The sequence below is a fragment of the Schistocerca nitens genome, chromosome 1, assembly GCF_023898315.1.
Source record: "Schistocerca nitens isolate TAMUIC-IGC-003100 chromosome 1, iqSchNite1.1, whole genome shotgun sequence".
Lineage (NCBI taxonomy): Eukaryota > Metazoa > Arthropoda > Insecta > Orthoptera > Acrididae > Schistocerca > Schistocerca nitens.
Window position 1 is genome coordinate 426,916,272 of NC_064614.1, and position 288,358 is coordinate 427,204,629.

Below are 288,358 nucleotides of genomic sequence, written 5' to 3' on the forward strand. Positions count from 1 at the left end.
CTACCACATAAAATGTAAGCAAAGTCCGATGGCCAAAAGATACAAATAAGCACAGAACATTTTTAATAACACAATCGTATTATATCCTACAAAAATATGTCTTCATACACATAATCAATAATATTTAGTACCATGTATTAATTTATTCATTCTTTTCTTTTTTATAACAACTGTCGACCTGTGTGCCAGGACTTCAGGGCACCGGTTATGAGTAGTGTTTGTTAACTATTGTTATAGTAAGTGACACTGCTATGAGTCATAAAAACTAATTGTCTGTATTTTCTTGGCATGAATCGCGACAGGGAGCTAGTAAAGCAAAAAGGCAAAAATTGAAGAGAAAATTTTGGAAAGGAATAAGAATTGGACCCAGATCACGCAAAATCTTCCATAGTAAACTGTTTTGTTTGGGACAGCAAAGGTAGGAGGGTTACGCGAGTTGCTTGCACGGTTACGCTTGGTAGTGCCTCATTTGATGTAGATAGAAACCTTTTCCTCATTATTCCCTTCCTTGAATTTTATTTGCTAAAAATCTCCTGAAATTGTTCAGTGTTATACATACTGTCAGTAAAACATAAAGTATTGTGACACAATAGTTTAGCATAATAATAGACGGAAAATAGGCTTTGACATCACGTGAATTGCATTTGTCAAGTGTAATGGTTAGCATAAGAAATTTTTAACATTTTTGTGAGAATTTCATTTTTTGCATGCTCATACAACATAGCCGAAAAATATATGCCCATAGTTGATACCAGTAGCGAAAAGTCAATCAGCCAAGATGGCATAGAATTGAGAGATCGAACAATCGAAGTTCAGGCACTATGCATGCCTACTGCAGGAGGTTTAAGTAGACCAGAGATGAGTGTCGCAGGAGCGACAAATGATAGCGAGGTTCCACAGCTGAACAGCCTTGATGACACAGTGTTTACAATTGTCGAGACCATGTCACACATCTCCCAGAGCGACATACCGCTCATGAATGAAACATTGCAGAGTGATTACAATATGAATTTTGACAACATGTTACAAACACCACTTGGACACAACACAAACATTAACTTGGAAAGTACAGCTGACAACAACCACAGTGGTGCAACTGAAGCACTACTATGGCAGCTATTATCTAACACAAAAGTGAAATTTGATGATATGAAACACAATAGGATCCAGTGATATGAAACAATATATGAATATCAAAATTAATATTTTGACACACAATCTGGACACCGTCACACAAGATCTAAGTACAATGAAACAAGAAGAAAAACAAGTATTCAAGCATTTGCAAGACATGGTCTCACGGAAATTCGATGACTTAGCCACAAATTTTCGCACTGAAATCGACAAAAATTGAAAGATATGAAAACACTGGTAAAGCATGAAGTGCTTCCTGAAGTTAACAGTAACGTAATGGAGTTAAAACAGACGATAGATTCTTTTAACAACCATAATGATCTAGTAGAACAACAGATAAAGAAAATCACAGATGCAAACACAAACATTGAAGCCACACAAAGCTAGCTGTGTTAGACAGTAAAAAGGGTAACCACTGTCGTTAACAGACTAAATAAAGACTATGAAGGTGTACCTCTAGCTGTAGAAGAGCTTACTTTAAGAGTAGCAACATTACAAATTGACTCAGCATGTGCTAAGAAGGAGAGAGAGAAGATCAATGAAAATTTGAGTGATATCATTAGTCAAGCTAAAACAGGTACATTATATAAGCGTAATACCATTACGGAGTAGTTGGTAACAGATTGCAAGTTGTACACAGATGTAGTAGAAAAGGTTATTCAGACAAAGGAAATGAAATAGTGAACAAGATAGGGCCTAAACATTAATCTATAAGCCACGGAAAATAGGATCAGCCATCTTTTAGAAGAAAATATTACTGGATCTCGAAATATGCATGTAAATAATACACAGGCTACAGAGAACAAACCACAACCTGTTGGTATTAATCCACAAATTGTACTGAGTCCCACAGCAGATACCAGTGACAATTGTAGAGTGCAAAATGTAAACATACCCACAACTCGAATACCTGAACAATTACCAGCTGGAATTACAGGTAACTACAATAACCACCTAAATGCGACCGAAAACGCCATGTGTCTATCAACTACTTTTGCAGACGAAGGTTTGCTGAGACATCGACAGTTTCCTACAATCACCTCCACGCAACTCGACGGATGCACAGAAAATCAGATTTCTCGTGGGATGTACGCAAGATAACGTTTTTTTATGGGCAACTGAAGTGGGCAAACGTTGCAGCACTTATATCCAATTTGAATGAGCATTCGTCGACAAATACTGGTCTGAGGCAGTGCAAGAAAGACTCAGACGCGAGGTTTTCAACCCTGCACTATTAAATGGCAAATACGGTAGTGTATGAGGATACTTTGAAAAATATCTGAACAATACACTCTACTGGACGGACCCAATATCACAGGTAGACGTGTTAAAAATTTTGAAAAGTCGTTTACCATGGCAGATTAGAGAAAAATTAGTCACAATGCCAGAGCACGTCACTGGATATTTTCTGTCAGTGCTTGATTCTGTCGACTTAATCTATGAGGAAAAGACCTGTACCCGATCAGGCACAACAACAACATAGTTATGTAAATAAGTCAGTAAAATGTGATCTAAACACACGGCAAGGATAGTACACAACAGCAAAATTACATACCAAGAGGTATGATTACGGTAGCGGTGATGGAAAAAACAAACGATTTAAAAGAAATTTCCAAAACATCAGGGGAAATTTCAACGCACGAGCGAATTAAAATCCACCATCGCAAGGCCCTATGCCGAAATGAATAGAAACGGCCAAGCGCAGCAGTGGCAGACGCACGGCATCAATGGCACAGCAGAAAATGACACAAATTGGAGAAGTACCCACACAGTGCAACTAACTAAAATGTCTCCATGTAACGAATTAAGTCACACTACGCTGTCGGAAAACACCAACAGTCGTAGTTAAGCCCCAGGACATTGACCTATCAGGGAGTGGGGGCAAGGTAGAACAACGTTTTGTAAGGTTTGACAAATAAGGTGACATGAAGGATGATTTGTATCAGCGTGAATTATATATATTAGAAAAGGTCAAGGAAAAACAAACACAAGCAATCATTAAGGTGAAAATATTTGACATTGACACACAGTTAATTTTGGATGCAGGTTCAACTACTAACCTAATGTCAAATGCATTGTTTTGGGAATTGAAGAAGAGTGGCCAGTTCCCAACATTTCCTGTCCAAAACGGCAAGGTGCAAACTGCTACAAGCAGTTAGACTACACTGGTGAAACATCAGGTACTTATTCCATTACAAATGGAACATTTGACAGTGAAATGCAACTTTCTTATAACCAACAAACTTTTAGTTAACTGTCTTATTGGCATGTACACTTTTAGAACATATAAAACGCAGATTAACATAGGTAATGGTAAATGTCACTTTTTTGTAAAGGATCAGATCTGTTCTATTGATTGAGTCAGAACACCTTATGAAAGTAACGAAAACAAACCAGACTGAAATGTAGTGGTACAATATTCCTTAACAGCTGTATATTTCACAGACAAATTCTATACTAAACAAGAAGCAAACACTGAGGTTAGTTAGGAAATAGTACGAGGTGCATTCAAGTTCTAAGGCCTCCGATTTTTTTTCTCCGGACTGGAAAGAGATAGAAATATGCGCATTGTTTTAAAATGAGGCCGCATTCATTGTCAATACGTGCCAGAGATTGCAGCACCATACGGCAGACGGAATTTTACCGCCAGCGGCGAGAATGAACTGTTTTAAATACTTAAAATGGCGACGTTTTCCTTACTTGAACAGCGTGCAATCATTCGTTTCCTGAATTTGCGTGGTGTGAAACCAATTGAAATTCATCGACAGTTGAAGGAGACATGTGGTGATGGAGTTATGGATGTGTCGAAAGTGCGTTCGTGGGTGCGACAGTGTAATGAAGGCAGAACATCGTGTGACAACAAACCGAAACAACCTCGGGCTCGCACAAGCCGGTCTCACGACATGATCGAGAAAGTGGAGAGAGTTGTTTGGGGGATCGCCGAATAACTGTTGAACAGATCACCTCCAGAGTTGGCATTTCTGTGGGTTCTGTGCACACAATCCTGCATGACGACCTGAAAATGCGAAAAGTGTCATCCAGGTGGGTGCCACGAATGCTGACGGACGACCACATGGCTGCCCGTGTGGCATGTTGCCAAGCAATGTTGACATACAACGACAGCATGAATGGGACTTTCTTTTCGTCGGTTGTGACAATGGATGAGACGTGGACGCCATTTTACAATCCAGAAACAAAGCGCCAGTCAGCACAGATTCACGGCCACCAAAAAAATTTCGGGTAACCGCCAGTGCTGAAAAAATGATGGTGTCCATGTTCTGGGACAGCGAGGGCGTAATCCTTACCCATTGCGTTCCAAAGGGCACTACGGTAACAGGTGCATCCTACGAAAATGTTTTGAAGAACAAATTCCATCCTGCACTGCAACAAAAACGTCCGGGAAGGGCTGCACGTGTGCTGTTTCACCAAGACAACGCACCCACACATCGAGCTAACATTACGCAACAGTTTCTTCGTGATAACAACTTTGAAGTGATTCCTCATGCTCCCTACTCACCTGACCTGGCTCCTAGTGACTTTTGGCTTTTTCCAACAATGAAAGACACTCTCCGTGGCCGCACATTCACCAGCCGTGCTGCTATTGCCTCAGCGATTTTTCCAGTGGTCAAAACAGACTCCTAAAGAAGCCTTCGCCGCTGCCATGGAATCATGGCGTCAGCGTTTTGAAAAATGTGTACGTCGGCAGGGCGATTACGTCGAGAAGTAATGCCAGTTTCATCGATTTCGGGTGAGTAGTTAATTAGAAAAAAAATCGTAGCCCTTAGAACTTGAATGCACCTCGTAGAGCAGAAACTAAGTGAATCACAGGTACTAATGAGATGCAACGACAAGAACTTTCTAACTTGTTATTTAAGCATGCCAATGTTTGCAGTAAGGATCCAGGAATAATAAAACGCTATGAATATAAATTTGAAGTCTATCCACATGAAACATTTTGCGTAATGTTATGTCCTATTCCATGGGCAAAACGAGAGGCAGTATGGGAAGAGATCAATCATATGATTAAATGGGGAATTATACAACCTTCATTTTCACCCTATTGTAGTCCAATATTACTAGTTAGCAAACCAGATGATTCTGTAAGATTAGTCCTCCATGCTAGAGGTATCAATAAGATTATAGTACCAGTACGCACAAAGCCAGCAATTTGGACAAAAAGCTTCTAAAGTTTTACAATACAAAATATTTCAGTATACTCGATCTCAAGTATCCTACTGGCAAATAATGATCCACGAAGAAAGTCGAAAACATACAGCATTTTTTTTTTTTGGTGGCAGAAGTTACGAATTTCGTGTTCTACCTTTTGGAATGAACATTAACTCAGGAGTAATCAAAATATCCACGGGTGTACTGCCGGTCTACAGTGTCCAACGGGCACAATATTTCGGCGATCATACATGTCGCCATCATCAGGTGAACTGACGGACTGAGCTCCTGTGAACGTGCCGGCACGGAGATCCGTACACTATGGCTGCTCAGGTGGAACTGGGTTCGGTCGCGGCGGCGGCGGATTTAAATACCCTCCGCCCGCGGCGCGCTCACTCCGCCGTCCGCGCCCCGCGCCACGGTCGCGCGGTGGAACAGATTGCGACGGCGTCTGAGCTGACGTCGGTGTGATGGCTCCGTCCGCCGTGGTCGTCACAACTATACATTTGCTCGATTTACTCTTGATTAACCCAATCGCTGGTTCCCAAGCCTTGCTAAGATTATAGCCACAGTCACGATTTATGAGGTCGTCATTGGTGCGAATTTCGATGGCCTCTCTAACAACGCTGTCCCAGTATCTCGACGTCTGTACCAGAATCCTCGTGCGTTCATACTCCATAGCGTGATTTTCCGACAAACAATGTTCAGCGACCGCCGACTTGCTCGGATACATCAGTCGAGTGTGCCTCTGGTGTTCACGGCATCGATCCTCGACGGTACGCATCGTCTGACCAATATACGACTTGCCACATTGACACGGAATCTGGTACACGCCGGCCTTCCTCAAACCGAGGTCATCTTTGGCGCTCCCCACGAGTGCACGAGTTTTATTCGGAGGACAAAACACCGTTCCGACCCGGTGTTTCTTCAAAATGCGGGCGATCTTTCCCGAGAGTGCGCCTGTATATGGGATAAACGCAGTGCCTACCTCCTCCCTCGTGATTTCATCCATATCCACAGGTTGTGCTGTAGTGGTTGGGCGGAGAGCACGTTGAATCTGCCACTCTGAGTACCCATTTTTTCGAAATACAGTTCTCAGATGTTCCAATTCCTGGGGTAGACTCTCTGCGTCAGAGATAGTGCGCGCCCTATGTACTAGAGTTTTAAGTACCCCATTCCTCTGTGAAGGGTGGTGGCAGCTGTCTGCGTGCAAATACAGATCAGTGTGCGTTGTCTTCCGATACACCCCATGACCTAGGGTGCCGTCAGGCCTTCTCTTGACCAAGACGTCAAGGAAAGGTAGTTTACCCTCCGTTTCAGTCTCCATAGTGAATTTGATGTTGGGGTGTATGGAGTTTAGATGTGTAAGGAAGTCAAGGAGTTTATCCATACCATGTGGCCAGATGACGAAAGTGTCGTCCACGTAACGGAAAAAGCAAGTAGGTTTCCATTCGGATGACGACAGGGCTTCCTCCTCGAAGTTCTCCATGTACAAATTCGCTACCACCGGTGAGAGTGGGCTACCCATGGCGACTCCCTCCGTCTGTTCGTAGTATTCTCCATTAAAAAGAAAATACGTGGAAGTCAAGACATGCCTAAAAAGTTCAGTGGTCTTCTCGTCAAACTTCTGACTAATCAATTCTAGTGACTCTCGCAGGGGTACCCTCGTGAACAAGGAAACGACGTCAAAACTCACCATGATATCTGACTCACCCAACGTGAAGCTATCAAGGCGTTTAACAAAATCCACGGAATTACGGATGTGATGAGGGCATTTACCCACGTAAGGACTTAATATTCCCGTCAGGTATTTGGCCAACAAATATGTAGGTGCCCTGATGTTGCTGACAATGGGGCGTAATGGTACCCCCTCTTTGTGAACCTTCGGGAGTCCATATAGTCTAGGCGGTACCGGACCTTGGGGTAACAATTTCTTAGCGTCACCCTCCGGTAATTCTGCGTCCTTGAGAAGCGACCTCGTCTTGTTGTCCACCTTCTTTGTAGGGTCAACGCTGATCTTCCGGTAGGAATCGTCATTTAGCAGGCTCTGCATCTTATCAGTGTAGTCCTTATGGGAGACAACAACTGTAGCATTGCCTTTGTCAGCCGGTAAGACAACAATTTCAGAGCGCTCCCTCAGATCACGAATGGCCGCCCTCTCTTTACTAGTGATATTTGACTTCATCGGCTTGGATTTCGTCAACGCACGACAAGTTTCACGACGTATTTCCTCAGCTGATTCAGGCGGAAGTCGAGCTGCAACCTGTTCAACAGCACTAACAATTTCTGCGACCGGAGTGAACTTGGGGGTGGGAGCGAAGTTGAGACCTTTCTGCAAAACCGAGACCGCATCATCACTCAACACCATGCCACTCAAATTGATGACAGTCTTGCCCGGAACCTGCAGAGATGGTTTGTCAAGGAGACGTGAGAACTTAGCTGTTTGACGTCCCGTTGCCTTCTTATGGGCGGAATCAGCTGCAACCCAGGTGACACCATCAATCCAATCCCAGGAAAAAGAAGTGAAATTACTAGCCAGTTGCAAATGCAGTTTGAGTAATTCCTGTGAGATAAACTCAAGGCTCCGGCGGGTGAAATGCACTCTCTCACGTACCAATGCGAGGCTGGCTCGTTTCTTGATTCTCTTAGCTGCTGCAGAATCGATGTGATGCATAACCTTAGCAAAATTTGGAACAACGTTCTCGGAACGACATCTCTTTAGAAAGGCAAGAGTACTTAGCAAACGACATCTACGGTGGCGCAACTTTTCAAATTTCTTCATGCTGCGATACATCTCCTCCCCGTAAAGGTGTACATCATACACCTTTACGGGGAGGAGATGTATCGCAGCATGAAGAAATTTGAAAAGTTGCGCCACCGTAGATGTCGTTTGCTAAGTACTCTTGCCTTTCTAAAGAGATGTCGTTCCGAGAACGTTGTTCCAAATTTTGCTAAGGTTATGCATCACATCGATTCTGCAGCAGCTAAGAGAATCAAGAAACGAGCCAGCCTCGCATTGGTACGTGAGAGAGTGCATTTCACCCGCCGGAGCCTTGAGTTTATCTCACAGGAATTACTCAAACTGCATTTGCAACTGGCTAGTAATTTCACTTCTTTTTCCTGGGATTGGATTGATGGTGTCACCTGGGTTGCAGCTGATTCCGCCCATAAGAAGGCAACGGGACGTCAAACAGCTAAGTTCTCACGTCTCCTTGACAAACCATCTCTGCAGGTTCCGGGCAAGACTGTCATCAATTTGAGTGGCATGGTGTTGAGTGATGATGCGGTCTCGGTTTTGCAGAAAGGTCTCAACTTCGCTCCCACCCCCAAGTTCACTCCGGTCGCAGAAATTGTTAGTGCTGTTGAACAGGTTGCAGCTCGACTTCCGCCTGAATCAGCTGAGGAAATACGTCGTGAAACTTGTCGTGCGTTGACGAAATCCAAGCCGATGAAGTCAAATATCACTAGTAAAGAGAGGGCGGCCATTCGTGATCTGAGGGAGCGCTCTGAAATTGTTGTCTTACCGGCTGACAAAGGCAATGCTACAGTTGTTGTCTCCCATAAGGACTACACTGATAAGATGCAGAGCCTGCTAAATGACGATTCCTACCGGAAGATCAGCGTTGACCCTACAAAGAAGGTGGACAACAAGACGAGGTCGCTTCTCAAGGACGCAGAATTACCGGAGGGTGACGCTAAGAAATTGTTACCCCAAGGTCCGGTACCGCCTAGACTATATGGACTCCCGAAGGTTCACAAAGAGGGGGTACCATTACGCCCCATTGTCAGCAACATCAGGGCACCTACATATTTGTTGGCCAAATACCTGACGGGAATATTAAGTCCTTACGTGGGTAAATGCCCTCATCACATCCGTAATTCCGTGGATTTTGTTAAACGCCTTGATAGCTTCACGTTGGGTGAGTCAGATATCATGGTGAGTTTTGACGTCGTTTCCTTGTTCACGAGGGTACCCCTGCGAGAGTCACTAGAATTGATTAGTCAGAAGTTTGACGAGAAGACCACTGAACTTTTTAGGCATGTCTTGACTTCCACGTATTTTCTTTTTAATGGAGAATACTACGAACAGACGGAGGGAGTCGCCATGGGTAGCCCACTCTCACCGGTGGTAGCGAATTTGTACATGGAGAACTTCGAGGAGGAAGCCCTGTCGTCATCCGAATGGAAACCTACTTGCTTTTTCCGTTACGTGGACGACACTTTCGTCATCTGGCCACATGGTATGGATAAACTCCTTGACTTCCTTACACATCTAAACTCCATACACCCCAACATCAAATTCACTATGGAGACTGAAACGGAGGGTAAACTACCTTTCCTTGACGTCTTGGTCGAGAGAAGGCCTGACGGCACCCTAGGTCATGGGGTGTATCGGAAGACAACGCACACTGATCTGTATTTGCACGCAGACAGCTGCCACCACCCTTCACAGAGGAATGGGGTACTTAAAACTCTAGTACATAGGGCGCGCACTATCTCTGACGCAGAGAGTCTACCCCAGGAATTGGAACATCTGAGAACTGTATTTCGAAAAAATGGGTACTCAGAGTGGCAGATTCAACGTGCTCTCCGCCCAACCACTACAGCACAACCTGTGGATATGGATGAAATCACGAGGGAGGAGGTAGGCACTGCGTTTATCCCATATACAGGCGCACTCTCGGGAAAGATCGCCCGCATTTTGAAGAAACACCGGGTCGGAACGGTGTTTTGTCCTCCGAATAAAACTCGTGCACTCGTGGGGAGCGCCAAAGATGACCTCGGTTTGAGGAAGGCCGGCGTGTACCAGATTCCGTGTCAATGTGGCAAGTCGTATATTGGTCAGACGATGCGTACCGTCGAGGATCGATGCCGTGAACACCAGAGGCACACTCGACTGATGTATCCGAGCAAGTCGGCGGTCGCTGAACATTGTTTGTCGGAAAATCACGCTATGGAGTATGAACGCACGAGGATTCTGGTACAGACGTCGAGATACTGGGACAGCGTTGTTAGAGAGGCCATCGAAATTCGCACCAATGACGACCTCATAAATCGTGACTGTGGCTATAATCTTAGCAAGGCTTGGGAACCAGCGATTGGGTTAATCAAGAGTAAATCGAGCAAATGTATAGTTGTGACGACCACGGCGGACGGAGCCATCACACCGACGTCAGCTCAGACGCCGTCGCAATCTGTTCCACCGCGCGACCGTGGCGCGGGGCGCGGACGGCGGAGTGAGCGCGCCGCGGGCGGAGGGTATTTAAATCCGCCGCCGCCGCGACCGAACCCAGTTCCACCTGAGCAGCCATAGTGTACGGATCTCCGTGCCGGCACGTTCACAGGAGCTCAGTCCGTCAGTTCACCTGATGATGGCGACATGTATGATCGCCGAAATATTGTGCCCGTTGGACACTGTAGACCGGCAGTACACCCGTGGATATTTTGATTATCAAATACGCCGGGAGAAACTCAAGAATCACATTAACTCAGGAGTGTTTATATCTGTATTGGACAAGGTTTTAGGACCAGAATTGCTTAGCAAAGTCACTGTTTATGTAGACGACATGCTAATAGCCACACCCACTTGGTTAGAACATATCAGGCTCATTGAACAGGTGCTTCAACGATTTGCAGATTACAGAGTAACAGCTAATTTAAAAAAGTCTAGTTTTGGTAAGGAGAAAGTTAGATTTTTAGGACATGTGTAAGAACAAGGTATATTACCTGATCCAAATAAACTTGATTACATACGCAATTGTCTAGCTCCAAGAAATAAAAAACAACTAAAGGCCTTTTTAGGACTAGTTTCGTTTTTTCGAAGTTCGTACCGCAACAACTGATGAACAGTGATGCATTGCTCAACTTGTTACGAAAAAATAGGCTTTGGTTACTGGATAATAAGTGTCAAGAGGACTTTGATAACATTAAGCAGGCGTTGGTCAATGCAAACATTCTTAGCCACCATGACTTGTCCAAGGACTTTTGTCTATGCACAGATGCCTCATCTTAAGGGCTGGGGGCATGCTTACTCCAGATGCGAGAGGTAGACGGTAAGGAAGTACCCAAGGTTATCAGTTTTGCTAGTTGCACGTTGTCAGAAGCAGAAAGATCTTAATCTGTGTCTGGATTGGAAAGTTTGGCAGTAATATGGGCATTTAAAAAGTTTGAATATTTTTTATGGGGCAAGAATACCAAAGTTTACTGTGACCATCAGTCATTGTCATTTCTTTTAACAAGTAAACTATTACACCATAGATTGGCTAGGTGGTGTCTATATTTATAAGAATTCAGTTTCGAAATCATAAATATTAAAGGAAGTCAGAATGTTGTTGTGGTAGCCTTGTCCAGGTTACCGCAAGGTTTAGAGGAATTTCGTGAATAAACAGAGCAGGATGCAGAAATCAGAACGTTACTACTGCAAGGTACAGCACAACGGTCCAGTTACCATACGTTTTGTAAGCAAATGAATATTATATAACAGCAAGATCGTAGATGGAGAAAAGCCATGCAAAACCGTAAGCAAGATGAAGGTGGAAAGATAAGGAAATGGTATCAGGAGTGTAAGGGCGTATGGTTTCATAGGAAACATGAAATATCTGTTCATTGGTGTGTGTGTATTCCTGAAGATTATATCGATGAATTTATAAGACACACACATGAAATATGGGGACAGTATGGAGTAGGCAAATGTACTGAAAAAATTGCAACACTTCATTATTTTCCAAATTTGAAAAGGAGAGTCCTATAGGTATTAAGAAGGTGTGCAACATGTCAAAAATCAAGACAGTCCAATGTGTCAAAATATACTGAGCTACACGCAATACTCACAGAAAGCCCTCTAGATATAGTATTCCTGGACTTAGCTGGTGCATATCCAAGAAGATACGTAGTAGTACTATATGATATTTTCTCGAAACATATCAAAATGTATGCCATTAAAAATGCAACAGCTACAAATAACAGAAAAAGAATTGAGGGAGAGTATTTGAGAAGAGTAGGTAAACCAAAGGTACTACTTACTGACAATGCTTCATATTTCGGTGGGCAAAATTGGAAACAATTTATGACCTCATAGGGCATAAAGCACACATTAGTAAGCCTTTTACACCCAGAAGCAAGCCCAATTGAACGAGTCTTTAAAGAATTTAACAGTTTTATTAAGACATACACCCCTCACAAATACACCCGATGGGTAGAATGCGTAACTCCTTTCAGGCCAGTTGTCAATAACCTTCCACATTCTCTTAATGAATTGCTGTTCCGGACAAAACAAACGAATGAGTGGGAGTCGCCCGTACCAAAGGTACCCACTACAGAAATGACACTGCAAGACAAAATCAAACAAGCCATAGTTGCACTAGAAAACAGGGACAGGTGTAGAAGGAAAATTTATAAGAAAAAACTGAAACGTGTTACACAGTGTTTTGAAGGGCAGCGAGTCTTCTTACGGACGCACCCTAAATCGACAAAATTTGGCAAATTGACTAAGGGGTGGCAATTACTCTATTCAGGACCATATGGAATTCCAAAATACCATATCCTGGGGTGCACAGGTTAGTTTATGAGAAAACGGGAAGAGATAAGGGTCTCCATCTTCACAAATATATAAAAGCATTTATAGAATGACGAAACGTGGTAACTTTTTTTTTTTAATCGCAAGATAATTGTACATAGTGTACATTTTTCTAAGTGTAATTTTTCTTCTGGAGTGTATTTTAAGATAAAGTAATGTGTATAGGCATAAGTAATTCTTTCTATTTGTACACGTATGCATAAAAATTAACAGCAATGAGGAATAACACAGTAAGTATAAACGAAATTCGCTTAGGGCTCAACTGTCGCTCGCTCAACTTTACGCACTGACGTCAGTAGTAGGAGAGGAGACACTGACCTGTTCGCATGCGCGACAGACTGGCAGAAGGCGCAACCAAAATAGGAATGCAATATGTACCTAACTTAAATACAAAGTAAACGGAAATACTGCGCAAATACATTTACTATCTAAGAACTAAGGAATCTATTGATATATGTACACAGATATTTAATTACATACTGAGCTATATACAACATATTTACAACCAAAAGGAAGCATCATGAAAAACTATACGAGACGTGTAAGCTATGGGCTAACGACAAAATACCGTGAGAGATGTCAAATAATTTTCTTTGCCGAATAAATGAACGTAATGGGTAACATAATAAACGAATGTCTACGAATTTAAACAACGTATGGAACTATCTGCGGGCGTATGCAATGATCAGATGTATCAGTGGCCACCGGGCTATGTAATGCAATTAGTTTTAAGTTAGTTTTTTCTTTCAGTGCATCGCCACGGAGCGGAAGAAGAGAATTACGTCGAGAGTAGCAGGTAGAAAATGAAGAAACGGGCCCCACCTCCAGTAAACAATTTAGTTATAAGGATATTTATACAAAGGTCATATGGCAAACGAAAAACGAAATATGCATAATCGCAGTGTGTTTCCGTGAAAATTATCAGTACCAATTCGCTGCAGAGTACACATAAACATTTAAGCATCAGATTTTACAAAAACCAGTTAATTTTTATGGTTTCACATGAAATCTTGAATAATGACATTTCCAGGTGTTTGAGAAAGATAAGTCTACGATGGTTAAAACGTCATGTTTTACACTAAGCTACACGTGAATTGAAGAAGCAGCACTAACAAGAGAAGAAACAACATGATACTACATGGATGATTAATCGGTACAATTATTTTAATGAAACAAAAGTTCCTTGGCAACTAGTCCATCATTATACGAGCAACATTCCTCATAAATCCTTGAACCAGTAGATGAGTATTTCCCTTCTTCCCTCCTATAAAATGAAACATAAATGTATCATATGCTTGTATTGTGTCATAATAATGTGATATGTAATTAATTTGTACACGTGATGTGAACTAAGAGAAGTTGAAACTAACAAACAAACTGTAGTAACAGAAACCAGTTAATGAAAATTTTATGACGTTTTAAAACTTAAGATATTTATATTCGTAATATAAGTGATGGATGGGATGTCAGTCAAAGGTATAAGCTATCATGTTATGTATATTTTCATAACTAAATACTTGTACAAATTTTCGTTGGAAACCAAACACTATATGAAGAAATGAACTTTAACGACAAGCAATTTATACTATGTTTTGGATGGCTATATGTGTTTTTCAACAAGTAGACGGTCAAGTGTGGTGATATGAACATGACTGTGCAACAGAATAACTTCTGAGTATCGTGGCTCACAACACTTGACACAGTGACAAGTGAACTATATTTGTTCGAGCCGGTACTTACCTCATCGACGGATGCTGTTGATAAGGGTTCTCTCCGTTGAAAATGCGAGTACGACGAGTAAAATGAGGCCCGAACCGTAAAAATGGAGATCTTCTGCCACAGTGTCGGATTTTGAACAACAAGCACACATCCACTGCACCCAGAATGAAGACAAACGCCACAGCAATTCTTCGATATGTGACACTCAGGTGAAAGTGTGATACTCAGTGTGGAATCAACACTGAGACAGCGAGTGCACGCACTTGCGACGGTAGCTTCTAGCATGTTGACCGTTAGCGTCTAGCTCGTAGCCGCCAAATCGGCCAGTGCGAAACCCGACGGCGAGAATTAAGCAAACTGAATATTAGTGTTAGCGCGCTAAATTCAAATAGGTAATGAACTGTCATATTATGCATATAATCTTTTAATTTCTTGTAGAATTCTAACATACATAGGATAAATTGAGATATCCATTCCATTAAATAAAAAAGGAAGCCGACAATAAAGGGCATCGAACCCTATTGGCAAATGTAATTACAAAAAAAAATGGAAACATTGTACATCTCCATACCATGTCAACGTACAGTGTGGGGCAGTTGTGTAGGTACATGATGAAAGGCCCCCAGGATGCCGTAAAATTAAGATTTATTAAAAACCGAATACAAAAAATGAAACACCGAGCGACCAGAGAGCTGGCAAAGACATTAATTATGAATGCGTGGTAAGGCGCAAACAAATGAAAGAAAAAACATTCAATTTTTGTACAGTCTTTTTCTTTTTACTCTCACACTCTGTCGTATGTGGAAGGACGATGAAGATGTGCAATTGGATGCTGGATTGTGACATCATACTAAGACTGCCAGAGTATTCTGAGTTTCGGATTGTGACATCACAGAGCCTGTGTCATTATCTCGAATCTGGGTCAGTATGCTGGAATTCTACATACTTATGAATAGCCTGACAGGTCTGAGCAAGATTGTGATGTCATTCATAGTGCTGCACCAGTATTTCCCAGTTGCCATGTTCAATTGCCATCTTCTATCCCAGGTCAGTCATCTCTGATTCAGATGACATATTATGCTGGTGCTCGTATTCCAAGTCTATGGTTGTGATGTCAAGAGCAATGGCCAACATTCCAAGTCAGCCAGCATGACAATGCACTGTTTCGAATTTCCCACCAATTCATACTTAGAACAACAGCTCCCGTAGGAAACACACTAGCACAACTGGGCTATTTTTTGAGTTTCTCACCAAAATTTGAATGTCTCGTCATTTTATACACAGGTCAATTGACATTTTTTACAGGGGAGAGGAGGTTGGAGTAGGGAAACCCCATGACTTACGAGTGACATCATAGACGACACAAATTGCACCTGAGTGCCCCTTCCCGTGCTACTTATGACGAGCAAGGAGGATGGCAACCATTGAAACAAAGGCGCTTTTCACAGCGACAAGATCATATCACGAAATTTCAATCATCAACAGTGTTTAAATCATAGTATCCAGCCAGTCCAAAGTCAAAAGTATGTGCCCTCTCTGGGGGTGATCGGCAAAAATGACAGTGCACAGGAACCGGTGGATAGCAACAGTATAGTTGGGCAGCCCCCAGCTAAGGTTCCAAAACTAGGCTCACCAGGGAGGTGGTTACCGGCAGGAGGAAGTGACCCAGCAGATGAACCCACAGTGTGAAGATGCCAAGCTGTCCGCACACAAAATCCAGCTCAAGCGGGTGTCTGCAGCTACAAGAGTCAGGTTCAATGAATATGGCTGGCTGTGTCATCTGGTATTGCAGTGGTCTTCATCTTAAAGTTAACCACTGTTGTAGACTGTGCTATTTGACATCACATACACACCTGGATACTGTCTTGTACAAAGATCGTTGGCTAGCACCTGAGAACATCTGAGAGTGAGGGTGTGATCTGGGGAGAATATTTGTTAGCTGGCTGGTTAGTATTTCTCCAACAGTAGCACTTTCACCTCAGAACTCATAGCAGGCTAGGGAGGCAGGATGTCACGATTGGGCGGAAATTGCTTAATTTGTTCTGACTTTTTGCTTGGTCATCTCATCCAGAACACTGTCATAAATGTACAAGGGTGAGTCAAATGAAAACCTTAAATTTTAAAAAAAATATTATTTATTGTGCAGAAGTGGTACAAAGCTGTATCACTTTTCAACATAATCTCCCCCATGCTTAATGCAAGTCCTCCAGCGCTTACAAATTGCATAAACTCCTTTAGAAAAAAATTCTTTTGGTAGTCTGCACAACCACTCATGCACCTCATGGCGTACCTCTTCATCAGAACGGAACTTCTTTCATCCATTGCGTCTTTGAGTGGTCCAAACATATGGATATCACTTGAGACAAGGTCTGATGAGTATAGAGGATGAGGAAGACACTCAAAATGCAGGTCTGTGATTGTTGCAACTGTTGTATGGGCAGTGTGGGGCCTTGCATTGTCACACCTGATGGCAGCAATCCACGTCACTTTGATTTGATCGCAGGCCGCAGATGATTTTTTAGGAGATCTGTGTATGATGCACTGGTGACAGTGGTTCCTCTAGGCATGTAATGCTCCAAAATGACACCTTTTTCATCCCAAAAGAGAGTCAGCATAACCTTCCCTGCTGATGGTTCTGTTCGAAACTTCTTTGGTTTTGGTGATAAGGAATGGCGCCATTCCTTGCTCGCTTCGCTCTCTTCGTTTCCGGTTGGTGGAAGTGAACCCGGGTTTCGTCCCCGGTAACGATTCTTACAAGGAAACCGTCACCTTCTCGTTCAAAGCGCCGAAGAAGTTCTTCACAGGAATCAACACATCGTTCTCTAATTTCAGGAGTCAGCTGCCATGGTACCCATCTTGCAGACACTTTCTGAAACTGGAGCACATCATGCACAATGTGGTGTGCTGACCCATGACTAATCTGTAAACATATTTCAATGCCATTCAGTGTCACTCGGTGGTTTTCCTTCACTATGGCTTCAACTGCTACAATGTTCTGTGGAGTCACAACTCGTTGCGCCTGACCTGGATGAGGAGCATCTTCCACTGAAGTCACACCATTTGTGAACTTCCTACACCATTCGTAGACTTGCTGCTGTGACAAACATGCATCACCGTACTGAACCTTCATTCGTCGAAGATTTTCAATAGGTTTCACACCTTCACTACACAAAAATCGAATAACAGAATACTGTTCTTCCCTGGTGCAAGTCGAAAGTGGGGTGGCCATCTTTATACTGATACTGTGGCGGTATGTGTGCATCTGCACTATTCTGCCACCTACAGGCCATTCTGCACGCTGTTTGTAGCAGGCTTACCAACTTACAGGATAACGGTGCGAAATTACGATTTGTTATTACAAATTTAAGGTTTTCATTTGACTCACCCTCGTAATATTTCTCAGCATCACCTTTCACAAGCGCTGGTAGACGTCTTTCGAGTTCTCAGCGTCCTGAATAAGCACTCTTGCAATCTCAATACAACTTTTTGCGTAACAATGTCTGGACTGCAGGCAGATGACTGCTCCATCCTCTATGATGTCGTCCTGCTGACTGACACAGGACGGTTAATTGTCCCTGCAGAATTGTGGTGCAACATTTCATTTATTGGTTTGATTTATTGATCCATTTTCATTTACAGCTGCACAATGTGCAAGAGATATTTAGATTTTATGTTAATATTAACAGTTTTACATATAATAAACATTTGTACAAAATAACACACATTAACATATCAATTAATGATGAATACTTAAATAAATGGTGTTACGCTATATACAGAGAGTTAAATACAGATGTTCTTCTGAATGAGACTACATTGGGTTAACATAGAAAAATTTATTTTTGTAGGTACTCATTTACTGTGTAAAAGCTGTGATCAACCAAGTACGACTTCAATTTAGATTTGAAGTGACCAACGTTTTGTAATTGTTTAATGGTAACCCGTAAGGCATTGTACAGTTGGATACTAGGATGGATAAGACCGTTTTGAAATAACTTTGTGTTGGCGCTTTGAGCATGTACATCCAATTTTTGTCTTGTATCATAGCTGTGTATTGTGTGATTTTGAGTGATGAGTGCTCTTTTTGTATGTAAGTTTTGCTTTAAGCAAATTATATTTTCAAGTATATATATATATATATATATATATATATATATATATATATATATGCAAGAAAGTCGCATGATCATCCTTTTTTGAAACAATGGTCTATATGATTTGCGATTATCTACCTCTTCCATTATTCTTACAATTTTTTTTTTTAATTTCGAATGTTTTGATGGCAGTTCCAGAATTTTCCCAGAACATAATCCCATACCGGAGGTGAGAGTGTACAACTGCATAATATACACACTGAAGAGTGTTGTAGCTGGTACAGTTTTTTAATGTATGTAACACAAAACAAGAAGTACATAATTTTTTGTTCATTTGCTCAATATATGCTTTCAATTGCAAGTTGTCTTGTAGAAGAAGTCCAAGAAATTTGGTACAGCTGTTTTGGCAATTGTCTGTCCATATAGCTCTAGATTGGGTGATATCAGATTTTTTGTTTGTGCTGTGTGTATATCCATAGCTACAGTTTTTCCAGTGTTTATTATTAACTCATTGTCATCAAAGTAACATGTTAGCCTGTCAGTGACTTCTCTTATGTCTTTTACAAGAGTTTCTTCTGAGTTTCCTGTAATTAGAACACTCGTATCATCAGCAAATTGAAATATTTTACTGCTATCATTGCTTATGTTTAGTTCATTTACATAGAGTAAGAACAGAACAGGACCTATTACTGATCCTTGTGGCACTCCATATTTAACAGTCAGCAGCTTGGAATTATATTTCCTAATGACATTATCCCTTTCCTGTTCTATTTCCACATATTGCTCCCTGTTCTTAAGATAAGAGCTGGGCCAGTTGTAGCTGTTTCCCTATTGCCAAGATTTTGTAGCTTTTGTAGCAATTTGTCATGATTTATGGTGTCAAATGCCTCTGACAAATCTTAAAATATGCCCATGGTAAGTTTTTTGTTGTCTAATGCTATCAGCGCCTCTAATAGGAAGGAATGAACTGCTGAATCGGTTGAATGGTTTGCTCTAAATCCATGTTGAGATTCCGACAGAATGCCATTATCCTTTAAGAAGTCTGTTAGTCTCTTATTGAGGAGACTTTCTAATATTTTTGAGAAAACAGACAGAAGTGCCAATGGTCTGTAGTTGAAAATATCATCTTCGTTTCCTTTCTTGTATAATGGCTTTAACTGTTTTCAAACATGAAAGAAAAGTTCCTGTAGCAAAAGATAGGTTACATAGGTGAGTTAAGGTCTCAGTGATCAAGTCCCCACATTTCTTTCTAATGAAATCAGGTATATCATCTACGCTTGCAGAGTGTTTCATTTTGAGACTTTGTATTGTAACTTCTACTTCTTCTACATTTGTTGGGTACAGAAACATAGATTTGATTGAGACTTTTTTCCCTTTTTCTGTATGCTATTTCTATTAGAGGTGTGTTGTAGTAGTTTCTCTGTTACATTTATATAATAGTTATTAAACATATTACCTACTTCCTGTGGGTTATTAATGTCCAAGCCCGCCTTTAATACTGTATTATTAACTCTATTTTTGTAAGATTTGGTTTCTTTGTTTACAACTTGCCAGATTGCTTTGGTTCTGTTTGAAGCATTTTCTATGTGTTTGTCATTGTCTCGTTTCTTTGCCTCCTTTATAATTTTATTTAAGATAGATTTATATTTTTTAAAGTAACTGTCAAACTCCTGAGTTGTGTTGTAGCTTCTTGCAATATTGTGAAGGTGCCGTTAGCTAGCACAAGATGTCCTTATACCACTAGTAATCCACTTGTTCCCTTTAGTGGTTTGGGTTGTTTTGGCTTTCAATGGAAAAGCAAGATCATTTATTTATTTATTTATTTAGCTCTTGTTCCGGTGATCCATGTTGTGACAGTATTACAGGATATGGAACATGTCAATTTTACATGCTTTTGGCCAGAATTTATGGTAATACATAAAACAAAACAAAAACAGTAAACAGTAACTTAGGTCCCACTACAAAAAAAATACATTTTAGAAATAGATAGAGATTACAAAACAAAAAACAGTAAACAGTAACTTAGGTCCCGCTACAAAAATACATTTTAGGGAGAGATAAAGATTACAAAATAATAAGTGTCACAGAGAAATAAATATTGCAAAATATATCTTTACAATAAAAATATTTGGTATTACAAATACAAATTTGGGCATACATTTGCAATTTACAATACAAGAGATGTTAAGCACTGTAGTTCAGGAACTCTTCTAATGTATAAAATGATCCTTGCAATAGGAACTGCCTTAAGGTTTTTTTAAACAGGAGATCATCATCTACCAAGCACTTAATTCTTGAAGGGAGGGCATTAAAAATCTTACAGCCACTGAAATGGACTCCTTTCTGCACCATACTTAGATTTGGCTGTTCATAGTGGATATCATGTTTCCTTCTAGTATTGTGACTGAATATTTAAAAATATTCATGAATGTCTGAAACTTATCAGAAATATTTTCTGTACTATACTGAAAAATATTCATGAATGTCTGAAACTTATCAGAAATATTTTCTGTACTATACTCTAGCTCCCATGATTCTTGTTGGAGATAATTCTGGAATGTTTTTACTGCAGTATTATTGGAAGTTCTGCCCATGTGTGTAGTCTTCCTGATATAATTATAGGATGGATTAGTGTTTACACAAAAGCTTATAGCCTGTGCATGATGGTCTGCCAGTCCAGCTTTAATTGCAACTGATTTATATTTTTTTGGAGCTAATTATTATTTGGTCTATAGTAGTACTAGAATGATTCATTTCACATGTAGGGGAGTGGATGTAATCTCCAAATTATTGGCTGTTAATATGTTCATCAGCTCAGATTTTGAATTGCTTCGCTTATTAAAGTCTACATTCAGGTCTCCACATATAAGAACTGTTTTTAGATTTGTTACTACTTTATTTAGTAAAGTATCAAGCTGAGTGTTGAATTTTTTTAGGTGTGTATCTGGAGATCTATATAAACGTATTACAATTAACTTGAATGCTGGAATTTCTATGCCTGATATTTCAAAATCTTTATCAGTGTTTAAGGATTCAACATTGACTAAGTTACTGAATTAGATATCTTTCTTTATGTATATGCAGTTTCCTCCATGTGTAAACTGATTTCTACAAGTTTGTGCTGCTAACACATAATCCGTATTTTCACTGTCTTTAACTCATTTTCTTTCAACCAGTGTTCAGTTAAGCAAAGTATATTAACATATCTGAGTTCACTTGATAGCAAGATTTATAGGTCTCTTACTTTATTCCTATGTGACTGTATATTCTGATGAAGAAGAGTGACCTGGTGAGATTTTAAGTTTGTTCTGATTGTACTGGGTTGACCACTTACCTTTATTCCTGAATTTAAATTATGTGGGAAATCTTCATTCTCATCCTGAAGCGTGGTCGATGTTGAGGTGGTTTCTGTTTTTGCTGCAAGGACTGCTACTGGAGGTGGTGTTGATAGGTGCACTGGTTTTCCTAATTTCGTCTTGAGGCGTTTTGGGAATAAAAAATCTTGTAGATGACATGGTCGCCTAACATTTCTTCTCACTGGAATTGCTGAATTTTCTTCTGTTGCTGGGGTGGTAGTAGTTGATTGTTGGTGTTCACTGAGACATGTAAAATTAGGTGTCGTTGGTGATACTTTTATGATTGGATCTGCTGATGTCCTTAGTGGGTCTCCTGTAGGTACTGCTTGTGGTTTCCAGGGCCCAGTTGTTCTTGTTGTATCTTGAATATCTTTGGGTATGGAACTTGGTTCAGTTGCTTTTTTTCTTGGTTAGATGTTTTTGCCGCTATCACAGCCTGGTTTAGTCGATGGTAGTTTTGTTTTGCTGTGTCTTCTTTGAGAGATGAAGGTGTAGTACAGTTCTTTTTTGCACCTTCTCGTTTAACTTTCATAACTATCGAGTTGGATAAATCCGTTTTTGCTGCTGATTTTTCTTGTGTTGTCATTGTCATATTTGCTGAAAGGTCTTCACATTGTATGTACGTTAGAGCTGGTACTTGCAGATTGGCACCTACTTCTAGCTTTAAATGTCTACATTATTTCTCTTTGCCTTCCATTCGCAAGTAAAGTCCATGCTTTGTATAATCGCTTCTGCTGAAGAATGTATTGACGTCCATTACCATTACATGCTGATAATTTTTTTGCAGTGTTCACTGAGAATTCGTTTGCAGCATAGATTTTTGTTCAGTTTTGGTACATCGTATCTGTACAGAATTGTGCACAAGATAGCTTTTGTGTGGATTGTCTTATGAAGAGAATCTGCTAAGGCACATATGAAATTCTGAAATTTCTTTAGGATGTCGTTTGTCCCACCTAGAATGATTACACTGTCATATTTCGTATATTCTTTCGTCTTCCAGTCTATGTTACAAACCACGTCCTTTAACTGTGTGTTAGGTTTTATAACAGAAGAGATGTAGTGTTTTTGATTTTGACAACAGATCATAATTTTTGCACAGTGACGACCATGACTGTCAGAAAGAATTAATACGTTCTGTCTCTTGCTTTCACCACAGTCTAACTAGACTGTGTTTTCACTGTGTATCATTTTTTGGGGCACTGGTCGATCGATTTTTTACAGTTTTCATTTGTATTAACGCTGTTGGTTTTATCAGGGCACATCATAGTCATGCCTTCGACCTTCGACATCATAACACAAGCACTTGAGTCCTTCGTTGTAGTATTTTTGCTTCTGATCCATTCATTCTGCTTTACTTTCTCACTGTTTACAGTTTTTGTAGGTTTTGTTTTAACTGGTGCACTCGATTTCAGATAACCTAACAGTTCAGTATTTTCATTTCGAAGTTTCGTTGGATCACTATTTAAAGTGTTAATCGCTGGTTGCATGCTTATGATGCACTCTTTTAAAATATTCAATATCTGCTACACATTTTTTACATGGTATATTTTCACTTTCAACGGTTGTATTTCCGTGTGGTAGAACATTGCGCACATCACACTCGTGAGCCATTTGATTTGACTTCATATACATACCAGTAGTTCACTATTTCTAGACCGAATTTCCGGACACTTGAGTTGTAATATCACGCACAATGCATTTAAGCTTGCAGTATTCACTGATTTTTACGTATGTCGTACATTTTCCGTTCAATTTACGTTTATATTTGTAGAGGTAACACAATCGCAGTTTACACTTCCCGCCATATTCACTCGTCTCCCTGCCCCCCCCCCCCCCCTCACCCCAACGCCCGTTTACAAATCCTGTCTTCAGATTTGTGTCCCTTTACTCTTTGGACAAAAAATGTTTCGACACGTTTTATAAATTGACATAAAAAACACAAGACTCTCCTCTTCGTTGCCTCTAATGTATTATAAAGCACACGTTTCATTGGCTTTTTCTGAATATAATCGTTATGTCTGCTCTTCATATGATTAGAAATTGTATGTTATGAGACGAATAAAACATTATTCACTATTAACAATTTCAGACAGGCAAGTAAATAAACGATATTTACTAAGGTTATCCCAGTCCATTGGTTAGTGGTGCAGTGGAAGTCGATAGTTTTGATGGTTTTCCGTCTGAAATAAATACGTGTTACACAAATCAGAGTCAAAATCACAATTGTTCCAGAATACGACACAGTAATAGTCATGGTGGAGCATTTGATAGGTGGTAATACGAACTTTGCCGGCCGGGGTGGCCAGCGGTTCTAGGCGCTATAGTCTGTATCCCATGGAGGTAAGAATGCTGGATCCTTGCGACCGCTAAGGTCGCAGGTTCGAATCCTGCCCCGGCCATGGATGTGTGTAATGTCCTTAGGTTAGTTAGGTTTAAGTAGTTTTAAGTTCTAGGGGACTTATGACCTTAGAAGTTAAGTTCCATAGTGCTCAGAGCCAATAATACGAACTTTTTGCGCCGCTGTAAGCTCATCTGGTGCACGGAGGAGGTCTGGTCTTAAGGTGTTGTTTAAGTTAGGTGCTGGGTTGCCTACATGTCTAATGGTTTTTTATACCAACACAACGAGGGCTGAGTGAGATTCACCTTTAAAATAATCCCATTCAAATCCCAGATGATACTCTCATCTCCAGACTTGAACACGTTTCAAGATTTCCCCCCCCCCCCCCCCCCCAGCAGTTAACCAACCCTCTTGTGTCATCACAAACTACAGAGCAGTAAATCTATCGCTCGCCACATTCACTCTCATAACTGTTCCTAAGACTTATGCAACTTATTGTACTCTTTTGTAACTTCACTGATTATACCTCTGACCTTTGCTTTCTGTTGTAGTCCAGAAAACATATCCTCCAACCTCCTCACCTCTTTCCTCAGTTCCCATGCATTAAAGACTAATCTCATGTCCATCAATGACTGCTGTCCAGGTGCCTGATCCTGCAGCACTAACACTCCTCCATCAATGAAGAAGAGAAGCATTACCATGACTAGAATCCTCTTCATTCCCATTGTACAACAACCTGAAAAAAGGGACTGCAATCATTGCAGAGGAGGAGGTGATCAGTGTTTTAATGTCCTGTTGACAATGAGGTCATTAGAGACAGAGCACAAGCTCAGATTAGGGAAGGAAATCAGCTGTGCCCTTTCAAAGGAACCATTTGCATGAAGCAATCTGGTGACATCACAGAGAAAACCTCAATCAGGATAGCCAGACACAGGTTTGAACCACTACAATCATTCTCCTTCCTCCCTTCAGAGAGGTCTGTTGGCACTGGTCATACTTCTCACACATGGAACGATAGTGAACCCTTCAGCTAATTATTATAACAATGTGGCACACAAAACTTACTAGTTACACATCACACAAAAAAATATTACCTTCCGATAAGTACACATGATACACTAAACTCTAAAGTCTGTGATTACATTAACAGGTATTATAAAATGCAGACAACATTTCTTCTCATGTTCTCAATCAATGAATATTCTTTCTTCTTCATGTGCCGTCTCCTCTAAGAAGGTTGGCTGTCATCATGGCAATTTCTGATCTTGATTTGGCCGATCTAAGGAGTTCTGACGTTGAACAGTTGTACCAATTTTTTAGATTGTCAATCCAGGATGTCCGTCTTCTACCCCTCATTCTCTTCCCACAAATTTTCCCTTCTAGTATTATTCGCAATATTTTGTAATTTACTCCCCTAATAACATGGCCTAAATATTGTAGCTTCCTTACTTTAATAGTTTTAATTAATTCTTTTTCCTTTCCCATTCTTCTTAGGACATCTTGATTAGTAATCCTCGACACCCAACTAATTCTAAGTATTCTTCTATATGCCCACAGTTCAAAAGCTTCTAAACTGTTCATGTCCTTCTTTTTCAATGTCCACGCTTCCATTCCGTATAATAATTTTGAGAATACATAGCATCTTAGCAACCTCATTTTTGTGTTTAAACAAATGTCTCTCGAACAGAATGCATTTTTCATCTTATTAAAGATACTTCTGGCCTGTCCTATTCTCGATTTAATTTCTTCTGAGCTTTCAATCTCCTCATTTACAATTGTTCCGAGATATTTAAATTTACGTACTTGATCGACTCTTTCCCTATTGCTTGTAAGATTTTCTTGTTGGTGTGTTTTAGATATCACCATGAACTTAGTCTTGCTTACGTTGAGAGTCAAGCCAAATTCTTCACTTTTTTCTGCGACTTTGTCAAGAAGTAATTGTAGATCTTTGAGGTTTCCAGCTAGTAGTACAGTGTCATCAGCAAACCTAACATTGTTAATGTTTAGCCCATTCACTTTAATGCCAGCTATTTCATCTGATAGAGCTGCCTGGATTATGTCTTCTGAATACATATTAAACAATAAGGGTGAGAGAACGCAACCTTGTCTCACACCCCTCTTTATTTCTATATCATTCGATAATTCATTTTCTACCTTCACGGTTGCGGTTTGATTGTAGTAGAGGTTGTATATAATGCGGATGTCTTTCTTATCAAGTGTTTTCTTTTCTAACAATTCTATGAGATGATCATGACGAACTTTGTCAAATGCTTTATTATAATCCAGAAAGCACACATATAGTGGCTGGTTAACCTCCATACATCGTTGCGCTAATATGTTAAAAGCAAACAATGCTTCTCTTGTACCGAGGGAACTTCTAAAACCGAATTGTGTTTCACTTATACCTTCTTCTACTTTTTTGTATATTCGTTGGTGTATAACTTTTAGAAATATCTTTAAGGTGTGACTCATTAAGCTTATTGTACGGTGATCATTACAAGTTTTGGCATTAGCCTTTTTGGGTAATGTAACAAAGGTAGATGTCAACCAATCCCTAGGAATAATTCCCGAATTATAAATATCATTAAACAATTGTACAAATATATCTATATGGTCTATTCCTATGAGTTTCAGGATGTCATTTGGTATCTTATCCGGTCCAGGGGCTTTTCCTGTCTTCGATTTGTTGATAACATGTAATATTTCTTCTTTCGATATGCTTGGTCCTCGTTCTCCAATCATGTTATCATAAAATGTTTGATCTTTTCTTGTGTCTTCAAATAGTTCTTTGACATATTCTGTCCACCTGTCCAGTTTACCTTTAACATCAGGAATTATTTTGTCATTTTTATCTAACAATAAACTTGTACTTTTCTTTTTATTAAGTCCAGCTAAATCTTTAACTTTTTTGTGTAAGTTGAAACTATCATGTCTTGTTTCATAACTCTCAATTTCAGAGCATTGTTCCTTGTACCATTCTTCTTTTGCTCGCCGTGTTTCTTTTCGTATTTCTGCATGTAATCTTTTATACTCACTTTCATCTCTATTTTTAAGTATTCTTCTTTGTTCCATCAATTGTAATATCTTCTCTGTCATCCACTTCTTTTTCATGTTGTCGTGTTTGGTCACCATTATGTTTTTACATGCATTATTTAATGTGTCTTTTATAAGTTCCCATTTGCCATCAATATCTTCTGTTTGATTATTCTTTATCCTAACTAATTCCTTATTAATCTCTTCAGAAGTCTTTTGTTTAGTCAAGGGATCTCTTAGAATAGTTGTATTTATATAGTCCTTCTTTTGTTTCTTTTGTATGGCTTTCAGTTTCACATGGAACTTTGCTACTAAAAGGTTATGATCAGAAAATATATCAGCTCCCGGATATGTTTTCACACCATGAATAGAATTTTTGTACCTCTTGTTTATAAGTATGAAATCAATTTGATTTCTGCAAACTTCTTCATTACAGTCTCTTGGTGATTTCCAAGTATAAAGTCTTCGTTTAGGGAGTTTAAAAAATGTGTTTGTAATAGACAGATTGTTTTCCTGGCAAAATTGTGACAGCAAATCTCCTCTTTCATTTCTTGTTCCTAAACCAAAAGGTCCAATAAGATCACCTTCACTTCCTTCACCTATTTTGGCATTAAAATCTCCCATGATGATAATAATGTCTCTGCTTTTTGAGGTTCCTATTGCTTGTGTTAATTCTTCATAAAATTTTCCTATTTCTTCTTGTTCTTTGTCGGCTGTTGGAGCATAGATTTGGATTAAATTAATATTTGTTTGTTTCGTTTGTAAATGTAGACTGATTACTCTATCTGAGATTGGTAAAATGCTTTTGACAGATTTACTAGCATACTCATCTAAAATTATTCCTACCCCATTCCTGTGCTGGCTATCAGAATTTCCCGAGTAATATACTTTCATGTTGTCAATGGTCATTTCTCCTGAGTCAGGCCATCTTGTTTCACTTACACCCAAAATATTAATTTTTAGACGTTTCATTTCTTGTATAACATTATTTACTTTGCCTGGTTGGTATAATGATCTTACATTCCAAGTTGCTATTGTTGCATTATTTTTGTATTTACTTGTGGCATTGTTCAAGGCTCTCCCCCCCGGAGATCCGAGTGGGGGAGTTGAAACTCCGGATAATTTGACATTGAACTCTGCCATGATGAGTTTTCCTGGGGATATCCATCGGATCTTTAATGCTGTGGTTTCCCGTTGCCTTCAGCATCCTATGCCGTTGACCACCCTTGGTGATTCTTCCGTCTTTAGGAGTGATTTCTCGCTCCAAGGACAAGAGGGTGCCCTTGCTCTACCAGCTCATCCGCCCTCTAGAAGGTCGTTGACTTAGTAGAGGGTTCTCCTTATCCCGGGAGAAACTCGGTCGCCAGAGCCTCGTTAGCGTAGCAGGGGATACCACGTGCCGGTGAGGTTGACATTTGTGTGGGAGAGGCTATTGGTGACGCATCCCACACCTTACCCCCTATCATATAGGTACCTATCATATAGGCTGTGCAACATCCTCATGCTTTCTCCTTTGCTCACTTTTCCTCACTCCTTCCCATGTGTGGTTTTTGAGATTGACGGAAATGAATCCCAAGCACCTAGGAATGATTGAACTCATCCGACATGCATTATTATCATGGGCAACTGGAGCTTGATGTTGACTGGTGACATAGTCCCTATCTCTTGGTATGGTCCTTTGTACTTTTTGACAAACTCTTGACAAAATTATGCACTGGCCTACCTTATAATGTGGTAATCTCCTCATGGGCTCCACTGCTGCCTCTTGTCATTCCAGGGCTTTCGTGTTTGCTTCTGCACGTACCTTCATACCTCTCTCAATGTTTTGGTAAAATTATCGAACTGACTCTTCATCCTTGCCAGCTTTTGATCTAACTGTATTAAATGGTAATGACATCTCTCTCTCCCGTACACCATCTCATACTGCGATAGCCCAGTACTAGAGTGAACTTTCAAGATGTAAGCTGTCATGACAAATGACAGGTATATATCCCAGTCATTATGATGAGAGTTAACATAGTAATTCAACATTCTACCTGTAGCTCAGTGCATGTATTCCACTCTACCATCAGTCTGTAGGTGCAAAGAACTAGTTCTTAATTTTCATACAATTAGCAACTGACACAGTTATTTCACCAGGTTCAACATGAAATTTGTATCTTGGTCTGTGATCACTGTTTCAGGCACACCAAACCTGAGTATTCAGTTGTTGATCATGGCTTGCACCAGCACAGTGGCTTGTTAACTTGGTATGCGATCATTTCCAAGTATAAAGAGAAATGATCAATAATCATTAAAACAAAATTGTTTCCCACTGGAGTCCAGTTAAATGGACCTAAAATATCCACCCCCCTCCCCCTCATTTCAAATGAGCCTGTTGCTCCTGGTGACCTTAGGGAATGGTACTTGCCTATGGTTCGTGTTTGCTCATTGTGCACACTTTACACAACTCCTCATAAAGTGTCGAATACTTTCAGAGGTGATAGTGCTCATCAAGACAAGAAACATAATTCCAATAAACATGGGCCCAGAGACGCATACTTTCTGAAGTAAACACATGTTTATAGGAAGCACTGCATGATGCTTGGTTGCTTATATTGGCACAGTCGTTGCATTGGCACTCCACCAAATATGTTGGCATGGTATTATGATGTCTTATTCACAGGACTCTACCTACCATTAGGTGCTCTGCAGTCAGTTGTGGGGCTTGAGTTACGTCGGAGGCTACGTTAGTTTTCATTGTGCTTGTGTGCCTTATTGTACAGCACTGTCAACCACGCGTATGTATCATGGTGTTTTACCTTCTTCCAAATGCAGATGCACTTATGAGTTTACTGTTACTGTGCTGTTTGTACATACAAATGGTGTGGTATGTTTATGTTTTCTCTCTTCCACCACTTGTTAGCAATTGAAGCCCACTACTTGCAAAGTGAAATGGCAGATATGATATTCTGCTAAGGTTTGACAAGAAGATGTAGCCTGCGAGCCAATGTCCTCTAAGCTGAAAAACATACACAGCACAGAGTACCCTCTAATAAGCTGTTCGTCAGGCTTTTCCCATCTCTGAGGTACCCTAGTACCTTGGAAAACTAACAGTGGAAGACCCCCTCAGTCTACACACTTGACATGGAGGAGCATGTGCTGTGCTACATTCTGCGGAAGAAACTCCTAGGAGCAATGTGTGATGATTATTGGCAGTAGAAGATGTGTCTCACTCTCGTTTCTGGGGGGTACTTCATACACAATTGCTGCACACAAATCATCTACATTACGCCTGGGCCCTAAGGCCATGGGATCATCATGGCAGACAGCAGTTCTGTCAATGGCTGTTGCAGAAGTGTGCCGCAGATCCTCTATTCACTTGTGCTTCACCATATGTGCTACCACAAAGATTAACTGGGGCACATAATCTGGACTTTCTCATTCATGTATTGCCTATCTTTCTTGCAGTTGTGCAGTTGTAGCAACAAATACGAAGTATTCAACACTTTTTTTTAAAATACACTATGTGTTGATCTATATCTTGCTTCCTCCACTTCCACCAGTACCTCTCTGCTACCCTCCAGTTTGTTGCTCAACATCCCCTGCACTCAGATAGCATGCGATCATGTGTTTCTTTCAGTATTTCCCCTTGAGCTTAGTCTGCACTACCACATGCAGCCCCAACCTAATGGGCTTATGTAACAGTCTGTCACACATGCTGAGCTGTGGCTGTGTAATGTGCAGCTTGCAGCTGGGGTCCGTAGTTTGCACTGTTTGTCATTCAGCAAGGCTGTGTCCCAGTGCCTGTACTACCACTACCTTTCTACTTGGCACATCGGTGTTTCTATGCTTCTTTCCTGGTTTATGCACCATTTCATAATCAATCTCACTGTGTTTTAATACCCACCTTGTCAGCATGCTAGAAGTGTCCTTCAGACCTTATAACCATTTGGAACTATATGATTGGTTAATACCTTGAATATTTCCCCATAGAAGTAGCACCAGAAATATGTAAATCAGTATATCAAATAGAGAATTTCTGTGGTAGAACAGCGCTGCCTTATTGAGTTGCTGTGAAGCATAAGCCATAGGATGTTCTTCACCATTCATCTCCTGGCTCAAAACACACCCCATCACCAGACTGGACCAGTCACAAGCCATCACAAAACCCTTCAGATAATGTGGGAAAATCAAAACTGGGTATGACATGAAAGCTTTCTCCAATCCCTCAAATGTGGATTGACATTCCTACTGCCACCTGAACTTATCGACCTTTTATAATAGTTGCATGAGTGATAATGTCACATCTCCAAACCCTTTCACAAATTTCTTATAGTAACCTGTGAGTCTCACAAAATGGATATAGATGTTTGCTCAGCCTGGGAAATGAAATATCCTATATTACTTGCATTGATCTTGAGACTGTCTTTACCCCTCTCTTACTAATTATACACCCCAAGTAAGTGACTTTCTGTAAAGTGAAATGACACTTCTCCATGCTCAGTGACAGATGTGTGGCCCTCATCCTTTTAAAAAACTTTCTCAGTCATTGCATATGTTCCTCTACATCCCTCAAAATTTCAATGATATTACCGAGGTACACCAAACAATGCCAAGGTTTTAACCTCCTTAGTACCCCAACCAGCAACCACTGAAATTCTGCTGGTGCATTCTTTAATCCAAGAGACTTTCTTTGGTATTGATAATGACCCTAGGGAACTGAGAACACTGTCTAAGGTTGATCTTCTGAAAGCACCTCTAACTAGAGTACCCGCTCCTTAAATCCATGACAGAGAAATATTGGCACTGTCCCAAGTTATTGAGGGTTTCCATTATTTTGGTTATGGAGTAAGCTCTACAATATGGTTTATAATACAAAGGTGCTTCATTTCTCATTGGTATGGGTGTTGCATCATTCCCTTTGCTGACAATGGACCCTGGGGATAAAACAAGTCCTCAAACTAAATTATTAAATTTTCCATTTCTATCATTCCTGTTCCATATAGATGCACCACCTTCTTACAAAATGCAGTTTTAGTGGTGGCCTGTGGCAGACTGTGGCTTACACCCAATGTGTTCCACTCCACCTGGTCCTACAGGATGTCCAAATTTACTAACAACAGTCTCTTTATTAGCCCTACTTCATTGACACCAACATGATCTGGATTCATGGGTCCCATTATCTCACCATATCTTTCCTTTATTTGTAGATTGCTCCTCGTGAAATAACAACTTGACATATCAATTACATCATTCTGTGTTCATGGCTCTATTACATAAAATATATCAACGGGACACTCTGGTTCTACATTCTTTCTGGTCATCTCAGGCACAATATCATCTGAATCAAGCATTAGTCTTTTTGTATGCTGTTTAACTGGTTTGTCCCTTAAGGTAGACAACTGTGCAACAGTACCTCACAGATGGCAGCTTCCCCTAACTGGAATGTTTTCCCATACGCTTCCATCACACATCACCAAAGGTCAATTTTGGCATGATGTTCATACAAAATGTCTAACCTCAGGCTCACATAATAACCTTTGCTTACATGAGACACTACTTCCATACATTATTCAGACTGAACTGTCCGAACCTGAAAACTTAATCCTACTGACGTTAATGACTTTATATCCCTGTCACCCACTGCATGCAATCTGTAGCATGGTGAGCTTAATCGCTTCTGACCCACAAGGTCCCTATTTGCCACTGACACACATGCCCCTTTGTCAAACAAAAACCTATGTGTTCTGCCCCTCCTAATGACTATTGTGGCACACTCCACCTATGCATGTATATCCCTTGCATCAAAATTTAATAGGGATGCCACTTGACAGACTTGGGGTACCCTTTTGCATTTAACAATTGTTCTTATCCATCTTGAAACTTCCTGCCACATTAAAACTGTGTGCTGGACCGAGACTCAAACTCGGGACCTTTGCCTTCCGCGGGCAAGTGCTCTACCAACTGAGCTACCCAAGCACGACTCACACCCCGTCCTCACAGCCTTAATTCCACCAGTACCTCGCCTCCTACCTTCCAAACTTCACAGAAGCTCTCCTGCGAACCTTGCAGAACTAGTACTCCTGGAAGAAAGGATACTGTGGAGACATGGCTTAGCCACAGCCTGGGGGTTGTTTCTAGAATGAAATTTTCACTCTACAGCAGAGTGTGCGCTGATATGAAACTTCCTGCCAGATTAAAACTGTGTGCCGGGCCGAGACTGAAACTCGGGACCTTTGCCTTCCGTGGCAAACAGTTTTAATCTGGCAGGAAATCTCATATCAGCGCACACTCCGCTGTTGAGTGAAAATTTCATTCTAGAAACCTTATCCTTCTTGTATACCTCTTATTATTGCTTCCATCATTCCATTTCTGGCATATGCCCTTTCCATCTAACTGAGGCTGGCAGTGCTGTCTCTCAACATGACCCGTTTGTCCACACCTGTAGCATTTTGCATTAGTACAGCACACTCCACACTTATGTTGTACCCTATTTGCCACATCAGTCTCTTTAAATTCTGTTGACGATCTGACAGCAGAATATTGAACTTTCAGGATCCCTGTCTGAGCTTGTCTCAACATTTTGGGTGACAGCCACCTCAGCGTCCAATGCTTGGCTTCCTGCAGTGTAGCCTTATTTGCCTCGCCAACCTCCCTCAACTCATATGTTTGTGCATTAATTATACTTATCTTCTGCCGTTTCCATGTCTTTTAGTGATCCTCTTCAATTGCTCACAAAAAAAATCTCATGCTGTTTCGTTTCCTGTAATGTTACAGGAGGCCTTTCTCCAATTACTCAAATGTCTACATGTTTTTCAGTGCCTCAGTACACCAAACAAAAGTTTGTGCCCTCCCAACCATTCATAAGTTTGTCACTTATAATAACTGATTCTGGAACCATTCACCCATCCCTGCTGATGTTTACGGGTGCTGCAAGAAAGTCACCACATCTTCAGTTGACGTACTAGAAAACAGAGTGATTAAACTGGCGGCCGCTGGATCTACTTGGGACTCAGACAGTTGGACTGATGTTAGCTGCTCATCTTTAATTGCCATTTTCCCAAATAACTCTGTTTTATCTGCTGGTAACGGCACTACCTTCTCCAGTAACACCTGCAATACCTCTCACCTGCAAACATCATGTTCCTGCATCTGCCATTGTGAAACCTTTAACTTGTATTCACAAATAAGTACAACACAGTATCCACCTACAACAGCACATACCCTCAGATCTACAATTACCTTACATTCTACACATTTTTGTGAACCACCTAGATTCAGTACACTGCCCATCACTATGGCCATAATGGTGGCACATAAAACATTCTACCAATACCAACTATGCACATGGTGCACTAAGCCCTAGCAGGATCTGTTGATAACACCTTACTTGCTGCAAATGGTGCTTCAAATAGTTCAAATGGCTCTGAGCACTATGGAACTTAACATCTGAGGTCATCAGTCCCCTAGACTCAGAACTACTGAAACCTAACTAATCTAAAGACATCACACACATCCATGCCCGAGGCAGGATTCGAACCTGCGACCGTAGCAGCAGCACGGTTCTGGACTGAAGCACCTAGAATCGCTCAGCCACAACGACCAGCCAAATGGTGCTTCCTACGAAACGGTGATACATCACCCAGTTTCACTGGTTTGACTAATGAACTTACAAGTTCCAATGTGTAGATCCCATGTCTTCTGTACACACACAAGTATAATAAACACTTGACTCACTCATCCCACTGTGTGATGACACTGCCAGAGTCCTGTTGTGACGTGACACTGCATAGAGATTGTGACCGAACCCTTGTGATATTGTGTTAAGTTCAATTTGTGATTCTAAATGACAACAAATTGCTTCAAGTTTATTATTGACAGTTATTATAAAACTGATCTTTTGTGACCATTTGGTTTTATAATTGTTTATTGCAGAGGTTAATATCAGTTAAATGCACCAAGTGTGGTCAAAACTGTTACACTGAATAATGAAGGTATTGTTCCATGTCATTGGGCACTGCACGTGAAATTGGATGCTGTAGCTATCATGTGCTCAGTAGTGGTGCATGACCTTGGCTGTAGCAAGATTATAATTTTAACCTTCACAGAAGCTGTCAGTGTACACAAACTGGAGTATTTTCATTGTATTTATTCAAGCTATTACCCATATTATTATCACCTTTCTTAATGGACTGAACCATGTGGCTACTAAATGAATTGAGAATGGAAATTCCATTCCTTTTACAAGAACACTGCCTTGAGTCATACCTCTTCCTACTTTCATACTGTGCATACATCCATCTGTTGGACAGCTTAACCCTTTCAAGGGCTGTGAGAGATATACTTCCCACTAAAAGTATTTCCTTACAGCATTTAAGGGAACATTTGTTACCACTTCTGTAAACTTCTGGCATCTAGTGGTTGTCTGCTGCACCAACTGTAGTTTCTCTTTGTTGTGAAATATAGCCTTCAGGACTGTGGGAGGTATATACCCTACCAAACAACAGTATTTTAATGGTTCTTGGGAAGTATGGTTACCATCAAAGTAGTTCCTGAAAGGGGCTAGGGAAGTATACTAAAGTGCCAAAGGAACTGGTATAGGAATGTGTATTCAAATAAAAGGATATGTAATCAGACAGAGTATGGTGCTGAGATCAGCAATGCCTATATAAGACAAAAAGTGTCTGGTACAGTTGTTACAATGGCAGATTATCAAGATTTAAGGGAGTTTGAATGTGGGGTTATAGTCAGCACACGAGCGATGGGACACAGCATCTCCGAGGTAGTGACAAAGTGGGGATTTTCCCATATGACCATTTCACGAGTGTACTGTGAATATCAGGAATCCGCTAAAACATCAAATCTTTGACATTGCTGTGTCTGGAAAAAGATCCTGCCAGAATGGGACCAATGATGACTGAAGGGAACCATTCAACAACTCTTCCAAAAATTGCTGCAGATTTCAATGCTGGGCCATCAACAAGTGTCAGTGCATGAACCATTCAATGACACATCATTAATATGGGCTTTCAGAGTCAAAGGCCCACTCGTGTACCCTTGATGACATCACAACACAAAGCTTTATGCACTGCCTGGTTTATCAACACTGACATTCGACTCTTGATGACTAGAAACATGTTGCCTGGTCGGACAAGTCTCATTTAAAATTGTATTGAGATGATGGACGTGTACAGGTATGGAAACAACCTCATGAATCTGTGGACCCTATATGTCAGCAGGGGATTGTTCAAGCTGGTTGAGGCTCTGTAATGACATGGGGCGTGTGCAGTTGGAGTGATATGGGACCCCTGAAACATCTAGATATGACTCTGACAGGTGACACGTACGTAAGCATCCTGTCTGATAACCTGCATCCATTCATGTCCATTGTGTATTCCGATGGACTTCAGAAATTCCGGCAGGACTGTGCGACACCCCACACGTCCAAAATTTCTACAGAGTGGCTCCAGAAACACTCATCTGAGTTTAAACACTTCTGCTGGCCACCAAACTCCCCAGACATGAACATTATTGAGCATATACGGGATGCCTTGCAACGTGCTGTTCAGAAGAGATCTCCACCCTCTCGTACTTGTACAGATTTGTGGACAGCCCTGCAGGATTCATGGTGTCAGTTCCCTCCAGCATTTCAGACATTAGTTGAGTCCATGCCACATCATGTTGCAGCACTTCTGCATGCTTACAGAGGCCCTACACGACATTAGGCAGGTGTACCAGTTTCTTTGTCTCTTCAGTGTATACTTACCACAGAATTAGTGCAACATTTTTGGTCCTTGGGAAGCATACTTACCGCCAACTTAGGGGTATCCCAAAGCTTTTGGGAGTACATCTTACCACCTCTGTCCATGTCTGACATCTTGTGGTAGTACACTGTACCAGATGTATGAAAACTGCTACAACAATCACTTTCTATTTGTTGTGGGATCAACTGTTGCCGGAACACATTGTTTCGCTTCTGCTATTGTGATCTGTATCAGCTCATACCTTTATTGTGTGATAAAGTTTCTGGGATTGTTTTCACATTGTGGTAAGTAAATTTTAATATTGTTAATGAAGTAAAAAAAGAACATAAAATAAAAACAGAAACACTGGTTATTATTATTTTTATGCGTAATGGCAACACATAACAGCTCACAAAAGGGAAGTGGGAAATCCATTAACCACAATAGTTTTAATACCTTACAATAGTGTGTAGAGGTATAAGTACCACCATAGTTTTTGATCCTAAATCACAACAATAAAATTATCAAAAAATAAATACACTTAGTTGATCACAATTCTAATAGGATAGCAAAAAAATTATTGTTGCTGAGTTGCTACAAAAATTGCAACTACGAAAGGGTTAAGCTGCAGGTGCACAGAACAAGAAATTGTGTCTTACCTTATTAAACCCTCTGAAAGAAATGTTATGTCTGGGTTCTTATGCTTGCCAAGCTGTGAAGGAGCTAATTTGATTGTAATTAATTCTCAAATTTACTGGGAATTTAAAAGCAAAGTTGTTACTGTACTTTCCAGCCAGTGGTGCCAAATATAAATTCTGTACGCATGGAGGCTGCATATGTGGGCATGCACCACATAATGTTTGTTCCCCAATGGCGATACTGTATTCTAAGGCGACAGGGCTACTATTCATACTGCTTACATCACCCAGGATGGTTCTGTGAGCATGAAGCTGAATTGTTGCATCTCTCCTTATCACCACAGTCACGGTGCTTGAACTTATTGAACTTTAGTGGTCTACTTTGGGGAGAAGGTTGCATTATCACTATCCAGCTCCATCATCATTATGCCGGCTTGTCAACATTTTGCAGGAAGGATGGTATAAAATTACCTAGAAAGCCATATAGGACATGTATTTATCCACTCTGAGATGACTGGGAGCTGTTTTGAATGCCAAAATGTGGTAATGTGTTGTGATTTTGGTGTTTCCGTATTTTTGTCCGAACCCTGTACATGTTGGCTCCTGTCATCTATTGCATTGCACTAGGGATATTGTCAGACTCTATTCTCATAAACACAGGTTTCAAAATGGAACTCTTAACTGATGTTGACATGCTGCTGTTTTTTGAGTATAGGATACATTGAGGACTTTGCCTCCTAAAAGGTGAAAGGTGTTGATATGTGGAACAGTACCCATTTATTACAGTGTATGTGTAGCTATATATACTACACACTCTGGGTACATGAATTATGTACTGCGTATGTGGGTTTTGAAATGCATACCCTGTATATACCATAGACTTTTTTTACACACTATGCTTGTGAATGAACTGTTAGCTTAGTTTTTCCTGCTGTTGGCCACACAAATGAAGCTCACCTACTTTTTCATGTAAAGTGTAGAAATGTACAACACAACATCTGAACTGTATAACGTGCTATGACACTGCAGTTGGTAAATATGCAAAAACAACAGCTGAACCATGGAGTGTAAAGATGTGCTGTGCCATCACAATCATAACATGTTTTTGTGACATGCTAAACAAGAGATGAAGTGTAAAATAAGCTACAACATTACAACTGTTCTATTCTATTAGATCTCACAGGAAAAACATAAAACATGTTACATGTATTTGAAACACAATTCTTTGTGCAATGATTACTATGAAAACATATTAGAGGAATGTTATTATATGGTCAAAATTTTTTTGTACCTTGTTAGTTGTGAAATATATATTACAACTGTAAATATTATTACTTCTCAACTAGGAAAAAAATTAGGATTTGTAAAATTACTGTTATTTGTGCCTTGTTAAGTGCAAAAATAAAGCCACTTTGTTAAACCCTAGTCACTCCTTTTCTTACTTTCTACAACAACTCTGCAATATTTATTCAGCATACTCAAGTGTGGATGCAGACTAGAAAACTGATGTCACTAACATTATGCATATTGAGATTTTCGGGTGTACTGTCATTAGCATTCAAATCAATTGTGATCTGTTCATTTAAGCCTACCTCAGAACTCTAGCAATTAAGAAACATTGAATAAATCAAGAAAAGAGGGTAGTGGGTATGATAATCTTACACACATAGGCAGATTAACATCAAATTAGTCTGGTGTGATATGCAGTTCAAGAATATTTATTCATCAAGACTATAACAATGATCAGTGGTTGCAGCCATGCTGTAGCCCACTGTTTTCAGAATATCACCACAGAGCAGTCTGACGGGATGGTGAAACCAGTGTGGCATAGTTGCAGTATTATATGAGTGCTGGAAACACAGATAATTCTTATCTTAGATGTCCTGAATTACAGTAACTCTCAGCAGTAGCTGCTGCATCAGGAAATTTCTTCACAGCTTTCCTGGTATTACTGTCCACCAGGAAAATACTCATTCATATGGGACAAGGAATGTAGAAAATATCTCTGAAGGTTAGATACCACATTTTTCTTTATATGACTGTCATTCCTTTGACATGTGCCTGTAATTTCATATTTCTGCAAGTCAATCAGCCAGAAATCAACTTAACTGAACTTTGGCTCTGATAGAAGTAACCCAGAAAGCTACTGTTCAGGCAAATGTCCACAACACATTTAACTGAAAGTCTCGTAAGACTATTATTACTGTCCATCACAACTTCACCTTGTAGCACTCTACTATACATGGAATGTAAATCCATACACAAACAAGCATACTCTTTATTCATACTATGTTGATACACTATCAGAAGCCACTTACCACATGGTCAGTCAGACATTGCTCGGACTTGGTATCAGTTAACCACCAACAATACCAAAAAGAAGCATAGAGTGCAGAGTTGATGAGAAATATGGAGGCAGAGAAGTAATCCAGAGCATTATATGGGGATGACAGGTGTGGGGTTGTCAGCAGTAGAGTTGATTCTGGGAGGTGCTGTACATGTTTTACTCATGAAAACACACTGGCACTTGGTGGGGTGGCCAAAACATCCCTATGTGGCAATTTTGAAGGTTTTAGGGGTGGTGGAGAGATCACTAGAGTTGGATGGCACAGGTGATGGTGCGTGATCTGGAGTGGGCAGGCAAGTAGCTTTGATTGCGAGGATACCACCAGCAGAGAAGTGGGGGGTGAGAGCGGTAGTATTGACATTGTGTGTGTCCTAACTGTTTTTGTGAAGTGATGGATGATAGAGCCTTCAACAGTCCGGTAGTGTAGCTGCTTCCCCGTGTCCAGGAGCTCGTTGTCAGTCAGCTTGATGTCAGCATCGAACATACGATGGTTACTGATCGCATGCAGGAAATGTAACAATGATACCATATCAAAAATCATCCACATTGTATTTCACCAGATAAGCATAGGTGAACAGAGAAAGGGCAAGAAGATGGATAGTGATGGAGGGGGCAGGTTGATAAATCAGGCAATGCTATTCAATACAACATGCCAGTTGTACAGGCCAGCTTACACATCAGGGGCTCAATAATATTCGTGCCCCAGATGTGTAGTGTGTCCTGCAAAATAATCAGTAAGGAATGTCAGTTCTACTCCAACACAACTCATCTGTCAAATAGGACAGGCTACATGAGATTGGGGCTGGAAAGTAGTATAGGAAGTGTATTACGGAAGCTAAGTGGATGGCAGAATTTATGGTAGTGATGACATTACTTTTCAGAAAGTCATATGCTGCTTGTATTAAATATTGATAGATATAGTCCTGTGTAACATTCTGTTGAAGATATAACTTTTGGTTTGGGCACATAATTCTGCATGTGAAGTTTTTTTCTCTTTTGGGGAGGTGAAAAAGGGGGGGGGGGGGGGCAGCATAGGAAGGTATGAGATATTACACACTCACTTTTGATTAACTACAGTCTATTCATCCCTGATTTTCCTTGCTTAGCCTTCCTTTTGTTTGCTCTGTGAACATCAGTTGTATATAATTATGTAATCTTCCTTTTACTTCAGTTCATATATAAATTTTTTTTTGACAGAATGTCGAAGCATCATACCTTGGCCACACTGCCCTGTCAACAACTACATTTTACACTGAGTGAATGGATTCAAAACAACAAGTTACTGAACAAATCAGCAGATTATCACCATGATTTAGCTGAAAGAATACTGTCTGAAGGATCAAGGGCTAGAGAGGTGACAGCACACACAACCAAAGCCAACAAGGTAATTAGAAATATTTATTTGTATTTAACGATATGTGTGGCTTTTTTAACCAAATGTAACATGCAAAATTAAAATTTCAGTACAGTTTTAAAGAAAAGGAAAACATTTACAGAGAAAGTTTTTGAATTTCCATCAGTCATGCCAAAGTTTGCATAAATGATGTTACGACATAATCGTTAAATCTATCAGGAGCTCTACATGCTTTGGTTCACTTTCTCAAGTGACATTTTTGTTTTAATTTATGATTGTTTGAAGCTCGTTTGATATCATTTTCTTTTATTTGTTTATTTACAGATTCACTGTCTATTCTTCTGCACTCAGAATCACTCAGAGTCTTTAGATCAGTACACCTGATATCTTCTTCCACAATATCAACATGTCTGGCAATGTTAACTTTGTTATTAATCAATATGCTGTATTCAGCTTTGCTGTAGTCTGGTAAAATTGCAAAGTATGCTTTATGATCCCATTTTGATGTTGTCAGTTCTTCTGGCACACATACAAAACCTTACTTCCATACAACTTTAAATGTTTAACATTAAGTTTCTTCCCAAAAAATATCTTATAATGAGTTTTCCTTTCAATAGTATTAGCTAAAATTCTGTTTTGAGGTATGTAGCTATGCAAACTACTTTAGATCAGCATATTCTGTCTACTTTTGCTTCAGCTAACAGAGGTCCTGACATATCCATAATTAACCTGTTATGTCTTTCAGCTGCACCATGTAATTCATGTACATAGGTCGGACAGACATTTAAAATGATGCCTTTCCAACCTTATAAATTGATAAAAATCTAAATGTAAATATTGTTTCCCATTGACAAACCTCAATAATTTCTTAATTGTTTTACAAGTTAAATTTTCTGTTTCATTAACAAATTCCACAAAACAGCCATAAACTTGATTTTTTGATGTGATACCATAGACACTATCTGCTTCAATATAATCATCAATAAAAGTGAGAAAATATCAATCCCCATGCAAACCGTGACTTGAGTGTGGCCCATTCAAATCAGTCTGAGTAATTTATAATGGTTCTTTTGCTTTGCTTCTATTATTTTCACAAGCTAAATTGTGCACTTTATTTTCAGTACAGACTTTACACCTCATAAATTCTAATTTTAAATTTATTGGCAATCCATCTGCTAACAATTGTTTACACAGTTTATACAGTGTTGTTGTTGTGGTCTACAGCAAATCATTAAAATTTGTAAGTCTAAGGCTACAACACCATTTTTTCTTTACTGACATACTGTCTATACTGCAAAATACTATTCATGTTAATACTTTCCTTGTAAATTATACCTGTCACTTTGTACAGCCCATCTTCTTACTAAGCAGTCACAAGTACATAAGTTATCATCTTTATCAAAAACTTTTGAGATATTGCCTACAGTACAACTTGATATTTTTCTGTTGCTTTAGCACAGCCAAACAAATTTCTGTCTACATCACTGACATAAAATATATTTTTCATTTCACTTGGAATCCTGTCACCGCAAAAAGGAAAATAAGTATTATATTTCCTATTTTTGTAGCTTGTAAAACTTTACTGCCCTAAATTTTTACTTTCACAGGCTCTTTTAAATGTATGCACTCAGAAAAATATTTTTCATTGTTAACAACATAATATGTGCAACTACTATTCAATAACATATCAAACTGTACATTGTTATCTGACTCAACATCATGGGTTGTACTCCTGTTACAAATCTGCTCATGCCATTTCCATTCTCTGTACTCTGGATGATAACCATTTCTTGAACCATCCCATTTACTTTGACCATGTGATGAATTGTTGTTATCCCTACTATGCTGCTCACTTTGCCCTTGTTGCAAAATACTGATCAAATCCCCAATATAGATCACAGATTTTGGCAAAGTTCACAACAAGGATTTTCACTTTTCTTTTTCTGTCAATTTCATGCCTGCTAATTTTAATTTATTTACTTTTTTTAAACTTACTGAAGAATGTTACCATGTCACTATAGTCTTTTAACCTTGGATTGTCCATTTTGTTTCTATACACAATTTGAAGTGCCATCAATTCCTTGGAGTATAATTCATCCAACATTTTCATTACCTTAAATGCAGTGTCCTTATCACTCAAGAATTCTAGTTGCTTGTTCAATATTGCTCCAAATATGTATTTCATTGTGCTCAGATTTCTTCTTCCCAAGAGTCATCCTTATCCATGCTCATTTCTGCTTTTGAAGCCATTGTATAATATTTGTTCATTTTCAGATGCATTTCCATTCACCACTTCCAGTTCTCTTAGTCTTCCCCATCACACACAGGTCAATTTCAGAAAGAAAACTTTTCAAACAACAGTCTTCCTTTTAGTTCACAGCTAGCTAACAATTTTCATTTTTCATAACACCTGTTAACAACCACAAACTGCTACCATGTTAAGAACATTTGTTGACAAGGCAAATACTTTGTGTAGTGGAGAGGGATGAAAACCACACACACACACACACACACACACACACACACACACATTCAGCTTTTTTTTTCACACATATGTAATCATCGTTGAAAGCGCTCTCAACACTGTTGATGTAAATGTACCACATTCCAACACTAACAACTCTTAGGTGCTTAACTCAGAAATTACAAATTATTTCTCCGGTTTCACAAGTTCGCACCATAATGCTGATGGTGTGTCATCACCCAACACCGTCTCGTTTATGGTGAGGTGCAGCTTTTGCCTCAGTGTGCGTTATAATCATTGCAATATTTGAGACTTCACTATCTCATACTTGTGCACAGTCAGAGTATTTAGCAGTAGATCACTGATGAGATCTGCTTGTTCACTTAGATGTTTGAGAAGTATTGACAGCTTGCTCTGGTCATCCTTGATCCCTGCTGTCCTCCTTATACGTTCACATAAAGCAAACCACACTTTTGGTGAGTCTGTGTGAATGGGCAGCAGCTGGAGTTCGACAGACAGTGGGTGGTTCTGGTAGTGGTTGTTTCGTGCTGGTCCCAGTGAGTTGTCGCTGTGCATGCCATTGCTTGGACCAATTGTGGTGGCCTGATGAGGTATGGCCACTGTTTATTGTACCTGTCAGCATGGTGTGGTGTGATATTCTGGTTGGAGCTGTGGTTCGGCATGCGGCGTGGCCGGTCAGGCAGTGACATCACAGCTGTGGAGTGGCAAATGTCGTGACATGGCTGATAACTCTGTGCCATCATCCATGTGGCGTATAGAGGCTTCAGCAGACTGTGGAGAAATGTAATTCTGTTGGATATCATAGTTTTCTGGCAGTGTTTGTCTGTGTGTCGACTGTGCACACTGTTCCGTTACTCGTGTCATGGCCATCATGATTGCTGTGGTTGCGTCAGTGTAATGAAAGGTGGCGTGCAGTGCGGGTGGTGTAGCAAGTAAGTCCGCGTTAATGGCATCACCCCTCTTGGTTGTAACACATGTCACAGTAGGTGGGGTAAAGTCATAGTTGGTCAGAAGCCATTGAGGCATGGGAGGTCTGTGCAGTTTGCCCATAGGATCAGCGGTGTGTCATGTAATCATCGTCGGCTGGATAAATCGGCCTATGTGGTATGGGGTTCACTGTATGTGTGATGTCTGGCTCGAATTTGATGCCCTTTGTTGTCAGTGTGGGTGGTGTAGCAGTCAGGTTGTAATTTTGATATCCATCTTGTGGTCGTAGTGCTGTTGATGTGTATGTTGTGGCATCCTGGTAGCTGCTGATGTTTGGTTGTAGTAAAATGGTCATGTCGTGCATCCGTACCAGCATGCGACAGGCATGAGCATATCCTGGTGAGAGCTGGGGTGTGGGAAGTGATGAGGCTGGCGGGGCTGTGACATCACACCCGAGGTTTAATGTGGTATGCGGCACGGCTGCCATGATGTCACCCACGTGATGTACGAGAGCAAAAGTGATTTGCAAAAATATGGCATTCTGTTCAAAATCACTGTTAACTGGCACTATCTGTCTCTGAGACTACCAAATTAACTGACCTGGATATTTGTTTGTTGTCACTGATTGTTCAGCATCTGTTACGTCACTGTGGTTGGTGTCTATAATTAGCTGTTAGTGCCTGACATCTCAATAATGGTAGAGTCACTCAGTTGATAGGGGGACTTGGGATTAGCATTAGTACTAGCTGAATGTATATCATCATTCCAGATGCACTTGAGAATGGTGGGGGCGGCAGGTAGCACCATTGTTCGTAACTGCCAATTGTCGCTGTCCCTTTGTTATGTAGTCTTATGAGGTTAGTGTCCACATAAACAGTTGTGGCACTATTTTCAGGGTTTCTTAAAGGCACTGTGGTTGATGGGAGTTCAGTATCATAGTCCTTATGAGTGCTCTGATGTGACAACGGTTGCATTGTTGTGCGTGTATTAAACACAGAAGTATTGCAATATCTGTCTTGTAGCAGTGAAAAGTCGTTAGACAAACACTTGCAACACTTGCTATCATTGACTGTAGCTGGCTGACCATCAGTGTGGGTAGGATCTATGTCGGCGAGGTGTTGGATTCTCACGTCGGGTGGAGGTGGAGCAACATGTCATATGATAATGTCATGGCGTGGGTGTCAAAAAACTTGGGATCATCGAAGTAGGTTTTGGGTAACAAACATGATGTTCATGATGTGTAGTGACTGTCAACATTACTGCTTCACGTACAAAATACACTCCTGGAAATTGAAATAAGAACACCGTGAATTCATTGTCCCAGGAAGGGGAAACTTTATTGACACATTCCTGGGGTCAGATACATCACATGATCACACTGACAGAACCACAGGCACATAGACACAGGCAACAGAGCATGCACAATGTCGGCACTAGTACAGTGTATATCCACCTTTCGCAGCAATGCAGGCTGCTATTCTCCCATGGAGACGATCGTAGAGATGCTGGATGTAGTCCTGTGGAATGGCTTGCCATGCCATTTCCACCTGGCACCTCAGTTGGACCAGCGTTCGTGCTGGACGTGCAGACCGTGTGAGACGACGCTTCATCCAGTCCCAAACATGCTCAATGGGGGAAAGATCCGGAGATCTTGCTGGCCAGGGTAGTTGACTTACACCTTCTAGAGCACATTGGGTGGCACGGGATACATGCGGACGTGCATTGTCCTGTTGGAACAGCAAGTTCCCTTGCCGGTCTAGGAATGGTAGAACGATGGGTTCGATGATGGTTTGGATGTACCGTGCACTATTCAGTGTCCCCTCGACGATCACCAGTGGTGTACGGCCAGTGTAGGAGATCGCTCCCCACACCATGATGCCGGGTGTTGGCCCTGTGTGCCTCGGTCGTATGCAGTCCTGATTGTGGCGCTCACCTGCACGGCACCAAACACGCATACGACCATCATTGGCACCAAGGCAGAAGCGACTCTCATCGCTGAAGATGACACGTCTCCATTCGTCCCTCCATTCACGCCTGTCGCGACACCACTGGAGGCGGGCTGCACGATGTTGGGGCGTGAGCGGAAGACGGCCTAACGGTGTGCGGGACCGTAGCCCAGCTTCATGGAGATGGTTGCGAATGGTCCTCGCCGATACTCCAGGAGCAACAGTGTCCCTAATTTGCTGGGAAGTGGCGGTGCGGTCCCCTACGGCACTGCGTAGGATCCTACGGTCTTGGCGTGCATCCGTGCGTCACTGCGGTCCGGTCCCAGGTCGACGGGCACGTGCACCTTCCGCCGACCACTGGCGACAACATCGATGTACTGTGGAGACCTCACGCCCCACGTGTTGAGCAATTCGGCGGTACGTCCACCCGGCCTCCCGCATGCCCACTATACGCCCTCGCTCAAAGTCCGCCAACTGCACATATGGTTCACGTCCACGCTGTCGCGGCATGCTACCAGTGTTAAAGACTGCGATGGAGCTCCGTATGCCACGGCAAACTGGCTGACACTGACGGCGGCGGTGCACAAATGCTGTGCAGCTAGCGCCATTCGACGGCCAACACCGCGGTTCCTGGTGTGTCTGCTGTGCCGTGAGTGTGATCATTGCTTGTACAGCCCTCTCGCAGTGTCCGGAGCAAGTATGGTGGGTCTGACACACCGGTGTCAATGTGTTCTTTTTTCCATTTCCAGGAGTGTATTTATTTATACACATTATCTACATCTACATCTACATCCATACTCCGCAAGCTACCTGACGGTGTGTGGCGGAGGGTACCTTGAGTACCTCTATCGGTTCTCCCTTCAGTTCCAGTCTCGTATTATTCGTGGGAAGAAGGATTGTCGGTATGCCTATGTATGGGCTCTAATGTCTCTGATTTTATCCACATGGTCTCTTCGCGAGATATACGTAGGAGGGAGCAATATACTGCTTGACTCCTCGGTGAAGGTATGTTCTCGAAACTTCAACAAAAGCCCGTACCGAGCTACTGAGCATCTCTCCTGCAGAGTCTTCCACTGGAGTTTATCTATCGTCTCCGTAATGCTTTCGCAATTACTAAATGATCCTGTAACGAAGTGCGCTGCTCTCCGTTGGATCTTCTCTATCTCTTCTATTATCCCTATCTGGTATGGATCCCACACTGCTGAGCAGTTTTCAAGCAGTGGGCAAACAAGTGTACTGTAATCTACTACCTTTGTTTTCAGATTGCATTTCCTTAGGATTCTTCCAATGAATCTCAGTCTGGCATCTGCTTTACCGATGATCAACTTTATATGATCATTCCATTTTAAATCACTCCTAATGCGTACTCCCAGATAATTTATTGAATTAACTGCTTCCAGTTGCTGACCTGCTATATTGTAGTTAAATGATAAGGGATCTTTCTTTCTGTGTATTCGCAGCACATTACACTTGTCTACAATGAGATTGAATTGCCATTCCCTGCACCATGCGTCAATTCGCTGCAGATCCTCCTGCATTTCAGTACAATTTTCCATTGTTACAACCTCTCGATATACCACAGCATCATCCGCAAAAAGGCTCAGTGAACTTCCGATGTCATCCACAAGGTCATTTATGTATATTGTGAATAGCAATGGTCCTACGACACTCCCCTGCGGCACACCTGAAATCACTCTTACTTCAGAAGACTTCTCTCCGTTGAGAATGACATGCTACATTCTGTTATCTAGGAACTCTTCAATCCAATCACACAATTGGTCTGATAGTCCATATGCTCTTACTTTGTTCATTAAATGACTGTGGGGAACTGTATCGAACACCTTGCGGAAGTCAAGAAACATGGCATCTACATGGGAACCCGTGTCTATGGCCCTCTGAGTCTCGTGGACGAATAGCGCGAGCTGGGTTTCACACGATCGTCTTTTTTGAAACCCATGCTGATTCCTACAGTGTAGATTTCTAGTCTCCAGAAAAGTCATTATACTCGAACATAATATGTGTTCCAAAATTCTACAACTGATCGACGTTAGAGATATAGGTCTATAGTTCTGCATATCTGTTCGACGTCTCTTCTTGAAAACAGGGATGACCTGTTCCCTTTTCCAATCCTTTGGAACACTACGATCTTCTAGAGACCTACGGTACACCGCTGCAAGAAGGGGGGCAAGTTCCTTCACGTACTCTGTGTAAAATCCAACTGGTATCCCATCAGGTCCAGCGGCCTTTCCTCTTTTGAGCGATTTTAATTGTTTCTCTATCCCTCTGTCGTCTATTTCGATATCTACCATTTTGTCATCTGTGCGACAATCTAAAGAAGGAACTACAGTGCAGTCTTCCTCTGTGAAACAGATTTGGAAAAACACATTTAGTATTTCGGCCTTTAGTCTGTCATCCTCTGTTTCAGTATGATTTTGGTCACAGAGTGTCTGGACATTTTGTTTTGATCCACCTACCGCTTTGATGTAAGACCAAAATTTCTTAGGATTTTCTGCCAAGTCAGTACATAGAACTTTACTTTCGAATTCATTGAATGCCTCTCGCATAGCCCTCCTCACACTACATTTTGCTTCGCGTAATTTTTGTTTGTCTGCAAGGCTTTGGCTACGTTTATGTTTGCTGTGAAGTTCCCTTTACTTCCGCAGCAGTTTTCTAACTTGGTTGTTGTACCACGGTGCCTCTTTTCCATCTCTTACGATCTTGCTTGGCACATACTCATCTAACGCATATTGTACGATGGTTTTGAACTTTGTCCACTGATCCTCAACACTATCTGTACTTGAGACAAAACTTTTGTGTTGAGCCGTCAGATACTCTGAAATCTGCTTTTTGTCAATTTTGCTAAAGAGAAAAATCTTCCTACCTTTTTTTAATATTTCTATTTATGGCTGAAATCATCGATGCAGTAACCGCTTTATAATCGCTGATTCCCTGTTCTGCATTAACTGTTTCAAATAGTTCGGGTTTGTTTGTCATCAGAAGGTCTAATATGTTATTGCCATGAGTCGGTTCTCTGTTTAACTGCTCAAGGTAGTTTTCAGATAAAGCACTTAAAAAAATTTCACTGGATTCATTGTCCCTGCCACCCGTTATGAACGTTTGAGTCTCCCAGTCTGTATCCAGCAAATTAAAATCTCACCCAGAACTATAACATGGTGGGGAAATCTACTCAAAATATTTTCCAAATTATCCTTCAGGTGCTCAGCCACAACAGCTGCTGAGCCAGGGGGCCTATAGAGACATCCAATTACCATGTCTGAGCATACAACTTAAATACTTGGCGTCTCAGTATACACTGTCCCAGGTACAGAGATACTGTTTTTTGCAGTGATATTCCTGGGGATGGAAGTCCATAGAGCTTGTGTCCCCATACAACTGAAAAAAAGGAGAGAGAGAATATTTTTACAAGCCTTTACATGAAACATTTGGAAATCTACATTAATAGTAACAATCATCAAAAAATCATAAATATTATTTAAATTTTCTTAACATAAAGTAGGTACATTATATTGTGATAGGAAATATAGGATGTTGGGACTTTGTTAATAAAACAAGTCACACTTATGAGACTGTTGGGTTGGCAACAACCTTGTTTTTGGCAAACATCTATTTTTATTGAAACTTTGTGTCTGTGTTTTGGTCACTTATGGTTCTCATTGCTTCAGTTACATTATAGTAAACTCATAAGAAGAAAAAAATAACAATTACATCTAAAGAATGAAACAAATCAACCGAAAACTAATGAAATTTAATGAAAGTATTAACTTTATTGTTTTAGATTTACAGGGCTATTACAAATGATTGAAGCGATTTCATAAATTCGCTGTAGCTCCATTCATTGACATATGGTCACGACACACTACAGATATGTAGAAAAACTCATAAAGTTTTGTTTGGCTGAAGCCGCACTTCAGGTTTCTGCCACCAGAGCGCTCGATAGCGCAGTGAGACAAAATGGCGACAGGAGCTGAGAAAGCGTATGTCGTGCTTGAAATGCACTCACATCAGTCAGTCATAACAGTGCGACGACACTTTAGGACGAAGTTCAACAAAGATCCACCAACTGCTAACTCCATTTGGCGATGGTATGCGCAGTTTAAAGCTTCTGGATGCCTCTGTAAGGGGAAATCAACGGGTCGGCCTGCAGTAAGTGAAGAAACGGCTGAACGTGTGCGGGCAAGTTTCACGCGTAGCGCGCGGAAGTCGACGAATAAAGCAAGCAGGGAGCTAAATGTACCACAGCCGATGGTTTGGAAAATTTTATGGAAAAGGCTAAAGCAGAAGCCTTACCGTTTACAATTGCTACAAGCCCTGACACCCAATGACAAAGTCAAACACTTTGAATTTTCGGCGCGGTTGCAACAGCTCATGGAAGAGGATGTGTTCAGTGCGAAACTTGTTTTCAATGATGAAGCAACATTTTTTCTTAATGGTGAAGTGAACAGACACAATGTGAGAATCTGGGCGGTAGAGAATCCTCACGCATTCGTGCAGCAAATTCGCAATTCACCAAAAGTTAACGTGTTTTGTGCAATCTCACGGTTTAAAGTTTACGGCCCCTTTTTCTTCTGTGAAAAAAACGTTACAGGACACTTGTATCTGGACATGCTGGAAAATTGGCTCATGCCACAACTGGAGACTGACAGCGCCGACTTCGTCTTTCAACAGGATGGTGCTCCACCGCACTTCCATCATGATGTTCGGCATTTCTTAAAAAGGAGATTGGAAAACCAATGGATCGGTCGTGGTGGAGATCATGATCAGCAATTCATGTCATGGCCTCCACGCTCTCCCGACTATACCCCATGCGATTTCTTTCTGTGGGGTTATGTGAAAGATTCAGTGTTTAAACCTCCTCTACCAAGAAATGTGCCACAACTGCGAGCTCGCATCAACGATGCTTTCAAACTCATTGATGGGGACATGCTGCGCCGAGTGTGGGAGGAACTTGATTATCGGCTTGATGTCTGCCGAATCACTAAAGGGGCACATACCGAACATTTGTGAATGCCTAAAAAACTTTTTGAGTTTTTGTATGTGTGTGCAAAGCATTGTGAAAATATCTCAAATAATAAAGTTATTGTAGAGCTGTGAAATCGCTTCAATCATTTGTAATAACCCTGTATAATAAGGAAAATAACAATAATATCTGTAAAATGAATGAATCAGCTATAAAGTTATGACATATAAGAAAATATTTAACTTGGCTATTTTAGACTTGTATTCATGAATTCTAGTATTGTATATAAGCAGTTCTTTGCAAGTAATGTTTTTACTTTATATCTGAATCCCTTTCTATTCATCTTTAAGCTTTCAGGTAGCTTGTTGTGTAGAAGAACTCCCATGCACTTTACACTACCATGTTCTTTATATAGTTATTGACTGTTTATAGATAAATAATTTTAATTATGAGTGTGACGATGGCGGAGGTCTTTACTTTTTTAAAACAATATGTAAATTATCATGTATAAACCACACTGTTTGATCAGTATAAATATAAGGCACTGGAAAGCTACTGAACTCATGAAATACTGTAGATGTCTAATGGTGGAGGAATGAACCACTTGTCTCATTATCTTAATTATAGTCTTCTGAATAATAAATATAACTCTCTGTGAGACACACCAAAATGGTTGTAATAGGTGAGTATTGAGTGCACAAGTGCAAAGTATGTGCATTTTAGTGTTTTGATGTAACAGACTTTGTTCAGGGCATTAGATTTGTAGAAAAAATTGTGCAGACTATTTTTTATGTACATCAAACTTTATAATGTCATCCCTCCATGCTCCAAGGAATTTAGTAGTTACCTTTTGATTAATCTACACCTACATAATAGGTGCATCTGCATAATAGGTACATTTTCAGATCTGATATCTGTTCATGATGAAATTATGACTGATTGGTGAAAATTTATATACACAGTTTTTCTCTTGACCAGTAACAGTTTTGCTGAGTTAAATACATTTAACTGCTTGGACTTTCTATCAGAAATCATGTTAGGCAGTTCATTAGCACAGTAATTCAAATATAGTGTATTGGTGTTATCAGAACACATCACTCACAGATCTTTTAAAATGCTTTGGGGCAGATCATTGATAAATATAATAAACAAAAGTGAACAAACTGTGAAACATTGCAGAATGCCTCATAACTAACAACTATGACTGTGTGCTTCCAAATGTTTTTGATCTGATTTCAACTTTTTGTACTCTGAGAGTTATGATCTAAACCAGTCATTACATTTTCCCCTAATTCCATATTGTAGTAGTTTATCCATAAGTAATTCATGACTGACAAGTTGTTGTTGTTGTGGTCTTCAGTCCAGAGACTGGTTCGATGCAGCTCTCCATGCTACTCTATCCTGTGCAAGCTTCTTCATCTCCCAGTACCTACTGCAACCTACACCCTTCTGAATCTGTTTAGTGTACTCATCCCTTGGTCTCCCTCTATGATTTTTACCCTCCATGCTGCCCTCCAATCCCTTGATGCCTCAGAATATGCCCTACCAACCAATCCCTTCTTCTTGTCAATATGTGCCACAAATATATCTTCTCTCCAATTCTATTCAATACCTCCTCATTAGTTATGTGATCTACCCATCTAATCTTCAGCGTTCTTCTGTAGCACCAGATTTCGAAAGCTTCTATTCTCTTCTTGTCCAAACTATTTATCGTCCATGTTTCACTTCCATACATGGCTACACTCCATACAAATACTTTCAGAAACAACTTCCTGACATTTAAATCTAAACTCTGTGTTAACAAATTTCTCTTCTTCAGAAACGCTTTCCTTACCATTGCCAGTCTACATTTTATATCCTCTCTACTTCGACCATCATCAGTTATTTTGCCCCCCAAATAGCGAAACTCCTTTACTACTTCAAGTGTCTCATTTCATAATTTAATTCCCTCAGCATCACCCAACTTAATTCGACTACATTCCATTATCCTTGTTTTGCTTTAGTTGATGTTCATCTTATATCCTCCTTTCAAGACATTGTCCATTCCGTTCAACTGCTCTTCCAAGTCCTTTGCTGTCTCTGACAGAATTACAATATCATTGGCGAACCTCAAAGTTTTTATTTCTTCTCCATGGATTTTAATACCTACTCCGTATTTTTCTTTTGTTTCCTTTACTGCTTGTGCAATATACAGATTGAATAGCATCAGGGAGAGGCTACAACCCTGTCTCACGTCCTTCCCAACCACTGCTTCCCTTTCATGCCACTCGACCCTTAGAACTGCCATCTGGTTTCTGTACAAATTGTAAATAGCCTTTCGCTCCCTGTATTTTACCCCTGCCAGCTTCAGAATTTGAAAGAGAGTATTCCAATCAACATTGTCAAAAGCTTTCTCTAAGTCTACAAATGCTAGAAACATAGGTTTGCCTTTCCTTAATCTATTTTCTAAGATAAGTCGTAGGGTCAGTATTGCCTCACGTGTTCCAACATTTCTGCGGAATCCAAACTGATCTTCCCCGAGGGCGGCTTCTACCAGTTATTCCATTCGTCTGTAAAGAATTCATGTTAGTATTTTGCAGCCGTGGCTTATTAAACTGATAGTTCAATAATTTTCACATCTGTCAACACCTGCTTTCTTTGGGATAGGAATTATTATATTCGTCTTGAAGTCTGAGGGTATTTCACCTGTCTCATACATCTTGCTCACCAGTTGGTAGAGTTTTGTCAGGACTGGCCCTTCCAAGGCTCCCAGTAGTTCTAATGGAATGTTGTCTACTCCCAGGGCCTTGATTCGACTCAGGTCCTTCAATGCTCTGTCAAACTCTTAACGCAGTATCGTATCTCCATTTCGTCTTCATCTACATTCTCTTCCATTTCTATAATATTGTCCTCAAGTACATCACCCTTGTATAGACCCTCTAAATACTCCTTCCACCTTTCTGCCTTCCCTTCTTTGCTTAGAACTGGGTTGCCATCTAAGCTCTTGATATTCATCATACAAGTGGTTCTCTTTTCTCCAAAGGTCTCTTTAATTTTCCTGTAGGCAGTATCTATCATACCCCTAGTGAGATAAGCCTCTACATAATTACATTTGTCCTCTAGCGATCCCTCCTTAGCCATTTTGCGCTTCCTGTCAATCTCATTTTTGAGACGTTTATATTCCTTTTTGCCTGCTTCATTTACTGAATTTTTGAATTTTCTTCTTTAATCAATTAAATTCAATATCTCTTCTGTTACCCAAGGATTTCTATTAGCCCTCTTCTTTTTACCTACTTGATCCTCTGCTACCTTCACTATTTCATCTCTCAAAGCTACGTATTCTTCTTCTACTGTATTTATTTCCCCCATTCTTGTCAATCATTCCCTAATGCTCTCCCTGAAGCTCTCTACAACCTCTGGTTCTTTCAGTTTATCTAGGTCCCCTCTCCTCAATTTCCCACCTTTTTGCAATTTCTTCAGTTTTAATCTACAGTTCATATCCAATAGATTGTGGTCAGAGTCCACATCTGCCCCTGGAAATGTCTTACAATTTAAAACCTGGTTCCTGAATCTCTGTCTTACCATTGTATTACCTATCTGATACATTCCAGTATCTCCAGGCTTCTTCCATGTATATAACCTTCTTTTATGATTCTTGAACCAATATGATCAAGTTATGCTCTGTGCAAAATTTTACCAGACTGCTTCCTCTTTCATTCCTTACTCCCATTCCATATTCACCTACTACGTTTCCTTCTCTTCCTTTTCCTACTGTCGAGTTCCAGTCACCCATAACTATTAAATTTTCGTCTCCCTTCACTATCTGAATAATTTCTTTTATCTCATCATACATTTCATCAATCTCTTTGTCATCTGCGGAGCTAGTTGAAGATTGAAGGCCTTTGTGAGATCAAGTAATATTCCTGTTGTATGTTATCTGTCACTGAATGCATTGTAAACTTTGCTTAGAAATGAATGAGACCCCATTTATTGATCTTTCTTTTCAAAGACAAAACTGATGAGGGCTCAATAAACAGCTACTTTCCAGGAACTTAATAACATTGTCACACACTGCATCCTCAAGAAACTCTGATATGCTTGACAGGATCAAGATGGGATTTTAGTTATTAATATCACTCCTTTCACCTTATTTACAAGAGAGAAACCACTTTTACTACCTTGAAAATTTTAGAGAATTGGCTCAATAGAAAGAAGAAGTTTATTGTATCTGACATGGGATTTGAGAAGGTAATCAGATATGCCATCAAAAGCTCATGAGTGTGTTTAGCTCATGTTTTGTAATATTGAAGATTTAACCTGGTTTATGAAATGTTTGCAGGTGAAAGGCAACAGACCAATACTTAGCATTGTATCTATTAATGAAATAAGCAGTGGTGTAACTGTTTATTTTTATACGTCGTCCATTGAAGATGTTGCCTGCATTATATTTCCTTGAAAGTACAGGCAATTTGAGACATGACAGCTACAAAATGCTTTAAGTAAAACAAAAAATTTAACTTCAGAATATTTATTACAAAATTTTAGCACCATGTGACAGGTTTGACAACATAAAAACTTTCACAAGACATGCAATTGTATAGCTATCACCATGATTCTTTTATAACTTTACAATTATGAATGTTGAACATATACATTGTTGTTTTAGCACATTTCATAAATTATAATAAAGGTTTTATAAGTCTGGGTAGCTGATTAATGATTACAGATTTTTTTCATTAGAACTTTCGCGTTGACAACAATTTAACAGAAATACATCCCTTAACTCACTTAAATATGTGCCATATTCAGTGGCAATGTACAAATTTCTTATTACTATTGAGGAAAAGAAAACATTCATAGAAATTAGAAATTAATAATGAGAAAAAATGAAAGGTATGATATTGGGAGTTAGTTCTTCAGGTATTACGCAATTGCCCTCACTGTACTGTGACATTGTATCAGATTATTAATTGGTTGCTATCCATTACCAGGGTTTGGGGGGTGAGGGTGGGGGGTGTTAAAGCCCTTTATTTCTCGGTCTTTCGGAAACGCTTATGTCAAGTGGAGATGTCAAATTTACCTTATTATATCTACATATTCTAATAATAATAATAATAATAATAATAATAATAAAAGGTAAAAATATCAAATACTGCGTATTTACAACAACCCTTGGTTTAGTTAAGTCTCTTTCATTATTGCGCCTATGTGCATGGCAAGTAGTTGGTGGATTGGCACTGGGACTTTAATGGTTGTGTCCTTGTCAAATACTTTTAACTTGTGCTTGTCCATTTAACACGGAGTGAAACAGCGAAGTTATCGTGTGTTGCACCGTGGATTCCTCCACAAATATTTGTTCATTTCTTGGAAACAGTGTGCGTGCTTTTGGTAATTTCAATGCTGTGACATAAGACCTACAATTTTACCACCTGTGGCCTACTGTTTACCTGGCGTAATGTGCTTATTCAGCGGAGAGGAAATCCATTGATCAGCACCCATGATAAGGTAAGTTCCTTATAAAACACTTCTCCATTTATTCAGAGTTGAGTGTAGGCTAGTAAAAATTTTTGTAAGTTTGCACACACATACTAAGCGTCAGCACACTTCACTTTTGAAAAAAAATATCACTTTTACACAGGTTCCTTGCCGAATTGCCATCTGACTCTATTGATCATTTATTTTGCATAAAGTGTCTGCTTTCATATGCTGTTACTCTTTCAACAAACTGTTATTTACATAGTTACAATTTTAATACATTCACAAATTGCATATTATTGCTGTCATTCCATTCACACTTACTTCATAAACAATCATATAATTTTAATTTGTAAATAATAGATTCATTTACATTCATATTGTAGTATAACTATGCATAACCTCAGTTACATCGATCATCCTTATATACATATATACGTCTGTATGTTTGGGTATCACAAATCTTTACATAAGAAACATTATACATAATTCCTTCCACATTAATCATGGGAACTTGTTATTTATTTATGGAGCAGGTGGGAAAATATTGGCATCTACTTCAAATACACTATGCACTGCTTGCCTAACTATGCTTATCATTCCCTCTAGAAATGAAGGAAGGAATCTGTTTGACTACAGGCCCATTGGATTATTAAAGAAAGGATGTATAACTGATATATCACGTTACAAGAAGACTCTCAGCCAGCACTGTTCATGGTAGATTCTTGTTATGTTTCTACTACATGAAATAGATATTGTTTACTTCAGATGTCATGTAACTTAAGTACTCATGACATGTGTTTAATTTCCATAAATGTTGTTGTCATTCAACATGTAGAAATAATAATCCTGTTTATAATGATAATGTACATATACATATTATGAAGAGGAAAATGGGTGTTGGGAGTTTCTGAAATAATGACTGTGCCCTGTGTGTACGTCGGCCCCTTACTTGTTCGGTAGCATCAAACCTAGATCATTACGATGTCACTTACCGGGCTGCTACTGTGTATACTTTGAATTGATCATTCATATCAGTTATATGTATAATATTTCTTACAACTAAATTTTACTTACTTGAGGTGTGGCCCATTGAACTTGTATGGTACCATGCCACTCTTGAAGCTTATCATCTCTTCTTTCACGCCGTGTTGGTGCACCGGTTGCTGGAAAGAAAATAACTTAAAACTAACTTTCAACTAAATGTGTAGTAGCTCAGTTGCTATGGATTCAGTCATTCTTTTACGTCAGTATGCAGCTGTTTTATTCACTTCATCTGCTCAGTACACCACCAGCTTCACTTACCTTTACCCTGTAAAGAAAAGTATCTACAAAATTCTAAAAGCATGAGGTACTTGCGCTCCTGATCTCTGTAACCTGCTGTCATCTTAGCTGTCATCTTAGCTGTCATCATTCATATCCTTAAATGTATATTATGTGTCTCATGGTTCACTTTCTGTAAACACCTGTACATATCTGTATATAGTATATATTATTATTTTATGTGGATATCTCTTGTACATTTCCTTAGTTCAACATCGCATATATATATTAGATGTAGTCCACCTTAAGTTTATAGTTATAATATAGTTATTCCTTCTTTCTTTCTATATGTATATAATTCTTATAAATATACAAGTGGGAGAGTTCGTTTAGTTGCATTAGTTGGTGATAGTTAATTATGGCAGGTGTCTAATAATTAAATCTCCTGCGACCATGTTTACATGTACATGCAAACAAGCTGTTGCTTTCACCTTGTTTGTTGACATAGCTCACCACAGTGTGTGTCACAAACTCTGCTCTGCTTCGCTGCTCCTTGCGTTGAGTGAAGTACTGTATTGTTTAATAGCCCTCTCGATTTCACTTACCTATTACTTTATATATAAAAATACAAGTAAAACCTCTTATATGTAAACATGTTTCCTTAACACTAGTATTCTAAAGAAAACAGAAATTAAATTACTGTTACACACACAATGTACAGTCATTTTTAGTAAAAATACTTGTGTCAAAAATGTTTATTTCACAAATGCCTTTAAGTCCTTGTGGGAGTAGAGATCTTTGTCTTGAGCAGTCTTCTCGTAAATCAATCTAAAAGCTCCAGGATATGGTATTTTGGAAATTATACATGGTCCTATATAAAGTAATAGCCACTTCTTGTTTCAGTTTACTGTTTTTGTTGACTTAGGAAGGTTTCATAACAGAACTCGTTGGCCTTCACTAAACTGTGTAAAATGCTTCAGTTTCCAATCACAGATTTTCTTCCTATATTCAGCCCTGTTTTCCAGTGTGATTACTGGTTGTTTAATTATCTCCTCCAATGACATTTTCACCACTGGTATTTTTGGTAGGGGTGACTCCCATTTGCCCTTTTGTCTGGTATAAAACATTAATTCATTTGATGTGAAACCAGGAAGAATTTGCAAGATTGTTAATGACTTGCATGAAAGGTGTGCATACTCTACCCATTTTGTGTGTGCATGCGGTGTGAATGTTCTTATGAACTGATTAACTTCCTTGAATATTTATTCTATGGACAATGCCTCAGGGCAGAATCTTGATACTAAGATGTGTTTTATATCCTGTGGTGTCTTAAATTGCTTCCATTTCTGTCCTATAAAATATGAGGCATTATCACAAAGTATTACTCGCTCAGCTTGTGGCCCCATGTCTTGGTGTTCCCTTGTAGGTCTGCACCCAGGGAGGTTTGCTGGTGGTGTTTTGGAGGCTCCTCCCCCTGCCATCGAAGTCAGTACATTCTGGGATATTTCTATCTTCTCCTTAATCCAGGTAATGGCTGGTTCCTGAGCTTGGTTATGGGAAGAGCTGCTGTCACGATTCAGTTCAGGGTTGCTTACTCTGATCTCTATAGCTTCTTTGATGATACAGTCCCAATATTTCAAAGTCTGTGTTAGGACCTTGGTCTTGTCATAATCCATGCCATGAAGTTCCGAAAGGAATGCTCAGCAATTGCAGACTTATTAGGTCGTTGCAATCTTGTGTGCTGATGGTGTTCACAGCATCGGACTTCAATGGTGTGAACTATCTGACCTATGTATTCCTTACTGCATTGTCATGGTATTTTGTAAACCCCTGATTTATGAAACCAAGGTTATCCTTAACACTGCTAAGAAGTGCTCTGATTTTAGTTGAAGGGCAGAAGATGGTTTTCACTTGATATTTGCATAAAATGCATCCAACTTTTCCTGATAAGGCTCCACAAAATGGAATGAATGCCATGGCCGTGTTTTCCTAAGGTTCTTCATTAGTTTCTGCCAGTTGTGCTGCGAGTGTCAGACATAGAGCATCCCAGATTTGCCTTTCCTTATAACCGTTCCTCAGAAACACGAACTTCAAATGGGCCAAATCTTGTTAGAGACTGTCCTTGCCAGAGAGGGCACGAGCTCTGTGTACAAGAGTTTTTAGCATGCCTTTCTTCTGAGCAGGGTGGTGGCAGCTATCTGCATGTAGGTATAAGTCGGTGTGAGTTTTCTTTCTATACACGCTGTGCCCCAACCTGCCGTCATCTTGTCTTTTGATGAGAACATTCAAGAAGGGGAGCTCCCATCTGAATTTGATATTCTCATGTCTTCAGTTGAGATGTGCAAGAAATTCCGTCAGCTTGTCTCTTCCATGTGGCCAAATAACAAACATGTCATCCACATATCTGAAGAAATAGGTAGGTTTTAGATGTGCTGATTCCAAGGCTTCTTCCTCAAAATGTTCCATGTACACGTTAGCAATGATGGGAAAGAGGGGACTCCCCATAGCAACACCTTCAGTCTGCTCGTAGCAGTCACCATCAAATAGAAAATATGCTGATGTCAGAACATATCTGAACAGTTTGGTGATTTTATTATCAAATTTCTGGCCGATGAGTTCCAGAGATTCAGGTAACAGAACCGTAGTGCACAGGGAAACCACATTGAAGCTCACAAGTATGTCAGATTCCTTAATTGTGAGGTGGTTGATGCGTCCCAAGAAATCCAAAGAGCTACGGATATGGTGTGGGCATGTCCCCATGTGAGGGCTGAGCAGCTCCTTGAGGTACTTGGCGAGAGGATATGTCGGGGCATCAATGGTGCTGACAATAGGATGTAATGTGACCTGCTCCTTGTGGACTTCCTGTAAGCCATACAGCCTCGGAGGATCAGGGGCCCTGGGCCATAACTTCCTTGTGATCTCTTCAGGGAAGCCAGAATCTTTGAGAAGCGCCAAAGTTTTCCTTTCAACCCTCTTGGTAGGATTGGTGTCAATCTTGTGGTATGTGGTGCCATCTAGCAAGTCCCAAAGTCCCACATCTTCATGGTGTAACACTGGTGGGACAAGATTACCATACTGTTACCCTTGTCTGCCAGTAAGACCACTGTGTCTGAATCTTCTCTTAGTTTCCTGATGGCCGCCCTCTCTTTTTTGGAAATATTTGATTTCGTAGCTCTAGTTCTAGTTGCAGGGCCATAACTAGAACTGTTCACCCATTTATTTCATCATGAAATACGCCTGGAGAAATTGAAAAGTCACAATGCACAAATTTCTTATTAGTATTGAGGAAAAGAAAACATTCATATAAATTAATAACAAGAATAAATAAAAGGAATTATATTGAGAGTTAGTGATTTAGGTATTACACACTTTGAAGATCTTTACAGTACAGTTTTCATCTTAATTAATTGAAAATACATAATAGGTTTACTAATTACGTCCAAATCTTTCTGTTTTATATGCATAACATTGTTACACAGCGTACAAAACTGAATATGCTTCACATATGCTGGAAGTTGTATGAGTTAAGAATGAGCTTTCAATCTGTGATTATGGTTCCACATCAGTTGTAGAATATTTCAGAACATATGAAAATTTGTGCTGGGCTAGGATTCAAACATGAAATTCCTGATTTTTGTGAGCAGTTGCATTAACAACTTCAGCTATCTAAGCAAGTTTGCACATTAAAATTGTGTGAGCACAAAGGAGAATACATATCTAGATAGATGGAGATTTGAGCTGCTCCTGGAAGTGTGTTTGGATAGCTGAAACAGTTATGGTGATGAGCAATGTTGCGGCTTGCGTTGGTGCTGTTAGCAGGTTGGCATCGTGCAAATAGGGATAGTGGCATCTCATTTTCTTCTTGTGTTTATTGGCGCCACTACGTTTGCTAGCGTTGTCTGTCCACGAGTGGCAGCAGCAGTGGTTATCGATACCTAGTGTCATGGTACTATCTTTGGAAGGATGTCAAGTGTTTTCTGGGTTGGAGTAAGTTGGGGGTTCGGTTGGGATGGAGCAGCAGTGAGGACTGGAAGTGCAAGGACATGCTGGGACCGCTGGCGGCACACAGCCACTGCCGGATCGAGGGGCTGTAGTTTCGATGCCACAACCTTGTTGTCCACCGGACCCAGCATGTTTGAGTTGAGTGAACATTAACCCAGTAGTGAAACCTCCACTATTTTGAGATCACGCCATTTGTACGCTCGTTCTTGCTCGCAGGGTCGCTGAGACGAAGTGCAATGAGTGGAGTGTTTGGAGTTGGTAAAAATAAGTTAGCCATCCTCCAGTTCTTATTATTAATCAGTGAACTCCTTGTGTTTATTGGTGAAGTTCAACCACTTCTCTCTTGGTTTGATCAGATGATGATGGCTGTTTTTTTTTTTTTTTTCAAAAAAACTATTTTAATTTTGAGTTATTACTATTGGGGCCTTCAGCCAACAAATAATTTGAATTTCTGATCAATAAGGCCTTCAGCCATGAATGCAGTTTGTCTTAAGAATTTTTAATTAGGTATTGTCTCTTAATAGTGAAATTTTGTTGATTATTTTTTTTTAAATATTTTAGTATCTCTTGGAGAAGATTAACTGTTTTTAAGAATTTGCTATCCAGGCCTTCAGCCGTCAAATTGTTTTTGATCTATTACTATCGAGGCCTTCAGCCGACAAGTAATTTGAATTTATGGTCAATAAGGCCTTCAGCTATGAATACAATTTGTCTTAAGAATTTTTAATTAGATATTGTCTCTTAATAGTGAAATTTTGTTGATTATTTTTTTAAAAGTATTTTAGTATCTCTTGGAGAAGTTTAACTGTTTTTAAGAATTTGCTAACCAGGCCTTCAGCCATCAAATTGTTTTGGAGTTATTACTATTGAGGCCTTCAGCCGACAAATAATATGAATTTCTAGTCAATAAGGCCTTCAGCTGTGAGTGCAACTTGCTTAAGAAATTCTTATTAGACATTGTGCCTTAACAGTCAAATTTGATAATTGTTCCTTATTGTCAACCTTATTTGTAACTGGTTCCAAATAAAGTGTACGTGATTAGAAAAAAAACTGAGCAACCAACAGTAACTGAGTAAGGCCCCGTCCACACCCGATCCTGCCTTTCCCTATGTCCCACATTTCAGGTGACTGTTTGTGACAAGTGGGAAATGTGTGTTCGAGTTCCTTTCTAACACAAATTTTCATTTATTCTGAAATATTCTACAGCTGATGTGGAGCCATTATCATGATTTTTGAATTAATTCTGAATTAAATGAGCACGTTGATTGTCAACGCAATGTCTCAGAGTACTGCAATATTTCATGCTATACCATCATCCCTGAAACTGAACTGGGTTAGTCATTTAGTAATACAGACTCACAACTTTCCTTACAGAAAGAAGTTGACATAAAGTTAAAGGAACGAATAACAGACATCCAGTTTCACAAAAAGGAACTGGAAAAACAAAAAGAACAATGCTGCAAGGAAGAGGAACTGCTGAAGATGTATAAGGAACGTGTACTATGCACTATGGAGTCTTTGATTCAACAGGCTCTCAGTATTGTCAAGAAGTGTATTATTCTTAGGTAAGTGAATTTCAGGTAATAAACAGTTATTTCCAAATTAACTCATGTGCTCATCTGCAATAAGTACAAAGAATAAATACTGTTTTTGGTTTCAAATTTAAAGCATTTTTCCTTAGATTACAAATAATATTTTCAATAGAAGTGACAGTAGCATGTATATGTTAAATAGTGATTATTGTACACTTTGAAACTTGAATAATTAAATATTCATGCAATTATTTTTGCCACCTTGTGCATGATAATTATGTTGGTTTTATGTGTGTGGTTCTATAGGGGAAATCGATTGGGAATTGATTTGGTGCATGATGCTGTAGAAAACTCACTTCACAAGGAAGCTCAAACTATTGAGAATGCTCATAAATTGCTTCAGAATACTTTGGAACAGACGAATGAGCAGCTCCGCTTACTGCGCTCAACCAAATATTTCATTGAACATGATCACAGAGATAAGGCAGCAGCATTGATTGTTGATGATCACTGTTCAAACCTCAAGGAAACACGTCTAAACCTTACTTTTTATCAAGGGAAAGCTGAACTGGATGTAAGGTTAGTAAGTGGCCTTCTTCATCTTGAAATGATCCATAGCAGTAGTTTAGCATAGATTATGTATTATAGCTTACTGATAACAAAAGACTGTCATCTACCACAGTGCATCATGTTTCATGCTGCAGAATGATCAGTGACAGTAGCATTTTTATAATATTGGCACACAGATCAAAATTCACATACGTCTTTCATAGACATTAGAGAATCTTGGAGAGTACAACAGCAACACTGCATTCTTATCAATGTCTTTTATGAAAAGCTAAAAGTGGAATATATAGCATGGCAGCAAGGATAACAGAAGCATATATGAAGATCTCCAGGTGTAAACCAAGATGCACATGTTGTGATAGAAGTTACCAGTGTCTACACTCTCTTACAATAAAGGTGATGGCCAACTCTAGATAATGTCATAAAGCAGAAGTTTACACTAAAATATGTGCTACACATAATTTGTCAGTGAAAACTACAAAAGCTGAAACAAAATAACTTAATTTTGAGAGACTTGTCTTATATTTAAGGAAAAATATCACAAACTTTAGCAATAAATACTCTCTGCTATTATTTATTTAATGGTCATTAATTTTCATCATATCATCCATGAACAAAATTTTTCAGCATCCAGTCACATCATGATTGAGCTAAAACTCTAACCACAAAAAATTCTGATCATCTTCAAATATTTAAATTTTCAACTACCCCAGATGCAGCTTAAATACTGGGAAAATATACAATTTAAAATATTAACAAATTATTGAAAGGATAAACTAATGGGAAATGAAGGTGGTGTATTTGTCACAATAGACAAGAAATTCAAATTGACCAAAACAGAAATCAAAACCCCTTGCAAGATGGTTTGAGTAAGAGTCAGTATCAGGGGTGGGCATAAAATTGTAATTGAATCCTTCTATTAACAGCCAGACTCACATCTTCAAAATGAAAACTTTAGAGAAAAGCTCCATTCAGTTGTATGTAGGTTTCTCAACCACACTATAATCTTCAGAGGGGACTTTAACCATCCAACAATCAATTGGGTTGGTTGGTTGGTTGGTTTCAAAGGGACCAGACGATCAATTGGGATAATTACAGGTTTGTTAGTTGTAGATGTGACAAGAGCCCCAGTGAAATTTTACTAACTGCCTCCTCTGAAAACTACCTAGAGCAGATAGTTTGGAAACCCACTTATGATGGGAATATGTTAGATGTAATGGCAACAATAGATATGATCTATTTTAGGGCATCCACATAAAAACTGGTATCAGCGACAATGTGGCAGTTGTAGCAACAACAGGAACTAAAGTAATTAGAGAGGTTTATACATTCAATACACTAGATAATGAAACAGTAATGACACATCACAATGAAGAACTTGAAGCTTTTAGATCAGAACATGAGGAAGTATGGCTCAAGTTTAAAGGAATAAGTGACCATGCACTGGGTAGATATGTACCCGGAAGAACAGTTCATGATGGGAGGGATCCTCCACTGTATATAGTCATCATAAACAAACATCTAAATGAACAGAGACTACTGCATAATAGATGAAAAACAAGGCATAGGGCTATAGAGTGAGAGATGCTGACTGTAATATATTTGGCTGTCAAGAGAGTGGTGATGAAGTCTTCAATGACTACCACAGCAGAATATTCACAAAATGATCTTCCATGAAAATCAAAGGAATTATTTCTTATGTAAAGGCTGCTAGGGACACCAATGTTAGTGTTCAGCTACCCATGGATGAAACAGAAACTGAAATTGAGGGTAGCAAAGCAAAAGCAGAAATACTCAACTCCATCATCAAATGTTCCTTTGTTAAGAAAACCCAGGAGAATTGCCCCAGTTTAACTGTCTTATCACTGGAAAGATGAGTGAAATGGGTGTAAGTGTCAATGGCATTGAATAACAGTAGAAGTCATTAAAACTGAACAAACATCTAGGGCCTGATGGAAACCCTTTCTGATTCTATACTGCATTAACCCCTCTTTTAACTATAATTTACCATAGATCTTTCAAACAGAAAACAGTGTGCAGATGTTGGAAGAAAGGACTTGTTGCACATGTCTTCCAGGAGGGTAGCAGACATGATCAACAAAACTACCTTCCAATATCCTTGACATTTATCTGTTGTATAATCTTAGAACATATTCTTAGCTCAAACATAGTGATGAATCTTGAACAGAATGACCTCTTCCACGTCAACCAGGCTCTTCCATGTCAACCAGCACAGATTTTGAAAACATAGATCATGTGAAACCCAACACACACTTTTCTCACATGACACACTGAAAGTCATGGACCAAGGTAATCAGGTAGGTACTGAAAAGTATTTGACTCAGTACCACATCTACACTTATTATGAAAAGTACAATTGTATGGGGCATCAAGCAAAATTTGTGGCTGGATGAGGTTTGTTTGGTAGGGAGGATACAGTAAGTTCTCTTGGATGGAGAGCCATTGACAGATGTAGAAGTAATTTTGGTTGTCCCCAGGGAAGTGTGCTGGGACCCTTGCTGTTCTTGTTGTATACTTTGCGGACAATAATAAGACAAAATCAGATTTTCACAGATGATGCAGTTATCTGTAATGAAGTACAGTTTGATAGAAACTGCACAAATCTTCAGTCAAAACTTAATAAGATTTCAAAATGACACAAAAATTGACAACTTGCTTTAAATGTTCAGAAATGTAAAATTGTGCACTTCACAAAATGAAATGGTGTAGCATCCTATAACTATAATATCAATGGATCACAGTTGAGATCAATCAACACATACCAATACTTGGGCATAACATTATCTAGGGATATGAAATCAAATGATCACATCTACATCTGCTTACATGCTACACAAACTACACAATGGTGCATGGAGGAGTGTACCTTGTACCACTACCAGTTGTGGGACACCACCTTATGTAACCTGCATCAAAATGGACACACTATGGTGCTAACTGTGCAGTTACAGTGTGCTCCATGGTTTCTAATGATGTAGCTTTGCTTTCTCACTGTGTACCATTTGAGCATAATAAATTATTGTTTCCATACCATATTGTGTCATATGTATAGGTTGAGCAGGTGGAAAGGTATGTGCTTTGAGGGGTGATTGTGTTAGTGATTCTGAACAAAAAACTTCATATGGTCGTATGTCCTACTCTGGATAGTTTCTGATCTATAACACATATAGTGTTAGTTAATAATTATTTTTTAATTTATTCAGACAATGTATCACGGGAGTGTAAAGGAAGTTGAGGTAAACAATTTGATGTAGGACACTCGTTGTCCATCCAATCAGGAAATTATCTTGAGCTGGCCTACAGAAATTACCTAAGCTACAGCACATATGCATCACGAGAGATTTTCAGTATTCTCACACTCTCTTCACACAAGCTATTAATCCTAGAGAAAAAGCAAATAGGACCTTTTTTGTAGGAAATTTATTGTTGTTTAATTTTGTACAGCAGAACATTATAACTGATGGGTGTGGTTTTAGTATTATTAAAGAAAAATGTACAAAAGTGATATTAAATGTATTCTGTCTCAGAAAACATTCAGAGTAGGGCATATGTCCATATGAAGTTTCTTGTTCAGAATCACTAACACTATCACTCCTCCAAGCATGAGCTTTTCATCCTGAATCACATGTATATTCTGCGCCATACCCTCACCCTACAGATTTACATTTGTGACCCAGAATGATGGCAAATTACAATATATACACATTGGACTGGATACTACACAGTGAAAATACAACCATTGTGCAATCATTGTGCACCAAAATTTGTGAATTACATAAATGAATGCAGTGCTGCGGCACATAGTGCTCCACAACTCACCCTCCAACGAAGCATATTCTTCAAAAGTGACAGTGACACTCACCACCACAGTGCATTGACAATTACGGATAATGCTGAACAATGGCATCTTATGATTGACTTATTGTGTGACTTTGCCACCATTCCCATTTTGCAGGTGGTCCATTCTGCTTGACTGATCATATCTGTGATCGCCTGCTGTAAACAATGGCTCTCCTGCATCTTGAAAACTAATTTGTCACCCAGTGCTGACACAGCCAGCCACACATATGCACAGTCTGCCTTTATTATCAACTGCATCATGTACAGATATGGGATATTGGCCTGTGTAACTGCTACGAATTCTTTTATGGCATGTCTACTCTTTAATGACGTCTACAACCAATTTAGTGTCTATCCTAAGCAACTGCCATTCTGGCCCCATCAGCCATCAATTTGATTCACCATAGTGGACAGCATCCTCACCACACTGCATCTCCATCACTGTTTGATTTGTTATAATGGACAGCATTCTTGGCAAAATTCGTCATGCTACTCAGCCATTGGGGTGAACGTGCAAACATAATAAGTGACACTATCCTTTCAGCACCAGAAAACAACACACATTTTACATTGAAATCAGCTTTCATACAACACCTCTCCAGGACATCAGAAAACAACTACAAAAAGTGATTTATAATGAACAGTTAAGAAACAGAACCCCATCAGAACTATGGTACTCATTATGAACATTAGTCGACTCTCTATTGATGCCTGTTCACACACTTTATGGGTAGCTAAACTACCATCTCAATTAAAACTCTTGCGATGATTACCACGGAATGGGAACTGTTGGTCTTGTAAAGGAACATATTGAAGGCTTTACTTTAATGAAGTATGCGATCCCTTCCAAATTCAACCAGTTTAATGAGTATTTATGATTATAGAAAAGTTATTGTGTATGTTAACAATGATTGCATAACATGTCTCCATAAACAGTCAACCCATTAAATTATACTGAATAACTGACCCACACAAAAGTTAATATCACTTGATCACTGATACAGCAAATGTCATCATGTAAAAACACTAAGTTCATCGTAAATAATTAATATGAAGTACGAAAAATAGTGGCCAACATAGGTATTTTGGATCTCCTTAAATAAAAATCACCCAGTGAAACCTATTTGTTCACTAGGAGCGTTTTCACTCAGTATTCACGTAATCAATCCTATTTTAGACGAAAACCAATGTAATTCTTAATAATTCATGTTACTTACTTATTTATGCAAATTAGAGAAGTCAGTTGACAAACTTCTAAAAAACGGCCTTTTTGTAACAAAGAATTATTCTGTCAAGTCAACAAATCTGTCTGTCATTTTAATAACATGTTAAATTATGTCACTCGATGCAAATTAATAACTTTTCTGCACAAATTATGATAACAGATGTACATGTGACTTATAAACTATATGGAAATACAGAAGCGTCCGATCTTACCCGTCGGCTTTGACCCATGACGTCACAAATACCGCGGAAACGACCATAAACAACAATTCCAATATGGCGGATATAAAAACATCGAATACGTATTGTAAACACTGAAATACACAAGTTTCACAAAAAGCCTAATGACTGTAACGGGACAAGCGTGGGAAATTGGGGGTTTTTGGGTGGGGAGAAACTAAATATGTCGTTATGCGGTGGGGGGAGTCTGCAGTGCCCCCCCATCCCCCCACAGGCTTCATTAGTGTCAAATCAATATTTTTGAATCATAGGCGGCCGCTGCCGCGGCCGCATTCCAAAAAAAAAACTCCCAACCTAACCTCAAGTGGGCTACGCTACAGATCAATATGTTCATCAAATTGCTTCATATTACGTATACATGTTCTTTAAACAAGAGTACATCAAACCATGTATTAGGTTTTCCGCGCCGTAATGACGTCACACACCACAACACGCTTACGTCACGGGTCAAAGCCGACGAGTAAGATCGGACCTTTCTGTTGACCCCTCTTTTTAGTAGTTCTTTGACAATGTTATAAATACAAGCAGCAAGAAGGGTCGAAAACCAGTCGGAGGCAGTCAGGGGCAGTCGGAATGTCACTTTGGTGAAGTGTGTTTCTGTGTTATTGTTTGGGATGGAAAAACAATGCAAAGAACATGTAAAGGAAGTACTACTTTGTGTTGTGTTATGGTCTTTGGTGGACAGTGGAATTAATATGGCCACTTAAGTAATAAATATTTGATATTTACATATGTGTTGGTTTCGTTCATTCTTTATCATCAAAAGCACATGAAAAACACGGGACCTCATGTGTTTACCCTAGACAACCAGATTTAGAGCCAGCATCAGCAACGAGACACAGCAGCGATCCAGCAAGCAGCAGCGATTACTACAATACAATACATTGTAATGGCGCCAACCTAACATCAAGTGCTAACAAGCTCCGTAAATGGGAGTGAAATAGTGCGTTTACAGCAATTAGCAAGATATCAACGACTTAGGCGTACCATTACAAAAGTGGGGGCTCGTCCGGGATCTTTAAGTGCATCGATGATAATAGTGCAGCGATAAATTTCGTAAGTGCTTAGCATTCCAAAAAAAAGTTTATTTGTGCAGTGTGTCAACAGTGAAAATATGTCAAAAATAAATAAATAAATTGTGTTTGTGCGACTACGAAAAACTATCATCAAGATTAACGTCTGGATTATGTCAATGGAATTCATCAATCAAGACTTCTGCTTCGATAAAACTGAATAGAAGTGAAGAAAGCCAACAAGAACACCGATCACGACATCATAGCATAAAGCAAGGTATTTTGTTGTTGTCATTTAAAATAATTAATAGTGAACATGTCTCTACCTGAGAGTGATGAGATCGTAGGAAATGTAAAAATTGAACCAGGGGATGGTGAACAATTAAACTTAACAGAGTGGCTAGCAGGGTTTGCAACTCAAATAAGCTTGCAACTTAAACAATCAAGTGAAGAAAACACAGATAGACTGGATAAGTTAAGTTCGGATTTTAAACTATTAAGTACTCATCTCAATGAGAAGTGTGAGGAAATTAAAACTACCCTCAGTAAGGACACTAGAGAACAGTTGATACACTTCAGAAAAGAATTTCAAGTTAAAGTTGAAAGTTTAAATGAAAACATACAAGCTAACACAGACAGCATTGCTGTCATCTACAACAGAGTAGATACTGAAGTTGAAAGATTAGATCAGAGAATAGACAAAACATCAGAAAACCTTAAACAAGAATACAACCTGTACACCACTAATGTAGATACAAAAGTAGAAAATATACACACTAAATATACACAATTGGAAGATGCATTAATGTCAAAACAAATGTTTTACAATCAAAATACAATGTATGGGCACATCCAAGTGAAATGCTTTCCTGGTGAAAATCTGCACCCTATTGACTTTATTCACTAATGTAAGGATATGTTTGTTGTAGGAATGTCAGACAACATAAAAATTAAGTTAGTAAAACAGTTTCTAGAAGGGGAGGCCCTATCCTGGGCAAATGAGAATAATGATTCTTGGAATACGTTTGAAGAGTTTGAAGCCAAATTTATTTGTAAATTTTGGTCACAGTCCATACAAGCCAGATTGAAGTCAGAATTTCTAAATGGACCAGTGTATAGAGGGAAAGTAGGGGGAATGCAAAAATTTTGCAGAGATCAATTGAAAAAACTTGTTCACTTGAATAATTCTTTTGATATTATGACACAAATTGATGTTTTAAAAAGAAGATTACCAGAGAGACTGCAGTGGGAATTGGTCCATGGACCAGACGATTCAATGGAAGAGTTCCTGAAATTTGTAGATAGATTAGATAGGGCCTTGGAAAGAGAAAATAACCAAAGTTTTGGCTCTGGCAACAACCAGTATGGGGGGTGGAACAGGAATGTAAATAGAGATTATTATGGGAGGAGAGACTTTGAAAATTCTGGAAATAATGCTCCAAATAGGGGAGATAGGAGATATGAAAATGATTTCAGAAACAATACACAGGAGGGAGGATGGAGGAGAGATAACAGGAATGATAGAAATAGGTATTGGGGAAGAGAACAAGAGAGAAGGGGGTTTGTTGAAACTAGTGAACAAAACGACAACTACAAACGGACAGACCGAGGAAACCAGCCGGGAAACGGTGGACAGTCCCACTAGATGTCCGTAGTTTTGGGGCTAGACAATATTATGACAGGACAACACATAACCGAAACTGGAAAAGGAGAGGATACAATGTAAAGAGTAAATACCATGAAAATACTGAAGTTGTTAGAATGAATAAATTAGAATTTAATAAAAGGTTTTGGGATACTATGAGTAAAAGTGATACAGTTAATAAAAACTGTGTTCAAACACAGGTAGTTAGTGAAAGTGCAGAAGTTGAAGGTATTGCAGAGTTCCATAGTTGGGCTGAAAAGGATACTGGTGTGAATAACAAGTCAGACACACCACAAGTAGAATCTATTTTGGGGGGTTTATTTGATAAGAAGGGGGATGACGATGTGTTTAATGGAGCCAAAGACTCAATTGCTGAGATTCAGATACATAGGGGGGAAACTGAAGATGGGGTTGTTGTGGAGGAGGAGGAAGAAGTAATAGAGGGACATTTAAATAATGATCCTAAATCAAGTGATGTTATTGATGAGAGTGTGAAGGAAGAAATAAAAGTATTTGCAGAATTGAAAAGTGATTATGTGGTAAAGGTAAGTGATGTGACGAACATGGGTAATAATGAGGTTAATTTAAGTGAAATGCAGACTAGGGAATGTGTATCTGAGGACAAGCTATTGCCTATTGGGAACTGTGAAATGCTAATCTATGAGAATGGTAATAAGAATAATATTAAAGAAAATATAAAGGGATGGAATGTAAATGTGTGTTTTCAAGAAAAAGGGGAAAAGTTTTTAGAAGTTTTGTGGAACAACTATGGAAACTGTATAAACAAAGATGCCTTTTGGAAAGAATTAGCAAAGGTAAGTGCAACCTTGTATCCTATATGGTGGATAAAAATCCGTAGTGGACTTTATAAAAAAGGGGGTGAAAACAGTAGGTTGTTAAGTGACAACACAGTGTTAAAAGGAACAGATGAAAACAAAGGTTTATGTTTAAATGTCAATGCTTTGCAAACAGAGAGGGATGTGTCTAAGTGTAGGAAAGAGGAAATAGACTTAGGAACTAAAGGAATTGAAAATGATCTATTGTTTGAAAATACTGAAGTAGACAAAGATGTTGAGCTAGGTTATCTCTATGTTAAAGTAAACATTGACATTTGTCCATTTGAAATAAAAGAAAGCCCACATCCTAATGCGTATAGACTTATCTTTCCCAGATCAAGAAGGTTATTTGGACTAAGAAACATCACTGAATTGAAATCATATAAACATGATTAAGCACATTTCCCTGTTTAAATACAGTTACTTACCCATTTTCCATAAAGCATGTGATCAGCAAAGATTTTTACTGGATGTGTCAAGTAGCAACTACCACTCATACTACAGACCCTGGAAAAGTTCCAGATTTCTGAGAGAATGTTTTTATATTTTTATTGTCACCATTGAATATTAAATTTGGAGACATCTTCTTTACTTGCAAGGGGCAAGTTTAACCATGCACCCAAAGAGGTGACAAACATTTATTACTTTCTTTTTGTATTGTTGAATATGGGACATGATTGCACCAAATAAAAGACAATGTAAAAATTGTGGTGCAAGACCCATCATTGTGTTACTATTGTTTTCTTAGACATAAGATTTGTGGACAATTTTCTACAGCTAATCAGATGTTCACCAAGTTTGATGTTTGTGTTATGTTGTGACCAATTTAAGTGTGCAATTTTGGTATGAATATGTTCTTGTACTATCTTGACTATGTGTCTCAATGGGAGACAAGTTTTTTAAATATTTCCTTTTTTTTTAATTGCATATTATATTCATACATGTGACTTCTATAGTGTTTGTGTTTATATATCATATCCATACTTATAATTATGTTCTTTGTTTTCATTTCCTTTATGTGGCTCAAAACGAGCAGACAGTTGCAAAATTTTCCTATGGACATCTGACCTGTCCATCTATGTAATATATTTATGTTCCTTCTATTATCTTGATTATTCTGTGACTGAATGAGAGCTGAATTTGAAATAATTTACATATATTTTTTTTATATATCTTAACATCGCATGTGATACATTTGTGTCTGTTTTTGATCATTTTCCATGTGGCTCACTGGGAGCAAAGATTAACATTTTTTTTTTACTTTCATATATTACTAAATATTTTTACGATGCTGTCATACTGAGAGCCATAACACAAAGTGCATTTGAAACAACACAACTAAAATATTTGCAGGAAAAAGTCATTTTGAAACGGTGTAACGGTCGTTGTATACATACACAGGTCGTTGTATACATACACATTATGCATAGTAATTGACACATTTGTCCTAGTCGGCTAATATCATTAACATTCTGTAAATGATATTACCCAAGGGGGGTATTGTAAAGGAACATATTAAAGGCTTTACTTTAATGAAGTATGCGATCCCTTCCAAATTCAACCAGTTTAATGAGTATTTATGATTATAGAAAAGTTATTGTGTATGTTAACAATGATTGCATAACATGTCTCCATAAACAGTCAACCCATTAAATTATACTGAATAACTGACCCACACAAAAGTTAATATCACTTGATCACTGATACAGCAAATGTCATCATGTAAAAACACTAAGTTCATCTTAAATAATTAATATGAAGTACGAAAAATAGTGGCCAACATAGGTATTTTGGATCTCCTTAAATAAAAATCACCCAGTGAAACCTATTTGTTCACTAGGAGCGTTTTCACTCAGTATTCACGTAATCAATCCTATTTTAGATGAAAACCAATGTAATTCTTAATAATTCATGTTACTTACTTATTTATGCAAATTAGAGAAGTCAGTTGACAAACTTCTAAAAAACGGCCTTTTTGTAACAAAGAATTATTCTGTCAAGTCAACAAATCTGTCTGTCATTTTAATAACATGTTAAATTATGTCACTCAATGCAAATTAATAACTTTTCTGCACAAATTATGATAACAGATGTACATGTGACTTATAAACTATATCTCTTTTTAGTAGTTCTTTGACAATGTTATAAATACAAGCAGCAAGAAGGGTCGAAAACCAGTCGGAGGCAGTCGGGGGCAGTCGGAATGTCACTTTGGTGAAGTGTGTTTCTGTGTTATTGTTTGGCAAAACAATGCAAAGAACATGTAAAGGAAGTACTACTTTGTGTTGTGTTATGGTCTTTGGTGGACAGTGGAATTAATATGGCCACTTAAGTAATAAATATTTGATATTTACATATGTGTTGGTTTCGCTCGTTCTTTATCATCAAAAGCACATGAAAAACACGGGACCTCATGTGTTTACCCTAGACAACCAGATTTAGAGCCAGCATCAGCAACGAGACACAGCAGCGATCCAGCAAGCAGCAGCGATTACTACAATACAATACATTGTAATGGCGCCAACCTAACATCAAGTGCTAACAAGCTCCGTAAATGGGAGTGAAATAGTGCGTTTACAGCAATTAGCAAGATATCAACGACTTAGGCGGACCATTACAGTCTACAGGCTTAAACTGACAGGCAGAATATTCACCATTATCCAATACTGACAATCCACCAATTTAGTGGAGAACAATACTGCTGTGCATGACTATGATATCACAACTTCTTCTCAGGCCCATGGCCATCATGTAGGTGTGTCAACAAAACAAACTACTGGTCACCACTCCCCCCCCCTCCCCCCCACCCCCCCTAAAAGACACCATTTCTTACCTTTGCTGGTATCATGCAGAGTTTGCCAACAAGCTGTGCAGCTGCCATCTGCCGTGGACTCAAAAGAGCTGTGCAGCTCACAATAGGTGCACGAAGGCTCGCAATAGGTGTACCAAGCTGCAATTATCATACAAGTCACCTCATGGCAAGTAAGGAGGGATCATCATGCTCTTTATTGACACGGGACAAAAGCATGCTGTATGTCCTGTATCATCTCAGAAAGGAAGATTGTTTAGTCAGTTCTGGCTCTTACACAAGTGGAGCACCTGAAACCTACCACGTCACAGCACACAACAACACTGTTATACTGCTTCATGCAGCAAACAACTCAGCAAGACTGTTTGTGGGTCCAAACACTGCACATTGGACCTGGGTTCAGAACAACAGTCACAAAGAACTTTTTAATCACAAATGTCAGTTAACTGGTACTTAGTGCTGATTTTAGTAGTAGTAGTAGTAGTAGTAGCTTTATTCATCCACAGATCTCTTTTTACAAGGATATAGGACATGTCAAAGTATTTAAAAGTTTAGACCAATTTAAAATAAGGTAATTCGTATACATAAACATTTACAGACTACTAGTTAGAGACAATCATTAGATTTACTCCTGGTATACAATACTTTTTTTTACAAATAATTTATTAAATAATGTAATGCACACTGTTCACTCATATCAGTCACTGCACACACTATACACACATTGTTTCGTAACACTTCACTCACTACACACACAAACACACACACACTGCTGATCTTTGGGCCATTTTCTGTACCAAAACTTCCCATTTGCTATCCTGAAAAACTGAGTCAGCATCGTTCTATAATGAGAGAGATGTTGAGCTCAGAAAGAGGAACAAGTGTTAGTATTGTGCTATGCATAGCTTGGCAGTAAGTTTTTAAAGAAAAGGAAAAAATAAGGAAAAAACATAATGTGAAGGTGTTATGTAGAATGTTGGATGTTTTATAAACACTATTATTATTTATTTGTATAACATATTTTTACCAAACCCCTACTCTGTTTTATCTAAGTAATCCTTCAATGTATAAAATGTATTGCATAACAGATACTTTTTAGCTGCCTTTTTAAATACGTGTATTTTTACAATTTCTTTAATCTCTTTTAGTAATTTGTTGTACAGTTTTATTCCTTGGTAGAAAATGCTGTTTTAAGTTTTATTTTTATTTTTTCTTGGTAAATGTAAGTTGAGTCTATCTCTTGTTGCATGGTCATGGACAGAGCAGTTTGTGCAGTAATTAACCAATGTTATTTTTGATGTGTACAACTGACTGCTAAGTGTATTCACATGGTGGAGTTAAAATTCCCAGTGTTTTGAACAGATCTTTACAGTGAGCTCAACAACTAATTTTGGTTATTATTCTTATGAATCTTTTCTGGAGTTTGAAAGTTATGTTCATATTTTGTACATTTTTTCCCCAAAACAGAAGACCATAGGTAAGAATTGACTGTACATATGAATAGTATGTAACTAAAAGACACTGTATGTTATACACTGATGATAGGATTCTAAGGGCGTAACATGCTGATGACATTCTGTTTGCAAGTACCTTTGTGTGTTCACACCATTTCAGCTGAGAGTCAATATTAACTCCTAGAAATTTTTGCATTTGATACACAGTCTGTAGAGGTGCTACCTATATTTAATTTAACATTATTGTTTTCCCTCTTCAAACTGAAATTCGTGGCATTAGTTTCCTTTATGTTCAATGTCACTTTATTGCTTATTGACCAGTCGTAAAATTTCTTGAGAGTTTCATTTGCTTTCTCTGTGAGGAGTTCTCTTGTTTTCTCAGTGACCATAATATTGCTATCATCAGTGAAGTGAATTTTTTCACCATGAGTAACTTTACTGGGAAAGTCATTGATGTATATCAGGAATGGTATTGGTCCTAATATGCTACCTTGCAGAACTCCTATATTAATGTATTTTGGTTCTGATAAGTGTTTTATTAAATGTTGGGATCTATTTAACATATGTGTTATCTCTACTCTTTGTACCCTATCTGCTAGGTATGATCGAAATCAGTCATTAACTACCCTTCTTATTCACAATGCTTCTAATTTATTTAGTAGAATCTTGTGGTTGACTGTATCAAAGACCTTAGAAAGATCCAAAAATATGCCTGTGACACACTCATCTTTATCAAGAGCATCAAGTACAACTTTTGTGAACTCTACTATGGCTGACTCCATATTTTTGCCACTTCAGAAACCAAACTGTGATTTTCTTACACGATTGTATTTGTTCAGATAATTCATTAATCTTTCATTCATAATTGCTTCTATTATTTTTGAGAATGGTGACAGTAGGGAAATGGGCCAGTAATTTTCTATGTCTTCTGCGTTACTTTTCTTAAGCAAAGGTACAACTCTTGCCTGTTTTAACTGCTCTGGAAATGTCCCTGTTGTGAAGGATTCATTATTTGCATTTGTTAAAGGGCCTTGTATATCTCTTGCGTGTTTTAACTGCTCTGGAGATGTCCCTAGTGTGAAGGATTCATAATTATATTTGTTAAGGGGCCTTGTATAATCTGTATGCGTTGTTTTAGTACACACATCGGTACTTCATCTAAGCCTAGTGACTTTTTATTTTTTAGTTTTCGAACAGTTTTATTGACTTCATTCTCCGTTATTGAAAGTAACAGCATTGTATTTAGTGCAACATTATTTACAGGTGTTATATTTGTTTTGGGCAATTTTTGCTTTAAATTCTCTGCAATACTTGAAAAATGCTCATTTACATAGTTTGCTAAGTGTTGTGGATCATTTATTACCTTATCCCCCCTCCCTTAGCAGTATGTTACTCTGCGTTTCTTTGCCTCTCCCCATTTCCTTTTTTATAACATCCCAGACTGTTTTGCTTTTATTCTCTGCATTATATATTATTTTATCATTAAATGATTTTTTTGCACCAATCAGCACCTTCCTTTAGATAATTTTGTATCTATGATAGAAATTTAAGAATGCTGGATCATTGTGACTCCTTTTCATAGACCTGACATATTTAAGTTTTTGGGAGGACTTCTTAATACCTGCTGTTATCCATCTGTTTCTGTGTGATGTTGATATGGACATGTATAATTCTGGAAATGCCTTTTCAAAGTACAATTTAAATAATGTGGAGAGTTTGGAGAATTTCTTATTCATATTGGCTTCCTTACACACTTCATCCCAGCTTTCTTTTGCTAGTTCTTTTGAAAAATCTTTTAGTTTGATTCCTGATAGATGTCGTTTGTAGGCTTGTAGTTAAGGGTATGATTTGATGCCTGATTTTACTGTTGTTATTTGACAGAGATGGTCTGATAGTCTGAGATCGTTTACAGCTACATCACATTTTTCCCTGTCCATATTTGTGGCCACATTGTCAATTATTGATGAAGTGATTGCTGTAACCCTTGTTGCACTATTGACCAATAGGTACATGCCAAAACTTTGAGGGATATTTATGAGGGTGCTGCTGGATTCATGTATGATATTAGTGTTGCTGTTAATGTCCCCACACAGAATTACGCTGACATTTGTACTTGAGACTTTATCTAGAACTTCTGTTAATTTATTGAAAAAAGTGTCCAAACTACCACTGGGAAATCTATACACACACAAAATGATTAATTTCTTGGTGGTTTCAAGCCCTCTTAATTCAATAGCTGATATTTCAACAGCTGTACTGAGGTCATGTCTTGATTTGAACTGTGTTTCTTTTCTGATATAAATGCATGATCCTCCACCCCTTGAAGCAGTTCTGCAGTAAGAATTTGCCATTTCATACAATGATAATACTACATGTTGGATTTTTGTGTTTCTACACCAGTGCTCAGTAACACAAATTACCGTGCAGTTCAAAGATTGGAGCTCAACTTCTAATAGTTGTCTTGTATTTTTTATTGACTGCATGTTTTGATGGAGGATTGTTAAGTCTGTGAAATGCCCCACGCTACTCTTTCCAATGGTTTGTTTTTCTTTGTGATATCTGTTATGTGTGATATTTGAAGTGTTAAAATCTGTCTTGTGAATGGTTGTTTCAGTATTTTTTAAACTGCTGGCGATACCCTTTAGGCAGGGGAACCTGTTGTCAGGATTTATCCTAAAAAAGACCTACTTCTCCTGCCCATTGTAAAAGGTATTTGACCATGTGCAGCCTGAGATCCACCCCCTGTACTTTCATGAATCAGCTGTACCAATCTTTCCTTTCCAGTCCTTTTTAGGTGTAGGCCATGCCTAATGAAACCACATCTGTTGACAGTCCCGACAGGCAACAGAGAAACATGAACAAAAGAACAAAGTTGGCTGCCCTCAGAGCCATCCCTAACCCCACACTGATTCGCTCAGAGCTCCATCAAGATGTGGTCAATCATGATGCCGGAACAGCTCAACAAAGTGTACGGTAGTGCCATGAGTCAGGGAAGCTATCTTGTCAAGGTCACCACCTATGTCATATGCCCCATCGCTGTCCAAACTGTTTTCTGCCCCACCCACTATCACTACATGGTCCTCTTTTGTAGAGTCCTTACATAAAGACCCTAAGTCCTCTACCACATGACAGCCATGCATTTGGCTTGAAGACATTGGTGGCCTAGTACACTGCCCCTAAACTCTCCTGTAACTCAGTGCCTCGACCTCTCCCATGGCTACTACCTAGCAGCAGCACTTTCTTCTTTCTAACATTTTGTATATTCCTAGGCTTCTTGGCCTCAGTTGAAGTGTGCTGCACATATTTTGCTCCTTGTTCTACATGAGGGTCTTCTCCACTTTACTCTGAATGTGGTAGATACCTGTTTTTGGTGTTGATGATAAAACTATCAGAGTGCGTTCTCTTTCTTCCTATCCTCCTACCAGCTGCTTGTTCCCAGCCACCCTTCTGCCCCCTATCTCCCTTGATCCTGATCAGTTCCTTCCTTGCTTCCTCCAACTGTGCCTGAAGGGCACAGATTTTCTTTTCCTGTTCCCCAATCAGAATGTTCCTACTGCATACTCTGCAGTTCCAGGAGAGAGCCTCTTCTGTTCTCCCAACATTCTCCCCACTCCCCCCCCCCCTCCCCACCACAGTGAAAATATTTCCTACAAGATTGGCAACAAATTCCTTGAAATAATAATTAAGTTTAAAGAATGTTTTAAATTTGTCAGGGACGCGAGATTGGCTGTATGTCAACAAAAAACAACGCAAAGGTGTTATGTGCGGTTGTTGTCGTTTTTGTACTGATTTAGAGATACAATGACAGAAGAATGAATTAGTAATTACTTTACTTTTAGAGAATTTACGTTATCAAGCGTGTTTGGTCAGGTTTTTAAACGTTTATAACTCGAAAAATTTAGGCCTAGATCGCGTCTATCTAACTAGTAAATAATACGAAATGTGTTTGTTAAATACGAATTAGAGACTTTCATTACACTTTTATTGCGACAATAGACATTGATGAAACTAGTAGTTGTCTTTCTTAAACAAATTTTGCACTATCAAGAAAACTTGAATAGAATATTTTGTCTTTATGTCACGCAAAATTTCGGGTTGTCGCGATTATTGGGACTTCAGATAACAAGAAGTTTTTTCAAGAATAAGCCCTGCTGGGACGCTAATATTCAGTTCTGTGACATGAACGGGCACTACAGCAAATATTCGAAACAAAGGAAATTTAAATTTGTCACTATTTCCTCTTAAATAAGTTCTTCTAGTAACGAAGAAAATACCTGTGATCTCACTCGGCGGCCATCTTGTCTCGAGTGTGGTCTGATTTTGCTTCTATTTCTAGCCCCTACTGGACCTGTCTAACAGCACACTGATTCAACCTGACACTGGTCGTGAGGTCTCCTGCGTCATCAGCCATGCCACACAGTGGCACTTCACAGCCGTACTACAATTTCGCCAGTCAACTCGCAGCAGCTTAACACAGCAGATGCCCACTTACATCATCTACTTGACTCCATCAACACCCCCTTCTCCATAACGATCGCCCCCTTCCTGACAACCTCAGTAAGGCCAACCACTTCGCTTCCCACCTTTCCGAGGTCTTCTCCATCCCTGATGATCCGCACTCTGATTATTCTCTTTTCCCCACGGTCATGGAACGTGCCGATACCTCGGTCGCTCCTCTTGCTCCTAGTCTCCAGTACTTGGGGCAGTTGCCCCCCTCCGACATAAACACTCCCATCACAGCACAAGACATTAAACTTATCCTCCGGTCCAAACGCAACACGGCCCCTGGTCACGACTGTGTCACCTACCGTCACCTTCGCGAAAGCCCCTATTCCTTCCTGACTGTCCTCGCCCATCTCTATAATGTCGTCCTCTCTACTGGCTTCTACCCTGACCTGTGGAAGACCTCCCGCGTCCTCTTATTCCTCAAACCCAACAAACCCCCTTCTGCCGCCTCTTCCTATCGTCCCATCTGCCTCACCTCCGTCTTCAGTAAGGTCTTTGAATCCATCCTCTCCCACCGTATCCATCAGCACCTTGCTCAACACCACCTCCTCCCCCTTACCCAGTGTGGCTTCCGACCCTCCTTCTCCGCTGACGACCAACTCCTCAACCTTGTTCACCTTCTGTCCCTCCAGCTCAACTCCCGTCGCTCCGCCATTTTTGTTTCCCTTGACCTCCAAAATGCCTATGACCGTGTATGGCATCCCGGTCTCCTCTTTAAACTCCAAACCTACGCCCTGCCTATCAATTTTGTCCGTCTGGTCGCTTCCTTCCTCTCGCACCGTCCTTCCTATGTCACCCTCCACAACACCAACTCCCGTATCTTTTATCCCACGGCTGGCGTCCCCCAGGGTTCTGTCCTCTCCCCTCTCCTTTATCTCTTGTATACAGCTGATATGCCCAAGCCACCCCCACCAGTCCACCTTCTCCAGTATGCTGATGACACCGCCTTCCTGGCTCTCTATCCTACCCTTCAATGGTCTCAACGTACCCTCCAAACCCACCTTAACCAGTTCACCACTTGGTGTAACCAGTGGTTCCTCCGTCTCAACCCCTCCAAAACCCAGGCAATCATCATAGGCCGCACCACTCGCTCTTTCCGCCTCCATGATTTCTACCTCACCCTTTATGGTCGTCCTATCCAACTCACCCCCACCCTGAAATACCTTGGCCTCACCCTTGACCGCCACCTCACCTGGACCCCTCATCTCCTGACCATCCAGCAGAAAGCCCATTCCCGCCTCCGTCTTCTGAAACTCCTGTCTGGCCGGACATGGGGCTTGCATCCTTCTACCATCCTCCACACCTACAAATCCCTCATCCGTCCTATCCTCTGTTATGCCAGCGTTGCCTGGATCTCCGCCCCCACCCGCTTTTACAAGGCCCTCCAAATCCTTGAACGCCATGCGCTCCGCCTTGCCTTCCGTATCCGCCTTCCTTCCCCCACACGGCTCCTGTATGAACTGATCCCCTTCCCCCACCTCCTCCTGTTCCTCCATTATCTCCGCATCCTTTACATTGTTCGCAGGCTTGATCCCCCCCACCCTCTGGTTTCCTCCTTCCTCTCCACCCCCCCGCCCGTTGCCGCGCCTCTATCGCTGTATCCCTCCCTCTCTCCACCTCCACACCCTCCATCTCCTTCATCAGGGCAATTTCCAACGCCTCCCCCTCCCGGATGACGAACTTCGCCGTGACATCTACCCTTCTTTCCAACTATAACCTGGCCTTGTTCCCCCCCCCCCCTCCCCAGGGCCCCTTTCCCTCTTTCCTCCTTCTCCCAGAGCGGATTTTCCTCTGTCCCCCCCCTCCCCTGAGACCCTGCACCCCATACTTGCCTCTCTCCTTCCCACATCCCTCCCTCCCTGGCCCTCTTCCACGCGCCCCCCGGTCACCTCCCCCATCTCTTCCCCTCCCTCCCTTCTTCAGGTCTCCCTCATCTCCTAGCGCCTGGCAGATCCTCTGTGTTGCTCTTCATCAGTGTGCCCCATCAGTGTTGTTTAGTGCTGTTTCTCGTGTGCGTCAAGAGGTGTGATTTTAATTGTGTCCTGCCTTGAGGTTCGCCGTCAGTGTTACATTATGTGCTATGCCATACGTCGCTACCTTTATGCTCCAGTCATACTGTGCCTCGTGTTCTTTTAACCGTCGCAGTGTGTGGCTTTTTGTGTGTGCTACTTTTAAACAGTTTTTTATCTCCATTTTAGTCACCCCGTTTTTTGTCTATTGCCTTCCATGATGTTCCCCTTTTTTATATCTATGTTCACCTTATTCTCTCCTTTGCTGTTTTTAACTGTCTTCTATTGTTTTTTTCTATGTCTTTCGGCTGAAGAGCAGCGCCTATGCTGCTGCCAGCCCGCCCCGATGGGGAATTGAAATACAATAAAGGAAAAAAAAAAAAAACTCCATCAACTCACTTGCTTAAATGCAACAAATTCAGTTACTCTACTTTGTGGCTTGACTTAGAATCTTGTAATCTACCCCTCCCTCACATCATTTGTTGATTGTCACCGACTTCATAATTAACTCTTTTAATAAACTTTGAGAGGAGTAAGATTTACAATAAACTTTTTACTTATCTTCTTTTGTCATGTCTAGGGGCTGATTTTTGACATTATAGGTTCTCATCATTCCAATTGATGTAAATAACGTCTGAAAAATTGCCTGAGCAGAAATCTCTGTACTTTTTATTCTTTTACATTTTCCTATATCACACTGTCTTTACATTTTCCACTGCAACGTCAAAAATTAGAATAGAATAGAATCTTTATTTGACTTTCAGTATGTTTTCCATACAATTGGCATCATCAGTGTGTTCAATACATTTTTTTTAAATTACAATAATTATTATTGTACATAATTGTAACTGTGCAGGGCAAGCAGATACACATGCTAAAGTAATATTGATAATACAACAATTATTCATTCACAATAGTAATAATAATAATACATCATAACAGTTAAATATACAATAGTATCAAGATATATTTATGGTACATCTTACGTATCCATGTAAAAAGTCTTTGCTGGTACATTACTGTCACAAACATATATGTATAATTCACATGTCAGTTTTTTGTTTCATGTAGCATATCTCTTTTGTGTCACTGTTTAGAAACGCATCAAGTGAGTAATATGGCGTACATTCGAGCCACATTTCTATTGTCTGCTTAAAGTTATTCAACGGTAGTTCCCTCAGAGCTTTTGGGAGTTTGTTGCAAAATTTCAAGCTAAGGTGGTTATGGCTCTTTTGTGTTAATGTCAGCCTTGTGTATGTTAGGTCTATGTTAAATCTAAAAACATAGATGATGTGACTTACCAAATGAAAGTGCTGGCAGGTCGACAGACACACAAACAAACACAAACATACACACAAAATTCAAGCTTTCGCAACAAACTATTGCCTCATCAGGAAAGAGGGAAGGAGAGGGAAAGATGAAAGGATGTGGGTTTTAAGGGAGAGGGTAAGGAGTCATTCCAATCCCGGGAGCGGAAATACTTACCTTAGGAGGAAAAAAGGACGGGTATACACTCGCACACACACACATATCCATCCACACATATACAGACACAAGCAGACATATTTAAAGACAAAGAGTTTGGGCAGAGATGTCAGTCGAGGCAGAAGTGCAGAGGCAAAGATGTTGTTGAATGACAGGTGAGGTGTGAGTGGCGGCAACTTGAGAAATTAGCCGAGATTGAGGCCTGGTGGATAACGGGAAGAGAGGATATATTGAAGAGCAAGTTCCCATCTCCGGAGTTCGGATAGGATGGTGTTAGTGGGAAGTATCCAGATAACCCGGACGGTGTAACACTGTGCCAAGATGTGCTGGCCGTGCACCAAGGTATGTTTAGCCACAGGGTGATCCTCATTACCAACAAACACTGTCTGCCTGTGTCCATTCATGTGAATGGACAGTTTGTTGCTGGTCATTCCCACATAGAATGCATCACAGTGTAGGCAGGTCAGTTGGTAGATCACGTGGGTGCTTTCACACGTGGCTCTGTCTTTGATCGTGTACACCCTCCGGGTTACAGGACTGGAGTAGGTGGTGGTGGGAGGGTGCATGGGACAGGTTTTACACCGGGGGCGGTTACAAGGGTAGGAGCCAGAGGGTAGGGAAGGTGGTTTGGGGATTTCATAGGGATGAACTAAGAGGTTACGAAGGTTAGGTGGACGGCGGAAAGACACTCTTGGTGGAGTGGGGAGGATTTCATGAAGGAAGGATCTCATTTCAGGGCAGGATTTGAGGAAGTCGTATCCCTGCTGGAGAGGCACATTCAGAGTCTGATCCAGTCCCGGAAAGTATCCTGTCACAAGTGGGGCACTTTTGTGGTTCTTCTGTGGGAGGTTCTGGGTTTGAGAGGATGAGGAAGTGGCTCTGGTTATTTGTTTCTCTACCAGGTCGGGAGGGTAGTTGTGGGATGCGAAAGCTGTTGTCAGGTTGTTGGTGTAATGCTTCAGGGATTCCGGACTGGAGCAGATTCTTTTGCCACGAAGACCTAGGCTGTAGGGAAGGGACCGTTTGATGTGGAATGGGTGGCAGCTGTCGTAATGGAGGTACTGTTGCCTGTTGGTGGGTTTGATGTGGATGGACGTGTGAAGCTGGCCATTGGACAGGTGGAGGTCAACATCAAGGAAAGTGGCATGGGATTTGGAGTAGGACCAGGTGAATCTGATGGAACCAAAGGAGTTGAGGTTGGAGAGGAAATTCTGGAGTTCTTCTTCACTGTGAGTCCAGATCATGAAGATGTCATCAATAAATCTGTACCAAACTTTGGGTTGGCAGGCCTGGGTAACCAAGAAGGCTTCCTCTAAGCGACCCATGAATAGGTTGGCGTACGAAGGGGCCATCCTGGTACCCATGGCTGTTCCCTTTAATTGTGGGTATGTCTGGCCTTCAAAAGTGAAGAAGTTGTGGGTCAGGATGAAGCTGGCTAAGGTAATGAGGAAAGAGGTTTTAGGTAGGGTGGCAGGTGATCGGCGTGAAAGGAAGTGCTCCATCGCAGCGAGGCCCTGGACATGCAGGATATTTGTGTATAAGGAAGTGGCATCAATGGTTACAAGGATGGTTTCTGGGGGTAACGGATTGGGTAAGGATTCCAGGCATTCGAGAAAGTGGTTGGTGTCTTTGATGAAGGATGGGAGACTGCACGTAATGGGTTGAAGGTGTTGATCTACGTAGGCAGAGATACGTTCTGTGGGGGCTTGGTAACCAGCTACAATGGGGTGGCCGGGATGATTGGGTTTGTGAATTTTAGGAAGAAGGTAGAAGGTAGGGGTGCGGGGTGTCGGTGGGGTCAGGAGGTTGATGGAGTCAAGTGAAAGGTTTTGTAGGGGGCCTAAGGTTCTGAAGATTCCTTGAAGCTCCGCCTGGACATCAGGAATGGGATTACCTTGGCAAACTTTGTATGTGGTGTTGTCTGAAAGCTGACGCAGTCCCTCAGCCACATACTCCCGACGATCAAGTACCATGGTCGTGGAACCCTTGTCCGCCGGAAGAATGACGATGGACCGGTCAGCCTTCAGATCACGGATAGCCTGGGCTTCAGCAGTGGTGATGTTGGGAGTAGGATTAAGGTTTTTTTAAGAAGGATTGAGAGGCAAGGCTGGAAGTCAGAAATTCCTGGAAGGTTTGGAGAGGGTGATTTTGAGGAAGAGGAGGTGGGTCCCACTGTGACGGAGGACGTAACTGTTCCAGGCAGGGTTCAATTTGGATAGTGTCTTGGGGAGTTGGATCATTAGGGGTAGAATTAGGATCATTTTTCTTCGTGGCAAAGTGATACTTCCAGCAGAGAGTACGAGTGTAGGACAGTAATTCAACCAAACAGCCCTCGTCAAAGATTTACTGTCCTACACTCGTACTCTCTGCTGGAAGTATCACTTTGCCACGAAGAAAAATGATCCTAATCCTACCCCTAATGATCCAACTCCCCAAGACACTATCCAAATTGAACCCTGCCTGGAACAGTTCCTTCCTCCGTCACAGCGGGACCCACCTCCTCTTCCTCAAAATCACCCTCTCCAAACCTTCCAGGAATTTCTGACTTCCAGCCTTGCCTCTCAATCCTTCTTAAAAAACCTTAATCCTACTCCCAACATCACCACTGCTGAAGCCCAGGCTATCCGTGATCTGAAGGCTGACCGGTCCATCGTCATTCTTCCGGCGGACAAGGGTTCCACGACCGTGGTACTTGATCGTCGGGAGTATGTGGCTGAGGGACTGCGTCAGCTTTCAGACAACACCACATACAAAGTTTGCCAAGGTAATCCCATTCCTGATGTCCAGGCGGAGCTTCAAGGAATCTTCAGAACCTTAGGCCCCCTACAAAACCTTTCACTTGACTCCATCAACCTCCTGACCCCACCGACACCCCGCACCCCTACCTTCTACCTTCTTCCTAAAATTCACAAACCCAATCATCCCGGCCACCCCATTGTAGCTGGTTACCAAGCCCCCACAGAACGTATCTCTGCCTACGTAGATCAACACCTTCAACCCATTACGTGCAGTCTCCCATCCTTCATCAAAGACACCAACCACTTTCTCGAATGCCTGGAATCCTTACCCAATCCGTTACCCCCAGAAACCATCCTTGTAACCATTGATGCCACTTCCTTATACACAAATATCCTGCATGTCCAGGGCCTCGCTGCGATGGAGCACTTCCTTTCACGCCGATCACCTGCCACCCTACCTAAAACCTCTTTCCTCATTACCTTAGCCAGCTTCATCCTGACCCACAACTTCTTCACTTTTGAAGGCCAGACATACCCACAATTAAAGGGAACAGCCATGGGTACCAGGATGGCCCCTTCATACGCCAACCTATTCATGGGTCGCTTAGAGGAAGCCTTCTTGGTTACCCAGGCCTGCCAACCCAAAGTTTGGTACAGATTTATTGATGACATCTTCATGATCTGGACTCACAGTGAAGAAGAACTCCAGAATTTCCTCTCCAACCTCAACTCCTTTGGTTCCATCAGATTCACCTGGTCCTACTCCAAATCCCATGCCACTTTCCTTGATGTTGACCTTGTAAAGGTCCGTTTAGTCTTTGATATCTCTAGTTGCTGTAATCGCACTATTTCACTCCCATTTACGGAGCTTGTTAGCACTTGATGTTAGGTTGGCGCCATTACAATGCATTGTAGTAATCGCTGCTGCTTGCTGGATCGTTGCTGTGTCTCGATGCTGATGCTGGCTCTAAATCTGGTTGTCTAGGGTTAAAAACATGAGGTCCCGTGTTTTTCATGTGCTTTTGATGATAAAGAACAAACGAAACCAACACATATGTAAACATCAAATATTTATTACTTTGGTGGCCATATTAATTCCACTGTCCACCAAAGACCATAACACAACACAAAGTAGTACTTCCTTTACATGTTCTTTGCATTGTTTTTCCATCCCAAACAATAACACAGAAACACACTTCACCAAAGTGACATTCCGACTGCCCTGACTGCCTCCGAGTGCTCCTCTGACCCTTCTCGCGGCTTGTATTTATAACATTGTCAAAGAACTACTAAAAAGAGATATAGTTTATAAGTCACATGTACATCTGTTATCATAATTTGTGCAGAAAAGTTATTAATTTGCATCGAGTGACATAATTTAACATGTTATTAAAATGACAGACAGATTTGTTGACTTGACAGAATAATTCTTTGTTACAAAAAGGCTGTTTTTTAGAAGTTTGTCAATTGACTTCTCTAATTTGCATAAATAAGTAAGTAACGTGAATTATGAAGAATTACATTGGTTTTCGTCTAAAATAGGATTGATTACGTGAATACTGAGTGAAAACGCTCCTAGTGAACAAATAGGTTTCACTGGGTGATTTTTATTTAAGGAGATCCAAAATACCTAAGTTGGCCACAATTTTTCGTACTTCATATTAATTATTTAAGATAAACTTAGTGTTTTTCATGATGATATTTGCTGTATCAGTGATCAAGTGATATAAACTTTTGTGTGGGTCAGTTATTCAGTATAATTTAATGGGTTGACTGTTTATGGAGACATGTTATGCAATCATTGTTAACATACACAATAACTTTTCTATAATCATAAATACTCATTAAACTGGTTGAATTTGGAAGGGATCGCATACTTCATTAAAGTAAAGCCTTTAATATGTTCCGTTACAACCTCCACCTGTCCAATGGCCAGCTTCACACGTCCGTCCACATCAAACCCACCAACAAGCAACAGTACCTCCATTACGACAGCTGCCACCCATTCCACATCAAACGGTCCCTTCCCTACAGCCTAGGTCTTCGTGGCAAAAGAATCTGCTCCAGTCCGGAATCCCTGAAGCATTACACCAACAACCAGACAACAGCTTTTGCATCCCGCAACTACCCTCCCGACCTGGTAGAGAAACAAATAACCAGAGCCACTTCCTCATCCTCTCAAACCCAGAACCTCCCACAGAAGAACCACAAAAGTGCCCCACTTGTGACAGGATACTTTCCGGGACTGGATCAGATTCTGAATGTGGCTCTCCAGCAGGGATACGACTTCCTCAAATCCTGCCCTGAAATGAGATCCATCCTTCATGAAATCCTCCCCACTCCACCAAGAGTGTCTTTCCGCCATCCACCTAACCTTCGTAACCTCTTAGTTCATCCCTATGAAATCCCCAAACCACCTTCCCTACCCTCTGGCTCCTACCCTTGTAACCGCCCCCGGTGTAAAACCTGTCCCATGCACCCTCCCACCACCACCTACTCCAGTCCTGTAACCCGGAGGGTGTACACGATCAAAGGCAGAGCCACGTGTGAAAGCACCCACGTGATCTACCAACTGACCTGCCTACACTGTGACGCATTCTATGTGGGAATGACCAGCAACAAACTGTCCATTCACATGAATGGACACAGGCAGACAGTGTTTGTTGGTAATGAGGATCACCCTGTGGCTAAACATACCTTGGTGCACGGCCAGCACATCTTGGCACAGTGTTACACCGTCCGTGCTATCTCGATACTTCCCACTAACACCAACCTATCCGAACTCCGGAGATGGGAACTTGCTCTTCAATATATCCTCTCTTCCCGTTATCCACCAGACCTCAATCTCCGCTAATTTCAAGTTGCCGCCACTCACACCTCACCTGTCATTCAACAACATCTTTGCCTCTGCACTTCTGCCTCGACTGACATCTCTGCCCAAACTCTTTGTCTTTAAATATGTCTGCTTGTGTCTGTATATGTGTGGATGGATATGTGTGTGTGTGCGAGTGTATATCCATCCTTTTTTCCCCCTAAGGTAAGTATTTCCGCTCCCGGGATTGGAATGACTCCTTACCCTCTCCCTTAAAACCCACATCCTTTCGTCTTTCCCTCTCCTTCCCTCTTTCCTGATGAGGCAACAGTTTGTTGCGAAAGCTTGAATTTTGTGTGTATGTTTGTGTTTGTTTGTGTGTCTGTCAACCTGCCAGCACTTTCATTTGGTAAGTCACATCATCTATGTTTTTAGATATATTTTTCCTACGTGGAATGTTTCCCTTTATTATAATCATATCATTAGGTCTATGTTACTATTATTTCGAGTATTATGAACATGCACTTCAGATCTTAAGTTAAAGTTCTTTACATTCTCTTTAGCATATATTAAACAATTATAAATGTTTATACTAAGTAGTGTCATTATCTTTAGTTCTTGAAAATGATTTTTGCAACTTTGTCTTGGTGCTAGTCCTAAAATGCACTTGAGTGCTTTCTTCTGCCACTTGAAGATGGTACTTTAACCCACTGAGTTACCCCAAAGAAGTACCCTGTATTGCAGTTGTGAATGGAAGAAAGCAAAGTATGTGGAGATTAGCAGATTTTTACTGATAATGTGTCTGAGCTTGTGTAATAGAAAGAGAGTTCGAGCAAGTTTGCCACATAGATAATTTGTGTGTCTATCCCGTGTAAGTTTTTGATCCATATGTAAACCTAGTAACTTGACATTTTTTGTATTCCGTTCAATTGGTTTCAGGGTGAAGTAAATTTCTTCAGTTTTCAATTTGTTTATTGATAAATGGTTGGCTCTGCACCAGTCACTGCTCATTTCAGTTACTACTTTGTTGTATTCTATGACATCTTGCAGATTTTCTCCATCTGTTATTAGTGTCATATCATCAGCATACAGTACATTGTTGCATGACATATAATTTGAGAAATCATTGATGTAAACAATGAACAGGAAAGGGCCAAGCACTGAGCCTTGTGGAGTTCCTCCCTTTACTTTCATGGGTGTTGACTTTAAATAGTTTGTTTTTACTAATTGTACCCTATTGCTTAAGTATGATTGAAAAAATTGTAATGGTTTATCTACAATAGCATAATGTTCTAGTTTTTTTATCATTATTTCATGTGTGACTGGATTGAAAGCTTTTGTTAAATCTAACAGTGTAGCACAAGTGAGTTTCATATTTTCATATCCTTCATATATATGACTAAGGAGGCATTCAACTGCGTTGGTTGTTGATAATTCGGTTCAAAAGCCAAACTGGTTCTTACTCAATAATTTATTACTTTCAAAATAATTGTAAATTTGTATATGTATGCAGTTTTCTATTACTTTTGGTATAATGGGAACTATTGATATAGGTCTATAATTATTTGGCATTTTTCTGCCAGCTTTCTTATAGATTGGGAGTGTAACTGTCATTTTCAGAGATTCACGGAATACTCCTTCTTCTAGTATGCGATTCATCAAATATGTTAGTGGCTTTAAGATTGCAGTGGCTATGTGTTTAACAATACTGTTACTAAGTCCGTAATACTCCTCTGTTTTTGAGTTTTTCAGTTTCTTTATAGATTTGATAATGTGGCCGAATGTGATTTTTTCCAAAAGAATTTCTTGGTTGCTGGTGCTTGTTGTTTAAGAAGGGTTACAGCAGCTGAAATATTATCAGAATTGTTTTTACCAAAAGAAGAAGAAAAAGAAGAAGAATGAGAGCTGGCACAATTTATAAAATACTCGTTAAGGATGTTGTAATCTATAGGCACTGTGGCTTACTGTTTCCTCATATTGATTTCACTTTTTATTATATTCCAAGCTGCTTGACAGACATTTTTTTAGGCTGCAATATATTCATCATTTACTTTACATTTAGCTGATTTTATTTCATATTTGTACAACTTCTTAATGGTCACATAGTGTTTCCTGGCTTCCTCATTTTTATCACTATTTTTTTTTTTTAAGTATAAGTAGCAGTGTCCTCATTTGCTTGAGCTCTGGAGTGTACCACTTTTTAGAGTGCTGAGGTTGTTTTCTGTTGTTAGGGGTGCATCTTTTTATGATAAGTGGACAGTGACTATCTACTGCATTTTTAATGATATATAAAAACATTGTTATTGCCAAAATTAAAATATGTCCAATCACATCAGAGGCATGCCCACTACTCCTCCATTCTGCAATGCTAACAATATTCCAAAGAGTTTACAGATTTTCTCGATAAATGAATCTCCACCAATTTATATCATTATTTTATAAATGAATTCAGAAGTAACGATAATTGATACTGTCAGACTGAACAATTATTAACAGGGATTTTAAGTGTGCCGAATATTTAGTAATTTCAAATATTTTCTAAGAAAGATAATGTTAAATATACATATAGAACTAGTACATATCGATAGTATTCACAAAAATAAAGTAATAGCCTGAAAGATACCACATCATGTACAAAATCATGAAATTTTTTTCGAGAAACAGATGAGATAATATTAACGTGTTTAAAAAGTTGTAATTATTGTTGGTATCGACTACTTCTTTTGAGGAAAAGTAATGCTAGAGGAGGGTGTCCCATAACAATATCCCCCTCACAAAATTTGAAAACATTATCTATACAATATTTTGTGACAAACTATAGCGTTTTCCAAATGGTGTACAAAATGATGCCAAAAGATAGAATACAGATGTATAGAAGTATATGGTCCATAACATATCACAGAAAAAATAAGAAAAATATCTACTATACAAGTCATAATCTATACATACAGTATATCAGGACATGGCATTCAGATTTTCAGATCTGTAGAACGTACTGTCACAAGACAAATAATACAAAATCAAAACTACAACATTACAACGCGTAACTATAGAAATAAATACAGAGAAGATAAATTACTAGACTTACAAATTGCAAGTTTACATCCATAAAATCACACCTTTAAAACCTTAAAAAGAGAAGAGAGAAAAAATTCAGAGCCTAAGTGTACAATGAGTGAGCCGACTCGAAAAACTCATAACAACAGATATAGACCAGAAGAATATACTCGATTATGAGTAGGAATATAGCACAAAATCAAGCAGCCACATAAACCAGAGTATTTAAGGATGTGTTGATTCATGAAAGGACAAAATAATGGATATATATTAGGGCCCAAGCTTATGATGTGGGCACCGACCCATGAATCCAAACCACAATAGCTACAAACCACCAAAAAATGTTTTGACACAACAAAATGAATAAAGTTCATGATCATATCAACAATTTCAATCATATGTAAAGAGTAATTATAAGAAGCATCTAGCCTCAATCAATAGTTGTACACTCTCCTTGAGTACACACAACAGTTGCGATAACCAGGGGTTCCCAAAATAGAGTTAATCACGAGTCTGCCCACAACTCAAATTACATTCAGATACAATACTGCAGTACTCAGGATAAATACAGGTAAACAGAGTCATAATTGACTTCGAACGGTCACATAATTCAGTAGCTTGAGGATCAAAATCAGTGTATGAAATCAGACATGTAAACATCTTGTTATATTGTCTACACTAGTAAAAGTCTTCCATGCCAACTGTTAATTGTTGATAGCTACTACATAATAGAGACGTAGAAGTTTCATTTACAATGGATAAAAGAAAATAAATTCCAATTTAAAGTTACATAATGTATTGGGAGTTTGAAAAAACGTACATTTATGTGGAATAACACTGCCTTTGCCAGTCTTGGCTAACAATTTACTATTAGATATTGACTCTAATTAGTCCTCTGTGAGATTATAAAGTTGACCTTTTAATCAAATACACAATACACCATATTGCCAGGAACACACATTTTTAGAGACTATTTATTCAGCGATGAAGATCAAAGAGAAAACATAAACTACCATACATATAACACATCAAAGAGTAAAATATGATTGTTCCCAACACCCCCACAAGTTCTCGAGATGTCAATTCGTGAACTCTGAAAGTCCCACAGCTTGACAGCACCACTGATGTTTACCTTTAGGCAGTACCTTTGTCAAAAAATCAGCTTGCTGCTTAATGGTACTTACAGGTTTCACACTGAATTTTCCTGTTTTAATTACATCACTAATATAGTGGTGCCTCACGTCAATGTGTTTTGTTCGAGCGTGATGCACACCATTGTGACTCAGTGCAATGGCACCTCTATTATCACAGCATACACTTACTGGTTTTTCACTATGCGTAACACACAATTCACGAAGCAATCCTTGAAGGTATACCACTTCCTGCGCTGCTGCTGATAGAGCCATATACTCAGCTTCTGTAGTTGATGGAGTGACAGTTTGTTGTCGTTTGGAAGTCCAGGAAACTGCTGTCCCAGCTAACTTGAAGATATAGCCGGTCGTTGATAGCTGCTGATGGAGGTCTGATGCATAATCAACGTCACAGAAACCTTCAAATTCAGTTGTTCCACTTTTTCGGTAAAGTAGTCCTACATTGACTGTGCCTTTAATGTATTGCATAATTCGTTTGACCACTTCCCAGCGGATTTCCGATAATTAGAATTGAATCTGCTTAGAACCCCCACAGCATAAGCAATGTCCGGTCTTGTACTTTGAGCTAAATACAACAGTGATCCTACGGCTTGCTGATAAGGAATGCGATGTAACACAACGTTTTCCTCATCTGTCAATTTATTTTCACATTTTTGCCTTTGAACCCGGTTCAAATGGATATGCAACCGCATTACAATGTTCCATACCTAATTTCTTGAGTATGTTTGCTGCATATTTCCTTTGATCAATACTAATCATCCCTTGTTTCCTGTTTCGTTGTATTCTCATGCCAAGACACCACCTAAGTTCACCAAGATCTCTCATCTTAAACTGATTCATTAATCCTTTCTTCAATTCTTTCTTCCACTTATTATTTCTATTAGAGAAAACGATCAAGTCGTCTACATAAACAGCTGTAATGAGTATATTTTGTTTCTCAATTCTGAAGTAAATGCAAAAATCATATTCTGACTTCTTTAGATTCATTTTATGTAATGTCACATCTAATTTCATATTCCAAACGCGTGACGCCTGTTTTAGACCATAAATTGCCTTCTTCAGCTTGCAAGCCTTCATCTCCTCTCCCTTCTTCTCGTAGACTTCAGGCTGACGAATGTAAACTTCTTCATCGAGATCACCATATAGGAACGCAGTTTGAACATCCATATGTTCAATGTCAAGGTCAAATTCAGCTGATAAAGCTAACAGGATGCGAAGTGAAGAATGACGAACAACGTTTCATCAAAATCTATTCCTGGTATTTGGGAATAAGCTTTCGCTACAAAACGAACCTCATAACATTCAATTTCACCATTTGACGTTTCTTTCACCTTGAACACCCATTTCGAATTAATTACCTTCCTGCCTGGTGGTAAATCAGTCAAAATCCATGTTTCATTTTCAAGTAAAGATTTATATTCATTATCTAAGGCTTCCTTCCATTTTTCACAGTCATCACAATCCATTGCTTCTTCATACGAATTTGGCTCAGAAATACAAGCAAAATCATCATTAAAATATTTAGTATTTGGTTTTCTTTCACGTGATGATTTTCTAATTTTTGGTTGCATTTCTGGCTGCGCAACTTCCGTGTGACTATGTACGTTGCTATTTACTGTTTTCTCAGTGTCACTTTGTGCTAATTCAAGATAAACTGCATTTCTGTCAACTTCAGCAGGCTGTGTCAGTTCAGTTGCCTCTTCAATGATGTTAGGTGCTGGCGCTAGTTGACGACTGTCTGTACGATTATCGCCAATTGGGTTACTGTTTGAAATACTGTTTCTACAAGTGCACTTTGAGTTTTCGATGAATTGCACATCACGGGCTTTCACAACTGCCTTTGGTGAATTTGGATCAATCAGACGATATGCTTTTGAATCTTCGCAATATCCAACAAAGATAAGTTCCTTAGATTTGCCTTCTAATTTCGTCCTTTTTTTCTTTTGGTATATGTACAAATGCTCGACATCCAAAGATTCGTAAATTACTCAGATTTATCCGACGACCACTCCGTAATTCCTCAGGAGTGACATTCATATCAGCTTTTGTTGGAGATCGATTCTTCAAATAAATTGCTGTGTTTACAGCTTCAGCCCAAAATTGTCTACTTAGACCTGCATCTGTTAACATTCATTTGCTTGCTTTTTCAGTGACTGTCCGATTTAAGCGTTCTGCAACACCATTCTGTCCTGGCGTGTAAGGAGTTGTTGTTTCATGTTTAATTTCATTCGTCTTTAAAAATAACTTCATGCGCCGATTGACGAACTCTTTTCCGTTGTCTGTTCGAAGTATTTTGATTTTTCGACCAGTTTCATTTTCTACTCATGCTTTGAATTCGATGAATGTGTCACAGACTTCTGTTGTTGATTTTAACATATAACCAAAAGTTTATCTTGACAGATCATCAGTGAAAATCTATAAAATCTATAATAAAGTTCTGAATAAGACCATTCAGGCAGCAAAGAACATGTGCTTGAAGGCAGAAATTGACAACTCGAGCAATAAAGTAAAAACTATCTGGAAATTTGTAAAGAAGCAAACGGGGAAAAATGCAGTTTGTAGTGAAAATATCCAAATCAAAAGTGAGGGTAATCTTGTTAGCGATCCAAAAACAGTTGCAGACACATTCAACAACAATTTTTTAACAGTAACAGAAAAAATAGGTTTACAAGGGTCCATGAAGCAAGCCATCAATCTTAAAAATTCTGCTGGAATTGACAACATTTCTAACAAATTATTAAAATACTGCTCCAGCCATGTAAGTAAATTCCTTTGCCACATTTTTGATGCGTCACTTAAGCAAGGAATAGTTCCTGAGAGGCTTAAGTATGTAGTTGTAAAACCGCTGTATAAGAAGGGGGATAAGACGGATACTGCTAACTATAGGCCAATATCACTACTGACAATCTTTTCAAAGGTTTTAGAGAAACTAATGCATGCCAGGATAGTTAAGCATCTCAGTGAACACAATAGCTTCAGCAAAAGTCAGTTTGGATTTCAGAAAGGTTTGTCAACGGAAGATGCAATATTTGCATTTACTGGCTAACTCTTGGAATCTATCAACAAAAAACTGAAAGTGATTGGCATATTTTGTGACCTAACAAAAGCATTTGACTGTGTAAATCACCAAATTCTTTTACAAAAAGCTGCACATCTCGGTATAAGTGGTGCAGCAGGGAAATGGCTCGACTCATATCTGTCAAACAGGAAACAAAAAGTTGTAGTAGATAGTCAAGATGGTGTCCCAGTATCTTCAGAATGGGGTACCATCACATGTGGAGTGCCACAGGGCTCAGTTCTGGCCCCCCTACTTTTTATTATATTTATAAATGATCTTCCTCTCTCTACGGAATATTGTAGATTCACCATTATCGCGGATATCACTACACTACTTATTGATAATTCAGTAGATAAACTTGAGGTAACGGCAAATAAGGTTTTAAATGAAACGGTGAACTGGTTCAACATTAATGGTCTTATTTTAAATTACTGTAAAACAACCTACATTCAGTTCCACAAAACATCCAAAGATGAGGAAATATTTGTAAAGATAGGTGAGCAGACAATAACCAGGGTAGGTTCCTCAAAATACCTAGGCTTGCATATTGATAGCAAACTGAATTGGTCAAACCACATCGTGGATCTGTGCAAAAGACTAAGTTCAGCAACATACGCATTGCGCATTGTTTCTTCTTATAGAAATATGGAAACCATGAAGTCAGCATATTATGGTTACTTTCATGCAATTATGGCATTTGGAATTATATTTTGGGGAAATCAGCCACTGGCTAAAAAAGTACTGTGTGTACAAAAAAGAGCCATAAGGATCATGTGTGGAGTCCATCCTAGAGCCACATGCAGGAATCTTTAAGAAGCTTGAAATACTTACATCCACTGTGCAATATATATTGTCACTGATGTGCTTCATAAGGAAAGAAAAATCCATCATTAAGCTGAATAGTGCCTATCACAGTCACAATACTAGAAGGAAACATGATATCCACTATGAACAGCCAAATCTAAGTATGGTGCAGAAAGGAGTCCATTTCAGTGGCTGTAAGATTTTTAATGCCCTCCCTTCAAGAATTAATGTTTGGTAGTTGATGATCTCTTGCCTAAAAAAACCTTAAGGCAGTTCCTATTGCAAGGATCATTTTATACATTAGAAGAGTTCCTGAACTACAGTGTTTAACATTTCTTGTATTGTAAATTGTAAATGTATGCCCAAATTTGTATTTGTAATACCGTATATTTTTATTGTAAACATATATTTTGCAATATTTATTTCTCTGTAACACTTATTATTTTGTAATCTTTATCTATCTCTAAAATGTATTTTTGTAGTGGGACCTAAGTTACTGTTTACTGTTTTCTGTTTTGTTTTATGTATTACCATAAATTCTGGCCAAAAGCTAGTAAAATTGACACGTTCCATATCCTGTGATAGTGTCACAACATGGATCACCGCAACAAGATATAAATAAATAAATAAAATAAATAGAAAGTGAGAAGCTATCGTGATCCTCCCTATGAAGCCATGCTCATTGGTCCACAAACATCAGAATGCACAATGTCAAGCAGATCTTTTGCTCTTCTACCTGATGTTTTAGGAAAAGATTGTCGAGACTGTTTACCTTTTATGCAGGGAATACACGGATCTAAATTGGCGTTCGTCTAGTTCAGTCCGTCAGCCATTTTTTTCTTTTAATAAATGCATGCTTACACGATTCAAATGTCCCAATCTTCGATGCCACAATTCATAACTGTCAATTTCTACAACATTTGCGTAACGATGCACTTCATCTAATCGATACATACCATTCATTTGAGTTGCAGTTGCTACTGGTGTTCCAGAAACAATTACATCACTTTTAACAATACACACAATCCACATCTTGTCATTTGACCAACCGACAGTAGGTTGTATGCAAGGCTAGGAACATACGCAACATCATTAGCAGTTATCTGTTTATTCTTGGCGTCACAAGTAACTCGAAGATGAACATCGCCTTCTCCAGTAGCCTGAAGATTGCTGTTAACTGCTACTGTCACCTTACAAGACCACCTACAATGTATTGTAGGTGGTCTTGCACCTTAGCAGCTGTGGTCGATTGGAAAGTGTTGAACGAGTCTCTTTGAATCGTCATGTGTCGTGAACACCCGGAATCCACATACCAGCCATCACAATGATGCGAAGATGCAGTTAGAGCCGTTAGCACAGTTTCGTTTTTAGTACTCACTGCATTCGCAGAATTTGAAAATTTATTTGGTTTCTTCTTTGTTCTACACTCATTCGCCTTATGACCAGGTTTCTGACATTTATAACACCTAAAAGGCTTGATATTTCGCACATCACGTTGGATATCTGTCTTCTGGTGTTTACTGTCCTGCTAACTAGCTACCAGCGCCGAATCTGTGGTCTCATTTGTGGATGAAAACTGATGTTTTGTCGTTTCTTGAATTAATCGCTGACTTACTAAATCACTAGTAATCGTGACACCCGAATTCTCAATTGCCACTGTTATTATTGTCTAACTGCAAGTGCAAATTGGGAATCCTGTGCTTGTTGTGTTTCCTTGCCCCAAAAATGCGGACCTTCACTGAGTTGGACTCAGTAGTTACTTCTATGATTGTTTCTCCTATTAAATTGCCCATGGTTATCCCCATTATGCCTATCCTGCTTATGTTCAAATTTGTTCTCTTTATTAACATTTTGATCCTAATAGAAGTTACCATTATCACTGTTTCTGTAATTATTCGCATTATGGTTTCTATCATTTCAATTATTATGGTACATACTTCTTTCTACTGCCCTATCCAGCTTGTCAACATATTGTAAAAATTGTACAAGACAATCGTCATGTCCATGTACTAAATCCCATTGCAACCTTTCTGGTAATCTCCTTTTCAGTGCATCAATCAATGTCATTTCATCAAACGGTTTGTGAAGGTGTGTTAATTTCTTAAGCTGTGCTTACAAAACTCTTTCAGAGTACCATCCCTATTCCTACAATGAGGACCATTCAGAAATTCACTTTTAATTCTCCCGTGTTCAGCTTCTGACAAAAAATTTATTTAAAAAACTTTTTTCAAAGTTTTTGTATGTTTCCCACCGACTTAAATTTAGATTTGCCCGTGATAGAGCTTTGTCTTCGAGAGATCTTGTAACAAATTTAATTTTTTTGATTGTCACTCATGCCTGACACAAAACTATCTCTACAGTGGCGTTGAAAATGCACTGGATGTAAATTGTGTGATGGAAAGCTTTTGATATGAATGTTGGATCACACAATACCATCCAAGGAAGTGGTGGAGGGCCCCAAAAATCTTTGGGCAAAGGTACTGTACTAATGGCCTCGACCTGTTCGGATAAGGGCGGATGCCGTCATCAGAAGCCCTGTGGCCCAGAAGAGTGACACTAGTGTGGCAGAGTTGTGACTTAGCTTTGTTAACTGCAACATCATTTGTTTTTAATAGTTGGAACACTGTATTTAAATGGAGTTCATGTTTCTTGAGGGAGGAAGAAAAAATTAACAAGTCGTCCAGGTAGGCGTATGCAAAGTCCAGTTTTCCAACCAACCAGTCGATGAACCATTGCCATGTCCGTGCAACATTTTTGAGGCCAAATGGCATAAACAGTTACTTAAACAACCCAGATGGGGTGATGATAGGGGTTTTTTCAACGTCCTCCGGTGCCATTGGCAGTTGGTGGTATGCCTTCTAACAGTTGATTACACTGAAGATTTGTGCCCCATGCAGTTGGGAAGCAAAGTCCTGAATATTTGGGATGGGATAATTATCCAGAATTGTTCTGGTGTTAAGTGCCCAATAGTCACCACAGAGGCAGAAAGTGTCATCTTTCTTGGGCACCAAATGAATGGGTGACGACCAACTACTAGAAGTAAGGGCGAATAGTCTTACTATCTAAAAGTTCCTGAATAATAGCTTTGGTGTGTTTAAGTTTTTCTGGTTTTAAATGCCTAGCCTTTGCACGTACAGGTGCACCTTCTGTGGTATTGACTCTGTGGACAGTACCATTGTTGATCGTGAACACTGACGGGGATGATGGACCCGCACACGATGCACTATGACTAACCTGTAATGCACCCACCTGTGTGTGCCAGGCTGGTGGGTCAGCGGCAGTGGCAGTGATCCACTGGTAGTCCTCGTCATAGAGCTCAGTGGGGTACTTGGTAGTGTCATGGGCACAGCTTCTGTCCGGCAGTAGAAACGTAATGCAGTGTCAGTGGCAGGTGCAAGGAAGTGGTGCAGGGGTTGGAGGCATGGCCATGAGTGACAGCTAGGATACCTGCTTACTAGCATCAGTGAGCTTAGCTTGCACAGCGGCGATGCATAAGCAGAGGGCTTCATTGCTGTCCGGAAGTTCGTCGTTGTGTGATCTAAAAGAGAGCACTCCAACAGCGGTTGCAGCTAGCTTACATAATAGAATGGCGCTCTTGGATGAGAGGGAAGAGATACCTGAACCAGTGGTACTGTTTATTAAAGGTTAGTGTTCCTCGTTGTAGGGTGGGTGACTGTGTGGGCTAAGAGAAAATCTGCCCTGAGCAAAGGTTCATCAACTTCCACGATAATGAAAATACACTGTAAAGGTGTACTAATGTCCTGCAGTTTAAGGCTTAAATTAGTTATTCCATGAAATTGGATCAGGGACTTATTGGCAGCTCAAAGCAGGGGGCAAGGCTGATGCTCGAATTTAATATCTGAGGGAAAAAGGTATCACACTAACCTCGGCCCCTGTGTCGGCTATAAATGAAAGGCAAGACAATGCGTCTTTCATGTACAAGTAGCACCTGAATTGGATCGTGTTATTAGTATGGGAACGCGCATGGAGAACGACATTTCTTAGCCGCATCACCAAAGTGGGAATGGAAGTAACACCAACTAGGACAGCATGTGGAGTCGTCCGTCGCGCTGGCTGTGGTCGAAGCAGCATTGGAGGGTGTCTTGTTTTTTTTTTGAAGGTTCCTCCAGTGGTGGCGTTGCAGTAGTGCTGGTAGGAGAGGAGTTACGGTGACGGCTGCCAGGCGGCGTTGGGTCCGCACGCATGTGCGGAGCAAGTCGTGTGCACTCTTTACCACACGATGGAAGCTGCAGTGCAGGCGTGCCAACCCCTGAGGCCTAGGGCCACCTGGGGGGATATGCAAGGCAGGCAGAATGTTGTAAACCTGATCTGCGATCTTCAGTTTGGCGTCTAGTGGGGCCGAAGTCACATGGAGAAGTTGAATTTGAACTTCTGGAGGAAATTTGAGCAACCAGATGGACCAAAGTGTAATGTCTGGCATGTGATGTGTGTCTATCATGGCGCAGAGATGACGCCAGAGTTGCGACGGTGATCTGGAACCCAGTGACTGGCTACTGATGAGGCAGATAGCTTCCTCTGTCAATGTGGATTGTTGCTTGAGGATGGTGTGTCGTGTGAATGCATATTTGTCCATAGTGGGGGGCAAAGCCACAATATCACAGATCAGGTCCAGTTCATCATGGAAGTGACATAGTAACCAAATGAACTTCGAATTGTCATCGGCGATGTCGTGTAACTGCAGGATATGTTCGACCAAGGCAAGCCATGTGCGTGGGTAGTCCTTGCGAAGGGGTGGTAGCTTCAGCCAACAGGTGGGGAAGTCTTGACATAACTATTTATCAGAAACTGCCACTCCCTGTCATAGTTCTGCAGTGTAATTGGCTCAAGTGCAGTAGCGGTGCACCAGCTTCCAACACTGTCAATGGCATGCAGCATGGTAGGCACGGCTGGCTTGACCTTGGTCGAGAAACCAATGAATCGGCCATTCGACAGAGTAATGGCAACAGGCGTAGGATGGACCGGCGTGGTAGAGTTGACCGTAGTTGACCGATGTGCGGAGAATGACGGAATACAGTTTCCGGGCCCCTCCCCTACAGGTGCATTAAAATTGTTAAAATCACCTAGTGTTTGTGGAACACACATGGTAGACCTGGCAGCAACAGCTTGTGCCATCGCAAACACTCGTAAAGCAGGCACTGGTAGTGAAGTGGGGGGTGGAGGGGGGGTAGGGGGAACTGGTACAAAATCTGGAGTTCCAGGATAAACTTGAAATTTACTGTCTTGAGCGTCTGGCTTGATTTGTACCACCACTGATTCGGGTGGAACTTCACACTGGCACTTGGGAAACATGTAAATATAGTCACTACGGTTTGAGCACATTGCGTTGGCCATTGTTGAACACTCAGAACATGTGAAAAGTTATATTCAGTGTAAAACGTTTGCATTAAAAGTTTTGTGCATGAAAAAAATTCTGTTGGTATGGAACACTGCCACACGACTGCTGACGCATGTACAGTAACAGAAAGTTATTGTTCGTACCTGATGCCGGCACACATGGCTGTGGGAATGTAGAAGCACTGTCCTGTTGAGTACAGCTAGTTGGTGTTTTTGGGAACTGCTTTGAATTATTGCAAACAGAAGGTGGATAATTGGAAAACCATGCCGAAGCATCCATTGGAAAACTTAGTTCGCATGTGTGTGGTGTAGCGGACGGCAAGCGATCCATTGTGTACTGCTCGACGGTACGAGAGTTCATTGTAGCACTCATGAACAAAATTCGGGGTCACCAATGGTGCATACTATACCACATGTAATAAGCACTATTTTAATACTCGGAAGCACACATACACAGTTATATACATTCTTGATTCTCTGTGCATGTGTGTACTCTTACGCGCATGGCCACAGACTGCCGCAAAGAGCCTGCCAAAACAAAGATATTACATGTGACTTGGTCGATAGTCACCACACATTTATCGGCAATTTCTTGTTTGGCACAAAGTCCCAAGTGATTGGAAAAAAGTGTAGGTGACTCCATTATGTAAGAAGGGTTAAAGAACAGACCAACAAAATTACAGACCAATATCCCTAACTTTTGTTTGCTGCAGAATTCTTGAACGTACTCTCAGTTCAAATATAATAAACTTTCTTGAGACTGAGAAGCTTATGTTCATGAATCAGCATGGTGTTAGAAAGCAGTGCTATTGTGAAACTCAGCTTGCCCTTATCTTTTAAGATATACTAAGAACTATTTATGAACAGCAACAAGCACACTCCATATTTCTAGATTTCTGGAAACCATTTGACATGGTGCTCCATTGTGGGCTGTTAACAAAGGTATGAGCTAAATGTGGAAAAATGAAAGTTAATGTGGATGAGTAGGAAGATCAAACCTGAATGAGATTTTCACTCTGCAGTGGAGTGTGTGCTGATATGAAACTTCCTGGCAGATTAAAACTGTGTGCCATACCGAGACTCAAACTCAGGACCTTTGCCTTTCGCAGGCAAGTGCTCTACTAGCTGAGCTACCCAAGCATGACTCACGCCCCATCCTCACAGCTTTACTTCTGCCAGTACATCTCCTACCTTCCAAACTTTACAGAAGCTCTCCTGTGAACCTAGCAGAACTAGCACTCCTGAAAGAAAGGATATTGCAGAGACATGGCTTAGCCACAGCCTGGAGAATGTTTCCAGAATGAGATTTTCACTCTGCAGTGGAGTGTACGCTCATATGAAACTACCTGGCAGATTAAAACTGTGTGGCTCCTAGAGGGAAGGCAATGTTCTTTTCGAGAAACACTACTGACAAAATTTAGATAATCGGCATTTGAATCTCACTGCCAGATGATTGTATTGCCACCAACGTACAATGTGTGTAAGGACCACAAAGATAAGATATGAGAAATTAGAGCTCATACTGAGGCATATAGATATTCATTTTTTCCTCGCTCTATTTGCAAGTGGAACAGGAAGGGAAATGACTAGTAGTGGTACAGAGTCCCTCTGTCACGCACTGTGCAGTGGTTTGCGGTATGTCTATGTAGATGTAGATGTTAACATAGACCACCCCAATGATTAACAACAATTCTGTCGTGCAGTTGCAACACATTTCTAATGCACCTACAATAGCATCAGAAGAAGCGCCAACATATACACAGCCTTCATGAATCATCAAGGCTAGTAATGCACCTCCTGCTCAAGTGCTCCCCATTGTTACCCCATGGTACCAGCCACCTGCCAATTCCTTTTGAGTGTTATTCATCCAGTTAACCAAAGGAATAGTATACAAGATGCCCGACAGGCTTGGCCCCCTTGTCCATACAGACACTAGACTAACTTCACACAGCCAAGATGATAGCCGATGAACTTCTAAAAGCTGGAATCATTGGACCTTTGGACAGTCCAGGGCTTCATCGATTAAATTAGTGCCAACGAAAGATGATACTTTATGTGGTGACTACAAAACTCATAATGCATGTACCGTGACTGACAGTTATCTGATATTGAATATACCGGACTTTACTCACTATCTAGCCAGTGCTTCTGTCTTCTGCATTCTGGATTGCAAACAAGCTTATCACCAGATACCAATGAGCGCAGAAGATGTGCAAAAGAAAGGAATCATCACGACTTTTGGGTTATTCAAGCACCTTTAAATCTCACATAGCCCCAAAATTGCAGCCCAAACATGACAGTGGTTTTTGGGTGGTATCCTATTTCAGCTACCCTTCTGCTTCACTTATGTTGATGACATCCTCATTTTTTTCAATTGATACAAACAATTGTCACCTCAAACAAGGTTTCAATGTAATTACTGCAAATGGCATTATAACTGGTGATGAAAAAAGCCAATTGTAACAGCTCGATGTTACTTTTCTCAGTCACAGTGTCAATACCACAGGCATCTGCCTTACACCACAAAGAACAGAACTCATTCTCCAACTACTAAACCCACAAGGTGACCAGGAATTATTTCGATTTCTAGGGATAATCAACTTTCCCTGGCACCAGCCTCTGCAGACAGCCACTGTTCAGGCTTCACTCACAGTGGCCCTTGAAAGGAAAAACACTAGTGGTAAACAGAAGTGGAAGTGGACCACTAACATTCAGGCAACCTTCAACCAGCTCAATGATTGGCTCACCCAGGCAATCACCCCAGCACAACCACTTTCTCGCATGCAATTAACTGTAACGTTGGATATGAGTGATTCCTTTACAGTCATGCAACAGCAACTGGCAGGCTTATAGCAACCACTCACATTGACTCCTTCCTAAAGCAAATGGTCCACCTATAACCACGAATTCCTCATGGTCTTTGAGGCAATCTGTCAGTTTGTGATAAAACTGGTTATGGTGAGATAAATGTAACAACTGGTCTTGGATCATATGAAGTGAGTGATTCCCGAGTTGAAGACTCAAAACCCAGAAATCCACTACCATACAATATGAAAATGTATAAATGCCAACATGTATAAACGTTTAATGTAATTAAAATAATGATTATGGACTTCTTAAAAAGATAAGCAGTAATAAAAAGTTATTTGTACTTTATTTTTGAAATCTATATTCCAAAGACCATTGTGCACAAATAGTTTGATATATGATAGAATATTCTTTGCTGCATGTTGTTAGAGGTAAATCTTTGTCTTTAGGTAGTGCATAGTATTAGTTGGAAGTATGAGAAGGGAGTACAAGTTATGTGTGTTGTGTTAGCATGGTAATTGATCTTGATTAGTATTGTGGAGTGAAATGACTGAAAATATATCTATTCAGCAACAAAAAGTCTATGTTATGAAAGGCAGGTTGTTGGACGCTAACGGCAGTTAGCCTCCGGACTTGTATCTGTGTAGAAGCTAAGTGTGAATAAATCTGTATCTGAGAGAATTCTAGTTGTTTACCTACAACTATTCCATATTCCCTCACTGGTGACCCCGTTTTTGTGTAATATGCGTCCAAGTTACCGCCCGAAGGTTATTTACGCGCCTACCGCATCGGGTTTCTCCGTGATCGCGAGGGCCTTTGTTCAGCTCCAGACAATGGCTTTTCAGCATTCACCGCCACCCGGATTCCAGCAACATCTCTCCAGCACTCCTGTTGTCGTAGTGGACATGCCGCAAGAATCTTTGGAATCCTTCAGCCAGAACAAGCAGTGGAATTCATCGAGTGCCGCCAGTTTCTTCCAACCGCCAACGGTCGTGGACTCTGGCTTTGTTAGCCTGTACCTTCCCACGTGTTCTCCACAGAGTGATGGTCGGAACATTCCTACTCCTGTGTCGAACACACAATTCAATACAGTTCGTGGCGTCGAGCGACGTTTTGCTACTTTGGAAAATCCAGTAGTAAATTCAAACTCGAATCAGTTCCCACCACGTGTGTATCCTTCCGCGCTGGCTAGTCAACAGGTGTTCAATGCTCGCCAAACAGCAAATATCACACTGAGTGTGCATCCTAGTGGACGTGTGTGGGATCCTTGTGTTGCTTCTAATCAAGTCAACAATTCTGTGCTGGACAGTAATTACTCCGACATCTACACCCAGCCTCACCACTCACGGTCGAGTGCATACTGTGTGCATAACGGACATTCACCGGTGTACTTAAGCACTTGTGGCTTCTCTCTGAGCTACCACGTCAATGAGAATGCACATTTTGACTACGATCCTCACACCGTTCGAGCGTCCGTCGCTTCTCAGCCGCCCCTCCGGCGTCAAGTGAATTTCGCGATTCCCGCATTACGGGACACCAATAATTCCGACTCGCAATCTTCTGCATGCTCTACTTCCGTCCGAAGTAATAGGCGCACCTCCGCAGTGACTGCAGTGCTGAATCTGCCGAAATTACCAGACTTCAAACCCGCTCACCCGGAGTTCTGGTTTAACCTGGTTGAGCAAACATTCAATGTCTGTGCTTTGGACGATGACGCACGCTTCGCCTGCCTCATGAACCATCTTCACGACCGCGTCAATTTAATTTACGATCTGGTCAAAGCACCCCCCCCCCCCCCCCCTAGTAGGGAAGTATGCTGTGGCGAAACAGACGATACTGGAGCGCGCCTCTAAAACCAGGAGAGAAAATGTGCGACAGCTCATCTCGAAGAGCGTCTTGGCGACATGTCTCCGTCCCAGCTGTCGCGGTGCATCCGTCTTCTCGTCGATGAGCACATTATGCCTGATGACATGCTCGCAGAAATCTGGACTGAAAAGCTGCCTTTGCCTGTCCAGACTGCAATCTCTGCGTATGAAGATAGGCCAGTAAATGAACGTTTACGCGCCGCCGACAGAGCATACTCCGCCAGGCAACGTGAGCTCCGTGCACTGCATTCTGGATGTGACCGCACTAAGACGCTTTCTGACGCCACGCCCTTGTCTGGTGCTGCCAATAACAAGTTTGTTAAACTAGCCGCCCTGCCTGCACCTTCAACTCCCTGCAACGACAGTGCATCGACCTCTGTGGAAGACTCTGGGGCACATACTCCATCACCTAGCAACTACCCACAGGAGCACAGGCCCGCCCAACCTTACTGTTTCTTCCATGCGAGATTCGGGGAGCAAGCTCGCAAATGCCAGTCAGCGTGTTCTTACCCAAACTCCAACTGCAGGTAGGCTACGGTGCCACCTCCTGCGATGTAAACAACAGGCACCATCCCACACTGCACTCCGTTTCGGACAATAACAGTAAGTGTGGTCGAGTCTATGTTCGCGATTTACGATCAGGTGTATGTTTTCTGGTAGACACTGGCGCAGACGTCTCTTTGCTGCCGGTTTGCCTAGCAACCAATAAAGTGCAACCACACAAAACAGTACTTCGTGCAGTGAACTTGTCTACCCTACAGTGTTCGGGTTCCACTTTGTATACAGTGAAACTTTCGCCTGAGTGCAAGCTGGAGTGGACGTTTCTAGTGTTAACAATTGAAGAACCCATTCTCGGAATTGATTTCCTCAAGCACTATCAGTTGTCACTAGATTTTGTGCAAAATATGTGTTTTACTTACCCCCCCCCCCCCCCCCTGCCGAGTGACAGTTCGCTAACACCAAACATGTGTGCTGTGCTAAGAAGTGTGTAAACCTATCCTTGGAGCTGCAATATTGGACAAACAAGTGGCTAGTGGAGTGCGCCAAGTCTTCGAAGTTGCGGATGGAACGTACGGAAGTGCTGCTGCATCTCCGCGACATACACCACGAGTTGGCCTCCACACAACAACGCCTCACGGCACTACAAGCAGACGACTCTTCGGCTACAGACAAGGTCAGTCCACGCCAATCTGGTGTTCCCGTGCCCGCGCATGTTAACGACAATGTCGTGAACTCTGTAAACTGTGTCAGCACCCCCTTTTGTAATGATAGGGTATGCCCGAGTGCTCATGCTCCTTGCGTTCCGAATGGACAATTAACTTGCCAAGCTTGTGGCAATGAACTACGGCCATCTGCTGTTCGGCCACGCCCACTCGTGCCTACAGCGCTCGTAGCGGCACGGCCCGCTACCAAGAAACAGTGTACCAACCTTACCCATGTTAACACGTGTGCGGCCTTTACACAGCCTACGAGCGGGTGGCACAACTGTACTTCCGTGCCCTCAGCACCACAGCTTGGCCCGTCCGCCACTGCCCGCTCCGCTTCACGGACATCTGACTGTCGTGCCACGCCACATACTGCAGTAGTCACTAATGGCACAGTTCATCGGTTACGTCTAACCGGTGGGCCACCCATATCGCAACGCCCACGCAGCCTCAAGCCGGAATTTATGAAAATCGCAAAAGAACAATTGGACAATCTGTTACAAAAGGGAATAATTGAACCTTCTTCCGGTTACTGGGCTAGTCCTATCCTGTTTGACCAAAAGAAAGACGGCACTTGGCGTATGGTCGGAGGCTATAGGCGTTTAAATGCCTGCACCATCATTGATAAATATCCGGTCCCACACATTGCAGACTTCAATCATGCGCTTGCAGGTGCAAAGTACTTCTCTGTTTTGGACTGTAAGCACGCATTTCATCAGATTCTTATGGCTCCGGAAGATATTGAAAAGACTGCCATAACCACTCGCTTCGGGCTGTTCCAATACAAATTTATGCCGTTTGGGTTGAAAAACGCCCCCCAAATGTGGCAGCGTTTCATCAATCAAACTTTATCCCATCTAGACTTTTGTTTCGTATACATGGACGACATATTGGTTTTTACTTCTACTTTGGAACAGAGTGAGGAGCGTGTTCAAGTTGTGACAGATATTTTAGCAGCCGCTGGTATTGAATTGAACAATAAAAAGACTCAATTGCACCAGTCATCTGTCACATTCCTAAGTTATGTTGTGTCATCGGACGGTCTGACACCACAAGATCAAGCCTTTTCTCGAGATGCTACACCCTCAGACCTATAGGGAATTACGCAGGTTCATTGGAACAGTTAATTATTACCAGAAACATTTGCCAGCCGCTTCTGCGGTGCAGGCTCCTCTCACAGATGCTCTCGCTGGTCCACAAACTTCTGGCACCCGCCAGGTACCATGGACACCAGACATGGACAAGGCATTTAATGAACTCAAACAGCTGTTGGCCTCCACTGTCACTATTGCTCACCCATGGGCACATGCCACAATGTTTATCACTACTAACACTAGTGACAATGCTATCGGCGCAGTACTGAGTCAGACATACAACGATGTTACGACCCCCCTGCAGTTTTTCTCAAAAAAGCTGAACAACGCGCAGAAGAAATACTCAGCATTCGACAGAGAATTACTTGCAGTTTACGAGGCCATAAGACACTTCAGAACTGATGTTGAGGGACGAGATTTCTATGTGCTCACTGATCACAAGCCGTTGGTTCCTGCCATAAAAATCCTGCAGCTGATCCGCCCCACGACGCTTTCGTCACATCGATTACATCTTGCAATTTACAAATGACATTCGCTACATCCGAGGAGTGGACAATGTGGTTGCTGATTTTCTCTCACGTGTTGGTGCTGTCACAACATTAATTGACTTAACAGACCTACCTCGGTTGCAATCGGCAGACCCCGATACCATGCAGTTAATTTCAGAGCACAGCTCCTCTCTCCAACCGGTACGCTCTACTTTCCCTGGCATATCTGACTTAGTGTGGTGTGATGAATCGACTGGTACGTTGTGGACATTCATTCCTAAGCCCCTTCAACGCCAGGTCTTTGACAAACTACACACATTAGCACACCCCGGTGTCAAAGCTTCCACCAATCTGGTAGCTGAACGGTTTGTCTGGAGAGACATGCACCATGACTGTCAGTCTTGGGCAAGGGCATGCATGGGGTGTCAACAGAACAAAGTTTCCAGGCACACTTCTCCACCCCTTGGCTGTTTTGCCCAACTGCCAGGCCGGTTTCACCATGTTCATGTCGACCTCGTAGGCCCTTTGCCCCCCTCCAAGGGTTTCTGTTACTTGTTTACAGCTATTGACAGGATGACTCGGTGGGCTGAGGCTGTGCCTATTCCGAACATTACCTCTGAGACAGTAAGTCGAGCATTCTTAGATTCATGGATCTCTAGATTTGGCACACCTGTTTACCTCACCACTGACCAGGGGCGACAATTCGAGTCTTCAGTTTTCTCTGACTTATGTAAAATGTGTGGTATTGTCAAAATTCATACTTCTGCATACCACCCCCAAAGCAATGGGCTTGTCGAGCGATGGCATCGCACCTTAAAGTCTTCCCTGCGTTGCCATGACTCACTATGGACACAGGCACTGCCCTTCGTGCTTCTTGGCCTTCGTGCGACTTTCAAGGAAGACCTCAAGGGTTCCGTAGCCGAGTTTGTGTATGGTCAACCTCTGGTTTTGCCTGGAGAATTAGTCACTCTGACCCCACTTCCACAGCCCTCTGAACTCCCTTCACTTCTCGAGTGGGTGCGCTTGCACTGCAGCAAAATTCAGCCGCCACCTCCGGCTGCTCATACACCTCCGCGCGTGTACGTACCGCGCACGCTAGACTCTTGTGAGTACGTGTTTCTCAGAGATGACTCAGTCAAAGCCCCGCTTCAGTCACCCTACACAGGTCCTTACAAGGTCGTCAAACGCTCTGAGAATAACATGGATCTCCTCATAAAAGACTCTGTAACCACGGTCTCACTCAACTGAGTGAAACCAGCTTTCATTGAGCCTCAGATGAACCTCCATGATTCTGCCCCTATTTCTCCCACTCCTGCTTCGAGCGGCCATCCATCTTCCCACACCATGCATTCGGGTATTGATTCTCCACAGCATGCTTCTCTGCCGAGCATTGCTCCTTCTCCGCGTTCATCTAATTCGAGTGGCCAATCTTTTCGGGGCTTCACTCCTCACAGCCCTCGCAGTCGAACTGCCAACCACTCGGATTCTACCATTGTGTTACCATCTTCGTGTGACAGCTCTTTGTCATGCCATTCAATCCACACTGGCTCCTCGTTGCCTTCGGTCACGCTCCCTCGTCTGTCAGCTGATTGCCCGAGGTTGTCTCCTGCGCAGTCCAGTGCACCTGCCACCCCCCTCTTAGCAGATGCTTCCCCCTGCCATGGCTTTCCCACACCTCCCTGCCTCCCTACCATTGCTCGTACAGGTGCCATCCAAGAATTCACAACACATGTGCACCCTGATGACATACATAAATTATCTGTTGTCGTAGATGGCGATACGGTGTGTGTGGTACTCGCGTGTGACAATATTGAGGGAGGAAGTGCAGAATCTCATGTGGTGCGCCGCTTTAAAGTGAGCAGAAGTGCTGCGTGTGGCAATTTGTGTGCCTTTGTTAGGCCTTCTGGCAAGGTGATTCTCCGCCTGCCGGCTGACGAAGTGCTACACCTCCACTCCAGGACGGGGCGTCGTCTTCAGCCGCCGATGTCGCTTGCTGACTTCACCGTCGACGTACCGGGTTTCACCCCCCAGTCTCCTACCAGTCGACCGATTCCGTCTGAAGCAGAGGAACTGTGCGTTACCTTCCTAACTTCTCACCCCCCCCCCCCCCTCCCATTCACAGGGACGTACTCCATACTGTGCGGGGGGGCTATTTGGCGTAGAGCGCCATAAATATCGATATTTGTTCTGTGCATAAGTGTGCTATCTTTGAGGAGAGGGCAGAGGGCTTTGGGCAGGATGTTGGATGCTAACGGCAGTTAGCCTCCGGACTTGTATCTGTGTAGAAGCTAAGTGTGAATAAATCTGTATCTGAGAGAATTCTAGCTGTTTACCTACAACTATTCCACATTCCCTCAAAAGTATGAAATATTTTCTTTATTTTTTTTCTTTTTTGGTGAAGTGTTTTGTTGAATAATCATTAACAATGACAGTCATTGAACAAGAATCTGAAACTGTATGGAGTAATACAGACATGGAAGACTTAACTCCTGTTGTGAAACAAGAACAAGAAAGCTTTATTTATGAACCAGTAGAATAGAAAAAATGCCAACAAATCAAGTAAATTAGTAAAATAAGATAATGATAATGACATAAGTACCATGTTGGCATTGTTAATATAAATGAATAATGATAAAAGATGAGAAATAAAAATGAGTAAGGACCAGTTTCCAAAAATTAATGAACAACTTGAAAGTCACAAACAAGAAAGAAAGAAAAATTCACAAAACTTGGTCAGCAGGTAGGAATTTTATTTGATTGTATTGGTAAAAATACAGCTAAAATAAATGATGTCAACCAAAAAATTGATAGATTAGGTGTTTGAGTAGAGTCTGTTGAGTCCAAAGTGAAAGAAAGGATATACAAACACAATAGGCACACACATTTTGAGAGAGACAGTAATCAAAATTGGCACAGTAGTAATAACAATAAAAGGTGACATAGTTAACTCAATGGTAACAATTATCATCAGAAGGGACATAATAGAGCAAATGGTAAAAATTTTCATTCTGCAAAGCAACATGGCAGTAGTTGCAACAACAACAAAAAAATTATTCTATGTACCCATTCCACACACACACACACACACACACACACACACACACACACACACGTATGCACATGCACACACACGTTGTAGAAACAAAATGTTTTCTACCATATGTAAAGGACTATGTAGTTATAGTTTTTTATAATTTTTTGTAAAAACAGTTTCAAATGTGGTAACTTATTATTTTTGCTTTTATGCTATGTTACTTTTCTACAGGTTGAAAATAAGTCATGATTTGTTCTTTCATGAAAAGTAATTAGTTTTCTACAGTGTTATTTGTCAATTTTTAGAGTAATGTTTTACTAATTGATCATTTGAAAATCTGAAGCTTTAAGTATAAATCACAGTCAATTCCTGAGCATTTATTCAGTTCTTAATATAACTTTCTTTGTGGTCTATAATGAATTAGTAATTGTGTCATTTCTATGTTATTTTTAATCATTTGTGTAAAAAGACTGTGGAATCTGAAAAATGACCATAGCAGCACTTATTTTTGCTGTCTTGAATTATTTGTCATTCAATGAAACTTTGATACTTCTTGTGTACTAGTTTTGGGAATGTATAGGGAAAACACCACACCATTTCTCACAAAATAACTACAATTTCTTGTGCAGAATATAATTTACTTGTGTTTACTATTATAGATATTTTTTTCTGATGTTTAGTATTATTTTTGTATATGTGTTGAATTTTCACGTTCACCCATTGAATCAGTGCACTTTATGTAGATGCAAAAGAAGGGTTTAAATATGATAGTGACATGAACAGCAAAAATGGTTCAAATGGCTCTGAGCACTATGGGACTTAACATATGAGGTTATCAGTCCCCTAGAACGTAGAAATACTTAAACCTAAGTATACTAAGGACATCACACACATCCATGCCCGAGGCAGAATTTGAACCTGCGACTGTAGCGGTTGCGTGGTTCCAGACTCATGCGCCTAGAACCGCTCGGCCACCCTGGCCGGCAATGTACAGCACTTTAAAGTAAATTCCAGTGTTGTTGACGTTTCTGGCATGCTTATGGCCATTTTTTTTTTTTTTTTTTTTTTTACAAAAGTTGCTAAATAACTCAGTTTTCAGAAAAACATGTAAGAATGAGCTTGTCTTCTGATCCTGTAATATAATTTGAAAGACTTGTAAAGCAATTTTTCATATGTTATTGTATAATCCATTATGTGTCATGAAAATTAATGATGAAAAATGTGTGTAGCAATTAGAGACAAAAGGGTCATTCCATGCCAAACTGAGCCTGAGGCTTATTTTTTGAAAAAAATCCAAATTTAACAATGTTATAGTTTTTTGAATCTACAAAAGTTGAATTTTACTGTCCTGAAAAAATTATAAAAATTACATAATTAGCTGAGGAAATATAGTTAAACAAAGTTGGTGATTCTACAGATGAGGAAGGAAAACAAAAGGTTTGCTTTTTGTATTGGCAGCTGTTTAAATTTGGGTTGCAGTGATTGTTGATGTATGAATTGTTAAATTTCAAGAGCAGAATCTTATCTTTTTGACAAACTTCAGTTTTTAAAGAAAGGTAAGTTATTAAGTATGCAGCTAATTCACAAAAGTTACTATGTATTTAGTGTCCCACCTGTGACAAAAAACATGAAAAAGTTTACCTTTCTAACTCAGCAATTATAGTAATTCTATATCTTTTACGTTAGGAGTAAGAAAAACAAATAAAAACATCCAATGAACCATAAGGCACCCTCTAAGTTGTAAATGATCTTTTATAAATGTTAAAAAAATTGTGTCCCACCCGTGACAGTTTTTTTGATGTTACTCAAATCTAAACCATTTAACACTTCTTCTTAATGTTAAGTTAAATTGGTTGATATAACAAGTGCTTTGATGGTTTACACTAAATAAAAACTTACTATTTATTAAGAAAATGGGGAAAACAACATCAGCAGAGCATATGTGAAAACTTCGAGAAAAACTGAAGAAAGATACCAGCAAGTACAACGTCCATAAAGAAAAAGAGAGAGAGCAGGACAAAAGAATACAGGAAAATATGAAGATGAAGGTATCCTCCAGGAAAAAATCTTTATTGGAATATCGAAAGAACGAAGCTGAAAGAAAAAGGAAATACAGACTTAAACTAAAATCCGTATTAATTGAAGATCAGTCTGAGACCTGTATTTCCCAGTTAGGATCATATAAATGTCCTCAGTCCCTTGGTAAAGCTATTTCTCGGTTAAAGAAGGTGCTTCCTTTAAACCCCTCAAAAAAACCAGCAGTAATAAAAAAGCTTGTAAGTGAAAGCTTTCCTAAAAAGGTAGTAAAGCAGATTTTCCCAGTAGTGAAGAAAACGTGTTGTAAACTTACAGGTGATAATCTGCTCAAAATAAATTTTTTTTTCACAAATGATGAAATCAGCAGGCAGACACCTGGTATAAAGGTTGTAAAGTCTATTGTAGACCATGAAACTGGGAAAAGAGTTAGCTTCCATAAATGTCACATGAATATGACAGTTAAGGAAGCATTTTTTTTCTTTTTAAACAAGACAATCCAGATATTGATACCAAGATTTCAAAATTCTATGAGTTGCGGCCTAAAAATTTGGTCTAACGTCTCAAATGCCTCACAATGTATGCGTATGCAGATATAATGCTAACCTCAACTTCATCATTGAAGCCATCACAAAGAAATAGCTAGTTTCCCTGCTACTCACACTCACCTTATGAATCTTGTTTGCTGTGACGTAGAAAGTGAAATATGCATGACAAGTCAATGCAAGAAATGCATCATGAATTTGCACACATTAATAGATGGAAAAATTGATTTGTTTGACATAATATCTTGGAGAAAATGGACCGAACATGAGTGTCACCCTGAACAGACTACTACCAGTGTAACACTTTATGAAGCTCTCTCTGAACTTCAGTCTCAACTAAAAACATTCAAGGAGCACTTCTTTGTCAAAAGGATACAATCTGGAGCTTTAAAGACAGTGAAAGCATCAGTTAGTGATGATGAAGTGATATTGCAAATAGATTTTGCAGAAAACTATGTACCACTGGCACAAGATGAGATACAAAGTGCCCACTGGAGACATACACAGATTACAGTGATCACTATTTGTGTTTGCATGAAAACAGAGCTACAGTCATATGCAATTGTGAGCGATGAACTGTGCCATGACAAGTACTCAGTTTATGCATGTTTGAAGATTATAATAAGTAAGCTGAAACAAGAGCTTCCCAATTTGACCTCGATACGAATTTTTTCTGATGGTTGCGCAGGTCAATTTAAGAACAAATTCACCATTTCTAACCTCTGCTACATGATGCAAGACTTTGGAGTGTCTGGAGAATGGTTTTTCTTTGCATCATCACATGGAAAAAGTGCAGTGGATGGCATTGGAGCTGTAACAAAAAGGGCTGTTTGGAATAGTGTTAAGCAAAGAAAAATCATCTGCAGCTATCCACAGGAATTTTTTAGAATGTGCCAAATCATCTGTTTCTAGAATAAACTTTCTTCTTCTGACAAAAAGTCAGTACACCTGTGACAATCCTTGTCCCACCCGTGACAGTCTTTGATTGCAATTATTGTAAGTAAGTATTACTAATCTAATATTTATTGAAATTATGTCATGTAGAGAATTGTTTTATTAATGTGAATTCAATATTTTCAAAAGAAAATAAGTGCATAAATCACAGATTTCTTCTAAAATGTTGGTGGTTATTCAATGCTACGTCTCTTTGCTGTCCCACCCTTGACATAGTTTTAAAGATGAATAACAACTCAATTTGTAAACTTCTGACATTCAGATTTAAAGGGAAGGTAAAACAATTATTTGTATGGCAACCAGTCAATATTTACTTTATTTCTATTTATACTTTATGTCATATCAGCATCTGACTGTTAAAAAACGTAGTGCAACTGTCCCACCCGTGACAATGGAATCCCCCAAAATGACAAAATGAGTGATAAAACTGATGTCCTTGCACTTAGAATTAAGGTAGGGGGTCTGCTGACTTTGGTAGGCACACCACTTGGTGAGTGGCGTCTTCCCTAGCTGGGTGTATCCGTTCATATTTTCTGGTGCACTCTATTCTAACTCTTTCCTATCCAGGTTCTATTCCCACTGTGCTCTTCAATTTTTGTTTTACTCTTTTCTGTCTGGGGTCTATTTTGATTTATGTGATCAGAATTTCTGTGGATGAGGTGATGCAACAGTTCTACTATCTGTCATATCATGCACAAAAATTCTTGCAAAATAGGGCAAGAAATAATTTTTGTTGTAGCATATTTTTATATTCAGGGTGTTCAATGTTCTGTATGGAAGTTAAATTTGGAAGTAAGAAGGTTCTGGTATCTATTCTGGACGATAAATTAGAGTCAACTGTCGAGTTTGGTAAAATGAATGTTTACTGTGGTGATGGAGGTTAATAATAGGCAACAGTAACAATATTGATGGAAGTAAAGTTGAGTTTCCTGCAGTGAAAGTCATTATTATTGAGTACAAGCAGGTGGACCTGAAGTTGCTGTTTTTATGGGTAGTAATGTACAAAAATGAGTGTTTACTGCAATAAAGGGGTGAAAATTTATAATGACCAGGCAGTGGTTCCTGTGTCATATGTTGTGGTCAAAATGGTAATGCACAAAAGAGTGCTTACTTTAAAGAAATAAGAGAGGTTTATGTGGAGGACAAGGTGTTGATGTTGTTATGACAAATGAAGCTGTAAGCGGTGAAATGGAGCGCATTGATGTAAGTTCTGTTGCATTTCATAAGGATCTCAATGTCAAGCAGGTGCATTTATTTTGTTAAACCATGTGAAAGTGAGATGGAGAGATAATGAACAAAAAAAGGTCAGAAATGGGATTAAAATCTGATGAACACTATTTTTGAAAGTGACATACGTGGTGATGATGTAAGGACATGTAGATATTAGTGAAAAATGTAAAAGACATTATAAAATGTTGTTGCAAAAACATTTCATTTGTGTTCTAAGCAAAAGGAGTAAGTTCCTAACTAGGTACATTAATTTTGTTCTGTGATTTAAAATATTTTGGTATAATTCCTTTAAAGCACTTCTAAGAACTCTATATGGACTAAGAAGTTTCCTTTTGGTCATAGTGCATTAGCAATCAATAATGTTTCACTAATTGAAGACAGAATTATAAATGTTGGTATACACAGGAGTATAAAGAAAAGATTTTTGTGTAGTGGCAACTTGCAGACATTTGTTGATCACAGTATTTTTAGGTTTCTTAAAATGCTTACACACTATGATGAAATAAGGGCTCTATTGTCATGCCACTATGATAAAATCAATGAAAATGCCTTAATGTCAAAGGACAGAGTTATAAGTAGATATTTTTATTATGTGGATCTTCTCTTGCTTATCCTATTTATGATATATGACATTTGGTAACAACCTGAGAGCTACAGTATAGGTAAGAGGTCAGACTTTGTAATTGTTTTGAAAATTTGGTATAAAAGAATATTGTAAAGTGAAATTTTACACTTGTTCTCATTTGAAAGAAGTAATGTTACTAAGATATTCAAAAATGTTGTATATTATGTAATATTGTTGACATAACCAGTTTTATTATTCTGCATCAAAATTTTTCTCACATTTTATGCTTTCAAGATTTTTTGGGGGTGTAATTGTAATAAAATTAATTATGATGAGATGAATGAACTAACTAATCTTGGATCATACAAAATGACCAATTCATATGTTAAAGACTCAAAACCCCAAAAACCCACTTCCATACAGCTATATGAAAATGTATGAACATCAACTTATACAAACATTTAATGCAATAGTGATGATGATTATGGACAAGCAATTATTTGTACTTTATTTTTGAGATGTATGTTTCAGAGATGATTTTGCACAGATATATTGATATATGATAATATTTTCTTTTCTACATGTTGTTAGAGGGAAACCCTTGTCTTTGGGCAGAGAGTTGTATGATCTGGAAGTGCGAGGAGGGAGTACAAGTGATGTGTGTTGTGTTAGCATGGTGGCTGATGTTTATTTGTATTGTGAAGTGAAATGACTGAAAATATATCTATTCAACAACAGAAAGTGCACCACTGTGCATATTATTTAACAAAATGAAGTGGCACATCCTCTAGACCAGTATACAAAGTTGCATTTTAGAATGGACTATGAGCCTACAAGTTACAATGAAGAAGAAGAATAAATGTTGAGTATGATGAAAACTATTTATTCAAATTCTGCCGTTGCTACTTCTCTCTGCCGTTTGCCACTGTCTCAGTTTGCCGAGTGCTGCCCAGTTGCCCAAATTATTAACTTATTTCAAAATTAGTAAATCAACTTGGGCTACAAGAGGGTTGTGATGGTCAGAAGTTGAAGGTAGACAACTAGCCATCTAAACAAATCACTGGCAGACTCAATCTGTAACCCACTGAAAGATTTGTGTTCCAGACATTTCTGTCACATGGATTACAACACAATTTACAACTGACATCTGTCACCTCAAAGGTGCAGACAATGCCACTCTGGTTGTCTTTCAAGAATCATTGCTGATTATGATAAATTTGCAGAAGCACAATAGCTGACAAACAGCTTTGAGACCTTCTCAATGATCATCTCTGAATTTCAAAACTGAATGTCACCTGACACTGGGCGCAACTAGACAGATGTTTTACAATATCAAACTTGTCCCTTAGTACCTCAGCTGTTTCAGAAGACCATCATTGACCAGTTGCACAACTTGTTGCATCCTGGCACTTGATGACAACATGACTTGTTGGAGATTGTTTTGTATGGTTGTACATCATAAAGAGCGGTCATGTACATGAATACCATGTCAAAAGAGCAAAGTGTGTTGCCATGCCTAACTACCCTTCAGACAGTTTACAATATGAAAAGGACAGTTTCAATACATGCACCTTGATCTGGTGGGACCCGTCCCTGAATCTGAGAGTTATCATTACATCCTCTCAAACATTGACCCTGTAAAGCAGTGGATAGAAGCCATCTCTCTATGAGACATGTCAGCAAAATCAGTAGCCAGAACCTTCATCAACACCTGGATTTCCTGATACAGGTGTCCAGTGTCCATAACTACAGACTAAGGCCAACAATTTGAATCTGCTCTGTTCAGGAACCTATTTAACCTCTGTTGCACCTGCCATTATCAAACTACCAGCCATCACTCATAAAGCAATGGCGTTGTAGAATGGTAGCAGCCCACATCAAAAGCTGCCAGAATGAGCTATTGTGGACACTGGAAAGGGGTGGTGCTGTAGGTGCTTTTAGGAATATAAACTGTCCACAAAAAAGACCTATGTGTTTTCCTTATTGAAGTTCTGTATGGTGAGTCACTTGCCATTTCTGTTGTCATCCTGCTACTAGTGCCAATAGTGGAAACCACAGAACTTCCCTCGCTCATTACCAGGTTAAAAGAACAAAATGCATGGCTCAAATTACCATCTCCACAATCTCACAGTGGACTGAACCTATGCCATGCTTTGTGATGACACAATTGAGGCCACCTTACAGTCTCGTCAGACAGATCCACACAAGGTGCTAGAATGTAGTATACTTACAGGGTGTTTCAAAAATGACCGGTATATTTGAAATGGCAATAAAAACTAAACGAGCAGCGATAGAAATACACCGTTTGTTGCAATATGCTTGGGACAACAGCACATTTTCAGGCAGACAAACTTTCGAAATTACAGTAGTTACAATTTTCAACAACAGATGGAGGGACGATGGGACTGCAACATGGGGCTTTTCGGTTCCCCATATGTGCCAGTTCTGTTTATTGACGAAGCCGTCCAGGTAAAAATAAGCTTCGTCAGTAAACCAAATGCTGCCCACATGCATATCGCCGTCATCAATCCTGTGCACTATATCGTTAGCGAATGTCTCTCGTGCAGCAATGGTAGCGGCGCTGAGGGGTTGCCGCGTTTGAATTTTGTATGGATAGAGGTGTAAACTCTGGCGCATGAGACGATACGTGGACGTTGGCGTCATTTGGACCGCAGCTGCAACACGGCGAATGGAAACCCGAGGCCACTGTTGGATCACCTGCTGCACTAGCTGCGCATTGCCCTCTGTGGTTGCCGTACGCGGTCGCCCTACCTTTCCAGCACGTTCATCCGTCACGTTCCCAGTCCGTTGAAATTTTTCAAACAGATCCTTTATTGTATCACTTTTCGGTCCTTTGGTTACATTAAATCTCCGTTGAAAACTTCGTCTTGTTGCAACAACACTGTGCTCTAGGCAGTGGAATTCCAACACCAGAAAAATCCTCTGTTCTAAGGAATAAACCATGTTGTCTACAGCACACTTGCACGGTGTGAACAGCACACGCTTACAGCAGAAAGACGACGTACAGAATGGCGCACCCACAGACTGCATTGTCTTCTATATCTTTCACATCACTTGCAGCGCCATCTGTTGTTGAAAATTGTAACTACTGTAATTTCGAAAGTTTGTCCGCCTGAAAATGTCTGGGAAACTCTATAGTACGATATTTTCCACATATCCACCATGCGTAGCAATAATATGGTGTAGTTTCTGAATGAAATTACCCGAAACCTTTGACAACGTGTCTGGCGGAATGGCTTCACATGCAGATGAGATGTACTGCTTCAGCTGTTCAATTGTTTCTGGATTCTGGCGGTACACCTGGTCTTTCAAGTGTCCCCACAGAAAGAAGTCACAGGGGTTCATGTCTGGCGAATAGGGAGGCCAATCCACGCCGCCTCCTGTATGTTTCGGATAGCCCAAAGCAATCACATGATCATCGAAATATTTTTCAGGAAATTAAAGACGTCGGCCGTGCGATGTGGCCGGGCACCATTTTGCATAAACCACGAGGTGTTCGCAGTGTCGTCTAAGGCAGTTTGTACCGCCACAAATTCACGAAGAATGTCCAGATAGCGTGATGCAGTAATCGTTTCGGATCTGAAAAATGGGCCAATGATTCCTTTGGAAGAAATGGCGGCCCAGACCAGTACTTTTTGAGGATGCAGGGACGATGGGACTGCAACATGGGGCTTTTCGGTTCCCCATATGTGCCAGTTCTGTTTATTGATGAAGCCGTCCAGGTAAAAATAAGCTTCGTCAGTAAACCAAATGCTGCCCACATGCATATCGCCGTCATCAATCCTGTGCACTATATCGTTAGCGAATGTCTCTCATGCAGCAATGGTAGCGGTGCTGAGGGGTTGCCGCGTTTGAATTTTGTATGGATAGAGGTGTAAACTCTGGTGCATGAGACGATACGTGGACGTTGGCGTCATTTGGACCGCAGCTGCAACACGGCGAACGGAAACCCGAGGCCACTGTTGGATCACCTGCTGCACTAGCTGCGCATTGCCCTCTGTGGTTGCCGTACGCGGTCGCCCTACCTTTCCAGCACATTCATCCGTCACGTTCCCAGTCCGTTGAAATTTTTCAAACAGATCCTTTATTGTATCAATTTTCAGTCCTTTGGTTACATTAAACCTCCGTTGAAAACTTCGTCTTGTTGCAACAACACTGTGTTCTAGGCAGTGGAATTCCAACACCAGAAAAATCCTCTGTTCTAAGGAATAAACCATGTTGTCTACAGCACACTTGCACGGTGTGAACAGCACACGCTTACAGCAGAAAGATGACGTACAGAATGGCGCACCCACAGACTGCATTGTCTTCTATATCTTTCACATGACTTGCAGCGCCATCTGTTGTTGAAAATTGTAACTACTGTAATTTCGAAAGTTTGTCCGCCTGAAAATGTACTGTTGTCCCAAGCATATTGCAACAAATGGTGTATTTCTATCGCTGCTCGTTTAGTTTTTATTGCCGTTTCAAATATACCGGTCATTTTTGAAACACTCTGTATGTTCATAATGGAACACCCATCACAGTGTCTGTAAATGACTTGAAACATGTGCGGACACTTCAGGACAATCCATCCACCAACTACCACAGTGACACAATTGGACACACTGTAGCTGTGACCAGTTTCATATTAAGGTTTGATACCAAAGATTTTCAACCATATGACCTGAGAGTCACACTGCTTGATAAGTTTCTGTTCATCAAAGGTCGACATCCTTAACACGACAGTGGAAATGGTCTCAGTAGCCAGTACCTCACATGGACATGGCAGCCATCACATCACAGGTGTCTCCCAACAGATTTCTCACAAATACCATTCCTAGAACATCACACCCTTTCGCCACCACAATGTGGGACCACAAAGACTTCCCCCTACAAGCTGGTCGTTCACAATGCACCTGCCAACTAACACTCTTACAAAAATCTTACTATGGTTGGAATTGGACACTTCTGCATACTTGCAAGATTACCCACCTCAATGCTGTGCAACACACTTAGCTATTTGATGCTCATGGCACATTGCCCATGACCACATCATCCCACAAGTGCCAGCCCCATGCACCATCACCAGATGATGACCACCGCCTCCTCCCAGTGCTTCTCACAACAGGTGGGGAGAGGGGCAGGGCTTTGGGGGAACACTACATTGTGTAACCTCACTGACTGTTAATCCTGCTTCACAATAGATGATCTTTGGTGTTGACTGTCCTGTTACATTGTGTTCTATGGTTCCAAATAATGTAGATGTGCTACCATTTGAGTATAATAAAATATTGTTTCCATACTTTATCATGTTGTATATATATTCTGAACCATATTCTCACCATATGGATCTACATAGTCATTGTCTTTCCTGTTCCACTTGCAAATGGACTGAGTTAAAAATAACTGCAGTCAGCTTCCAATGCTGGTTCTGTAAATTTTGTTCAATAGTGTTTCAAGGAAAGAACATCCCCTTCCCCAATGGGGTTGCCATTTGAGTTGCATCTCTGTAATACTTGTGTATTGATCAAAACTACTGGCAACAAATCTAGCAGCACACCTCTGAGTTGCTTTGTTGTCCTTCTTTAATCTAACCTGGTGGGGATCACAAACACTCAAACAGTACTCAAGAGTGGGTTGCACTAGTATTTTATATGCATACTCCTTTATAGATGAGCTACACTTTCCCAAAATTCTCCCAATAAACCAAATTCAACCATTTGCCTTTTGTACTGTCATCCTTACTTGCTCATTCCATTTTATACCATTTTGCAATGTTACACCTAGATATTTGCCTGACATGACTCAGTCAAGTGGCATGCCACTAATGCTGTATTTGAACATTAAGGGACTGTTTTTCCTACTCACCTGCATTAACTTGCATTTTTCTACATTTAGAGCAAGGTGCCATTCATCCAAAGAACTAGAAATTCTGTGTAAGTCATCTTGTATTCTCCTACAGTCCCTCAATCAATGACGCTTTTACATACACCACAGTGTCATCAGTAAATGGCTACAGATTGCTGACTACCCTGCCCATCAGATCATTTATGTTTAGAGTGAATGAGATCAGTCCTACCACAGTTCCTTGGAACACTCCTGACATTACCATTGCCTCTGATGAATACTTGCCATTGAGGACCACATTTGGGGTTTTATTACGGTACTTTAAGAAATGTTTCGGGTCACTCACATGTCTGGGAAGTTAATCCATATCCTTGGACCTTCATTAACAGTCTGCAGTAGAGCACCATGTCAAAAGCTTTCTGAAAATCTAGGATTATGAACTCTGCTGTTTACTCTTTTTCCATTATTTGCAGGAAATTATTGAGAAAAGAGTATGCTGAGATCCTTTCTAAATACATGTTGATTGATGAACAGATAATTTTCTGTCTCAAGAGGATTTATTATATTTGAACCCAGAATATGCTCAAGAATTCTGCAGCAGAACAATATTAAGGATATTGGTCCATAATGTTGAGAGTCTGTCCTTTTACCCTTCTTACATGCAGGAGTTCCCTCACTTCCTTTCATTTACTTGTAACTTTATGCTGGAAGAGAGATTTATGATAAATCCCAGCTATTACTGCACACATTGAGGTATGTAAACAGTCATTCTTCCCACACTCCACATGTGAATGTAAATGGAAAAAGCCTACTAACTGGTATTGTGAGATGCCCTCTCTCTCCCATGCATTTCACAGAGGTTAGCTGAGTATAAATATAGATGTGTGTACTTTGCAGTTTGCACATATTAATGTATTATAGTATAGCTTTTAGTGTAGTCAGTAGATAGAGACACAGAACTGATTAAAAAAGGAAGCAATGAGAAAAGTACATGACATTCTTTTAAATGGCATATCTTCAAGGAGCTGGACATTCAATCAGTTCTTCCAGTATTTACATTCACTAATTAAAGTACTCTTAAATAATCCAGCATATCTGAGAAAAATTTCTCTGTCTCAACAAGAGAAGAAGTAATTACCTTGTTTATTTATTACTGAAGATGTCAGTGTCTCAGAAGGGTGTCCAATACTCAACTAATAAAATCATTAATTGTTTGCTCTGTTGTTGTTGTTGTTGTGGTCTTCAGTCCTGAGACTGGTTTGATGCAGCTCTCCATGCTACTCTATCCCGTGCAAGCTTCTACATCTCTCAGTACCTACCGCAACCTACATCCTTCTGAATCTGCTTAGTGTATTCATCTCTTGGTCTCCCTCTACGATTTTTACCCTCCACACTGCCCTCCAATACTAAATTGGTAATCCCTTGATACCTCGGAACATGTCCTACCAACCGATCCCTTCTTCTAGTCAAGTTGTGCCACAAACTTCTTTTCTCCCCAATCCTATTCAATACTTCCTCATTAGTTATGTGATCTACCCATCTAATCTTCAGCATTCTTCTGTAGCACCACATTTCAAAAGCTTCTACTCTCTTCTTGTCCAAACTATTTATCGTCCATGTTTCACTTCCATACATGGATACACTCCTTACAAATACTTTCAAAAATGACTTCCTGACACTTAAATCTATACTCAATGTTAACAAATTTCTCTTCTTCAGAAATGCTTTCCTTGCCATTGCCATTCTACACTTTATATCCTCTCTACTTCGACCATCATCAGTTATTTTGCTCCTCAAATAGCAAAACTCATTTACTACTTTAAGTGTCTCATTTCCAAATCTAATTCCCTCAGCATCACCCGACTTAAGTCGACTACATTCCATTATCCTCGTTTTGCTTTTGTTGATGTTCATCTTATATACTCCTTTCAAGACACTATCCATTCCGTTCAACTGCTCTTCCAAGTCCTTTGCTGTCTCTGACAGAATTACAATGTCATCGGCGAATCTCAAAGTTTTTATTTCTTCTCCATGGATTTTAATACCTACGCCGAATTTTTCTTTTGTTTCCTTCACTGCTTGCTCAATATACAGATTGAATAACATCAGGGAGAGACTACAACCCTGTCTCACTCCCTTCCCAACCACTGCTTCCCTTTCATGTCCCTCGATTCTTATAACTGCCATCTGGTTTCTGTACAAATTGTAAATAGCCTTTCGCTCCTTGTATTTTACCCCTGCCACCTTCAGAATTTGAAAGAGAGTATTCCAGTCAACATTGTCAAAAGCTTTCTCTAAGTCTACAAATGCTAGAAACGTAGGTTTGCCCTTCCTTAATCTAGCTTCTAAGATAAGTCGTAGGGTCAGTATTGCCTCATGTGTTCCAACATTTCTACGGAATCCAAACTGATCTTCCCCGAGGTTGGCTTCTACTAGTTTTTCCATTTGTCTGTAAAGAATTCACGTTTGTATTTTGCAGCTGTGACTTATTAAACTGATAGTTCGTTAATTTACACATCTGTCAACACCTGCTTTCTTTGGGATTGGAATTATTATATTCTTCTTGAAGTCTGAGGGTATTTTGCCTATTTCATACATCGTGCTCACCAGATGGTAGAGTTTTGTCAGGACTGGCTCTCCCAAGGCCGTCAGTAGTTCTAATGGAATGTTGTCTACTCCGGGGGCCTTGTTTCGACTCTGGTCTTTCAGTGCTCTGTCAAACTCTTAATGCACTATCGTATCTCCCATTTCCTCTTCATCTACATCCTCTTCCATTTCCATAATATTGTCCTCAAGTACATCGCCCTTGTATAGACCCTCTATATACTCCTTCCACCTTTCTGCTTTCCCTTCTTTGCTTAGAACTGGGTTTCCATCTGAGCTCTTGATGTTCATGCAAGTGGTTCTCTTATCTCCAAAGGTCTCTTTAATTTTCCTGTAGGCAATATCTATCTTACCCCTAGTGATACTCGCTTCTACATCCTTACATTTGTCCTCTAGCCATCCCTGCTTAGCAATTTTGCACTTCCTGTCGATCTCATTTTTGAGACGCTTGTATTCCTTTTTGCCTGCATTTTTATATTTTCTCCTTTCATCAATTAAATTCAATATATCTTCTGTTACCAAAGGATTTCTACTAGCTCTTGTCTTTTTACCTACTTGATCCTCTGCTGCCTTCACTACTACATCCCTCAGAGCTACCCATTCTTCTTCTACTGTCAATTGTTCCCTTATGCACTCCCTGAAACTCTGTACAACCTCTGGTTTAGTCAGTTTATCCAGGTCCCATCTCCCAAAATTCCCACCTTTTTGCAGTTTCTTGAGGTTTAATCTACAGATCATAACCAATAGATTGTGGTCAGAGTCCACATCTGCTCCTGGAAATGTCTTACAATTTAAAACCTGGTTCCTAAATCTATGTCTTACCATTATATATTCTATCTGATACCTTTTACTATCTCCAGGATTCTTCCATGTGTACAACCTTTTTTTATGTTTCTTGAACCAAGTGTTAGCTACAATTAACTTATGCTCTGTGCAAAATTCTACCAGGCGGCTTCCTCTTTCATTTCTTAGCCCCAATCCATATTCACCTACTACATTTCCTTCTCTCCCTTTTCCTACTACCGAATTCCAGTCACCCATGACTATTAAATTTTCACCACCCTTCACTATCTGAATAATTTCTTGTATTTCATCATACATTTCTTCAATTTCTTCATCATCTGTGGAGCTAGTTGGCATATAAACTTGTACTACAGTAGTAGGCGTGGGCTTCATATCTATCTTTGCCACAATAATGCGTTCACTATGCTGTTTGTAGTAGCTTACCCACATTCCTATTTTCCTATTCATTATTAAACCTACTCCTGCATTACCCCTATTTGATTTGGTGTTTTTAACCCTGTAGTCACCTGACAAGAAGTCTTGTTCCTCCTGCCACTGAACTTCACTAATTCCCACTATATCTAACTTTAACCTATCCATATCCCTTTTTAAATTTTCTAACGTACCTGCCCGATTAAGGGATCTGACATTCCACGCTCCGATCCGTAGAACGCCAGTTTTCTTTCTCCTGATAACGACATCCTCTTGAGTTTGCTCTATAAAATTAAATGTCTCTATTAAAGCAAATTTTAATGAACAATGTCAGTGAGTGTTAGTAGTTCTGCATCAATTTTTGGATGCTTTCAAATCTGAGTGAAGAAAAGAAAGACCAAGTGGCCCATGGAAAAACACAGTATGATCAACACTTGGAGTCATCCAACAATTATTGAGTGTTCTTATAGGGTGTCATGGGCAGACTAATGGATAATCCAGGATGAAGAGGAGATGCAAGATGACTACACTGAACCTACGGAGAATACTTGGTTCTCTCCTGTCATCTTTGTGAAGAAGGAGGTTGGCAGACAATATTTCTGTATTGACTGCTCACGACTCAACAAAATCACAAAAAGATGTTCACCCATTGCTGCACTTTGGCATAGACTGCTTGAAATGAACAAAGTAGTTCTTAACTGTGGACGTAAATACAGAGTACTGGAGAACTGAGACAGTCAAGGCTGACAGAGAAAAGATTGCCTTCTTAACACATGACAGCCTCTGTGAGTTAACAGTGATGCTATTTGGACTCTCTAATGTTCCAGTCAGCTATGATCATATAATGAACAACCTAGTTCAAAGCCTTAAATTGGCACTGTCATTTTTTTCAAGACTTTTGAGAAGATATAAGCATCTGGTAATGGTGTTGAAGTGTGTTTGAACTGCATCCTTGTCAACCTCAATTGGACAGTAGTCTGTATTCATATCCATGGTTAAGAAATACTTTGCTTCTTTCAAGTAGTCTAGGTCAATGCACAGAAATGTATAAACATATTTTTTCATAAATTTGTTTGGTCATGAGTAGTCAATGCAAAAATGCCCTGTGCCATCCTTCTTCTGCACGAGGACCACAGGAGAGGAGCAAGTATTCTCTGTAGGTTCAATGATGTCATCTTGCATCTTCTCCTCACCATACTGGGTTATCCACCACTCAGCTCATGACACCATTATACAAGCACTCAATAATAAATGATAAGTGTTTTTCCATAAGCCATTTAATCTATCTTTTCTCCACTCCAGATCTGAAAGTATCTGAAAACTGGCACAGCACTACTAACACTCACTGACATTGTTTATCATTCAGGCCATATCCTATTGGCAGGTAAATAGTAGCTTTCAAGCGTGCATTGTCTGTAGCAGTAGCAGAGAATGACATTTTGTTGAGTTCAGCTCCTCTTCCTAGACTTATTTGTCTGCCCCTGTGCCCATACCTTTAGGGATTTGTTGTGGGCACATGTGACAGTTAGTGATCCAGAATCCTCCTTGACCACTTACAGTGCTTATGATTAATCTTGTTAATAACAGTGAGATAACTGCCTCTTCAGTGGAAAACAATGGCTGGAAGTTATCTTTTGTCATGTGAGCATGTTTGAACAGTTTTGTCAATACAGGGCTTTCATCATCAGCAGTCTATGACTATTTGTGACACTTGTCAACTAGCACCTGGACTGGTTGACATCAATAAGATTGTTTGAAATCTTAGTGACTGTGAACCATGGTGGATTTTCATCTGTGGTGGCCTCACCTCCATAGATGGTCACTTCTCTTAGTTTTCCTGATTTCAGCAATCAGGCAAGCATGTGGTACTTCTGTGACAAGGTATGGTTGTGGTGTATTGGGGAGTGTCTGCATCCAGGTTGGCTATAGTCATTGGCCACTGACTAATATGAATAGAACTTTTGTGATGGATGACATCTGGTGGTATAGTAGTAATTGAAAACTAGCCATCTTTCTCTGCAGTAACATATCTGTCCAAGGTGTCCTCACTGGAAACATGCCAGTCTGTTGTCCTCTGTCCTTTGTTAGTGAGGTGCTGGACTGTCAAGTGTTGGTTACTCCAAGTTGGCTGAGTTCTTTCTTCCTGGCACATATATGAGTAGCTAGTACACCTTTTAGTTTGCTCTTTGTTTCTGCTGCTTGATTACACAATAATACAATTGATTTGGCAACTTATAAAACTTTGGTGAAAACCCAAATCATATCCCTCTCTTCAACATTGTTTCCACATGTGGTTGTAATATTCCTTCACAGGCAAGCGATACCCACAAGTTTAAGATTAAACAATGTAATTTTTGATAGAAAAAAATACCAGTAGTATACTATATAATCGAGGCTGGGAAGAATTAATATAAATAATAATTGTTTTGTTTATCTTTTATGTCTTGCTTGAAACTTATTTGTGGCTAGTAAAAAGCTTGTTTGCAACTGATTGTCTAGAGGGGTGGGTTTTTATAGTAATGATTGAAACACTTTTCTGCATATCATTTCTTTATATTAATTTTCAGCAAATCACTTTTCAAAACACAAAATAGTGCAAATACTCACTGGAACAACATTAAACAGACAAGACTGATCATGAGTTGTTGATATAAGACTTGACAAATGAATCTGATCAAAAGAATATTTGTGAACAAGAAATGGGCTGAACAAGCAGTTGGCCACTTTTGTCCTGTTTATAGCCTAGCTACCAGTGTGCAAAGGTTCTTGGAAAATAAACTTTTTTAATTACTGCAATTTTCTAACCAGTACATGTATTTTAACAAAATTGTCTGTGTTTCAAAAGTGCAATTTTATTATTATAAAAATATACTACTCAGTGTTTATTTATAAATTTATAACTGAAGATTCTAGTATTTGAAACTTTCTTTTATAAATAATATTTTTTTAAACATATTTTTGATTGAAACAAATTGTTCTTCTGTCAGTAGATAACAGAGTATTTCAGTTAACAAAACTTTAAACATGGCTGCAGCAGCAACTGTTAAAATTCTTCACAATAAAGGATGACAGCCAAAAACAGCAACTGTTTTTGGCTGTCATCCTTTATTGTGAAGTATTTCAGTTAAAGTATATGACAGTTGAAATTAATTCTGTTTTTCTATGTAGCAGTTTTATGTAACTATACTTTGTTTACAATGTCATTTTGGAATCTCTTTTTAAATAACAGTTTAGAATAAAACCAACACCCTCTTTCATTCAGGTAAAAGATACTCAAAGTTAGAAAACAAAGCTCAATTCAAAAAATTTAAATAAAATTTTTATAATTTCGAAAATTTGTATGTTACTCATTATGTATTTCATAGATTGTATAATAGAAATCAGCAGTTTTACACAGATAGAGAGCTGTTTTGCTTTGATTCGGACCATCTCCTCTGTTCCAAAATAAATGACTAGTATTTGTTACACATATGATTGCACTGAATGATAGCCCAGAAGAAATCCTTCTATCAGTTGTAACACATACTGAATGAAAGAATAGCTTCTCTGTCATCATTGGTACTGAGTCGTAAATAAATTAGTTCATAACATGATTTATATCAAAGATTTGAATTCCATGTCCTTTGTCTTCCATGATTTCCACTACCTATCTTTTGGATGTTGCGTAAAGCATCAAACAAAATGGTCCCAATACTGAGTCCAAACACTGTGATACACATATTTTTGTTTAATTTGAGTCCATGACTCCAACAAATTTCTGAAATTAATTTATTTTATTCTCCTGCATTTCTACACCTAATCTACTTCTATACACTGCAAACCACTGTGATGTGTATTGCACAGAGTATGTCCCATTGTACCAGTTATTGGGGTTTCTTCGTGTTCCATTCACATAAGGAACATGGGAAGAATAATTCTTTGAATGCCTCTGCCTGTGCAGTAATTATTCTAATCTTATCTCCAAGACTCCTATGTGAGTGATATGTAGGGTATACTGAATCTTTTTGACTATGGTATGTTTTATAAATATGGATGAATATTATTATGGAATTGTGGAAATTTATAATTCAGCTAGCATAAATTACGATGGATGTAACCTAAGCTTATAGTATATTCATATATTGGCAATAGTTCAGTAATTGAATGACTGTTAAGCAAAATTTCTTCAAACTTAATGTATCCCAATTAAATTTTCTGTTCTACTATTATTTAAATGTACTCATGAAACTAGCTACCTTTAATACTTAAATATTCACACACAACTATCAGTACGTTGAATAATTAGAGGTATCACTTCTTATCCATAATTACAAGTAAATGAATTAGATGTTTCACACACATGCCACTTTTTGTGACTTTATAATAAAAATTATTTTTATCAGAAAATGCACACAATACTATTGAATGCACAATATTACCACTTCACTTCTTAATTTATTTCACTCTTTTTACCTTTTTTCTTGAGGTGAAGATCAGTAGGCAAGCATCATGCTGAAAAATGGTTAATTTGTGTTTTTTTTGTAATCTCAACTGTCTTCTCATCTCACAAGAAATTCAGAATAATTTGATTTAATCTTGTGAGTATTGCGTTGGCACCATAAGAAAAAAAAAATGTAGTAAAGAAAGATCTATAACATTTATAAATTGGAAATTTGGGACTGCTGTTACGGAATGAAAGCAGAAATGTTAAATGAAAAAATTATTATTTAATGAAGTAAATAATTTGTACAGAAATCTAACATTTTGTGAATAATTCTCACAGTTTTGAACATAACAAAGAATTGTGCCGTATTTCACCAAAATACTTGGAAATTATGATAATCTTAACTCAGCCCTTGAGTGAAAGAATAAAGCAGTCATAATAAAGTCATATTAGTACTCGCAATTGGTGACAATAATAGAATGATTAAATAAATTCCCAGCAGGAATACAAGTTTCATTCATTCGAACAAAATGAAAGAAAATAGGAGTCTGATAGTGAAAGATGCTGTCAGAAAGGTGCGCAATTAAAGAAGAGAAAGAAAAGATGAGCATGCATTCTTATATAGAACAAAATACAGATGATAATGATATGCTACTCTCATTATTTTGGGCGTACACATTTGCTGTCTTGCAGCGTAGTTCATGGACTCATTGGTTAAATTATATCTTTAAACCTTAATATTCCAATAGAAAAAGAAAATAGTATGTTATTACATCACAGGCAGGGCACAATATTATATGGGTGTTGTAGTATATCCCTAGAGTATTCATTTAAAGCTGATTCTTGGAACTTTGTTAATAGACTTACTTGGGATTGTTTACGCCTATCTTCCAGCATCTTCCAGTTCAGTTCCTTCAATATATCTGTGACACTCTAGTATGAATTAAACAAACATGTGACCGTTCATGCTGCCCTTCCCTCTATACGTTCAATATCCCTGGTTAGTCATATCTGGTACGGGTCCCACTCACTTGAGTAATAGTCCAGAATTGGTTGCACGAGTAATTTGTAAACAATACCCCTTATAGAGAGATTACACTTCCCTGGTACTCTAGCAATAAACCAAAGTCTATTGCCTGCTTTTATGTGAACACTCAAACAGAGCTGCATTGGAATGCCACTTCCATATCCGGTTTACTGCCATGTGAACTAATAACAGCTAATTGCTTTGGCCTTAAACCAGCCTTTATATAATAAATTAACAATACGTGATGACAAGTTTATTACTGGTATTAATACTTTTATAAAATTGTAATAAAAAATTGCATACTTTTCTTATAAAAACATAAGTGAAATAGTAAGCTGTACAATAATGAAGAGAATATTTGCCACTGTTTTTCTCCTTATAATATTTCTTTCTAACACAAAATTTCAGGAAGCATTACTTTCAAAATATCATGTTGCTGCTAAAGTGGTTAGTTATTTTAATTACTACCATTTATAGAAGTTTCAGTGTTCAAGTTACACTATTTGGTACAATCAACTACCTTCTGCATGTTGTTAAAGGTTATTATCTACTGGACTATTTACAATTTCAATAATTGTTCATGTCATTATTAATATTTTTCTAGAACTTTTTATTCAGTAACTGTGTATATTCTACACAAAAAACTGTTTTCTATGAGTGAATTATTATCTTTTTTATCTTCTTGCGTTAGAAATTATTCTTTTAGCAGAGTACAAATATGTAAACATGGAATTCCAAATTATCATAATCTTACAAATGAAACAATATAACCCACTCTTTCCAAGTACCTTGTAGAAAAAGAATACCAACAACTGTAATTTTTCCTAATTTTTTATTATTTAAGCAACCAGTTTTTACACTTCACTTATGTCATCTTCAGGCCTATAAGCAAAAAAACTAATGGAGACATCCATTCTTGATCAGCCACAGTTCTGCTTCCACATTTATAGGATGGATTTAAAAAAATAATAATAAAAAAAATAAAATAAAAGAAAATAAAAAAATTGCTTTTCATGACCAATAAGAAATTTGTTGGGACTTCACAGCCAAACAATACTGACAGTGTATAGCCATCTCAGAGTGATGACTTTCTTTGTGTTGTGTTTTATGTTTGCAGTGTTGCTTAGAGTTAGTCAGTTCTTTGTATCTTTTTTAGGTGAACATTCCCTATACATGTGCATTGTGAATTATATGATAAAGTTCTACAATTTTGTTCCTCTAGACAACACTTTTATTTGCCTACCTCTTCATTCAGATTTACCACAAATGTAAAGTGACTAAACACAGGTGTGAACCTATGATAACATTATAAAAGATACAGTGTATTGCCTTGTTCGGTAAAGATCATGTATTGTCTGCTCCTATCATCTCTGCTGTGAGACTTACCCTATGCCACCTCCTACCACCACCTATATCAGCCCTGTGACTGACAAAACATATACTATCAAAGGGAGAAACACTTGTGAAGAGACACGTCACATTCCAGCTGTTATGTAAAAGGTGTTCTTCCTTTTACATCAGCATGACTACCACCCAGTTATTAGTCATGATGAATGGGCTTAGGCAGAGAATGTATACCAGCAACACACAATATTCTGTTGCAGAGCAAGCTCTACAACATGACAGCCATGATCTCAGTCCCTTTTTCACCACACATACCATCTGGATTCTTCCCTCAGTTTCTTATAAATCGGCAGATGGGAACTAGCAGTGCAACATGTCCTTCATTCTCGCTACCCACCTGGCTTTAATTTACATTAATTACTTCCATCTCAGCATTTCTCCACAGTAGCTACCTGTTTCTTCACTCTGTTTTAGTTTTCTACAGCTTTCATTTTCTGACTTGTCTTTTTTTTTGCCTTCCTCTCTCCCATCTCTGTTACACACAATGCACTTAGCTTTACTCTCTGTATTGCCTATTAACCTGTCTTCAACCTTTAAGCTCACAGGTTTTTGAATCTCACCCAGTGCATTCCCCAACCATCAGTCTTTCCTTCTCATCCCATCCAATAAGTCTCCCCTGACCCGTGGGTTCTGGGTGACTTTTCCGAACTATACCCCTATTCCTACATCTCTCCAGATCTTTTCCTTCAACCATCTTCCTTTCCCTTCAACTCCTTTACCAGAATAAGGAGCCACTGGCTCAGAGAGCATGTATAAGTTAAACCTTTTTGTATGTGTGTTCTCCTGCCACTGGTTGGTGAGTAGATTTCTTTTATCTATCCAATTACATTATATTTTCAATTGATTGTTTCCATTGTTATACTAATTTTATACATACAGATGTAAAAATGAATGGTACAGCTTCATTGGGACTTAATAGTTGAAAAGTTGATTGGTCACAAAAATTATTCAACACAAAAGTTTGCCATGAAGGTATCTTCAACCATGACAATCTGTTGGATGTTATAAAACAACTGTCCTCACCTGCTGTGAATGGATGGTTCCTGGAAGAAAAGAAACAGAAAAGCACAATTTCAGATTACACTTTTTTTGAGCAAGGCAAATTATTAACATATAAAAGACTCTAATATGGCAGCAGAAGCTTGGAAAAAAGTGTTTGAAGACTATGGACTCACATATAGAGTGAACTTGCTTAGACCATTAATCAAATTAGATAAATGTGTGCCAGTGTATGAATGAGGTGATCAAATTATAAAGACTGTGTTTTAAGTTAAATCAAATTAAATTCTGGTGAAAGCAGAGGGAATAGGAACTCCCTCCCTGCTGGAATACCTTATTGTAACGAACCTATGATTTTGGATCTTGAAAACAGCGGCACATCTATCATCAGAAATTCTATTAAGGTAAAAGTACCATAAAATGTTAAATCTGAAGACATAAATGGAAATGCAGAATCAGCGTTATATTTAAAGAAACAAACTCATACAAAATGAATTGTTAAATGCTACGAGGGGGTTTGAAAAGGTTTCAGAATCACTATGTTACATCAAAGCTAGTGCAACGAGGTCTTCACATGATATTCATTGGACTGTTGCCTGTAAATACATACCACATCAGTGCTCTTGGAAGAGAGATGTGGTGGTGATGTGGCTCTGTTGTTGTTCCAGCGTAGCGATTTGCACAGATGGAAAAAATCAAGATTCAAACAATGATTAAGTACTTCATAAAGAAAGGTATGAAAGCAAAGGATATTCATGCTGAGGGACTCTGCTCATTCATATTGAACTGTTGCCAAGTGGACAAATGAACTTAAATTTGGTTGGGAGAGCTTAGATGATGATCTATACAGTGTTTGGCCAAGGTTTGTCACTACTTCAGAAATCATTGCAAAAGTGCACAAGATGGTCATGGAGGATCGCCAATTGAAAGTGCATGAAATTGCTCTTGTTTGCCTGGGTTTATCTGAAAGGGTGCTTCACATTTTGTCTGAAGCATTGGAAATGAAAAAATTATCTGCAAGATGCATGCTGTGACTCTTGCACACATGTGCCATCACCATGGCAAAATTACATGACCTAAGGTGTGAATTGTTGCCACGTCTGCTTTATTCACCTGATATGGCTCAGTCAGACTTCCGTCTCTTTCCAAAACTAAAAATTTTTCTTGGTGGACAAACATTCGTTTCAAACGAAGAATTGATAGCCAGATTTGACAACTATTTTGCAGGCCTGGAGGAAACTCATTTTCGAGAAGGGATCAAGGCATTGGAACATCATTGGACTAAGTGCATTGATCTACAAGGAGACTATATTGAAAAATTAAAAAAGTGCCAGTGATGTAAGTACTTTTTTTTCTATTAATTCTGAGAAGTTTTCAAACCACACTTGTACAAGTATAAAAAGACCAAATCATATTGCTAAATATTAGAAAAAGGTGCAAAAGGAGGCAGCTCTCCAAAAAAATATTGATAAAGGAAATATAACTAGCAAACACTCAAAACACAAGAAATCCTTTCTTACAGTATATCTTAAACAGTATGATGGAAGAGAGCTGTGATATTAATTTTCTTCGGCAGTGCCTCATATCAGCAAAGATGGAGAGAAACTTCAAAATGCCACACCACATAATAGCTCAATGATGAACATGTGAGGTGACAGCTTACTAGCAGAGAATTCTGGAAGTTAATCTGGCTTTCCATACTGAAGATTAAACAGTGAAAATGGAAGCATCGGACATCATTTGCATTGCAAATTCAGCCATGATTTTCTCTGAGTTAGTGAAATTGTAAGCAAATGGCAAAAAGTGACCTTTAACCAAAAAAGGTGGATTCATCTATGATACAGAAGGTGAACTAATAGCCAAAATATCACCGCAGAATAGCATCAATTGTCTGAATACAGGTGAAATGAAACAGTGCTACTACAGGCATCACTGGCTAGGACATATGAATCACAAAGGTATGCTGAAGTTGCTAATGATTTCAATAGGATGAAATGAAGATGTTGTTGTCAAGGACCCCTGTGAGTTGTGCAACATGAGAAAACAGTCACATCTTCCACTAAAAACTAACAAAATATATTCTAAAAACATCTTGGACTTACAATATTACATTCTGATTAGTGTAGGCCAATGAAGACAGCTGCTATTGGTGGAATTTTTTTCATGCTCACATTTATTGATGAGTTTTTAAAAATGTCTAAGGCAGCATAAACATTTCAAAACTTCAGAGTGATGACGAGAAAGCAGACAGGCAGAAATATGAAGTATTTGTGGTCTGACAATATAATGGAATGTCCCAAAAATAAATTAAAAGAATTATAACTTCTGATGGTATCATCCAGCCGCTTACAGTACAATACAGTCCACAGCAACAAGCTTTTACTGAAAGAGCTAATCAAACATTGATTGAAAAAGCCCATATGATGATTTTCAGTAACAACTTATGAAAGAAGTATTGGGCTGAAGCCATGTATACAGCTGCATCCTATCAAATCATTCCTCATCCAATACACTTTGAGCTAAAAGCCATATAAATTTTGGTACAGGAGAAAGTCTTCTGTACTACACTTGAGGATTTTTGGCTGTAGTGCAATGGCTCTCATTTTGAAATTCCATTCCAGAAGTGTGATGAGAAGTCACAAAGGTACAAATTGCCAGGCAGCCAAAGACTGTTGATTTATCATTAAGGAGATTTACTAGATAACTGTCAGCAGGCATGTAAATTTCCTGGAGGATAAGAAATTTTTTGGTTCAAAGACAGAGCAACCTAAGATTATCAATGTGTTAGTATTGAAAGAAGAATCAGTTATTCATGACATTAGTATGTCACACACTGAAGAAGAAATTCAACCAGTAGAGAGAGATAATGAACCTTTTCATGGTTTTCACAGTGATCCAATGGAAACTGAAGCTCAGATGAGAAAAATGAGAATCAAATAATGGATCCTGTAGTTCAAAAAAGGAGTTAAACCTCAAAGGTCAAGCACAGGACCAAAATCAAAGTAATGGCCAGATCATTTTTCGTACTACATGAAGAGGTATTTCCAAATGAGCAGATTGATCTTAAAGAAATCTTGGAAGGGATAATTAAGGAAGCATGGAAACAAGCAATGAAGAAAAAATTCTCATCTCTAGTTTTTAATCACACATTTGAAAGGATAGAGCTACCCAGGGGACAGAAACCTCTCAAGACTAACAAGGATAATGAATGGCAACTGAGTTCTTGTAATTTTTTATATTTATCGTACATGAGGTTCAGAAATAAAATATTAATTTCCTATAGCTCATAGATACGACTCTCAAACATTCTCAAGTAAATCAACTCTGAAACTTTCCAAGTGTCTTCAGTTCAGTAATTCATGGTCAATTTTGTCAGTGAGCCAAACGGTTCTGTAGTAGAATGCTTGACTGCAATGTGAACACCCCAGGTTTGATTCCTGGCCAATGGTAAGTTTTTAACGTGGTGCACATTCTATGAGTATTTCCATGAATCATAAAATACATAAAGATGAACATACAAATTGGTAGCACATGAGACAGGTAATCACAGACACAAGTCTTATTTCAGTCTTTTTTTTTCATTTTTTCCATTCAGTTGTCATAGTCATTTGAATGTCAAACAATGGGAAATCCAGTATGGAATAACTCCAATATGTAGGGGATAAATTGCTATTCACCATATAGAGGAGGCATTGAGTTGCAGACACACACAATGAAAAAGACTTTAAATATTAACGCTTTACAACAAAGTCTTTCAGTAGAAAACACACACACTTTCACACAAGAACAACTTGCACACACATGACCATTCTCCCCGGGCTCTAGACACCGACTGCATATTTTAGCAGTCTTTTTCATTGCGTCTCTCTGCAGCTGAGTGCCTCCTCTATGTGGTAACTAGCAATATAGGCATATAAGTATAAAATTTACCAAATATATGCTAATTAAAATGTATCCAGTTGTTATTTTTTATGAAAAATTTGTGTCTTATTATTTTTAATTACATATTGCCCACAAAATATAAATTTTTAATCATCAATATTTTATAAAATATTGTTAGTAAAGATAGTGTAAATAAAAAATATTACACTTTAGTTTTTTCATCTATGTATATTAAAATATTACCAATTAATTTTTTCATCTTTGTATATTTTACACTTCATAGAAATGCTCATAGAATGTCATTGTTTAAAAACTTACATCAGCCTAGAATCAAACCTTTTCTAACCATTATACATTTTATTTGAAATTAGTAACATGAATTTAGTTACAAAGTAGCAGCTTTTACTGCCCACTTTGTATATCATTTCATATTTAATTTTCTGTTATTTCTTTCAATATTTGTCTCTCTCAATGTCTTTTGTTTCCTTTTTTCACTTGTGAACCAGCACAATATATTATCATTCAATTCCATTTTTATTAGCTATGTTCCCTTCTTCTGGAAAATCAATCAGGAGATCATGGGTAATCAACAACTGTGAACATGCATTTGGTATGAAAATAGACATCTGTATAAGGAATTGGGCATTCGAAATTCATTTGTGATGTGAATGTCAAATGGCCGATTCCACATCATTATGATCTATCAAGCAAAATGATCCATAAACAAGCAATTAACTAACTAACCAAAAGACAGATAATATATATAAAGCAATTGAAATTTTATGCATTGTGTTAAACAACAAGGATGTGCTGAAAAGTAATAATTCTAAAATTTTTATGTGTAAACTCTTAAAGTTTTTAAATAAAACAAACTTTATTAACATTCTTCATCTTTATTCTTCATGTCTGTATATTTATTGCTCAATATAATCATCCTGGTGATGAATACCTTTATCCCATTGAGAGGCCAGTTTGATGATACTATCACTGTAAAATGTTTGACTTTGTTGACAGAGCCACAAACTCATCTATGCTTGCACTTCTCCATCACTATCAAAGTAAAGTTGTCAAATGTGTTCTTTAAGTTTTGGAAACAGATGAAAATTGGATAGGGCCAAGTTGGGACTGTATGGATGATGATCAAAGACAGTGAACCCACGGTGTCAGATTGAGGCAGATGTTGCAGTGCTATTGTATGGTATGGCATTGCCATGCTGAATAATTTGCCAGTAAACATAAAAAATTTAATTACAAATAAAGATCAGTTTAAAAGGAGCCTGAAAGAGTTACTAGTGGCCAACTCCTTCTACTCCATTGACGAATTTTTTAATAGAAACAAATGATGTATTGTATATATTCATACTATTAGTATTGTTATTTCAGCTTAAAAAAAAAATTGACATGTTCCACATCCACGAGAATCTCCTCAGCACGGATCTATGGAACGAAAAACTAATCTAATCTAATCTAATCTAGGGTGTTCCATGTGTGCACAAACTCTTCAAATTTGTTCTTTCAGTTTTCTGAGAGTTTCTCATGCTCTGATGCAATTATGTTACTGAAACTTTCTGGCAGATTAAAACTGTATACCGGTCCGAGACTCAAACTCAGGACCTTTGCCTTTCGTGGGCAAGTTGGTAGAGCACTTGGACATACAATATATGAAATTCAAATAATAAACAAAATAAAACAGCAAAACACAGAAATCAAGTGGGTGCAATTTGTTTTATAGATGGGATCTGGCATACCGTTTAAAATGCAGGAAAGAAGTTCATATAGGTGATACTTCGCTACTCATTACACAGAGCAAGAAATCAGAGTGATATGAACTATGAGATACACATTTTTTTTTTAAATTCACTTGCAAGGGAAACAAAAAACTGACACAATAACTGGATTTATTATTTGTCACAGGCATGCTAATAGTGGGTGGATGCACATGAGTAGAAAGGGAATGATTTGCTTTGATGTTAAAATGTGTGGGATATGTGTGTGGGCAGATGGGGGACAGGTGAGGGGATTAGGTGGTTGGTGAAGCTGCTGGTGATAAAATTCTGGGGAGAGGGCATTATTGAGGACTTTCTGCAGGGGTATCTGGAGGCAGTTGCAGATGTTTTCTTGATACCTTCTTTGCTACTTGACTTTCTTGTACTCTTCCCAGAAGCCCATCCTTGCTATGATGGTGTGACCTATCATGGCAAGGATCCATAATGATGTGAGTCTTTTTGGGCATAGAAATGGTTTAGTATCTGGGGTGGTGAGCACTGCAGCTTTCATGATTCTTGGATCTGTTCCACTTTTTTGTGCTAACATTTGATGACATGTTTCCCACATTCTTCTGCAATTTTTGTAAGTGAAGCAGTGTTCCAAGGTGTCCTTGCTGTTACATATTTTGTGCTTGTCTGTTGCTGTGAGGTTTAATTGTGCCACCCTTTCATTTGTTGGTGCTTCATCAGTTTCATCATCATTGACACACAAGTCACCAAAGTGGCGTCAACGAAAAAGATTTGCAATACAGTGGCTGAACCCTGAAGGGTATATCCCAGTGAAGAAATGACACATGATCATTTCAGTTTTTTTCATTTGTTGGTGCTGTTCTGTTGACAATTCCAAGTCTCTCTGGCGTATTTTAGTAGAGTGGTTTCAGAAATGATTATCCATATCTGCAACCTACAGTAGTCAGAATATTTTGTTTCCATTTTGCTCCTGGTTGCATTCCCAGTTAGAATGCTGTTTATCATCTGAGTTGTCCTGTGACTAGGGTTAGCCATAGTGGTAAGTTCATAGCTTTTATTTGGGTAGTGCTGCTTGATGTGTTACCGTTTGAATGGAATATGGCTAGTATCAACCAATGCTTTTTCTGACACAGATCTGAATCTTCCAGTATTGTGGCTAAGAGGCTTCCTGAGTATTTTATCTTGAATGATGAGTGCCTATCATAATAACAGTGGTGCACATTCTGTTTTTTTGTCCACCAAACTTAGTCTCCCTCCTTTTACCAGCAGCGAGCATATTGCTTGTGCTACTTTGAAGATTTCCAAACTCTACAGGAGATAGAAGGCAGTACCCGTTATTTCTTGTGCTATTTCCGTTGGGGTGCTGAGGATTTGCACCATGTTTTAAGATTCTGACAGCATCATGCATTTATTAGCTCTATTTTCTGGTGAAGGTTTAATTCTTGGTTGGTGTGCATCCTGTTGAGACTTTGTATTGTGTGTAATATGGCTCTCCAATTGTACATAGCCATTTTAAGAGGTCAATGTTGTATGAATATGAGAAGTATGTTGTGAGTTTCTAATGTTTTGTATGACCGATCAGATAGATTTCTCTTTTTTTCAATTGGCAATAGCACTGTTTTTGTTTTGTTGGTTTTAGCACCTGATACTAATTAGAAAGTTTTCACAATTACATGTATCCTGTTGGTCTTCAAGGAAGATTCCCATGTCATTGGTGTATGCCATACAGGCTTGTCTACTATGGTGAAACTTGTGATACTGCTCAAGAGCTTTTAGAATGTTTGGTCAAGTGCTGCTGTGAATATAGCTATGGGTAGTGGATAGCCTTGCCTCACTGATTTTTTGTGTTTGATGTCTTTTGATGTCCATCCATTTACTGATATTCTGTATCAAATGTTGTTCACAATTTTATCTGTGATCCTGCTGAACTTCTGTTCCAAAGCTGTGTCTGGTGAGCATTCTCATCAGATAACAGTGATAAATCCTGTCAAACACCTTTTGGAAATCTACAGATATTATGGCAGTGACAGTTCTGGTGGTTGCTGCATATAGTATAGCATCTCCTTTGGAGCTGGTGATGTCAAGTAAGTTTGTGTCTGGTACTGCACAAGTCTGCTATGGGCTGATCACTTTTTTCATAGCCATTTTGATGTTGTTTGTGACACATTTTGCTATCAACTTGCAATCAGTGTTGGGCACCTTTCTTTTTTTTTAAAAAAAATGTTATTGTTGCTTTCATAATTGCAAGTTGAATTTCTGCCCAGTTGAATATCACATCAACAATATGCATGAGTTGTTGTCCTATTAACCATCCCAGTAGGCAAGCTAGAATTCAAGCTGGATGCTGTTGGCACCCAGCATTTTTCCTTTGGCAGTGCTCTCCATTATGTCTTTGACTTCTTCATCATTGACACTCTCCGTCAGTGCCACTCTGCCTTTGTCTGTTAGCATCCATCTTGTTAGCTGCATCGTGTTTGCAGTTTATGCATTGTTTGTTTCTTTTATGTGGAAGAGTTCTTAAAAGTATTGTTCTATTTGAATTTTGATTTCTGCTTTTGTTTTAAATGTTTTTCCATCCTTGTCACATAGTTCATTTACAATTCTGCTGTTCATTATTTACCTCTCCCTATTGAGAAGGTGCATTGTGACAGGCTGATCTCCTGGTGCAGGTGATCAAACATCTCAACTGATAATGCTTCATCTGCAGAACTGTTGTTTTAATTCTTCACACTCGAGGCAGGACTAGTGGAGTAGTTCATTGTATAGTGGTGCATTTAGAGTGTCTCTTATGCAGAGTGTGTAGAATTCTGCTATGGTTCTCCACCAAAAAATTCTCTTTCTCTCTCTGTTTCTTCATTCCACTTTCAGCTGCATTTTGTTTCCATGATCCTTTCTGTCTGGAGGTGTATGCCACGTTCATAGTTGCAGTGAGCCAAGAACTTTCAGCTTAGTTTTCTTCTCATGATCCTTTCTGTCTGGAGGTGTATGCCACATTCATAGTTGCAGTGAAACAAAAATATCGAAGGACAGGCTTCTGCACACAATATGTAGTCAGGTAACTAATACTTTTTTCACATAAATTCTGTCCAGTCTGCTTCTACCACTGTTACAATAGTACATGAATTCTGTGTTGACTGACTGAGCAGTTGCCATGAGTCTTCCAGTCACAGATGTTTGACGAGTTCTTGTAGTTCTCTGTAGACATTCAGTAATGGGATTTGATCTGCAATGCAATTGTCAACTGCAACTGACATGGATACACAAAAAGTAGCATATACAAGCTACTTTGAATCCATTATTAGGTATGGTATTGTATTTTGGGGTAACTCGACACACATAGTGCGGGTACTAAAAATACAGAAAAAAAATCATACGAAATATGTGCACTGCAAATCACAAAGAACCATGTCAACCATTATTTAGAAAACTTAAAATATTAACTCTGCCATCCTTATACATATATGAGATTATTATATTTTTGTCTGATAAATTCTTCTCGGGTTATCAGCCAAGTGGTGGCGTCGTCTTGTCACAACAGTTCAACGAAACTCATTGAAACATTGCGACAAGACGACGCCACCACTTGGCTGATAACCTGAGAAGAATTCATCAGTGGAATACACTGAGAAAGACTGAAATCACGTATATTATTTTTTGGACACCAGATGAATTATTTGGGGGAAATCATTTTGTCCATTCACATGATACCAGAAAAAAGAAAACTTTATGCTCCCTACCCACCACCTCAGACTGTATGCCCAGAGACCTCAATACATGGGAATTAAAATTTGTAATAATTTAAAAGGGAATAAGCTGATTCAGATGAATTTAGGTTCACATAAAAGAAACCTATATGAGGTACTGACACTGAAGTGTTATTACTCAGTGGATGAATTCATGCGGGACAAACTGGAAATTTGAGCTGGGTACAATGTGTTGTCCTTATAGTGTCATTATTTATTATAGTGCTATTATTTATTAATGTAAAAATCATTGTAACTGTTTTATAAATTTTTGACATGTCTCCTGTATGCAAACCAAATAGATTGCAAATGTACGTCATGAGATGAATAAAACACAATTCACAATTCTGCTTCTGCAGTGACAGTTAATTTTGCCTCCTATTAGAATGTTGGTGTTGTTCTTGTTGTTGTACATGAGGAGTTCACATATTTTTTCATTGAGAAAGGTGTTCCTGTCTTGCTTTTTATCTGTGCCAGATGGGGTGAATAAATTTACAGACAACTCTGTTTCTATCATGACTGCAATTCTGTGATTGTTTGACATCATTTTTGTTTTGCCAGTCTCTGTTCCTTACCTTATCATTATTGCTGTGTCGCATTTAGATTCTGGGTCTATATTTGTGATGACCTTGTATTCCTGTATCCAATCTATATGTGATGATACTACCTCCTGCAGGAGTGCAATATCTGTTGCTCTTTGCTGCAATAAGCCTGAGAGGGATCTATTTTAACTGCTGTGTTCACTTTATTTATACAATTATTTATTTATTTATTTTGATCCAACATAAACTAATTACAAAAAAAGGTTTTTTTGTTCCAGTCTTCTGGATTAGATTAGTACTTATTCCATAGATCATGAATACGACACTTCGTAATGATGTGGAACGTGTCAGGTTAATAAAAGGTGTCTATACAAGATATTACATTAGACAAAATATTACATGACACTCAATTTTTTTTTTTTTTTGAAGGTTGGGAAATTACCCACTTACTATATCCAAAATTTCATCTAATGAGTAGGAGGAGTTGCCATTAAGAAATTCTTTTAATTTCCTTTTAAATGTTATATGGTTATCTGTCAGACTTTAGATGCTATTAGGTAAGTGACCAAAGACTTTTGTGGCAGCATAATGTACCCCCTTCTGAGCCAAAGTTAGATTTAACCTTGAGTAGTGAAGATCATCCTTTCTCCTAGTGTTGTAGCCATGTACACTGCTATTACTTTTGAATTCGTTTGGATTGTTAATAACAAATTTCATAAGTGAATATATATATTGTGAGGCTACAGTGAAGTTTTCTAGCTCTTTAAATAAGCGTCTGCAGGATGATCTTGGATGAGCTGGATAAGTCAGAGCCTTACTTACTAGGGTTACATATTATTGTCTGGCACTTTTATCTACACAATTTTTTCTAAATTTAGTTGAGAGAACAGAGTTACATATATGAACTATATATAAAAAAATTTGTTATTGCCATACTTAGATTAAGGAATCTACAGTTTGTGACACAGTATTCATATCTGACATTCAAGTATTTACAGTTTGTGACACAGTTTAAGATCTGAGATTACATATATTTTTAGATAGATGGTCGTCCATCATACGAGTGTACTAAATCTAGAAACTCATCTATTGAATATACAGGATTGTTTAGGAGCCATATTTGTAATTTCGTTTTTAGTTTTGTAATGGGCAATTTGGAGATATTAGGATGGAAGCAATTCAGTAGTTTAATGCCTGCATAGTGAGGGCTTTTCTCATAAAGTGTTGTTCTATGAGATATGATGTGGGATCTTTCTCTACCTCTAGTGTTGTGATCGTGTATTTCTTTATTAAGTGTTTTGTTACTGTTTACTGCCATAATGATTATCTTCAGGACATACAGGTTATGAACAGTTAGTATTTTAAATTCTTTAAACAAATTTCTGCAGGACTCCCGGCACATTTCTTTCCCATAATTCTAAGTGCCTTCTTTTGTAATATAAGTACACTTTTCATATTACCTTTACTGCTGGATCCCCATACCTCTATCCCATAGCTTAGATGGGATTCAAATAGTGCAAAATATATTTGCCTCAGAGTGGTGATGTTACAAAAACGTGTCAGTTTTCTTAGGACATATACGGTAGTACATAGCTTTTTGAAAATATCATTCACATGATCAGACCAGTTTAACTCTGCATCAAGTGTCAGGCCAAGAAATTTGGTCAAGTATTGTTTTTTAATGTATTTGTCACCCATTAAGATTCGGTTTTCATGAGTTTTTTGCCTCCCAAGATCAAATTCAATATACACAGATTTATTTGTGTTTAATTTTAGTTTGTTTTCATTAAAATACTGCAGAATTAAGCCTGCCGCAGTATTGGATTCCACATCGAGCTGTGAATAGCTTGGATTGCAGCATGTTAACGTGGTATCATCTGCATATAAGAGAGCTGTTGCATGGTTTGTTATGGACTGAATATCATTAACATAAATAATAAAATGAAGTGGTCCTAATATTGACCCCTGTGGAATACCAAAATTTATGTCATTGCTGTTTGATTTGTATGCTCCCTCTGTAGTGCTAATAAACACAAACTGCTTCCTATTTGTCAAGTAGGCCTCATCAGATTATGAGCTGTGCCTCGAATGCCATTGTTCCACAGTTTGTCCAGCAATATGGTCATATCAACACAGTCAAATGCTTTTTGTAAGTCCAGAAAGATGCCACATAGTGTGGTGACCTTTTTCCTTTATTTTTTTAGTTATTAAATATGAAATGATAGTCATTATTTAAAATTATCATCATTCAAAGTCAGATTACAAAACATGATATAAATTAGTTCAACTGCATACTCATAAAATTCGATTTTCAGATGACAAATTATAAACCAGGATTTAAAAGAGTACATTTGCAGACCTCTAAAATTAATTGTGCAGATGACAGCACTAAATTACTGTGGAGGTCATCTAAAATGTCAGCAAGTTTTCATTAAATGTGCTTTACAGTCAAGTCCATACAACATCTGCATAGAATCTTATATTAAACATATTTTCTCTCAACATGTTGTTGTGAATTTAAAAGTTGTATTAGCTCTTATTATTATACATGTCCTGCTCATAAAAACTGCATCTTATGAACTAAAATTTGGTTAAACAGATATACCGAAGTTTGTGGATTCCTAAAATAGTTGCTAAAGAATGAAATAGATTGATTAATAAATTAATACTATTTTGAAGGCAGCTCCACTTTGAAGTAGAACTAGTAACTTGCACATAGAGACAGGTCAGTTGTCAAGCAGTGGGAGTTCTGCCAACCCTACAAATGCAAAATGAGGTGTGGTCCAGTGGAAAGCAAGAGAACATATCTGAGTCAGCACATGCCACAGCAAAAAAATAATAAAAAAAAGCTTTAGGACTGAATTCACACTGTTTAGTCAAAATAGTCTGTGAGTCTCTGTTTTTATGGGTAGAAATTTCAAGGTCTTCCATTATGTTTAAGGCATTTTATCTTGGTGCCCTGTGCAAGACTTTCATGCTTTTGCACTAACCCATGCTTCTGCCTCTTCAAGTGCATCATCAGTCCCATTGTAGGAATATGCTGCAAACCTTGTCACAACTTCATGCTGCTTTGTCCTACAATTTCTAGGTTCACAAGTTCTATGTTTTGGTGAGTGAACTTTTTAGTATTTCTGAACCTTTTTAAGTTTTCAACCCATGTAGCCTTATAGCATGTAACAAAATTCTCTCATTCTTATATGTTCATTTAATCTTCACCATAGATCTGATCATGCCAGTAGACAAAACAACACTGTAAATAAAGTAACATCCTAATCAATTTAGACTGTTTTGCTCACAAAACATTTATGAGTGCCACCACTATAGCAGAAATTTAGCAGTTGATATAAATTACCAGACATATTGATGCAGTTTATATTGTTTGATACTGTATAAGATTAGTACTAATAATAGTAGTTGTAGAAATCTATGGAGAATTATTTCAAAGAGTTCATCAAACTTTTTCCATTAGCAACATTACAGAAGAAGAATGGGCACTATTTACAATTGGAAATATTGAGCGCGCATCAAAAGAAATTAAAAATAGTTACTCACTGCGGTCTGGCATTGATATGATTCTTAAAAAGATAAATGAAGAACTCTGGGAGCTGTATTACGATACCAATTACATTTTCCAACAAAGAATAAAAGAAACAAGAGATGCAAAAATAAAGTTTGAGAACCAGCTGAAGGAGGTAATTTAATTGCGTTATATATTACAATGTCTTAATCTTGAATCTAGTTAGGTTAAAGTGTGTATGAAAGACAATTAATTTTGTAAATAAATGTGAAAGAGTGAAACATTGCAGGTAACTATTTCTGATGATTCATTTATGGTGTATTATTTTCCTTATTATACAACACATTTAGAAAGAGCTTACAATTTCAGTCATGGCACCATTCACTGCAGACACTAAACTGGAGTCACATAGGGGAGGAATCATTCATGCAATGCTGCATCACAAATATCCAAGGTAACAGGATGAAACTGTAATGTTTCAAAATTAATATTATGAGATGAGGTGATGTTTCTTGCAAAATAAACTGAAGATAAGGACTGATATACCTGTGTAAGCTGCTGACCAAGAATATTACTGTGCCATTTACAGGTAGCCAGTTGAACCCCCTCAAGGGCTATAAGATAGTTTGTATGAGGGGATTGGGGGGGGGGGGGGGTGACAGTGGTTTTGTGGGTGGCATAACCATATTTACCTGTGCAAATAATATGCTTCTGATATCAAAACATCCATCAAATGTGGCTGTAAGGTTGGTGGTGGGAACAATTTAGTACTAATAAGGTGGTCCACACCCACTTTGTAGTCCACAAACTTTAATTGCCCTTAGATATTGGCTGAAGTAATGTTTATGGCCAGATTATGTCTCATTTACTTTAACTACACTACATTTAATTGGTTAACCACATACAACACTTGGTTGATGTCTAATAATATGATTTTTTTGAGTATAGTAACCTAACATTGGCCTAACTGTTCCAGCAATTCACATGTAGCGAACATGTATAACTGACACAGTCATTGAATAAATCAATGTCCTTGAAATCTAATAGTCAAATCCATATGAAAATATGTGCACAGTGTAAGTATAAGTTTGAAATAACACAACTCACAGTCTGATCCTATTTTCACAATGAGTAATGATAATTATTGAAAATTAACACTGTTGATGAGAATAATTATTAGTTCACTATGAACCATTAAAAAACAGTCACTGAAGCTTTGTGAAAACTCCCCAACTCAAAATCTAGATACATTGTGGTACATTTTATGACCTGTAAACTGCACTTTGGGCATGGATCTTGCTCATATGATAACATTATGTAGAATGATATGATTGAACACCACCTATTTTATAAGTTTGCAATAATCAGAACTACATTCAGCTATTGTTGTTTGTCAAATTTTCTCGAGTTACAATTACAGATTTAAATTTGTGAGCAAATGAAAATTAAAGGAAGATTCTTTTGAATGAGGAATTTTAGATACAACAATAATCTGTATTGAATTATGCTGGCTGGTGTGCATAAATATGAGATTCCATTTCTGTAACAATGTTTTAAATAAGGATGCTAATTACTCTGAAACTAAATGAGCACAAATCATGCTAATGAGTTCCCAGCATTAGCTGTATGTATGCTATAATTATTCATATATCTTTTTTATCTAATTTATCAGGAAGTTAGTTGTTAGATGTACTTTTACAAATGAATAGTGACTACAAAATCTGAAATTACTGGTAACTGCAAGTAGCATGGTTTTCAGCCGAATTAGTGACACAAATAAATTCTAAATGACCAAAAAATGGGGTAGTAAATTTGGATAAGTCCTGACTTAGTATTCAAGATGTTAAGCACTGTGGACATATAAAATTGGTGACTATATAAAAAATATTTTCAAACAAAACAATAATTTTTGGGGAGAAGAAAAACATAATGGATGGAATGTATCCATCTGATTTGTACAGGGTGCGAGGGTGGTGAGGGGGTGGGGTGGGGTTGGGGGGGGGAGGAGGGGGGGGCATACACCTGTAGGTATAAAGTATTTTTAATATTTTGGAAGATGAACCACTTAGAAACCTACATAATACTGACTTTCAAATAATTTTATAGACTGAAAAACAACTGATTGCATTATATTTTTCCCTTGCCCATGGGCAAGGGAACCACTGTTGCCCCTCGACAGTTCATTTAGGACTCATGTGCAAGTGATGGTCAGAAAAAATTGTCCTTTCCAAGGAACAGACACAGCAGAATATGTTACTGATATTCTTACCTCTTAGGGCACACATATATAAAATTAGACCATTAATTTTAGATATTAATGTCAGCTGTAGCTTATATGGAACTTTGTGAAATGTCTTTCAAATGTATTCTATGTAACTTCCTTCATATACGTTAGTTATACTTTTTATATGCTTTTATGTATATTACTTGATGCTAGCACAATAACTGGTTTCTGTACATAAATGTCATACATTTACTATAAGTTTTCAAAGTATGGTTATGATTATAACATACAATATGTACATTTTGGACATGTTGTAACATTATGATTCTTTGAAGAAGATACTGACATCTGCTAAACCAATATTAAGTAAGTTCTTGTAGTAAAAGTCCTATATTTTACATAAGTGTATGCCCGAGTTTTTATGATTTATATTGTCCCAAATATTCTAGGCTTCTGAAGATGATAGATTTATCTGGTGAAACTAGTAATGCAGAATAAAAATAACTGTGCAACTGATGACAGAACTTTATTCTTAAATAGATTAATGGCATGCTTTATGCATGAGGTCCATTTAAATTCCACAACTCTGGTACACACACATTTATTTAAGATAGGAAGGGTACCTTTCAATGGCTATGGGCAATTGTTAAAAAACAGGGTCTGGTGTTATCTTAAGTATTTCTGAAGAATGACATGTCATTCAAATACAATAAACATTAATGTAACTATTTTTGGCCAGTCTATGATTAATAACACTACACAAAAAAAGACTCAACATTTGTTTGCTGATCACTACAGAAGTCAGATAGCAAAATATGAAATGGTGCACCATTAACAAAGTAAATACAATATTCATTGTCCTATGTAAATGCACAAAATTTTGTTTACATTGGTCCATGCCAACAAATGTGGTGTCTTTAATTTTCCTGAAACAGAGGTGCAAAATGCAGCAACAGCTAAGTAGCACTGTGTCACAGGCAAAACTTCATATTATTATGACTGTATGATGCCCCTGCAGGTCTATAGTCCACATAGCATCCTAGTGGTTTTGCCAACAGCAGGTGCTAGTCATATTGTTATCACTGCATAATGCCCCTGCAGGACTATAGTAATCTATCCCGACTAGTAATCTGATAGACTGTCCCAAGATTGTCAGAATCTAATGATCTGCAACTGTTCTTGGAAAGCCTAGATCCTGAAGACATATCTGTATCTGGGCCTGAAAACAAGTCACTCCCATCAAAGTTCATGTGATTAGGATCCTCCTGTGGCACATAGATGGTGTTGGCCTCAGGTGAGGCATGGCCTCTTAGCAGAAGCAGTTCAGAGGACCTTAATGTTCTCTCCTCCATGTGGGCAGAGACCCCCACATGTCAGTGGCATGAAATTGTGGGTAGATGTCAATAAGATAGAGGAAAGAGATAGCATGATCATAACACAAAAATTAAACGCAAGGAAATTCCACAATTGGTGTGGTTGCTCTCTGGACAGTACTCCACAACTTGTAAGTTGCAAGGTCCTGGAGAGTACACAGATCTCTATTAATTGAGAAATCTTCCTCTGTTTTGGTTGATGTACCTCATGATCGGTGACAGTAATCACCCCAGAGACCAATTCCTTTACAGTAGATATAACAAGGGCATTGCAATATGGCACAGCTGTTTATATCACTAGCAGTCTGTCTTGGTGTGACACACAACAAGCGTCATTATTGTATGAGGGAATCACTCAAATAGCCGAAATTCCTCATACAATAATTTGAAGCACACTAACTCATGCCAAGAAGAGATAATGCCACTCGAACATCAACTCCAATTTGTGGATTTATATTGCAGATAAACACAGCAATGGCTTGTGATTTGGCCTCTTCTAAAAGGATATCATTCCATGTTGCATCTTCCACAAAATCATTTGTATGACACAAGATTGTGGGAGGGAATTCTATCTTTCTATTTACAAAAGCCTCAAAATATTCTCCTTACCTTGCCCAGTCCTGGTAACAGCTCACACTCTTATGTTAGAATATCTCTCCAGTAAACCTTTGGCCAATCCCTCAATACATTCTGTATTTCTTAATGTGATTACTGACTACACATAAGTGTGTGTGTCACCAATAGCTTTAGGCATGCCACATTCAACATAAAACCTTCTGTTCATGAGCAAATGCAATCAGTATTGCAGACATTTTGTAAAAAGTTGTTCACATTTTCAAAGGGTTTCCCCAAGAAAGAGGGAATAAAATTTACAGCAGGTAAACTGTTTCTCAAATTAATCAGTTTCTTACACAAGAGGGGCAGGTGTGTGTGTGTGTGTGTGTGTGTGTGTGTGTTTGTGGGATGGGGGGGGGGGGGGTGATTATTAATAACAGCACCAACAGAGGTGGTTTGCACACTTAAATCAACTTTGTTTGGTTTCAATTTCTGTCTTGCTTGAAATCATTCCTCTAATTCCCAACTTCTCATCCCAAGTGCCACTAATTGCTCTTGTAAAGTCTCAACAAGGTCCTTACAACTTTGGTACTTCATTCTTCTCCACTCTCTACCTGGGAGCATGTGAAGGGCATTTTGTGCACTCAAAGCACAGTCAAAACGTTCAAACATAGACTACTTATCAAGACATCGTATGACATGCAAAGTGCAACAGCTAGCAATAAAGGCGCATGCAAACAGCTAAGGATACTTGCCTCATATCCCATGTGGATGTGGTATGGACCCATCAGTGGGTGCTGCCTGCAATGGGAGTGAGGAAGAGATGCCCCAGCACTGTACACAGAGTACTTAGGCTGGGCAGCTGCAGGTAGGCTGTGCCAATGAATGGATGGTGTGTGATCCACACTGTTGAGGAGAGTGTGGACAGTTTGGCTGGAAGCCAGACCATGCAGTATTAGATGTGGCAGCACAGGTGGGTGGGAGGCAGCTAACAGGGCAGTGCCTCTAGATGCCGGTGGGTTGCAGTATCTGTGCTCTCGGCCTATCACGGGGGAGTGCTGGCAAGGCCATGGGAGTGGTGCAATTTGCATGCCCTGTGATATGTGGGCAGCTTAGTGATGAGCAGCAACATGACAGCTCCAGCCAGCACTGGCTAGCTCCCTGTGACAGTGAAATTGGCCCTGAGCAGCAGCAACACACACAGAACACACATGAACAGTGTTCGTTGCTTTGTGAGCTCATGGCGTGGCTCAGGCTGGACTGGCTGGCAGGCAGTGTGCTGCAGATGTGGATTTTTCCCATTATGTCAGTAAAATGTCCAGATCTAGCACACTCTGGACATCATTATCAGTGTATTGCTGCATCTGGTTCATGGCAAAATAAAAGCAGGAGATCAGTGGAAATGTAAATTTCAAAATGAAAGTGTATAATGACATAATCTTGGAGCATATTCTGAAGTTATGGAGTACAGAAGGGCTCACCTGGGAGGGGAGCAAAGGATGACTGCCAGTCTAAGTTTTTGAATACAAGAAAGGGAATGGGCAATGTGACAAGAGGCCATTCACATCTATGTGTCTAGTAGTCATTCCTTGAGAACAGAGCTAGAGGCAGACAGGGTCAAGCTGTCTCCTCTGTCTGAAGGCTGAATATGAGAGAGCATCTAGGCTGAGCTCTGCCCTACAAGACACTCTAGCAACTGCTCTAGCAGTATCCAATGACTCATTTTCCACATTCTCTATTTGTCACATAGGTGACATGTGTATTTGATTTATTCAGTGGAGTGTGCAAAGCATACACGTGATAATAAGGTGGCAAAGTGCTGATTCTATGGTTCTCTCAGGGTCATAGGCATTGCATAGACATAAAGAGTGATGATGGATTAATGTTTGAATGACATTTCTGATTCTTTTGAAATAAAATTTCACATAAAAACCTTAAAATATTTTCAACAGCAATGGAAGTTCCTGGATGGAACATTCCCTTAGTTTATGTATTGCTAAAATATATTCATAATAACTGGCTGACCTGTACATTACACCTGAAAGCAAGAGGTAGTCAGATCAGCATTGTTTTTACATATGCCAAAGCAATATTTTGTCACTATCTGAAAGTCTACAACATCATATGAAATCATTCCCTGTGTGCCACACTTCCCTGTTCCTCAACCAGTGCTTACCATCAACATTGTTTAATCACATGCCATACATAGATTACTGCTTGTGAGACAGTAATGTCATTTAAAAGAATGTCAATAATAGCATTCACTAGGAATGAAGAAATCATCAACATACAATTCTCAACATTGTAGGAGTAATTACACTACATAAAAGAAAACGCTTGCATGGATTTTACACTGGAAAGGATCACTTTTATTATTCCGCACGAACACAATACAAACATTCATTAACGTAGGAAAACAAACACTCCTTTCTCCAAAGTACCTCATTTGCAATGAGAGTGTTTCAGTGTCCTGTTGACTATTGACTTGTCACTCCCACACAGCCCCCCCCCCCCTCTCCCCCTGAAGTGCGGAACACCAGGTATGGTGGGGTACTTAAACTTCACCTCTCGGCCTGCCCAAATGCGGATAGTGCAGGTGTGGGGTGTGGGTGCTGCTCAATGATTCTGCTGATGCATTAGGTCCCATGGTGTGGAACTCTGGTGGGTCACCGCTGTCTAGCTCTGCTATGGGTGTGGGTTTGTTGCGAGGTGTGTCTAACGTTTTCTGTGAGATTGCATTTGGTGCTGTCATTGTCCAAGCAGGTTTTACCCACTCAGTGGAAACACTGGTCGGCTTTCCCTGGAGGAGGATATCCATTGTGTGTGTGTGTCCTGTCCTAGCACTTGGTATGGTCTGATGTACGGCAGCTGTAAAGCATGATATACCAGGTCTGTGCGGAGCATGATGTGAGAACAAGTATTGAGGGACAAGTACTGAGACGTCGGGGGTTCACATAGCATCTCTGCCTGTTTCCTCATTTGTTGCAAAAGGTGGGGTAGTTGTGTCTCATCTGGGAGAGGGACTGGTGCAAGGAATTCTGCTGGAACATGTAGTGGTTCTCCATATACCAACTCTGCTGAGGAAATTTTGTGTCTGTTTTTAATGCGGTCCGCAATCCCAGCAAAACCAATGGCAACGCTTGAGTCCATGAGTCCTCGTGGCACATCAGGGCAGCCTTTAAAGTCCGGGTGCCACCTTTCCACCAAACCATTGCTGGCCGGGTGATAACTAGTTGTCTGGTTTCATTGGAAGCCACAGAGCTTCAACAGTTGTTGAGACAGTGTCGACTTGAATTGGCATCCTTGGTCAGTGGTAATGAAAAATGGACACCCAAAGCGTGCTACCCAAGTTTCCAAGAATGCCCATGCAGTAGTCTCTCCAGAAATGTCCCTGATTGATGTAGCCTTTGCCCACTGTGTACAACGATTCACTGCTGTAAACAAGTACCTGTAACCTTCTGAAGGAGGGAGAGGTCTGACCAAGTCAATGTGCATGTGCCCAAAATGTGCTGTTGGAGTTGGGAATTATCCTACTGGAGAGTGAATATGGTGTCCAACTTTGCTACGTTAACACTGATAGCAGCTGTGGGCCCACTCCCATGTATCTTTCATGATTGAAGGCCACACAAAATGGTCTGACACTAACTTCACTGAGGCGTTGGCCCCTGGGTGTGCCAGGTTGTGAATGCTGTCGAATACCTTTCATCAGAACTGGGGAGTGATGTATGGGCATGATCTAACCATCGAGGTATTGTACCATACCTTAACTGGGCTGCAGGGGATATCCACAAGTTGCTGTCCACCAACAAGGACTGCAGCTGTGCATCTGAAGCCTGAGCCCTTGCCAATTCAGAATCATCCAACACTGGACTTATCCCATTAATGCTGAGAAATAGTCTGCCACAGTGTTGTCGGCCCCATGGATGTGATGCACGTCTGTTGAAAACTGGCATATAAACTCAATATGGTGGGTCTGGTGGGGGGAACATGAATCGTTGATTTTGTAGAAAGCTGCCACGAGAGGTTTATGGTTGGTGTATATGGTGAATGGCTTGCCCTCAATGAAAGGGCAGAAGTGCCTGACACTTTCATACATTGTGAGGAGTTCCCTGTCGTATGCATTCCAGTGAGTTTGAGCCCTCTGTAGCTTTTGTGAGAAAAAACTTAGTGGCTTCCAGTGACCCTTCACTCTCTGGTGACGTGCTGCACCTATTGAAACTTGGCTTGCATCCACTACTAGGGCTATCTGAGCTCCTAGTGCAGTATGTGCAAGCCCCACTGCGTCGTGTAGGCTGTTTTGCAGTGCCTTTAAAGCAGAGTCCATCTCAGGTGTCCATGGAAGTGGGCGCTTGCCAATTTTGTTGTGTCCAGCCAAGGCATTGTTCAGTGGCATCTGGATAGCTGCTGTTCCAGGGAGGTGGTGACAATAGAAATTTATCATTCCTAGGAATCATCAGAGGTTGTGGTAGGTTTGAGGCCATGGTAGGTTACACAGCAACTCCAGCTTCTCTGGCAGTGGGAAAATGCCCTGGGCTGACACTTTATAGCCCAGGAACATCTCCATGGGTTCCCCAAACACACTTGTCCTTGTTAAGTGTTATTATGTCAGCACTAAGCCTGCTTTGCACCTTGTTCACATGTTTCTGATGGTCAGAGATGTTCTCAGAAAACATCAGAATATCGTCTAGATAAGTGAAACAATGTGGTAGCCCTCTTAGCACACTGTACAGAAACCGTTGCCTTGTTTCGGCAGCGTTTTTCAGCCTAAATGGCATCACCAAAAATTCAAACATCCCGAATGGGGTTGTCACTGCAGTCTTTGGTATGTCCAGCTCTGCCATTGGGATCTGATTATAAGCCTTACGGCAATCTAAAACACTGAATATGGTAACCCCGGCTGGTGAATGGGTAAAATCCTGTATATGTGGCACAGGGTGTCTGTCCGGAACAGTTCGGGCATTCAAAGCTCAATAATCACCGCACAGGAGCCATGACCCATTCTTTTTATGGGCGAGGTGCAGAGGAGAGGACCATGGACTGTCGGATGGCTGTATAGTTCCTTCTTGTAGCATCTCATTGAAAATGGTCTTGGTTTCCCGCAAACGATCAGGTGCAAGCCTGCGAACAAGTGAGGAAACTGGTGGGCCTGGAGCTGTACAGATGTGGTGCACTGTCTTATGCTTCACCCTGTTCTTTCTTGTTCCATATTGTGGCTTGGGTGTGGCCTTTGCGGTTGAAACAGCGGGAGCCTGTTGTTGTGCCATCAACTGTTTTGATGTCCTCCTTTGTTGATATGGTGTCCTCCCAGGTGGGCGTGCTGAGGTTGTCTACTCTTGGGCATGCATGAGAGTTCAGACATCCTCGTATTCCTGGAGTAACCCATCCATTGGTAGAATGAACGAGGTGTGACTTGTGTAAATTCACAGACAATGCATATTTTGCCAGGAAATCAGCCCCTAGTATAGGTTGGTCAATATCAGCCACAACGAAGGTCCAGTTGCATTTTTCTGGTAGCCAGTGTTTTTTGACCATATGTGTAGATGACTGAATCGTTGACTGCTTTCAAGGTAGTCTCTTCAGCATGCTTGTGTGAAGGAAAGAAATTTACAGACAGAGTGCTGACATGTGAGCCGGTGTCAACCGAGAACATCCATCCCATAGAGCGGCCAGGAACAAAAAGTCTTTGTGAAGCTGCATACCTGACAGCTGGGGGAGAAGTCGATCTGCGTAACGTAGGCTCATGCCGAAACGGGGGTGTCCTCCTCCCATGCATCTGTGAGTTTAGGTGCAGTTGCTTGTTGTCACTGTTGGCTGTGCCTAAAGCAGGCCATGGGATGCATTTGGGTGCAAACACGGCGCCTTAAACTTTGTGGCTTGCATGCTGAAACGCTGGTAAAACCAACAATAACTGGTGCCATTGTTTACATGACATGGTGGGATCGTCGGCTGGCTAGGACGTGTGCATGTCTCAGCTACCACAATGTCATGTGGCTCTAAATGCTGCAGCTGGGCAGTCAGATGATCATTGGCAGCACAAAGGGATCGGAAATCTTCGGTCACGTCTGGTGCTCGTGGCAGCACAAGCTGGAGGTGCCGCATTGATCGGCTCTGACAGTGCTTGGTGGAAGTCGTTAGCCGAGGTGGTTGCAGTGGCAGCCACTGTAGCATGCGAGTCGAGCAGGGAGCGCACTCTAGCAGCCACTTGCAGCGACTCACCTAATGGTTGGCCCTTGTATGCAATTGAGGTTAAGCGCACCTGCGAAGGTAATGGCTATTGCCAGATGTGGACATGTAATGTGTCTGAAAACATGGAAGTGTCCACCATAGCATGTAAATGCCAATAAAAGTCTGAAGGTGACCTGTCACCATGTTTCTTGTGGTACAGGAGCTGTGTTATCCACTGATCCACAGGTTTTGTGCAGCACAAAATTGATGCCGTCTTGAGCCTGGCATAAGCTTGTTGTGGTGGGGGTTGCATAAATATATCCCATACCACTGACGAAGCACGTTGGTCTAGGTTGCATATCACTAGAGTAAATTGTTAAAAATCATCGACTATTTGTTGCTACATGAAAATGTTCTCCATAGTAACAAACCAAATTTCCAGACGTTCGGGAATGAAATGCGAGGGCCAAATTTGTAATTGCGACACAGGTGGGCTGTGAGAGTTGGCAAACGGAAACTTTGAAACTCGTGGGAGCGGCACCTACACAGGTGATGAAAACACGAGCACATTTTGTTTGATATCGGCATGTCCTGCAGGCTGGTAGTGTGAGGCAATATCCTGTGGTGGCGGCGCGGGAACACCACATGCGGCATGGTTGGAAACGTAACATCGTGGACGAACTCGGTATGTGGTGTAGGAATCCATGGCACTGTTAACTGAGGGGTTTGCTGCATCATGTAGCGCTCGTTCTTTATATTCTGGGTGACGCTGTTGATGTCAAGGAAGAGGTTCAGTGCAGACAACATGTCGATACGAGACAGCACAGAAACTGTGTGAAGAAACTTGTCTACTGCCACACCACTGCACTGTAGTTCCGGGGTCACCACTTATGTGGGAGTAATTACACTACATAAAAGAAAACGCTTGCATGGATTTTCAACTGGACTGATCACTTTTATTAATCCACACGAACACAATACAAACGTATGTTAACCTGTGAAAACGAACACTCCTTTCTCCCAAGAACCTCATTCGCAAAGAGAGTGTTTTAGTGTCCTGTCAACTATGGACATGTCATTCCCACACCATAATATATTTTCTAGTCTGCAATAGCCTATTTACTATCATGAAATACTTTATGAATTAGAAGAAATAATAGTCCTCAAAAGACATGGGTCCAAGTTTCAATTCTGGTTAGCTAATTATTTAACCTGCCAGGAGCTATGTACTACCGGTACTGCAGATTCCAATATAGAATGAATATTCATTCTACGAACCACAATTTGGTGGCAGATGAAGCATTTTCTACCATTCCTCTGTCCCAGAAATTCCAGTCCAACAGTTAATGAAGGCAAGTAGAAGAGATGCGTTAGTAAACCAGTTCTTTGGATTTGGTTGTAAAGAATGCCTGATTAGTGTATTTAGGGAGAGCATCTCCTGTGAAAGGCAGAAACTATAATTCAGCAACCAGTTATAACATATTCACTGCACACATCAGTATGAGGCACTCATCCACACGGTGTAAAATTCTAAGTTTGTGTGAGCTATAAGTAAAAATCACACTGAAGTAAATCTTGAATTTTTTCTTTTGTAATTATGTAATATTGGCATGTAATATAATGTATGTGAATTATTAGTCAGTACATATCATTCCCATGGAATAAAAGTTCCTTGGCATAAGTATCAGATACACTTGGTTCATGTGATAAATTGCCTGTTGTTTGACACATAAGCACCATAAGCCTTATTTCAAACAATCTTGAAGGCACCTTTGTCAAATTCCAAATATGCACTATGAAGACTTATGACCACAGCAGTTGAGTTCCATAGTGCTCAGAGCCATTTGAACCATTTGCACTATGAATAGATGTGAAGCTTTGGTTAAGAATAAAGACTGAAATTTGAAAATATCAGAAGAGTTATAAAACATCAAACAAAGAAATTCATACATTGAACATTGGAAAACCCAGGTTGGACTAACAACTATATTGTGAAAAGGATAGACTGTTATTCACCATAAAGATAACAAACTGAGTTGCAGACACGTATAATAAACAGAGCTTTCAGGCTAAGCCTTCTTCAGAAAAGAGAAAGACACACACACACATTCACACAACCAAGCATACCTCACAAACACATGACTGCAATCTCTGGTCAGAGTGTAACTGCATCAAACAGAAGCAGCAAACCAAAGTTGGGCGGGCAAGATGGAGGAATAGCATATTCATTCTGGTTTCCTGGTGACATATCAAAAATTCTTGAGAAGGCCAGGTTTCTTGCACCTCTCAGGATGTACCTGTACATTGGGCTGTGGTGAGTTGCTTGTTACTGCTATTGGTGCTGCTGCTAATGTACTTAATACTGCCATTTCTGTTGTTGCTGATGGTGATGCTGTTTCTGACACTTCCAATGTTGGTTCTGCCACTATTGCTGTGTTTTCTTGTGAACTTGGAGTCTTCTCATTTTTCTTGTTTTTCATCTAAAATAATATTTGGATGATCAGGAACTGCAGTTCTCTTGTCATTCAAATGACTGCCCACTGTTCTTTCTGTTAATGCTTTGTCTTTTTGTTGCATGCTTTCCTGGTGCCGATGGTTCTAATGCTTTTGCCTCTTTTTGAAGTGCTTTCATTATGAAGTCTGGCGATGGTGATGCAATTATCATTTTAGTTTTGAATTTATTTTGGTGTTTTTTATTCCCTTGGTTATCAGGTTTGCCAGATATTCTATCCCCAAGCCATTCAGGTGAAGTCCGTGTTGTGTGTAGAACCTACGTCCAATATTGCTTATATCAACACCTTTTACATTTTTAAAATGTCTGCAAATTTTTGCAAACTAATTGTTGGCACTTTTTATTTCCGTATTAACACATGACCATCTGACAAGATCATAGCAATGTGGAATATTGACCATTACTATGTTTGTGTGAGTGAGGTTTCTCAGACACTGTTTAAGATCGTGTGTAGCATTCGCTGCTTCACTTTTGTAGACGTCGTTTGCGCCTCCCAGAAGTACAACAAAGTTTTTATCATGCAGATTTTGTACCTCTGTGGATGGAGTATTTTTTAATTTGGCCAAGTGGGGCTCCCGGTTTCACTATACCACACAATTATGTTTTAGTTGTTTCTTTTAGCTTACTCACATGTCCATGACTGTGGCTGTCTGAAAGCACAAACAGTTTGCTGTTCACAATGTGAAGGTGGCTCTATGTGTGCATTTTACTTACATGCTACATAGAAGAAATTAAAATGCCGGCGCTCCCTGGAAACGTTGCCCAATCAAACAACGGCCAAACCTTCCACCACCGGAAACCAATGCAATCAAAAGCCAAAAGCAAAAACAGGTCCTCTTCAGGGCCAACGCTGACGATCGTCAGCCTGAACGTCAAGGGAATCACCAAGAATAAAAAGGATGTAATATCGCAACTATGCCAATCAGAAAAGTGGGACGTACTGTGCCTGCAAAAAATGCATAGAGATGAAACAGAAAACAGACCCAATATCAAAGGAATGCGCTTTGCAGTAGAAGCACCTCAAAGAAGGTATGGGAGCGCAATATTTACGAGACCCAAGATGCTGCTCTCTTCCACGAGTAAGACAACCACCAACAACATTGAAGTGTTAGCCATAGAGAGTGTATCATTTACAATATGCTCCTTATATAAACCCCCCGGCCAGAACTTACACATTTCAATGCCAGAAAGCTTCAACAACCAAAGGAAACACTTCGTTGTGGGCGACTTTAACAGCCACAGCACCACCTGGTGCTACAATGAAACAGACACCAATGGTCAGCTGCTAGAACATTGGGCTGAGGCAAATAACCTCTCACTCCTCCACGACCCCAAGCTCCCCTGCTCCTTCAACAGTAAAATTTGGAAGCAAGGTTACAATCTCGATATTTGCTTCATCAGCCGAAGCATCTACGACACCTGCTGCAAAAGAGTATATGATGCAATCCCAAAGACACATCGACCTATTGGAATCCAAGTCTACTCAACAATCAAAACAACCAAAATATCTTTCCGTAGGAGATTCAACTTTAAAAAGGCTAGGTGGTCAGAATATTCCCAAGCGCTGGATGAGTAATTAGCCAGTCTGACCCCAACACCAAATAATTATCTTATCTTTGTTGAGGCTTTGCAAAAGGTATCTAGACACTATATTCCTAGGGGCTGCAGACAACACTATATCCCAGGGCTCTCAAATGCCTCAAAGGACATCCTGGAGAAGTGTCAAGTGTTGTTCGCGGAAGACCCATTCAGCGACGAAACCATCACCTGCGGCACAGCTTTAATGTCAGTCCTCAGCGAGTCACGCAAGAAGAAGTGGATAGCAACCCTAGAAAGAATGGATATGTCCCACAGTAGCAAAATAGCCTGGAACCTGATTAAGAAAGTGGATGGTGACCCAAGTCTAAGCAAGGCCCCGACCAACATAACTCCAAACCAGGTGGCCAACCAACTCCTTCTAAACGGCAAGTTCAACTCCAAACATCAGAAAACTAAAATCATACGCCTACTGCCAACGGAAAACACCAACTTCCAGAAACAATTTACCATGAGAGGGTTGAACAATGGTATAAATACCATGAAGAATTGGAAAGCCACTGGGTTTGATGATACTTGCGTGGGACAGATTAAAAACTTCAGTCTTGGCGTCAGGAACTGGATACTTGGACTTTTTAACGTGTGCCGTGAAACCTTTCAAATCCCGAAACTGTGGAGGAAATGAAAAGTGGTGGCTCCCCTTAAACCCGGGATGGACCCAGAGTCTCCGAAGAGCTATCAACCCATAACCCTTCTCTGCCACCTGTTTAAGCTCTATGAAAGATTGATCCTCAACAGAATAGAGAAGATAGTTGACTCAAAGCTAATTCCACACCAAGCAGGTTTTAGACCTGGAAAGTCCTGTACCAGTTAAATTCTGGCATTGACAGAACATATCGGGGATGGGTTTGAGAATAAACTAATCACTGGGCTGGCACTAGTTGACCTAAGTTCCACCTATGATACAGTAGATCACTGGACACTACTGCATAAAACCTACGAGACCCTGAAAGACTACCACCTAGTTAAGATAATCGAATCTCTGCTCCAAAATAGACAGTTCTTTGTAGTGCTTGAGGGGAAAAAGAGTCGATGGCAGAATCAGAAGTATATGCAGACGACCTGGCAATAACAGTTCAAGGCAACAGGTTTGAAGCCATCGAGGAGAAACTAGAAACCACCCTTTCTACAATGCCAACCTACTACAAAAAGAATTCTCTAAAACCCAATCCCTCCAAAACTCAAGTGAGTGCATTCCATCTGAACTCGAGGCAGGCAAAGTACAGGCTCAATGTTAACCTTGGATGGGACATTACTAGAACACACAGATACTCCCACCTACCTTGGCATCGTGCTGGACAGAACATTGACATACAAATATCATTCCGAAAAAACACACAAAAAAGTAGAAGCATGAAATTCCCTAATAAGAAAGCTGTCCAATAGCAAATGGGGTGCCAAACCTACCGTGGTCAGAACTTCAGCCCAAGCTTTGTGCCTCTCAACTGCCGAATATGCCTGCCCAGTATGTTGCAGATCCGCCCACGCAAAAAAGGTAGATATTAGCTTGATTGAAACATGCAGGATAGTGACAGGCTGCATGAAACCAACCCCCATAGAAAATCTTCACAGGGCCGCAGGTTGCACAAACCCTGACTCACGTAGGAAAGCCCATGAACATACCGAGAAGCTAAAACAAATCTTTGATGCCTGTCACTCAATATTTGGCCTAGAGTGTGGCCCCAGCAGACTCAAATCCAGACGCTGTTTCCTAAGTTGCACCTTAGGTGAGCCCCCCACCTACTATCCACTAAGAGAGGGCCCACCAAGTAGCGTTTCTGGTGATTGGAAAATCTGTATAATGCTTAACCGCATCAGAACTGGGGTGGCTCCTGTGAAATCTAATCTGATCAAATGGGGTTTGTTGGACGAAAATGACGACAAATGCGACTGTGGCACTCGACAGGACATGGAACATCTTCTACAATGCCCTGCCTGCCCCCACAGATGCACCCTCGAAGATCTATGGCTGGCTAAAGAAGAAGCATTGGACATTGCCTAATACTGGGCAAACAAATTGTAGTTTCCGGACATGAAAGAGTAAAGTAAGTTCACAATGTGGGAATCGTTTTGTATTGTTTTACTAAACACTTTGGCACAATTTTTGGTCAGCACATTTACATTGACAATGTTCACACTTGTTTTCATCAATAAATTTTCTACTCCTACCTTATTCACAGTGTCTTTTTGCTTATCCCATCATTCATGTGAACTATATGTTGCATTTACACTATCAGCAGTTGAAAGTACTGGAAATATGTTTCCGTACACAAAGCTTGTTTTACTTTCACAGGTTTTCTGATTTTGCACTTTGGTGTTGCTGTTATTGCGCTTCACATTTGACCACTTTTCCGTAATGGATGGACTATCTCGTGCAAATTTTAGTGTGTTTAGCTCACTATTTTCTTGTTGTATTTTCGAAATATCCATTTTCAAACTACCGATTATGAACTATAAGCTAGTTATGCATTCACTCAGTTTTGTAATTTCATCCTTACAGTTTTCACATGATTTCTTTTTTTGCGCCAAAATTTACATTTTTCTGGAAGGACACTTGCTTAACTTTTACTCTAGCTGCCATCTTACACTTGAAAATAAGGTGTATGCAGTGGAGAAACTTCTTTTGCCATCAATCCTTCCAACCAGAGGCAACCTAATGCCAACATTGAACCCTGTCTCTCCCATTTCATCCACCATCCAACTGGGATCCTCTCCTACTCCCACCTTATCACCTGCTTGTCACCTGGCAATCTCTTACCTCCAATTCAGCCTCATCATCCTTCAGCAGGTCCCTTCATAAGGACACCAACTTTTCAGCATAAGAAAAGACAGCTGTGCACAGACTCAAAGCAGATCCTGAGCTAATCATCTTCCCTGCAAACAAAGGTTCCACCACTCTCATTATGAATCACAGTGCCTACCCAGTGAAAGGCCTATGCCAATTACCTGATTCCTCCACCTATAAGCTCTGCCAGAATGATCCCATCACAGAAGTCCAATATAACCTCCAATCCCTGCTTTAAGCCTTAGGCCTTTCCCAGAACCTCTCTCTTGAATCCATTTGCCTCTTCACCCCTCTGACACCCAGCCCATCTACTTCTTTATGCTCCACAAAATCCACAAACCCAACAATCCTGGATGCCCCATTTTAGCCGGTTATTTGTGCTCCCACTGAAAGGCTTTCATCCCTCATTGACCAACTCTTCCAACTAACTACCTCAAATCTAGCCCCACATGACAAAGATACCAACCACTTCCTTCACTGACTCTCCACCACCACCACCCCTTTTCCTCCTGGATCCCTATTATCACTATTTTTGCCACATCCCTATACACCAACATCTCTCATTCTCAAGGTCTTGCCATAATTGAGAACTTCCTCTCCCAACATCCTTCACATTCCAAACACTATCTCATTCATCATACAACTCACTTACATTATCCTAACAAACAACTGCTTCTTCTTTGAAGGGTGATAGACAGTTAATGTCTTTGCAGAAAATTATGTTCGCTAACTGTATCATCATTCACTTTTTTTTAAAAGAAATTAATTTTAACTTTACTATATCCAGGGGTCTTTCACAATGTACCTACACAATTGACCCCACACTGTACGTTGACATGGTACGGAGATGTACAGTCTTTTTGCATGTACAAATGTACAATTACATTTGTTGATAGTTGTTGATGCCCTTTATTTGTTGGCTTCTCTTTCATTTAATGGAATGGATATGCCAGCTTATCCTATGTATATTGAAGTTCTACAAAAAACTGAAAGATTATATATATAATATGATAGTTTAAATTAAATAGAAAGAAACATTCCACATGGGAAAAATATATTAAAAACAGATTCCATGACTTACCAAACGGGAAAGTGCTGGTAGATAGGCAGAATAAAAAACACACAAAAACACACACAACATTTCGAGCTTTCGCAACCCCTGGTCGCTTCGTCAGGAAAGAGGGAAGGAGAGGGAAAGATGAAAGGATGTGGGTTTTACGGGAGAGGGTAAGGAGTCATTCCAATCCCGGGAGCGGAAAGACTTACCTTAGGGGGAAAAAAGGACAGGTATACACGCGCACACACACACCTATCCATCCACACATATACAGACACAAGCAGACATATTTAAAGACAAAGAGTTTGGGCAGAGATGTCAGTTGAGGCGGAAGTGCAGAGGCAAAGATGTTGTTGAATGGCAGGTGAGGTATGAGTGGCAGCAACTTGAAATTAGCGGAGATTGAGGCCTGGTGGATAACGGGAAGAGAGGATATATTGAAGGGCAAGTTCCCATCTCCGGAGTTCGGATAGGTTGGTGTTAGTGGGAAGTATCCAGATAACCCGGACGGTGTAACACTGTGCCAAGATGTGCTGGCCGTGCACCAAGGCATGTTTAGCCACAGGGTGATCCTCATTACCAACAAACACTGTCTGCCTGTGTCCATTCATGCGAATGGACAGTTTGTTGCTGGTCATTCCCACATAGAAAGCGTCACAGTGTAGGCAGGTCAGTTGGTAAATCACGTGGGTGCTTTCACACGTGGCTCTGCCTTTGATCGTGTACAACTTCCGGGTTACAGGACTGGAGTAGGTGGTCGTGGGAGGGTCATGGGATAGGTTTTACACTGGGGGGGGGGGGGGGGGTTTACAAGGGTAGGAGCCAGAGGGTAGGGAAGGTGGTTTGGGAATTTCATAGGGATGAACCAAGAGGTTACGAAGGTTAGGTGGACGGCGGAAAGACACTCTTGGTGGAGTGGGGAGGATATCATGAAGGATGGATCTCATTTCGGGGCAGGATTTGAGGAAGTCGTATCCCTGCTGGAGAGCCACATTCAGAGTCTGATCCAGTCCCGGGAAGTATCCTGTCACAAGTGGGGCACTTTTGGGGTTCTTCTGTGAGAGGTTCTGGGTTTGAGGGGATGAGGAAGTGGCTCTCGTTATTTGCTTCTGTACCAGGTCGGGAGGGTAGTTGTGGGATGCGAAAGCTGTTTTCAGGTTGTTGGTGCAATGGTTCAGGGATTCCGGACTGGAGCAGATTCGTTTGCCACGAAGACCTAGGCTGTAGGGAAGGGACCGTTTCATGTGCAATGGGTGGCAGCTGTCATAATGGAGGTACTGTTGCTTGTTGGTGGGTTTGATGTGGACGGACGTGTGAAGCTGGCCATTGGACTGGTGGAGGTCAACGTCAAGGAAAGTGGCATGGGATTTTGAGTAGGACCAGGTGAATCTGATGGAACCAAAGGAGTTGAGGTTGGAGAGGAAATTCTGGAGTTCTTCTTCACTGTGAGTCCAGATCATGAAGATGTCATCAATAATCTGTACCAAACCTTGGGTTGGCAGGTCTGGGTAACCAAGAAGGCTTCCTCTAAGCGACCCATAAATAGGTTGGCATACGAGGGGGCCATCCTGGTACCCATGGCTGTTCCCTTTAATTGTTGGTACGTCTGGCCTTCAAAAGTGAAGAAGTTGTGAGTCAGGATGAAGCTGGCTAAGGTGATGAGAAAAGAGGTTTTAGGTAGGGTGGCAGGTGATTGGCGTGAAAGGAAGTGCTCCATCGCAGCGATGCCCTGGACGTGCGGGATATTTGTGTATAGGGAAGTGGCATCAATGGTTACAAGGATGGTTTCCGGGGGTAACAGACTGGGTAAGGTTTCCAGGCGTTTTAGAAAGTGGTTGGTGTCTTTGATGAAGGATGGGAGACTGCATGTAATGGGTTGAAGGTGTTGATCTACGTAGGCAGAGATACGTTCTGTGGGGGCTTGGTAACCAGCTACAATGGGGCGGCCGGGATGTTTGGGCTTGTGAATTTTAGGAGGTAGGTAAAAGGTAGGAGTGCGAGGTGTCTGTGGGGTCAGGAGGTTGATGGAGTCAGGTGAAAGGTTTTGTAGGGGGCCTAAGGTTCTGGGGATTCCTTGAAGCTCCGCCTGGACATCAGGAATGGGATTATCTTGGCAAACTTTGTATGTAGTGTTGTCTGAAAGCTGACGCAGTCCCTCAGCCACATACTCCCAACGATCAAGTACCACGGTCGTGGAACCCTTGTCAGCCGGAAGAATGATGATGGATCGGTCAGCTTTCAGATCACGGATAGCCTGGGCTTCGGCTGTGGTGATGTTGGGAGTAGGATTAAGGTTTTTCAAGAAAGATTGAGAGGCAAGGCTGGAAGTGAGGAATTCCTGGAAGGTTTGGAGGGGGTGATTTTGAGGAAGAGGAGGTGGGTCCCGCTGTGATGGAGGACGGAACTGTTCCAGGCAGGGTTCAATTTGGATAGTGTCTTGGGGAGTTGGATCATTAGGGGTGGGATCAGGATTATTTTTCTTCGTGGCAAAGTGATATTTCCAGCAGAGACTATGAGTGTAGGACAGTAAATCTTTGACAAGGGCAGTTTGGTTGAATCTGGGAGTGGAGCTGAAGGTGAGGCCTTTGGATAGGACAGAGGTTTCGGATTGGGAGAGAGGTTTGGAGGAAAGGTTAACTACTGAATTGGGATGTTGTGGTTCCACATTGTGTTGGCTAGAATTTTGAGGTGTTGGGGGAGTGGAGCTGGAAGTGGGAGATTGAGTAGATGGGATATTTTTAATGGTTCAAATGGCTCTGAGCACTATGGGACTCAACTGCTGTGGTCATCAGTCCCCTAGAACTTAGAACTACTTAAACCTAACTAACCTAAGGACATCACACACAGCCATGCCCGAGGCAGGATTCGAACCTGCGACCGTAGCAGTCGCACGGTTCCGGACTGCGCGCCTAGAACCGCGAGACCACTGCGGCCGGCAGTAGATGGGAGAGACTGGGTCTGTGTGCAATGAGAGGAGGTTGAGGTTTGTTGGAAAGGTTGTGGAGGGTGAGTGAGTGGCCTTTCCGGAGGTGAGAAACCAGGAGATTGGATAGTTTTTGAGGTGGAGGGTGGCATGCTGTTCTAATTTGCGGTTGGCCTGTAGGAGGATGCTATGAACAGCCGGTGTGGATGTGGGAGAGGAAAGACTGAGGTCTTTGATTAGGGATAGGAGTTGACGGGTGTGTTCATTGGCTGAGTCGATGTATAGGTGAAGGATTAGGCGGGTGAGGGCTATGGATTGTGCAGTTTGGAACTGGTATAGGGACTGATGGAAAGAAGGATTACAGCCAGAGATGGGAACTTTGAGTGTGAGGCCTTTGGGGGTAATGCCAAATGTCAGACAAGCCTGAGTAAATAAAATATGGGAGCATAATCTGGCTAGGGTGAAGGCATGTTTGGGGAGGGAATGTAAATAAAATTTAATGGGGTTGTTGTAGGGATGGTGTGAGGTTGACATGGTATTAGAAGGGGGAAAGGGTAACATGAGACTGAAGTGAAAATAAAAGAATAAAAGAATAAAAAATAAAAGTATATAGGGAGAGATAAAGGTGTGAAAAAAGTCGAAAAAGTGTTGGTTTGAGATGAGCTATGTTGATCCTGTGCTGAACTTAGGTTGGGGAACAATGATGGGTACAAAGGTTAGGTAGTTGTGTTGCCTCCAAAACACGTTAAAGATTGGGGAAATTCAGGAAAATTTCGAAAAAACTGCGTGTAAATGTATTCAAAGGACTGGTTATGTGCTGGCAGATTATGAAAATGAGGCTAACAATTGTCTGATGAAGAAATAATAACGTTTAAACCTGTGGGAAGCTGCCAAAAAAGTGATCGGTTATGTGGGAAAAAACGGGAATGGAAATAAAACGAAAGTTGTTGGAAATAGCTGAAAAGGTTGTTTAATGGGTGAAAGGAACTGAAGCTGTGAAATAGTATTCACGAGTTTACATGAAATGTTTGTAAACTGGGAACAGTGGATTTTATAGCAGCGGTAATGTTGAAAGCGTTAAAAATTTTTAGGTTACGGTTTGGAAGTAAATTACGTATTATTAAGTATATTAAGGCAGGATAAAATGTACCTACTCCAGTCCTGTAACCCGGAAGTTGTACACGATCAAAGGCAGAGCCACGTGTGAAAGCACCCACGTGATTTACCAACTGACCTGCCTACACTGTGACGCTTTCTATGTGGGAATGACCAGCAACAAACTGTCCATTCGCATGAATGGACACAGGCAGACAGTGTTTGTTGGTAATGAGGATCACCCTGTGGCTAAACATGCCTTGGTGCACGGCCAGCACATCTTGGCACAGTGTTACACCGTCCGGGTTATCTGGATACTTCCCACTAACACCAACCTATCCGAACTCCGGAGATGGGAACTTGCCCTTCAATATATCCTCTCTTCCCGTTATCCACCAGGCCTCAATCTCCGCTAATTTCAAGTTGCTGCCACTCATACCTCACCTGCCATTCAAAAACATCTTTGCCTCTGCACTTCCGCCTCGACTGACATCTCTGCCCAAACTCTTTGTTTTTAAATATGTCTGCTTGTGTCTGTATATGTGTGGATGGATAGGTGTGTGTGTGCGAGTGTATACCTGTCCTTTTTCCCCCCTAAGGTAAGTCTTTCCACTCCCGGGATTGGAATGACTCCTTACCCTCTCCCTTAAAACCCACATCCTTTCATCTTTCCCTCTCCTTCCCTCTTTCCTGACGAAGCAACCGGGGGTTGCGAAAGCTTAAAATTTTTTGTGTGTGTTTGTGTGTTTTTTATTGTGCCTATCTACCAGCGCTTTCCCGTTTGGTAAGTCATGGAATCTCTGTTTTTAATATGATAGTTTATTACATATTTGAATTTAGCCCACTGACAATAATGTTCAATTTGCCTTGGCCTCGCAGCCAGGTTTCATACTTGGAAATTAGTAGGTTTGGTGGCTAAGCACTAGTCACTAACGGTGAACATGCTAGTTGCTATTATCACATGTGCATGCACTCATTTTCTTAGTGTTGATTTCACATTGAGTGTCACACTTTCACCTGAGTATTATATATTAAAGAATTGTCAATGCATTTGTCTTCATTCTGGGTGCAGTGGGTGTGTGCTTATTGTTCAAAATCCAACGCTGTGACAGATCTCCATTTTTATAGCCCAGATGTCATTATTACCCATCATACTAGAATTTTCAGTGGAGAGAACCATGACCAACACCATCTGTCAATGAGGTAAGCACTGGCTCGAACAACTATAGTTCAATTATTAAAGTATCATGTGTTGTGAGCCACAGTACTCAGAAAGTATTTCATTTCCCACATATGTTAATGTCATCACACTTGATCATCCACTTGTTGAAAAACTCATATAGCCATCCAAAACATTATATAAATTGCTTGTCTTTAAAGTTCATTCCTTCACATGGAGCTTGGTTTCCAATGAAAATTCACACAAGTATTGAGCTACAACAATATACATAACATGATAGCTTATACCTATGGCTGACATTCCATCCATCACTTATAACATGAACATAAATTTTTCATTTTAAAACATCATAAATTTTTCATTAACTGGGTTCTACAACTACAGTTGTTTGTTAGTTTTTAACTTATCTTCGTTAACCTCACGTATACAAATTAATTACATAACACATTATTATGGTACAATACAAGCATATGATTCATTTATACTTCATTTTGTAGATAGGCTTTTATCACATATGGGAGCTCATTTCTGTCTTAGGTAGAAGAGGGAGAAAAACATTGGAAATAGGACTAAAAATTTACATATTGCTGGCCTCACTGCGCTTGGCACTGCGTCCTTTGTTTGAGAGGGAAGAAATGAAATACTCATCTACTAGTTCAAGGATTTATAAGGAAATGTTAGTTGTGCGATCATGGACTAGTTTCCAAGGAACTTTTATTCCATGGAAATGATATGTACTGACTAATAATTCACATACTATCATGTTGTTTCTATATGCTCTAGTGCTGTTTACTTCAATTCACCTGTAGCTTAGTGTTAAATATTAACAAGTTTCAACCATCATAGTCTTATCCTTCTCGAATACCTGGAAATGTCATTATTTATGCTTTCATGTGACATGATAAAAATTAATTGGTTTTTGTAAAATCACATGTGTAAATGTTTATGTGTACTCTGCAGCGAACAGGTACTGGTAAATGTCATGGAGATATACTGTGATGATGCATATTTTCATTTTTCATTTGCCTTAAGATCTTTGTATAAATATCCTCATAAGTAAATTATTTACTTGTGGTCTGGCCCATTTATTCATTTGGTACCTGCTACTCTCAACGTAATTAACTTCTTCTGTGCCGTGATGAAGCACTGGTCACTGAAAGAAAAAAACTTAAAACTAACTTAAAACTAATTGCATTATGTAGCTCAGTGGCCACTGATACATTTGGTCATTACATCCATGCGGAGATGTTTCCATACTTCGTTTAAATTCATAGACATTTGTTTATTCTATTACCCATTATGATTATTTACCCTGCAAAGAAAATATTTGACATTTCTTATGGTATTTTGTCATTAACCTTTAGCTTACATGTCCCATATATTTTTTCATAACGCTTCCTTTTGCTCATAATAATGTTGTATATAGCTTAGTATTTAATTAAATCTCTGTGTACATATATCAATAGGTTCCTTAGTCCTTAGGCAGTAGAAATAATTGCTTAGTATTTCTATTTAATTTGTATTTAAGTTAGGTACTCGTACATTGGTTGGGCCTTCTGCCAGTCTGTTACACATGCACACAGGCCAATGCCTCCTCTGCTACTACAGGCATCAGCACATATTTTTGAGCGTGCACAGCTGAGCCATAAGCAAATTTTGTTTATACTTTCGCTTCACATGAAGTGGTGTATTACTTCTCATTCCTGTTGATTTTACACTTAGAGTTATGTACACTATGTACAAATATATTGTAATAGAAAGATAAAATGCTACCTAGCTTCATCATTCTATGAGAGCCTTTATATCTTTGTGAGAGTGGAGACCCTTGCCTCTCTCTGTTTTCTCATAGACTAATCTGTATTTTCCAGGGTAAGGTACTTTGCAAATTATATATGGTCCTGAATAGAGTAATTGCCACTTCTTAGTCAGTTTGCCACATTTTGTCAATTTAGGGTGTGTCCATAAGAGGACTCGTTGCCCTTCAAAAAATTGTGTAACATGTTTCAGTTTCTTATTATAAATTTTCTTTCTATACTCAGCCCTGTTTTTTAGTTTAGTCATGGCTTGTTTGATTTTGTCTTGTAGTTCATTTCTGTAGGGGGTACGTTTGGTATAGGTGACCCCCACTCATTTGTCTGCTTTGTTCATAACATCAGTTCGTTAGGTGTGAAACCTGTTGAAGAATGTGGAAGGTTATTGACAACTTGAATGAAAGGAGTTGCGTTTTCTACCCACTGGGTATGTTTGTGACGGGTGTATGTCCTAATAACCTGGATAAATTCTGTAAAGACTCGATCTACTAGGCTTGCTTCTGGATGAAAAAAGCTTACTAATATGTGTTTTATGCCTTGTGAGGCCATAAATTGTTTTCACTTGTAATGCACCTCTTTCTCCAGGGGACAAATATTAATTATTATCAGTAGTAGTATATTAAGCTACAAATTATCATTTTAAACCTGTGTGGTCTCCCTGGTGTGCCTAGTCGACCACTAATCCCTGACACGCTGTTCACTCTAACAACAGAGTACATACAGGGTTGAAGACATGCAGAAAGATAGGTAACATCACAATTTGAATTTAGAAAATAAAACTTACTTACCTTTATTGGTCGTTGTTGCACGCTCGTCGTCCAGTGATGAATCTCGCCATCCGCTGTTTGTTAAACCAATTTGAGGTCCAGGGTGTGTATTCTGCTGCGTAAGAACTGATACATAGTTAAACTTCCAACTTTTATTTTATAAATGCTGATAATGATGATATTCAATAATTTTCAATGTAACAGCTTTTCCAATACATCATTTCGTTCCCTCAACCTTTTCAAAGCATGCGTATTACAAGACGTCTCAAAACAAACTGCCCATTGTCTCTACACCCGCCAACAACCAGCTCCTGTTCACAGAGTTTACAAACTGAGCAGTACTGCCAACCTTGGTTGTATATCAATATTTTACACATCGCACATATACATATATGAAAAACATAGTATGAAAAATGAAAAGTGTTTTAACAGTTTTGTAACAAAATAATAATATTTCACTTTATGTTTATGTAGTTAAAGTTCACTTGCTCCTTCAAGTTGATTGAAGGCAGCACACACCTCTCCAGCCAGTGGTATCAGTAGTTTCAGTAGTCTGTTACATTACACACTTTTACCCGACGAAATATTAAGCATTATTCTACTGAATTAGTCTCCCTCATTTCTTTTTCTGATATTCGTGGTAGCTGCATTTTTAATGGCATACATTTTGATGTTTCTAGAAAATATTGTATAGTGCTACTACATCTCTTACACTTCCTTTACTTCTTGTCTATGTCCATGGATACTACATCTAGAGGTTTTTTTGTGAGTATTGGGTGTAGCTCAGTATATTTTGACACATTGGACTGTTTTGATTTTTGACATATTGCACACTTTCTTAATACCTGTATGACTTGCCTTCTCAAATTTGGAATATAACAAAGTGTTGAAATCTTTTTAGTGTATTTGCCTACTCCATAATCTCCCCATACTTCATGTATTTGTCTTACAAATTTGTCGACATAATCTTCAGGAATACACACACGCCATTGATCAGAATGTTCATGTTTCCTATGAAACAAAACGCCCTTGTACTCCTGATACCATTTACTTACCTTTCCACCTTCATCTTGTTTAAGGTTTTGCACATCTTTACTCCATCTGCAATCTTGCTGTTGTATAATTTTCATTTGCTTACAAAATTTATGATAATCAGACTGTTTTGTTGTACCTTGCATTAATAATGTTTTGATTTCTGCATCTTGCTCTGTTAATTCACTGGATACCTGTAAACCTTGTAGTAACCTAGACAAGGCATCTGCAATAACATCTGACTTCCTTTAATATAAATGATCTTGAAATTGAATTTTTGTAATTATGGACTCCACCTAGCTAATCTATGGTGCAATACTTTACATGTTAAAAGAAATGACAGTGACTGATGGTCACAGTAAACTTTGGTATTCTTACCCAATAAAAATATTCACTTTTTAAATGCCCATATTACAGCTAAACTTTCGAATTCTCACACAGAGTAAGATCTTTCTGCTTCTGGTAATGTTAGACAAGCAAAACTGATGACCTTGGGTGCTTCCTTACCTTCTTCTTCTCACGTCTGAACAAGCATGCTCCCAGCCCCTGAGATGAGGTATCAGTGGATAAACAAAAATCCTTGGACATGTCAGGTTTGTTATGAATATTTACATTAACTAACACCTGCTTAATGTTAGTAAAGTCCTCCTGACACTTATCATTTCATAATCAAGGCCTATTTTTTTGTTACAACTTGAGTAATAAGTCACTGTTCATCAGTTTCTGTGGTACGAATTTATGAAAAAATATGCCAGTCCTAAAAAAGCTTTTAGCTGTGTTTTAGTCCTCAGAGCTGGACACCTGTTTACCTTGTTCATTATTTCATTTTCTTTTTTCTAAATAGCTTTTTCTACTACATCTGTGTATAACCTACAATTGGTTACTAACTTCTCTGCAGTGGTCTTACTCTTATCTGACATACCTGCTTCAGCTTGACTAATGATATCACTTAGATTTTCATTGACATTCTCTCTCTCCTTCTTAGCACATGCTGAGTCAACTTCTAATGTTGCTGCCCTTAAAGTAAGCTCTTCTGCAGCTAGACGTACACCCTCATAGTCTTTGTTTACTTTGTTAATGATAGTGGTCCTTTCTCTCTAACACAACCTGTTTTGTGTGGCTTCAATATTTGTTTTCTCATCTGCGATTTCCTTTATTTGTTGCTCTACTAGATCATGATGGTTGTTAAAAGAATCTATCTTCTGTATTAACTCCATAATGTTACCATTCACTTCAGAAAGTACTTCATGCTTTACTTGTTTTTTCATACAATTCAATTTTTCGTTGATTTCAGTGCAAAACTTTTTGGCTAAGTCATCGAACTTCTGAGAGACTGTGTCTTGTAAATCCTTGAATACTTTTTTTTATTTCATTATATTTAGATCTGTGTAACAATGTTTTGTTGCTGTTTCACCATGTTCATATCTTGTGTCAAATTATCAATTTTGGTATTTATATCTTGTTTCATATCACTGAAATTTTTGTTGATACTATCTAATTCTAACAAATGCCATGGCAGTACATCACTCGTACTACTGTGGTTGCTGTCAGCTAAACTTTCGAAGTTAATGTTTGTGTTGTGACCAAGTGGTGTTTGTAATGTGTCGTCAAGATTCATAATTGTATCACTCTCCAATATTTCATTCATGAGTGGTTTATCACTCTGGGAGATGCGGGACATTGTCTCGTCATTTGTAAACCTTATGCCCTCAAGGTTATTCCACTGTGGAGCATCACTATCATTTGTCACACCTGCGACACTCATCTCTGACCTACTTAACCCTTCTGCAGCAGGCATGCATGGCACCTGAGCTTCAACTGTTCGGTTATGCAATTTCATTTCATTTCATTTATTATCGTCCTTTGCATCATTTACATGACACAGGAATTGTCATAATATTGTCCAGAATATGCACAACAGAATATTACAAATTTATATCAAACACATGAAATTAACATTTTGTTGAAAATTAAAACATTGAGTTAAACCACGTCAAATTAACATTATATAATATGTTGGAAATTAAAACATTGAATTAATGGGTTGTTCGTTTACATGCTCTTTTAATATGTACTGTATGTAAACGATTTATATATATTTAGTACATTTTGGAAAAAAACATATTACACATAATTAGAGTTAAAATAGTATAAACGAGACATAGAACTGACAATGAGAACAACATGATATTGACAATACAATTATCTGTTAGTGATGTAAGGATTCAAAATATTCCTCTATGCTATAAAAACACTTATTTATCAGAAACTTTTTTAATTCTGACTTAAATTTTCCTTCATCTTCTCTTCCCCTGATGCAGAGTGGCAGAGCATTGTGATATGTGATATGTGGTTTATTCATCTCATTACGTACAATTTTCAAATCATTTGATTTGATGTACAGGAGACATGTCAAGGTTTACAAAAGAAACTTCTTTCACTTTTTTAAGAGAAATACAAAAGTTTACATTATATTTTACATTTCTAAGTTACAGCTACACATGCACATAAAATAATACATGTAATACAATCCCTGTGTTCAGATTGTGAAGCTGTCCTCAATGAATTCATCGACAGAATAACAACACTTTTCCACCAGAAGAGTAAAGAGCAATCTTTACAGTGAACCAATCTCCATTTTAAATATGTTACTGCCTTTTATTGTATTGAAAATTTTTAACCCCATATACTCTGGCATTTGGGCATAAAGTTTTAAACGATGTGTTGGAAGTTTGAAGTTTACTCTGTAGTGAGTGCTGTAGTTGTGGTGAAAATGGAAAGCATCTAGTGTATGTTGATTTCTATATAGGAACACCACCATCTCATATATGTAAAATGAGGCGATAGATAGTATTTTTAAATTTTTAACAGTGGTCAACAGGATTCCCGTTTCTTTTTTTTTTTCAACACACTTGTTTCTAATTATTTTCTTTTGTAATACTAGAGCCTAGTCACATTTGCTGAATTTCCCCAGAAGATTATGCCATAACGAATAACTGACTCAAAGTAGCAGTGATAAACTACCTTTCTGGTATCCATGTTTGTGGCACCTGACAAAATACACATTGCAAATGCTAAGTTGTTCCGTTTATTTGCTAAGTAATCTATGTGTACCTCCCAATTTAAATTTTTGTCAAGATTTAGGCCTAAGAACTTCACGTGGTTTGCTTCTGTGATATCCTGATCATTGCAAGTTATCTTTATTTCACTCCTTTCTACTGATTTAGCTTCAAATTGCATCATTTTGGTTTTAGTTACATTTAGTTTTAGTCCATTTTGATAGAACCAAGATTCAAGTTTTTCTAAAGTATTTTTGGCTTTTTCTGGAATATTTTCAGATACCTCATTTTCAATTAGAACTGATGTGTCATCAGCAAATAAGACTTAATGAACATCAGTAGCAAGTGGTAGGTCATTTACGTAAAAAAGAAACAGATAGGGACCCAATATTGAACCTTGTGGGACTCCTTGGGAAACTGTTTTCCAGTCTGATGAATAATTGGTTCCATTTGAAGTTAAAATTACTCTTTGTTTCCTACCTGACAGGTAAGAGCTAAACCATTTGAAAGCAGTGTCTCTGATTCCATACATCTGTTATTTGTGGAGGAGTAATGCATGGTTCACTGAATCAAAAGCTTTAGTCAGATCACAGAATATACCTGTGACCTTTCTACCTTTATCTAACATTGAGCATATTTTTTGGATAAACTCATTTATAGCATTCACAGTGCTTTTACCCTGTTGGAATCCGAACTGGTTTTAAAAAATTATATCATTTACAATAAGAAAGTTGTTAATTTGTTTTGCTGCAATCTTTTCAAACACTTTAGAGAAGACTGGCAAGAGAGAGGTAGGGCGGTAATTCCCCATATCTTCTGTCAATCCTTTCTTGAATAGAGGTTTGATCTCACCATATTTCAATACATCTGGAAAGCACCCCTGTTCAAAAGATTGATTTATAATAGTTGACAGTGGTCGAGAAATAATATCGTACACATCCTTGATTACAGATGTTGTTATTTCATCCCACCCACATAAGGTTTGTTTTTTAGAGACAATATTTCCTTTTCCACATCCCTTTGGGTGATTTTTTTCAAATTATTTAAAAGATGTGTTCTGGCTGTTTTCCAAATTTGTGATGCCCCGATCTTACTACATTTAGGAAGAATTCATTGAAACAACTTGACATCTGAACAGGGTTTACTATAATTTCATTTTCATGTCTAATTTTCAAAATCTCATGAATTTTTACTTTGGCTCCTAATTCAGACTGAACAACTGACCACACTGCTTTTGTCTTATTTCTGTGTTCTCGTATGAATTTATTATTTGCCATTTTTTTAGCTGCCACTACAACTTTCCTAAATACAGCTTTATACTGTTTGACATAAATAACAAAATCTGGATTTCTGTTTGATTTTAACTCATTGTGGAGCTCTCTCTTTCTGTCACTAGAGATTTTTATTCCTGTTTTAATCCATTTGATTTTACCATTAATTTTCTTTTGCTTATACCTACGAGGAAATGATTCATTAAATAGCTCTAAGAAACAATTTAAGAATTTGTCATAGTTTATTGAGCTTGAACTATTATAGTCTACAGGCCAGCTTATTATACTTAATTTACTGTGGAATAAATCCATTTTACTTTTACTGAGATCCCTTTCTTTACACACTTCTGTAGGCTTTAGATTATTTGCTTTCGGGAGCTCAATAAACAGAGCTGAGTGATCTGAAATACCCAAGTCTAAGCAGTTTTGTGCTTATTTCCACTGTCAAATTTGTAGTTAGTAATAATATTATCAATGCAGGTCACTGATCTGCTGTTTTCCCTAGTGCCTTCAGAAAAATTTAGCTTGAAACCAGATTTCAGAATTAAGTCACGAAATTTTGTGGGATCATTGCTTTCAACTAAGACATTTCAGTTGAAGTCTGCTGCTATAACAACTTTTTTCTTACTTTCTTTCTGGAGTTTTTCCAGGAGGCATTCGAATTTGGCTAAAAACACTTTTGTTACCGGACATCCAGGAATTCCGTAGATTGCTATAACCAGTATATCGAGATCACTTAGTTCTACGGAGCAACTTTCAAACACGCTCTCTTCATTTAAATAATTAAAACTATCTGTTACTGTATAACTTACAGAAGAATTGACAAGAATGCAGGAGCCTCCACGAGATTTGCTTATTCTACAAAAGCTAGCAGCTACCTTAAAATTATTAATACTATTTAGTACTTTTATATTATCTTCTGTTAACCAGTGTTCATTTGGGCAGATTATTTTAATATTTACTGATTCTGAAAGCAGAATTTTTAGTTCGTTGATTTTTGAGAATTTACGATTTGGTAGTTCTGCCCCTAAGCCATTTATATTCCAGTGCATCAATAGATCATTTTTGCTTTTAGTTATTTCACGTGCATCCTTTGTTTGGTACCTAACCTTTTTATTTTCAGTTTGAGTTTTTTCTTTGTCACCCCTATCAGAATGAATTAGTTTCCCTTGCTTCTTAGGATTTTACACATGTCTATGAACATTTTACTAAGGTTCACAGAGCCTAATCTATTCAAGTGCAGGCCGTCTTTTCCCAGACACTTGCAGTTTAAGATTTTGTTTGGGTCAATGAATACTGTACCGAGTCTGTTGCACTGTTCCCTAATGCCGGTATTTATCCTATTGATGTAAGTATCACTTACCGATCTCGATGAATAATTCCACTAATTACCAGCCTAGATGTTGGGTATACAGTTTTCGCGGATCTAATCAGATTTCGTGTTTCATTCACGATTTCTTCCTCACTGTTACTGCGGATGGAGTTTGTGCCCACGTGGATTAAGACAGCTCTGTAATCATCGGTACTCAAAGTTTTGTTACCAGTTTTGCCAGTGTTTCTTTTTGTGGACAATACATTCTTAAAATGTTTGTTGAGTTGATGCGATCGGATTCCAGGTCGAACATCGACCTTGCTGTCCGGCACAATAACATTTTTTAATAGAGAATCACCTGTTAACAGAAAATCGTTTTTGTCATCTTCTTTGTTCATTGCACTTTTATGTTTGTCCTTCTTATTATAGGAAACTGTTTTCCATTTATACTTATCACTTGTTTCACTGACAGAGTTCTCTGTGGTATTATTCACCGTATTAGACATATGCGGATGTTTGCCACTTTGTTTAGTAATGGGTTGATTTCTACACACACAGGATTTTCTTTCTTTTTATTTATTTATTTTATTTATTTATTTATTTGGTCCTGTTGATTACATATTATACAGCCAGTGTACAAGTAATATAGGACAAGTCAATTGATGCAATTACAGTAGTATGTTAACATTTATACATCACATTGCACAGACATTGGTTTATTTTTCAAGAACAATTACTTGCATGCAGTATTAAAGCCTGCATTATGCCAAAAACAGTTTAAGTGATTGTTTAAAATAGTAGAATAAGTGACAGTGCATATTTTTATGCTACTGACATATATAAGGAAGTAAATTTTCTTCATGGTCATGGTCTGAATGAATACAAGTTTTAACTGCATTCTTTAATAACTAGTTCAAAATTTTCTTGTTTCAATGCTAAAATTTCCACCTTCAGCACTTCAATGTCACTTTGAAGCAATTTAATAATTTCTTCTTTTGAGTTCACGGTACTTACGAGTTCAGCCGTCTCAATACGTAAACAATGTGGACACAACAATGGAAACTCGTCTTTTATGAGTTTTAAATTCACTTTCTCACATTTTTTGTGAAACCAGTAGTTACACTTCACACAAAAGATGCATTCATGACATGTTTCAAACATTCCCTACAGGATGAACTATTTAATTTAACCTTTTTTGAGGACTGAGATGTGTCACAACACTCTTCTATTGGCGCCATCTTAGCCTATAAAGCTTTATTCCATAATGGCTCACATCTTTTTGAGTTTTTGTTTTTCTTGTATTGTAGCCATGAAGATCTGCATTTACACATAGACTACTCAAGTGTGTTCTTGTATGCAGCCTGCCTTTTAATATGTACAAAGATGGTACTGTAAGTATGTTTAGCTGCATGAGCAAGGGCTTGCAGTTTGTTTGTCGAGAGCTGTTTGTAATAATTCTATTGGCCCTTTTCTGGAATTTAAAAACCTCTCTCAAGCAATGTTTAGTTACACCCCAGAATGTTATTCCACAGGATATAATAGAATCAAAATAAGCCATATACTTTAATCATGTACACTCTGTACTGCAAACTCTAGAAATTATTCTCAGTGCAAAATATGCTGAATTGAGTTTTTTGGATATGTATGTGACATGGTCTTTCCAGCTCAAGTGCTGATCAATGTACATGCCCAAAAATTTTGTAGACCAGACTTTCTCTATTTCATGGTCACTCATTGATAAACGGTGATCATGCTTCTCGTTTACTTTACCATACTGTATGTAATTTGTTTTATTTAAATTGAATGTTAACTTATTAGTGTAAAACCACTGTTGCACACTCTTCAGAACCTTTTCAGCTGTAGTGAATAAGGATTTGCTGTCATCACTTATAGTTATGCTTGTATCATCTGCAAATAACATAATTTTTGATGATCTGTTAGGCCTTTTAATGTCATTTATATAGATTAGGAATAATATGGGGCCAAGAACACTACTCTGAGGGACACCTACTGCCACTTTCTTAGCATCAAATACCCACTTTATTTTTTGCTTATTCTGAGATGAGGTGAGTTCCACAACCTGAGTTCTATCTTGGAGATAGGATTCAAACCATTTCCTCCCAATTCTTCTGATGCCTATTGGTTCAAGATGGCGGCTACAGTAAAAGTTAAGCAAGTGTCCTTCCAGAAAAACTTAAATTTTGCCGTAAAAAAGAAATCGTGTGAAAATTGCAAAGACGAAATCAAGAAACTGAACGAACGCATAACGAGCTTACAGTTCATAATCGGCAGTTTGAAAACGGACGTTTCGAAAATACAACAAGAAAATAGTGAACTGAACACGCTAAAACTTGTGCGAGATAGTTCGTCCGTTACGGAAAAGTGGTCTAATGTAAAGTGCAAGAACAGTAAGTCCAAAGTGCAAATTCGGAAAACCTGCGAAAGTTACGCAAGCTTTGTGCACGAAAACACATTTCAAGTACTTTCGATCGCCGATAGTGAAAATGCAACTTTCAGTTCGCATGAACGATGGGAAAAGCAAAAAGGCACTTTGGGGAATAAGGTAAGAGAAGAAAATTTACTGAAGCAAACAACTGTGAAGGAGGTCAATATAAATGTGCCGACCAAAAATTGTGTCGAAGTGTGTAGTAAAACAATACATAACGATTCGCAAATTGTGAACTCCAATAACAGGAAACTGTTTGTGTTTTCTGACAGCCATGGTCGTGGACTTCCGAGTAAACTAAAAGAAACAACTAAAACATTTTCGTGTGGTATAGTGAAACCGGGAGCCCCACTTAGCGAAATTAAAAAAATGACCGAATCCGCAGAGGCAAAAAATCTGCACGATAAAGACTTCGTTGTACTTATGGGAGGCGCAAACGATGTCTACAAAAATGAGACAGCGAGTGCAACGCGCGATCTTAAACAGTGTCTGAGGAACCTCACTCACACTAACGTAATACTTGTCAATATTCCGCATCGCTATGATCTTGTAAGATGGTCATGTGTTAACAGAGAAATAGAAAGTGCCAACAGTCAGTTTGCAAAAATCTGCAGACATTTTAAAAACGTGGAATGCGTTGATATAAGCAGTATTGGACGTAGATTCCACACCCAACACGGACTTCACCTGAATGGCTTGGGGAAAGAATATCTGACAAGCCTGATAACCAGGGTAATAAAAAACCATCAAAATAAATTCAAAACCAAAACGATAATTGCATTGCCATCGCCTGACTCCACAACGAAGACGCCTCAAAAAAATTCATTAGAAACTTCATCAGCAGCAGCAAAACATGTAAAAAAAGATCAAATTTTAACAGAAATAACAGTGGACATCGATTTCAACAACAAAGGAACTACTGTTCCACATCAGCCAAGTATTATTTTAGACGAAAATAACAAAAACGAGAAGACTCCAAGTTCACAAGGAAACACAGCAGCAGTGGTAGAACCAACATTTGAAGTGTCAGAAACAGCACCACCATCAACAACAACAAATAGAAGGCTGTTGGACAGAAGAAATGCTGAGCCTCCTTCTCATCTCAACGATTTTTTATGTGTGGGCCTGAAGAAAAAGAAGGGACAACAGTAGGTAGTGTCAGGTGTCTCCTCTCTCCTGTCTCAAGGCAGACTCCAATGGACTCTCAGTCAGGTAACAGCACTAATAGAATAAAAAAGCAAGAGGAAGGCATCTCTTTCTTTCATCAAAACATAAGGGGCCTCTTAAACAAAACAGACCAACTCCTTATTAACATTAGTGAAAAGGACAGTATAAATAATGCCCAGATTTTGTGCTTAACTGAGCACCATGTTACTGATAAATGTGCCTTGCCATCTATAGTAAGTTATACTTTAGTAACATACTATTGTAGGGAAAGTAAAGATAAAGGTGGAGTAGCAATTTATGTTAAGGATAGTGTAGCATACAAAGCTATAGATATTAAGGAATATTGTGCGGAACAACAATTTGAGGCATGTGCCACAGAAATAACAACTAAATTCTACCCAATAATAGTGTTGGCTGTCTACAGGGCTCCTTCAGGTGACATAAAAACTTTTCTGCATTCAATGGAACTACTACTGTCATGGTTACATTCAAAAGTGAAGGATATTGTAGTATTAGGTGATTTCAATATAAACTTTTTGACAGAAAATAAGAATAAAATAGACTTTGAGATTGTGATGACCTTACACAATCTGACATCAGTAATAAACTTCCCAACAAGAATTACATCCGAGTGCCAAACTATGATAGACAACATTTTTTTAGATGTAAATAGACATCAGAATTATATTGTCAGGCAGGTTATAAGTGGGCTTTCAGATCATGATGGACAAATTCTCACTATTTATGACGTTAATCTGTTCAAAAAAGAATTTCCTCGATGGAAATTCATAAGAGTAATTAATGAAGAGGCGAAAGAAACTTTCAACCACAGGTTGCAGCAAATGGATTGGTCTTTAGTATATAGCCATGATGATGTTGATACTAAATTTAACTGTTTTATAAATGAATTCTGTGCTCTTTTTGAAGAAATATTTCCCAAGAAATGGGTCAGAAACAGGGCCTCCAATTCTGTAAGCAAGCCTTGGATTACAAAAGGTATAAAACAGTCATGTAAAACCAAAAGGGAAACTTATGCTGCAATAAGATTCTGTAAAGATGTAGAAAAATGGGAACACTATAGAATATACTGTAAAATTTTGAAGAAACTAATACAGAAATCAAAAGCCCTTTATTATGAGAAGAAAATAGATAATTCTAATAATAAAATAAAAGCAATTTGGAACATTGTAAAAAAAGAGACAGGAAGAGATACAACAAGTAAAGAAGATATAAATAATATCAGATATGAAGGTATCCTAGTAGATAACCCCAAAACGGTGGCTGAGATTTTTAATAAACACTTCCTATCAGTAACTCAACAGATTGGTTGCAAGCCCGATGTTGACGAAGCTGTAACTCTTTGTCAAGCCGTATATTCAAACAAAATTTCAGAAATGCACCTTAATCCTGTTACTGTAGAAGAAATTCAAAAAATCATCATGTCTCTAAAAAGTACGAATTCTGCAGGGGTTGATAATATATCTAGTAATTTATTGAAATATTCTTGTGTGTGGATAAGGGACATTCTCTGTCATATTTTCAATGCTTCCCTTCAGAAAGGTGTTGTTCCCAGTAGACTTAAGTATGCCATTGTGAAGCCCCTGTACAAAAAGGGTGATAAAGCTGAACTAACTAACTATCGACCTATCTCTTTGCTGACAGCTTTCTCCAAAATTCTAGAAAAGCTAATACATGTAAGAATTACTGTTCATCTCATGAAGAACGAAGTTCTCAGTAAGAGCCAGTTTGGCTTTCAAAAGGGCCGTTCAACAGAAGATGCAGTCTACGCACTTGCAAATGAAGTCCTAGAAACTCTTAATGAAAAAATGCTAGCACTTGGTGTCTTCTGTGATTTATCCAAAGCGTTTGACTGTGTTGATCACCAGATTCTCTTGCAAAAAGCAAAATTAGTAGGAATAAGTGGTGTTGCAGGCAATTGGCTACAATCGTACCTCCAAGACAGGAAACAAAAAGTTGTGTTGAATAGCTCGGGTGGAGTATGTGACACTTCCTCAGATTCTGAATGGAGTTCCATTACATGTGGAGTGCCCCAGGGCTCAATTCTTGGGCCACTATTATTCCTGATTTTTATAAATGATCTACCATCATGTACAAGCCTGCCGTGTAAATTTACATTATTTGCTGATGATACCACAATTTTTATGAGCAGTAGAACAGACAACAATCTTGAGGAACTCATTAATCACATACTCTCAGATATAGTTAATTGGTTCAAGGTGAATGGTCTCTCATTAAATTCCAGTAAGACCAGCTTTATTCAATTCTGTACAAAAACAGAAAAAGAGAGAGAGATAAGTGTGACATGTGGTAATCAACCAATAGTTAGAATGGAAACAACAAAATTTCTTGGAGTGCACATTGACAAGAAAATGAACTGGTCTTCACATATTATTGACCTCTGTAAGAGGCTTAGCTCTGCTACCTATGCTTTACGGGTTGTCACTACATGTGTTGAACCTAACACTGCAAAAGTGGCATATTATGGCTATTTTCATTGTCTCATTGAGTACGGAATTATTTTTTGGGGCAACCAGCCATTAGCAAGGAAAGTGTTCATTGCACAGAAGCGAGCTTTAAGAATTATATGTGGATTGCGCCCAAGAGACTCTTGTAGAAATAGTTTTCGTAATCTTAAAATATACACAACTACATGCCAATATATTTTTTCTCTCATGTGTTTTGTTTGTAAAAATATAGAGATATTTCAACCAAACAGTAATTATCACGAGCATAATACACGGAGGAAGAATGACATACACAGTGAACTCAGAAATTTGAGCTTGGCACAAAAGGGTGTCCACTACACTGGAGCAAAACTCTTCAATGCTCTTCCTCCCAAAATAAAGACAGAGATTCACAACAAGAGTGAGTTTAAGAAAGCACTAAAAATATTTTTGCTAGAAAAAGCTTTTTACAGTCTAGATGAATTTTTAACTAAATAAATTGTAATATTTTAATATTATATAATACAAGTTGACATAATGCCACTATGAATTTTATTTAACCTGAGCTCTGTAACTGTGTGTTCTCCGTATCTGTGTTCTGTAGTGTTTTAATGATTCTAAGAAAATATGTATTTTCTTTTTCTGTATTGCTGCCCAAAGAATTTACTGTATAAATTTTTATATAATTATGTACTCAAATTTCTGTATATGCTATTAGATTATCAGATTGTATTTGTAAAAAACTGACTCGTTCCACGTCCTTGTGTATCCAACACAGTTGGACCTATGGAACACGAAATAAATCAAATCAAATCAAATCAAATCCAGTTTGTCAAGGAGAATTTGATGATCTACTGTATTGAAGGTCTAGGAAAGATCTAGGTTGAATCCTACCACACATTTGTTATTGTCTAAATTACTAATAATTTCTTCTGTATAGGCCTGTATAGCTGTTCCCGTGCTGTAACCAGTACGAAAACCATTTTGATTACAATTTAGAAAATTGAAGGTCTCAAGGTAGCTTATGAATCTAATTTTCATCAGTTTTTCAAACATTTTTGATAAAGATGGAAGGATGAATATAGGTCTATAGTTTTCTACCTTATGTATATCCCCATTTTTGAATAATGGTTTAATCTTAGAAATTTTCAGCCTTTGGGGGAACACACCTTCATTGAATGATAAATTGGCAATATGTGCCAGTGGTTCCAAGATTTTTGAGGTGCCTTTTTTTATTATTGTCATTGGCACTTCGTCCAGTCCTGCAGCCTTTTCGGGTTTCATACTGTTAATTACTTTCAGTATTTCATATTTATTAGTGGGACCTATTATCATGCTCCATGTTGGTTGATTGCGCTTTTGCTATTTCTATCATCAATGGACATATAATTTTCCACCATGTTGTATGAATATGCAAAAATGAAAACTTTACAAAAATGTTAAAATGTCATATGCTAATTATTACACTTGATAATTGTTGTTTACACAACATCAAAGCTCGTTTTACCTCTGTTGTGATATGCACACTATTGTGTCACAATTCTTTATGTTTTACTGATCACATGTATGTAAATTTTCCACTACAAAATTCAGGGAAGGGGATAATGAGGAAAATGTTTCTATCCCATCAAAAGAGTTGCAACCAAGCATAACCATGTAAGTAGCTTGCATAGCCGTCCTACCGCACTGTACCTAACACAACAGATTATTATGAAAAATTTTACGTAACCTGTGTCCAACTCTTATTCATTTCTAAAATTTTCTCCTCAATTTTTGCCTTTTTGCTTTACTTGCTCCCTGTTGTGACTCATGCAATCAGAAAATTAGTTTTTGTGACTAATAACAATGTCATAGAAATTTCTTACAAAAATAGTTAACAAACCCTACTTATAACTGGTGTCCTGAAGCCATGGCTCTCAGGTTGCCAATTGTATTACAATAATAAAAAAATTAATGGAAAAGAAAAATTTAAAGTATAGTACAATTGCATTGTTTTAAATGTTCTGCATATGCAAATTTAGGATATTTAGACTTCCTCTCTTACATTTCAGTTGTTGATGCAGGCAGCCAACTTCAAGGACACCAGTGCATGTCCAAAAATGAAGAAAATCCTCCTTACTTGGCTGCACTTCACTTCAATAAAAATACTTATTACTGTTGCTAAGTCTTCTCTTATGTAGACTCCAAAATAATACATAACACTCATAATACTTCATACTTTGAGCAATACATCTTAACCATCCTTCTACATATGAGAGAGTGAAACAAAATCATTTACAAAGAAAAATGAATAACTTTTTTTTCTTTTGTCTGCACCTTACCGCTCATTTATAATTAATGTCTTTCCCAACCCTTATGGCCGATTGCTGTTTCATCATTCATTTTTCTTCTTAAATAAATTTTGACTGTTATGTATCCGGGGGTCTTTGACCATGTACCTACACAGATTGGGTGTGTTTTTAATTTTGGAAATAACAATGTAATTTTTGCAGCTTTGAAGTGGAAACTGTAAAGACAGTGTGACAAAGAAAAATGTGAAAAAATGAAAACAAGATAAAAACAGGCAATTCTTCAGTAGTTACTACATCAATTGGAACCATGAAAATCTATATAGTCAAAAATTTCAGACTCAAGAAACAACCCCTAGACGTGAAGAACTAGAGTCAACTATGAGAAAAGAAGATAAGTAAAAAGTCATTTGTAAATCTTACTCCTCTCTAAGCTTTAAAAAGAAATTTATTATGAAAAGAGTGGCAATCAACAAATGACATGAGAGGGGTAAGATTATAAATTTGTACTCCTCTCAATTCTTATGGAAAGATTTAACCATAAAGAGAGTTGTGATAACAAAGGAGGGAAGGGTAGACAACAACTGGGGGCTCAGCCTGGATCAACTAATGAGTAATAAAGTTTTGTCTGTTGCAGAAAGGAGGGTGATTTGTGCCCTTTGCATTTTATGTATGAATGGGTTATAATTATTATTACATTGAAAACTATTATCACATTGAAAACTGTTTCACATGAACCACCTGAATACGAGTGGCACCTCCACCAATACACTACTCTTTTATACCTTGTGTACACGATACTACAGTCCGTCTGTATATGTGCAGATCGCAATCCCATGACTTTTGTTACCTCAGTGTATATGTTCATAGACATGACACAGGCTTCATACCAGAGAAGTTTTGTGAGACAGCACTGAATGGCAACAATATAAGTTATGTGAAATATAACTTTTTCTTTGTTGCAGACAGTACAAAAAGCAAATGAAATGATTCGTAATATTACGCAGATTGAAAAAGAAATTACTAATAAGGAAGCTTTTTTGGCACTTGCTCAAAAAATAATGTTAAATAGAACACAAAGGCCTAATATAGAGCTCTGCAGGTAAATATTTGGTTCTATAAATAAATAAGTTGAAAACAAACTTAGTGATAGTAGGAAACAAGTTTTCAGCCATACTCTCATTTTCTAACGTATTGCTATCCATTACAGTGAATTCTGCCCTTCAGCATCTGACTGCAGTATCATGTCTTATATTTTACCATTGCTGGATGTTTCTGCCCAACTACACATTAAACCTGATACCTCTTTACTTATCAGCTGTCCTTCTGTAATGCTGTACGGAATACTTATCCTTAAAGATATGAGTCTGAAAGTTACAAGCAGTTTTCATGTCATCTCATGAATACATAATCTCCTGTACTCACAATATAATCAACAACTGCTCTATTGGTTATTTATTGTTGTTTTCTTCATTAACTGCACTCATGATTAATATTCCATCTCAGTTTTACTTCACAAACTACAAATCATGGAATTTATGAGCACATCAAATGGGGTACTGACAATCACAAGGACCCAAACCACAGAAACAAAGTTTTGAGTATAATAGATGTTCGTGAAAATCAAATATATAGAAAAACTCCTAGTTTCTAGTTCTGAATTGTTTTTTAACCAAGTCTCAACATCCTATAATTCCTACAAAAAAGGAATGTACCCATTGTACCTTATCAAATATTAATTAACATTTAAGATTACCTTTATTATTAATGTTAATTATCAAAATTACCATGTGTAGGCTAGTGACAATAGTGCCTTTTTACAGTTGTAAAATTTGTAATTAATATGAAACTAAATCAGAACATAAAGAGCAGATACTAAATGCATCACACACACACACACACACACACACACACACACACACACACACACACACACACACAAGTATGACCTATTCCAACCCTTCATGGTCCTCATTATCATCATTTTCATTAAGCATATCCTGTTGCTTGAGGTTCAGATAAAACTGCTGATATACCTATGAATATGAAGTATTTTTACCATATACATGATGTAAACACTAAATTACATAGTGTACCCAACATAAAAATTGAGCAGTGCTTTGAACCCATATGGAAATAAATATAGAGAAATTGGTGATACAGCTTTCTGTTAAAGTTCATATCAACAGTGTGGAGCTAGAGATATAGGTAGAGTTCATTCACCATCAGATCAACAGATGTCAGGAACACATTATGGTTCTCAGCACTTCAAATATTGTAATAGGGAATATTTATGGCAATATTCTGAACTCCAAATGTTACAGGCAGTGTATGGATTGCACAGCCATTCAGGAATAATTATGAGTCAATGAAAACCATGCAAAAGTAAAGCATGTAGTCACAGTATGTTTTTTTAAACATTGTCACTTTCTTGTCTGTTTGTCTGTTCAGTAAAAATTTTACAATTGATTTTAAACTAACTTCTGATGAGGTACAGATTTGAAACTTTGAATTTAGCTCAGACCTGGATGACAATGCAATCAACCCACTTTCTTGTCTGGTATGGGGAGAAGGGTTCTTTGGTTTTTTGTCTGTCTGTTTGTTACAAATTTTGCAACTGTTTTCTAGCTTCCCATTGAGCTTCAGACTTGAAACTTTACCCATAACTCAGAAATGGATGAAAATACAATATTAGCTCATGTTCTTGTCTCGTATATGGTGGTGGGTACTTTGTGTACTACTGATGTATCCCTCTTTTTCTATACCAGTCGAAAATATTTTCTGTTAAGAATTATTGCTGCTAAGCGTCTGTGTGAGAAACTGAAATATATCTCTAATTTAACCACAGGTATCTACTGTAATCTCATCAAAATGTTAAAATCAATTAAAAATTTTCATACACACAACACCATAAACCAGAAAATAATTATTTAATTAAAAACTTTTTAATGTAAAATGTTTTTAAACCAAACTAAAAGGTACAAAATAATTTCTCCTCTCCCATACAGATAGTCCTGAAAATTAGTACTTGTGAATTTTCAATAGCTGTGACAATACTAATAAAATGTAAAATGAAAAACATGGGGCATGTGTAATAGAGTGCAATAGTGAGGAATGTAAAGAACTGTCACTGAGAAAGAAGATCACAGAACAGTTCTTATCATTTTCTATGCAATAAAATTGTTAGTAAGTTAGGTGAACTATCCATTCATCAATTATCTATTGCATGAACCCCACATTTTTCACTTTGTTTTCAAGTATTGTCATAGCTATAAAAAATCACAAGCACAAATTTTCAGGACTATCTATATGGGGTTAGAAATCTGTATATGGTTAAGAGAGATTATGAGGGTGTTCCCAAATGTAAGGTCTCCAATTTTTTTTTTAAAAAAAGTGAAGAAACATTTATTTACATTTACTTGTACTCAGTTTTGAAGCTTGAACATTTTTATATTTTTGTAGACACTGTAGCAGTTTTTGTATGCCCATGTCATATCAACCTGCAGCCATGCTATTGAAGAAGCTTTGAACATTACCTTTCACCCTGTCATCATCACTGAAATGACTTCCAGCCAAGTGTACTTTCAAATTGTGTTGCAAGTGGTAGTCACTGGGCACTAAGTTTGGACAGTAGGGTGGATGGGTGATGATGTAACATCCAAATTATTGCAGATGATCCATGGTTTGACAGATAATGTGGGGGTGAGCATTATCATAGAGAAGGCTTATGTCCTTGCTCAATATTCCTCTTCTTCAGTTCTGAATGGCCCAGCTGAGATTTTTAATGTCTGACAGTATCTATTGGCATTAATTGTTACCCCAGGAACCGTGAAGTCAATCAACAATATCCCTTTTCATTCCCAAAACACAGCTGTGACGATATTACCAACAGACTGCATTCTTTTGAATTTTCATGGCGTGAGTGAATCAGAATGCTGACACTATGTAACTGCTGTTTGGTCTCAGGTGTGAAGTGGGAAGTCCACGTTTCATCACCCATGACTATTGAATCCAAAAGATTGTCCTTGTCTCTATAGTGTTGAAGAAATTGGCAGGAAGTTTCAATGCATTGTCATTTGTGATCTTTTGTCAGCATCCTTGGAACCCATCTTGCACACACCTTTTGAAATTTCAACACTTGACTCAGAATCTGATGAATGGTGGGTCGAGAAACCTCAGGAACAACATTGCAGAGCTCATTGAGAGTGATCTGTCAATCTTGAAGCACAATTTTTTCAACCTTTGCAATTGACTCTTCAGAAATTAGCAATCTTCCACTTCATTCCTCATCATGAATTTCAGTATGAACATCTGCAGACTCTCTACACTGCTTGTGGACATTTTTGACATCCATACATGACTCTCCATACACTTCCATCAACTGTTGGTGAATGTCAATTGATTTAACACGTTTTGCACCCAAAAATTAAATAACTATGTGAACTTTGCACCTGGCAATAGCATCTAATGAAACCTCCATTATAACTAGCTGCCAAACCAAGACTGTAAGCTCCAGTGGATGTACAGTGGTTTCTGTAGAGAGCAGAGGGAGCAAAGAAAGATACAATGTAGCAACAGCTACACAAACAGTTTCTCTGTGGTCCCCGTGCTTTGGAGGCCTTACATTTGCAATTATCCTCATATTTAATTCTTTTTAATCTGTTTTAAAAATTTGTATTATTAAAACGTTTTTCGATCAAATAAATATTTTTTTAGATATTTTCCAATGTTTTAGACTACTTTCCTAATGCTTCTTTCTATTATAATATAAAGTAATGAAATACAAAATAACATAATTTGAGTAATTTTCTACAATATTATTAAGCAGGAGTACTTGTGTATATTTGCTTTTAAAAATTAGATGAATATTGCAGGAAGTGTTACATTCCACTTTGGAAAGTAGAAATTGGCACATGAAGAATACAGCCTCAAGAATTTAAGTATTCCAGTCATATAATAATTATGTAGAGAGCTGTATATATGACCATCTATACTTGTGTTTGATCAACTGCTGCCTTCGTAAACTTTTTTACTGATGTTTCAATACTTGAATGTATGAGAGATATACACTATCAGTGCTCCTCCCTTCCCCCTCAGTCTGAAATATACATGAAGTATTTCTACACATCTATCTGCACATCATGAAAGTGGTTTGTAAGCCTGACACATACCTTTGCGTTATACTCATTGCGATCCTTAAGGGTTTAAATTTTGTTGGCCTCCTGTTTTATCGGCAGTGTTATTATAACCCATTGTTGCATTTACCTTTGGCTTTTCTCTGGTCCCTTCTTATAACTTCTTCTTCTTTTTTAGCTTTTCTTTTGAAATTTTAGGTATTGGTTCATCTATATCTCCATTTAGATGACTACTCTGCAATTCACAGTTAAGTGCTTGGCAGAGGGACCAGGCACCACTTTCAGACTATTTCTTGACTGTTTCATTCTCATATAGCTCATGGGAAAAAATTCCAATATAAATCTTCCTGTTTGAAGTCCGATTTTTTGATTATGATGGTCATTTCTCCCTATATAGGTGGGGGGCAACAAATTATGTTTCTGAGAAACGCCTTAAATTATTTTCTTTTACTACTCCTACTTTTTCTCTGATCAGTAAAATTATGGGTTTCTGATTTGAAATGGATTTATTTGGCAGCTTTGCAAAATGTGTCCCACTATGCAACTTGTCACAAATTATACTTTCAGTAAACATCATACATTATTCACTTTCGTTTTACGTGTTATTATTGTTACATGATGTTATCTAAGAATATTAGAACACCACAGAAGGTGTATTTTTAAATTATTTTTTAAATTTTTGCCAGGGATGAGGTGGAAATCAAACTTCTTGCTGAGACTGAAGACTTGAAGGATAGTATTACGTGGTTGCAACAAGCTCGCTCTGAGGTGAGTAGTTATAGAAATAATCTTTATAATTAGTTCAATGATAAATCTTTTGAATGATTAAGAGGTGGCCTGAAAATAGCTAGTGAACTTATATTGTATCCCTAAATAAAGAGACTAATTTTCAACAGTATAGAGTATAATATATTTGAAAAATGTAATAAATATTTAGATATATGGAAATAATGAGATTAATTTTCCAGTGTGTCGGACAAGCACAATAAGTTGAGCTATGCCTGTAAATGGGTAAAGAATCTTGTTCTACATAAACAAAATAGTCTTTCTCTTCTTGTAGATTTATGCTTACCAACTAATAATACTACATCCAATCGCTGTATCCACCTACAAAATCTTGATGGTGTCCATTATTCCTTTTGTAATTGGACCTTCATAATAAATCTGAAGTACACAGGTGGGCCACTTGGATTTTTATGTATTACAGTACTACTTGGAATAACAACTCAATTTTTTACTGAAGAAATACCACAACATTATTTCTTCCACTCACATAAAAAATGCAGACTTTTTACCTATTCTCACAACCAAAATGGCTACCACCAATTTCGCTCTGAAATAACGTGCATCTACCTTTGTTCATTAACAGAGAGAGAGTCCTTCCTCTTACCAAGGAACAGGAAAAACATTCTTTTCTTAACATTTGAAAATCAAAAATACATGACAGTAGGTGCAGGCTCTAAAAAAACAAAAACATAAGAGCAAGAAATGCAGAAGGTACAGTCTTAGACATAAAAACAGACTGCTGGCCAGCCGTCACAGAGTCTAAGTCCAAGTCGTTCACTTAAGGTGGGCAATAAAACTGACCGCCCCAGAAAATGCTGAGTCCGGCCATCTGCACAATCTGGCAATACTGTAAGATGCAGAAGTGTCAGGAGGAAGTGTTGTCTACTTTGAGATGTTCTTCTGCCATGTGAACCCATGGTCTAGTGGTAACCATCGTGCATTCAGAACTTTATAGTTGTGTGTTCGCATCCAACCGCATCTATCTTTTTTTCTCCCTCCCTCTCTCTCTCTCTCTCTCTTACTTTTTTTTTTTTTTTTTTTTTTTTTTTTTGGCACATTTCGGCCCTCAGTTATGAGTCTTATTGAACATCAAAGATAATTCGTGTCACATTTTACCCACCTGTAATAACAAATACTTCAGGAAACAATTTCACAGGACAGTTTATGGCTGCGTTGCAATTAGAACATCTTACGCTCAAGGGTTTCATCATGTGGCAGCAGCTGCCGGCCACTGGCCAGATGCTACCTGCCACCTGAAATCAGGCTTCGGCCAGGTGAACATGGCGTGACACTGTCAGTATACTTATCAACCGTCATTTTCAAATTTGAAGTTCTATTTATCATCTTGCAGTTAAGCATTGGATTTTGCTTACTTGAAAATCATGAACTATGGTTAAGCCTTGTACAATTTGGTCACAAGTGTAAAAAGTTTTAGCATCTGCAATACAGTATTTACTTTTGGTATAATAGAGGGATGAATGCAGAGGAGGCAGCTCAAAAGATTTGAATTGTGTGTGGATCGAGTGCTTTTGGGAAAAATATGTCAGTAAAAGATATTCTTGTTTCAACAAAGACGTTCTGGCATGAATGATTTCCCACATTAAGGAAGTCTTGACTACTGATATAGGTGATGGATTACCATTTAAACATCATGCGACATTTGCATTCAACAGGCATGGTTCAGAAGTCTGGTGTAGGAGTACTGCATGCTCTAATTCAAAATAACAAAAATCAACGGAGTGACTAGTACAAAATTGTTGAGGCTTTCGTGGCCACTTGTTGACAAACTGCCTATTGGCTTCTGTCTCGGGTTCTTCGGCCGACGTTCATCTAATGATTTTTCTGACGTTTCGCCAGCACGAGTGGCTGGCATTGTCAAAGCTTCACCCTCCATTGCTGGTGGTGAACTGGAGCCGAGCTCGCGGGCGCAGACTATATGTACCTGGCGCGCCAACGTCCGAGGGCTTCTCCGCGGTCATTTCCGGTGCGGTTCTCCTCTTGCTACCTGCGACGGTCGTTCGCTGCAGTACGGGAAGCCAGGATCCGTTGACCTTAAGGCTTTCCTCTTTCTTGTTCAAACTGTTCGCGTGTTTTTGTATTTCTACAGCTTCTCTGAACAAGCGCGTGTGATAGTGGTTCTCTACAGCCAGAACTTCCGTGTCGGCGAATTTTATTACGTGGTCGGTCTCATTCAGTGCGTGTTCTGCCACGGCCGATTTCTCCACCTGCCCCAACCTGCAATGTCGCTTATGCTCCTTGATCCTGGTGTTAATGGATCGTCCAGTCATCCCGACATAAACTTTTCCGCATGTGCATGGTATGCGGTATATTCCCGACATTGAAAGTGGGTCTCTTTTCTCCTTCGCCGATCTAAGACACTCTTTGATCTTCCTTGTCGGTTTGAAGATCGTCTTTACGCCATGTTTGCGCAATATACGGCCGATTCTGTCCGTCACTCTGGGAATGTATGGCAGAAAGGCCGTACCCGACATTTCTTTTTCTGGTTCCTTACTTCGCCGAGTGTTTGGCTCAGTTACACTTCTAATATAATTTGTGGAGTACCCATTGCTCCTCAGGACTGTTTCCAGGTGTTGCATTTCTCGTTAGAGGTGTTGCGGCTCACATATTCGTCCTGCTCTCGTTACGAGCATACTAATCATGCCCCTTTTCTGGCTCGGGTGGTGGTTTGACAGTTTGTGCAGGTATCGGTCTGTGTGAGTCGGTTTTCGATACACGCTGTGTCCCAGGTTTTCGCCGTCCCTTGTGACCAGCACATCTAGAAATGGCAGTTTCTTGTCCTTTTCTACTTCCATGGTAAATGTTATGTTGGCATGGAGGCTGTTCAAGTGTCTTAGGAAGTCACCGAGCTGTTCTTCACCATGGCTCCACACCACGAAAGTATCATCGACGTACCTGTACCACACCTTAGGTTTGCAAGTGGCCGAGTCCAGTGCCTGTGCTTCGAATTGTTCCATGAAGAAGTTGGCCACCACTGGACTGAGAGGACTACCCATGGCGACGCCTTCCAGCTGTTCATAGAAGTCGCCATTCCACGTGAAATAGCTCGTGGTGAGACATGCATGGAAGAGCTTTCTGATGTCTAGCGGGAAAATGGAACCGATGTGCTCCAGAGCGTCACTGAGTGGCACTTTCGTAAATAACGAAACAACATCAAAGCTGACCAGGATGTCGTTTGGTGCAAGTTTCAGTTTCTTCAGCTTCTCAATGAAATGTCCTGAGTCCTTAATGTATGTGTCAGTCTTCCCCACGTGTGGTTGGAGCAGAGAGGCCAAGTGTTTTGCCAGCTTATATGTCGGTGATCCAGGAGCGCTAACGATCGGTCTCAGTGGAACGTTGTTCTTATGGATCTTGGGTAATCCATACAGCCGAGGTGGTAGGGCTTCTGTGTTGCGCAGGTTTCTCTGTATGTCCGCCGGCAGAGAAGACGCCTTGATCAATCGATTCGTATTCCGTGTGATACACAAATTATATTAGAAGTGTAACTGAGCCAAACACTCGGCGAAGTAAGGAACCAGAAAAAGAAATGTCGGGTACGGCCTTTCTGCCATACATTCCCAGAGTGACGGACAGAATCGGCCGTATATTGCGCAAACATGGCGTAAAGACGATCTTCAAACCGACAAGGAAGATCAAAGAGTGTCTTAGATCGGCGAAGGAGAAAAGAGACCCACTTTCAATGTCGGGAATATACCGCATACCATGCACATGCGGAAAAGTTTATGTCGGGATGACTGGACGATCCATTAACACCAGGATCAAGGAGCATAAGCGACATTGCAGGTTGGGGCAGGTGGAGAAATCGGCCGTGGCAGAACACGCACTGAATGAGACCGACCACGTAATAAAATTCGCCGACACGGAAGTTCTGGCTGTAGAGAACCACTATCACACGCGCTTGTTCAGAGAAGCTGTAGAAATACAAAAACACGCGAACAGTTTGAACAAGAAAGAGGAAAGCCTTAAGGTCAACGGATCCTGGCTTCCCGTACTGCAGCGAACGACCGTCGCAGGTAGCAAGAGGAGAACCGCACCGGAAGTGACAGCGGAGAAGCCCTCGGACGTTGGCGCGCCAGGTACATATAGTCTGCGCCCGCGAGCTCGGCTCCAGTTCACCACCGGCAATGGAGGGTGAAGCTTTGACAATGCCAGCCACTCGTGCTGGCGAAACGTCAGAAAAATCATTAGATGAACGTCGGCCGAAGAACCCGAGACAGAAGCCAATAGGCAGTTTGTCAACAAGTGGCCACGAAAGCCTCAACAATTTTGTATTACGCCTCTACGGGGAGGAGATTTGCAGATTGTACCGACGCCTTGACCAACGACGGAAGAAGAAAGCGCGACTGATGTCCTCTCTCGCCTTTCTGTCACGGTGCCGAGATGAATGTGCTACACCGAAGTTCTTGAGATGCAAGCGCCTATTCACCACCGCCCAAGCACATCGTATCTACGACAGAATGGAACGAGCTTTTCTTCGTGAGCGAATACATACAACACGGAGAGACTTGGCAAGAACGGATCAGGAACTTCTGGACATTTTCTATCAACTAAGTAGCAGAATGCATCGAGACGACTGGGACAAGATCGACAGCATCACTCACAGGAGCATGCAGAACGAACTCGAGCGCTGCACCGAGCGACAGAAGAAAAAGTTTGAAAGATGCCGGAAGCAGACCGACAAGGCGACTCCCGACATGTCACACACAGTGGTCAACCTCACTGAACGACAATTGACCGAAGCGGAAGTGTCTGTTCTTCAAAAAGGAGGGAATTTCGCTAACATCCCGAGAACCATACCTATGGAGGACATCATTGCCAACACCGAAGCAGCCATTCGTGCCCTTCCTTGTGAAAGGGCAGAGGAAATACGCACGGAAACAGCCAGGATACTGCGCCGAGCAAAACCGCCAGCTTGCAACCTGAAGAAAGAAGAGGTACAAGCCATTAAGAATCTCAACGCCAACAAGAGTATATTGGTACTGCCTGCTGATAAGGGGAATGCGACCGTCGTAATGAAGACCGAAGATTATGAGCAAAAGATCCGAGACCTATTAGATCCGACGACGTACCGAAAACTAAGCGCAGATCCGACGCAACGTATCACACGGAATACGAATCGATTGATCAAGGCGTCTTCTCTGCCGGCGGACATACAGAGAAACCTGCGCAACACAGAAGCCCTACCACCTCGGCTGTATGGATTACCCTAGATCCATAAGAACAACATTCCACTGAGACCAATCGTTAGCGCTCCTGGATCACCGACATATAAGCTGGCAAAACACTTGGCCTCTCTGCTCCAACCACACGTGGGGAAGACCGACACATACATTAAGGACTCAGGACATTTCATTGAGAAGCTGAAGAAACTGAAACTTGCACCAAACGACATCCTGGTCAGCTTTGATGTTGTTTCGTTATTTACGAAAGTGCCACTCAGTGACGCTCTGGAGCACATCGGTTCCATTTTCCCGCTAGACATCAGAAAGCTCTTCCATGCATGTCTCACCACGAGCTATTTCACGTGGAATGGCGACTTCTACGAACAGCTGGAAGGCGTCGCCATGGGTAGTCCTCTCAGTCCAGTGGTGGCCAACTTCTTCATGGAACAATTCGAAGCACAGGCACTGGACTCGGCCACTTGCAAACCTAAGGTGTGGTACAGGTACGTCGATGATACTTTCGTGGTGTGGAGCCATGGTGAAGAACAGCTCGGTGACTTCCTAAGACACTTGAACAGCCTCCATGCCAACATAACATTTACCATGGAAGTAGAAAAGGACAAGAAACTGCCATTTCTAGATGTGCTGGTCACAAGGGACGGCGAAAACCTGGGACACAGCGTGTATCGAAAACCGACACACACGGACCGATACCTGCACAAACTGTCAAACTACCACCCAAGCCAGAAAAGAGGCATGATTAGTACGCTCGTAACGAGAGCAGGACGAATATGTGAGCCGCAACACCTCGAAAGAGAAGTGCAACACCTGGAAACTGTCCTGAGGAGCAATGGGTACTCCAAAAATTATATTAGAAGAGTAACAGAGCCAAACACTCGGCAAAGTAAGGAACCAGGAAAAGAAATGTCGGGTACGGCCTTTCTGCCATACATTCCCAGAGTGATGGACAGAATTGGCCGTATATTGCGCAAACATGGCATAAAGACGATTTTCAAACCGACAAGGAAGATCAAAGAGTGTCTTAGATCGGCGAAGGAGAAAAGAGACCCACTTGCAATGTCGGTAATATACCGTATACCATGCACATGCGGAAAAGTTTATGTCGGAATGACTGGACGATCCATCAACACCAGGATCAAAGAGCATAAGCGACATTGCAGGTTGGGGCAGGTGGAGAAATCGGCCGTGGCAGAGCACGCACTGAATGAGACCGACCACGTAATAAAATTCGCCGACACGGAAGTTCTGTCTGTAGAGAAGCACTATCACACGCGCTTGTTCAGAGAAGCTGTAGAAATACAAAAACGCGCAAACAGTTTGAACAAGAAAGAGGAAAGCCTTAAGGTCAACAGATCCTGGCTTCCCGTACTGCAGCAAATGACCGTCGCAGGTAGCAAGAGGAGAACCACACCGGAAATGACCGCGGAGAAGCCCTCGGACGTTGGCGCGCCAGGTACATATAGTCTGCGCCCGCGAGCTCGGCTCCAGTTCACCACCGGCAATGGAGGGTGAAGCTTTGACAATGCCAGCCACTCGTGCTGGCGAAACGTCAGAAAAATCATTAGATGAACGTCGGCCGAAGAACCCGAGACAGAAGCCAATAGGCGGAGTGACTAGTATTGCAGTTTTGCTTGAACATCATCAGGTCACTCATTGAGCATTCCTGTGCAATACTGTTATTGGTGACAAGTTATGATGCCTTTATCGTTAGCTTCCTAAGAAGAAATGAAAGGCAGAGCCCTACCAAAAGACATAAACTTTTTGCAAAGATAACTTGAACATCATATTTTCCATCTGCTAGCTCTAAAAATGTTTTTTGCACTATTAATTCTCCCCCAAGGGTGTGTCCATCACAGCTGGAATTTGTTGTCAACAATTGAGACACCTTTCAGTCGCAATGTAAGGAAATCCACCATCAAAACTATATCACGTATACTAGTGCATGATAACCCACTCTGCTGATTTGTGAAACAAAAGTATCCAGGAGATTGGCAAGGAAGTCATCTCTCAAGCACTTGTATAGATAGGACAGTCATCTCTCAGGCACTTGTTCCTCTGATTGTATACTCGTAAAATTTTACCTTTCCCACTCTTCATCAATCAACTGTATTCAAACTACACTGGCTAAATGACATTGTTAGAACCAGTAGGTTTCTACAGGTGTAGAATTTGTAAACTACTTTAGCGTTGCCAGATTGTTTAAGATACTGTGAGAGAATATACTGTTGCTGATTAATTTCTCTTTGATTGTTACTGTTGTGTTCAATAAAATAGTGGAAAATGCAATTAAAATATTCACTGTACTAATACAAATTATATTCTAGTTGCCACAGAAACATCACAATGGCAGTCGATCTTAATAAAGCATTAAAAGTTAGTAAGATGATTGTGCCTATTTTAACACCAGTTATTAGGGTATTACCAACTTTTGACTACAGAAAGGTCTGAATTTACTGCATGTCTTGTATCATACTCAAGTATTATGAAAATGTAGCTGTTCATAGATAAAATGTGTATTCACAACAACAATGAATATGTCACAGAAAACAAAAGTGCACTATGAATTTTGCAGCACCATAAGGTTTTTGCTGTGACACTAAGGGCTACTGAAAGTAACAAGAATAATTTTGCTCGAATGTTGTCTTATGATTCCCTTATTGAGTTTCTGTCTGCCTGCTTGTAGCTCTACTACAAAAGAATTAAAAATCTGGTTTTCAGAGAATCTCAAAAGGCGAAACAAAGCAGCTGGCACCTATAGGAAAGCATGTTACCTCAGAGCTAGGGAAGAAGTGAGGCATATGGTTCTTCCTTATTGGTCCAGTAGATGCTATGACAGATAAATCACAACATAAGAGATGAGAGTGGCTGTATTTCCCACACAGAATGACTTTCGTGGACTCAAAAGCATTGGCTGATATCCTTATATCACATCTCAAAAGAAGTCACTCTCAATGTTCCATTGAAATAACACGATAATATCAAGTGAATTTAGCAGGATAGGTCTGTGCCATCAAGGAAGTAACTCGTCGGTCACGGAGTTGTCAAACATATTCTGCATTGTTGCCAAGTTTCAGTTATACTAGCAGGAAGGATACCAGAAGATGTATCCTGTGAATGACCTCAGAAGTGATTATAACTTCATCTCAGAGTTGTGGCTTTCGAGGGTTGGAATACCCTCACTATATGTCAATGAGTCTTATTCACATTTCTGTAACTCAGTTTAGGGGCTAGAATGTAATTACTTGTAATACATTGATGCACTGAGTGCAAACATAATGTCACAAATTACTAACTGTGACAGTTATTTGTATTTTATTGTCTAAAGCGGATTAAAACCTCGAAAGCGTATTCACCAGATGCGAGTCACAATCTTGGAGCATCTCCAGTGGTTGAGTTGGCAATTTATCTTTGCTACAGAATATTGATATTGTGATCACTGTCATTGGCACACTAGCCAGAAGGCAGGCATGCCCTGGCTTCTTTTTTTTTCAGCCTTTCTGACACATATTGTGCTGTCACTCAAAATATAGAATTAAGGTGACTTTGAATAATCCATATGGCGAAAATCTGATTTATATATTCCTCCATGTCTAACATTCAAAACATAGTTACAATAAGCATCAGAAAAGCACCTGTTATCCAACAATTAATAATGCAATCATAATCAGTGAACTGTCATCTGATAATTGTGAAAAACTACTTTTTTCATATTCAAAATACCACAGTATGAACTCAAGGATTCCTTAGGATTCCTGTACTTAATTTCACCGTCATCATTTTCAATGAAAGTAGAGGAGGAGCAAAAGCATCTGACTTGAAATATACTTTTCCAGCAGGTTTTGAATCTTTCACTACACTTGCAGTTTGAACATCCAGCAAGGTATCAAGAATGTGAGGATTCTATCATTGCTGTTGTATAGGATAGGGCAGAAAGATTTAGGTTTCCCACAAAGTAAGCAATGAGAGACACAGTAATTAACACACAAGGTAACTATCTCACATTCGTAAATTTTCTGTTCTGAAAGTTACAACTATATCTAGTGAAATGAGTAGGTTAATGCAGCTCCAGTCCATCAATATCACTGAGTTGCCAATCATTTTCCAAATAGCACTTACGAAAAAAATCTCTCTCTCTCTCTCTCTCTCTATCTCTCTCTCTCTATGCATGTGTGTGTGTGTGTGTGTGTGTGCAGTGTCAGACATATCCGAAAGAAAAGACTCTTCAAATCGATAAAGTACAGATGTCCAGGCTGTCACAGGGCGCTATAATACGACTACTTTGACAGATGAAAATTTGTGCCTAACAGGTTCTAAACCAAGTTCATGGTGTCTTTGCCTTCTGGCATGTCCACACACCACACAAATATGCATATACAGAGTGTTTCAGGAGGAATAGTAGATATTTTAGCAAGTGAGTTTACTTTTTCTTTGTAGACTTTTCCTTTGAACTATCTCCGTATGCAAAATTCCAAATGGATATAACCCAGGAACCTTGGTGACCATGAAAAGTGCCTATAACTACTGATCCATCTTGCAAGAAATGTTAGGTATCGATAATGTGTCACCTGATGCCTAGAATGTGCAGCAGCCCTGTCTTGCTGGATTGAATATTGAGTGTCTGTTGATATTAATGCCAGCTAAAGTTCACTCAGGATATGTGTACATTCCAAATTTTTTTTCAAATATTCTTTCAAAATTTCCTTTTTTAATTATTTAAGCAGCAATTTCTAATCAGTTTCCACCATATTTTACATTTTGTTCTCCTCACCACTATTCATTACCCAGTGAAGGAGAGAGTCCAGGTATTGTCTTACTCTTTGTAGTTTGATATTAATGTAGCTCCAAATGGTTTCACAATAACGGATTCTTATGGCTATCAGAATACTCATATGGGATTACCAAAGTGTAATTATTAGAACACTCAACTTTAATAACACCTCATTTTGCATTGAATATGTCTTGGTAAGTGACGTTAATTTGACATTTCTGTCCATCTCCTGATGACTTACTGAATGAACTCTCAAGTGCACTCACAGTTGTGTTGTCTGCCACATGAATTCTGTAAAGTTTTATGGCAGCTTGTAGTCATTGCTGAATACAGAAATTCTAGAGGAACTCTTCTTTGTTGCATTGTTGCATAGTAAATATTGTTGGAGGTTTTAGTATTGACAAATTGCAGAAAATCAGGTCCAATGTTTATTGAGTACATACAGCTGGGTTCAATGCATTTTCGTTTCGTTCGTTGGTCCTTACAGGACCCCATTGTCTACACTTCCTTTAAAATAATCTTCCAGTATTTATTGGAAGAGGTTCCTTGACTACAAGAATGTGTATGCCCTCCAGCATGACAGGGCTCCTGCACATTCTAGGCATCAGGCGACACATCATCGAAACCTAACATTTCCTGCAAGGTGGATCAGTAGTTATGGGCACTTTTCATGGCCACCAAGGTTCCTGGGTTATATCCCTTTGGAATTTTGCCTATGGAGATAGCTGAAAGGCAAAGTCTACAAAGAAACAGTAAACCCAAGAGCTAATTTGATCGTTTGGATTATGAATAGTGCGGCCCTCATAAAAAAATGCAAAGATAATATCAGAAAAGCTACATGTGGTGTTATCAAGAGATGTCAAAAGTGCATTGAAGTTGGTGGGGGAATTTTTTAAAATGGACTTTGAATGTTCTCATTTGCCTTTGCTTTGAGATTGTTAGGGTTATGTACTAACAGCTGTATCTCTGTATTCAATAAAAAGTGGACACATTCACATGGAATTTTTTATGCAATTTATCTAGTCTACCACCTGCTAAAATATCTACTATTCCTCCTGAAACACTCTGTATATGCATATTTGTGTGGTGTGTGGACATGCCTGAAGGAAAAGACACCAGGAACCTGGTTTAGAAACTGTTAGGCACAAATTTTCATCCGTCGAAGTAGCTATATTATAATGCCCTTTGACAGCTTGGACATCTGTACTTTAATATTTAATTGATTAACAAGGATTCCTGTTTCACACACACACACACACACACACACACACACACACACACACACACACACACAGATTTCTTTCTTAAGTGCTATTTGGAAAATGATTGGCAACTCAGTGATAGTGATGGACTGGAGCTTCATTAGCCTACTCATTTCACTAGATATAGTTGTAACTTTCAGAAGAGTTCATGTTTAACAAGTTGCAGTGATTTGGAAAATTTACAAATGTGAGATGGTTACTTTGTGCATTAATTACTGTGTCTCTCATTGCTTACTTTGTGGGAAACCTAAATCTTTCTGTCCTAACGTATACAACAGCATTGAGTGAATTCTCACATTCTTGATACCTCGCTGGATGTTCAAACTGCAAGTGTAGTGAAAGATTCAAAACCTGCTGGAAATAATATTTCAAGTCAGATTCTTTTTCTCCTCCTCTACTTTCATTGATAACGATGACAACGAAATTAAGAACAGGAATCCTATGAAATCGTTGAGTTCATACTGCAATATTCTGCAGATGAAAAAAGTAGTTCTTCACAATTATGTGATATAAGGATATCAGGTAATGTGTTTGAGTCCATGAAAGTCATACCACATGGGAAATACAGCCACTCTCATCTCTTATGTTGCGATTTATCTGTCATAGCGTCTACTGTGCCAGTAAGTAAGACCCACATGCTGCACCTCTTCACTAGCTCCAAGGTAACATGCTTACGTATGTGGTGCAAGCTGCTTTTGTCCACCTTTTGAGACTCGCTGAAAGCCAGATTTTTAATTCTTTTGTAGCACAGCTACAAGCAGGCAGATAGAAACTCAATGAGGAAATTGTCAGACAACACTTGAGCAAAATTCATCTTGCTACTTTCAGTATCCCTTAGTGTCAGAGCAAAAATCTTTGATACTTCAAAATTCATAATGCACTTTTGTTTTCTGCTGACATATTTGTTGTTATTGTGAATACATAATTTTATCTATGAACTTCCACATTTTCATAATACTTGAGTATGATACAGGACATGAAGTAAATACAGACCTTTTTGAAGTCAAAAGTTAGTAATATCCTACTAATTGGCATTAAAATAGGCACAATCATCTTACTGACACTTAATGCTTTATGAAGATAGACTGCCATAATGATGTTTCTGTAGTAACTTGAATTTAATTTGTATTAGTACAGTGAATATTTTAGTTGCATTTTCCATAATTTTATTGAACACAACAGTAATAATCAAAGAGAAATTAATCAACAACAGTATATTCTTTCACAATATCTAAAACAAATCTGGCAGTGCTAAAGTAGTTTACAGTTTCTACGCCTGTAGAAACCTACTAGTTCTAATGAGGACATTCAACCAGTGTAATTTGAGACAGTTGATTGATCAAGAGTGGGAAAGGTAAAATTTTATTAGTATACGATCAGAGGGATAAGGGCCTTAGAGATGGCTTGCCTATCAATACAAGTACCTGAGAGATGACTTCCCTGTCGATCTCCTGGATAATTTTGTTTCTCAAATCAACACAGTGTGTTATCATGCAGTAGCATACATGATGTAGTTTTGTCAGTTGACTTTCTTTAATTGTGACTGAAACGTGTTTCAATTGTTGGCAACAAATTCCAGCTGAGAATTCGTAGTGCAAAACACATTTTTGGAGCTATCAGATGGAAAATACATTCACGCTACCTTTGCTCAAGTGTACATATTTTGGCAGGGCTCTGCCCTTGATTTCTTCTTAGGAAGTTAATGATAAAGGCATCGTCATTTGTCACCAGTAACAGTATAACAGTACGGCCTCCCTCGGGACTCATATGAAATGTCTGATACCACATTTTTTTAAATGCATCCGGATAGTTATCGGACAATTCAGTGCTTCCTAAGGCCTTGTATGTGTGTCTTTATATGTACCATTCTGTCCTGTCTGATAAAAAACTTGATATTCATTGCAAAGGCATCTGGAATGTTCTAGAAGGACATGCGTTGTCAGAATTATCGGTGGATTGTTGTCATTGATAAAATTATGTACATATACTAAATTCAGTAACTAAACAAGAAATTGAAGTAAAAAGTCCTTACCAATAAATAACTAGACGCTGCAGAGATGTTAGCATGAAAAATCAATGCTTATAATTAGCAAAATGGTAATCTAAAAATCCAGTACCAGAAGACCTCACTATCTTGAGAAACAGCTTAAAAGTTATTACCAAGCAATGTATTTTCATTTGTTATTTATTTTTGTGTCTTCCTCTGTAATTAATATTCTTTGTAATTCCATTCTAATTAACTCTCCAATTGGTTACATCTCACAGTTTTCCAATTTCCAGTATTTGAGGCCTTATTTGTGCATTTTATGTATATAATCGGATAAAGCACGAGTTCTGTACTACCATTGTATGTTAGTAACCAAATCCAAACTGTAATTAATTATGTAACTAAAATAATACAAGAGATATTATTGGAATTAAAGTTCAGAATGATTTTCTTATGGAAAACTAAAGATATTACTATAAAAGATTGTCATTCAATATTGTATTTTATACCTTATTCGGCTGTAATATCAGTTTCTTTACATTTTGTAAATTTTAGTTGTAACATCAAAATTGTACAGAATTAATAATACTTTATTTTGGAAGTTACTGTTAAAATTGTATATAAAGAGATGCAGCAATGCTGCAATGAGTCAGTTTTGAATTACTTTATGAAGTCAAAGAGATCAGTGAGGTCTCTCCGTGTTTTGTTTACATGACGAGTGTGCAGTTCTGATGTCAATTAATGTGAATAAATTTTGTGAAGCATGAAAATTTCTCATTCATTCATCAATGGACCAAGCAGAAGAAACTTAAGTAATGTTCAATGTGAATCGTTACAACAGAATTGCGTAGGAATGCTCAATGTGTAACCTGATGACATTCAAGCAAAACTGCAATACTAGTAACTCCATTGATTTTTGTTGTTTAGAATTAGAGCATGCAGTACTCCTACACCAGACTTCTGAAACTTGCCTGTTGAATGCAAATTTCACATAAGGGTTAAATGGTAATCCATCACTTATATCAGTAGTCGAGACTTCCTTAATGTGGGAAATCATTCATGTCGGAATGCTCTTTGTTGAAACACGAATATATTTTACTGATATATTTTCCCCAAAAGCACTCACTCCACACACAGTTCAAATCTTTCAAGCTGCTCCTGTATTATACCAAAAGTAAATATTGTGTTGCAGATGTTATACCTTTTTCCTTTTGCGACCCAGTTTTACAAGGCGTAACCGTAGTTCATGATTTTCAAGTATGCAAAAGCCAGTGCTTAACTGCAAGATGATAACTAGATTTTCAAATTCGAAAATGAGAGTTGATACATACACTGACAGCATCATGCCGCATTCACCTGGGTGGTACCTGATTTCAGGCGGCAGGTAGCATCCCGCCAGTCACTGGTAGCCGCTGCCGCATGAGCAAATGCGCAAGCGGAGCTGTTCTGATCGCGATGCAGCCACGAGCTGTCCTGTGGAATTGTTTTTTGAAATATTTTTTATTACTGGTAACAGAGTGTGAAGCAAATTATCTTCGATGTTCAATCAGACTCATAACTTTAGATGAGGGTCGAAATATGGTAAAAGAAAAAAAAAAAAAAATAAAAGGGGGAGACAAAGTTGGATGCGAACACACAAATATAAGTTTAGAATGAACAACAATTACCACTAGACCATGTGCTCACACAACATGATAACATCTCGGAAGTAGACAACACTTCCTCACCTTACAGTGTTGCCAGATTGTGCAGATAGCTGGACTTGCAGAGGTTGTTGGTTTTTGTTGGCCACCTTAACTGAACTTCTCGGACTTAGTCTCTGTGGTGGCTGGCAGTCAGTTTTTATGTTTAAGACTGTACATCACAAATTGCAGAAAGAGAAAGTTGCAGAGGAGGATTATGGGGAAAAAATGAAATAAAAATCACATCTCCAGATGTGAGAGTTGCCATGTCCTTCATTTTGAGGAAATGAAATATGAAAAGATGTACAAATCATATAAGAAATAAAAATTTAATCATAGCCCCAGATAAAGAAAACACAACATGTAGGTAAAATGTCAAACATAATAATGGTCTCTAACAACCATGTTTGAGTTTGCAGATAAAAGAAATATAGTACTGGGAAATAAGAGCAGTAATCAGCTGATGCTGGAAAAATGTATTAAATTCAGACCCAATACACTGTAAAGAGCTGCTATTAATAGAAGAGGTCATACCTGTGCAGTTTGAAACATCTGTAATTCCACCGACCCCTCCCTCTGAAATCAGTAAAATAATAAACTCACTGAAAAGTAAAAGCTCTTACGGAATTGATGGCATTACCAGCAAGGTACTTAAAGCTTGTTCCCCACAGATAAGCAGGATTCTCAGCCACGTATGTAATAGCTCTTTGGAGCAGGGTGTTTTCCCTGATAGACTGAAATATGCCATTGTAAAACCATTGCATAAAAAGGGGGATACATCGGATGTCAACAACTACTGCCCAATCTCTCTTCTGACAGCTCTATCAAAAATTTTTGAGAAAGTAATGTATTCAAGAGTAGCCTCCCATATTTGTAAAAATAAAGTACTAACAAAATGTCAGTTTGGTTTTCAGGAAGGCTTTTCAACAGAAAATGCTATATACGCTTTCACTGATCAAATATTAAATGCTCTGAATAACCGGACATCACCCATTGGTATTTTTTGTGATCTCTCAAAGGCCTTTGATTGTGTAAAACATGGAATTCTTTTAGATACACTAAATCATTATGGTTTGAGTGGGGCAGTGCACAAATGGTTTAATTCATACTTAACGAGAACAATGCAGAAAGTTGAAATAAGTGGTTCATGTAATGTGAAAACAACAGCTGATTCCTCAAACTGGGGGGGGGGGGGGGGGGGGCTAATCAAGTATGGGGTCCCACAGGGTTCAGTCTCAGGTCCTTTACTGTTCTTGATATACATTAATGACTTACCATTCCACATTGATGAAGATGCAAAGTTAGTTCTTTTTGCTAATGATACAAGTATAGTAATAACATCCAAAAACCAAAAACTGAGTGGTGTATTTGTAAATGATGTTTTTCACAAAATTATTAAGTGGTTCTCAGCAAATGGACTCTCTTTAAATTTTGAAAAAACACAGTATATACAGTTCTGTACAGTAAATGGCACAACTCCAGTTATAAATATAGACTTTGAACAGAAGTCTGTAGCTAAGGTAGAATTTTCAAAATTTTTAGGTGTGTCCATTGATGAGAGGTTAAACTGGAAGCAAGACATTGATGGTCTGCTGAAACATCTGAGTTCAGCTACGTATGCTATTAGGGTTATTGCAAATTTTGGTGATAAGAATCTCAGTAAATTAGCGTACTATGCCTACTTTCATTCACTGCTTTTGTATGGCATCATATTCTGGGGTAATTCTTCATTGAGTAGAAAAGTATTCATTGCTCAAAAACGTGTAATCAGAATAATTGCTGGAGCCCACCCACGGTCATCCTGCAGACATCTATTTAAGGATCTAGGGATCCTCACAGTAACCTCATGGTATATATATTCACTTATAAAATTTGTTGTTAATAATACAACCCAGTTCAAAAGTAATAGCAGTGTGCATAGCTATAACACCAGGAGAAAGGATGATCTTCACTATGCAGGGTTAAATCCGAAAGGGGTAAATTATGCTACCACAAAAGTCTTTGGTCACCTACCAAACAGCATCAAAAGCCTGACAGATAGCCTACTAACATTTAAAAATAAATTAAAAGAATTTCTAGATGACAACTCCTTCTACTCATTGGCTGAATTTTTAGATATAAATTAAGGAAAAAAAACAACATCTTAAACATTAGTGTCCTGCAATATTTTGTGTAATGTGATATCTTGTACAGACATCTTTTATTAACCTGACACGTTCCACATCATTACGAAGTGTCGTATTCATGATCTATGGAACAAGTACTAATCTAATCTAATCTAATCTAACTGTTTAAATCTCATTTTCTTCTGAGTATCACTTAATGTTTTATGATTTTCTTCCTAATACTATTTTGATATGTTTTGTTCCCTATCCTCTGCAGTTTACATCTTATTACTGCATTTCATGCCCTTCTTTTCTGACTGCTCCCAGTGATTTCTGTCTATTTTTAATATATATCATTGCCTTTAGTCTGTTATACATCGTTTTTACTTTTATGACACTTCTTTCAGGGTACGGCAATTTGCTGCATTGTCCTTTTCTCACCATGAGAGGTACTCCCATCTCCAACAGCTGAGGCTTCGATGTTTTTCTCATTGCCAGTCTATTTTTCTTAATATCCTGATCTGTTTGGTTAACTGTTTGTAAACAGACAGATATTATTTGTTGTAGATATTGTGTAATATAATTTTTTCTGTATGGTGTAATTAGTGTGAAATAACAACTTACATACTTTCAGGCACAGGCTTCTATGCGGTTCCTGCTGAAGACACAACTGCAGCTGGAAGAGGAAATCAACATCAAGACAAACACATTGAAAATTGATGAGGTGGAATGTATGACATTAAGACAAAGCATGGATTATCCAATACATTAATTCTAACATAACTTTTGCTGGGCTATGAATTATAATGAAACTTTCTTCCTTTTTTTTCATACAATATGTTTTGCATTCTGCCTGTGAATCACTTGAGTGTCTTACAAACATTACATACAGCTACATGTATTAATTTAAAAAAAAAAAAAAATAAAACTGTAAACATTTACTAATCAGTTTACTCTTCTGTAAGAGAGTGAAATGGTTTTTCTTTCATGTTTGGAAATTACAATACAATAACAGTTATTTAGAGAAGAGGTCAGCTAAATGGTCAGAAGATGTACAGAGAATTTTTTGGGATAACTGTTGGTCATTTAACTTAATCACAAAGCATAATTTCCCATTTAATATTGAAAAGGAAATAATTAGCTTTTGTTTTCTTTGTCTTCTTATATATATATATATATATATATATATATATATATATATATATATATATATATATATATAAACAAAGATGATGTGACTTACCAAACGAAAGTGCTGGCACGTCGATAGACACACAAACAAACACAAACATACACACAAAATTCAAGCTTTCGCAACAAACTGTTGCCTCATCAGGAAAGAGGGAAGGAGAGGGAAAGATGAAAGGATGTGGGTTTTAAGGGAGAGGGTAAGGAGTCATTCCAATCCCGGGAGTGGAAAGACATACCTTAGGGGTAAAAAAGGACAGGTATACACTCGCACACACACACATATCCATCCATATGTTTTAATGTATGTTCTTTGTTGTTTCTCTTAAGCACATAATTATACACTATAATCATTAACAATTAGACAGGCTTTGATGGAAAACCTTTTTTGCAGAAAATACCTTATTCTTATGATTTTTAGGGTGGGAAATCCAAATATGATACTTAAAAATCTGTACCTCCCTCCATTTATTCACATTTTACAATTAAATTTATTAATTTAAGCAATTTTTAAAAGAATTTAACAGCTTTTATATAGTTAAAATAATTTAAAAAGGAGGTGTAATGAATGTAGATGACAATGGTAGCACTGCTGAAAAACATTTGCTGGCAAAAAAAGGTCGATTCTATTTTTGTGTTAACAGATGGTGTTCTGTTTACTGTCACCCTAATCTCACTTTCCCATTGGCTGAACATGTGCTCAGTACAATGTCTAATCGATATTGTGGAAACTCTGCTGACTTTTTTTGTTATATTTGGGGTGAATTTGTGATTAAAAAACACATTACAGACTTTGTGAAAAAGGGTTATCTGTCATACTTTGTATCTATACTTGGTGTTCAAGAAAAATCTTGGGTGCTGCATAAGGTATGTTATGTGTGTGTTGAAGATCTGAGAAAATGGTCCAAAGAGGAGAAAAAAAGCCTTTAGATTTGCTGTTCCTATGGTATGGATGGAGCCAAGAAATCATTCCAATGATTGTTATTTTGCAGTGTTGATATTACTGGTCATAATTCAATAAACAAGAAGGAAGGTAATAAGCTATCCTAACCTTCTGTTCGCCATACAACCAGTAGGGCATGGTGTAGATTTGCCAGATCCTGAACCACCAGATGAAATTCTATTCAAACATAAGTGTTCTATGATGTACAACCTCATGTAGATAAAACAGATGATGATGAATTCCATTGTAATACAGAAAGTCAAGAGCCCAAATTGTTTACTCAAACTGAGCTGAATGATTTGGTTAGGGGTCTGAGCTTAATGAAAGAAAAAGCTGAATTTCTTGGCTCTAGATTAAAAGAAAAGAACTTATTGGCAGTTGGTACTAGCATATACATGTACAGAAAGAAAGAGCAGCAATTTTCCAAGTTTCTTCAACAAGAATGTGATTTAGTGTACTGCTCAGACATTCCTGGTCTGATGAATGAGTTTGGTATTGAATACACAAAGGAAGACTGGAGGCTGTTTATTGATTCATCCAAAATACTAGTGATGGAAAAATGCTACCAAGGCCGCTGGAATACCAACATGATGGGGAACTACTGTTGGTCACTTCACAGAGAAGTTCAGCAAGCGTCTCATCATATATATATATATATATATATATATATATATATATATATATATATATATATATATATAGCTACACAAGAAGCTTCAAAGAAAAAAGAGGAAGAAAATACAAACCAATTGCAGCTGATAAGTGAAACCTCTATTAACACATATCACTGCTTTAAGTATCTTACTGTAAATACAAGCCATGCTTATGTTGTAACAAAGTCTTTCATTGATTTCCCTGTTTACCGTATAGCATAGGATTTTTATACTATATAATAAAAAACATATTGCTTGAAAACTATGGGTGATACAAAAAAACTAAGGCTAGATTTGGATTCAGCTCGTAAAAATCTATAAAGATCAGCCATCAAAGTAAAAATATTTTCAAAAAAAAGTTTGCCGTTGGCCTGTGTTATTTATGTGTAAACTTGCATAATAGGAATGATGTGTTTGGACTCAATAGAACATGTCATTTGTCTAATTTATATATGTATTGCTATTCAAATGGTCAGATTTTTGTATTTTAGGCAATGTTAGCTAGTCAGCTAGTATGCTAAATTATTGGTTTTTTGGTAGTAAGCAGCCACCAAATTTTCTAAAATTTTCTCATGCTTAGTTATATTCTGCACCAAGTGGGACTATGACTGCATGAGTTAGTTGCACTTTAACAGTTTGCTGTGATCACAGGATGTGCTTTGTAGGACTTCACTGTTATCTACTTGCTCTTTTGGGATTATTTGTGTGTAATTTAAAGTTTGGGACTCTGTTCTTTTTGTGAACCAGTGGTGATTCAACAATATGGGCTGAATCTGCTACCATTCAGATTACACATTCATGCAAGTTTAACTGAATTTTCTATATATTTATTTCTTCTTAAATTAGGTAACTGTAGGACCACAATTTCTACATTTATTTTCAAATGATTAACAATTTGAACTATCAGTTTGTTCAACTTAAGTCTCAGGATGTCATCTACATCAATTTATCAGTAGATTTTGAACATTTTTATTATTTTTTATTATTTAATCTCATTACAATTTGTTATTTAAAATTTGCTTAACTTGCTAGTGCATAAAAGATTTGATCATAGGTTCACAAACTATAACTATTTCTGCAGCTGTCTTGGCTAATCTACATCTACATCTGCACATGTACTCTGCAAACCATCATAAGGTGCATGGCAGAAGGTACATACCATTGTACCAGTTATTAGGGTTTCTTCTTGTTCCATTCATGTAAGGAGCATGGGAAGAATGATTGCCTGAATGGCTCTGTGTATACTGTATTTACTCTAATCTCATCCTCACAATCCCTATAGGGTGATATGTAAGGGGTTGTAGTATATCCTTTGGGTAATCCTTTAAAGCTGGTTCCGGATTCTTTGTAAATAGACTTTTTGAGGACAGTTTGCATCTGTCTTCAAGAGTCTGCTAGTTCAGTTCCTTCAGTATTTCTGTGACTCTCTCCCATTAAACAAACCTGTGACCATTCATGCTGCCCTTCTCTGCATACATTCAATATCACCTGTTAGTCCTATCTGGTGTAGGTCCCAGACACTTGAGCAATATCCCAGAACTGGTCACATGAGTGATTAGTAAGTAACCTCTTTTGTAGACTGATTGCACTTCCCCAGCATTCTAACACTAAACCAAAGTCTACCACCTGCTTTACCCATGACTGAACCTATGTGATCATTCCATTTCATATACCTACAAAGTGTTACACCCAGTTAGCTGACTCATTGATGTTATAGTCATAGGATACAATGTTTTTTTTTTCATTGTCTGAAGTGCACAGTTTTACATTTCTGAATGTTTAGACCAAGTTGCCAATCTCTGTACCACTTTGAGTTATTATAAAGATCTGACTGAATATTTATGCAGCTTCTCTCAGATAGTACTTTATTGTAGATAACTGCATCATTTGCTAAAAGGTGATTTTACTATTAATATTGTCTGCAAGGACATTAACACACATTATGAGCAACAAGAGTCCCAACACACTGTCCTAGGGCACATCCGAAGCTATTTCTGCATCTGATGATGACTCTCCTTTCAAGATAACATGCTGCGTCCTTTCTACCAAAAAGTCTTCAATCCAGTCACAAATTTCACTTGATACCTCAGATGATTGAGCTTTCGACAACAGTAATATATATATATATATATATATATATATATATATATATATATATATATATATATATATATAAAGCTCGAATTTTGTGTGTATGTCGACCTGCTATCACTTTTATTTGGTAAGTCACATCATCTTTGTTTTTAGATATATTTCTCCTACGTGGAATGTTTCCCTATATTATAATCATATCATTAATTTGAACCCAACATAAAAAAAAGAAAGATGATGTGACTTACCAAATGAAAGCACTTGCATGTCGATAGACACACAAACATACACACAAAATTCTAGCTTTCGCAACCAACCGTTGCCTCGTCAGGAAAGAGGGAAGGAGAGGGAAAGACGAAAGGATTTGGGTTTTAAGGGAGAGGGTAAGGAGTCATTCCAATCCCGGGAGCGGAAAGACTTACCTTAGGGGGAAAAAAGGACGGGTATACACTCGCACACACACACGTATCCATCCACACATATACAGACACAAGCAGACATATACAGAGGCAAAGAGTTTGGGCAGAGATGTCAGTCAAGGCGGAAGTGCAGAGGCAAAGATGTTGTTGAATGACAGGTCAGATATGAGTGGCGGCAACTTGAAATTAGCGGAGATTGAGGCCTGGTGGATAACGGGAAGAGAGGATATATTGAAGAGCAAGTTCCCATCTCCGGAGTTCGGATAGGTTGGTGTTAGTGGGAAGTATCCAGATAACCCGGACGGTGTAATACTGTGCCAAGATGTGCTGATGTGGAGATGTATGATAGAGTATAGCTAAAGAGCGGCTCATTCAGCCACAAATTCAGTATAGAATCTGACACGGATTCAATTGAGACCTGGAGCTTTTTTCAATTATGACGAATTCAGATGTTTCTCAAAACAGCACTGACACTAATATGTTGTTAATTCACCTTTCCATTGGTACAAGGATTAAATTGGGGAAATTCTCCTGGGGTTTCCTTTCTAAAGAAGCATTTGAAAATGGAGTTAGGCATTTCAGATTTTGCTTTGCTACCCTCAATTTCAGTTCCTGTCTTATTTGCTAGAGACTGGATGCTTACTTTGGTGCCACTAACAGCCTATGCATACGACCAGAATTTCTTTGGATTTTGTGAAATTTCATTTGACAATATTCTGTTATGACAGTCATTGAAGACATCACCAATTGCTCTCTTTACAGCCAAACACATTTTATTTAACATCTCACAATCTATAGCCCTATGCTTTGTTTTACATCTATTATGCAGTAATCTCTCTTTCTGTAGAAGTTCCTTTACAGTCGCTGTATACCATAGAGGATCCCTAATGTGATTGAAAGCTGTGGTGTAAGTACCTTGCTGGGGACTGTTCAAAATAAATATTGGCATGAACTTAAATCCTTTTCATTGCTCTTTTGCAGTTGATTCTCATTCTCACATTGTCCTGGCTCCCCTGCATGATTTCTCATAGGTGTTATATACTCTCACAAACAATCTGAACGTTGCTACATATTGTAATTTCAATAATTGCAATCACAGACGTTGTTCCAAAGTACAGAACATGTTATCATTCAGAGCTTACAATTGAAATATGTGAATCACGATAAAAAGTCAAATATATATTTGTCATTTTCATTGAAAAATAAGTGAATTGATCCAAATAAACAATGCTGATAACATTTTTATTAATTGCACTGAAACTACATTATACCAAGTATCACCACCATGTTTCTGCTTCAAAAATGAATACATTATTTTTCAGAGTAGTCATTGTCAAATAACTAATGAGGAGGTATTGAATAGGATTGGGGAGAAGAGAAGTTTGTGGCACAACTTGACCAGAAGAAGGGATCGGTTGGTAGGACATGTTTTGAGGCATCAAGGGATCACAAATTTAGCATTGGAGGGCAGCGTGGAGGGTAAAAATCGTAGAGGGAGACCAAGAGATGAATACACTAAGCAGATTCAGAAGGATGTAGGTTGCAGTAGGTACTGGTAGATGAAGAAGCTTGCACAGGATAGAGTAGCATGGAGAGCTGCATCAAACCAGTCTCAGGACTGAAGACCACAACAACAACAACAACAGACAGAATTTCCATATGTATCCCAGTAGCATAAGTAAATACTTTCTCTACATTATCAGTTAGGCTTATATTTAAATTTGCAGTAATTATGAAGTAATTAAATGCTGTTATGTTATGTTAAACAAGTTGATACTATCAAAAAAAGTTTTGTTACATGTTCCTGACATAAAATACAGTATATTTTGTACCATAATTATTTTTTTATTCAGTTGTTTGTAAATGAAAAGTCCTAACTGTAATCAAACAAACTGATGATTCATCTTTCTACAAATGGATGGACCTCATATTAGCCAGTACTTTGTCATGAAGTTGCTGAAAATCACACTGCACAGCTCAAAAGGGAACATTATATACATGGATCCTTCCTAACAACTTAACAGTCACTCAAGTGATCCAAATAAGCTCTGAAATCAGTAGCACAAAACCTATACTCCCTATCTAGACCAGTGAAATACATAGTATGGTACAGTTTAGACTGGGCATAATATTGACATGAGCAGTGTTGTATTATCAACTATCAGAAATTAAGATAGAGTTTTGACTGTCCAGGTCTTTCCTTCAATTGTTAAATTCTAATTTCTCTTCCAAGTAACAGTACATATCTTAAATCCCAGTAGAATGATTCACAAAACTATGAATAGTGTCTCTCCTATTAATATCATAAACCATAGTTCAAAATCTCAAGAACAAAATGTAAAGTACTTTCAGTAGTCATAATCATTCTTCATCTGTATATGTACCTATTCACTGAGCATCTTAAAAGACAATACAAAAACTAAATGCAGTAGTGCTCTGAACAAACAAATATAGCAATATCTCCTCCTTCACTTGATGAAAGAACCATAGTGTAATGTAATGAACAATATCCTAATCATCAGTGTGTCATTGTGCTCAACATAGCTAAATAAATCTTACACTTCTAACGAAAAGTATTCACAGTAGCAAATAATTCATTATCTGAGTATGTTGTTCCAAGGGTTTCAAAATAGATGGCTTATCAAGACTAATGCAATAAAGCTCTTTTTGTGATTGCTTATCCAATACTGTGTATCATTGAGATAAGAAGTTCTGAACACCCAAATGTATGCACCAAGTAGTTTTTCAGACAGATGGTAAAGAACAGTTAGTCCATGAATCATAAACATTCAGTAGACAAAAGATATTTGTAAGTGTATATGACAAGTGTGAGCAAAATGTTCTCATTATGAGATGGCATAATTGTTCCTTGTACAAGTATTGTGAGAGACAACTAAGTGCATCTTCATAATCAAAGTTCCATCTTCTGCCAAGTACATGCATACAAAAATATGAAAATGATAATAGAGATAAGTGTATATATATTGGCGCACAAGTCAGAGGTAAAGGACAGTCTAAGAAAATAGTGAAATCAAAAATGTGTTATTGTAGAAGCAAAGGTCACATGGCTGGGGCCCTGAGTTTGCCAAATGCACTATGTGCAGATGAGTGTGCCTCCCCCTGAGGGAATACAAAATGTAATACATCATGAAATTTCAAGTAAACAAAATATAATGTATCAGTCATGAGATCAGTTTGTTTGTCAGTATGATTTCAGCTGTTTTACTTACCTAAGCCCATTAGCTTTCCTAGATTTTCTGCAGACAAGTCTGTATGCATTTGGATGTGGATTTTCTAAAATTTCAAATGCTCCAAAGCATATGTAAAAGAAACTTCTTAATCTCACTGTTAATAAACTTTGACTTGGCATAGGTCTTGGTTCACATAAGATCTCCAGTCTTGAATTGTGTAGGTTTCACTCTACCACAACAAATATTATGAAATGATGGATGGCACAGTAATGGGATTTCCACTGTCTCCATCACTCACAAATTTTTTCATGGAGCACTTTGAGGAGCAGGCTCTGTTCACCTTGCTTCCTAAGATATGTTGATAACATGTTCCTGATATGGCCTATGGTGAAAATACACTGCAAAAGTTCATTGATCACTTGAATGGTGTCCATCTCAACATTGAATTTACCACTGAGATGGAGTAGGATGGCAAGCTACTGTTCTTGGATGTGTTAAATGAGCAGAAGGCAGGAGGCCAGCTTGGTCATCCAGTGTACAGGAAATGGGTGCACTCTGATTGATACTTAAATGCTGATAGTTGTCACCACCCTGTACACAAGAAAACAGTTATGAACATGTTAGTATGCAGAGGAAAAGTTATTTCTCCCAATGATCACCTACAGTCTGAACTGCAGCACTTGAGACATGTGTTCAGAGAAAGGTTATAGGAAGAGAGACATTGCAATTGAAGAAGGACACCTTGGGAATTGGCAGAAGAGGCCAAGCCAACAGATTTCCTACCATACTGTGGGGTAATGAGCAGCAAGTTAGAACATGTGCTGCAGGGACATGAACTCAGACAAGTGATCTCACCTGCCCCCAAACAACGAGATATGCTGTGCTCTGTTTCAAATGATATAGCTGGTTAATTGGCACAGGTCTTTCCATGCCTGGTGTGTGGTGTCCCCTGCAAACGTAGCAGGTTCTATGTAGGTCAGACAATTTGCCCAGTTGCAGAATGTTGTACTAAGCACAAGCATCATATTAAACAAAGGGAGTTTGGCAAGTCAGCCATAGGTGAGCATTGCCTGGAAAACAGCACAAAATATAGTTTTAAAAGATGAGAGTCTTGGCTCATGTGTCAGCATATTGAGATTCCATTATAGAAGAGGCATTATGAGCAGCAACAATTTTAACAGGGACTAGGAGTACATACTTACTAGGTAACGGTGGGTGTCTTTATATGTCGAAAGGAAGTAATTATGGATGCCTGAAGTGTTTAGGCAGATGAGAGCAGCAGTTTCAAATGTGGCGCCAGTTGCTCATGCCACCTAACATCACTTCTTCCGATGACAGCTGCTATGAGATGCCCAACTCACCTTCCGAGCACGCTTCATTTCAGCCCTCTCTGATTGGTGCCACAGGCTACAATCCTGGCTATACAAGCAGAAAACCATGCCAAACCTGGCAGTCATTGGTTTTACTCCTGATGATGATGGTGGAGATAGCCATCGAAAGCTCAAGATTTTTATTCAAATTGATGCGGATTGAAAACCAAGAATATTTTACTAAGTTTTCACTCTGCTGTCATGTCTCTGTTTTCCTTTACTACAGTACTGTTCTATGGATTTCCTAACTATGTCTTCTCTCTCAGCTGCAGAAATACACTTACATGATGTAAATTCTACTAACCAAGCAAGGTGCATTTAAAGCTTGAGTCATCATATACTTTCCGTAGAAACATACACCCCCCATGAACCATGGACCTTGCTGTTGGTGGGGAGGCTTGCGTGCCTCAGAGATACAGATGGCCATACCGTAGGTGCAACCACAACGGAGGGGTATCTGTTGAGAGGCCAGACAAACATGTGGTTCCTGAAGAGGGGCAGCAGCCTTTTCAGTAGTTGCAGGGGCAACAGTCTGGATGATTGACTGATCTGGCCTTGTAACATTAACCAAAACGGCCTTGCTGTGCTGGTAATGCGAACGGCTGAAAGCAAGGGGAAACTACAGCCGTATTTTTTCCCGAGGACATGCAGCTTTACTTTATTATTAAATGATGATGGCGTCCTCTTGGTTAAAATATTCCGGAGGTAAAATAGTCCCCCATTCGGATCTCCGGGTGGGGACTACTCAGGAGGACGTCGTTATCAGGAGAAAGAAAACTGGCATTCTGTGGATCGGAGCGTGGAATGTCAGATCCTTTAATGGGGCAGGTAGGTTAGAAAATTTAAAAAGGGAAATGGATAGGTTAAAGTTAGATATAGTGGGAATTAGTGAAGTTCGGTGGCAGGAGGAACAAGACTTTTGGTCAGGTGAATACAGGGTTATAAATACAAAATCAAATAGGGGTAATGCAGGAGTAGGTTTAATAATGAATAAAAAAAATAGGAGTCCGGGTTAACTACTGCAAACAGCATAGTGAACGCATTATAGTGGCCAAGATAGACACGAAGCCCACGCCCACTACAGTAGTAAAAGTTTATATGCCAACTAGCTCTGCAGATGATGAAGAAATAGATGAAATGTATGACGAGATAAAAGAAATTATTCAGGTAGTGAAGGGAGACGAAAATTTAATAGTCATGGGTGACTGGAATTCGTCAGTAGGAAAAGGAAGAGAAGGAAACATAGTAGGTGAATATGGATTGGGGAGAAGAAATGAAAGAGGAAGCCGCCTTGTAGAATTTTGCACAGAGCATAACTTAATCATAACTAACACTTGGTTCAAGAATCATAAAAGAAGGTTGTATACCTGGAAGAATCCTGGAGATACTAAAAGGTATCAGATAGATTATATAATGGTAAGACAGAGATTTAGGAACCAGGTTTTAAATTGTAAGACATTTCCAGGGACAGATGTGGATTCTGACCACAATCTATTGGTTATGAACTGCAGATTGAAACTGAAGAAACTGCAAAAAGGTGGGAATTTAAGGAGATGGGACCTGGATAAACTGAAAGTACCAGAGGTTGTAGAGAGTTTCAGGGAGAGCATAAGGGAACAATTGACAGGAATGGGGGAAAGAAATACAGTAGAAGAAGAATGGGTAGCTCTGAGGGATGAAGTAGTGAAGGCAACAGACGATCAAGTAGGTAAAAAGACGAGGGCTAATAGAAATCCTTGGGTAACAGAGGAAATATTGAATTTAATTGATGAAAGGAGAAAATATAAAAATGCAGTAAATGAAGCAGGCAAAAAGGAATACAAACGTCTCAAAAATGAGATCGACAGGAAGTGCAAAATGGCTAAGCAGGGATGGCTAGAGGACAAATGTAAGGATGTAGAGGCTTGTCTCACTAGGGGTAAGATACATACTGCCTACAGGAAAATTAAAGAGACCTTTGGAGAGAAGAGAACCACTTGTATGAATATCAAGAGCTCAGATGGCAACCCAGTTCCAAGCAAAGAAGGGAAAGCAGAAAGGTGGAAGGAGTATATAGAGGGTTTATACAAGGGCGATGTACTTGAGGACAATATTATGGAAATGGAAGAGGATGTAGATGAAGACGAAATGGGAGATAAGATACTGCGTGAAGAGTTTGACAGAGCACTGAAAGACCTGAGTCGAAACAAGGCCCCGGGAGTAGACAACATTCCATTAGAACTACTGATGGCCTTGGGAGAGCTAGTCATGACAAAACTCTACCATCTGGTGAGCAAGATGTATGAGACAGGCGAAATACCCTCAGACTTCAAGAAGAATATAATAATTCCAATCCCAAAGAAAGCAGGTGTTGACAGATGTGTAAATTACCGAACTATCAGTTTAATAAGTCACAGCTGCTAAATACTAACGCGAATTCTTTACAGACAAATGGAAAAACTGGTATAAGCGGACCTCGGGGAAGATCAGTTTGGATTCCGTAGAAATGTTGGAACACGTGAGGCAATACTAACCTTACAACGTATCTTAGAAGAAAGATTAAGAAAAGGCAAACCTATGTTTCTAGCATTTGTAGACTTAGAGAAAGCTTTTGACAATGTTGACTGGAATACTCTCTTTCAAATTCTGAAGGTGGCAGGGGTAAAATACAGGGAGCGAAAGGCTATTTACAATTTGTACAGAAACCAGATGGCTGTTATAAGAGTCGAGGGGCATGAAAGGGAAGCAGTGGTTGGGAATGGAGTGAGACAGGGTTGTAGCTTCTCCCCGATGTTATTCAATCTGTGTATTGAGCAAGCAGTAAAGGAAACAAAAACAAAATTCGGAGTAGGTATTAAAATTCATGGAGAAGAAGTAAAAACTTTGAGGTTCACCGATGACACTGTAATTCTGTCAGAGACAGCAAAGGACTTGGAAGAGCTGTTGAATGGAATGGACAGTGTCTTGAAAGGAGGATATAAGATGAACATCAACAAAAGCAAAATGAGGATAATGGAATGTAGTCAAATTAAATCGGGTGATGCTGAGGGAATTAGATTAGGAAATGAGACACTTAAAGTAGTAAAGGAGTTTTGCTATTTAGGGAGTAAAATAATTGATGATGGTCGAAGTAGAGAGGATATAAAATGTAGACTGGCAATGGCAAGGAAATCGTTTCTGAAGAAGAAAAATTTGTTAACATCGAGTATAGATTTAAGTGTCAGGAAGTCGTTTCTGAAAGTATTTGTATGGAGTGTAGCCATGTATGGAAGTGAAACATGGACGATAACTAGTTTGGACAAGAAGAGAATAGAAGCTTTCGAAATGTGGTGCTACAGAAGAATGCTGAAGATAAGGTGGGTAGATCACGTAACTAATGAGGAGGTATTGAATAGGATTGGGGAGAAGAGAAGTTTGTGGCACAACTTGACTAGAAGAAGGGATCGGGTGGTAGGACATGTTTTGAGGCATCAAGGAATCACAAATTTATCATTGGAGGGCAGCGTGGAGGGTAAAAATTGTAGAGGGAGACCAAGAGATGAATACACTAAGCAGATTCAGAAGCTTGCACAGGATAGATAGCATGGAGAGCTGCATCAAACCAGTCTCAGGACTGAAGACCACAGCAACAACAACAGTAACTTACAAGACTGAAAAATGATTTTATCTCCTGCTTAGACTCAGGCTTAGGAAATATTGCTTTGGATTGGGTTTTCTTATCATTAGACAAAATTTCTGCCTTTGTTATTCTGTGACAAAGAAAGTTAAGTTGTTTCACAGTAAATTTGCATTTATCTAACATCAAAGTCATACCTCCCAGTCTCAGTTTCACCCTGATTTCCCCCAAGTGCTCATGTGATTTTCCAGGTCTTAGTAGATTATAGAGTATCATCTATATAAATAATTAATTTGGCTAAAGGTTCATTCCCCAAAACAAAATCTAATCACCTGATAAATTCAGCTACAGAAATATTAAACTCAAATGGAACCACACAATACTGAAAACACTTACCATTATATAAAAATGCAGTATGTCTTCTAGAGAAATATTCCAATTCAGTTTGATGGAAACCAGAAGGTAAGTCAAAACTGGTCATGCATTTTACATTCTCAAATTTATTCAGTTGTCTAATCCCAGTGCCTCATTTAGAAACTACCACCAGTCGGTTATTATATTGGCTACATCTTCTTTCCATTCTCCTCCACTATTGCATTTTCGGTAACATCCTTTCAACTGATTTTTCTCTTACGGATGGGTACACCATTCAGGTTAATGACAAACAGGCCATTAGGATTTGACTTTAGTTTACACTGATAATTCTTCATTCTACCAGGTCTCTTATCAAAAATATTATCATATTCCCATAAAAATTTTTCTCATCCCTCTTTATACTCTGTACTCAAAGCTTCAGCTTCCCCCACCTTTATTGCAACAATTTCACTGCAAGAATCATAGCTGATTCCCCATCAAAATGTCCTTCATCTTCCTCATAGTATCTTCTTGCATCAAATTCCTCTCCCCCCGATCTGACCAATCAGTAAATGACAATTTCACCTCATTCAAATTAAAACCAACTTCAGTCTTGACAATCCAGTCACTAAACATCCCTGCACAAAACAAACATAATTTATTTTGAAAAAGAATTGAACTTATCTGGTAATCACTTTACTCCTATCTCCAGTAAGAGCTTTACTCTTGACTACAGTTATTTAAAACTCAGCAGAATTCTCCACATCCTTTATTCTATCTCTAAGCTTTTTTGATGTCCCACAAATAGGACATCCCTAGTCAACAAGGCAATTATCCCATCAATTATCAGTTTGAACATAAATATATGGACTACCCTGTACCTAAAAACTGTCATTGTTTTAATTTTCACACAATAAATCCTCTTCTATCTCTCTGAAACCTATATCTTTCTCTTCCTCTACAAATTCTCCACTTTCTGTAGGTTGTAAGCTTTCCAAAATTACTAGATCCTCATTAGGCTCAAAATTCAGCCCCCTCCCCCTCCTTCTCCCTCTCTTGATGTTTGTCATGTGAAATTCCCTTTAACACATAATACATTTCACTTCCATTACCACATTATCAAAATTATCACAAGTAACCCTTAAAATATCATCATTAACCAGTTCATTTGCTTACTGACATTGGAACAAGTGGACATTATTTCACTGATATCAACTGGTACAAGCAGATAATCATGTACTTCCCTAGTCTTCACTTAATCATCGTCAAGACCTATAATTGTTCTTTTATCATCACCTTTCATCAATTTTTCCTCCTTAATCTCAATATAAACCATCCTATCTATTTCTCTACTCAACACCCCCCAAAGCTGCACTTTCCAGCCTTGGAGAAACATTTCACTCATGACTCAGTACCATCCCGGTCTGGAGCAACTTAATTACATTCTCCAACAGGGTTTCAACTATCTCTTGTCATGCCCTGAAATGAAAAATGTCCTACCCACTATTTTTCCCACTCCTCCCAAAGTGGTATTCTGCCACCCACCGAACCTGACACAATATCCTCACCATCCCTACACAAACCCTGCTCCCAACCCTTGCCTCATGGCTTGTATGCCTGTAATAGACCTAGATGCAAAACTTGTCCCAAACAGCCTCTCACCGCCACCTACTCCAGTCCTGACACAAACACCACCTATACCATCAAAGGCAGGGCTACTGGTGAAACCAGTTGTGTGATATACAAGCTAAGCTCAACCACTGTGCTGCATTCTACTTGGGCATGTTACTCGACAAGCTGTCTGTCCACATGAATGGCCACTGGCAAACTGTGGCCAAGAAATGGCTGGACCACCCTCTTGCTGACCAAGCCGTCCAACACAACATCCTTAGTTTCAACGACTGCTTCACAGCCTGTGCCATCTGTGTCCTTACCACCACCACTGGCTTTTCTGAATTGCACATGTGGGAACCCTCCCAACAAATGTATCCTACATTCCCATAACCCTCCTGGTCTCAAACTTTGTTAGTCATTGTACTTACCCATCTAGCCCCTCCCCTGTTCCTATTCCAGCATTACATAGCCCTCTATCTCACCAACACATCCAGGCTTTTTACTTCTCTCCTTTTTGTCTAATCCCCCCCTCTCTCCACCATTCTCTGTCTAACCTCCTACCTGCTGTACTCTCCAACTCACCCCTGCACACTCCCAGCAGCACTTTACCATTCCCCACCCCTACCCTGCTATCCCTCCCCCTCCCAACACAGCCCTCCTTATCCCCATCTGGTTGCCTCTCTCATAATGCCCTGCTTCTCACAGTCTGGCTCCAGCTGCCAGAGACTGTGGTAGAATGTGTGGACTTGCATTTGTGTGAGTGTGTGCATGTGTGTACATTGTCTATTTTTGTTAAAGTCTGACAGTCTCTTGTTGTGCCTTTCTGCAACTCATCTTCTCCACCATAGGGTGAGTAGCAATTATCCTTTTCATTATATTGTTACATTCCATCCTAGATTTTCCATTATTTGATTTAACCTCACTAGACCAAACTCGCCAAACTCATCACAATTATCATCACTTTTATCTTTAATGAAAACTCTGTTATAGCTGCAAGTTTCACAGAATAAGTCTGCAAAGGCATCATCATCAAGATCAACTTGAGCACTTTGCTTTCTGATTTCTCCCCCCCCCCCCCCCCCTCCTCACTCCCGTTCATTTTCCTTAACATATCTTCCCAAAATACCCAGCTAAATTATATCCATTTACCTGATGTGTAATGTAATCTCTACCATCAAAACCCCTCTGAAAGTTACCTCTTCCTCTCCTAAAATTATTAGCCTGATATTGGTATCATTTTTTCTTGCTCCAGACCAACATACGCCCCATGAGATGTGGATTAGTTTTCGAATCCACACCTGCTCTTCTCTAAATTACTACTATCAAACCTTTTATCTTTACCTTCCCATCTCCTTCTTCTTTGCTCAAGACCCCTTTCATTGTCTCTTCATCCACCACTCCAATTATTGTTTCTCTTGTCATCAGCTATTTCTCTGTCATTCTAATGGTTGTCAATCCCTTTCCGTTACTGCAATAACTGTTACTGCTATCTCCTCCTCTGTCTCTGTCTCCATGATAATCATTTGGCCACTCCCCATTGTGATAAAATCCATTTTCCTTTTTCCTATCCTTCTGTCTATCTTTTCTTTCCCATGCCATATTAGTTTATCAACATATTTTAAAAATTCTTCAATAGAGACATGTGGTCCACACATTATCACTCACATTCTTCATGTGGCAAATGCTTCTTTAACAGATATTTTTAATGCCACATCTAATGGTTTATCTAAGTCTGCAAGTGTTTTAAGTGGCTATTCACAAAAAGTTTTCATGTGGATGCTGTCTTCTTTTAGTCATGGTGCAATCAAGAATTTTTATTTAATCCTAGATTGTTTCAGAACAAAATTTTTGAAAAATAGTTTTTGAATTCTGTGAAGGTCATATCTGTACATGTATTCTGATTAAGCCATGAGAATGTCTCACCCCATTTGAAAGTATCTGTGAATTTAATTTTCAAGTTGTCTGACATATTGCTAGTAAAATTATCCCTACACTGGCAAACAAAGTAGACAGGGTGGAGTTTGTTTTCTTCAGGAAAGTCCTCTATATTCTACAATTCCAAGTACTAACTTTGTTACTACAAAAATTTCTGGTCATAACAGTTTCCTCTGTTTCATCAAACATGCCCTAACATTTGAAATATTACTAACACATGAACCAACATCACATTTTAATCTGACAATTCTTTACTAAATATTTTATTTGATTTGCTCAGTTTCAAGTTAATACTATCACTTTCATTTTTAATCACAGATTTTAAGGTTTTTAGCCTCCTGTTATTTCTCTCTATCTCAATGGTCAGTTTGTTTTCTACTGTCTCAGTCTCATTTTCTACACAATGAATATGAGTTTCATACTTACTATGCTCTATGTATACATGTGTCTTAAAATCATTTAAATCCATGTCTAAACTCTCAGTCATCTCTACAGACTTCAGTACCTGAACTATGACATCATGTGAATCTTATCTGATACAGTTTAGTGCTTGACCTTGCCTCTGTAAGTTTTCATCCAAACAATTTATTTCTTGTCAAATTTCTCACTCTGTTTTTCAAGTTTTTTTTCCAATCCACCTGTCTAGCTTCTGACTTTGTATGTCAAATTTCTCCCCAAAAACTATTGTTGCAAGCATATTAGAAAGGTTGCTAGATTTGCTATCTATTTCCTCATGCCTGAATACTTGAATCAGTTAACAGTTACCGTCTGATTCTTCAACTGTTGCTTCCTTTTCTAATTTTATATCACTAATATTACCCTCAACTTTCTCCCCATCATCTTGTATCAAATGTGCCACCTCCTCCATCTCTTGATTGTTGGCCTTACTGTTGTCACACTTGATCAAAGTGTATAAAACAAACAAACTCTCTCTCTCTCTCTCTCTCTCTCTCTCTCTCTCTCACACACACACACACACACACACACACACAACCACTCTCTAAACAAAAATTTCTTCATATGGCTAACTGAACTGACAATATTGAAAAACAGGTGAAATAAATAGTAAATGATACACCTCAGTCGTTGTGATGTCCAAATTTACTGCAGCCACTGGTACTTAGTTTTGTAATCAGAACTTTTTGGTTCCAGAATGTCATACACCATCAGTGTGACTGATGGACTGGCAACCCTGCAGACCAAGAAACATTGCATGTGTGTGTACCTCCTAGTTGTCACTTCACAGAGCTTTGGCCACCAGAAAGTGTCATATTGCAACTGACAGACAATGGGGAAAACACAACCAGAGGTCCTCCTCACTCTGGATATCCTTTCCTCCATCAACTCGTGTGTGGAAGCAGATTCAGAAATATACCTCTCCACACAGGCTATTTATAGCAGCACAGCTCCATTGATTGGGAGTTTTCCACCAATGTTCTGGATCAACTCGTGTGCTGGCTAATACCAGCCCTTCTGTCAGAGCCCAGTAGGAGGTCCCACAGTGGGAATTCATACCTCTCCAACATTATTTCTGAGAAGTATCTTTGGCCATTAGCTGTCAAACACACTCTCCTTCCTTCCAGTGGGAAACATCATTGGATTAGTCTTTGCATCCATTCATTTTAATTAACTTCATTGTTTTCAAGGCAAATGTCTGATTTCTGTGAGAGCCTGGTATTAAGTTTGTAAGGACAAGTTTTATATACAGCTAATACCCTGTCGTGTTATAATAAACCATTCTCTTGTTGATTTAGAATGTGATGTTTCTCAAGCATCTCAGTACATGAGACATAGCAGTTTGGTGACGAGATTTTCTGGACCCAGGTGGTCATATATGTCTTCTTTTATTCTTTACTCCCTCCAGGTCAACAGATCAGTCAGATATTCTTGCTTCCATATGGTGGAACACCTGGTTCCTCAACCTCTCAAAGTTATGCTACAGGCATTGCTCTCCCTAAAAGATATGCACCATGTCATTTAGAGGCTGATAAGCCTGATGGTGACATTACCATGGCATCCACTGATGGCTTGCAATGCTCTTCTCATGAGGACTCCATGGGTAAAGGCCTCTGCAGAGCTCCTTCATGATTTCAAGCATTGGAAAGGAAAGTGGAACCTAGGGAAAATTATATGGCCCACCTCAAGCATCATTTTATAGCTAATGATATCTGCACAGACGATCTAGTCAGGCATTCAACATCACTTATACTGGGCTGGAGGCCTACTGCCTTCTTCAGTAATTATGGCCTGAACTTGAACTACATGCCTTGCAATATGATGAACTGAAATTTTGCTTGCAAGAATACTTTGACTCACACATGCATCTTGTGATCGTGCAGCACTAATTCTTTGGTCACCAGAAGCAAGAGAGGCAATAGTATTGAGAGTAGATGGTGATGCTTCAAGTTCTCTCTCTGTAATGCTGTTTTCAGTGCTCAAATGATAATTGTCAACAGTCATATGCCATATCACTTGTTTGAGAAATGATCTTGGTGTATGCCCCAGACAAGGGGCTTCGGACAGACTTACTTAAGTTGAAAGATCCCACATCCCACATTGCACATTGGATTCTTGTCTTTTCAGGCATTCAACCGGTCCCTTCATGCATCAGCATTTGTACATGATCCATTTCACATCTTGCATCACTCGCCACCCTCTACCCCAGTAACCCCCCCCCCCCCCCCCCCCCCTATGGAGTTTTTCTCTGCCAGTAAATCAGAATTTTCAGTCCATCATGCTCAGCAGTTGCCCTCTTGCATTCACTGTTTCATCACACATCCTAGTCACAAGTGCCAGTTTCACCAAGTCATATTTGCCTTGTTTGGCAAAACAGATCACAAAGCAAAGGTCTGCCAAGCCACCTCCAAGATGCATGTGTATTATGCTCAGGTGGACCCCTTCCTAGTAGAATAACCTCTGTGGCAGACCTGCAGGTTCTCCACATCCATGTGGTTCCCCCTGGTGTGGGGTCGAAAACTGCCCCTGCAGGTAGGTCTACTAGTCAATGGTAACCCAGTCGGCTTCCAGGTGGACACCAGTTCCACTTCATTATTCATCATGTGGAATACCTACTGGTGGTTGGGCCCTTCTCCCCTCCAAACATTATACCAGCACCATCACAGTTACAAGAATGACATAAAGTTTGTCAAAGGACAGTTCACAACCCTAGTCCAACATGGTGTTGCAACATACAGGATGCACCTCCTTGTTGCAGATAATCCTGGAGTGACGGACTTACTGGAACTTGATCTCTTTGATGCCTTGGGATTCAGAAGTGTGTGATGCAACCAACAGCATCCAGCCATGTATGGACAGTTCTTACTTACTTCCTGTTCACTCAAACTGTCATTCAGTTTTTGATGCTTCTGCTACAGGTGTCATGGAATCTGATGCCTACATCACTCTCCTACCAATGGCCACATCCCGTTTTTTTCAAGGATCAGAACATTACATTTTCCTTGTGGGATAAGTTATGGGTGGAGCTGCAACATTTTCAGAATGCTGGAACATTGACAGCTGTTTCCAACAGTCAGTGGGCAACACACATTGTGCTGGTCAACAAATGGACATCTCCCTCTCCATATGTGGTGATTTCAGTAACACCATTAACACATAGTCTGTCGTTATTTCTTACACTATCCCAAAGATGGAAGTGATTCTTACTTGGCTGGCTGGGGGCAAAATCTTAGCAAAAATTGATCTGAAGAATGCATATTTATAGTTTCTATTGGATGCAGCAGCATGAGACTTGCTGGTGAACAACACACCCTTTGATCTCTTCTGCTACAATCACCTGCCATTTGGGATTGTAAGCGTAAGTGATATTTGAGAGGTATTTTGAACACCATACATGGGAAGTACCAGGAATGGCCAATTACCTGGATGACTTCACTGTTGCGGACCTGTTTTCCCAAAACCTGGCAGATAAACTGGACACCCTTTTTTCTGTCCTGTACGTAGCAAATCTTCATTGTAATGTGGAGAAATGCCAGAGTTTTGTTCATCAAGTTAAATCTTGGGAACTGTCTCCAGTGCCACAGGTATCTGGTCAATGTCACAATATGTCCAGGCTATGCAGAACTTGCCACCTTTGATAAATGTTTAGCAATTTCAATGTGTATTAGGCCAACTGAATTAGTGTCATAAGTTCATCCCCGCTGCTACCACAGTCACAGAACCATTATACCATGTGGCATGGAACTGGGGCACGTTATGTGAATGAGCCTTGCAGGTCCTTAAACAGGTGTTACTTTGGCCCATATAGCTGATAGCTTATGTTCCCTTGCCCCATATGGTAGGCACAGCAGATGCAACCAGTTATGAATTAGGAGCTGTTCTCTCTCATATCATTGATTGCTTGGAATGGCCTGTCACTTTTGTCTCAAAAACATTGACATCAACCAAGTGCAATTATGGATAGATCAAAAAGGAAGCTTTAGCCATAGTCTTTGCTTTAAAAAAAATTCTACAACTGTGTTTATGAACGCCATTTTATTCTGTTGAAAGACCACAAGCCATTGCTGCCCTTATTTAGGTCTGATGCAAAAATAGGAACAAAATATGCTGATAATTACAAGCTTAAGCATGTCCTACCGTGAGAAGAAGTATAAGATGCTAATAGAAACGAATTGTAATGTTATGTAGGAGCAAAATATGGTAATAATTACAAGCTTACGCACTTCCTACAGTGCGAAGAAGTATAAAACAATCAAATAATAAATTGCAGTTGTTCCACATTATAGGTTACAAATTTTATAGAATTGAACTGCTTTGTTTTGAAATAAAGAATAAATACTTCAAACAAGTATATTAGTCACCAGTTATTAGCTAGCAAACATTTGTCACCCACCTTATAGCTACAGTTTCCCAAACACAAAATCAGAAAATCAAAAGTCTCATTGTGACCTCCTTGTGAAATTTGCAGGCAAAACATTGTCATCACTTTGTATTCCTCATACCTCTGTTGTTTATATACTGCCTTATCAGCAGTCACTTTTGTGTTTTCTTTTTCTGTCATCTTTTCACCACAATAAGTGCAATACAAATCCCAAGCAAATAGGAGGATTCATATCAGACAGCTTGCACAATGAGGCAATGCATGGGCATACAAATGCACATTTGTACATGCATTCTTTCCACAAATTATTGTGCATGCTCTTTTATTCCCATGCATCTGTGACTGTGCATGATCAAAGAGGTATCATGTGGACATACCTTCAGGACACTATTTCTCGTCACCAGTAATGATACTGGATAGGAATGGCCAGTGCTGTTCACAACCTGATGATGAGCAAGAAGAAATGCACATATGGCCACCCCTGATTTTTGTGATGCTCCCCACTGCATGCAAATGTTGCATGATGACAGCTCATCACATTTGCCAGTTGTTGAGTACACTGACATGGATCACTGTGGATGAATGAATTTAAACAATCCTCATCAAACCCCAAAGGTCTTTCTGAACCTCAAAACAATCCTCCTTAAAACAAGAAAACCATTTTCTTGCCATGCCCTGTCCAGTGCCATTGTCCCCATACAAGGTAGCAAATGTTTCTGGCTGCCTCCACTGCTGTCACCTCTCTGTTGCACTCAAACAGAAGAATATGTCAAAAATGTTCTGATTTCTCCACTTAGTACTCCATTTTCCAGCATCCACAGCTCCACTCACTATGACAAAATGACAATATCTAAATTCAAATAACAAATGACATTTGATAAATAAACTCCTATCAACTGGAATACCAACATGCAAGACAAAAAAAGCTATGAACCTATGTACCAATCTAATAGTTACAGATCAACAGACAACCAGCCTTTTTTGTGTTAAAATTAGTGAACTTACAGACTGAGAGAAGATGAAGTGCCACCTAGTGACACTGGTACAAGTTACAAAGCTGTAGTTCTTAATAGTTTTCACCTGATAAGTAAAAGAATAAAATAATTTTTTTTCAATTTTTTATACACCTGCTGACATAACCAGACATGAAGAGGAACAAATAGCATTAAGAGTAAATGATACGTTTGTGACAGACATGTATTGTGTTGCAGAACTTTTTAACAAACATTTTACAACTGTTACTGACAAGATGGGGTTGTCAGGTTCTGTAGATGCTGCTATGGAATACCTCAGACCAGACATTTCAAGTAACTTCCATAATAAGAATTTGATCCTCACTACCAAAGCTGAAATAATTTTCGTCATAAAATCTTTAAAATCAAAAACATCTTGTGGGTATGATGAAATATCAACAAAGTTAATTAAAGAATGTGATTCTGAGTTAAGTAACATATTAAGCTATCTGTGTAACCAGTCATTTATCAGTGGAATATTTCCTGAATGGTTGAAATATGCTGAAGTTAAGCTACTGTTTAAGAAGGGAGATAAAGAAATAGCATCAAATTTCTGTCCAATTTCACTTTTGCCAGCATTCTCAAAAATTTTAGAAAATGTCATGTACGATCGGCTTTATGGCCATCTTATCTCAAATAACATACTGTCAAAGTCACAATTCGGATTTCTAAAGGGTTCCGATATCGAGAAGGCTATCTACGCTTACAGTGAAAATGTGCTTATTCATTAGATTAAAAATTGCAGGCAACTGGTATATTTTGTGATCTGTTAAAGGCATTTGACTGTGTAAATCACAATATCCTTGTAAGTAAATTAGAATATTATGGTGTAACAGGAAATGCTGCAAAATGGTTCAAATCTTATATCTTTGGCAGGAAACAAAGGGTGTTATTAGGAAAGAGACATGTATCAAGCTATCAGGCATCATCCAACTGGGAACTAATTACATGTGGGGTCCCACAAGGTTCCATTTTAGCGCCCTTACTTTTTCTTGTGTATATCAATGACCTTTCATCAGTAACATTACCAGAAGCCAAGTTTGTTTTGTTTGCCGATGATACAAACATTGCAGTAAATGGTTCAAATGGCTCTGACTTAACATCTGAGGTCATCAGTCCCCTAGAACTTATAACTATTTAAACCTAACTAACCTAAGGACATCACATACATCCATGCCCAATGCAGGATTCAAACCTGCGACCATCACAATAAATAGCAAATCAAGTGTAGTCTTAGAAAGGTCAGCTAATAAAATATTTATAGACATTAATCACTGGTTCCTTAGCCAATTCTTTGTCACTAAACTTTGAAAAAACACACTACATGCAGTTCAGAACTTGTAAGGGGTGTCCCGCGAGTATATGCGTAACATACGATGACAAGCAGATAGAAGAGGACAGTGTCAAATTCTTGGGATTACAGCTTGATAATAAATTCAACTGGGAGGAGCACACCACAGAACTGCTGAAGCTTCTTAACAAATCTCTATTTGCAATGCGAATTGCGTCAGACATAGGGGATATAAAAATGAAAAAGCTGGCATACTATGCTTACTTTCATTCCATAATGTCATATAGGATTATTTTTGGGGCAATTCATCAAGCCAAGCTAAAGTTTTCCAGGCACAAAAAGGTGCAGTAAGGGTTATATGTGGTGTGAACTCAAGAAAATCCTGCAGAAGCCTCTTTTGGGAACTAGGGATACTAACTACTGCTTCCCAATATATTTATTCCTTAATGAAATTTGTCATTAAAAATATATATATCATTTTTTCAAACCAACAGCTCAATTCATGGAATCAATACTAGAAATAAGAATAATCTTCACAAGGATTTAAAGTCACTTAGTCTTGTACAAAAAGGTGTGCATTATTCAGGAACACACATTTTCAATAACTAGCCAGCACCCATAAAAAGTTTAACATCCAATGAAATTCAGTTTAAGAGCAGCCTAAAGGATTTAGTGGTGGCCAACTCCTTCTGCTCCATTGATGAATTTCTCACTAGAACCAAAACGTCTGCACAATTTCAGTGCAGTAATGTGTTCATTGTAAATAAGTGTGTGTGTGTGTGTGTGTGTGTGTGTGTGTGTGTGTGTGTGTAAGTACAATCTAACTTCTGCACCAGTTCAGTGCAGTAATGTGTTCATTGTAAATAAGTATTTAGTAGTTGTATTACACGTTTTATAAATAAATTAAAAAAAAAATTATTTTAAATTCAGCGCATTAGTATTTGCAAAATGATGATTTCATATAGCTTTCATTAAAAAATTTAACACCATTCCACATGGGACCTGTGGAATGGTACATCAGCTTATTTGTTTGGGTTGTAATTATTTGTCATGTATTGTTGTTTTTCTGACTTGTTCTACATCCTGGAGGACCTCCTCACCATGGATCAATTGGAATGAAAGTAAATCTAATCTAATCTAATCTAATAATGTGACATACAACTAGCAAATGATTGTATAAAATGATGAAAATGCTACAATATATAGATATTGCAATGTAATTGCTAAGCAGTGCCTTCTTGTGTGTACTTGAAGTGACACTGTTGTCAAGGTAGCACAGAGATCAGGATGGCAGCTAAGAAATCAGAGAAGTACACAAGTGGTTGCCAGTTGTAGTCGTGGTAATGGTACATGTCACTATAGTCAAAGACCTGTGTATGGATGACCCATGAGACAGGTTACTTGAAAACTGAAAAATACTATTACCACATGATGGTCTGTAGTTGGTAAATGGTGGATATTAGCAGAATATCTGTATGTATTGGTATTATATTGTGCATAATACTATGCCAAGCCAAATATTACATAAAAAATAATAAAAATATAAAAATGTCAATGTAAAACTGTTGCACAACACCCTCTGCTGATGCTAGTAAGTATTAGAGGAGATGCTGTTTTCATGGTGACCAAGATGACAGCCAGGAAATAAGAGAAATACACGCAGGGACATGACACAATGGCAATGACATTGCCTCTGATACATACAAGTACCACTACTGATATTGTATAACAACTATACAATCATCTTTTAATATACACTCCTGGAAATGGAAAAAAGAACACATTGACACCGGTGTGTCAGGCCCACCATACTTGCTCTGGACACTGCGAGAGGGCTGTACAAGCAATGATCACACGCACAGCACAGCGGACACACCAGGAACCGCGGTGTTGGCCGTCGAATGGCGCTAGCTGCGCAGCATTTGTGCACCGCCGCCGTCAGTGTCAGCCAGTTTGCCGTGGCATACGGAGCTCCATCGCAGTCTTTAACACTGGTAGCATGCCGCGACAGCGTGGACGTGAACCGTATGTGCAGTTGACGGACTTTGAGCGAGGGCGTATAGTGGGCATGCGGGAGGCCGGGTGGACGTACCGCCGAATTGCTCAACACGTGGGGCGTGAGGTCTCCACAGTACATCGATGTTGTCGCCAGTGGTCGGCGGAAGGTGCATGTGCCCGTCGACCTGGGACCGGACCGCTGCGACGCACGGATGCACGCCAAGACCGTAGGATCCTACGCAGTGCCGTAGGGGACCGCACCGCCACTTCCCAGCAAATTAGGGACACTGTTGCTCCTGGGGTATCGGCGAGGACCATTCGCAACCGTCTCCATGAAGCTGGGCTACGGTCCCGCACACCGTTAGGCCGTCTTCCACTCACGCCCCAACATCGTGCAGCCCGCCTCCAGTGGTGTCACGACAGGCGTGAATGGAGGGACGAATGGAGACGTGTCGTCTTCAGCGATGAGAGTCGCTTCTGCCTTGGTGCCAATGATGGTCGTATGCGTGTTTGGCGCCGTGCAGGTGAGCGCCACAATCAGGACTGCATACGACCGAGGCACACAGGGCCAACACCCGGCATCATGGTGTGGGGAGCGATCTCCTACACTGGCCGTACACCACTGGTGATCATCGAGGGGACACTGAATAGTGCACGGTACATCCAAACCGTGATCGAACCCATCGTTCTACCATTCCTAGACCGGCAAGGGAACTTGCTGTTCCAGCAGGACAATGCACGTCCGCATGTATCCCGTGCCACCCAACGTGCTCTAGAAGGTGTAAGTCAACTACCCTGGCCAGCAAGATCTCCGGATCTGTCCCCCATTGAGCATGTTTGGGACTGGATGAAGCGTCGTCTCACGCGGTCTGCACGTCCAGCACGAACGCTGGTCCAACTGAGGCGCCAGGTGGAAATGGCATGGCAAGCCGTTCCACAGGACTACATCCAGCATCTCTACGATCGTCTCCATGGGAGAATAGCAGCCTGCATTGCTGCGAAAGGTGGATATACACTGTACTAGTGCCAACATTGTGCATGCTCTGTTGCCTGTGTCTATGTGCCTGTGGTTCTGTCAGTGTGATCATGTGATGTATGTGACCCCAGGAATGTGTCAATAAAGTTTCCCCTTCCTGTGACAATGAATTCACGGTGTTCTTATTTCAATTTCCAGGAGTGTATTTATCTTTTCGCCTAGTATCTCACTTGCATTATATTTAGTGCAGTTTAATGCCAACATATAAATATCTTTTGTACATCATACTGGTGATAGTTTTGTAAATTTTAAATATTGATGTATGTAGCTGCTACTAAGACAATGTACCTACACACTCTCACAGGCAGCATAACTTTTTCCCACACCCGACCCTGCTGTCATTCCTCCCTAACACCATCATCCACACAAGATTTCTGTTCATGTCAGATGCAGTCACAGTTCACAGGCAAGCCACAGCAGCTGTCAACAGTGGCCATGTGTGTGAGTTAGTTCCACTTATGTGAATGTTATTTTTGAAGCAGAATTTTTATATCTGAAAGCTTGAATATATAGCAAACTTTTGATTGTGCATATTTGTGACTTAACACCTCCTCTATCTGGTTAGCAGCAAACTGTACTTTTCATAAAATTGTTGTTGTTCCATCCAAAACTTTCCATTGGTCCATATACAATGATGAGCCAAAATATTATGACTACCGCCCACCGTGACACTAGATGCTGCCTGGTGGCATTGCAGGCATGTGATGTGGTAACAATAGTATGCATGAGATCTGTTCAAAAAATTCTGGAACATTCATAATTTTGCACCAATGTTGTTTTGGCATCCGTGCACACACCTGTGTTTAATCTGTAATTGTCAGAAGTTTCAATATTGTATGACTGTTAGTTATTGTTCAATGCTGTATTGAGTAGAAAGTTGTCACACAGTTTGCAAATTTTGAGATGGCAGAGTTTGAGGAGCAATGCATCTCTATTAAGTTTTGCATGAAACTCAAGAAAACATTTACAGAGACATGCCAAATGATTCAGGAAGTCAACAGTGATGAGTGCTCAAGCTATACTTGGCGTTACAAATGGTTCACATGTTTTAAAAATAGGCTGATGGGAGTTAAGGATGACACCCTTTGATGTTTACCAGGATGCTCATGTTGAGAAAGTCAGCAAAATTGTGCATGCCTCTCAAAGACTGACTGCCTAAGAGATTGCAGAACAATGTAACATTTCAGTTGGATCATGTCATGAAATCCTGACACAGCATATTGGAATACATCATGTTGCTGCCAAGTTCATCTCATGGCTCATGAGCAAAGACCAGGAAGACCTTCATCTCACAAACTGCGAAGAGTGCAATAAATGAAATTACTGTGCTGCCTCATCCTCTGTATTCTCCAGACCTGATCCCTGTGGACTTTTTTTTTATTTCCAAAGTTTAAAATCCCAGTGAAAGGATAAAGATTCACAACAACAGATTAGACAAAAGAATATTGGCAGATGGCGCTTCGCATGATCCAGCAGGAGACATACAAAGACTGCTTCTGGAAGTGGAAACGGCATTGTGAGCAGTGTATCAATTTTGAATGAGAATTTAAAGGAGACCAAGCACAATAAGTAAAATATAAGTGAAAAAGAACCTTGTAGAAAAAGTTCTGGAATTTTTGAACAGAGCTTGTAACCAAAGCAGACAGTGGCAGGGAATCACCCTAGCAAAGATATGGGCTGCAAATGGGAAAACTCATTGAGGCAAGTGACTTTGATGAAGGCCAGATTATTATTACACAGAGCCTGTGAATGAATATCTCAAAAATGGTGAAGCTGGTCAAATGTTCACATCCTACAATAGTGAGCCACTATGGAAAGAGATAGAAGGACACTGAAACGACCGTTAGGTGTTAAATGGTTGAACGTCCATGACTCTTCACTCAATAAGGAGAGGCTTGTCTGCTCTGTAAGGTAGGACAGATGGTGACCTGTAGCATCTCTGCTTTAATAGCACAATGTTGGTGCATGCACTAGGTTTTTGGAGCACACAGTTCACTGTACATAGTTAAACATGGAGCTCCACATCAGACCACCCCTATGTGTTCACATGTTGATTCAACAACATCGTCAATTATGATTATGCTGGCGATGGGACTATTGGGATTTGACTGTCAATCAATGGAAACGTGTTGGCTCTTTGGGTGAATCACATTTTTGCTACACAAGGTTGATGCTCTTCAAGGTGAACAGTGGCTTGAAACGTGCAGTACACTACAGATGCAGGATGGTGGGAGCACTATTACGCTATGAGGGACATTCACCTGCACTTGCATGGGGCTTGTGGTAGTAAACAAAGACACGCTGACTGCTGCAAAACATCTGTACCACCCTTATGCTTTATGTCTTCCCAGTCGCGATTTCATTTTTCAGTAGTATAACTCTCTGTGTCTCAGAGCCAGAACCATGCTACAGTGGTTTGAGGAGCACTACAGTGAACTCACGTTGATATCTTGGCAACGAAATTTGCCTGATGTAAATCCTATGGATCCCAACTGGGTCACTGTCAGATGCGTATTCAAATAATCAGCCACATACTTCTACAAGTCTACCAACAAACTGTTGGATCCCTCATATGCAGAATCAGTGATGTATTTTGTTCCAAAGATGATAGATCAAGTTATTAAGCAGGTGGTTGTAATGATTTGGTTCATCACTGCAATGTATTTAAGTTATTTGTCATAATTTCATTAACTCTGTACAACAGACAGCAGTCAAATGAGGCTCTGCAGTTTTTAAGACACTGGCTTCATATTTGGAAGGATGGAGTTTGCTGTCAGGTCATCCAGACTTTGGTTTTTATTTGATTTTCCTAAATAATTTCAGGCATGTGTTGAGATGGTCAGTCCCTTTGACAAGGCCATGGCTAACCACTTGTCCTATCTTTGTAACATGTATTTTTATATTCTACGTGTATGAATATTAAAGCTATGTGTTTTCATTACATTATCATGACAAACTCAATACCACTGAATGGTTAATCTTAGATTAGATATGTGGCGCTGATGAAATTGACACCAACATCGATATGCATTCATCTTTGGACTCTAAGCATTATCTTTGGCTGTTCCGCCATGTTCAATTCAGTTCTTTGTGATCCTTGTGTGTTTTAAAGTTAATAAATGAACTATTGCTAAATGGGTGTGATTATTGGTGCAACCAACCTGGTAATCCTCATCACTGTTGACCCCGAGTTGTACATCTTCCATTTTCGCCGTTTTAGTGCATCCTCAATCTACGCGTTGATTATTTTCCCGTGTATTACATCGACACAGCATTCGAACAATGACTTCGGCCCAGCGCCTAAAGCTGGATTTTGTGGTAGACATGCATCGTGTTGCGGGCAATGTACACCCGCCAGGACTGCAACACGATGCCTCTCACTCGATGATTCTGCAGATTTCGCTGGACGTTTTCAAGCCTGCAACAATAAGTGAGGTTAGGAGTGCACATGACTCCGGCTATCACATGCCTTTGTTCCCGCCACATGTGCCCTCCCTCACTGACTGTGCAGTTACCTCTTACAGATCTCTGTGCAGTGTGGGACCAATGCCGACTTCTGCAAATGCTTCGTTGGACAACCTACTACCACCAGGACAATGATTTGCCACTCCAAAATCCTTGCACTACCATGTGGATACCTGCCATATGGCCAGAACTGCTTCGTTCACAGGTCTACCTCCTCAGCATCTGACCACATCTGCGCCTGCCTCGGTTTAGCATCAGCACATGCCTTCTTACTTCGATACCTCGGCCTGCAACAGGAACAATAACTTGTTATCTGTGCCTGAACTTCACCTCTGTCCCAATGCTACGCCCCAGTGTTTTGTGCCATGACATTCACCTTATCCGCACACCGTTTTGAGTGGAGTGACTATGAACAGTGAACATACACACATTCCGTCCCACATTCGACATAATTTTTCACACTGTGCTTCTGGACAGCACGCACCTCTGCAGCCTTCCTGCAACACAGGTGGCCCTAGCTCTGATCATACGTTGAGCCTTCCGCAGACTAACACGCGTTCTCAAACTTTGAACTTTTTCTCACCTGTCGCCCCTGCCCCGGCTCCAGTTGAGCTTCTGCTACCGTTCTCGACACATTACGGTGTCTCAGCTGCGTTGGCATTCCACATCACGACTGATCGTGCTCAACCACAACATGTCACCTTCACGCTACCACCCGAACAGCCGTCATTGCCACATTCCCTGGAGGAACACTCCTGGAATACTGCAGCAATAACCTGTTCTTCTGAACATTCCACAATGCTTACCAATGCTGCCGCCGTTTAATCCTGACAGAGCAACAACCTGGTTCAAAATTGTGGACGTAGTGTTCGACCATCACGAACTCGACAAGTCAACCAGGTTTCTGTCCCTCATCACCCACCTGCACGACCAGGAGGATTTAATTGCTGACATGGTCGACACCCCGGACTCATCTACTTGGTACACTCTAGCCAAAAAGACAGTTCTACGTCAGCTTGCATGCTCAACAGAGGGAGCAATACGGCATGTGCTCCACGTCGAGCAACTAGGCAACGACAAACTTTCCCAGCTCTGGAGATGGCTACATGCCCTGGTCAGCGCCGATCTATTCTCTGACACAGCTCTCCTCGCCATCTAGTCAGATAAACTATCTCCTCACATCCGCTTTGCTCTGGCTCAAAGGTCTCCCGAACCTGTTGAACAAGGAATGACAAGTACTGACAAGCTACACAATGCATCACTGCTCTATTTCGCCAGCCATTGGCTACCTGACAAGTCTCAGGTTCAGGCTCATTGCCCTGCGGCCGGATGGGGCTGTGGCTGTACTGTGCTGACCTTTCCGCTCTCTCCGGGAAGCAGTAAACAAGCAACTGGGACTTCGCCGGCTCCGCCGATGGTCACGCCCCCTCCTGCAACTGAACCTGCTGCAGCCACCGAACCTCAGCCACCGCCACTGGCAACGAACTTACTGCATTAAATTCAACCACACTACCCATACTGTTACTTCTACACACAGTTTGGTGAGGCAGCACAGTACTGCAGACCACCCTGCTACTTCCCAAACGCCAATCGCAGATAGGTCCGGGTGCTGCCTCCTGTGCACAACATTCTGTCTGGGAACAACCGGATAATTGTGGACGACTTTACTTTAAAGACATTTCGTCGGGATACCTTTTCATAGTGGACACAGGCGCCGATGTTTTGCTGCTGTCTACGTCCTTAGTGTCATCGAACATCCGCCCTGATCATACTTCACTGCAAGCCGTGAATTCAACTAAACTACAATGCTCGGGTTCAACTTCCCATGTCATCTCACTCTCCGCAAACTGCAAACTCGAGTGGACTTTTTTAGTGTGTGAAATTGACGAACCTATACTAGCCATTGACTTCTTGCGACACCAAAAAACATTTCACCAGACCTAGTGCAAAACACCATGTTTCATCAACCGTCCAAGACTCACTTCCTGTGTGCTCCATCAAGGAACCCCCCCCCCATGACACATCAGTCCGGGCTCATCTCATCCATACATGCTCGTCTCTGCCAACGACATTACAAGCAACCACGCACAAGTGCCTTGTTGAGCTTGAACACATCGCTAGCCTATGCAAGGAAAACTGCAAGCTCTCCATCCAGCACCACGAAATACAGCTCCAGCTCTCTGATGCAGCAAAGGAATTACAGACACTACAGCAAGGACAAAGCGAGGTCAGTAAGTGCACCGAATCTGCTTACAATCGCAGCAGTCGAGCCTCCTTGTGTTTACCTTCCACTACCCCTCGCAACTGTACTATCAAGAGTGCCATAATGCGTACTGCCAGTTTCACAGGGCCACACCCTCCTAACATGGCAGCGTTTGACACTCTGCCAGACACAAGTGCGCATGCGCGACGAGCATCATGTGTTCCCGAACTGATGGCCCCTACCCCACCCCTTGCGGACAGTACCTCAAACTATGCAACTTCAGCTCCTGCGTGCCGCCGTGCCACCGCCGCTGACAACTCAAACAGTGCACTCGTGCCAAGCGTTTCGCCCACGACCATGCTGCCACAGGCCACGCCCTTGGACAATGGACTTACTAACGGCTCACGAGATCTACCGAGCTCACCCGATCACCGTGCCACTGCTTCAGGCCGGTGGCCATCTTGTCGCATTGACTCCTGGGACACTTTGCCGCCTCGGCTCCTGTCGGATCCACCGAGTGGCTCCAAACAACATGACCATGTCTCGCCTGCCCCGCCCGCCACACATTGTAAACAAACCACCTCCCGTGCCACTGGCAACATTTCCATCATCACTAATGGCATGGTTAACAAGCTTCGCTTCATGCCAGGTCCCCCGATCTCCGGTAAACCCCGTCAACTTTGTCCAGAGTGCCTCTCCGACCTTAAAAATCAGATTTCTGAACTACTAAGATCCAGCATCATTGAACCCTCTGCCAGTAGCTGGTCTACGCCCATACTTATGACACCCAAAAAGATGTGTCCTGGCACATGTGCAGAGACTACCGTCGACTAAATGCACAAACAATTATGGACACCTACTCCATACCCAACATTGCCGACCTTACCAGTTCCCTCACAGGTGCGACCATGTTCTCTGTCACTGATTGCAAAAGGGCCTACCACCAGATATACACGGCATCTGAAGACATCAAGAAGACAGCAATCACCACCCCAATCGGGTTATTTCAGTTTTGATTCATGCCCTTCGGTCTGAAAAACCCAACCCAGACCTGGCAACGCTTCATCAATGAAGTGCTATTCGACCTAAAATTCTGCTTTGCATATCTTGATGACATTCTTGTGTTCAGCTCCTCTGTCGAGGACAACATTCGACATGTGCAAACTGTTATGAACACTCTTGCAGGAGCAGGCATCGAGACCAACCAGGACAAATTGCAGCTACATCAACCCACTGTCACTTTTCTTGTTTTTCGGGCCTCTGCCGACGGCATTTCACCGCCCCCTGAGAAAGTACAAACAATATTAAACCTACCCAGACCTTCGTCATTCAAAGAGCTCCGGCGCTTTCTGGAGATTGTTAATTATTATCGCTGACATCTACCTCAGGCTGCGGAGATTCAGGCTCCACTGACGAGCGCCTTGGCAGGCACCAACACTTCTGGATCTCGGCTCGTTCCATGGACGCCTGCTATGACTGACTCTTTCACTGCCCTCAAATATCTTCTTGCCGAGGCCTGCACCATCACGCATCCTTATCCCAATGCACAGCTTTTCATCACCACAGACGTGAGCGATACTGCCATCAGCGCTGTCCTTAGCCAGACAATCGATGGCCAAACTTTGCCTCTGCAGTTCTTCTCGTGCAAGCTTACCAATGCACAATGGAAATATCCCGTGTTTGACAGGGAGTTGCTTGCAGTCTACGAAGCGATTAAGCATTTAAAGACTAACATTTAGGGACACCCTTTCTATGTTTTAACAGACCAAAAACCCCTGGCTGTGGCCATTACAAACTCGCCAGCTGACCCGCCTTCCTGCCGCTTCAGATACATGGACTTCATATCTCAGTTCACCACCGATGTCAGGCACATAAAGGGTGCTGACAATATAATTGCTGATTTCCTTTCACGAGTTGACGCCGTCCATTCGCTGTTAGACCTCTCTGAACTGCCTAACCTCCAGCCCACCGATGAGGAAACACAAAACCTGATTTCAGACTCTACTTCTACATTACACTTCGTCTGCACCAACTTCCCTGGCATTTCTGGTGAGATCTGGTGCGACAACAGTATAGGCACGTTACGCTCCCTCATACCAAACACGCTCCATTAAGCTGTCTTCAACGCATTGCATAATTTAGCCCACACTGGTGTTCGTGTGTCCGCCCACCTCGTAGCGGAGCGCTTTGTGTGGAGAAATGTCAACAAGGACCGCCAGCAATGGGCACGCTCCTGCGTCACATGTCAATGCTGCAAAGTACACAAACACACTTCACCCCCCCTCGACGCCTTTTTGATCCCTCCTGGGCATTTCCAGCATATTCATATTGGCACTGTCGGCCATCTCTCCCCCTCTAACGGCTTTTGTTATGTTCTCTAGTTTATCAACCGAACAACTCACTGGATCAAGGCTGTCCCCCCTCCCCAATATTATGGCTGAAACTGTTCCTCGAGCTTTCGTCGAGTCATGGGTATCGTGTTTCGGTCGTCCAGCTATCATCACGACTGACCAGGGCAGACAACGGGATTTGTAACATTTGCGGCATCCGGCGCATTCGTACCACGGCATATCATCCGCAAAGTAACGCGCTAGTCGAGCGCTGGCACCACACTTTCAAGGGGGCTGTTAGATGCCATGACTCTCTATGGATGAAGGCCCTTCCCCTTGTACTACTTGGCATTCGTGCGATTTATAAGGAAGACCTCAGAGGCACAATAGCCGAGTTCGTATGTGGCCAGAACATTGTTCTCCCTGGCGAACTTGTGAGCCCTTCCGCTTCTCTCCCTCAGTCTGACTTACCTTCCTTTGTGGACCGTGTCAGACGACACTTCATCAACCTCCATATCCCTCCGCCCACCAGTCATTCCCACCCTAAGGTTCAGATCCCAAAATCTCTGGACAATTGCAAGTACGTCATGCTCTGAGATGACACTGTCTGTGCTCCCCTCCAACCTCCATATACCGGCCCGTTCCGAGTTATCCGGCGCTCAGCCAACACCTGTGACATCCAGATGAAAGATTCAGCTGTTACAGTCTCTCTCAACAGACTTAAGCATGCTCATGTCGAGCCTTCTTCTACCCCCCTTCAGGACACGACCACACCACTCACTGTCGTGCCTCACGATGCTCCAAACCCTCCCTCCATGTCAGACTTACACACTCTGTTGAGTGACTTCCACCTCCAGTCGTCGAACTCTCCGCTGACCTCACCCTCTACTCCGGTCTCACGCACTTTGTTGAGTGACCACATGCCCCCTGTGTCGAGCTTACCTTCGATCATGCCCTCGCCGCCGGGCCCTTCGCCGGTCCCTTCGACCTCTCCACCGTCACCTGCCTCGCCCTGTCAAAGTTTCTCAGGCCCCCCCCCCCTGTCTTGAACATGCCCTTGCTCGAGGTGTTTGTGCCTGTCTCCCCGGACATAATCCACGACATCTCAATAATACTGTGCGATTATGCACTGTTCGTCATGTGTTTCTCTTCATCCATTGCTCATGACACAACCTCCACCATTCCCTAAACCTGATGAAATGTGTTCCCCTCCCGCCCTACATCGACCTGGACATGCTTAGTGTGTTCGCCCCGACCACTGGAGACTTTGTCGTCGTCTCTCTGTTCCACCTGCAAACCGCTCGCCTACCTGTTGCCGCATGACCAGCATGCCCAGTACGACTCCCGGCTCTTATTGCTTTTTTTCCCATTTAAACACAGTCTTGGAAATTGGGCAGTTTCCCCATAGTATACTCCCATAAGCAAGATGAGAGTGGAAAAAGGCAAAGTATGCATATAGTACTAGTACATGTGAGAGTTTTTTTTGCATAGCACATCTGTGTGAGTTTTCCAGTTAAGTTTTTGGTCGATATGGAACCCAAGTAGTTTTAAAGATTTGTTTTCGTGTTTGGAGGCATTAAAATTAAATACAGTAGCTTCTGTTTTATTATTGTTTATCTGTAATGAATTTACCTGAAACCAGCTGGCGCATCTGCCCATTGCTATTTTTACATTATTCTGTAATTCATCTGTGTTGTTTTCCTGAGTAATTAGTGTTGTATCATCTGCATACAGCACTGTGTCACAAGGTAATGAGGAAGGCAGATCATTTATGAAGACTACAAAAAGAAAAGGTCCAAGTACGGAGCCCTGTGGTACTCCTGTGGTAACTGGCAAGAAACAGTTTATTATTTTTTTCATTTATTGCCACTGTTTGTTTTCTATTGCATAAATAACTTTGTAATAGCTGGCGAGCACTCTCCCCTATTCCGTAATACTGTATCTTTCTTATAATAATATTGTGGGATACAGTATCGAATGCTTTCTTAAGGTCCAACAGTCTTGCACTAATTATGGATTTATTCTCAAAGGAGATATATACTTCTGTGACAATACTCTCTGCTGCCTTCACATTGGAGAGACCATACTTGGCCATTCTTGCCACATGGAACACAATTGGCAAAGACAGACTAGTAGAAGTATCCTTGATTTCCAAAGCTCAGTCTCAGTTTCAGCTAGCAGTCCTAAGATGTGACTTGTGATGCTATATCTGTGGTACTCATATATGATATTGATCCATGTTGTAACAGGAAGCCCAATTGGAAGGACTCGGCTCCCATGGGCTACTGCCATTGTATCTTCATGCCTCCTACCATCAGGTCCCTAGAGACCGAGTTGATGGTGCCTAGTGTAATATACAAAAAATTTAAATAAATAAAATTGAATATGATTGCGTTGTTATATGTCTGTGCTTATCTTAATTTTTCTTGGCAATCGGACTTCGCTGACCTAGTTGAATCTGCAGGTAGTGGAGGACTCTGGGAACACCAGAGCTTGCCGTAATCACAAAAATCCTCTTCCTGTGAATTTTCTCTTCACTACTTCAATAAATAAAAAATACTTGATATTGTTTTTCAATATAATATTATTCACGCACATATATGATACATAGAGCTTGCAAAACTTCATATCTAAAATCGCACATCTTCTTCGTCCTTCTACATAGGGGAGAGTGCGTAAGAGTGAAGAAAAAAAAAACTGTACAATAGTTGACTGTTTTTTCGTTCATTTATCTGCGCCTTACCATACATTCATAATTAACGTCTTTGCCAACCCTCTGATTATTCGGTGTTTCAATTTTTGTTTTTTAATAAATCTTAATTTTATGGTATCCTGGGGGCCTTTCATCATGTACTTATACAATTGACCCCACACTGTATGTTGACATGTTATGGAGACATACAGTGTTTTTTAATTACATTTGTCAACAGGGTCCCATGCACTTTATTGTTAGCTTCTTTTTTATTCAGTGTAATGGATATGTCAGGTTATCCTATGTACGTTAAAGTTCAACAAGAAATAAAAGTATTATATATATGTGAGTCCATTACATATTTAAATTTAGCATGCTAATAATTATGTCCAGTTTACTTCATTCTTGCTGCCTGGTTTCGTGCTGGCGCACTGTCTGTTTTGGTTGCAATAACTAGTTGCCAACAGTCAACATGCTATATGCTACCGTTGCACATGTGTGCACTGGTTTTCTTAGTGTCAATGACACATGGAGTGTCAAACTTTCATCTACATGTTAGATATCGAAGAATTGCTGTGGAGATTGTCTTCATTCTGGGTGCAGGTGGGTGTGTGCTTATTGTTCAAAATACGACGCTGTGGCAGAAGATCTCCATTCTTACAACCCAGGCATCATTACTATCCATTGTAAATGCAATTTTAGCAAAGAGAACCCTGACCAACAGCATCCGTGGATGAGGTGAGTACCTGCTCGAACAACTATAGTTCACTTGTCAATGAAGCAAGCGTTGTGAGCTATGATACTCAGAAGTTATTTTGTTGCACATGCGTGTTCATGTCACCATACTTGACCGTGCACTTGAAAGACACATACAGCCATCCAAAACATTGTATAAATTGCTTGTCTTTGAAGTTCATTTCTTTATATAGAGTTTGGTTTCCAATGAAAATTCATACAAGTATTGAGTTACAACAATATACATAACATGATAGTCTATACCTATAGCTGACATTCCATCCATTGCTTATATTATGAACGCAAATTCCTTAAATTTTAAAACATTATAAAATTTTCATCAACTGGGTTCTGTTACTACAGTTTGTTTGTTAGCTTCAGCTTATCTTTGTTCACATCACATATACAAATTAATTACAAACCACATTTTTAGACACAATACAAGCATATGATACATTTTTGCTTCATTTTGTAGATAGGCTTTTATCGCTTATGGGAGCTCATTTCTTAATTCATGTGTAGCTTTGTGTGAACCATCATAGATTTATCTTTCTTAAATACCTGGAAATGTCACCATTCAAACTTTCATGTGACACGAAAAAGAAAAAATTAATTTGTTTTTGTAAAATCTCAAGCTCTAAGGTTTATGTGTACTCTGCAGTGAATCGGTATTGATAATTGTCACGGAGACACACTGTAATGATGCATATTTGATTTTTCATTTGCCTTATGACCTTTGTATAAATATCCTTACAACTAAATTGTTTACTCAAGGTGCAACCAATTTCTCCATTTGGTACCTGCTACTCTCGACATAATTTTCTTCTTCTGCGCTGTGACGCTGCACTGGTCGATGAAAGGAAAAAAACTTAAAAATAAGTTAAAAATAATTGCATTTCGTAGCTCAATGGCCACTGATACATTTCGTCATTGCATACATCTGCAAATATTTCCATATTTTGTTTAAATTCATTGACATTCGTTTATTCTGTTATCCATTATGATCATTTACTCTGAAAAGAAAATGATCTGACATTTCTTGTGATATTTTGTTGTTAGCCCTTAGCTTACAAGTCTCGTATAGTTTTTCAGAATGGTTCCTTTAGCCTGTAAATATGTTGTACATAGCCTACTATTTAATTAAATCTCTGTGTACATATATCAATAGGTCCCTTAGATCTTAGACAGTAGATGTATTTGTGTAGCATTTCCGTTTAATCTGTATTTAGCTTATGTACACATTGCATTTCTATTTTGGTTACACCTTCTATCAGACTGTCGCACATGCGCACAGGTCAACGTCTCCTCTCCTGTTACTGACGTCGGCACTATTGTTGAGCATGGACAGCTGAGCCATAAGCTAATTTTATTTATATTTTCGCTTCGCATGAAGTGGTGTGTTTCTTCTCATTGCTATTAATTTTATGCCTACGTGTACAAATCAAAAGAATCATTTACGCCTATACACATTACTTTATCTTAAAATATACTCCAGAAGAAAAAATTATACTTAGAATTACGTACACTACCTTGCGAAAAAAAAAAAAAAATGTTACCACGCTTCGTCATTCTATTAAAGCTTTTATATCTTTGTGAGGGTGGAGACCCTTGTACCTCCCTGTTTTCTCATAGGCTAATCAGTACTTCCCAGGGTACAGTATTTTGTAAATTATGGTCCTGAACAGAGTAAGTGCCACTTCTTATTTAGTTTCCCAATTTTTGTCGATTTAGGATGCGTCCATAAGAGGACTCGTTACCCTCCAGAAAATTGTGTAACACGTTTCAGTTTCCTTTTATAGATTTTCTTTCTATACTCAGCCCTGTTTTCTAGAGTAACCATGGCTTGTTTGATTTTGTCTTGTAGTGTCATTTCTGTAGTGGGTACCTTTGGCATTTGCGACTGCCACTCATTCGTTTGTTTTGTCCGGAACATCAATTTATTAGGTGTGAAACCTGTTGAAGAATGTGGAAGGAGATAACTTGGATGAAAGGAGTTATGCATTCTACCCATCAGGTGTATTCGTGAGGGTTGTATGTCCTAATAAACCGGTTAAATTCTTTAAAGACTCGTTTCACTGGGCTTGCTTCTGGGTGAAAAAGGCTTACTAACATGTGCTTTATGCCCTGTGAGGTCATAAATTGTCTCCAATTTTGCCCAGTGAAACATGAAGCATTATCAGTTAGTAGTACCTTTGGTTTACCTACTCTTCTCAAACAGTCTCCCTCAATTCCCTTTCTCATATTTGTGGCTGTTGCATTTTTAATGGCATACATTTTGATATGTTTCGAGAAAATATCGTATAGCGCTACTACATATCTTCTCCTCCTTTACATCTTGTATATGGACCGGCTATGTCCAGGGATACTGTATCTAGGGTATTTTTTGTGAGTATTGGGTGGAGCTCAGTATATTTTGACACATTGGATTGTTTTGACTTTTGACATATTGCACACCTTCTAAATACCTGTAGGACTTGCCTTCTCAAATCAGGAAAATAACAAAGGGCTACAATTTTTGCAGTGTATTTGCTCATTCCATAATGTCCCCATACTTCATGTGTGTGTCTTATAAATTTGTCTATTTAATCTTCAGGAATACAACACACCATTAATCAGATTTTTCAAGTTTTCTATGAAACAAAACGCCCTTGTACTCTTGATACCATTTACTTACCTTCCCACCTTCATCTTGCTTAATGTTTGGCATTACCTTACTCCAGCTGCGATCATGCTGTTGTATAATTTTCATTTGCATACAAAACTTATGGTAATCAGACTGTTGTGCTATACCTTGCATTAATAACGTTACGATTTCTGTATCCTGCTCTGTTAACTCGCCAAATTCCTCTAAACCTCGTGGTAACCAGGACAAGGCATCCACAATAACATTCTGACTCCCTTTAGTATAAATGATCTTGAAATTGAATTCTCGTAAATAAAGACACTACCTGGCTAATTCACAGTGTAATAGTTTACATATTAAAAGAAATGACAGTGACTGATGGTCAGTAAACTTTGGTATTCTCACCCCGCAAAAAATATTCAAACTTCTTTAATGCCCATATTACCGTTAAACTTTCCATTTCTGACCCTGAGTAAGATCTTTCTGCTTCTGATAGTGTGTACCGTACTCGTTGCATCTGGGAATGTAATTTTGCTGTTCTGTGTACCAATCTTGCTGTGTGTTTAAATCAAGTTTTGCTGACTGATTAACATAATTATGTTGCTGTTGTGCCCAATTTTCTGTTGCTCTATTGGGTACAAGACGATAGAATCAAGTACCAGTGACCTAACTATACTTGGTGATCTGAATATTGGGGCAAAATCTTCCAATTTGTGTAATACGGGGTTAATTGATACTCTTAACCCATATAATCTCATAAATGTAGTAAATAGTGATACCAGGGTAACAAAGTCCACATCTAGCAGAATTGATTACGTTACACTATGTAAACATATTAAAGACAGTGTTAGGTGTTGGAATATGGATTTTCACTACTCTGACCACAAATGCCAATTTGTACAGTATGTAAGCACAAGCATCCCAAAAATGACAAAAGTTATCGAAAATAAAAGAATCCTAAAAGAGGGTGACATCCTTGCCCTAAGAAATAAATTAGCTATAGAGGTCTGGGATCTGGTTTACCAGACTGAAGAATCTGAAAACAAATGGGCCAAATTCTATGATACTATGCTAAGACACTTTGACAGATGCTGCCCTGTTAAGAAAATACAAAGAGTGTTCACCCATAACCAAAGTGCAAAAACCAACAGACTGATACTTCCAGCAAATATGATAAAACTCAGGCAAAACATCCAGGACCTGGATGTGTTACACAAGTCAACAAACCTGCAGGTTTTTAAGGCCAAGTACAACGAAGCCAAGAAAACCTTTCAGAAAGAGCTTTCAAATCTAAGAAAACAGATATACAGCAGTGAAATAGCTCAATCAGACAATGTAGCCAAGACCTCATGGAGAATTGTAAATCAATTTCGCAAAGCCACACCGAAGCCAGAAACTGTAATTGTAAATATAAGACATGAAGGAAACACAATTAAAGATCCTAATAAAGTCTGCAATGTTTTCAATAAATACTTTATATCTGCAGCTGTTAGTCCAGTTAATAACACAATTGTGAGTAGTGAGGTAAAGCTCTGCCCCTTTGAAGAGCCACCTTTTGAATTCAAACAAGTAAGTGAAAAAGGAATAGGCAGGATAATAAATAACCTAAAGAATAAGCTCTCATCTGGATGGGATGGTTTGAGTAGTATCATGATTAAAAAATGTAATAAGGGATTAGTTAAAATTATCACCCACCTGGTAAACTGCAGTATCAGAGAACATACATTTCCAAATGTATTGAAATGGAGCACAGTTAAGCCAGTGCATAAAAAAGGATCCAAGGAAGAGGTTTCAAATTTCAGGCCCATATCAATAATACCTGTCTTCAGCAAAGTATTTGAAGTTGTGCTGCTGACACAACTTAGTGACTACTTCCTGAAAAATAAGTTCCTAACAGAGACACAACATGGGTTCCGAAAAGATCATAGTACTATCGCAGCAATTACGGAGTTTCTTCACAAAACGTATGGTGCCCTTGATCAAGAAATGCAAACAGCTGGCATATTTCTAGACCTTACTAAAGCCTTTGACTCGGTAAACCATGAGTTACTTTTAAGTAAACTTAAGTCATACAACGTAAATGCTGCATCCATGCAATTGCTGGCTACATATTTATTTAACAGCAAGCAGGGTACAAAGCTGACTTACAAAATCAATAATCAGATCATTAATTTCAGTCCTAATATGAGACAGTCACACAAGGTGTACCCCAGGGCTCAATTTTGGGCCCTTTCCTTTTCCTAGTGTACATAAATGCTATAGAGCAACCTTTAAACTCCCAATTGGTAACCTATGCAGATGATACCTCACTGTTATTTCTTGGTAAACAGAATGATGAGTTAACGTTGGTAGCAACTGAGGGACTACGTCAAATAACTACTTATTTCAAGGTTTGAAAGTTAATATCAGTAAATCTCAGTTATTGCCATTTAAACTTACAAACTCACACCAAACCTCTATCAGAAACATAGGTGGAATTGAAGTAGTGGACACAGAAGGCTGCAGATTTCTAGGTATTCACCTAGATGAAAATCTATGATGGGTAAACCATATCAAAATTTTATGCAAAAAATCAGGAGTTCATTACATCTAATCAGCCAGTTATCAAAAGTAATCCCACATCACACATTAAAACCAATTTATTACGAAACCATTTTTGCACAGATTAAATACGGGATAGAGATATGGGGTTGTGCTGCCGACATACATATGAACAGAATATTAACCCTACAGAAAAGAGCAATAAGAATTATCCATGGACTAGGTTATAGAGATTCATGCAAGGAAATCTTTGTTCATCATAAATACCTCACAGTCTACTCACTGTATCTTTACAAATTAATTATATTTTTTGACACATCAAAACAAAGCAACAAAGTGCTCTGGTATGCATGCCTATAATACAAGAAATAAAGACTGCTACTACAGACAAAGAACAAAATTAAAAACAACAGACCATAGTCCTTGCATTAGTGGTCAAATATGATACAACAGGTTACCGAGCTCTATAAGGTGCCACAAAGGGAACTTATTCAAAGTGAAACTGAAATATTTCTTGATCGACAAGTGTTTATATTCTTTAAGTGAATGTTAATATGAAACTAAAATAAATTATTGTATATATATTTGTGTAAAATCTGAATATTTGTAATAGGTACGATGTAACACCCAATATTGCAATATTGTGCCTTATTAGGTGCAATGGTACATTTGTATCATGTATATGTAATCACATATGTATATATGACTGTGCTAAACTTGTAAAAAAAATGCTATGACGTTTGCAAAAGGCACCAGTTGGTGTCTCCGTGCAAAAAATACAATAAATAAATAAATAAAATAAATAAATAAAAATATTCAGTAACATGCTCTGGTGTTGTGATTAATTTTTCTCTAATATGCGATGTTAAATGACTTTTCAAAATTTTTAACATGTCTACCTGTGATATTGCTTTCATCCAATAGTGTGTCTTGTTCAGGTATTTTTCAAAGTATCCACGTAGACTACCATATTTGCCATTTAATATTGCAGGGTTGAAAACCTCACGTCTGAGTCTTTCATGCACTGCCTCAGACCAATATTTGTCGATGAAAGCTCGTTCAATATCGTTGGATATAAGTGCTGCAACGTTCGACCACTTCAATTGCCCATAAAAGCACATCACCTTGCGTATGTCCCACAACATATCTGATTTTCTGTGTTTCCATCCAGTTGGGTAGAAATACATGACGAAAAGCACTAATAAATACTACAGGATTCATTATTTTACCTTCGGTAGTGAATGTAGGAAATTGTCGATGTCTCAGCAAACCTTCGTCTGCAAAAATAGTTGATAGCCTCATGGTGTTTTCGATCATATTTATCTTGTTATTGTATTTACCTGCAATTCTGGCTGGTAACTGTTTACGTATTGGAGTTGTGGGTATTTTTACATGTTGCAATCAACGACTGTCAGTGGTACCTGCTGCGGGACTCGTGATAATTTGTGAATAGATACCAACAGTTTGTGATTTGTTCACTGCAGCCTGTGTATTATTTACATGCGTATTTCGAGATCCGGTAACATTTTCTTCTAAAAGATTGCGGATCTTATCTTCCACAGCTTGTAGGTTAATGTTTACCTTGTTCACAGTTTTATTTTCTTTTTTTCTGACTAGCCTTTTCTGCTACATCTGTGTACAACTTACAACCTGTTACTAACTTCTCTGCAACTGTATTACCCTCATCTAATGTACCTCCTTCAGCTTGAGTAATGATATCTCTCAGATACTCATTAATCTTCTCTCTGTCCTACTTAGGACATGCTGAGTCAACTTCTAATGTTGCTACCCCTAAAGTAAGCTCTTCTACAGTTAGAGGTACACATTTATAGTCTTTATTTAGTTTGTTAACGACAATGGTTACCATTTTTATTGTTGAAACCAACTGGTTTTGTGTGGTTTCAATGTTTGTGTTTGCGTCTGTTGTTCTACTCGATCATGTTGGTCATTACAGGAAACAAAGGGTGTCAGTGCAAGGGACTAGTGAATTAAGTCATCAGTCATCATCAGAATGGGAAGAAATTACATGTGGTGTCCCACAAGGATCCATCTTAGGGCCATTGCTTTTTCTTGTGTACATTAATGATCTCTCATCAGTTACACTGCCAGAAGCAGAGTTCGTTTTGTTTGCAGCCTCTCATCAGTTACACTGCCAGAAGCAGAGTTCGTTTTGTTTGCAGATGACACAAGTATTGCAATAGATAGTATGTCAAGTGTAGTTCTAGAAAGATCTGCTAATGATATTTTCATGGATATTAATAAATGGTTTAAAGCCAACTCACTGACATTAAACTTCGAAAAGATTCACTATATGCAATTTAGAACCTGTAAGAGGTTTCCACCCAGCATATGCATAAAATACGAAAAAGAGCAGACAGAAGAGGTTGCCAGTCTTAAATTTCTGGGATTACAACTTGATAATAAATTCAGTTGGGAAGAGCACACCACAGAACTGCAGAAATGCCTTAACAAATCTGTATTTGCTATTCGAGTGTTAGCAGACTTAGGCGACATAAAAATGAAAAAGCTTGCATACTTTGCCTACTTTCATTCCATAATGTCATATGGTATAATATTTTGGGGTAACTCTTCAAGTCAAACAAAAGTTTTCAGAGTCCAAAAGCGTGTAATACGTATTATTTGTGGAGTAAATTCACGGACGTCCTGTAGAAACCTCTTCAAAGAACTGGGTACACTAACTACTGCCTCTCAGTATATTTACTCATTAATGAAATTTGTCCTAAATAATATATCTCTTTTTCCAACAAACAGCTCAGTTCATACATACAATACCAGGAACAAAAATGATCTGCACAAGGACTTAAAAGCACTTACTTTAGTTCAAAAAGGGGTCCACTACTCAGGAACACTCATCTTCAATAATTTGCCAGTAAACATAAAATAATTAGTTACAAATAAAGATCAGTTTAAAAGGAGCCTGAAAGACTTAACTAGTGGCCAACTCCTTCTACCCCATTGACGAATTTCTTAATAGAAACAAATGATGTATTGTATATGTTCATACTATTAGTATTGTTATTTCAGCTTAAAAAAAATTTAAAAAAATTGACATGTTCCACATCCAAAAGGATCACCACAGCACGGATCTATGGAACGTAAACTAATCTAATCTAATTAAAAGAATCTACCTCCTGTTTTACCTCTGTAATGTTACTGTTAACTTCAGAAAGTACTTCATGCTTTACTTGTGTTTTCATATTATTCAATTTTTTGTCGATTTCAGTGCAAACATTTTTGGCTAAGTCGTTGAATTTCTGTGAGACCGTGTTTTGCAAATCCTTGAATACATGTTTTTGTTCTTGTTTCATCGCATTTAGATCTTGTGTAACAGTGTTTTGCTGCTGTTTTACTATATTGATAACTTGAGTCAAATTATCAATTTTGGTATTCATATTTTGTTTAATATCACTGAGATTCGTGTTTATGTTATATAATAACTGCCATAGCAGTGCGTCAGTTTTACTACCGAGGCTGCTGCCCACTGTACTTACCAAGTTCATGTTTGTGTTGTGACATATCGGTGTTTGTAGCGTGTTGTCAAGATTCGTATTTGGATCGCTCTCAGATGTTTCATTGATGAGCGGTATGTCACTCTGGGAGATGCATGACATTGTCTTGTCAATTGTAAAAAATTGTGTCATCAAGGTTGTCGCTATCATTTGTCACTCCTGCGACACTCATCTCTGATCTATTTAAACCTTCTGCAGTAGGCATGCATGGCGCTTTAACTTCAATCGTTCGATCTCGCAATTCTCCGCCATCTTGGCTGATTGCATTTTCGCAATCGCTATCAAGAATTGGCATATATTTTTCGGCCATGTTATATGAATATGCAAAGAAATAGAAACTACACAAAATGTTAAAATTTCATACGCTAATTATTACACTTGATAAATGTAATTTACGTAATGTCAAATCCTGTTTTACGTCTATTATAATGCGCAAACTATTGTGTCACACTTCTTTATGTTTTACTGACAATGCGTATCACACTGAAAATTTCCTGTACATTTTTCATCAATAAAATTCAAGGAAGGGAATAATGAGGAAAAAGCTTCTATCTACACCAAAAGAGATACTACCAAGAGTTACCACGCAAACAACTTGCGTAGCCGTCCTACCTCTGCTGTGCTGAACAAAACGGCTTACTACGGAAAATTTTATAAGACCTCGGTCCAATTGTTATTCCTTTCAAAAATTTTCTCCTCAATTTTGCCTTTTTGCGTTACTTGCTTCCAGTTGTGATTCATGCACACGGAAATACAGGCAATTAGCCTTTATAATTCATAACAATGTCACAGAAATTTCGTACTATAACAATAGTTAACAAACACTACTCACGACCGGTGCCCTGAAGCTCTGGCACACTGGTCTACAGTCGTAATATAAATAAATAAAATTGAATATGATTGCATTGTTGAAATGTCTGTTCTAATCTTAATTTTTCTTGGCAATCTGACTTCGCTGACCTAGTTTGAAGTTACAGGTGGCAAAGGACATTGGGAACACCAGCGCTTGTCGTAATCACGAAAATCCTCTTCCTGTAATTTTCCTCTTCACTTAGTTCAAAAAATAAAAAATACTTGATACTGTTTTTCCATATAATATTATTCGCACACACATATGAGACATAGAGCTCACAGTACTTCATATCTAAAATCGCACATCTTCTTCGTCCTACATACGAAAGTGTGTGTAAGAGTGAAGAAAACAACAAAAAAACTGTACAATAGTTGGCTGTTTTTTTGTTCATTTGTCTGCGTCTTACCGCGCATTCATAATTACCATCTTTGCCTACCGTCTGGTTACTCAGTGTTTCAATTTTTGTTGTTTAATAATCTTAATTTTACGGCATCCTGGGGGCCTTTCATCACGTACTTATATACTAATGAACTTCCAAACTATCATTATCCCAGAGGAGAGCAGTAGCAGACATCCCCCAACCTGCATCTATGAACAGACACTGGCATCCCTCGCTGCTCTCTTGCTAAGTGGCCATGACATAACTGCTCACAACTACATTAATACAGAGCTGCTGTGTGCCATTCTGTGGTGTCAACAAGAGTGCCTGGTAACTTTCTAGCACTGCTGCTGGCCACTAGGATCATGCAGGCAATGTCCACAGCATACCTGGTCAGCAGACTGCTGTGGCGTAGCTGCGCATTGCTTGTATTGCCCCGACTGTGTGGTTGCCAAGACTGTGGGGCACCCAGTCATCAGTGAGTACTAGTCTTGCATGACTTTAATCTCTTTGCCTGGGTACTGGTAGTCTTGAAAAAAGAGAACTGTGTATCCACAAACAATAAATGTGCATACTGTTCACAGTGTCTCACTAGCACCTTTGGGGTTCGAAAGATCCTCACTGCTGCACTCCGCAACACACCCTGACAATTGTAGGGGCCATTGTTCTGGCCCTCTATTTTTGGTGCCAGAAGTCTATATTCGACAACAGGAGTGGCAACCACCTGTAGAGACATCTATGCCTGGTACCTCCACTGTATGTCTACAGTGTTAGCAGCTATCATCTGTCTGGCTCCTCAGTGAGCTCAAATATTACAGTTTACCATTTGCCACTACATGTTTTGTTGAATAACTCTTTTGTTGGCCTTCTTTTGGGTCTCTTTTTATTTGCGGCCATGTTGAGTGATAGGGACACCCACGAGATTGAAGTTTACTTTTTTAAACCACTGAAGCCTGTGGATCTCTCCCAGTATCATGGGAGATATAGGGGAATGTACCTGTGGTCAGTGATGTGTCCATTTTGTTATTTTTTCTGAGTACAAGTTGCCAGGTACTAAGTCAATACTAGTTACATGTGATGGCTTGGCTATAAGGCACAGCAGTGCGCAGAATCCCATTGGGCCATAACAATGCACAAGCATTAATATAATCTGCTCCTTGTTCATGCATTGTGGACATAGTTTCCTCATTTTTGCTAGTGTAACCTCAGATTGAGTCTACAAAAATGCCATACACATGTGTGTTGACTTTGCATGAGACTGTTAAAATTCTGAAAGCACATTAGAAACTAAAGCCGAACAGAAGTAGTTTAACAATACATTACAAGAGAAAGCTGAAAGCAGCTACTCTAGTGACTCCTTTTTGTCTGAATTTATTAGTGATGTAATGGCTGTCTCTCAAATTAGGCAACAGATCAGACAAATCTGTTCTTTCTAGTGCCATCTAATCATTTTTTTGGGACAGGTATCACGACTTCACTCAAAAGATGTCTTATGACTTTGTATGGTTTCCTATACCCAAGTGCCTTACTCCCTATTGGTATTTTTGCCTATTGGTATTATTGCCTTTTAGTATACTACTGCCATTGCTAGTAGTGGTCCATCCATAAATTACAGTAACGAGGTGTCCATTGCTTTCCTGTATTTGTTTAAATGTAGCTCAATTAGGGTTAGCGGGTGATGCAAAGATACCCATTATTCACTGTATAAGATCCTTAATAAAAGCAAAAAATATAGAACAGCTGGCTAACAGAATCATCCAGCATTATTGCAAACATAACAGCATTACCTTTTTAGGGAGGAACTCACTGGGTTGTCACAAAAGCACAAAGAGTTATGGAATCAATCTCTGAAAGGATTAGGAATGTCAACACATGAGTTATGAGCTAATGTGGAATGGAGAGGCAGCAGGGCTTAGATATGTTTGTGTCGGGTATTTCCACTGACATGTTGAGAAGAGTGAGCATGAAGAACTGAGGTACTTTGTCCAGTGCCATAAGGACTGTCACTGGAGGAAACTGACATTGCTACTCAGCGGCAGAATGACTATAGTGTCTTCTCCTCTGAGATAGTGTTATGGATGTGGGATATGGGCCACATCAACAAGCAGTACCACCATCCAGAATGTTATGAGCATTGAGAAGCAGGGTATATGTCTCATAACTGCTGAAGCAATGAGTAAGATAAACAGCACTGGAGTAAGCAATCGTTAAGTGCAAAAGGGGATGCCTCAACCTTAAGAGGACATTCCCAGTAGAACATATGAAGAGATGTAAAGCTGCTTCTTGGTATACTGAACATAGGGAACATAAAGTTTTGGTCCTCACAGGTGCTCAGGTATTGGTTGTTAGCATGGACCTCTTAGGAAGGGAGAAATCAGTCCCCATGATACACGGTACGTGGATGAGGTGACAAAGATGTAACGTCACCCGGGACAGTGCTGCTCACCTATATGGTTGGAACTGAAAAGTCTCAGGAGAATATGGAAGTTTTTGAATGAAATTATTCCAACTTTGGCTATTAGTGTAGGTACAGCCTTACCAAAGAAAGTATTGTGTTGTAGAACCATTAGAAAGCAGTGATGAATTGGATAAGTCACATTGGTTTTTACCCAGAAGGCTGGCCGGAGTGGCCGAGCGGTACTAGGCACTTCAGTCTGGAACCGCACTGCTGCTACGGTCGTAGGTTCGAATCCTGCCTTGGGCGTGGATGTGTGTGATGTCCTTATATTAGTTAGGTTTAAGTAGTTCTAAATTCTATGGGACTGATGACCTCAGAAGTTAAGTTCCATAGTGCTCAGAGCCATTTTTTACCCAGGAGGCATTTGTTCCTGTCATAATCCATATGTTTCAGTGGTTGAACGAGACTCACACTGTCAGCGTCCCAAAGACTCTTGAATGGGCTCGAGGTAAGTCTCCAAAGCCTTGATTCGTTTCGATATGCTCTATGTGGTAGAATGTCTTGTCAATACTCAGTCCACTGAGGATATAAATGTTCATTCCTATACAATACTGTCACACATTTCTCATGGGAACATACACGGAATTATTGGTTCCAAAACTTCTCAAAATGTTTGTAGCACATTTATAGGTATTAATTCACAAACTCCGTCCTGGAAAACATTTTCAACTTTATTTTGCGTCTTAGTTTTTACATTTCAACATTGTTACAATAACCAGAATATTAAATTTTAATATATATTTACATGCCAGGTTTGCATATTTCTTAGTCTGTACATGTACATTTTCATAAGGCACTTACATTTTTTACGTAAACACTGTACAGAAATTATACATACAAGATAATATTATGTATATATAGTTGGAACTACTTATTTTTGAGATAATAAATAATATATTGAACGTGATGTACTTGGATATTTATTTGATGCACAGTTACACACACAAGGGAAGATTGGAAACATACAATGACAACATAAAGATACTGGACTACAAAGAAAATGCACACAGCAAAAAGTTGTGAGAACCAAAGAAAATAAATCACTGAGATTCTAACATAAATATAACAAATAAATTTGTCCTTCTTTCACACATTTTGAACACTCCCACTTAAACAGGACTCAAATTTATTATTAAGTGTTTAGAAGTTTCTCATGAATATCGTAAATGCTTCGGATGTTCAGCATCTTCATCTGCATCTGAAGTCTCACCTTTGGTAATGGCTTGGTTAGTAAATCAGCCTGCTGGTCATTGGATGGAACATGCTCTAGTAGAAACTCATTCTCCTTGTGCTTATTGCACACAAAGTGATAACATACATCAATATGCTTACTTCTTTGATGAAACTCTGGGTTTTTAGTAAGTTTCACTGCACTGAAATTTTTATTTTGCTGAACAAAGCCAAGTCATTGAGTAAACTTTTCACCCAAACAATTTCTCTCACTGTCTGACTCCCTGCAATGTATTCAACCTCAATTGTAGAAAGTGCTACCACTCTCTGATTTGTTAATGCCCAAGTAATAGTGGATTCACCAAGCTTTAACAACGTACCAGTTGTAAATCTCCTAGTTTCCGCTTCACCAGCATAGTCTGCGTCACTGTAGGCATGGAGGTGATTCTCCTGCTTTGAAGGAAAATAAATCCATAGTCCATAGTGCTTTTAACATATTTCAGGATCCTTTTCACAGCACTCCAATGCATTTTCATTGGTTTCTCGAGATGCTGACTGGCACTGTTGACTGCGAAAGTGATGTCTGGGTGTGTTCCTATTGACAAATACATCAGACTACCCACAGTTTGCCTATATGGAACATTGGAAATGTCCTTCTCCCCCTTTTATGCAGGTCAGTACATATCTGATGATGATGGCCTGCAGGTACTGTTACAGGGTTAGCATCCTCCATCCTGAAGCGGCATAAAACCTTCATGGCATAAGCCTCTTGATGCAGAAAAATAGAGCCATCTGCTAATCGCTCTACCTGCAGGCCCAAGTACATATCCTATTTTTTAAATGTGATGTCAAATTCTCTTTGTAGTTCACTAAGCTTCGATCTAGTTTACACACATGGTCAGTCCCATCTTCGAAGCCTTTTGGTTGATTTATATAAATGTTCTCTGCTAAATTTCCATAAAGTAAAGCAGTTTGGACATCAAATTGTTCAAGACACATGTTTCTGTATGCTGCAATAAATAACACTATAAGAATTGAGTCAAATATTGTCACTGCACTGGAAGTTTTCAGATAATCTATACCTACAACTTGCTTGAAACATCTAGCCACAAGTCTAGCCTTGAAATGTGGAGCATCATCACTGTTAGAATACTAGATTTTGTACACCCAACGGTTATCAATGACTTGGTGATGTGCAGGTAGATCTACTAATGTCCAGGTTTGGTTAGCTTCCAAGGTATTAATTTCATCATTCATAGCATCTTTCCACTTTTGTGCCTCATTACATGTAACTGCTTTGTCATATGTTGGTTCACCAATATCCAAAAACGGATACATGATTCTCATATCTTGCTGACAATTTTAATGATTTGCGATCTCTTAATTGATGTTTCCTATCAGACTGAACAGCTTCATCAGCTACTGCTTCCTGTTCACTGATATCATCAGAATGTGCATCATTGTCTCTTCCTTCACGTGCTTCTGTAGAATCCCGCACCACAGGCATAGTTTGAAGGTTGGTTTCTGCAGATGATAAAAACTATTTTCAGGTAAGAAAAAGTTCACTGTTCTTGGTGTTGATGTTTCACGTTTGCTGCAGTTGTCGTTAAACCGTTTCCCTGTAAAAGTAACATCTCTCTGGATTTTTACTTGTCGCAGGTCTGGAAACTCACACGATAACATTTTGTGTTTTGGTCATAGCCAACAAAATACCCCTTTTTAGCCTTTGCCTCTTCTCTTTAGGAACATGGACATAAATTTCTTCACCAAAAGTTCTGAGGACTTTTAAGCTTGGTTCCTTCCCTAGCCAAAGCTCACATGGCACAACTCCCCTTTCTTTACTTGTTCCAACCCAGTTGAGTGTGAATACTGCATAATTCACAGCTTCTGCCCACATTTCAGTTGGCAGTCCACCTGAATGCATACAAGTCCTGGCTAACTCGACAACAGCTCTGTTTACCCTTTCAATGACTCCATTCTGTTGTTGACCGTATGGCACTGTTTTCTGATGCAAGATGCCATGCTGGTTAATCAAATTGGCAACCACTTCATTATAAAATTATAATCCATTATTGGTTTTTAATGTCTTTATGCCTCTGCACAAATATTTCTCACTCACTTTAAAGAAATTTTCCAAACATTCAGCTGTGTCCGCCGGCCGAAGTGGCCATGCGGTTAAAGGCGGTGCAGCCTGGAACCGCAAGACCGCTACGGTCGCAGGTTCGAATCCTGCCTCGGGCATGGATGTTTGTGATGTCCTTAGGTTAGTTAGGTTTAAGTAGTTCTAAGTTCTAGGGGACTAATGACCTCAGCAGTTGAGTCCCATAGTGCTCAGAGCCATTTGAACCATCAGCTGTGTCCGATTTATTCGTGATATAGTACACCATTCTCCACTGCCTGTATTCATCTTTCAACATCAAGAAATATTTTGCACCACCCAGAGAGTCTTCTTGCATTTTACCACACAAATCTGTGTGTACAAGCTCACCTATTTGTTTTGACTTTGTATCACTGGATGAAAATGGCAGTTTTCACATTTTACCAATAATGCAGTCTGAAACTTCTGATCTTGCAAATTTATGTTATCACTTGACGAAACTTGCTTAACTTGCACGATATTTTGTTGTGCCATCCTCTTGTGCCACAGAAAAAGAGGTTCATACGCAGCAACATTTCCACAATACTCACTATTTGACACAACCTTAAATTTCATTTTAAACAGCTTGCCATATCTCTCTCCCACTGCAACAACACTGCTGTTCTTTAAAAATTTACACATTCTATTGTCAGATTGATGTGTCATACCTTTATCGAGGGCAGCACCTAAAGGAACAGATTGTAGGTCAACTCCGGAACATACAAAACGTTGCTAATGTGCTTCTCCTTCGATTCCTTACCAGTGTAGGCCAGAATATTAATGTTTCCAGATCCAAGAGCAGGAATGTACTTTACATCACCAATATGAACAGGTCTTGCCTCTGGAAATTCTTCATAGGTGGTGAACCAAGAATGTTGATTACCAATCAGATTGGACATGTGATCAGTTGCTCCTGAATCTATATACCATGCTTCTCCAGTAGTATCTGAATCACTTGCACAAAACATTGCTTCCTCAATGAGAGCTTCTCCATAGTCTGAAGACTGGTTTGCAATTGTGGCTTTTTGCAGTAACAGATCCAGTGCCCTGGCTTATGACAATAGTGTCAAGCGATTGATTTTCCAAAATGGTTGTGTATTTTACCACCTTTTTTATGAGACCTGTTGTTTGGTGCATAGGCTGCACTTTCACCTCGATCACTTACATGTACTCCACTTTCCTCAATGGCAAGTCCGGAGATCAGATTACGAAGTGTTTGTTCACTTGCCTGCACAGATTCCCATGCACTCACAAAATATTTGTATGCCACTGGCAAAGTCATCAATATTTTTGTAACAACCATTTGCTCCGGTATTTGCTCACCAAGAATCTGCAAGCGATGTGCAAGATCTTCAATTCTAGCAATAAGACTCAGTATGTCATCTGTTGGTTTCTTTTGCAAATTATATCACTGTTGCAGTAGCGTGTACACGCTGCTTCCAGATTTTTGTTCGTAAATAGACACTAGCTTGTCCCACAGTTCTTTCGATGTGTTGCCGATCATAATACACAGCATTGTTTTTTCTTCAACTGACGTGGCGATAATTCGTTGAGCTGAAACTTCCTGGCAGATTAAAACTGTGTGCTGGACCGAGACTCGAACTCAGACGGGGTGTGAGTCGTGCTTGGGTAGCTCAGTTGGTACAGCACTTGCCTGCAATAGGCAAGGTCCAGAGTTCGAGTCTCGGTCCGGCACACAGTTTTAAACTGCCAGGAAGTTTCATATCAGCGTACACTCTGCTGTAGAGTGAAAATTTCATTCTAGAAATTCGTTGAGCTGTTGTGTAACACTTCAACCAGGCCGCAACTAACTTGTTGTATGCAGCATCATCGAATGTTTCTTCAAGGAAATTATATGAACCATCGACAACAGTCCAAGCATTGTGTGATTTCAACACTCAGCACACTTGAAACTTCCAGGCAGTCCAATTTTCAACGCCTCTGAGCTTGGTTATGCGGACCATCCCACTTTCCATCTTGAGGTTAAGTTATTTTTCTCTTTACTCATGGCTGGAAAACTGACCTCACGTGGCACGATCGTATTTAAATTATTATTTCACGTCTGATACTAACTTTTTAGAAAATATTATCTGTCTTGTGTTCCTGGGCCCATAACCTGTTGAAACTACTTATTTCTGAGATAATAAATAATATATCGAACGTGATATTTATTTGATGCACAGTTACACACACAACATACTGGGAAGAATCATACAATAACAATAGAAAGATACTGGACTGCAAAAAAAATGCACACAGCAAAAAGTTGTGAGAACCAAAGAAAATAAATCACTGAGATTCTAACATAAATATAACAAATAAATTTGCCCTTGTTTCACACATTTTCAACACATCTCTTGTGATTTATGCCACATAATTTCTTTTAATTTTTACATTACCATTTTTATCACATGTTGTTCTCAGACATTACCATTTCAAATGTTCATTAGTGAGTAATCTGTTTTCATAGTCTCATCTTACTTTAGTATTACACATGTTTTCATTTTTCTGAACTCATTTCCCAATATTGACCAAATATTTGCATAAAACATCATCACATGACATGCATAAGTTTCGTGTTCATACACCACACCTCACTTGAGTATCCACCGTTACAGATGCGAGGAAGGTAAGCTTCATAATACGAAATCGCAATAAGCCTACATAACTATACTTAGCTGCACCTCGGACAAGTTTACTAGATGCATCTACTGGTCTACAGGAAATTTTATATAAATAAAGAAGTATTCATTTTTACTGTACTAGTGCAATCCTTCATTCATCAAGAGAGAACTATTGAGTATATAATTTCATGATTATCTACTCGTGTTAATCCACTTACTTCATGTTTATTATTTACTCATACATTCTGGAAGTACAATATTGTGTTATACAACTGCCATCATCAACTGTAAACAGTGTACTTCAGTGTCAGTGACATATTTCCTTTTGCTACATGATGTCAGTCTTGTGTATTCTGTCGTGCATGAGTATGTCTCTACGAGACTTGTGCCAATGAACAAGTGTAAAACAATGCTGAGACAACTTGAGTTCATATGCGAATGTACTATAGTAACTCTCACTTGGTGCTCTTCTCAGTCACATGAACTTTTAATCCTTGGTCTGACCCCTCTTCATTTGGTAGTGTGGGACCAAAGTCAAACACTTTTATATCTGGCATACTGTAGCTTTTCCATACTGACATTCACACTATCACACTCATACATATTTTTATACATGTAATTATTCACTGCTGCTGTGTCCCATCAACTGTTTCTTATTTTGAGGTACAGGGCTGTGTCTGATTGGTACCATTCATCTCATTCTAGATGAGGAGAACTCTACGTCATAGTGATGTAACGCTACGTCATTGTGACGTAAAAAACCTAAATCAACTTCATGAGTACATATTCGATCCTTGCAGTTGTACCACAGAGGTTACATGGTAACGTGAAAGCTAAATGTAAATACATGTGTAGAAACAAAGTTACAGCAGTTGTGTGGTATGTTCAGCCCAGTTGAATTAGTTATTAAGCTGGAATCCTAACAATTTTGGATGTTATTGTGTGTTTCTTGAACTTAATGAATGTTTGAATGAAGGAACCATAAAGAAAGTAAAAAATAAAATGCTTGCAATTATTTTTTTTTAAATTCGATGAATCGTCCATTAATGATGTGGAAAGAAACATGAAATAATTAATTATTAAGTTGTAATTCAAAGGATCTGGGATGTTATTGGGTATTTTGTTAATACAACGAAAGTCAAAAAAAGCTTGTAGTCATTTTTTAAAAAATGCCATGAATCGTGCATGATTGTGTCTACAGAAACGTGCAATAATTAGTTATTGCATCCCAAGAATGTGGGATGTTATTGTGTGTTTCATCAACATAACGAATATCTGAACGAAGGAACCATAACCACAACGAAAGTAAAAAAGCGAGCAGTCATTTTTTAAAAACTCCAGTTAATTGTGCATAAATCTTATAGATAGAAACGTAAAATAGGGAGAAATTAAAGTGTTTCATATTTTTATAAGAGCCAATGGATTGTATATAATTCTTCTGGGCAGAAACATTAAACCGAGAAATTAATGTGGTTCCAAAGATAATTCCAAATGCTGCTGGACTTTTAATTTTGCCTTCATGTTGCATATCAACTCAGAAAATTTTGCTCTTCAGAAATAAATTATTACTGATGATTATAACATATAATGTAACCTGTTTATAACACATGTCATTATTTTTCTTTATGTGCTGTATACTGTGAAAAGACAATTATATTTCGTCTATGTTACATTTTAATATTTAAGCAGCATCAACTACTAGTTGCCAAATGATGTTAAACACTGACTGTCACAAAACTTGACAAAATTACCTCAACAACCCACAGTTTTTAGCAGCACTATGTGATGTTTCATATGCGATGGTGGAATACTGTGTTTGTTTATTCTCTCAATAGACATGGTATTAAATTTTGGGGGTGTTTGGCATGATTACTATAGCTATTTCCACATTGCCTAAGAGTCACACTAAAAGTAGCTAAAATTGGCAACAGCACTAACTGCTTTAAGTTGCATAAAATGCTGGTAAATGTGACTTGCATATCATTGTTTTTTCATAGTATACAACACATAAAGAAAAATAATGACACTTCAATACATATACAGTACATAATGACAGGTCAGTAGATTATAATCAACTGCAATAATTTATTTTGGAAGAGCAAAATTTTCTGTGCTGATCTACTGCATGAAGGCAAAATTAAAATTCCAGTGACATTTGAAATTACCTTTGGAACCACGTTAATTTCTAAGTTTAACGTTTCTGCCCAGAAAATTATGTACAATCCACTGGCTTTTATAAAAATACGAAACACTTTAATTTCTCTCTATTTCACGTTTCTACCCACATGATTTATGCACAGTTAACTAGATTTTAAAAAAATGACTAGACGCTATTTTTGACTTCGTTATTGTTATGGTTCCTTCGTTCAGACATTCATTATATCAAGAAACATACAATAACATCAAACATTAGTGAGATTACAGCTTAATAAATAATTCAAGTGGGATGAGCATACCACACAACTGCTGTAACTTTGTTTCTACACATGTATTTACACAAGGACCATAGAATAAAAGGGTATTTACATTTAGCCTTCGACCATAGTATCTATGGTCGAAGCATTTAGCTTTCACGTTACCGTGGTGAAACTGCAAAGATTGATATACGTACTCCTGAAGTCGATTTAGGTTTATTTATGCCACGCTGACATAGGGTTCTCCTCACCTAGGGTGAGATGAATGCTACCCGTGTCTGATAGCATCAAGCTTCTTAGGGTCTGGAGGTCGTATATTTATCCAAGGAATTTAAACCTTTCATTACTGAAATGTGACTTCATTAGGTTGGTTGTGACTCTGTATTCTGAAAAGCTACACAAGACGTGGGCCAAGAGCCATAATGTTATGACCACATGGAGGTAATAATCAGTAAATCAGCAACATACACAGTGACTCTACTTAACAATTCAGGTCCTAAGACAAGATCTAAAGCAGAAATAAATGTCTGCACCGACTTTTAAGCCAAAAGGGAGAATACAAAACTCATACCCTCTGCCCTAATATACAAAGTCAGTGTACTTACAGCTCTTCATGTAGTGCAATTTGCCAGTATGAAGTTTCAAGGTCTGGTATGGTGAGGTACTTAACATTATGGAATTTTTGAAGTTGTTCTTCGAGGTTCTCAGGCCACATCCCAACAGCACAATAATTTTATTTATTCATCATATGCCAGGCATGGGCAGCCACTACTGTCTGAGCTGCTAATGGCCAAAGTGGGGCTACAGTAAGGAGATAAGGATGGTTGTATTATTTCCCAGTTTAGCATTCTATTGATCTATTTTCTCACAGCCTCCTTCTTGGCCCACAGGATGCAGTAAGATGAAAAGCAGGTTTTGTATGGGTACACCTCCATTTTTTTTTATTTGTACCCTTTGATTATGCCAAAGCATCATTGAAAAACACAAGCATAATGTATTAAAACTGCAAGCAGTTCTTCCTTTTGTTCTTTTGTAAGACACAGTGTCTCACTTACCTTGGCACACACAATCTCGGGGCCCTCTTCCTGTGACTGCTTAATTCCCTATGTTTTTACAAACACGATGGCAGGATAGAAGAATTGTACTTGAACATCACCTGCATGTTCTAGTCTGCTTTCTCTGGTGTTTGACATCACTAGGTCTACTGAATACTATTTGTCGTTCACAATGAAATGACTCTTCCCCTAACCAATGTCAATTTGTGCTTGGTACTTCCTAGAGGTGTCTATGAATTGGAATCAATGCCTGTACTTTTATGCTTATGACCTACAGCTGTTTGGATTTTACAGTTTTTGACTGGAAGTATTGGTATATATCCTCATTTTTGTAATTGGTGAAACAGACCCTGTGAAACTATATTGGTGGCAGCTCCAGTGTCCAGTACTGTGGGTACCCTTAGACCAAGTATTTGTGGATTGATTAGTGCCTGTACTGTGTATTCATTTTCATCTACACAGTTGGTGATATCTTCCTGATACACGTCATCTTTTATATCAGCACAGTTGTAGTAACTAAGAAAACAGGTTTAACTAGTTCCATGCCCCCACCCCCATTACTAGTCATTGAATGGGCCCCTATAGAGAACAGTTCAAGTTTATTGAAAAACCTCGAGCACTAACCTCCTTATGAGGAGTAACCTCAACTATGTTCACACTGTCACCAGTTAGTATCTTGTGCAGCTCTCAATTCAAAATTTCATTCTCCCTGGCCACTACTTGAAATGTGATTTTGATTGAACTGGTTATAGTCAGGCAGTTGTGGATTATTTTCTCGCCTGATTGTGTTACGCCCTTACCAGTGGCTGTTCAGGTAATTGCCCCTGGTCAGCAGTGCATTGTACATTTGCTGATTATATCCTCTCTCGCCATTAAATCCTGACTGACTGAAATTCTGTCCTTGGTTATTTTTGTATCATCACTGGACTTCTCGTTTCTTGCAATCACCAAATTGGTTGCTATTGGTAGGAAGGTGTGGCTGCCAACCATATTGGTTATTATTGCCATTCCCACCATGTTGTTTGTTAGTTATTTTGGGGTCTACCTGCACAATGCCACTTTGTGGTTGCGCAGGTCTTGCTTCGTAGATAAATCAATGGAACTGAGAACTGAGAGGAAATTCTCTATATTGTACTCAGGAGTGGTGATTAATTTCTCCCAAGTGTTAGTCAGTTGACGCTTTTCCAAAATTTTTAGCACATCCTCGTACATGTGAAATTGGGTTTGTCCAGTAAAGAGTTTTATTTAGATACGTCTCAAAGTATCTTCTAAGCCCTCTGTGTTTACTGCTGAATGGCGTCAGGTTAAACTCTTTGCATCTCAATCTCTCTTGTACAGAGATGGGCCAGAACTTGTCTAGGTATGCTCTTTGAAATTGTTCGTAGATAGGACATTTTTCGTCATGTTGGTGGCCCACAGCAAGATGTCACCCTGCATATAGCCTACCAAAAATGTATCCCTTGGGAAAATGTTCCCGAAGGCTCTTATGAACATGACTGGATTTATTTGCTTACCTTCAGAAGAAAATATCAGAAACTCTGTATCATAATAAGCCTTCATCCACGAGCAAAGCAGGAGGATAGGCAGCTCTGTACATTGCTGGTGTGGCAGTTTTATTTATGTACAGTATCCAGTCGTATTCTGAATACCCCTGTGCAACAGATACCTTCGTGCAACAGGTACAGAAGTCCATAGTGCCTGTTGCATGTTATAGTTGCGATCTATTTCATCTGACAGGTTAGGGTTCACCTGAGGACATACGTTTGGATTATCTACCCTGTTCATGGACACCTGGTACCTAGCTTGCGGTTGAATGTTCCTTTTCCTTTTCAGTGTTAGTAACAATATTAGTCCACTGCTTTCAACCTCTGATCTATTTCAGCTCTTCATTCTGCCTCCTGTACCTTCATAGCCTCCTCAGTCACATCTACAAAACCCTTACGCTTGTGGACAACCTTAAGTGTGACGGTACTGCCTTGGTCTAGGATATCAGCCTCAGCTCAGTTCTTTATTTGCTTAATGTCTTTATCTCTCCTTTCATGCTCCTTTCTCATGAACTGAGTATTTAAACTGATGCTACTTAGTTGCAATGGTAGGTCTTGCACCTGTTCAGTTAGGCCTTTATACACTGTTTACAACCTGTCAATGGTATCTGTGAGTGTATTCATATTTTTGCGCAGTTGTCACTGCTCCTGCTGCGTTTTTGTCTGAGCCTCAAATACCTCTTTCACCTTTTCTGTGAACTGTTCTTCTATTTTGTCTACTGATGACACCTTTTGGCTTACATTATCTTGTAACAAATCACTGAGCAATTGTGTTTTTACATCTTTCCCTATACTTATAAGTTTATGCAATAATTCATTTGAAAGATCATCATGCAAATCTTTTGTCAAGTCACTGAACTGTTGTGTTATGATGGTTCTAAAATCGTCGAGTGTGTTCTTTTGATGTTCAAGTAATTCCCTTTGTGTATCTGTCTGTTGTTTTGAAAACTCATTAAATTTTTCATCAATACTTCATTTGAGTGTTTGTTTTTGCTCTTCCTTAAATTCATTCAAATCAATGAACCTTTGCTTAAATATGTGTTATAAGATTTGCATCATGATTGGGTTTCCTGCAAGCACAATGCACCTTGTCCAATCATGCTTACATTAGGCATAAGTGTAGCAGGCAAAGAATGATTTAATAAGTCTGAGTTGTGATGCATTACATTTTCACTGGAGGTGGGGGTGGGGGGGTGAGTGGTGGGGGTAGGGGGGAGGGGGGAGGGGGGAAGTACTCCCTGGAGAAAATTGTGTCCCTGTCTCATCTGCTGTCATCACTGTATCGTTTTGAATGATAATGTTACTATCATCTGTGTCAATGTTAATTGAAAAATTAAATTGGTCGTCGTCACTGCGACTGACATTTTCAGTTTCGATTATATTTGTTGCTACATCCATTTTGGCAATATCTTGTGCCTGTCTATCCGGCGATGGACTGGCAACAATGTGCCTAATGTGTGTACTTATTTTTTGATACTTTTAGAAAATGACAATATAAATGAACAATTTTGAAAATCAAATGTTCTGTTTGTAATAGGATACCACTACGAGACCTATTCAGTGATGCCTTTCTAATATGTATCAAAATACAGTGTCAGTGTAACTCAATTGTATACACACATTTCTCTCCCTAAAATTAATTTTTTGTCAGATGTATATGTATTTTATGAAAATGCTTCAATTTATGGATTGGCTTAAGAAAAGCACTATGATTACTATTGGCAGAGATGCTACTAAGTGTAGTCATGCAAACAATGCATCGTGAATTTTCCTAACTTTTCATTGGCTTTCTCACTCCTTCCAGAATTAATTCTCCAACTGATAAACATACACATCATCTGATTCCCAATGTCACTGCAATAACATAGTATCCCATTAATGAAACAGAGAAGCACAGTCATAGACAATATTTTTATTCATTCTTCATTACTAGATGGGCATTCTGTTAGTAAAAGGGTGAATGGCCTTTCAGACCATGATGCACAAATTTTAACACTAAAAGGTTTTTGTACTAAAACCAATGTCACTACAAACTACGTAGGAAAGTTAATCCAACAGCAAGGAACAAGAGTGGCAAGATGTTTATCGTGCCGGAAATATAGATGATAAATACAATGCTTTCCATAACACATTTCTCATGCTCTTTGAGAGTTGCTTTCCATTAGAACATTCTAAACGGGGTACTAGCAGTAATGGACAGCCTGGTTGGCTGACTAGTGGGATAAGGATATCATGTAGAACAAAGCGGGAATTATATCAAAATGTTAGAAGTAGTCACAATTGAGCTACAGTAGCCCATTACAAACAGTATTGTAAGGTGCTTAAAAATGTTATTAGCAAGGCAAAAAGGATGTGGTATGCAAATAGAATAGCTAATTCACAGGATAAAATTAAAGCCATATGGTCAGTTGTGAAGGAAGTGTCTGGTCAGCAGCACAAGGTCGATGATATAAAGTCAGTTCGCAGTAATAATGTTTCTGTTACTGATAAATCAGGTATATGTACAGTATTTAACAATCATTTTCTGAGCATTGCTGGTGAATTAAATAAAAATTTATTTTCTACAGAAAATCATATAAATTTCTTAGCAAATGCCTTTCCGATATTGACGTCTGAAATACTCCTCTGTGATACAGACAAGAGGGAAATTGAGTCCATAATTGAATCACTGAAGACTAAGGACTCTCATGGTTATGATGAGGTGTCTAGCAGAATATTAAAGTATTGTGCTGCACATGTTAGCCCTGTATTTAGCCATATTTGTAATTTTTCCTTTAGGAATGGTCAGTTTCCTGAGCGATTAAGGTACTCAGTAGTAAAGCCGCTTTATAAAAAGGGAGAAAGGGATAATGTAGATAATTTTAGACCTATTTCTATGCCATCAGTGTTTGCAAAAGTTATCAAAAAGGCTGTGTATGTAAGGTTAATTGATCATTTTATATCACACGATTTGCTATCAAATGTACAGTTCGGCTTTAGAAGTCGTTTGACAACTGAAAATGCTATATTCTCTTTTCTCTGTGAGGTACTGGATGGGCTAAACAAAAAGTTTCAAATGCTGGCGTATTTTTTGATTTAACAAAGTCATTTGACTGTGTTGATCTCACAATATTGCTCCAGAAGTTGGACCATTACGGAATAAGGGGAGTAGCTCACAATTGGTTCACCTATTACTTTAGCAACAGGCAGCAAAAGGTCATTATTCACAATGTAGATAATGGCTGTGATGTGTGATCTGAGTGGGGTACTGTCAAGTGGGGGGTGCCCCAGGGATCAGTGTTGGGGCCGCTCCTCTTCCTTATTTATATAAATGATATGCCCTCTGGTATTATGGGTAACTCTAAAATATTTCTGTTAGCTGGTGACACTAGCTTGGTAGTAAAGCATGTTGTGTGCAACATTGACTCGGTTTCAAGTAGTGCAGTACATGATCTCAGTTCATGGCTTGTAGAAAATAAACTAACGTTAAATCACAGTAAGACTCAATTTTTACAGTTTCTCACACACAATTCAACAAAACCTGACGTTTTAAGCTCACAGAATGAGTATATGATTAGTGAAACTGAACAGTTCAAATTTCTAGGTGTTCAGGTAGATAGTAAGCTGTCGTGGAAAGCCCACGTTCAGGATCTTGTTCAAAGACTTAATACTGCCATTTTCACTATTCAAACGGTATCAAAAGTGATTGATACTTTGGCATGTAAATTAGTCTACTTTGTTTATTTTCATTCACTTATGTTGTATGGTATTATGTTTTGGGGTAACTCTTCTCATTCTAGAAGGATATTTTTGGCTCAGAAACGGGTGGTTCGGGCAATAAGTTGTGTGAGTTCACGAACCTCTTGTCGACCTCTGTTCACGAGACTCGGTATTTTGACATTGGCCTCTCAATATGTATATTCCTTATTGTCAATTCTTGTTACCAATATTAGTTTATTTCCAAGAATAAGCAGCTTTCACTCGGTTAATACTCAGCAGAAATCAAACCTCCATTTGGATCGGACTTCCTGAACTCTTGTGCAAAAAGGTGTGCAGTATACTGCTGCATCCAATTCAATAAGCTGCCACTCGAATTCAATAATCTTAGCAGTAATCCATGCGCTTTCAAATCGAAACTGAAGAGTTTCCTCATGGGTCACTCCTATTCTGTTGAGGAGTTCCTTGAAAAATTAAGCTGATTCTTATTGTATTGCTGATAGCGTTTACTTAAACTTATGGACTGATATTTTTTTTCAGGTTCATGAACATTTATTTTTATCTGTTATTACTTTTATGTTAAGTTCATATACTGACACATTCCATGACCTTGGAGATTTGCTCCTCAATTTGGTCCTACAGGCCTGACAAGAAGTGCAACACCAGGAAATCTTGTGAGAGTAAGAGAAAAGGCAGTCAAAAGTCCTAGACAGTCAGTAAGGCATCATGCTAGGGAACTAGCAATCAGTCATGAATCAGTTAGATTCATTTTGCCTACATTAAATTCCCATCTCAAACTCTTTATTGTGCAACAAATGAAGGCAATTGATTTTGATGCATGTGAAACTTGGCTTGCAGTAGGCAAGTGATTTTGAGAGATAATGTGATTGTATTGATGAACAATGAAGCTCATTTAAACAGGACCGTCAATGAACAAAACCTGTGTTACTGGGCTCCTGAGTATCAACACCTTATTCAGCAATGTTCTTTATGCTCTGAGAAAAGTCACAGTCTGGTGTGCTCTTGGCTCTTTTGGCATTATTGGACCATGTTTTTTGGGAGCAACAGTTGCTGTTAATTTGACTTGATCCCTTTAGAAGATGTTTGGTTACAGCATGATGTTGCTATATCGCACACCATGGAAGCTTCAATGGCAGTTCTTTGATACATGTTTCTTAGACAGATTACCTCACGTTTTGGCAATGGTCCTTCGCCTCCCATATCTTGAAACTTACCAGTTGTAAGGTAACATGCGAATTGTGGCACCCCGAAAATATTCTAAGTTCAGAGTTGGCGTGGCCACACAGGCTGCTCGGCAGGCGTGGGCCACTCAGCAAGCCGACCACATGGTGCACTCAGCAAGCCGGCCACATGGTGCTGGACATTGGCTGAAGTAAGAGGGGTCCAGTCCGAGTGCGTGGCTGGGAATTCCTTGGTGACGCTGTGTCGATGAAAGAGATTTGTATGCCAAGAGTGCCAAAAATGGTGGGCTTTGTGAAACCGTTATGGCAGACTTTTCACAGTTCGTATAGAAATTAATAGTAGCCAGATGAATCATGATACCTTAAAAAGAAATATGTACATTACCATTATTTGCATGACAGTTCTGATAGCATAATCAGATTTTCAATTTCTTTATTAGTTTAAAGTTTAGTATCTGATGATAAATTATACAAGTAACACCCAGCCACGAATTTCCAAAATCTAAACGGTTCACCCGATTTTGTCGATTGACATGTCTTTAGAAAGCTATTGGTGTAAACCTAAATTGGTATAAATTACAGGCATATAACTTTAATAGTACATGAGTTATTGATTACTATCGATCGCATCAGGCCAAAAGCACTCCACAGTTACACGAAAAACGGTAGCAGCATGTTTATAAATATATTTATTCATCTATGTCTTTGTTTATATCCAATATATGTTATTCATGAAGTAATTGGTTAAATATTTACTGTGTTTTAGAAAGCATAGAGACATTAGGCTACTGGCCTACCTTTTGTTGCTATTCCTTTGATATACGTTTATTTCATTTGTTTATGTATTTAATAATGTGTGTTAGAGCGTGTTTATGGTCCAGCTGTAGAACATTTATTTAATTTCAAGTTATTTAAATGTAAATTTAGTAGTTCAAATGTGTTTAAATATGTTTGTGCGTGTGTGTTGTCTTGAACACAGGGTGTGAGCACTCTAGCCAGCCACAGCGATTGTTTGAAAAAGGACACATGGAGAGACTGTATGGAAGTGAGAGGGTATGGGAGAGGACATGAGGAGTTTTGAAAGGGTGGCACGAGGGAGAGTCACGCAGGACACTAAACGTTCCAGACAGTACAGCGCGACGGATGCACAGTCGCAGCAGAGACTTGGAGATTGTGGAGCGGTTTGCGCGTGATTGCTGCAGATAGAGATATTTCAGAGTGCCGACTTGTGCACTTGTGAGGTTTCTGTGGCTTCTATAGTGAAGACATAGTGTGCGTTTAGAAGTGAATATCTCGCGAGCTATGTTGTTGTTCATAACTAATTACTTGCAGTAGGAATCTATTGTTTCCCTGTTATTCAACTTATATTTTATTTAACTGCTGGACCATCGACACCAATAAGTGTTTGCAGAAATATACCACATTCTCAAAAGTACTTCTACTATCATACTCATCATTTAAAGTCATTAAGATAGTACCTGTAGATTTTATTTAATTGCAATTTTTCACTTGTAAACTTCTACGTTACATTCGCAATTGCTGAGTGATAGGAACCTATGACCATTCGATTCATGTGTATGTTCATATTGTATACTGTAGACTCAGCAGTATTTGGCTTGTAATGCAGGAACTACATATCCCAGCCCCTAGACAATGAAACCAACCAAAGCTTTTTTCAACTCTGAGTCAGTGGGTACATAGTGGAGGGCCACCACCACATCATTTCATCTTATTTTTGAAAGCCCGCACAGTGTGTAACTTTTTCTGTGGGAGTATCTCAACAGCCATGTCTATAGCCACAAACCATGAAATTTGAACCAGTTGCACAACACAATCACTTAAGTACTTGCTGGTATCCCTGCTGAGACACTGGACCATGTGATGGGGAATTTGGAGAAGAGACTTGAATGATGCAACCAAAATGATGGACATACCTTTAATGACATCATTTTTCACAAAGAAGTCTGTCCACAGCTAGTGGCTAGGGTTGCTACTTCTGGATCACAGGGTCTCGGGTTCAGTTGTCGGATGGTTCAGGGATTTTCTCTCCCTGTGGACTGGGTGTTTGTGTTGTCCTCATCATTTCATCATCGTGATCATTCTTGACAGTGGCTATATTGGATTGTGTAAAAACTGGACTGTGTAATGGGTGGGACTTTGTACAGGCACTGATTACTGCGCAGTTGAGTGCCCCACAAACCACATATCATCATTATCACCAAAGAAGTCTGACCTGCATTAAATGACAAGTAATCAGCTTTGATTAATGCTAATAAAAATACATTAATTTTGAAACTGACTGAGTGTTCTTTATTTATAAATCATCCATATTCTGTGTGTCACCCTGTATAATAAGGAACACCCAGTGGCACATGCAGTGAGACAACTGAATAAATTGGAGTGAAATTGTTCAATTTTGGAGAAAGGAATGTCAACAGTTATCTACAGCATTCCTTACTTCCATTGTTATTTGTATGGGCAAAATGTAAAATTAGCGACAGATCATGCAACACTGAAGTGGCTGTTGGGACTCAAAGACCATTCCAGTAGACTGACATGGTGGACACTAGTTGAGTGAAATTAATTACGAGATAGTGCACAAACCAGGGAAGAAGCATACTAGTGGCCACAGTTTAAGTAGGAAAACTGGAGTTTTATTACAACCCCCGGGTAATGAATGGTAAAGAACACACGCCAGCTGATGTTGACTCTCAAGCATTTAGGTCACAACTGCAGTTCGTGCAACATGACGGCATATTGTGTAGAGCTTTAAAGTGGGGACCATGCATGGTGGCACCCATGGTATTCAGGAACAGAATGTTATGAAACAAGTGCATGGCCTTGTGTTGGTACCTCACGGCAATTGCAGAGCAACTGACTGATCACCAATAAATTCCATTACAGAGACTGACAGAAGTGTCTAAATTATTTGAAACGATAGGACTTGATATTTTAGGCCCATTTAATTGAACATCAGCAAGTAATTATTACAAATCTTCCAATGGTGAACAATTGCTTGCTCACATTGGTGTTCCAGGCACTAATCTTATATCTGATCTGATGAAACACCTGTGTCAGCTGATTTACATTCACAAGTTTCAAACAAGTTCTTTTCACATTCATGCAGATGTGAGGCCAGAGAAAGTACATCACACAATTTCTAAGTTATTAAGCTATTATGTGAACAGTAATTGTGACAACTGGGAAGTGTACCTTATGTACATCATAACAGCATACAGTTCTAAGGTGCAAACCGTTAGTGGCCTTTCACTGTAAGACATGGTATATGACATAAAAATGCCTAAGTCTTCCAAAATGATAAAATTAATGCTATGAACCAATGGTGAATTGGGAAAGAAACTCGCAAAAAGATTGCACAACATTTGGCAGAACATGAAGCCTTAAGAATGGCAAGAATAAAATCACAGAACATCAGAATACTAATAAAAGTTATGACTAGGGACATAGTGAACTCAATATTTCCATCTCCCAGCTATGGTCACCAATACAATTACGCTCCAGTGGGTACAACCTATGTTCTAATGGTCAGAAAAGCTGTTAGAGGTGCCACCAACCTAACTTTCCAGAATGATATTCTGAAACCTCATCTCCTACACTGACTAGATGAATTTGTAGCATCACAAAAAGAATGCAACACATAGGAGCAAATGTGTCAACATGTGTGAAAATATTGTGACAAACAAAGCCACAGTATTATGACCAAATGTGTTATGACTGCCAGTGTTGCACTAGTCCTGATTGCAATTTGTGTAATGTACTTTTGTTTTAAATGAAGATTTATACACCATTCTGAGTTACCTGCATGCTAGGTACCTGTTGACTGGTTCACTAACAGAATTACCTTTTTACATGCTAATAAGTGAAAGTTACGACAATAAATAACAAGTTAAATTAGTAGATGAGTTGGGAATTTATACAAGATTGTGGTAGTGTGCAAAGGATAAATTCAAGACTTTATATGGGTTTAGGAGCATAAGTTCAATGGACTAAATGTGAAACATAACGTTATAAATTTTAGGGTTAAAAGAAGAACATTGTGGTTCAGTTTCATGGGAGCACAAAGAAAAGCACAGCATATACTGCATACCGGTTGATGTAAATCTTTTATTACAAGATGGTTCCAGGAACATCTGGGGCCAAACTTAAAGGCAAAATTTATGAAGGAAAGGGAAGTGTTACACCCCAGAATTACAATCTGGGTGGAGGTTGTAACGGAACATATTAAAGGCTTTAATTTAATGAAGTATGCGATCCCTTCCAAATTCAACCAGTTTAATGAGTATTTATGATTATAGAAAAGTTATTGTGTATGTTAACAATGATTGCATAACATGTCTCCATAAACAGTCAACCCATTAAATTATAATGAATAACTGACCCACACAAAAGTTAATATCACTTGATCACTGATACAGCAAATGTCATCATGTAAAAACACTAAGTTCATCTTAAATAATTAATATGAAGTACGAAAAATAGTGGCCAACTTAGGTATTTTGGATCTCCTTAAATAAAAATCACCCAGTGAAACCTATTTGTTCACTAGGAGCGTTTTCACTCAGTATTCACGTAATCAATCCTATTTTAGACGAAAACCAATGTAATTCTTAATAATTCATGTTACTTACTTATTTATGCAAATTAGAGAAGTCAGTTGACAAACTTCTAAAAAACAGCCTTTTTGTAACAAAGAATTATTCTGTCAAGTCAACAAATCTGTCTGTCATTTTAATAACATGTTACATTATGTCACTCGATGCAAATTAATAACTTTTCTGCACAAATTATGATAACAGATGTACATGTGACTCATAAACTATATCTCTTTTTAGTAGTTCTTTGACAATGTTATAAATACAAGCAGCGAGAAGGGTCGAAAAAAGCAGTCGGAGGCAGTCAGGGCAGTCGGAATGTCACTTTGGTGAAGTGTGTTCTGTGTTATTGTTTGGCAAAACAAGGCAAAGAACATGTAAAGGAAGTACTACTTTGTGTTGTGTTATGGTCTTTGGTGGACAGTGGAATTAATATGGCCACTAAAGTAATAAATATTTGATGTTTACATACGTGTTGGTTTCGCTCGTTCTTTATCATCAAAAGCACATGAAAAACACGGGACCTCATGTTTTTTAACCCTAGACAACCAGATTTAGAGCCAGCATCAGCATCGAGACACAGCAGCGATCCAGCAAGCAGCAGCGATTACTACAATACAATACATTGTAATGGCGCCAACCTAACATCAAGTGCTAACAAGCTCCGTAAATTGGAGTGAAATAGTGCGTTTACAGCAATTAGCGATATCAACGACTTTGGCGGACCATTACAAAAGTGGGGGCTCGTCCGGGATGTTTAAGTGCATCGATGATAGTACTGCAGCGATAAATTTCGTAAGTGCTTAGCATTCCAAAAAAAAAAAAAAAAAAAAAATTTATTTGTGCAGTGTGTCAACAGTGAAAATATGTCAAAAATGAATAAATAAATTGTGTTTGTGCGACTACGAAAAACTATCATCACACCGCTCAGAAGATTAACGTCTGGATTATGTCAATGGATTTCATCAATCAAGACTTCAGCTTCAATAAAACCGAATATAAGTGAAGAAAGCCAACAAGAACACCGACCACGACATCATAGCATAGACATAAAGCAAGGTATTTTGTTGTTGTTGTCATTTAAAATAATTAATTGTTAAC

General features: G+C 39.3%; 1 protein-coding gene across 6 annotated transcripts; it reads left to right on the forward strand.

Annotated features, from left to right (window-relative positions):
* Positions 1-365: 365 nt before the first annotated feature.
* Positions 366-216,343, forward strand: LOC126250644 (tektin-1). 6 transcript variants are annotated; one of them, XM_049951580.1, is made up of 8 exons: positions 366-418; positions 41,325-41,511; positions 63,911-64,101; positions 64,375-64,647; positions 151,409-151,631; positions 193,505-193,641; positions 198,361-198,442; positions 216,100-216,343. In XM_049951580.1, exons 2-8 carry the CDS (start codon positions 41,326-41,328, stop codon positions 216,235-216,237), a joined length of 1,230 nt encoding a protein of 409 aa, XP_049807537.1. In that variant the 5' UTR covers positions 366-418; position 41,325; the 3' UTR covers positions 216,238-216,343. The 6 variants fall into 6 exon arrangements, with proteins under 6 accessions (XP_049807537.1, XP_049807535.1, XP_049807534.1 ...); XM_049951578.1 differs by lacking the exon at positions 366-418 and adding an exon at positions 21,876-21,979; XM_049951577.1 differs by lacking the exon at positions 366-418 and adding an exon at positions 22,462-22,535.
* Positions 216,344-288,358: the final 72,015 nt, after the last annotated feature.

Bases quoted from the DNA above. Each gene is read 5' to 3' on its own strand.
- LOC126250644 (XM_049951580.1), top strand. From the start codon at position 41,326: ATGTCGAAGCATCATACCTTGGCCACACTGCCCTGTCAACAACTACAT. The intron at 64,102-64,374 runs GTAAGTGAATTT...GTGGTTCTATAG, and splicing joins AAGAAGTGTATTATTCTTAG to GGGAAATCGATTGGGAATTG. The intron at 193,642-198,360 runs GTAAATATTTGG...AATTTTTGCCAG, and splicing joins CCTAATATAGAGCTCTGCAG to GGATGAGGTGGAAATCAAAC.